General features: G+C 41.5%; 2 protein-coding genes, 1 long non-coding RNA gene and 4 other non-coding genes across 22 annotated transcripts; all 7 read right to left on the reverse strand.

The window, feature by feature from the left end:
* Positions 1-5,243: 5,243 nt before the first annotated feature.
* Positions 5,244-34,791, reverse strand: rcc1 (regulator of chromosome condensation 1). Of its 3 annotated transcripts, none has more exons than XM_072548284.1 (10): positions 34,615-34,791; positions 32,201-32,294; positions 20,194-20,384; positions 16,131-16,310; positions 14,455-14,551; positions 11,903-12,025; positions 11,483-11,635; positions 10,387-10,506; positions 5,950-6,102; positions 5,244-5,800 (listed from the first exon to the last, which is right to left on the reverse strand). In XM_072548284.1, the coding sequence occupies exons 2-10, from the start codon at positions 32,277-32,279 to the stop codon at positions 5,625-5,627; spliced, it is 1,272 nt and encodes a 423-aa protein (XP_072404385.1). In that variant the 5' UTR covers positions 32,280-32,294; positions 34,615-34,791; the 3' UTR covers positions 5,244-5,624. The 3 variants fall into 3 exon arrangements, with proteins under 3 accessions (XP_072404385.1, XP_072404384.1, XP_072404386.1); XM_072548283.1 differs by having other exon boundaries at positions 34,598-34,788; XM_072548285.1 differs by lacking the exon at positions 34,615-34,791 and adding an exon at positions 34,199-34,315.
* Positions 34,792-39,721: 4,930 nt separating this feature from the next.
* LOC140453532 (uncharacterized) lies at positions 39,722-46,927 on the reverse strand. Of its 6 annotated transcripts, none has more exons than XR_011952418.1 (6): positions 46,891-46,927; positions 46,065-46,137; positions 44,064-44,142; positions 42,565-42,704; positions 42,099-42,177; positions 39,722-41,401 (listed from the first exon to the last, which is right to left on the reverse strand). It is a non-coding gene; the product is annotated as an uncharacterized lncRNA (long non-coding RNA). The 6 variants fall into 6 exon arrangements; XR_011952417.1 differs by having other exon boundaries at positions 46,868-46,912; XR_011952420.1 differs by having other exon boundaries at positions 46,881-46,910.
* Positions 41,848-42,060, reverse strand: LOC140453748 (small nucleolar RNA SNORA73 family). Its single transcript, XR_011952483.1, has one exon. It is a non-coding gene; the product is annotated as a small nucleolar RNA SNORA73 family (small nucleolar RNA).
* On the reverse strand, positions 42,292-42,506 carry LOC140453746 (small nucleolar RNA SNORA73 family). The gene has a single exon (XR_011952482.1). It is a non-coding gene; the product is annotated as a small nucleolar RNA SNORA73 family (small nucleolar RNA).
* On the reverse strand, positions 43,809-44,023 carry LOC140453745 (small nucleolar RNA SNORA73 family). The gene has a single exon (XR_011952481.1). It is a non-coding gene; the product is annotated as a small nucleolar RNA SNORA73 family (small nucleolar RNA).
* Positions 44,257-44,472, reverse strand: LOC140453744 (small nucleolar RNA SNORA73 family). The gene has a single exon (XR_011952480.1). It is a non-coding gene; the product is annotated as a small nucleolar RNA SNORA73 family (small nucleolar RNA).
* A 14,539-nt stretch (positions 46,928-61,466) lies between the features above and the next one.
* On the reverse strand, positions 61,467-242,462 carry LOC140453534 (phosphatase and actin regulator 4-like). Of its 9 annotated transcripts, XM_072548289.1 has the most exons (15): positions 242,357-242,462; positions 235,207-235,312; positions 151,202-151,244; positions 104,169-104,336; positions 88,452-88,532; positions 82,392-82,586; positions 80,474-80,797; positions 78,412-78,964; positions 72,824-73,026; positions 72,313-72,469; positions 69,973-70,028; positions 69,054-69,115; positions 68,587-68,724; positions 66,596-66,672; positions 61,467-64,383 (listed from the first exon to the last, which is right to left on the reverse strand). In XM_072548289.1, exons 3-15 carry the CDS (start codon positions 151,215-151,217, stop codon positions 64,368-64,370), a joined length of 2,046 nt encoding a protein of 681 aa, XP_072404390.1. In that variant the 5' UTR covers positions 151,218-151,244; positions 235,207-235,312; positions 242,357-242,462; the 3' UTR covers positions 61,467-64,367. The 9 variants fall into 9 exon arrangements, with proteins under 9 accessions (XP_072404390.1, XP_072404391.1, XP_072404394.1 ...); XM_072548290.1 differs by lacking the exon at positions 235,207-235,312 and having other exon boundaries at positions 242,357-242,454; XM_072548293.1 differs by lacking the exons at positions 235,207-235,312; positions 242,357-242,462 and adding an exon at positions 191,090-191,111.
* Positions 242,463-288,358: the final 45,896 nt, after the last annotated feature.

The raw sequence follows: 288,358 nt of genomic DNA on the forward strand, positions 1-288,358 counted from the left end.
GTGCAAAGGTAGCAATACAGAGAGATAAAGATTGTAAAGAAGGCATCTGCCTTCATTTACAGAGGTATAAAATGCAGAAGCAGGGATATTATGATGAAACTGTATGACACTGGTGAGGTCACAACTAGAGTACTACATGCAGTTCTGGTCACATTACAGGAAGGACATAATTGCTCTGCAGAATGTGCAGAGAAGACTTGTTGCATGGGCTGGAAAACAGTAACTACAGAGAGATATTGGGGTAGTTTTCCTTGGAACAGAGAAGGCTGAGGGGTGGCATAATTGAAGTGTATGAAATTGTGTGAGTCGTAGAGATAGAGTAGACAGGAGGAACCTGTTTCCCATTGCAGTAGTTAATAGGTTCAAGTAAGTGGCAGAAGGATTAGAGGGGATGTGAAGGCAACCTTTTGTTTTTAAAAAAAAACACAGGATGATAGGTGACTGGAATTCACTGCCTGAATTGGCGATGGAGGTAGAGACCTTAAAAAGTACCTGGACCTGCAACTTAAGTGCTGTAAACTGCAGGACTATGGGCAGTGTGCAAGAAAGGACATCTAGGCGTCTTTGGGTTAACATGAACAAAATTGGCTAAAAATACCCTTCTGTGCTATATCATTGCCATTGTTTTATGATAAAGAGCAAGCAATGGATGTAACATCAAACACATTCAAAAATCCAAATATAACCCCCGACAACTCCAAGCCTCAATGCAGACATGATGACAGTGTTCTCTCGGCCTGCTTAAAAGACCCCTGTGAAGGCGTCCCGAGGCTGGGCATAGTGGACTCCCGACCTCCTGATGTGATATGGCGGCTTCCTGGTTTGGCATAGTGGTGCCCTGTGGCAGTCTCCCAATATGGTGTGGCAGCCTTCTAGTGGAATGTGGCATTCTCTCAGCCTGGCATGGCCTCAGTGTGGTCTCCTTGGTCTTGAGGCAATTCCAGACTGACCCCCACTCCCCCAGCCGTCTGAACCTAGAAACAAGGCCTGGCGCAGTCTGGAGGCTGGCCTGGGTTGGAAGACCATTGTTCTGAACTTTTAATTACTTCTGCAATGCTGGACTTATTCCTCTATTTTCTAAGATCTAGAATTGACAAAGCTATACCTAGGTACCTTTGTATCTAAGACGGCTCTGTATGTGGCGACTTAGAAACTTTTCACTGTACTCATGTGATAATAAAACTAATTCAATTCAATAAAAGGTACCACTCGTTAGGATAGTTAGTAAGACAAGCGTCAATGGTGTTGGAGGTATCATGGATAGAGTATCAGCTAATTAATAAAAGAGATCTGCGATTGGGGGACATTTTCAGGATGGCACCCTGCTGCTGGAGTGTCACAGCAATCAATGCTGGGCCAAAATGTTTTACAATATGCCTCAAAAGTAGGTAGAAAGGCAAGTGGTGAGGATAACACAGTCTGCAAGTTAAGCAAAAACTTAGTAGAAGGAATATTATGTGGGAAAATGTGAGGTTATACACTTTTGCAGGAAGAATAGAAAAGCTAAGTATTCTTTAATTAATTGAGAAAGACTGCAGAAAGCTACAAAAAAAAAAAGAGGGGGGTGGGATTTGGCAGCCCTTGTCCACAAATCACAAAAAGGTAGCATCCAAGTTCAGCAAATAATAGGGATTGCAAATGGAATGTTGGCCTTTATTTCAATCAGAGTGGAATATGAAAGACTTTCCTAAAACAATACAAGGCAAAATTGTTGGAGACTACAGATAGAATGTGTGAACAGTTTGGGCCCTTTATCCAAGGAAAGATATTATGGCATCAGATGTGATCTAGAGAACGTTCACTAAGTTGATACCAGGTATGAAGAGACTGTATTGAGGGAAGGTTGAGTAGGTTAGGCCTGACCTAATTGGCATTTATAAGAATGAGAGGCAGCCTTATTGAAACAATGAAGATTTCCAGGGAACTTGATAGGGTAGATAGAGGAAAATTGTTTCCCCTTATGGGAGAGACGAGGACCAGAGGGCATAATCTCAGAACAAAGGGTCACGCATCTAAACAGAACTTCTCTCAGAGGCTAGTGAATCTATGGAATTCTTTACCACAGAGACAGAAATGTCAAGTATATTCAAGACTAATTTTTAATCAGGAAGGAAATCAAGGATTATAGGGAACATGCAGGAATGTGGAGTTAATCAAACCAGCCAAGATCGCACTGGATGGCACAGCAGGTTCAATAGGTTGAATGACCTATTTTTGTTCCTACGTCCTCTAGTTTTAAAGATCGGAATAACATTTTCTGTATGCATGCTACATTTGGCATGGTCACAAACACATATGCACAAGTTTCCATGTATTAAAACATTTTAAATCAGGTAAGTGGGGGCAAGAATCAGAGAAGTATACATGACAGAAGGCAGACATTCAGAACTTCATGCCTGTGAAGCTCTTTGAATGAATGAATGAATGAATATATTGCATTCCCAGCTCTCTACAGCCTTGCAAATATCTCCTCCGAACAGTAGTTATTCAAATCCAGTTTGAAAATTATTTTTCGATCTGCTTACACAAGCATCTGATGCAGCACATTCCAGCTAACAATTTACAGTTCAATTCCTTCCTTATCTGACCGCCCCATCAACACTGGCTCTGCTTTTGTTAATTAACAGAACTCGGTATCCATTGATTATGAAGTCTTGTGCCTTTAGAGACAAATAGTCGCTCCTCCTTCAAGAGTTTTGAACTCCTCTATTAAATCTCCTAAGCATATGTCAACAGAATGGTGGTGGTAGTAATTGTGGTACAGAAGAACTGAAACATACCTTGATTTGTAAAACATACCTTGATTTGTAAAGTGTGTACAAAAAAACTTTTTGATTCACTATGTGGATGTACCTACTAGAGAAGGTGCAAAACTTGACCTACTATTGGAAATAAGGCAGGGCAGGTGACTGAAGTGTCAGTAGGGGAGCACAAGGGGACCAGCGACCATAATGCTATTAGTTTGAAAATAGTGATGGAAAAGGGTAGACCAGATCTAAAAGTTGAGGTTCTAAATTGGAGAAAGGCCAATTTTGATGGTATTAGGCAAGAACTTTCAAAAGCCAATTGTGGGCAGATGTTCGCAGGTAAAGGGACGGCAGGAAAATGGGAAACTTTCAGAAATGAGATAACAAGAATCCAGAGAAAGTATATTCCTGTTAGGGTGAAAGGAAAAGCTGGTAGGCATAGGGAATACAGGATGACAAAAGAAATTGAGATTTTGGTTCAAAAAAAAGGAGGAAGCATATGTCAAGTATAGATAGGATAGATCAAGTGAATCCTTAGAGAGTATTAAGGCAGTAGGAGCATACTGAAGAGGGAAATCAGGAGGGCAAAAAGGGAACATGAGATAGCTTTGGCAAATAGAGTTAAGGAGAATCCAAATGGTGTTTACAAATACATTAAGGACAAAAGGGTAACTAGGGACAAAATAGGGCCCCTCAGAAATCAGCAAAGGCGGCCTTTGTGTGGAGCCGCAGGAGATGGGAGAAGATACTAAACGAGTATTTTGCATCAATTATTTACCATGGAAAAGGATATGGAAGATATAGACTGTAGGGAAATAGATGGTGACATCTTTGAAAATGTCCATAGTACAGAGGAGGAAGTGCTGGATGTCTTGAAACACAAAGGGGGATAAATCCCCAGGACCCGATCAAGTGTACTCTACAACTCTGTGGGAGTCTAGGGAAGTGATTGCTGGGTCTCTTACGGAAATATTTGTATCATTATATAGTCACAGCTGAGGTGCTGGAAGACTGGAAGTTGGCTAAGGTGGTGCCACTGTTTAAGAAAGGTGGGAAGGACAATCCAGGGAACTACAGACCAGCGAGCCTGACGTCGGTGGTGGGCAAATTGTTGGAGGGAATCTTGAGGGATAGGATGTACATGTATTTGGAAAGGCAAGATCTGATTAGGGATAATCAACATGGCTTTGTGCATGGGAAATCATGTCTCACAAACTTGATTTGAGTTTTTTGAAGTAACAAAAAGGATTGATGAGGGCAATAGACGCGATCTATGTGGACTTTAGTAAGGCTTTCGACAAGGTTCTCCATGGGACACTGATTATCAAGGTTAGATCTCAGGGAGAACTAGCCTTTTGGATACAGAACTGGCCCAAAAGGTAGAAGGTGGTGGTGGAGAGTTGTTTTTTAGACTGGAGGCCTGTGATCAGTGGAGTACCACAAGGACTGGTGCTGAGTCCACTAATTTTCATCATTTATATAAATGATTTGGATGTGAGAATAAGAGGTGCAGTTAGTAAGTTTGCAGATGACACCAAAATTGAAGGTGTAGTGGACAGCAAAGAAGGTTACCTCAGATTACAATGGGATCTTGATCAGATGGGCCAATGGGGTGAGAAGTGGCAGATGGAGTTTAATTCAGATAAATGAGAGGTGCTATATTTTGGGAAAGCAAATCTTAGCAGGACTTATACACTTAATGGGAAGGTCCTGGAGAGTGTTGCTGAACAAAGAGACCTTGGAGTGCAGGTTCATAGCTACTCAAAAGTGGAGTCGCAGGTAGATAGGATAGTGAAGAATGCCTTTGGTATGCTTTCCTTTATTGGTCAGAGTATTGAGTACAGGAGTTGGGAGGTCATGTTGTGGCTGTACAGGACATTGGTTAGGCCACTGTTGGAATATTGCGCTAAGTTCTGGTCTCCTTCCTATCGGAAAGATGTTGTGAAACTTGAAAGGGTTCAGAAAAGATTTACAAGGATGTTGCCATGGTTGGAGGATTTGAGCTATAGGGAGAGGCTGAACAGGCTGGGGGTGTTTTTCCTGGAGCCCCAGAGGCTGAGGGGTGACCTTATAGAGGTTTACAAAATAATGAGGGGCATGGATAGGATAAATAGACAGTCTTTTCCCTGGGGTCAGGGAGTCCAGAACTAGAGGGCATAGGTTTAGGGTGAGAGGGAAAGATATAAAAGAGACCTAAGGGGCACCCTTTTGAGACAAAGGGTAGTACGTGTATGGAATGAGCTGTCAGAAGTAGTGGTGAAGGCTAGTACAATTGCAACATTTAAAAGGCATTGGATGGCTATATGAAGGGTTTGGAGGGATATGGGCCAGGTGCTGGCCAGGTGGACTAGATTGGGTTGGGATATCTGGTCGACATGAACAGGTTGGACCGAGGGGTCTGTTTCCATGCTGTACATCTCTATGACTATAACATTCAAATCTATAACACTGCCAAAAATTAATAAAATTACACAAAGATGTGAAATGCAAAAAAGCTTATAGAAAACTATCACAAAAAGATTTATTTGATTTTAAAAGAATATATTTCCCCTTCTTCAACCTACTTGCCAGCCCAGATATCCTCCCCGAACAGATCAGAAATTTAAACTTTTTTTTTAAAAAAATGGCTTGTCCTGTAAAACATGAACCAAAGTCGACACAAAGTGAAGACAAACTAGGTTCGTACATCACAACATTACAATAAAATGGCACTGCAGACTACCATTTAAAAAATATAAGCAAACAAAAATAAGTGTATTCCCGTAGTATCCAAGCATTGCATTAATATTATGGGGAAAGTGCAGGGCTCACTCAGTCTTTACAATCGAGGTTTTATCGGCAGTAGTTTTTTTTATTTTCACGGGGCAGCCACTTGCATCAGCTTTGCTCGCGCTCTTTAACGAGTAATGCAGTGTGTTGGCCTCCACTGGAGATGGACAGCACATCTCTATTCTCCAGCTGCTGACCTGACATCTGGATTGGACTCCACACATCTTCCTCATTACCTGTGCTCAGCTGGAAGTTCGTTCCCATTCCCCAGGCAAAGGCTCGGCCTAGGAGAACAATCATTTGGAGGTGATTGGAGGATTAAAACTAAAATCAATGTCAGTGCTACATCGAGTGAACTCGGCAACAGATTAGTATTTTGAGGGGAGAAATAGTAACAGATAAAGGGAGGAGGGTAAACATAACGAAACCTTACCATCCTTGCTGACGGCATAACTAACAGATGCCCCACATGCCACTGTCGTGATAACAGGGAGTCCTTGCACGATGGTTGGTGTACTCTTTTCTGTACCATGCTCTCCTAACCCTAGGCGGCCATACTCTGCTCGACCCAAGCTGTATACTTTACCTTTTATTGGAAAGTAAAGAACACATGATCAGAATCTATGAAAAGAAAAGCAAGTAAATCCATGCTTGCCCAGAAAGAAACATTCTAATTTCCAAACCTGGCATTAGGAGAGGTTTAATCATCTGCTTGGGAGTCCTTTCCACCATACATATTGTACAATTTAATTCGCTAGTCAGCTCTGAGCTCTGCAAAACACCATCGACAGACCAGGCAACACTACCTCTTTAGAGTTTGTTTGGCTTTATCCCTAGCAGTTGTAACTGTCGTTACATGGCTAGTACTCTCAGCACCCAGTCAGAAGGTTAAGAGTTTTGATTTATACATTTGGTCTCACTGTCCAGTTCAAATCACCCTTGAGAAGGAGGTGGTGAACCACCACTTTGATTCTGTATCAGGCTGGTTCGGTACAACCGAGAGGCTTGCTATATGCTACCTCTGAGGGGACTGGTCAGTCAGTCAATCAACTTCACTGGACAAGAGTCTAAACAGCTGTTGAGCTATTTGCCATGGTTTTGCACATTCACTTAAATTTATCAATATCTAATTTTGTTACTCTTATATACACAACTGAGATAATTACCTAATTTTGTACCATCTGGAAATTTGGTTGTGATTTTTTTTTAATCCCATCTAAAAAGATAAACAGAGAGTGAACAGTTTAGGTCCTGCCACAGATCTCTCTAAGATGCCAGTTAGAATTTGCTGCTCCTTTCTGTTTCAAGACTTATGTCTGTGATCCCAGGAAATGAAATCCTTGTTTCCGACATCACTCTTTCAGCCACGTCCCCACTCTCTTGATCTTGTACCTGCAGCATTTTGCATTTGGCTCTGGTGATAATTGCAAGACTGATCCTTCATTTAGCTCTTTAACTGAGCTTGTTGTTCCTGGTACTTTTCCAAACATGGCCTCTTGCCTATTTTTCATTGAACATCAATGACTGAATATTCCTCCTCCCACCCCATAGTCGAAAAATACTTTCAAACTAATTTTATATGCCTCTTGCCCTGATGGAAGCATACTGTGCAGAACTTCCAACTAGGCTTGTAATGTCTGTTTCTAATGCCAAATTATTGAAACTCTACAGCCATCACAGTGCAATTTGTCCTGCCACTCATGCTGTCACTTTGGACTGGAGCATCTTACTGTGCTGCATTATAGAAGAAATTTAAAGGAGGTTGTCCAAAATGACAGTATGAGTGGCAGGATAAAGTGCTCTGTGATGGCTGTAGAGTTTCAATAATTCAGCATTAGACACAGACTTGGTAAGTCTAATTGAGAGTTCTGCACAGTATGCTTCCATCAAGGTAAGAGACATGTAAAGTCAGATTGGAAGTATTTTTAGATTGTGGGGTGGGAGGAGGAATATTCAGTCATTAATGCTACATGTAAAATAGGCAAGAGGCCACGTTTGGAAGAGTACCAGGAACAACAAGCTCAATTAAAGAGATAAATTAAAACTGCTGCAGGGACAAAATCAAGGCAGTGGGGACATGGCTGAAGGAGTAATTTGGGGAAAAAGGGATTCTGTTTCATGGGATTCACAGATACAAGTCATGGAACAGAAAGGAACAGTAAAATCTAACTAATGGCATCCTACAGAGATCTGTGGCAGGATCTTAATTGTTCACTCTGCATATTAATGACTTAGATGATGGGAGGGAAAAAAAAACAAATTTCCAGATGGTACAAAGTTAGGTAATTATCTAAGTCATGCATTGGAGTAATAAAATTACAGATATTGATAAATTAAGTAAATAGGCAAAACTGTGGCAAACAGATTTCAACCTAGACAGATGCTAAGTCATCGCCTTGGGCAATTAAAAAAAAAATATAGAACATCAAACTTTCAAAAGGTTAAAAGCTGAAACACTGGGTACCCAAAGTGCCTTGGATATCCAGATATACAAATAACAAAGAGGCACACCATACAGTGCACATCTCCACCATACTGTGTTAACTCAACTCAGTAGTTACATAGCTACTCTTTGAAGCTTTTCCTGATTAGCTGATGCTGAGAATACAAGCCTGAAAAAATAAATTTATTTATTTTAAGGGTGTGTACCATTGACGTAGTTTCAGCCTAATTCACATTCAACAACCAGCTCCAAAAACTCAGCCCACATTTGGCAGCCATGAAAATTTACACCATATCAGCTGGAACTGATACCCATAACTTTCTACAGTAACTAGTATTCTAAGCAAAGCAAAAATGTCGATATGCCCCAACACCAGTGTTAATGGATAGATCATCTTAAAAAAAAATTCCAGAACCGTATCAGCATCTTCATCAAAACAAATCTTCCACATGTTCCTTTGGCCATATCCTATGTTATCTCCATGCAATACATCCATTAGTGGTTTTTTAAAGATATATGGTTGGCAGATAAATGGGGATGAAAATATTATCTATGCCAACCTTCAGTAACAAGATACAGAAATCTGTTCAAAAGGCTGATGGGACACTGGCCTTTATATCTGGAGGGTAAAACACAATGGGGTAGAACTTGTCAATTATATGAAGCCCAGATTAGCCAACACCTGAAGTATGGAGACAGGTCTGTGCAATATTATTTGAGGTAGCATTAAGATAGTAAAAACTTCAGAACTTTAATAACTTCATGGATTGAAAGAAACAGCAATAACCATTTGGAATAAATTGTTAAGGGACAAGGACAAACTGTTATACTGGAAGTGAAAGCAATTAGCCATGCCTGGGAAAAGGAATTAAATTTACATAAACAAAACTGTTTAAACACCTGCTTCACTGGCTGCCCTATGCCACAAGGACAACTGACTGCCCTGCAGAAGAGTTTAAGGCGTTAACAGCACAAAAGTTGTGTCTTCAAACAGACAATGTCGAATGTAACAAGGAACAGGGAAGCTACTTCTGATAGGAAGACAAGTTGCAGATTTGCAATATTGTGGGGGAAGAATCCAAAGGATCATCAATAATGTCATATCATAAACCTGAAGGAGAGAAAATATAATATAAAATTCAACTCCAGGACTCTTCAATAGAAAACTTTGAAGAACAACATTGTTTATAGTTTGATCCTTGTACATCGAGACCAGGCAACACTTTGTTAGAATTGTAGCTAAATTCCACTATTATTCAGGTAATGATCAAGTTGGGTTGAGGCTTAACTTGCTTACCAGAGGGGTCTTATTTTGGGTACACATGCAATAAAATTTAAATCATTGCTTCAGTTTGATTGTCTGAGAGAGATTTCTGAATAAGTAGCTGAATTAGAGGGAGTTGGTAGTCATTCACCAGAATGTTATCTGCACTCCAAAGGTTAAATTCATGCCAAGATTATAAAACTATCTTAAGAATCTAGAAAGATAAGGGGCTATCTGTGCACTTTTAAAAAAACTTATTAAGGGGAACAGCAAGAATAGATAAACTATTTCCACTAGTCACAGAGTCTGGGACGAGGAGGTATCATCACAAAATCAGTGCCAGGAGTGAAATTATGAAATACTCTACAAAGATGGGAAAACTTTTGGAAAACTCTTCTGAAAATAGCAATTGATGCTAAATCATTTGTTGACTTTAAACTCAGGAGGGATAAATCTTTGTAGACAAAGATATTAAGGGACAAAAGTGGACATATGGAGTTAAGTCCCATGTCAGTGCAGAATTCACTGAATTGCAGAACAGGCTCCAGATGCTAAGTGACTTCCTTCTGTTCTTACTGAATAAGTACAGCTGGGTCTCTTCCCTAAATGGCATCAGTGAACCAGGTGGATTCCTAAAAGAATTTTACAACCACATTTACTCATACCAGCTTTTTATTTCCAGGTATTTTACAAAAGTGAATTAATATTCTCCAATTGACAATTACAAAATCATTCACCAGATGCCATTTATCCTACAGTGCCTAGGCTTGCTCACGGAAGGAAATATCAAAATAGTATCACGTGACTGCTACTAATCCCTAGTCTGCAATTAAACATTGCATGCAAATAGATAGCTTCTCATTGTTAAGGGTTCAATTAATGCTGTTGAGAGTACTAGGTCTGCACAACCCCACTCAGCACAATATCACTGAGCAGGACTGGGGCAGTGCAGGATTGAGACAATGCTGTGGATAAAACACTGGGACCAAGTTCCTGCCAACCCGTCTCAGGTAGCCATAGGTTCAACTGGGATAGCAATGGGATTGATGAATTTGACAATAAAAATAGACATGATGAAACATCACTGCCTGAAGATCAGACTGTAAAATGGAAGAACTCACACATTACACTTGCTATTTACCTTCAATCATGGTAATACTCACCTTCAGAGTCCAGGCACAGGGTGTGGTGTTGTCCACCAGAGAATTTTATCCAAGACTTTGTTGAGTTCTTGAATGCAGTTAATTTGTGTGCTGAGTAACAGGGAGTTGTGCTTGATGTTCCTGCAGCAGAAACAAAACATAGCACTCTTTTTGTACCTTCAGTTTGTTTCTTCCCCTCATCTCACCTAAAACTTAGAAGTTTAGTGTGGATTGGCGCTATTTTCTGAAATGACGCCCAAGCTGACAAGTCGATCCAGTGAACATTGACAGACTATTCAACAGCAGAGGCAGGGTAGGCAAATCTGATCGGATCCTCTTCCTTCTAATCGCACATGTACATTTTACAATAGTAAAGATAAAGCTAAACTGCTATTTCACACCTCCTTATGCATTGTTATGTAATGATCCTGTACAGAAAGGATACAGGATACTTTCTGTATACTTTCCTTTAGCTAACCTTAATATTTCAATGAGGCCATGATTGAAGTAGAATATCCAATGTTGAAGCCACGTTTGAATGAATCTCAAAATTCACTTCTGCCTACAGTTGAACTCATAGCAAGTCCTGTTGATAGGTCAGTGAGCAAAACGATTGACCAAAGTCAGCTCTTGGTCGGATAATGCCTTAATTTCAAATTCTGACTCCAAATTTTCAGGCTTCTCCATACCTCATACCATCCAATCTCTGTCCTACAACCCTCTAAGAATACTGCACTCTTCCAATTCTGGCCTCTTGGACATGCTAAAAGTTTTAAATCACTGCACCATTGCTGCCCATGCCTCTAGCAGGCTGATCATTAAGTTCTAGAATTCCCTCCTTAAACTCTTAACCATTCTTTTGTTCTTTAAGAAACTCCTTAAGACCAATATATCACCATGCTTTTGGTTAACTATCTGAAAATCCCATGGGCTTGCAAACAAATTTTGCTCAATAATGCTCTGGAGAAATCTTGGGACATTTCACTACGTTAAAAGGTGTTACGTAAATATAAGTCACTGTTGCTATATAGCCTGAACACTAAAGACGTGGCTTTGTTTTGAATTGCATGCAAACTTCAATAATTCACATTATAGTTAATGCTTTAATAGTTCTCACCCAGTTGATGATAGTTGGACAGTCCAAAACCGTAGACATGTCCTTCCTTTGAAATTGCAAACGTACAATATGCCCCACAGAAAACATCACGAAATTTCACCTTCCCGCTTCCCTTAGCTTTGAGATGAAGGCTCTTGGGAATCAGCAGCCGCTCTGAGCAAATTAAACAAATAATTGGCAATTAAACAGCATAAATCATCATTAATAACCTCAACAGTATTTGGATACCACAGTAAATGGGTTGGGTCTGGGATCAATTATTGTCTCAAGTTGAGACAGCAGCTGGGATTGCAGCACCATTCTTATCAGTTTACTTGGCAAAGTGAGGTGCGGTTCATTCTAAGTGAAAAACAAACACAAAAGGGGCTGACTTATTAGCATTGGATGGTCCAAACGTGCAGAAATTAATGCTACTTTTACCTAGACCACGTCTTCCTCCCCGGTTCGTAAAGCATTCTGCAATTCTTCCCAGCTGCCCCTGTTCACCACAACCAGATGTGTAAATATCTCCATCTAGAGACAGCAACGCCAAATGGTCATTACCTACAGAAAAAAGGAAGGGACAACAATTTGAAAATAATGAGTCCATTCTTGTTAAAGCTGCCAACCCAAATTTGTCAATGTGTCCAAGACCAAACTGCGGAATTTTCCAACATCTATGTGACCATATCAGTAAGAACAGAGAAAAGGCACGTATTTATATAGAGACCCTTTCACAAAATCAGATCATTTCAGAGCATCCTCCAACCAATAAAGAGTGACAATATGAAATGGAGAAGGTACCAGATGGGTCTACTTAATAGGACAAGTGCCAGTATAAATAACATTGTCTTCTATTAGTTAGCCAATTCTCTCAGAGTTGCAACTGGGAGGCACTTTCAAAATGGCACCTTATGATTAGTGGAGTTCCAGTGATTAGTCATAGAGATGTACAGCATGGAAACAGACCCTTCAGTCCAACCTGTCCATGCCGACTAGGTATCCCAACCCAATCTGGTCCCACCTGCCAGCACCCAGCCCATATCCTAGTCATATACCCATCCAAATGCCTCTTAAATGTTGCAATTGTATCAGCCTCCACCACATGCTCTGGCAGCTCATTCCATACACGCACCACCCTCTGTGAAAATGTTGCCCTTCAGGTCTCTTTTATATCTTTCCCCTCTCACCCTAAACCTATGCTCTGGACTTCCCGACCCCAGGGAAAAGACTTTGTCTGTTTATCCTATCCGTTAGTACATGAGTCAAAATTATTTATAAATGCAAATTAACGACTTGGATGAGGAAAGTGAACGCAACATAGCCAAGTTTGCAGATCACACAAAAATAGATTGAAAGGACAAGTTCCATGAATGAGACAGAGCCTGCATAGGGAAATAGACAAGTTAAGCTAGTGGGCAAGATCTTGGCAGATACATAATATGGAAAAATGTGAGGTGATGTAGTTTGGCAAGAAAATAGAAGAGGTGAATATGAAAACAAAAGACTGCAGAAATCCACAGAAGTGGAGTGAGAGATTTCTCATGCATTCATCCAAGTTCAGTGGGTAATATGGAAAGCAAATGAAATGTTTGTCTTTACAAGGGACTGGAGTATAAAAGTAGGTAGATTTTTCAAAAACGACACAAAAGGTACTAATCAGACCAAAGCTTGAATACTGTGAATGGTTTTGGGCCTCCTATCCAAGCAAATATATACTGGCATTGCAAGCAGCCAAGAGAAGGTTCACTAGGGGATACTGGTATGGAGGGACTGTCTTATGAGGGGAAGTCGAGCCTATACTCATTGGTATATAGAAGATTGAGAATCAACCTCGTTGAAACATACAGATTCTTTCAGTATTTGACAGGATAGAGGCAGAAAAGTCATTTCCCCTTGTAAGATAGTCTAGGACCATAGGGCATAATCTCAGAATATGGGGCTACATATTTAAGACAGAGGAGAAGGAAGTTTCTTCCCTTGAAGGGTTATGAATCTATGGAACTGTCAAGGCTGGGTAATTGAATATATTCAAGGCTGAAATAGACAGTTTCATTTTAAGGGAGTCAAGGGTTATTGGGAAAGGCAGGTAAATGATGTTAAGGATTATCAGATCAGCCATTGTCTCAGTGAAGAGTAGACTCTGCTATTCAATTAGACCAAGGCTGTTCAGCTGACTTCAGCTCCTTTGTCTTAACCCAAGAAACCACTGCTCCTTTGTATACAACAAACTCCTACAAACAGGAACATGACAGGAACATGAACCAGGCAATTACTCTTCCTGAAAATAAAGCAATGCTAACAGAGAGATAAATACTGCCCTGGACACAATGAGGAACCTTCCCATCCACCCTTAAAATAACTAAGATATTCCAAGTCCGAACCCGATTTGAAAGTCATCATCGCCAACTGTGTGACAAAAACAGCCTTCTCACCCTGAGGTGAGGCCACGTGAACCATGACTGCCAATACACAGACCGCATTAGCTGAAGGAATAAGTCCCCACTGTCAAAATTTTACTCACATAGCAATATTATCTGTTCATCAGGACATTCAAATGTCAAATGGTCATCCTTAATTGCCAGAGGGCAGTTAAGAATCAACCACATTTCTATGGGTTTGAAGCCACATGTAGATCAGGCCAATTTCCTTCCTTAAAAGGACATTAGTGAACTAGATGGATTTCTCTGACAATTGTTTTAGGGTCATCATTAGATTTTGTAACTCCCGATCTTTACAGAATTCAAATTCCACATCTGCCAAAGCAGGATTTGAAACCGGGACCTAGAACATTAGCTGGGTCTCTGGAATAACAGTCTAGCGAAAATAGCACTAGGCGAGCACTTCTCGCTTGCTAATTCACATTTATAACCTTAATAGTAATTAATCCTTCACACAGTTTCTCATTCCATTATTCCTCCATCTCCATTGTATCTAATACAGAAACCGCTTGTACATTGAATCAAACTATAATGGAAGTGAAGCTTTCTCACCTGAAGTGATTTTAATTATTGGAACATCAAGAGGGATTTTCTGTGGAAAACAGCTGGTCTTCAAAGGCTCCAGCAGACCTATAACTCCATTGTTATCCTGTGGGATTCCATATTTATACACAAGTTAAATACAGACAAATTTATGCAATAGGTTTTGAAAAACTACAGTGCTCCAGGAGAAAAAGAACCCCACAAAAACATGACAATATGTGGATTAATAAAAGCCGACAATTCTGGGAAACTAAAATTGAAACATACAATGGAAAGACAGGTTTTTTTTGATGGCGCCAGAAGGACAAAATACAGGAGTCAATTGTCAGCCATAACTCACCAGCTAACACTCTCACCTCCCCCGGCCCGCCCCGCCCCACCCCCAAGTTGGAATGTCATGGTACAAGCCCCACTTCAGAGACCTAAACACAAAAACTAGGCTAGAACCCCCAATAAAAGTGTGTGCCATACTGATGGAGATGCCACCTTTCTAAGGAGGCATTTAGCTGCAGCCCCTTCTGTCCTGTTAGGATATAAAAAGATCCTGTGGTGCTATTTTGGAGAAATGCAACTTTGCTTCAACCAGTCCCCATGCCAGTATATGTACTTCAAATGGGCATCCATCTCATTAATGTTTGTAGGATCTTGTTGTGAAAATACACATTTCTGCATTTCCTCAAATCAAATAGTGACTATATTTCAGAAGGGGTTCACTGCCTGTAAAGAGGCTTTGGGACTGAGGTTATAAAAGGTACAATATAAATCCAAGCGCTTCTTATTTCTCGTTAATAAGTACATACTTGATCTCGTCAGGCAGTTCCACTTACAACACTTTCCCCTCGTTAGTCAAGGATAAGTTACCCACCACTACACACTAAGTGCTATAATAGCATATGCAGACATCCAGAGAGGATGAGGGGTTTTGGAACAACAGGTGGTTAAATCAGGCTATCAAACCTTTCAATGAGAGCATAGCTGATTGCAATTTCAATCCCATTTTAATAAAATCCAAGTATTACAATGCTGGAGACCTGAAATAAAAACAAGTAGTGCTTGGATACTTAGTTAACAGATCTGGCAGTATCTATAGAGAGAGAAGTTAACATTTGAGTGTTAAGAAGCAGGTTGAACTATAAATGTTAACTTTGTTTCTCCCTCTACAGATGCCGAGTTGCTCCAGTATTTTTTTTCACTAATCTCATTTATGGTCCCTTGCTTTCTATCTTGTGATACCAACCCAACAAGCATCTATCGACTGAAGTTCTGAAAATTTAAATTGTCACCGAGCAACTACAGTACTTTTTTGGGAACGAGATCCTGATTTCCACAATCTAGGGTGTGGACTGCATTTTACTGCCTGCCATCCAGACAGAATTAGAAAATAGCTGGTGCGGATGTTTCTATTCATCATTCCTTAAATAGACATGAATTATGTCCACTTGTGTTTGATCTCCCATCGGCAAGCAGCACGAAAAATAAGTAGAACCATACAGCACAAGAAAACACCACTCAGACCATTGTGTCTATGTTACCTCTTTGGAAGTGTTAGGTCAGTTCTATTCCTTGCACTTTCCCCCTGTAATTTCCTCTTTCCCAAGTTTACAGTCAACTCCAAATCAACTGTGAAAAACAGAGTGGCTACCTGCACTAACTCCTATCTCCCTCCATCCCAACCTGTAGCTTACCCTGAAGGAGCCCCAGATATAAACATGGCCAACGTCAGTCAGAGCTCCAGTGTGACTGTCACCAGCAGAAACTTGAACCACATGCTCATTGAGTATAATCCGAGCTGGGATCGTATCTGAATCTTCCTGCGACGTATCACGACCGAGGGCACCTTCATCATTGCAGCCGAATGTGTAAATCTGAGGGTGCAAGAGAAGCGAAAGTCAGGAATATCCATTAATACTGGATGTAAGTAAGAAGCCTTAATAGGTCATACTGAACTGCTGGATTAGCAGAGCTGTCCCTAGTCCTTGTCAGCTTTATCCCTTAACTATCATCACTAAAAACAGATACTCTGTTCATTTACCCCATTGCTGTATCGGTAAACCTGCTTCTCACAAGTATGCGGAGAGAATGTAGCTACTTCCAGTGTTGTTGAGAAGGGAGTTCCAGAATTTTGATTCAATATACCGCAATATATTTCCAAGTCAGGGCAGTATCTCTTTAGGTCGCTGCCCATGAGACTGCTGCACTTATTCTTCCAAGTGTTAAAGTTGGGAGGTGTTTTCAAAGGAGACTTTATGAGTTGCTGTGGTGTACCCTTTAGATGACGCACCCTAGTGCCACTGTGAAACAGTGAAGAGTGTAAATGTTGAAGGTGGGGCTGGATGGTGCCAAGCTTCTTCAGTGTTGCTGGAGCTATCCAGGCAAACAAAGTATTCAATCAAACTCTTGACCTATGCCTTGCAAATCATGGACAAGCTACAGAGAGCCAGAAGAAAAGTTACTCATTGCAAAATTCACAGCCTCTGACCTCCTCTTATAATCAAGATATTTATCTGATACTGTACTTGTAATTATCAAGAACAGTTGCAAAACCCTTCTGAACAAAAGCATTCATGAAGAATGGTCACAGCAGTAACGCAGCATAATTAATAGCATAAAAGTTATAAACTTAAGGCCTCACATTATCAGAGATAGTAATGCAGCTGTTGCAGGAGTTCCAAGGGTCAATTTGTCACTGAGGTGATGGTTGAAGAATAGAAGTTACTGTGCACTGAGTTCAAAATCGATTGCATGAAGAATAATGCATTTGGTTCTAATAGCTTTAGTGACGATGTAGCTCCTTTCAATTAATGCCTAATAATGGCATGTAAATGGAATTTGAATGACATCACTTATCACTCCCTGGTTGAAAATTCTCACCTAATCAATGGTAAATCCAACATCCAGTACTTCCCAAGTGATTACACAGATTGAAATGTTATTATTTGCATTAGACAACACAAACAATTCCAATGAACTAATTACCAAATGGACCATTAGCCAGTAAGGGAAAATTTGTATTTACATAGCTGCTTTCAGGTTCTTAAACAGCCAATGAATTACTTTTGAAGCGTTTTGCAGCCATCTCGAGTACAGATTGAACACCACAGATTAGAAAAGAAATATTGATCTTGAATAGGAGAGAGATGGGAAATATCACTCAAAAGAATCACCGAATGGTTAACAGTATGAGGTGACAATTTAATCCAGTGACTTCACGCTGGCTCTCTGCAAGACACCTCTTGCCAGATGCTTATCCAATTCTCTTTTGAAAGTCATGACTGAATCAAACTACACCACAACAGGCATTCCAGATTCCAACTACAGAGGAACCTCGGTAATCCAAAGGACAGGGACAGGGAGTATTTCATTCGGTTGACCAAATTCCGGATAACATAGTTTAGCCAAGCATCAGGACCTTGCGATCTTGCTGGATAAGCCAATGTTTGGATAATCGAGGTTCCTCTATACTTGTTGAGTTAAAACCTTTGAAAATGCTGCCATTGGTTCATTTGCATTTCAACCAAGTTCTGAGTTCTGAATCTCCACCCTTTCCCCTTTCTTCTCCTATGAGATCAATTATGATGTGGAACATTTTCATCAGATCTCTCAACTTCCTATTATTTTTTAAAAAGATCATAAGAGTTTTCTCCAATCTGCATCATTTTCATGATTTTTTTTCTGCACTCTCTCAAAATCCTTCACAACTTTACTAAAGTATATATCCCAGAATCAGTTACCAGATTCCAGGTGAGATCCAACCAGTGTTGCATAAAATCACAGAATCCCTAGTTTGGAAACAGGCCATTTGGTCTAACAAGTTCATACCGACCCTCCAAAGAGTAACCCACCTAGACCCATTCCCCTACCCTATTACGCTACATTTTCCCCTGACTCATGCACCTAACCTACACATCCCTGAACATTATGGTCAATTTAGCATGGCAATTTCACCTAACCTGCATATCTTTGGACTATGGGAGGAAACCAGAGCATCCAGAGGAAACTCACAGACACCACGGAGAATGAGCAAACTCCACACAGACAGTCACCTGAGGCTGGAATCAAAACTGGGTCCCTTGTGCTGTGAGCTAGCATGTTCACCACTGAGCCACCACCTCCCCAGATTGATCACAAACCTCTTGCTTTATAACTTATAACTTTATTTATAAAGGCCAGAATTCCATTTCCCTTTTAAGCCACTTTCTCAACCTGCACTGCCCCTTCAATGATTTATGAACATATTCTTTTAGGTCACACTGCACCAATACCTCCTTTAGCATTATAGCATGTACTTTGTTTTAGATTGCCTCTCCTCATTCTTCCTAGTACAAGGTATGATTTCACACTTCTGACTTTAATATCATCTGCAACCTGTCCCCCATTCCTGGTTCTATGCCCTCTTGCATTCCTCACAGATGACAATAGTTCTATTTTTTCATGCTACCTATAAATTTTGAAATTGTGCCTTGCAAACTCAAAACCTAAGTGGTTAAAATATATCAAGAAAAGCAGTGATCCCAATGCCAAGCCCTGGGGAGCCTCTTCGCCCATCTTCCTCCACTGCAAATAAACAAATTGCCACTGCTTTGTTTTGGTCACTCAGCCAATATACTATCCCTGTTACTGTCCAATTAATTTCACGGGTAATATTTTACCTGTGCTCCACACACGAGGGTACCAACACAGTGGTTTCCACTTCCAAAAGTGGCATAGAACTCAGCAATCCAATTGTGGAAAAAATATTAAAAGGAATGCTGTTCAAGGGTTTCAACTTGGTTGATGAGCCTGTTGTGGCAATTTAGAACTTCATCTTTATCATATCAACCACGTTCTGCCTACCCATCTTCTCTGTAACCACAACATAAAAAAAGTAATTGATTGGTACCATGGGCAGAAATACTTGCTCCCTCCACAAATGAGGTTTAATAGTATAGCATTTACAAGATACACTGCAGAAATTTACAAGGCTTTGTTAGACAGCACCTTCCAAACCCACAATCACCACCACCTGGAATGACAAAGAAACACCACCAATTGCAGATTTCTGACGAAGGGCTTTTGCCCAAAACATGGATTTTCCTGCTCCTCGGATGCTGCTTGACCTGCTGTGCTTTTCCAGCACCACACTCTTGACCCTTCCCAAAGACAACTAGGGACACCCAAGAAATGTTGGCACAGCCTGCAATGCCCACATCCCATGAATGAATTTTTAAAAAAGTTTAATTAAACTGCTTGAAGGCACAATTGGTCTTTAACAAATCTGCATTTTCCTTAATGCATCCCAACTTGCAAAAGTGACTGTTAATTTCCTGTAATCTATTTCCTCAGGTGCAGGAATCTAGAACAGAGGGGTATAACTTTAAAGTTAGAGCTAGGTCATTTAATTTCTCACCAAATTTTGAATACTGACATTCCAATACAGTGCACAGAATGCTATACTCAACAGGCACCACTTTACATGAGATTTAAACAGAGGCCCCATTCACACTCACAACTGGCTATAGAAATCATATGGTACTAGTTCAAAGAAAGGATAAGAAATTGTACCCGGACCAACATTGATAGCTCAGCCGATGTCATTAAAAAAGTAATTTTATCGGGCATTTATCACATTGCTGCTTGGATACAGCTGTGTGTGTGCCAACATTACCTTATTACATATCAGAAAGAACTGAATTGGCTGTGAAGTGCTTTGGAGCATTTGGATGTCACAAAAGATATGGCACAAACATGAGTCATCCTTCCAGTACTTACACTGCCCGAGGCCCCAAGGCACACAGTATGCATTCCTCCGGCCTCCACCTGCACTATTTTCTCCGGTAATTGTTTGACAAAGGCGGGTTTCTTTCTTTCCATCACATTTTCCCCTAGACCAAGTTGGCCAACATCACCCTGGCCCAGCGTCAGGACAATCCCAGGGATCGTTCCATGTGAGGAATGTGAGACTGTGGGAGGGAAAACAAATTAGGCTTCCATCCATCAGCAAGCAAATACTCAACAAACAAAACCAAAACACCACAGTTGTATTCTCTCAAGTGTAGAAGATTATATTGGTGATCAATAGACAGTGTTGAGAGAAGTGCATTATCACCTCTGATGACAGAGCATTACCGTAAAATTAGAGTTGGGCCATTTATGTCAAGAAGCATTTCTTCATAAAAACGTATCCAAAATCTTGAATGGTCCCACCCACTGAAGATGTGTTAAGGTTGGGAGTCGATTAGAAACTGAAAAGTGGAGCATGATATATTTATATAGGTTATGAAACCAAGACAGTAAATGTTGGTCAAATATAGGTCAATCAAGAACAAATTCATCTGAAGAGGATCAAATGGCTGCTCCTGTATCCAGAGTCAGTTATTCTCAAATAATCAATCTGGGAATTCCTACTGGAGTTTTTTTTTTGTGTAAATGGGCCAGCGTTAGCACATCCCTACAACTGCTCCTGCCAACAGCTGAGAAAGCCTTTTAATGCAGGAACAAAGGAGAATGGATAGTCTGGGATTCCTCTGTGGACCATTACCCAGTTATTACTCTGATGCAAAGTATACATTTCTGGGGACAGATGTGATGACCCCTGCAGTCAAATAACTAGTCATTATTAACAGCTTTGTGTCAACCATGGAAAACAATTATATTTGTGCAGCTAAAGCCAAGTAAAAGTCACCACTTTAGGAAAAGTAAATAAACCATTCAAAAAATATTACCAATATGCCAGTTTAGATCAACAAGAGTATATAGACTACCACAAAACAAGCAAAGTGAGCTTGTGGATATCAAGCACAATGGGAGGTTCTATAATCCTGACTTGGCATGACACAGTTGTTTCACAATACAGAGTAAAAACATAGACCTTCCTTCCTAACTTTCTCTCACAACACCACATAGACTACAGCAGTTCAAAGTGACTCACTACCACATTCTCAAAGGTAATGTCCAGATTCCAAAAATGAATAAAATGTTGATGAGGTATTGCCTGTCCATGCAGTGGCCCAGAAGTCCATGGGTGTTTGCCTCTTACCACATCACTTCTCCTGGGAAAGTGTTGCCTTCACTCATCTGGCACCTTTCCATCATTGCCAAAGCATGGCGACACATAGTTTGTGTAGCTGAACTCAAAAGTTTCGACTCCTGCAGATTTTAACTATACTACATGAGGGATGCTAGTTTCTGCCAACTGAAAGAAATTTAGTTGGCGACAAAAAAAAACTGCAGAGCCTGGAATCCAAGGTAGACAAGGAGGCGGCTGGAAGAACACAGCAAGCCAGGCAGCATCATAAGGTGGAGAAGTCAACATTTTGGGTGTAACCCTTTGTCAGGACAGGAGAAGGGTTACACCCAAAATGCTGACTTCTCCACCTCCTGATGCCGACTGGCTTGCTATGTTCTTCCAGCCTCCTCCTTGTCTTGGTAAAAGAAATATCTGATCTTTACTTCTAATTGTCCATTGTTCATAGCGATTGTGATGGTTTGTGTGACACAGGGACATGATTATAAAACTTATACAAGTGTAAGTGTCTGGCTATGAATTCAAGTAGCAGCTTCCCCTTAATTTCAGTCACTGCTATTTATTATACCAGTATAATTGCAGGTTGAGGTGGTTCAGTGGTTAGCACTGCTGCCTCAAGGTGCCAGGGACCCGCGTTCAATTCCAACCTCAGGCGACTGTCTGAGTGAAGTTTGCACATTCTCTCCATGTCTGCATGGGTTTCCTCCGGGTGTTCTGGTTTCGTCCCCTCGTCCAAAGATGTGTAGGTAATGGTGGATTGGCCGTGCTAAATCGCCCAGTGTTCAGGGATATATAGGTAAGGTGCATTAGTGAGAGGTAAATGCAGGATCTTATGGTAGAGAGAATGGGTCTGGGTGGGATACTCTTTGGAGGTCAGTGTGGACTTGTTGGGCCGAAACAGCCTGTTTCTACACTAGGGAGTATTATAAATACACCAAGCTACACTTACATTGCACCTTTAGCATATGAATAAGACTTCACAGGAGCTGGTTACATGAGGAGACAGTGGGTTGGGTGAGCAAGGGGTGGAAAGACAAAGCATTAATTATTGAATTCTCGAGGTCAAAACAAAGATCACTCAAGTCACAGCTGTAAATAGGGTGAAATGATGACAGGGAAGCCTTCCTAATGAATTGGCCCGAAAAGTCAATTTTCCTGCTCCTCAGATGCTGCCTGACCTGCTGTACTTTTCCAGCAACACACTCTCAAAACTGGAATGATGAAAATACAAGACAGAAAGATTGATTGCAGCAGTACAGGTACATGATCAAATTTACCATTTCTGTGACCAGTTTGTGCATTAAGATATCGTAACTCCTTTATGTACTAAACAAGCCAAAAGATGTAAATGATATCATCTTGTGTGCCCAGTCAGGCATCTTCCATTTCAGCACCTCTTTGCTTTTGGGAGCTGTAAAGCTCATGGTAGAATACAGTTTATTGGTCAGAGCATTGAACATAGGAATTGGGAGGTCATGGTGCAGCTGTAGGACATTGGTTAGGCCACTTTTGGAATATTGTGTGTAATTCTGGTCTTATTTCTATCGGAAGGATGTTGTAAAACTTGAAAGGATTCAGAAAAGGTTGACAAGAATGTTGCCAGGGTTGGAGGGTCTGAGCTATAAGAAGAGACTGAATAGGTTGGAACTGTTTTCCCTGGAGTGTCAAAGGCTGAGAGGTGCAGGGCTGACCAGACTGTTTAGGCGTGCTCCCCGCAGATCCAACAGGCCTGCTGGATGTCTTTGCGTATGATGGTGACTCGCTTGGCATGGATAGCACACAGGTTGGTGTCCTCAAACAGCCCCACCAGATAAGCCTCACTGGCCTCCTGCATGGCCACAAAAGGAGGTTTATAAAATTATGGGGTCATGGATAGGATAAACAGACAAAGTCTTTTGTCCCTGGGTGGGTGGGTGGGGTGGGGGGGGAAGGAGTCCAGTACTGAAGGACATAGGTTTAGGGTGAGAAGGGAAAGGTATGAAAGAGACCTAAGGGGCCACCTTTTCACACAGAGGGTGGGGCGTGTATGGAATGAGCTGCCAGAGGTGGTGGTGGAGGCTGGTACAAGTACAGCATTTAAAAAGGTAGGATATCTGTTCAGCATGGACAAGTTAGACCCAAGGGTCTGTTTCCGTGCTGTACATCTATGTCTATGTCTAGGGTGTAGGTTTGCTCGCTGAGCTGGAGGTTTGATATACATCATCAGTGGTGACCTCCAAGTGAAGCGAAGCTGTTGTCTCCTGCTTTCTATTTATACGTTTGTCCTGGATGGGGTTCCTGGGGTTTGTGGTGATGTCATTTCCTGTTCGTTTTCTGAGGGGTTGATAGATGGTATCTAGATCTATGTGTTTGTTTATGGCGTTAGGGTTGGAGTGCCAGGCCTCTAGAAATTCTCTGGCATGTCTTTGCTTAGCCTGTTCCAAGATAGATGTGTTGTCCCAGTCGAAATGGTGTGCCTTAGTCCCATTCTAGATAGACAAAGTCTCCCTTATCCCTCATTACGTGATCTGGTCTTATAGAATCGTACAACCTTACAACACGAGGCTGTTCAGCCCATCATGTCTGTGCAGGCTCTTTAAAAATGTGTCCTATTCGTCCCATTCCATCTCTCTCTCTCTCTCTCTCTCTCTCTCCATAGCCCTGAAAATTTTCTGTCTTTCCAGGTTTACACCCTTTTCTCTTGGAAGTTTCCATTGAATCGATCTCTGCCTTTCTTTTTAAGCAGTGCACTCCACATCATCATTACCTGTTATGTTAGTAATTCTGTTCAATCGTGGATGGACCTGGACTTTATAAAAAGTTATTGGAGTAAGAGAACTGTTTGACATAAAAGAGGAGACCACATTTCCTTAAGGTGTTGAAATTTGGTTGTCCATAAGGGATCAGACATAATAATAGGCTGAGAATGTAGATGTAGGACAAAGGATTACAGGTAGCTTTTGAAAAGTCTCTATGTATTACAAAAGGGTATAAGGTCCTATTGTTTTGTGTGCATGATCAAAACAATGTTTTGCCCACAGCCAACTATTGCCTCCAAAATAAACTCAGGGTGTATTACCAAGGTCTTCTGTACAATGAGACAGATATGTCATTCTGCAGTACAGGTATGGCTGCCTTTGGAGTCAAATCTGCAGTCCTATTCAGTAAACAATGTTGCTACAAAATCTAATGGTTTTAGAAACTTCTTTCCTTTAGGGTGTAGGTTTGCTCACTGAGCTGTAGGTTTGACATTATCAGTGGCGACCTCCAAGTGAAGCGAAGCTGTTGGCTCCTGCTTTCTATTCATATCTTTCTCCTGGATGGGGTTCCTGGGGTTTGTGGTGATGTCATTTCCTGTTTGCTTTCTGAGGGGTTGATAGATGGCACCTAGATCTTTGTTTATGGTATTTTGGTTGAAGTGCCAGGCCTCTAGGAATTCTCTGGCATGTCTTTGCTTAGCCTGTCCAGGGATAGATATGTTGTCCCAGTTGAAATGTTTTTTTTCATCCGTGTGTAGGGCTACGAGGGAGAGAGGGTCGTGTCTTTTTGTGGCTAGCTGGTGTTCGTGTATCCTGGTTGCTAACTTTCTTCCTGTTTGTCCTACGTGGTGTTTGTGGCAGTCCTTGCATGGAATTTTGTAAATGACGTTTGTTTTGTCCATGAGTTGTACTGGTCCTTTAGGTTTGTTAGTTTTTGTTTGAGAGTGGTGGTGAGTTTGTGTGCTACTAGGATTCAGAGGGGTCTTCGTAATCTGGCTGTCATTTCTGAAACTTCTTTGATGTATGGTAAAGTGGTTAGGGTTTCTGGCTGTGTTTGGTCTGCTTGTAGTGGTTTGTTCTTGAGGAATCTGCGGACTGTATTTTTTGAGTATCTGTTCTTCTTGAATACGTTGTATAGGTGGTTCTCCTCTGTTTTCCAAAGTTCTATGTCTATGTCTCTATATCTCAGGATAAAATGAACTCTAAGACAATTATCTAGAAAAGCAAGAATCCTAGAGATGTCCAGCAGGCCATTTTCATGCAGTTACCTCTAGCCAGGTCAAATGTCGATAGAGGAGAAAGTGGGGACTGCAGATGCTGGAGATCAGAGCTGAAAATGTGTTGCTGGAAAAGCGCAGCAGGTCAGGCAGCATCCAAGGAACAGAAGAATCAACGTTTCAAGCATAAGCCCTTCTTCAGGAATGAGGAAAGTGTGTCCAGCAGGCTAAGATAAAAGGTAGGGAGGAGGGACTTGGGGGAGGGGCGTTGGAAATGCGATTGGTGGAAGGAGGTCAAGGTGAGGGTGATAGGCCGGAGTGGGGTGGGGGCGGAGAGGTCAGGAAGAAGATTGCAGGTTAGTAAGGCGGTGCTGAGTTCGAGGGATTTGACTGAGACAAGGTGGGGAGAGGGGAAATGAGGAAACTGGAGAAATCTGAGTTCATCCCTTGTGGTTGGAGGGTTCCTAGGCGGAAGATGAGGCGCTCTTCCTCCAACTGTCGTGTTGCTATGGTCTGGCGATGGAGGAGTCCAAGGACCTGCATGTCCTTGGTGGAGTGGGAGGGGGAGTTGAAGTGTTGAGCTACGGGGTGGTTGGGTTGGTTGGTCCGGGTGTCCCAGAGGTGTTCTCTGAAACGTTCCTCAAGTAGGCGGCCTGTCTCCCCAATATAGAGGAGGCCACATCGGGTGCAGCGGATGCAACACATGATGTGTGTGGAGGTGCAGGTGAATTTGTGGCGGATATGGAAGTATCCCTTGGGGCCTTGGAGGGAAGTAAGGGGGGAGGTGTGGGCGCAAGTTTTGCATTTCTTGCGGTTGCAGGGGAAGGTGCTGGGAGTGGAGGTTGGGTTGGTGGGGGGTGTGGACATAACGAGGGAGTCACGGAGGGAGTGGTTTTTTCGGAACGCTGATAGGGGAGGGAAGGGAAATATATCCCTGGTGGTGGGGTCCGTTTGGAGGTGGCGGAAATGATGGCGGATGACACACTGTATATGGAGGTTGGTGGGGTGGTAGGTGAGGACCAGTGGGGTTCTGTCCTGGTGGCAGTTGGAGGGGCGGGGCTCAAGGGCGGAGGAGCGGGAAATGGAAGAGATGCGATGGTGGGCATCGTCGACCATGTCTGGGGGGAAATTGCGGTCCTTGAAGAACCAGATGTGGTCGACAATGCCCACCACCGCATCTCTTCCACTTCCCGCTCCTCCAACCGCCACCAGGACAGAACCCCACTGGTCCACACCTACCACCCCACCAACCTCCATGTACAGTGTGTCATCCGCCATCATTTCCGCCACCTCCAAACGGACCCCACCACCAGGGATATATTTCCCTTCCCTCCCCTATCAGCGTTCCGAAAAGACCACTCCCTCCGTGACTCCCTCTTCAGGTCCACACCCCCCACCAACCCAACCTCCACTCCCAGCACCTTCCCCTACAACCGCAAGAAATGCAAAACTTGCGCCCACACCTCCCCCCTTACTTCCCCCCAAGGCCCCAAGGGGTACTTCCATATCCGCCACAAATTCACCTGCACCTCCACACACATCATCTATTGCATCCGCTGCACCTGATGTGGCCTCCTCTATATTGGGGAGACAGGCCGCCTACTTGCGGAACGTTTCAGAGAACACCTCTGGGACACCCGGACCAACCAACCCAACCACCCCGTAGCTCAACACTTCAACTCCCCCTCCCACTCCACCAAGGACATGCAGGTCCTTGGACTCCTCCATCGCCAGACCATAGCAACATGACGGTTGGAGGAAGAGCGCCTCATCTTCCGCCTAGGAACCCTCCAACCACAAGGGATGAACTCAGATTTCTCCAGTTCCCTCAGTTCCCTTCCCCCACCTTGTCTCAGTCAAATCCCCCGAACTCAGCACCGCCTTCCTAATCTGCAATCTTCTTCCTGACCTCTCCGCCCCCACCCCACTCCAGCCTATCACCCTCACCTTGACCTCCTTCCACCAATCACATTTCCAACGCCCCTCTCCCAAGTCCCTCCTCCCTACCTTTTATCTTAGCCTGCTGGACACACTTTCCTCATTCCTGAAGAAGGGCTTATGCCCAAAACGTCGTTTCTCCTGCTCCTTGGATGCTGCCTGACCTGCTGCGCTTTTCCAGCAACACATTTTCAGCAAATGTCTACAGAGGTAAGGATCAAAAGTCCATCTGCTCCACTGCTTAATTAATTAGCTACCTTTGCATTGAGTGTCTCTCTCAGTCAACATCACAAAGATAGCTTATCACAATATTATCTCTCAGCTGCTTGTGGAAGCCTTGAGAAAATTCCAATGAGTACTCTTCAAAAGTACTTCACTGCTGCAAAGTGCTGATGGTCACCTTGAACGATGTTGTTTAAATTCCATTTTATTCCATTCATTGTAATCAGTAATTATTCTCCAATGAGCTTCATTTAACACATCTTTTCATATCAACAAGAGATTATTCAGACATGTCAAAAGCAAATATAAAAGAAAGAACTAAGTGAAATTGGACACCTTCAACTGAGTTCAAGAAGAATCATAATAGTTTAATCTGAGGGGAGAAGATTTTCTGCCAGGGAGGACATCACAACTAGTTTCAACCTTGGCTCTGCTTAAACATGATTCACGCAATAGCTAGGAGGCAGTGAGGACTGCAGATGCTGGACAGTCAGAGTCAAAAAGTGTGGTGCTGGAATAAACACGGCAGATTAGGCAGCATCCAAGGAGCAGGAGAGCTGATATTTCAGGCATTACGAGGGGCTCATGCCCAAAACGTCAACTCTCCTGCTTTTAGAATGCTGCCTGACCTGCTGTGCTTTTCCAGCACCACACTCAATTCTGAGCTTCATCATCTGCAGGCCTCACTTTCTCCTATGAAGCTACTGTATGTTTGTTTTGTTACTTACTCTTACGTTGCGAGTAGAGTTCTGTATAGTTGCAACTCGTTTCCACCCCATAGTGCTTACAGTAAAAGCAAGGGGCAAGTAGACGGTGACAGAGTTTTTGGAGCCATTGGTGTAAGCAGTAAAATTTGGGAATTTTACTCAGGAAACTGAAAGTCAAGTACATACGTACTCTGCCTAGGTGGCAAAGGCACAAGATTACTTTCCACTGGCATTCGGGGAATAACAGAGCAACTGCAACGCAAACTGAAACACCTAGTAGCAGACTCAAGCCACTCCATCTACTGCATCCAGGAATTCCTTAACAACAAAGGCAGAGAGGTAGATGATGACAAGGTCATGGTTTCCTTCGATGTGACAGTTCACATCAATAAACATTACCCTGGCCAAAGAAACATTGGCCTCACTGCTAGACAAACCAAGGACACAAAACCTGACAGCACCAACTCCATCAGCAAGGACATCATCCACAAACTCGTAGACATGAGCCTCACAACCCACTTCACCTTCAGTGACAAGACCTACAAACAAAGCAATGGGATCACCAATATCAGGACTCTGAGCAGAAGCAGTTATGCAGAGACTAGAACAAACAGCCCTTCCCACAATCCAGCCCAAGCTTTAGGTCTGCTATGTGGAAGACACCTTTGTCAGCACAAAACACAACAAATTAGAAGAAACCCACAAACACATAAAACAACTTCCTTACCTGTATAAGTTCACCAAAGAGGAAAAGAACAACAGACTCCCCTTCCTCAATGTCACGATAGAACGCAAAGCCGATGGAGAGCTAAAGACCAGTGTTTATAGGAAAGCCACACACACTGACCAGATATTCAACTACAGGAGCAATCATCCTAAAACCCACAAATGGAGTTGCATCAGGACATTTAAAACAGGCTACAAGATATGGCGGCACCCAGGAACTAAGAGAAGCCAAGGAAAGACACCTGTACGAGGTATTCAGGAACAATAGGGACCTGATAAGTGCAGTCTACCGATTCCTACACAACTGACCTAAACAAGACGACACAACACGTCCAGAAATTCGAGCCATCCTTCCATACATTAAAGACTACTCTGGCCCCTAGGTATCAGAGTAGCCCACAAACCTACCACCACACTGAAACAGCTGCTGATGAATTTAAAGGACCCTATACCAACAACCAGCAGAACAAAATGCCATATATAAAATACCCTGCAAGGACTGCAACAAACATTACATTGGACAGATGGGCAGAAAATTAGCCACCAGGATACATGAGCACAACTAGCCACCAAAAGACATGACTAATTATCACCAGTATCCTTACACACAGACAAAGAGGGACACCAGTTTGACTGGGACAATACATCCATCCTGGGACTGACTAAACAGACACACACAGGAATTCCTAAAGGAGTGGCATTCAAACCAGAACTCCACTAAACAAACATGTCAATTTGGACACCATTTACCAACCTCTCAGGAAAACAACCACAAGTGATATCACCCACCAAAACAGACCAAGGCAGATAAATTGTAAATGGGACAGAACACCAGCGCTTCATCGGAGGCTCACTGATGATGTTACCCAAGCATGGTGACAAAAATGTCTGACAGCACATCTACCAGCTCAGCAAGCAAACTTACAACCAGAGAAACTGTAACACAGAGCACCTTGTTAATAAAACCAGGGAATGGGGCAGCTGGAGAAAAAAAAAACGGGACAACTCAGGTCCCCGAGTGAGGTCCCACACTTGTGATGTAGGAGGGTAGGAGCAGTGTGATGCACGGAATGTCATGGCACCGGGAAACATTTACAAAACAAAAACAGTCAACTTCATCAATAGAGTGTGCAGATGTCATAAAGCAGGTGAATGATGCTGAAGCAGTTTCAACAGTCACAGCTGACTATTCTATTTCAAGAATCTTGAACATCAGAGTTTGTCTAAGAAAAAATTAACAAACAGCAAAATTCACCACTGACCTTGGAGAAACTAATGTGGAAGAGCTCACAGCAGGGAAGCAGCTAAGTGGCTTTTTAAAGTGTAACCTTACAGTTTTTTTAAAAATAAAGAGTGAGTAGAATGAGTTACTTTCAATTATGCTTTATGGAGATGGTCTTGTTTAAACTTTAATGATGTAACATACAGGTATGAAGTTAGCCTGAAGCAGTGTTTTTTACAGCAGTAAGACTAAGCTATTTTCTTGGTCTATAGATTATTAAGGCACAAAGATGGCCTTTAGTAGAGTGATGTGCTCTTCCTGTCAGATGTGAGATTTAGAGAGAGGTCTCATGTTACTGATTATTATGTCTGCAGGAAGTAGTTTGGTTGCAAATGCTATTGGATCACGTGGATCAGTTGGAGCGGCAGTTAGAGGCAATGCGGAATTTACAGGAGCTGGGGGTGTGATGGATTGCAGTTGCAGGAAGGGAAATAAACTCCAAATATAATCAGGTACAAGGGTTACCTCCAGGAAAGGTAGGAGAGGGAAGCAGGTAGTGAAAGAGTCTCCTGTGGCTATCCCTATCTCAAAAAAGTATGCTATTTTGGAAAATGTAAAGGGTGATGGACCCTCAGGGGAATGTCGCACTGAGAACCAGGTTTCTGGAACAGACACTGGCTCTAATGTAACAAGTAGTACATCAGGTTCCAAGTGATCGATTGTGATGGGGGGGCTGTTCAGTTAGAGGCACAGACAGATGTTTCTGCTGCCAACAGCAAGAATTCAGATTGGTGCGTTGTCTCCCTGGTTCTAAGATCAAGAATATCTCAGAGTGCAGAATATTCTCAAAGGGGAAGGGAATCAGCAGGAGGTTGTTGTACACATTGGAACTAACAACATAAGAAGAGAAAAGGATGAGTGGGGAGGGGAGAATATTGGAAGTTAGGCAGGAACTTAAAAAGGAGGTCCTCGGGGATAATAATATCTAGATTACTACTGGTGCCATGGTGTACAAGAAAATTTTCTGATTCAGAATGTGGATGTACCTACTAGTGAAGATGCAAAGCTTGACCTAATCTTGGGAAATAAGGCAGGGCAGGTGATTGAGGTGTCAGTGGGGGAGCACTTTGGGGCCAGTGCATTGATACTTGAATCATCAATAGCCTCAGGTGAGGTGGCAGAAGACTGGAGGTTGGCTAACGTGGTGCCATTATTCGATTTGGTTCCAATCTCTCTGAAAAAAAACTAGTGGATGAAATGGCAAAAAAAAACAGAAAACACTACACATTGCTATTTCCACATTATATTTACAATATGTTTGTTAATGTTTGCCAATAATAATTTCCACTTGCACAGAGTGTATAAATTTACTCCAAAGACCTATCTCCAACACAGGATGCAATGCAGTATCAATGTGATGAAACTGTTGACTTTCATGAGATTTTAGACAGGAAGGTTCTGCTTTGGCCACTATTTTAACACCAGCTGAAACAACACACACCATTAAAAGTTCATATTCCAAAACTTTTCACCTGAAATCGTCCTTCTTTTTAGATTAGAAAATTGTAACCAAATGCTTGCAGAACTTGGAAATATAACTCCAAACTAACCACTGTTGTGATTTAACAAGTTTTTTCCTTTAGGGAATGTGGGTCACTGAATATTTTTAAGGGCAGAGGGAGACTGATTCCTTGACTGAAAAATATCTGAGGTTATTGAGGGTAGATACAATTTGAGTTTGAAACAAATTGATTAGCCATTATCTTATTGAATGGTACAGTAGACTCAAGAGGCCAAATTCAGCTCTTAATTCACAGCATACAAATAAATCAATCTACCTCAGTTAAAGAAAGAGAACAGATTGAATATTTAGTTGAAGCAAAAAGTTTAAAATCAACCCACACAAAATGGAACAACAGCATGTATAAATCCAGGCACATTGCAAATTGACTAGAGTTCACAAAGAGAATGAACATACTCACTCTTTAACTTTTTAGTTTCATCACCTCCTGTTCCGTCCTCATTAACTTTTGACCTTTTCACTGATTTTTTTCCTGGCATTGTATTCTGATACTCCTGTCAAGCAATAACAAACCCTGTTAGTGAAATACATATGTAGTGACTGAAAATGTCTGACATTTAACTACACCATGTTTTTGTGATGAAAGCCATAAGAGTTATACAGCATGGAAATAGACTCTTTGGTCCAACTTGTCCATGCCGACTAGATATCCTAAACTAATCTAGTCCCATTTGTCAGCACTTGGCCCAAACCTCTCGAAATCCTTCCTATTCCTGTATCCATTCAGATACCTTTTCAAATAATACTTAACTCTTCTGGCTGCTCATTCCATACACACACCATCCTCTGCATGAAAACAACATTCCTCAATCCCTTTTAAGTCTCTCCCCTCTCACCATAAAGCTATGCCCTCTAGTTTTGCACTCTCCTACCCTGGGGAAAAGACCTTTACTATTCATCCCATGCCCGTTATGATTTCATACAAGTCTATAAAGTCACCCCTCAAACTTCGATGCTCTAAGGAAAATAGCTCCAGTCTATTCAGCCTCTTCCAATAACTCAAACTCTCCAACAGTGGCAAAATCCTTGTAAATCTTTTCTGAGCCATTTCATGTTTAACAAAACCTTTCCGATAGCAAGGAGACTATAATTGAACATAGTACCAGTACCCCCACTTTTCGAACGTACGCTTTATGCAATTTTGCTTTTACAAAAGACCTACATTAGTACCTGTTTTCACAAATCCAAAGAGGATTTTTGCTTTTACAAATACACTTGCACTTAAGCCATTTCCAGCTTACAAAAGGATTCCTGGGAATGCTCTAATTTTGGATAGTGGGGGCTACCTCTGTTCCAAAAGTGGACTGACCAATGTCCTGTACAGTTGCAACTCCTAAACTCAATACACTAATGAAGGCAAGTGTGCCAAATGCCCTCTTCACCATTCTGTCTACATGCTTTGTCCGGCAATACTCTCCAGAGCCCTGCCATTAATTGTATAAGTCCTACCCAGTTTGCCTTACCAAAATGCAACAAATCATTTATCTAAATTAAACTCCATCTCCCACTTTTTGGCCCATGCATCAGAACACCTAGAAATGTTCAAAGTTCCTTGATCTATAATATCCAACAATCACTATGACTACGACTGCTTCTCTAAGTAATGGCTGCTTCACTGGTGCAGCATTTTAGTAAGTTACTTATTCAGGAACAAAATCCAAGATTGACGCACTCTTGTGTCTTATGATCTGCAAGATATAGCTGCAAATCACATGCTACATCTTAAAGAGCACAGACTTACAGGACAACAGACCATTCTGCCCATCATACACCTCTGCAGGCTTGAAGCAGTCCCCATAGCCCAACTCTGTCTCCTACAACATTTCCCTTCGAGTTTACAGTCAATTCCTTTTACTATTGAATCTCTTAAGTGCCCTTTAGGGACAGGATACTCCAGATCATCGTACTGCACTGCATCAAGGATAAAACAAAATCTCCTCACCTCTTTGGTTCTAAGGGCATTGCATCAAACTATAAATTCTGTGTCTTACCATCTTATACTCCACAACCACCTGATGAAGGAGCAGCGCTCCGAAAGCTAGTGCTTCCAAATAAACCTGTTGGACTATAACCTGGTGTTCAGTGATTTTTAACTTTGTCCACCCCAGTCCAACACTGGTATCTCCAAATCATGTACGAAACGTACATTTTTTTCAAAAACAAAATGAATTATCCTAAGCTCCGCCCTCGTATAAAAGTTGGGAAAAGTACCAGCTCTGAGAAACTTGTTGAGGACCTCCCTCCCTCCCACCCACCCACCCAAGTATACTCAAGATCTGACCCTCTCCGCCTCATCCACAAAGTTGGCAAACTTTTTAATAAATCCAACCATCCAGAGAGAATGGCGAGACTGAGTTAATGCACACACACACACACAGAGGGAGAGGAACACACTAACAAACAGCGCGGAGTGAGGGCAAGGAGATGGTTCTGCAGCACCAGGCCCCAGTCAGGACCTTCCCAGCCCAATAACCCGGGCACCACGGCGGGGGGAGGGGGCAGCTTTAAAACTCCCGCGGCCAGACACACACGTCTCCCCACCCGCCCGCCCTCTCTCTCAGGTGTTTAAAAATTATCCAACTTTATTGACAAAGCGAATTAACGCGGACACAACACATTTTCGAGCTTGTTTTCAACTCAAGGGTAAGGCCAGGCCGGAGCCGTCGCGCTGGCAGCAACTTTGGGGGGGTGGGGAGGAGAGGAAAGAGACGGGGGGCCGCGGTCTCCGAACATTCCAGAACATAACCCCCCCACCCCGAGGGGTCCATGACGGTGTTACACGGAAGCACATATTTACCATTTCCTCTGACTGACCTGGCGGAGAGCACGCTCCTCTCTGTCCGTCCGTCACTCACTCACTCTCTCTCTTGCCTTTTCTGTCTCTGTCACTCACTGTCTATCTCTCCCCCACTCACTCTCTCACATTCTCTCTCTCTCTGGGATCCTCTCCCTCCCGGTTCAGGCAGCGCCTGCGCACACGGCACACTGGAACCCGCGCGCTCCCACTGACCCGAGCGGAGCGCGGCCCCGGAGGGACAGAGACACCCCCCCACCTACCGAGGGGGGAGAGAGAGAGAACCCCCCCACCTACCGAGGGGGGAGAGAGAGAGAACCCCCCCACCTACCGAAGGGGGAGAGAGAGAGAGAACCCCACCCCCACCGAGGGGGGAAGAGAGAGAGAACCCCCCACCGAGGGGGGAGAGAGAACCCCACCCAGGGGGGAGAGAGAGAGAGAACCCCAGCCCCACCCAGGGGGAGGAAGAGAGAGAACCCCACCCCCACTGAGGGGGGAGAGAGAGAGAACCCCCCACCGAGGGGGGAGAGAGAACCCCACCCAGGGGGGAGAGAGAGAGAGAACCCCAGCCCCACCCAGGGGGAGGAAGAGAGAGAACCCCACCCCCACTGAGGGGGGAGAGAGAGAGAACCCCACCCCCACCCAGGGGGGGGGAAGAGAGAGAACCCCACCCCCACCGAGGGGGGAGAGAGAACCCCACCCCCACCCAGGGGGGAGAGAGAGAGAGAACCCCAGCCCCAACGAGGGGGGAGAGAGAGAGAACCCCACCCCCACCTAGGGGGGGGGGAAGAGAGAGAACCCCACCCCCACCGAGGGGGGAGAGAGAGAGAGAACCCCAGCCCCACCGAGGGGGGAGAGAGAGAGAACCCCACACCCACCCAGGGGGGAGAGAGAGAGAGAACCCCACCCCCACCGAGGGGGGAGAGAGAGAGAACCCCCCACCGAGGGGGGAGAGAGAACCCCACCCAGGGGGGAGAGAGAGAGAGAACCCCAGCCCCACCCAGGGGGAGGAAGAGAGAGAACCCCAGCCCCACCCAGGGGGAGGAAGAGAGAGAACCCCACCCCCACTGAGGGGGGAGAGAGAGAGAACCCCACCCCCACCCAGGGGGGGGGGGGGGGAAGAGAGAGAACCCCACCCCCACCGAGGGGGGAGAGAGAACCCCACCCCCACCCAGGGGGGAGAGAGAGAGAGAACCCCAGCCCCACCGAGGGGGGAGAGAGAGAGAACCCCACCCCCACCCAGGGGAGAGAGAGAGAGAGAGAACCCCACCCCCCACCGAGGAGGGGAGAGAGAGAGAACCCCACCCCCACCGAGGAGGGGAGAGAGAGAACCCCACCCCCACCGAGGAGGGGAGAGAGAGAGAACCCCACCCCCACCGAGGAGGGGAGAGAGAGAGAACCCCACACCCACCCAGGGGGGAGAGAGAGAGAGAGAACCCCACCCCCACCGAGGGGGGAGAGAGAGAGAGAACCCCACCCCCACCGAGGGGGGAGAGAGAGAGAACCCCACCCCCAGCCAGGGGGGGGAGAGAGAGAACCCCACCCCCACCCAGGGGAGAGAGAGAGAACCCCACCCCCACCGAGGAGGGGAGAGAGAGAGAACCCCACCCCCACCGAGGAGGGGAGAGAGAGAGAACCCCACCCCCACCGAGGAGGGGAGAGAGAGAGAAACCCACCCCCACCGAGGAGGGGAGAGAGAGAGAACCCCACCCCCACCGAGGAGGGGAGAGAGAGAGAACCCCACCCCCACCGAGGAGGGGAGAGAGAGAGAGAACCCCACCCCCACTGAGGAGGGGAGAGAGAGAACCCCACCCCCACCGAGGGTGGGGGGGAGAGAGAACCCCACACCCACCCAGGGGGGAGAAAGAGAGAGAGAACCCCACCCCCACCGAGGGGGGAGAGAGAGAGAGAGAGAACCCCACCCCCACCGAGGGGGGAGAGAGAGAGAACCCCACCCCCACCGAGGGGGGAGAGAGAGAGAACCCCACCCCCACCCAGGGGAGAGAGAGAGAACCCCACCCCCACCGAGGGGGGAGAGAGAGAGAACCCCCCACCTACCGAGGGGGGAGAGAGAGAGAACCCCCCCCCCCACCGAGGGGGGAGAGAGAGAGAACCCCCCACCTACCGAGGGGGGAGAGAGAGAGAACCCCACCCAGGGGAGAGAGAGAGAACCCCACCCCTACCGAGGGGGGAGAGAGAGAGAACCCCCCACGTACCGAGGGGGGAGAGAGAGAGAACCCCACCCCCACCGAGGGGGGAGAGAGAGAGAACCCCCCACCTACCGAGGGGGGAGAGAGAGAGAGAACCCCACCCCCACCGAGGGGGGAGAGAGAGAGAACCCCACCCCCACCGAGGGGCGGAGAGAGAGAACCCCACCCCCACCGAGGGGGGAGAGAGAGAGAACCCCACCCCCACCCCCACCGAGGGGGGGAGAGAGAGAACCCCACCCCCACCGAGGGGGGGAGAGAGAGAACCCCACCCCCCCCAACCACCCCAGGGAAGTGAGAGACCAGGACACCCCCCCCCCCCCCAACCACCACCCCAGGGAAGTGAGAGAGAGACCGGGACACTCTTCCCACCCCAGGGGAGTGAGAGACCGGTACCGAGACACCCACCCCAGGGTGGTGGGGGTCCCGGTCTCTCTCTCCCCTGAGGTGTGGGTTGTCCGATCTCTCTCGCTCCTGGGGTGGTTGGGGGAAGGTTCTCTCTCCCCCCTTGGTGGGGGTGGGGTGTCTCTGGGGAAAGTTGACAGAGAGAACTGGGTCGTGGCTTTTGCCCAAAATGTTGATTTCACTGCTCGTTGGATGCTGCCTGAACTGCTGTGGTCTTCCAGCACCACTAATCCAGTATGAGAGAACTGGGTGTTCAGGCTCATTGTGCCACAAAGGTGGCAATGCTGGTCAATAGAGTGGTCAAGAAGGTATGCTGCATGCTTTTCTTCATTGGTCGGGGTATTGAGTACAAGAGTTGGCACATATTAGTTGTATAGGTCTTTGGTTTGGCCACATTTGGAATACTGCATACAGTTCTGGTCACCACATTATGAAAAGGATGAAGATGCTTTGGAGGGGGTGCAGAGGATATTTACCACAATGTTGCCTGGTATGGAGGGCACTAGCTATGAATAGAGGTTGAGTACATTAGGATTATTTTCATTAGAGAGGTTGAGGGGAACCTGATTGAAGTGTACAAAATCATGAGGGATAGAGAAGGGTGGATAGCAAGCAGCTTTTTCCCCAGAGCGGGGGACTAGAGGTCAAGAGTTAAAGTGAGAGGGGTAATATGTGCAGAAAGTTCTTTACACAGAGGGTGGTTGGTGCCTGGAATGCATTGCCAGCAGAGGTGGTCAAGGCAGACATGATAGCATCATTTAAGATGTATCTAGACAGATACATAAATCGATAGAGAGCAGAGGGATGCAGATCTTTAGAAAATAGGCAACAGGTTTAGAGAGGATCTGGATAGGCACAGGCTTGGAGGGCTGAAAGGCTGTTCCTGTGTTGTAATTTTATTTTTTGTTCATTGGAACCGTGAGGCATTAAACTGACTTTTTTCCCCTTACCATAGATTACTTGCTATCTCTCCTTTTTATGTATTTTAAAAGGGGATTAGAGTTTTAATTAGTTCTTGCGTGTCGATTGTATCTCAGATTTTCCCAGACACACTCCATGTCCATCCAGTAATACATGCAAACAGCAAAGGCAGTAACTGTGCAGGTTCACAGCTGTCAGGGAAGTTTTTCTCTCTCCTGCAGTGCCTACCCATGTGCTGCCTTTGTCTGTTCGTCTCCCTTTTTAAAAAGACGGTTTTGACTTTTTCTCCAACATTCCAAAACAACGCAACTGCATTTAAACAGTAATTGCTGCTCCTGGAATTTGAGAAATCACCTCCAAACACCCAAAATACCTCAAAAAAGCCACCTGGTACAGCTAGAATTTTTTCCCCCCCCAATCCTTCATCTTGGAAAGAGAGAAATGCTCCAAGCTTCCTTACATTGCCTATACACTTTGGCTGGCATTCAGTGTGCTGCTACCCTTATGAACTCATACCAAGTCCCACTTCATAGATGTGCAGCATAGAAACAGACCCTTTGATTCAACTCATCTATGATGAGATATCCTAAACTGACTTAGGATCATTTGCCAGCATTTGGTTCATATCCTTCTGAACCCTTCCTATTCATATACCCATACAACTCCCTTTTTAAAAATGTTGTAACTGTACCAGCTTCGACCAACTCTGGCAGCTTATTCCACAGAACCCGGTGAAAAAAATTCAGATGTTGGTATTTGTCAACAAGAAATGTCTTGGTTTTGAAGTACTCAGCCTGGTTTTCAAATCCTTCTCCATCCACACCTGCTACAACTCATTGGGGTCACGCATTATAAAATCAAACCCCCATCATATTAAATGAGAAAACTCTGAAGGTGTTCTCAGCCTAGTCTACCCTGCTGTGAGACAAAGGTTCACAGTTGGTGCAGAAAAGCTTCAATACCTTTGTAACTGGCCTCTTGAATACAAGTTTAATTACACCATTTGCACTGTCTTGCAGCTCAAGCTCATAACTACCTGTTTCAAGGCACTCAAAAATTGGCCATGACAAAACATCTTGGTCATCTGCCCCAATATCTCAAGCTTCTGCTGTTATTCAAATTATTCTCTAATGCTCCTGTTTGATGTTGGGACAAATTTGTGTTATCATTGATACTAATGTTAGCATAGGGTTGCCTATTGCCCATAAATTCACATTCCAATGGTAATATGGACTTCATAACAAGAAACAAAAGCACGCTTCAAAGCCTGTCCCACAGAAAGCATCACTTGTAGTTGATGCCAAAAAGGAGTAAAGTCAGGTAAATAAAAGGTAGGTTTCATACAGATCAATGAACTCACAATGGTAGAACAGCTTCAAGCAGCTGAATCATCTGTTCAAAGCAGGGAAAAAGTTTTTTAAAAATTAATCCCAGTGAAACCGAACTGCATTACCTTTCACCATGAGGACATTCAAAGCCCATTACAGCCAAAACAGCCTTTTTGAAAGATGGTCACTTTGAAACAATTGAATGGAACGAATCCAGGTGGAAAATCAAAAGTAAACAATAAACAACTGCAATGGGGAACAACAAATCTGTTGCATTTTAACTTTATTTACATAGATCATATACAGTGAGAAAGTGAGGACTGCAGATGCTGGAGACCAGAGTTGAAAAGTGTGGTGCTGGAAAAGCACAGGCCAGGCAGCATCCGAAGAGCAGGCAAATCGATGTTTTGGGCATAAGCCCTTCTTCAGGAGTGAGGCTGGTGTGCCAAGCAGGCTGAGATAAAAGGTGGTGGGGGAGGGGGGGGCAAATTTGGGGAAGGGGCGCTAGGAATATGATAGGTGGGCGATGGGCTGGAGAGGGGGTAGAGGCAGAGAGGTCAGGAAGAAGATTGCAGGTCAAGAAGGTGGTGCTGAATCTGGGGGTTGGGACTGAGATAAGGTGGGGGGGGGGGGGGGAAAAAGAGAAAAAGAGGGAGAATGAGGAAGCTGTAGAAATCTACATTCATCCCGTGTGGTTGGAGGATGCCTAGGCGCAAGATGAGGCGCTCTTCCTCCAGGTATTGTGTGGCCAGGGTCTGGTGATGGAGGCAGCCAAGGACCTGCATGTCCTTGGCAGAAGGGGAGTTAAGTGTTCAGCCACGGGGTGGTTGGTGTGGGTGTCAGAGGTGTTCCCTGAAACATTCCACAAGTAGGACCGAGAGGTAGCACCAATACAATCATTGATGTAGCGAAGGAAAAAGATGGGGGATGGTGCCAGTGTAGCTGCAGAAGATGGACTGTTCCACATATCCAAAGAGACAGGCATAGCTGGGGCCCATGGCTACTCCTTTGGTTTGGAAGAAGTGGGAGGATTGGAAGGAGAAGTTGTTAAGAGTGAGGACCAGTTCAGTCAGTCGAAGGAGGGTGTCAGTGGAAGGGTTGGGTCGACAGAGGGGAAGAAACGGAGGGCTTGGAGGCCTTCATGATGGCAGATGGAAGTGTACAGGGACTGGATGTCCATCATGAAGATAAGGCGTTGGGGGCCAGGGAAGCGAAAATCATGGAGGTGGAGGAGGGAGTGGGTGGTGTCCTAAATGTAGGTGGGGAGTTCTTGGACTAAGGGGGACAGGACAGTGTCAAGGTATGCAGAGGTGAGTTCAGTGGGGCAGGAGCAGGCTGAGACAATGGGTCAGCTGGGTTTATGGATTTTGGACAGGAGGTAGAAACGGGCAGTGTGGGGTTGTGGGACTATGAGGTTGGAGGCAGTGGATGGGTGATCCCCTGAGGTGATGGATGGTCTGGTGGTAGGAGGTGGGGTTATGGTCATGGGGACATGGAGAAGGTGTCCATGAGTTCATGTCAAGCTTCAGCAGTGTAAAGATCGGTGTGCCAAGCTACCACTGCACCTCCCTTGTCTGCCGGTTTGATGGGGAGGTTGGGGTTGGAGTAGAGAGAGAGGGCTGCACGTTGAGAGGGAGAGAGGTTGGAGAGGGAGAGAGGGGTGGACAGGTTGAGGCGGTCAATGTCGTGGCAGCAGTTGGATATGAAGAGATCAAAGGCAGGTAAGAGGCCAGCACAGGGTGTCCAGGTGGATGGGGTGTGTTGGAGGTGGGAGAAGGGGTCAGAGGGGCAAGAATCCTGGTTGAAGAAATAGGCACGAAGGGGCAGAAGAAATGCTCGATGTCTAGCCGCATGTCGAACTCCTTGATCCGGGAGCGTAGGGAAATCAAATTCATTCAAACTCTTAATGGCACTCATGCCAAGTAGCACAACAGTTGAAGCACTACCTAAAATAAATCAGATATAACAGATTAGTAAATATACAAAATCCAAATATCTATTTAAACATCTTTCCAAAACATCCTAACAGCACCTAGAGATTGAAATAGCTGCCACTTATTCAGCCTGGTGCCAAAACAGTTTAAAATCAAGAAATACACACTTCCATACAACAGAATATGGAGTACTAGTGTGACAAAATCTAAAACACCTAAAAATATTTTTAAAAACTCAAGACACAAGATAAATGTATGCTCCACTACTTAGGTTTCTGGCACAATCACATTCAGTATCTCATTTATCCCTCAATCAGATGAGAGTTGCCAAGTTTGACAAAAGGCACAGTGCATGGCAATGTGAAAGCTTTGCATTTTACTTTTCTCACCAAGGTTATTTGCTAGCTTGACTGCACAAAACAAAAAAGATGGTCATATAAATATTTAGATCTTCACTCATTTGTGTTCTACATGGTTAATCTCCAGTCACTGCTCAGAACACAAAGCTCTAGGAATATACAGGATGTCATCCTCATTAGCTCTAAGCCAGGGACGTGCTTTTTCTCCAATGTTGTGGAACAGGACTGTGCGTCACGGACTGAATGTCTACACTCCCATATGCCACACAGCCAGAGCCAGACAAGAGCAACCTTGCTGGATGCCCACATTGGGTCTTCAATTTCTGAAGTCAGGCAAGAAAAAACCTCACCTGCACCATAACTGATTTAGTTGCAACATTCCCGCTTTTCAGCCTCTTCCTCATTCAGGATGGAGAAAATACAGCCTCACTGCAGAATAAGCACAGTTGATTAATGATTAGAGAATCTTAAGCACAGATCATTGCAGGACATTGGCTTGCCATTACAACAATCCAGACCCAAAATCTAATATTCCTTTTCATTAACTGTACCCTGCATGGTTTATCTCCTCAGTCACCTCACACACTGAGAAGGTCTAGGAATATACAGGATGCTGTCCTCACCAGCCCAAAGGCTGGGGACATACATGCTCTCCAACGTTATGGAATGGGACTATACGTCATAGACCCAAAGGCCTACGCTCCCATGCGCCACACGGACAGTCAGACGAGAGCAACCTCGCCAGATGCCCACGTTGGCTCTTACACAAAAAGAAATCCACTATTGAATTTTATTTACAAAAATGGTAATTGTTACCTGGAAAATCAATTTATAGACTTCTATCAACAAGGCTAATATTCACATTAGGTGCTCATCTCTAATTTCACATCCAACTCTTCCAAAAATGATCCCGACGACCTCATCAAAAATCAGTCAGCCGTCTTCAAGTGTTGGCCCTGCAAAAGACAGTTGTGTAAAATTTGCAACTCTTCCACAATCACCGAACCCACACAGCTGTCAAAAGGTCAATTACCTCCAAAGTGATAACAATGCTCCCTCAGTAATCAGTGAGCTTGCATTCAGAATGAAAATCAACAGTCCCCTAATTTGTAACTGAAGTAGTGACTTGAGCACCATCAGCTTGAAAACATTTATCTGAACTGTCAGGAATATTTGAATTCAGATTTCATAAACCGGAATCATATCGTTGGAATAGCAACAGTTAAGCAGTAATTTATTACAGATATTTAAAGATTTTTCAAAAGAAATCAACATGATAAATAGATGTTCTTCCTGCTAGTGTACTCAAGTAGTGTAAAGAAACAGCATTAAAATCAGTTGGGACTTGAGATCAGGAAAAGCATCTCCAAGATAGTCGAATTGTGAAACTCTCCCTCAAACAGTAGCAGATGCTACTTCAATTAAATAATTTCAAATCAGATTCAACACAACAGCCTACTTGTTTCTTTGCTGCCCCATAAAGCTCAATTTAATAAATACCCAGACTCCCCAATTTACTGTTGCATTTCCATGACAAACAAGCAGCAGAGCATTAAATCACACCTGGTATTTCTCATGACAATGAATTGCTTCTTTCAAAGTTCACTGATACATGCAACCTCATGACATCCTGGTAAGATTAGTGTTAATACCTCCCTCTGGGCACTAGGTTTCATGCCAAAATCCTGTTGTCAGACTTGACTCAAATGAAAACAAATATGCAGACCGCCAAACTGCTCACATTGTGGGCATACAGTCCAATATCAGTTCTAAATTGGTACTTCAAATAGATCTTTAAATGGAAATACGTCAACTTCAGTCAACTATTAACTGAATTTATATATTAAAGAAATCAAGATTCCCTAATCAGTCAGCATAACTGAAGTTCCTTATTTCCTGCCAAAATACCCACTGCATCTTCTCCAAGGCCTTAAAACATTTTCCAAATTTTGGCAGTCAAAATTGGACAGTGAGAAATGTATTCATTCCAAAGAACCTGACTGATCCACGCTTCCAGTTTTCAAAATTCCTGAAGCAACAGGATTGTGCTCCTAATTTAAACTTGTGGCCTGCATGGTTAATCTCCACAGTCACTGCTCAGACTGCAAAGCTCTAGGAATATACAGGATGCCGTCCACACCAGCTGGAAGCCAGGGACATGCTTTCTCTCCAATGTCGTGGAACGGGACTGTGCGTCACAGACTGAATGTCTACACTCCCATGCGCCACACGGACAGAGCCATACAAGAGCAACCTTGCTGGATGCCCACATTGGGTTTTCAATTTCTGAAGTCAGGCAAGAAAAAAAAACTCACCTGCACCATAATGGATTTAGGTTCAGCATTCCTCCTTTTCAGCCTCTTCCTCATTCAGGATGGAGAAAATACAGCCTCGCTGCAGAATAAGCACAGTTGATTAATGATTAGAGAATCTTAAGCACAGATCATTGCAGGACATTGGCTTGCCATTACAACAATCCAGACCCAAAATCTAACATTCCTTTTCATTAACTGTACCCTGCATGGTTTATCTCCTCAGTCACCTCACATACTGAGAAGGTCTAGGAATATACAGGATGCTGTCCTCACCAGCCCAAAAGCTGGGGACACACATGCTCTCCAACGTTATGGAACGGGACTATACGTCATAGACCAAAGGCCTACGCTCCCATGCGCCACACGGACAGAGCCAGATGAGAGCAACCTCACCGGATGCCCACGTTGAGTTGACTCCTTCAAAAACATGGCACAAGATTTCTCTCCCCCAAACAATATCCATTCCCCACCTATCCTTACTTTCAACCTCTCCTTATTCTGGAAGGAAGAGTATCTTAGTGCAGTAGAAACATTGAACCAATCTCCACAGAATGATTGGTTTGAGGACAGGCCAATCTAGTCTCAAATCTACCAGAATGTTCATTTCATGATTAATTGTAGCCTGCATGGTTCATCATACACAGAGTTATCATACTTTGAGAAGTCTAGGAGCAGACAGAATGCAACCTCACCAGCCCAAATGCTGGAGACACTTGCTTCCCGACATTATGGGAACAAGACTATGTCATTGATCAACAGGCCTATGCTTCCATACGCCAAAGAGGAGGGCAACATTGTAGGATGCCAACATTGGAACACCCGAATGAAACGTTATGGGCCTTAAATAAAAGCTAAAATGTTGTTATTTTTAGACATTTCAAATAAATCTCTCCCAAAAGTATAAAGAACCTCCGGATATCCAACATTTCCATGGGCATGCCTAAACCTAGGGAGGTGCATATATTTACCACAAATAATCTTGCAAACAGACAAGGCATGCAACTTAGCCTGAAAGCAAATATCAGCATGTCCATTAGCTACCCATTAGGAATATCAACTGAACTGGTGGCAGATCTCATGTACAAATACAGTACTGCATACAAAATTGCAAGGGATAAGAGAGACAGGAGAAAGCTGCCTCCCTTAACCAAATTCAAATACCAAGAATCAATTTCAAGCTGAATGACAGAAGGACTAGAGTTAAAATCACAAAACAACAGGTTTACTTGGAAGCACTAGCTTTCAGAGCAATGCAATCTGAAAGCTAATGCTTCCAAATAAACCTGTTAAGACTATAACCCGGTGTTGAGAATTTTAAACTTGTTGGGCTGTGGCGCACTAACTGCATGTACAAATCAAGGATTAGAGGGGACTGGAAGAAAAACTTGCATGGACAAGACTGGTTGAATGGTCCACCTCCATGGTTCAATCTTCCAGTCAGGTCTATCCTTTCATCCCTCAATTTGCAAATAGAGAACACCTGCAGATCAGACCATGCAGGATCAGCCTAGATTAAGACAAGTTCAAAAGAAACCATTAGGCTTCACCTTTACTTATGGTGCTAATATGGATCAAATGAATAAAACCCCACCTTGTCAAGGTGGTTCACAAGACCAATCAACACTCAATGCTAATGAAAAACCACATTAGCAGACATTTCATTCTCAAGTCAGAGCGTCACTGATCAATTTTATAAACCAAACTTCTGACCAGGTTAAGTTCCAATCCATTAATTTGAATAATAAAAGCTAGACTGGCATCTGAGAACAATGTTTTAGATACTGATTCCATAGCCAGCTTTCAAAGTGAAAGGGAACTGCTGCTGGCATCTTGAGCAACCAACATTTCCCTATATTGGTAGTCTATGCAACACATATTGGATGACAGCAGGCCCGCTGCATCAGCGATTATGTAGTATAAAGAACTGCAATAAGCCAGTTAATTGGACAGTTTAACAGTTGAGAGAAGAGAAAAAAAGACACGATAAATACTGAAATTTACCTCATTGTATACTGGTCAATGTCATGACTAGATGCCAGGATCCAGCAAGTACTGGTTTCAAGACCCCACTGCACTGTGTAAAGTAACACAAACATAGTTAATATACTTGAGCAAGCTGCGCACACAGCAGCCCCAACTTACTTTTTCTAAACTGAAACCTAACCCCACCACAGAAGTTACATTTAGATCATTGCCAAATATGCCTTAAACCTAACCATCTTGCACAAAACCGTCCGAATTCTAGATCCAAGCCCACAAATCTGGCTTATGAACGGAAACGAGCAGCAAACCTACACTTCGTGCAAGTCGAAAAGGTTGGCGCTGGAAAAAAACAGGTCAGGCAGCATCCGAGGAGCAGGAAAATCGACGTTCCGGCCTTTTATCAGGAATCATACCCAAAACGTCGACTCGCTGATGCTGCCCTTTACCAGCGCCACAATTTTCGACTCAGAGCCTCCACAGTCCTCAGTTTCTCCTACATCTGGTGCAAGCCATCTGTAAAATGCCCCGTTGGGTAAAATACTTGTTCTGCTTTGCTTTTGCAGGAGCAGGTGTTGCGCCTGTGCCTCCAGGTCCCATTCATTCCCAGCACGTGGTCGCTCCGCCCACGTGACTCCCGCTCATCCGGGCCCCCCCGCCCGGCCTTCAAACAACCGACACAAGCCGTTCCCTGAGGTCCCGATCGCCAGCGGAGGGGCGCGAAATTAAAGCCGGTCCCCACCCTTCCCTCCTCGTGGATAAGCCAGGGCAGCATTCGACCGCTACTCAGCCACCTCCAGCCGCGCCCTGCCCATGGCGCTCACCAACACCACTCACTACTCCCCACCTTCCCCCATTGCGTCCTCTGGGCGAAAAGATCGAGCTCCGCCCGCCTCGCCTTTTTATAGGCGCGCCTGACCAACGAGTTTTCTAAGCGTCGGAGAGCAACCTGCTTCTAAACATCCGGCCTTGCCCGCCGCAGCGCCACCCCATGGCCTGGAGTACCATTGATCCCAGAACTATTACTGCTTTCTGATGCTGTAGTTGACAAATGTTTCAAGGCAGGAAGTTACTTCCAATTCCATGGATTCACGTAAAATATTTTACATGTTAAAATGCTGCAACACACATCACAGGAATGTTATCACATAACATTTGATATTTGCCAAGTCAGGAAATTTTAGGACAGATGAACAAAAGGCTGGGTCAAAGAATAAGGTTATAAGAAACATTGTGTTGAAGCGAGGTAGAGTGAGGAAAAGATTATGTTAAAGAATTACAGAGTCTAGGTCCTCAGTAATTGAAAATATAGCCACCACTGGAAGAGCGTAGGACTATAGGAGGTATGACATATATACAGGCCATTCAACCTTATCATCCAATGCTCATGTTTACTGTCCGCCAGAGCCTCCTCTAATCTTCCCTCATTTGACTTTATTAATATAACCATTTATCCCCTCACCAGCATACACTGGTATAACCAGTCCTTGAATCATCCAGTATATTCACTTTCAGTCACTAGTGGATTTATAAAATGGCAGGGGAAGGCTTCAGGTGTGATTCCCAATGTCTTCCCCACTGCCACAGAATATTTTCTAAAGTGGGGTTATCAGTGCTGTTGCCTGCCACTGAGCAGAGGCAAGCAGTGAATAAATTAAGGCCATTTCCTACTTCCATTGCCATTTTAACAAGTGAAGAACCCAGCAAGTTCAATTTCCCAGTAGGTTCCTGAGGTGATGGGGGGGGGGGGGGGGGGGGGGGTTGAGGGGATGTGAGTCTTTCTTTCTAATTTGCACTATGACTCACGAAGAGACATTCCTGATGAAGAGCTTATGCTTGAAACATCAACCCTCCTACTTCTCAGATGCTGCCTGACCAGCTGTGTTTTTCCAGTGCCACATGTTTTAACTCTGATCTCCAGCATCTGCAGTCCTCACTTTTCTCACTAAGAGATCAGCCCTATGACAGTTGAGATTTCTGCAGCTGCCTCCAGAGAGTACATCCCTCCAATCACAGGCCCGGAACACTTTATACAATTCCCACCCTTTGTTGGGAGAATGAAAATGGAGCTGCCCTTTCCTCTTTCCTAAAGCTTCAGCAGTAGCCAAGTGTCTCCGTGGTGCTGCCAAACTGCTGTGATTGGGCTGTCGGTCTCAGTGACAGGCTGTCAAGCATATTAGGGTGGTGACTTCTTAATTGGCTGCCACAGATAAGAAGCAGGAACAAAGCAGAGAATGAGATAGGACTGATAAATTAAGTTGCATTTATTTCAGTTCAAGAGGCCTAACAGAGAAGGTAGGCAAACACAGGGCATGGTTGGGAATATGGGACTGGGAAATTAGAGCAATTACATAGATGTGGCTCAGGATGGACAGGATTGGCAGCTTAATGTTCCAGGATACAAATGCTGTAGGAAGGATAAAATGGGAGACAAGAGGAGGAGTGGCATTGTTAAGGAGAAGTGACATTGTTGGTAAGGGATAATATTACAGCTGTATTTAGAGAGGATATTCCTGGGAATACATCCAAGGAAGTTATTTGGGTGGAACTGAGAAATAAGAAAGGCTTGATTACCTTATCAGGATTGTACTGTATACCCCCAATAGTCACCAGGAAATTGAAAAACAAATTTGTAAGGAGATCTCAGTTATCTGTAAGAATAATAGGGTGATTATGCTCAGGGGTTTTAACTTTCCAAACATAGACTGGGACTACCATACAGTTAAGGGATTGGATGGAGAGGAATTTGTTAAGTGTACAAGAAAATTTTCTGATTCAATATGTGGATGTACCTACCAGAGACAGTGCAAAACTTGACCTATTCTTGGGAAATTAGACAGGGCAGGTTGACTGAGGTGTCAGTGGGGGAGCACGTTGGGGCCAGTGACCATAATTCTATTAGTTTAAAAGTAGTGATGGAAAAGGATAGACTGGATTTAAAAGTTAAAGTTCTAAATTGGAGGAAGGTTAATTTTGACAGTATTAGGCAAGAACTTTTAAATGCTTATTAGGAGCAGATATTTGCAGGTAAAGGGATGGCTGGAAAATGGAAAGCTTTCAAAAATTAGATAAGGAGAGTTCAGGGACAGTATATTTCTGCAAGGGTGAAAGGGAAGGCTGGTAGGTGTAGGGAATGCTGGGTGACAAGAGAAATTGAGGTTTTGGTTAAGAAAAAGAAGGAAGCATATGTAAGGTCTAGACAGTAGAGATCGAGTGAATCTCTAGAAGAGTATAAAGGCAGTAGGAATATACTTAAGAGGGAAATCAGTAGGGCAAAAAGGGGACATGAGATAACTTTGGCAAAAAGGGTTAAGGAGAATCCAAATGGATTTTATAAATACATTAGGGACAAAAGGATAACTAGGGAGAGAATAGGGCCCCTTAAAGATCAGCAAGGCAGCCTGTGTGAAACCGCAGGAGATGGGGGAGATAGTAAATAAGTATTTTGCATCAGTGTTTACTGTGGAGAAGGCCATGGAAGATATGAAATGTGGGGAAATAGATGGTGAATCTTGACAAATGTCCATATTATAGAGGAGATGGTGCTGGATGTCTCAAAATGCATAAAGGTGAATAAATCCCCAGGACATCATCAGGTGAACCCAAGAACTCTGTGGGAAACTAGAAAACTGATTGTTGGGCCCCTTTCTAAGATATTTATATCATCAATAGTCACAGCTGAGGTGCCAGAAATCTGGAGGTTAGCTAATGTGGTGCCACTATTCAGCAAAGGTGGTAAGGAAAAGCCAGTGAACTATAGACCGGTGAGCCTGACATCAGTGGTGGGCAAATTGTTGGAGTGAATGCTGAGGGACAGGATGTACATGTATTTGGAAAGGCAAGAACTGATTAGGGATAGTCAACATGGCTTTGTGTGTGGGAAATCATCTCTCACAAACTTGAATTTTTTGAAGAAGTAACAAAGAGGATTGATGAGGGCAGAGTGGTAGACATGATCTATATGGACTTCAGTCAGGTGTTCAATAACGTTCCTCACAGTAGACTGGTTAGCAAGGTTAGATCACATTGAATACAGCGAGAAGTAGCCATCTGGATACAGAACTTATTTGAAGGTAGAAGACAGAGGGTGGTGGTGGAGGGTTGTTTTTCAGATTAGAGGCCTGTGACCAGTGGAGTGCCACAAGAATCAGTGCTGGGTCCACTGCTTTTCATAATTTATATAAATGACTTGGATATGAGCACAGGAAGTATTGTTAGTAAGTTTGCAGATGACACCAAAATTGGAGATGTTGTGGACAGCAAAGAAGGTTACCTCAGAGTGGAAAGGGATCTTGATCAGATGGGCCAATGGACTGAGGAGTGGCAGATGGAATTTAATTTAGATAAAAATGTGACATGCTGCATTTTGGAAAGGCAAATCAGGGCAGGACTTATACACCTAATGGTAAGGTCCTTGGGAGTGTTGCTGGACAAAGACACCTGGGAGTGCAGGTTCACAGTTCCTTGAAAGTAGAGTCACAGGTAGACAGGATAGTGAAGATGACATTTGGTATGCTTTCCTTTATTGGTCAGTGTATTCAGTATAGGAGTTGGGAGATTATGTTGCAGTCATACAGGACATTGGTTAGGTCACTGTTGGAATATTGCATGCAATTCTGGTTTCCTTCCTATCAGAAGGATGTTGTGAACCTTGAAAGAGTTCAGAAAAGATTGACAAGGATGTTGCCAAGGTTGGAGGATTTGAGCTACAGGGAGAGACTGAAAAGGCTGGGGCTGTTTTCCCTGGAGTGTCAGAAGTGAGGGGTGACCTTATAGAGTGGTATGGGTAGGGTAAATAGACAAGCTCTTTTCCCTGGGATGGGGAAATCCAGAATGTGATGGCGTAGGTTTAGGGCGAGAGGGGAAAGATCAAAAGGGACCTCAGGGGCAACTTTTTCACGCAGAGGGTGGTGTGTGTATGGAATGAGTTGCCAGCAGAACTGGTGGAGGATGGTACAATTGCAACATTTAAAAAACATCTGGATGGGTATATGAATAGGAACAGTAAAGAGGGATGGCAAATGGGACTAGATTAATTTAAGATAGCTGGTCGGCATGGACGAGTTGGACCGAAGATGCATGTTGTGCATCTCTATGACTGCCCCCATGGACCTGCTAGCCATCAAGGACGTCCTGAACTCATGTTAAATTCTGGTCAAGGTCTTTACAATTGAACTAATAAACAATCTGATAATGAAAATGATATGAGGCAGGGGATCCAAGATGGCGGCGATCTAGGAAGATCGTGTAGTAGATCTCCACCCACAGCGCAAACGGACTTCCCAGCGAATTCTATAAGGAATTTATAAGCATATTGTCAGGCCCGATGCTCAACATGTTCAATGACTTGTACAGTTATTATCGTCTCCCACCATTTCTAAGAAAGGCCAATATTTCACTTATTCTTAATAAAGGGAGGGTCCTGGAGGACTGTGCTTCATACAGGCCCATTTCATTCTTAAATGTGGACTTCAAAGTTCTCTCTAAGATTCTTACATTAAGGCTGGAGATTGTGTTACCTTCTATTGTTAAAGAAGGCCTGACGGGCTTCATAAAGGACCACAGATCATCCAATAATGTTAGGAGGCTGCTTAATGTAATTCAAGTGTGTCAACAACAGTCAATACAGGGATTGGTGATTTCTCTGGTGCAGAGAAGGCATTTGACCAAGTTGAGTGGCCATACCTTTTTAATATGATAGAGCGATTTGACTTGGGCCAAACCTTTATAAGATGGGTAAAGGTTCTCTACAGTGACCGTCTCGCTGTGGTCATCACCAATGGGGTACGATCAAGCAATTGTAGTATCTTTAGGGGTGGCCAACAGAGCTGTCCCCTTTCACCCTTGCTTTTTACATTGGTGATTGAACCATTGGCGGAGGCTATTCATAGGGCTGCCAAAACATCGGCTCCAGAAATGGGATCATAATTACATAAGATTTTGTTGTACGTGGATGGTGTCTTAATTTTTTTTGTCAAGTCCAGCAGTTTCAGAGCCTCACCTGATACAATGCATCAGTTTGTTTGGCACCTTTTCAGGGTACAAGATTAAGTTTGCAAAATCAGAGGCCATGCCTGCGGGTGGTCTTATAGAGGTGCTAGGTCTTGAGGGTGAATCTCATTTAAGTGGTCACAGGGGGATTTTATGTATTTGGGCATATTCATTACTCCGGTTTTTGATCAGTTGTTTCAAGTTAATTTTGTTCAATTATTCAACAAAATCAAACAAGACCTTCAAAGTTGGAAGCTGCTTCCAGTATCATGGTTAGGTCAAATGCTCTTATTAAGATGAATATTCTCCCCCATTTGTTTTACCCTGTATGAATGCTTCCCCTGATTTTTGATAAGCAAACGTTCAGGAGACTGAATGGCTGGTTCAGCTCTTTTATCTGGCATGATTAAATTAGCTGAACAGCAATTGCCTCACAAACTGGGGGGAGTGGATCTCCTAGACATTAAAAACTATCAACTAAGCTCACTTTTATCTTTCGTGAGTGATTAGATTAGATTACTTACAGCGTGGAAACAGGCCCTTCGGCCCAACAAGTCCACACCGACCCGCCGAAGCGCACCCACCCACACCCATTCCCCTACATTTACCCTGCACCTAACACTATGGGCAATTTAGCATGGCCAATTCACCTAACCTGCACATTTTTGGATTGTGGGAGGAAACCGGAGCACCTGGAGGAAACCCACTCAGACACGGGGAGAATGTGCAAACTCCACCCAGTCAGTCGCCTAAGGTGGGAATTGAACCCGGGTCTCTAACCACTGTGCCACCGTGCCGCCCACAGGGTGATTGGGGTTGTGGGGACCCTCTTTCAATACAGTTAGATATTGAAACTTCTCAGGCAGGATGCTGTTTCTGGACAAAATGGAGGACAGTTAGGGAATATTGCCAGAACCCAATTGTTATTAATAATGTCAAAGCATGGAGGACAATTCGGCAGAGGGAAGGCAACAATGGCAAAAAATCTTCTCTTACACCTATAGTGGGCATGCCGGGTTTTCAACCAAGGATGATAGATTCAGTATTCAAACATTCGGCAGCTAGGGGTGTGTCTTCCACGATTGATTTATCTGAGGGAGATACAATAATATACTTTGATCAGTTAGCGCGAAAATACAAGCTATCTAGCAGGGACTTCTTTAAGTTTTTTTTTCCAAGTTAGGAATTTTATTTTTTTAAAAATAATTTTTGACTGATCCTGAAAATCCGACATAGAGAGAAGGGTACTCAGTACTATGAGCATATTTTCTGTCAACACTTGGGGGGAGGCAACCCCTCAAATGAGTTTGATTGGCCTTTTAGGATGTGGGAGAGAGAGCTAGGCATTGAGGGAAGATACTTGAGAAAATGCAAGAAAGATATCAATTTGCAATAGGACCCATGCTTTACAGTTGAAGATTCTCCACAGGGTCCACTTGGCTGTGGATTGTTTGTCAAAACTTAAACCAGGACTATCTTCAACATGTCCCAAGTGCAAGGTTGGTGCAGCACTCTAAGCCATTGTCTCTGGTCCTGTGGCAGGTGCAATGGAGGGGATTTTGGGTGTAAGGGTGGAGAAGGACTCAATCTGTCTTCTTCTTGGCCTGTATTCCCTGTAGATATGCATAAGAAAAAAATTTACAACATCCTCACTTTCTGCACAAGAAAGAATATCTTGTTAGGTTGGGTATCCAAAACTCTCCTGGACCTGTCGGGTTGGTGGAAAATTGTTATCAAGCATATCCACTTGGATTTTCTCATAAGTATGGTACAACACAAAACTGAGAATGTCTGTAAGATATGGCAGCCCTTTTTGGAATACCTGGACATAGATTAGTTTGCCGCACTAATAAGGGCTTTTAATTAGCCTTAATGATTGAATATTGGACTCATAAAGCACAGAGAGGGGGAACTGCGAACGTATGAATATGTGAAAATGAATGCTCTTGATATTAGTGTGTGTTTTGTTTGGCTGAGCTGTGTTATTATTATCATTAGTTTGTTGTTAATTGGGGTTTTTTAATATATATTTTTCTACACATATTTATACATTTGTACATGAGGGCAGTTTGGATTTTTACTTTTTTTTGGTGTTCTTTCTTTGTATTGTTTTTGAATCGTATTTGTTTTGTATTTGTTGTAATATTTTTAAAAATCAATTTTTCAATAAAAAATATATTTTAAAAGGATATGGGGCAATAGAATAACACATCTGCCCAAATATTTGTGGTTATACTTCATTGCAAATGAAAATGTAATAAGTTATATTTGATTCTAATTCCGTCAGGCCAGTAACCCAAACCACACATAGGACGGTAGTTCCAGCAATCTTTAAATCACATTATGCAATTGGTAAACTGTCACGTGAAGAATCATGGACACGAATTCATATCTCACTCAGCTGAAGGACAGAATGTTGGGACAAGAATTCTTAATCCTTCAGGAATGGCCTGAAGTCTCAGAAAACTTGAGGTTAATCCACAGGCTCCATTGTGGACATCCCAGGAGAAACATCATAGGGCCTCTAAAAAGCAAAATCCAATTACTTTGGATATTTCTGTACAGTTATAATGATATTGCAGATAATCACTGATGGTTAAAAGTATTCAATTAGATAATAGTCTGCTCACTTTCCTGTCTCAGGGAGAAGTGGTAGACAGTGAGGTTGGTCACATAGGCCAATCAACAGTGACAGTGGTGGTAGGGCTGTTGAAAGCAGGTGGTGAATATAATGACCTTTCAAAGAATACGATTGCCCATATTTGGGCACCAGCATGCAGAACTGAGTTTGGCTGAGCAGTGAAAACATATTTCTAGCACTGAAAACCACCAGCAGTATAAACAAACATTATTTTTATTCATTGGTTTGAAGAACAAGTAAACAGCCTCGGCATCATGGTGACTATATTAATGCTTCTTAGCATGTACACTACAGAAAAACAAGTCAAACTTAAAACGATACATTGCTCAATTCAGCTTAGAATCTTGATCACACTAAGTGCAAACAGCTGATAATAACATCTGTTATCAGAAAGGAAAACAACATTCACTGCTGTACGTGTGCAGTTTAACTATTCTACATGGACAAATGAGAGAGACTATACCAATAGCGATGAAAACGGACTCTAATCCAGATTAATGATGTGGAGACACTTTCAAATATCACCATGGCAATTGATAGAACTCAAATTCAATTAAAAAGTATCTGGAATTAAAAGCAATTCTCAGTAACGGTAACCATGCAATTGTCATTGATTGTGGTAAAAATGTATCTGGTTCATCAAGGTTCTTTGATTTGTCCTCCACCTACATCCAGACCAACAATAATGCTGTTGAATGCCTTGCTGAAGTCCATACAATCTTCTTTGTCATCTCTACAAAATGATCAGGTTTGTGAGACGTGATTTCACATCCACAAAGGTCCTGCCCAAAATGTCAGCTCTCCTGCACCACTGATGCTGCTTGACCTACTGTGCTTTTTCCAGCTCCACATTTTATTGACTCTATACCTGACAACTGCCTCCATTGTTCTTGTCATCCAGCACTCCTTACAACTACCAGCCTTGCCCTTTGCACTAACAGGAACATATGGTCTCTAAACTTTCATTATCTAATTTTTGAAGGCCTCCCACTTTCCAACCATCTCTAACTGTGAAAAGCCTCCCCCAATTGACTTTTGAAAGTTCTTGCCTAATACTGTCAAAATTGGCTTTACTCCAATCAGAACTCTGACTCTTAGATCAGGTCTATCCTTTTCCATAACTATTCTAATAGAATTGTGATCACTTGCCTCAGTGTTCCCCCATTGAGACCTCAGTCACTTGCCCTGAGTTATTGTTGAAGAGGTCAATTTTTGGTCCTTCTCTAGTTGGTAGATCCACATATTGAATCAGAAAATTTTCTTGAACACATTTAACAAATGCCTCTCCATCCAAGTCCTTACCACTATGACAGTCCCAAGTCTATCTTTGGAAAGTTAAAATCGCCTACCATTACAACCCTACTATACTTACAGGTATCTGAGAACTCCTTACATATTTGTTTCTCAATTTTCCACTACTAGGGAGCCTATAATGGGATTCCAATAAGGTTATCATCCCTTTTATTTCTCAGTTCCACCCATATAACTTCACTGGACGTTTTCCCAGGAATATCCTCCCTAAGTACAACCATGTTATCCTGAACCAAAAACACTACTCACACTCCTCTATTGCACTTGCCCCCATCCTTCCTGTAGCATCTATACCCCTGAACATTAAGCTGTAAGTCCTACCCTCCAAGTCATGTTTCTGTTAATATCTATGATTTCCCAGACGCATGTTCTCAATCATGCAGAGCTTATCTGCCTTACCTGTCAGGCCTTTTGCATTGAAATAAATGCAATTATCTTGTTCTCTACCATGCTCTTGCTTGCCTTGACTATTTAACTTGCTCCCCTTATCTAATGTACCAGCCTCAGACCTTTCTCACCCTCTTGCTGGTTTAAAGCCTCCCAAATAGCACGAATAAATCTACCTACCAATTGGTCCCCTTCCAATTCAGATTACTCCTACCCAGAAGAGATCCCAATGGTCCAAAATGGGAATCCTTGCCCCTTTGCCACACATTCATCTGTCCTCTCCTCCTATTCTTACTCTCACTAGCACACGTGGCACTGGCAGTAATCCAGATACTACAAAGGACAAATTTTTAAACATGTCTTATTTCCTACATTCTCACTACAGTACCTCATCCCTTCTGTACCTATGTCATTGGTACTAACATGTACAATAGCTTCCTGCTGGTCACCCTCCCAGATACATGCCTGACCCTGGCACTAGGGAGTCAACACACCATTCAGATGTCTCACTGATGGCTGCAGAAATGGCTGTCTGTGCCCCTGACAAGTGAGTTCCCTAACACAATCGATCACTTCAAACTGGATAGATCCCCCTTTAGTCAGGATATCAGGAACCTGACTGCAACATTCAATGGAGGGGCTATCATTCCCTACAGTATCCATAACAACATACTTGTTTCAGATGGCCTTGCTCGCACCCCATGAAAAAAAATTCAAGACCCTCAATTTCAAGACTATTAAATATTCACAGTTAGGTCATTTGCTTCCTGATGGGTTAATGGACATGCAGCACAATTTTCCGCTGCTATACAATTCTTTAGATTTACTGCAGCTTCTGTTTTATCACACTGGTGCATTGCAGAGGTGGGGGCAGAGCTGGAGGGAGATTTCATTATCAACACTCCCTCTAATTGATTTTTCTTCAGCACAATTTATTATACATTTCTATATTTTTAATAGGTTATTTGTACATAATAAATGCTGGACTGTGTCATGATTACAAAACTTCCATCACTTAGAGAATGTTAGTTATCTTGAACTGGAACATCATTGCATGGGATGGACTTGATTAAACCAACTGGTCTTTTTCTTCCCATCATTTCTGAATATTTTAAGTTTGATAACTGACACTGAGCACAGCAAAGAGAGAAATTCCTGCACTGTGCAGGATTTAACTTAGTCAGAAGTTCCACCTCTAATTACAACCTAATGATCCCTGCTGAAACATGTGCATATGCTTGCATTGTATGTCAACATAGTTGAGAAGTGGTGCTGGAAAAGCACAGGTCAGGCAGCATTAGAGAAGCAGGATGCTGCCTGACCTGCTGTGCTTTTCCAGCACCACACTCTACTCTAATCTAATCTAATCTCCAGCATCTGCAGTCCTCATGTTCGCCAATAATTGCAATCACATTCAGTTGTCTCATACAAATATTAAGACATTTGCAGCTGAATAAAAATCACAAAGGAGAGAAGATTGGAAGGGAGGAAAATTCATCCTATCCTCCTGTGTACATAGCCAATTTTAATTGCTCTAATATTGGCACTTGCATTTTCAAGCTGTCTGGATGCAATGATCTGGAATTGTCTCAAAGCTAAGCATAGCATGTGTCTTTTCAAAAATGGATCAAGAGTGTCTTCAAACCATCTAAGGGCCAATAAAAAGTTGATTGTAAGGGAAAAATATGGAGTGAGAGCAAATTATCCAGAATATTAAAAAGAGGTTGCAAAATATTTTAAGAAAATATAAAGGGAGTAGCTAAAATGAATATTTGTTTCCTTAAAAGCAGGCTGATGAAATTATATGGAATGAAGAAACAGTAGAAATATTGAACAAATAATGTGTCCACCATTATGAGAATATACAAGTTGCATATCAGAAACAGAGGGAACCTAGATACTAAAAGGAATGAGCAAATTATAGTAACTAATTAAAAAACTACTTGGAGAAATGTAAGAAAAATCCAACAAAATACCCAGGAACTGATGACCTACATCTGAGGGTTTTAGAAGAGGGATCTGAAGAAATAGTGAATATGCCGACTATAATTTTTTTCAAAATTTCTGGGAGAAAAAGAAAATTACAGGCCAATTATTTTGACATCAATCATCTATTATTAAGTCTTAACAATACACTTAGAAAATCATCTTTGACAAATTAAAGCTTTATGAGAATGTAACTGGTAGGATTAATAAATGGAAAGCAGTGAGGAGTATATTTGATTTCCATAAGGACTTAAATAAGGTGCCACACCAAAAATAAATAGGCAAGAAAAGGCCTCAGAGTTGGGGGTGATATATTAGCTTGGATGTGGGTACAATTACAACATTTAAAAGTCATTTGGATGGTTATAACAGAAAACTTTGGAGGGATATGAGCCAGGAGCAGGCAAGTGGGACTAGTTCAGTTTGGGATTATGTTCAACATGGACTGGTTGGACAAAAGGGTCTGTTTCCGTGCTGTATGACTCGATGACAGGAAGCAAATAGTAGGCAAAAATAAGGCATCAGGTCGACAGGCGTGTACCTACACCACTGACTGCAGTAGTTCAAGGAGGCAGTTCACTACAATCTTCTCAAGAACCACTAGGATTGGGCAATATATGTTTGGTTAGCCGGTGATGTCCATCTTCCACAAAACAAAAAATTAACTAATACTGAGGTAGGAGAAAGTGAGGACTGCAGATGCTGGAGATCAGAGTCAAAACGTGTGCTGCTGGAAAAGCGCAGGTGGTCAGGCACCAGGAGAGTCGACATTTTGGACATAAGTCCTTAATCAGGAATGTTTACGTCACGATACTGAGGTAAGCAATCCTAAGAAAGAAAAATGCATACGTTTTATTAAAAAAACCACAGTCTAGTAGAATCGTCTAACTTATGAACTGATAAACATCATGAATAACTGACAAAACCACAGAGAAAGGTGTGATAGTAATTTTATTTAAGGTTTAAAAATGCCATGTCTTGTAAGGAAATGAATGAGCATGCTAAGGCACCTCTCCCACAAGCAAATAAGAAAAGCAATAAGTCAAAGAAAAACATAGTAGACATGACGCTTTCTCCATTTAAAAACAAAATTTGGGCTACAAAACAACAAGTTGAATCCAACACATTGGTTGCACCACATACAATGCAATTAACATGCCAATTAAATGGCATGTAAACACTTTCCGACACAGGACAGTCCCCTGATCTCCAGACTGGGAGCAAGCAACACATCAGAATTAAAACCGGAGTTATTTTCTTATCAGTTATTGATGCATGTCTGCCTGCAACACCTGATTTAAAAAAAAACGCTTTCCCTTCTTTTCCTGCTGGCATTGATTCTCAAGCATGTTGGTTCCATGGGTCCAAACTATTCTCGATAATTCAGCTCAGTAGCCAGTTTGGCCAAGACAGCGAGTCTCAGACGGTGACAACATTAGAGGGTGTCAGGTCAGCCAATCACATTCACACACATTACCCAGTACGACTCTCTGGATATTATTCAGGATTTAGGATCCTGGTTCATCGATTTTTCTCTCCCCTGCACAGTCAAGATGAGGACAGCTGCCTCCGTACAAACTATTAAAACCTGGAGAATTCTGCTGTGCCTAGGCTTAGGATTGACTAGGGTGCTCTGACTTGGACATCTATCTATGGCTATGTAAGAATACGGGCTTCACATAATAACAGAAATTAGCACCCAGTTAATAAACAGAGATCAAAAGATTCTCTCGTTATCAAGGCAAAGTTTGGTTACTCTCATGCAAACCATGAAAGAACACCTCACTGGTCCTTTTGGTTGAGGAAGGGGTGTTTGGGGTTTAAATCTAAATTTAAAGATAAGCAACAGTATGTCACACCCATATCCCATGTACACATTTCACCTAATTATTCACAATGCAGCAAAGATTGGCAGAGCAATGTGGTGGCACAAAGGCAAGGGGATGAAAGCTGAATAAAATTAAAGACACTTGGTCTCCTGTTCATGAACAGTCTGGCTGATTTGCAAAGATTCTTACTCCCCTTTACAGACTTTCCCAATTTTGAATTACACTGGACATTTCAAAGAGAAGAAAAAAAATCAAACCTACACAACTAATGAATATAACCTCAGTTCTGTGCCAGTCAGTCAATCAGATCTGTTTGAATTAAGAACTTGCAATTTTAGGAAGCAGAGATGCTACATCTCAAAAAGTATTTTTACCTAATGCAAAATGTGGTCAGTTGCCCATTTTGCTGGGTTCTCTCAGGTTTACATTTATAAAAGAATGAACATACAATCCCAGGTCTGCTTTAACAACAACTCTTTGCTACTACTGCACTATCCAAGTTAAACATAGCAAAATCTTAGTTTAATCTAGGTCAGCACACGTCAACAAAAAAAGCTGTGATTGAGTCAGTAGGAATGCTGGTAACTGAACTTTAATCCAATTAACACATTTTGTAAATGACTAAGGCACCCAAAAATATCTTATTCTCGAGAAATGTATTAAGTCGAAGTGATATTTATGGCTTATTGAGGATTGGAAAAAATCTTCAGTAGATAATGAGACCTTCGAAAAACGCAGGCAGGATAATGGTATTAATCTACCTGAATATGTCTGCATTAACCCCATTGGTCCCACTGCAGTTGATGGGACTCTACATGAATGGAACTAACTTAAACTAACTCCCGACGATTAATGATTGTAAAAGTGTAGCATACAGGGGCTCATTGTCAGTTGAGAAACTCAGACATCTGTGCTTCCTTGGTGTCTTCCCTTCAATCCATTGATATGACGGTTTGCATGCCAGAAATAATATTTAACTGAAAACTTTCATTTTTGAAGATGTGATTCCACAATTTCTGGACTAAAGAGTCATTTTGAAGGTATAATTCACGTGACAACTTTGGAAGAGATGGACATTAGATTCAACCCAGTTTTGACATCAGGACAGACCCACATGTTTTCCATTCACAGTACCTGTTGGTTTCTGCTGCAGATTACACTTCGCCTGACCTATCTTGCTGAAAATGATTTGCTCAGCAAGTCCTTTGGAGGACACAAAGTGACTAGACTGCATCAGAAGACTTTTGTGCAAGATCAATAATTTAAAAAGAAACTCAATCAATTTACAACCAAATAGGATTTTTTTTTAATAAAAGAAAGCAGCACTGAATGAGAACAAAATACACCAATATTATAAGAGCAACAGTAACTGTTCAATTATTTACAACTCATGAAAATGTACATACAACTATACAGACTGCAAAAAATTTAATTTCTGTCTTTTGTTTAGAAAGAATAAATGCTAGTGGAGGCTGGATTTTTAAACAATCTCTTTTTAATCTGCCTCTTGGTTCAGATGCACTTTATTGGTTCAGAGCAACCTTTGGGGGACAATAATAGTCACTGGACCATCTAAAAAGGCTGATCCCCTCAGACTTAAAAACAGCACCACTATGATGTGGATTCAACAAGTAAACTCTCAAGCTGAACCAGGATTGGGGGGGAAAGGTAGAAGGAAGACTATTTTAAAATACCCAAAACTTTACAAAAAATGTATTCATATACTTTTCTAAAATATTACATACATGTGCAATAAAAAATGGGGGAATAGGGTTCTTAATCCCTGCCACATTGTATGTGGTTTAAGCAAAAGCAAAACACTAAATTAGATTCTTAGCAGTTTAGAATGCCCGAAAATTCCAGTGTGTAATAGCACCCTTATTTCCTTGCCCTGTTAATATTTTTCATACACCCTCCTTTCTCCCTGTAGTCATTGACTCATGTAGGAGGTTACCTGAAATCCTCAAACTACCACCCCCCAATTTGGCTATTCTTCAAGTGCAAACCTAGCAAGAGCTTTGGCAGGCTCTTAAATGACCAAAGTATGGCCCTGTCCTACTTGTGCACTTCCCAGCAAAATTTAGCAGATAGTGATCAGGAGTGGGAGCCTTGCCTGATTTTCCTCTTCAGCACAGGGCCAAAGATAACAGTGCCCAAGTTATCCTGACCGATATTGGTTAAAAGGACACAGAATAAAGACCAAACCAGGGATCTGCCCAACCTGTATGCCTCAGCACAACACCAACTGGTGTATTAAGAATGAATCTGCTAGGGAGCCCAATCAACATCTCAAGGAAGCAGATTCTTTTGTGTATTATTGACCCTATTAAGCATTAATGACATGCAGCACAAACAAATGCTAAGGCTCACAACATCAAATGAGCCAAAACGTTTATGCTTTCCACAATTTACTACTTCTCCCCAGTTTCTCCTTACCTTTAATGGACTGTTCTGGACAGAAAACAGAAGAGATACAAGAACTGTAATGCATGACAACAGGTCTGGTTCTATTGGTTTACACTGCAGTCTGACAAGTTTGCTGCCTTCAGGAATTGAGCAATTCCTCAATGCCAACATGCCTAACCTGCCCATCAATTTAATGCTGTGGCAAATGTTTTGACTTTGTGCCCTACCCATGTTAAAACCCAGCTAAGAACAAATAGTTACCACAGCATACATCAGGATTGGATATTATGAAGAATTCGCCAGTAAAATGATTACTAAGAGTGCAATCAATTAAGGCAGTTCCACTTTGCATGCAAGAGTCTTGCATTAATGCCAACTGGAGTCTGAATATTACAAATAAAAACACAGAAAGTGCCTCATACTTGAGAACAACAAACCCTTCCACCCAGTCAGCATATTCAACCAAGAAGCACAATGAATTTACTGAGCTGTCCAAATAGATTAAGAACATAAAATACAAAAGTCTATTGCTTGTTAATGAGGGAAAATACCAGAGGAAAAAATAGAATAAAAATTCTAACAAATTCTGATCTCTTCTACCTATTGTGTACCAATTGACCACAAGAACAGGAAGAGATTCATTACGAATTGCAAGGCTACTTAAAAAGGTCTGGGAGATGGAACTTAAAACAAATACATATTTGTACAGTTTGGTTGAGAAAGAAATTATCTCAATTAGTGTTGTGTATTCTGATTACTTTTTTTTTAAGAAAAGTGTCACATAATACTTTTATTCAATATTTAAACAGGAAGACAAATGTACACATACTGACTTAATCTAAATCAAATTTTTATACAGTAGTTGAGGGTGGTGCATTTGCCATGCAGGCACCAATTTGTAGTCCAGTACAAACCAATGCCCGACTCTGTACAAAGGGATACTTTCTTCCTCCCAAAGAACTGTGCGCTTTTTGGATGGAAAGTTAAGGCCCCAGGTACAACATTGCTTTCCTTTCAACAGAGCCCTGCTACAGTGAAAACAGCATTTTTTCATTCAAAGAGATAGACTAGAGATGGATTTTTATATGGCATTGCTCACATTAAAAAAGACACCTAGTCATGTAAAGGTTTTCCTCTGTTGAAGTTGTTCCAGGAATCACATTTTGCCACTGGAGAAACTAGCAGTTAAAGGCTATGGAACTGACGGTGGACACAAAGGTAAGCACAAAAGGAAAGCTGGGGCAAATACTCTCAGACCAAAAAAAAAGTCACATTGACCTGGAGTAACCTCCAAACCAAGCAAAGCCATTGTAGTGCGTGCATTATTAAAAAAAGGAAGATACAAAGGGTGAGGAGGAGGAGGAGGAAGAGTCCAAACTTGGTCTGTATACACAGACACATGCTTCTCAGTTCCAGTAAAAGCTTACAGAAAAATACAACCACTCCCAAGCACACAATTCCAGCAGCTCTTAAGTCTTTTTGGCACTGCGATTTCCAACCAGCCGCAGTATTGTATAAATCTGGAGGCGCAGAGACAGATATGATCAAGGGGAACCTCCATTTCAAGGATTTGTTAATTAATGAGAGCATGATTTACATATGATACGATTATCAAGTATTGATTTCTTTCCCCATGGCACCAGGTTCATCGAATGTGTATTGAATATATTGTACACAACTGACAATACAACACGGCTTCGTGTACAGTATTCAGGAGACAGCCTTCATCTCCATACTGTGTAGCTAGATTTCCATTTGCATCTGCACATGTTTTTATGGTCGATGAAACCTACAGAGAAAAGAAAAAAAAGAGTTAATACAATATGGGCCAACAATTTTGTTCAAACACAATCCTACCTTCTTTCTCCTTCCATCGTTGACTCAGTTAGTAGCATATACTTGGGAGTCAGGCTAAGAGATTAAACCCTCCTTGGGTTTACAGCACATTATGTACACTAACACAAGAGCAGTACTGAGGGAGTTCAGCACTGTTGAAAGTGCTGTCTTTTAGATGAGACATTAAACAGAGCCTCAACAGCACTAAGGTAGCTGGAGGGGATTCTAAGGTTCATAGAGGAGAAGGAACATCTTCCCACTTTCATGACTAACATTTATTCCTCAGTAAAAACAAACTTTTGGCAATTTTGCTTCTTATTGTTTGTGGGATCTATCTGTGGTTCACAAGGGTGTTTGCTTATCTTTTAACAATGATTAAACTTGGTTTGATTCTGGAAAATTATGAGAACATGAGAAGTGCTTTATAGGCACAAGGTCCTTCTCTTCCCTGTGATTGAATAGTCAATTATAGCACGCAGTCTTATATTGACAGACAACTAGTAAGGGATAGCTTTAATTGACTGGCTTGCAATGTTATTCAAAGGGACTGCGATTAGTTTAATACTGCTGGCATAAAAGCAGAATACTCAAACCAGGATTAAGCTCACTGAGAACTAGCGAGCTCCCTGTTAAAATGCCCACATGTAGGGAATGTAGGATGATGCTGGAGTCACATATAACAATCAGATTGACAGATGCTCACATACACCGATCATTGAAACAAAGCAATTCGGCACAAATATAATTAAAAAGGCTAACAGAATGTTAGTCTTTATAACTAGCAGGCTGGATTACAAAGCAGAGAAAGTTTTGCTGCAGTCATAAAATTCTGGCTAGTCAAACTAAAGAGTGCTGTGAACTGAGTTAGCAAAGGGATGTTAACTTTGGAAGAATTGCAGCCAGTGTTCACTAGAATCTTATCAGAACACTGACGGTTGGACAACGAGGAAAAATTACATCATCCAAGCTGAAATACAGATGGTGAAGGAATGACTTGATGAGAATTTTATGATACTTAAAAGTATCAGTAGGGTGGACAGAATGGAACTTTACCCCTGATAATTCTCTGAGATTCTGATGGGGCGGGGGTGGGAAGAGAGAGTGAGAGAGGCAGGGGTTGGGGAATGGGTGGTCAGGCAGGCCAGGTTTTTGGGCTGGGGGTAAAGGATGTGTGCTTGAGAGGCAAGCAGGGGTGAGAAAATGGCAGAGATGAGAATATAATCTTAAACCAGAGCCAGGCATTCAGGAGAGTAGTTAGGAATAATTTCTTCATGCATAGGCTTGTCGAAGTGTGGAGTTCTCTAACAAATCACTGTAGATACAAGATCATTAGAAAATTTAAATCTGTGACAGATAGAGGTTTTTTCTAGACAAGACTGTGAAGGGCATGGTGTCAAACCAAGAGACAGTATACAAAATCTAGACCAGCCATGAGCTTATTGAATGGTGGAACAAAATTGGAGGGCTAAATGTCATCCTCCTGTTGCTAGCTCACAATGATCAGATAGATAAGGAACACGTACCATAGTGTGTTCCAGCAGCAGGTGAATTGTATGAATTTTATCTTAAAATGGTCTTACTGTAAACAACTAAAGAGAAACATCTATTAAAGAAACTACAGGTTTGAGGTCTAAAGATCATGCTAAATACCTAATCTCTTATCTTGAGGCAGAAATGAGAATAATGTCTTCACTCAGCAGATTATGAATCTTTGGAATTCTTCACTCAGAGGGCTATGAATGCTCAGGCCATTAGCATCTTCAAAACTAAAGCTTTGTTTAGTTACAAGTGATAAAGGATTGAGTGAATGAGGGTAGATGAAGTTAAAATACAGACCAGTTGTGATCTAACTGAACAGTCTATTACTATTCCTATGGTCCTTACTAACAATAACCAACAGCAGTTGCAGCTGGACGTTATGGTTAATGCAGAGGAGTGGAAAAACTAAATTTCTGGTGCAGGGGAACAAAGGAAAGTTGCTGCAAACACTGGGTTATCACATACAAAATTAAACATGAAAGATTCTTGAGGCTTAATATCAGCACATTCACCATTCATCACCCTTCCTACCCAGGGTCACTTGGGTGGAAATTTTAAAATTAATGGATGCTCTAAGCCAAGCATTGCAACTGTAAGTGATATCAGTTTTGGAGTTAAAAGATTACCTTGTATACATTCTGCTTTCTTCATGCACCTCCATCTCTGTACTTTTGAATTCATTTAGCTCTTTTCGTATTGCTGCCTGTAAAAGGAAACAACAGAGAAAGGTTGTGAAATAAAAATTTATTTTAATTCTGAATTATTGAGTCAAAAAGATGGCAGAATAATTGTTCACTTCAACCATTCAGTTCAAAACATGCCAGTCACTACAGTGGTTACAATATGCAATTTGTAACAAAGACCTCCCCCTAATGTTAGGAGCTGATACCGCAAGAGCAGAGTCCCCATCCTGTATTTGCAATTATTCTTAACTGAAGTGATCTACATCACTCACATATCCTAAGAGTTTGACGACCTCGATAAGACAATGGGTAATATCTTGACCCAAAAGAAAATGGGAAGTTAATTGATCACACATTCCACATGCTCAAAGATGACACTGCTGGAATAGAGATCTTCAAAATTATGAAAGGTTTGAGATTTAGAAAAACTATTTATATCTGTGGGAAGACCAGAAATAGAGGCTGCAAGTATACTTGCTAATAAAACCAATACGAAATTTCAGAGAAACAGCTCTATCTAGAGAGTAGAAAGAAAGTAGGACTTGCTGTCACTTGTTTTTGAGGCGACTAGCATAAATATATTTTAAGTGTGAAGTAGTTAAGCTCCTGAAGAGATGGGAAAAGCTGGTTCGGTGAAGAGGGGTGAGGGAGGAGGTATCTCACTGGCTGGATAGTATAAACCAGCTTGATCAGAGGGTCTGCTTCCTGATATTGTATGCAACTTTATTAACATCCCATTAGCCATTTGAGAAAACTTCCCATTAGTCATGGAATCATAGAAGAATCTGCACAGTGCAGAAAGAGAACCTTCAGTACATCAAGTCTGCACCAATTCTCCAAAGAGCAGCCCACCCACAGCATTGTGTGTAGGGGTTGGGCACGTCATGTTGCAGCTGTACAGGATGTTGGTTAAGCCACTTTTGGAATACTCCATGGAGCTTAATTCAGATAAATGCAAGGTGCTGCATTTTGGGAAAGCAAATCTTAGCAGGATTTATACACTTAATGGTAAGGTCCTAGGGAGTGTTGCTGAACAAAGAGGCCTTGAGGTGCAGGTTCATAGCTCCTTGAAAGTGGAGTCGCAGGTAGATAGGATAGTGAAGGCGGCATTTGGTATGCTTTCCTTTATTGAACAGAGTGTTGAGTACAGGAGGTGGGAGGTCACGTTGCGACTGTACAGGACATTGGTTAGGCCACTGTTGGAATATTGCATGCAATTCTGGTCTCCTTCCTATTGGAAAGATGTTGCAAAACTTGAAAGGGTTCAGAAAAGATTTACAAGGATGTTGCAGGGTTGGAGGGTTTGAGCTATAGGGAGAGGCTGAACAGGCTGGGGCTGTTTTCCCTGGAGCGTTGGAGGCTGAGGGGTGACCTTATAGAGGTTTACAAAATTATGAGGGGCATGGATAGGATAAATAGACAAAGTCTTTTCCCTGGGGGTCGGGGAGTCCAGAACTAGAGGGCAAAGGTTTAGGGTGAGAGGGAAAAGATATAAAAAAGACCTAAGGGGCAACCTTTTCATGCAGAGGGTGGTATGTGTATGGAATGAGCTGCCAGAGGATGTGGTGGTGGCTGGTACAATTGCAACATTTAAGAGACATTTGGATGGGTATAGAAATAGGAAGGGTTTGGATTAATATGGGCCGGGTGCTGGCAGATGGGTCTAGATTGGATTGGGATATCTGGTCGGCATGGACGGGTTGGACCGAAGGGTCTGTTTCCATGCTGTACATCTCTATGACCTCTGGATGGGTATATAAATAGTTAGGGTTTAGAGGGATATGGGCCAAGTGCTGTCAAATGGGACTAGATTAGGTCAGCATGGATGAGTTCAACTAAAGGGTGAGTTTCCGTGCTGTACCTTTCCATGGAAGCAGTCAGTTACTCAACCATGATCTGAACCAACTCAATTCCTAGAGACAATGCCTCCCCACCTTATCTGCTGGTGTTAATTTAGTCCATGGTTTATCTGCACGCCGATCATAGTCATGGGCATCGGTTACTTCAACATATTCGTGGAAGCGCAAGATTTTTCTAGCTTGGAGCTCTGCCACTGTGGGTCTTTGACTGAGCTAAAGAAATCAAAGATAACAGTCACAAAACAGGTTATACTTGCTTTGAAGGCTCCTGGTTAAAAGAATATTCATTTAACCGTGCAATGGAATATTTTTCAGCAAAATTATTCCATTGGATGATAAACAGTAAAACTCTTAAATTTTAGAAATTCACAAGGAAGGAATGGGATGAGAAGCTCTACACATAACTCAATGCAGGGTATTAAAGCAGCATTGAGAGCAGTGTTATACTCAAATCAGATAAACAAGGGCCAGGACAGCAATCCAATATTAATTCACAAAACAGATTTTCACAAACATTACAAAGTGTCCACTTGAGTACCTACCTTTCTGGTAAGCCGTCTCTTGATCTCTCTTTTTTCTGCCTCATGCTGTTCCTCATCTTTATCTGTAAGTTAAAATTGTACAGTTTTTACATCAATACACATGATCCAATAACATTAGAAGGGCCAAGGTTTTCTCAGTATACAGATTGGCAGCAAGTTACTAAACCAAACAAACGCTGCTGCTTGTATGCCTGACTTACCTGTCCTTCTACTGAACTGGCATAGAGTTATCTTCAATATTAAAACAATAGGATGCAAGAGAAAAATAATGAGGTACTGACAACACACTTAGAAAAAAGGTGAAGTGAATAGTCTGAAGAAAGTGGGTTTCTGAAACTTTAACTGTTCCAATCCAAAGTTGCATTTTTAAACAATGAAAATGCACTACTGGTTAAGTAAAAAATACAGGAAGTTACTTTACAATGAGTACCAAATTGCTTTTATAAAGCATTACTCAAGAAGAAATCTCAAGCATGCTTTACAATAAGAAAGAGGAATTTCCAGTAGTAAGCATCATGAATGGGGAAAGAGGAAGAAGTACAATCAAAGGAATGACTTTTGGAAGTAATGACAGGTGAAAAGCAAGAGGGAATGGATAGTGTTCCCCTGAACAAAGGGATAGTGGTGGAACCTGGCGAAGAAAAGTACTTTTTTTTTTGAGAGGATGGCTTTGCACAGCTAACCAAAAACATTTTCACATTTACAAAATAACATATTTCACAATTGTGACACAAATATCCCAGTCTGTATTTTCATAAATTACTACTTTCCATCCCTTCAACATGTCTCCAACAGCAAAGTCTGTTTCAAGAAGAGTGTGGCAAAAATGTACAATAACTAGTGATGGGCAAAACCATATTACTTACTTCTCACAACAATATGAACTAAATTATGATCTGAGGATAAAAGGTGCACTGACTTTTAAGGATATTCCTTTGCTCCAGTTCTTCTGCAGTTGGCCTTTGACTCAGACGCCTGATGAAATAGAAAAAGGATAAATTATTTCATGTGACAGGTGAAGCATGTTTAAGGTCTGAGAAATAGCTTTGTCCCATCACCCCAACACAATTTAGGATAGGGCCGTGTCGCACAAAGATATGCATATGCTGAACTTACTTCTCTCGTTAAACTTGACTCAGCGTTCAATTGTAGACAGACAGGATGCTGGAAGAACACAGCAAGCCGGTCAGTATCAGGGGGTAGAGAAGGCGACATTTTGGGTGGAAACCTTCTTCAAGACTGGGGGTGGGTGTATGGGGAGCTGCAGAGAAAATGGGTGGCGGGGCAGGGTTGGTCAATGGGAGGAGTGGATCCGGTTGGTGGCAGGGAGGGGAAGGGCTGGGAAGGGAAGTTATTTGAAATTGGAGAACTCAATTTTGAGTCCTCCAGGCTGTAGGCTGCTCAGGCGGAAGATGAGGTGTGTTTTTTCCTCCAATTTGTGATTTGGTACGTTGTGGCAATGGAGGAGGCCAAGCAATGTCATGTCGGAATGGGAGTGGGAAGGGGTATTAAAATGGGCAGTGACTGAGGAGTCCGGTCAGCCCCTTCAGGCCCGGCTGAGATGCTTGGTGAACTGTTCCCTAAATTTACGTTTGGTCTCCCCCACCCTCACTTCCATTCAGGGCCCCGAACAGTCCTTCCAGGTGAGACAGAGGTTTACCTGCCTCTCTTCCAACCTAATTTACTGCATCAGGTGCTCCCAATGTGGTCTTCTCTACATCGGGGAAACCAAATGTAAACTTAGGGAACGGTTTACTGAGCATCTCAGACAGGCCCTCAGGGGCTGACCGGACCACCCAGTCACCGCCCATTTTAATTACCCACCCTATTCTCTTTCCGACATGCCCATCCTTGGCCTCCTCCATTGCCACAATGAACCAAACTGCAAATTGGAGGAACACCACCTCATCTCCTGCCTGGGCAGCCTATAGCCTGGAAGACTCAACATTGAGTTCTTCAATTTCAAATAACCTCCCTTCCCGATACCCTTCCCAGCCCCTCTCCCTCTCTTCCGCTCCTCCCTGCCAATTACTGGATTCATTCCTGCTACTGGCTAACCATGTTGTTACGCTGTCTTTCACCTATCCCCACTTCATCATCCTACCCTCACCACCCACTTTATCTGCAGCTCCTCCTATACCCACCCAGGGTCGTGAAGGGTTATACCTGAAACATCACCTTCTCAGCCACCTGATGCTGCCTGGCTTGTTGTGTCCTTCCAGCATCCTGCCTGTCTACTTTGGATTCCAGTATCTGCAGTATTTTTTTTGCCTCTAACCAGTGTTCAATTGTAACTGCCTGAACTACCTGCACAGAAGCCAGCAAATTCAGCAAAACCTGGAAGTCAAATCATAGGTGGAATAACATACCAGATTACCACTGATTGCTGCATGGCATCTGGAATTTACCTACGTATATATGCATAAAACCTCGTCTGCCTTAAGTGCAGCTTCTGGAAAGGGAAACCTAAGTGTTGAAGCATAATGGAAGAGGGGGTAGTACTAGGTTATTGTCAGATGCAATATGTCTGAATGAAGCAGTTTTGGAAAACCTATTCCCAGACCATCTAATGTATATCCAATATAAGGTTATTGTTGAGCTATCAACAGGCTGACAGTGAACCAGAACTGTATGAATTGACTACACATAACCTATACAAATGGAGTAACTGTCAAAAGACTTGGACACGATCCAAACACGCGTACACAAACTGACAGCAAACACAAGCGTGATTGCCACACTCAGGAATTATCCACAACCTACATTTTTTAAAAAAATTTGCACCTTTCGAAAATACTTTATAGACAATGAAGTGCTTTTGACATGAAGTCAATATTGCAGTCTAGAGAAACAACAGTCAAGTTGCACACAGCTCCCACAAACAGCATTGTGATTAAAAAAATGTGATATGGCTTGAGGGATAAGTATTGGTCTAGACAATGGGAAGTGGCCTGCAATTCTTCAAATAGTGTCCCAGAATTTTAGGTCAACCCTAGAGCAAACAGGACCTTAATTTTATAAAAATGCCACCTCTGACATGGTCTCAAACCTACAACTGACTTGATGGCAACGACGTTAGAAACTGAACCAAGGGTCAAACTCTATTAGAGAGGGAAGCTCACTCACTACTGTAAAATCCTATGTCTACAATACCCGTGTACACGGAGCATACATCAACAAGCAAATTATTTAATAATGAGGCAATGCAACATTCTATGTGCGATTGAGAAATCTACTATCCACTTTTCGGATGCCCTACCTGATGAGTGCTGTTCCAATCTGCTGTCGAATTTCTAGTCTTTCTTGATCAGACTGACGAGGTAGGATGTTCTTTTCTATAAGTTCTTGCTTTGTAGGTCGGTTGCTCAGCTTAAGGGCCAAAGTGTCTTTTCGTTTTACTTTATTGGCCAATGAACCTACATAAGATTTAGGATAAGATTTTAGAGTAGGCAATACTTTCCTGTTCTTCCAAAAGAACTAAGCACTTTAGAGCATGTTTTAAACCTTCAGAGAAAAGAAAGAGTGAAACTAAATTTCAACCAAATGAACAACAACACTGCAAATATACAGTAGGCTAATATCTGTACTGGGATAATTAATTATACTAAATTACTGTGGGTTACAGAAGGAGAGACAATAACATCTAGATTTAACACTCAATGGACGAGATTGGTACAAACTCGCTTGCACATGTGCAATTGTAGCTTCCAATCGTCCTTGATGAACAACAGATTAACAGACTTTTTAAATTAATAAATGTAAGTACATACTGGATTGATCATCTTCCTCGTCCTCATCATAGTCATCCTTGTACAGAACTGGACCATCGTCATCAGAGTCACTCACATCGTCTTCCTGTCTCACAAGCTCTGGAATGATGACAACTGATGAGACTAGTGGTGGATAATCTTGTTTCATGGGCCTGTGCTCCTCTTCCTCCTCTTCGTCCTCTGTGGTTTCCTCATCTGAGGGGCTGGGTGATCAGGTTATATGAAACAGATTTGATGTTTAATAAAAGACTCTGCTGGTTCCTGTGGGAAACATTATACTCCACAGAGAATTAAAATAAAGACAACTCAAGAATGTTGAGCAAAAGCATGTATTTCCATCATTTTGTTTTTATTCCAAGAATATTGATCTTTAACTGCGATTAGAACTGCAGGCAACTTCAGGGAGACATGAACAGACTCTCAGTTTGGGCACAAAGAGATGGGGGCGGGGAGAGCGCAGATGAAATTCAGTGCAGATAAATGAGAACATCCAACTTGCAATGTAGAATAATACGGATACTAAACCAAATAGTGAAATCTTACAAAGAAAACTTGGAGGAATTTTATAGGCTGGATATGAGGAAAAGACTGTTAATGCAGGAAGATCTACCATAGTTCATAAAACAATCAGCTGTGTGCTGAGAATTTTTTTTAATATAGTCAGTTATGACAGTCAAGATCAATCGGTCTGGAAGCAGGAATGGAAGCAGATTCAATAGTAACTTTGAAATAGGGATTAGCTAAATACAAAGCAGAATTTACAGGCCTATCAGGAAAACACAGGAAAGGAAGATGGTACGATAGGCCAAATACTTTTTTAAACTCAAAGTTTGCTGTTTCTAAGATGGAACAGCGAGTTGATAAAACTGTTAGCTTTTAGAAACAGGAGTTATGAAGTTCACAGTAAAGATGAATGTTAAATCTACAATGTTTTGATTGAGCTGCAATTAGGATAGTGCATCCTACTTTAGTATGGAGCGAGAAGAAGCTCACTGAGATGAAAACAGATGGGAAAACTGAGACTTTCAATAAAACAAGAGATCAAGACAAGATCTGATGAAAGGTATTGAAAATTGTGATTGATAAGATCATTGGGGAAACCACTTTCAGTCAACAATGAGCTAGTAACTGAAGGATGCAACTTTGAAACTGTCCCCTCAGATGGAGAGATTGTGAGACTTAAAAATTATAGAAGACTGTTCAGGTATTCCCTGCCAGAACAAGAAAGGGAGCAGAATTCATTATATTGAATTGTATATACAATAAATTGTATTTTAATATTTTATGGGAAGGCACAGGGAAATGTGGCTAAATTGAAGGGTCTAAGATCTAGAGCTGATGCTGACAGAACAGGCTAATTGACTTCGTTCTATGTTGATAAGTTGCCTCGATTCAAAGTTGCAGTATAAAAATGTTTGTAGCTCAACATCTAAGCTCCTTTTCTTCACCCACAGATACCAAGTATTTCTAGCACTTGTTGCTTTTATTTATAATTTATGCTCATTTGGGTAGACAAATTTTAGTCAGAGTAGGTTCTACAGAATGTGGAACAATTCTAGGGCTCTGAGCTTGTGAGCATTTAAGAAAATTCTTTCATGGGATATAGGCATTGCTGGCAAAAGTAGCTTTCCCTAGCTGCCCTCAAATGGAGTGGCTTCTTAGGTCATTTGAGGGTATTTAAGAGTCAATTACCTATTATGTGATCAACTACTGCAAATCTGGAGTCATATATAGGTCAGACCAGATAGCCTTCTCTAAAGGACATGAATAAATTAGCTGGGCTTTTAACAAGAATGACAGTCTCATGTCACCATTACAGAGGCTAGCTTCATATTCCAGGTATATAAACAATTTGAATTTTACTAGTTACTGTGGTGAGATTTGAACCGGAATTACCAGGTTACTAGCAAGGGGCTCTGGATTACTCACCCAGTGACATTACCAGTCATCTGTAAGAATTAGTTCATATTTCTATCCTAAGTATTCAATAGCGACTCCTGCTGGAAAATGGACAAGAGTGACTTTTGAAAGCTTACAAACTAGGAGAATCAGCATGACCTGATAACCACACCATAGCATGAATTAATAGCTCCAGGTGAAGCTAGAGAAGGGAAAAATATGGAATCCGAAAGGGTTCTCTATGAATACCTCAGGGTAGATCGAGGAATTTCAAATATTCAGTTCATTTTTTTGTGTTGTGCAAGTTTGGACTCGTAAAAGTGCAGCAAATGATGAAAAGCATAAATTGAGCAATCCATCATTCAAGGAGGGGACAATTACCCAAGGTTCCCCACCAAATGCCATTAAGCACACCCTGCTGGAGATGGACAAACAGGTGAGGAAAGACTCAATGAGGTACTAGAGGACTGCTAATATTATTTTTTAAAAAAGGAGGGACAGACCAGGAAGTTACAGGTCAACCAGTCTAACCTCAGTGATGGAGAAAGTTAAGAGAAAAAATTCTGAGGGACTGAACATTTCTGTACGTGGGAAGACATGGATTTGTTAAAGAGTCATGTTTGACAAATTTGATTTTTATTTTGAAGAGTTTGCCAGGAGTGTTGAAATGATGTGATCTACATAGACATTAGCAAGATTTTTTAATAGATGGAGAGAAGTTGAGGACTGCAGATGCGGGAGAGTCAAAATTGAAAAGCGTGTCGCTGGAAAAGCACAGATCAGGCAGCATCCAGAAGCAGGAGAATCGATGTTTCATTCCTGGTGAAGGGCTCATGCCCAAAATGTCAACTCTCCTGCTCCTCAGATGCTGCCTAACTTGCTGTGCTTTTCCAGGGTCACACTTTTCGAATTTTAATAGCTGTAGTTGACCTCCTTCCTATCGGAAGGATGTTGTGAAACTTGCAAGAGTTCAAAAAGATTGACAAGGATGTTGCCAGGTTTGGATGATTTGAGCTACAGGGAGAGACTGAATAGGCCCTGGACCATCGGAGGCTGAGGGGTATGAATAGGATTAATAGACAGTCTTTTCCCTGGGGTGGCAGAGTCTAGAACTAGAAGGCATGAGTTTAGAGTGAGGGGGGAAAGATATAAAAGGGATCCAAGGGGCAACATTTTCATACAGAGGGTCACGCATGTATGTAATGAGCTGCCAGTAGTAGAGGTGGAGGCTGGTACAATGACAATATTAAAAAGGTACCTGGATGGGTACATGAATAGGAAGGGTTCAGAGGGATATGGGCCAAGTGCTGGCAAATGATCTAGATTAGGTTAGGATATCTGGTCGGCATGGACGAGTTGGACCAAAGGTTCTGTTTCCTGCTGTACATGTCTATGGTTCTAAGTAAGCAGGTGCCCATGTGATCCAAACCAAAGTGATACACTGGATCCAAAATGGCTCAGAGGCAGGAAGTAAAGGGTAGTTAGTGAAAGGATCTATGACTAGAAGTCAGTTTCCAATGGAGTTCCACAAGGCCCAGTGCTGGGGTTCTTATTGTTTGTGATATACATGAATGATAATTATAGGAAACATGATCAAGTAGTTCATGGATGACAGTATAATTGGTAGGGTGATAACTAGGATGAGAAGGATAGTCAGAAATAGGAGGATAGCAAGACTGGTCGAGTGGGCACAGTAGAGCCAAATTGAAATCAACTTGGAAACGTAGGAGGGCTAACAATCTAAGGGATTATACAATGACGACAGGACCCTGGCAAGTACTGAAACCCAGAGGGGACTTGGTGTGCATATGCACAAATCTTTGAAGGGCAGGTCGATAAGATAGTTAAGAAACCATATGAGATTCTTGCTTTTACTAGCTGAGGCATGGAATACAAGAGCAAGAAAACAATACTCGTGTTCCACAGGTCATGCTGATTCTCCTGGTTTGTAAGCTTTCAGGAGTCACTCTTGCCCATTTTCCAGCAGGAGTCGCTATTGAATACTTTTGACAGAAATACTGGTTAGACCACAAAGAGTGCTGCATGCAATGATCACCACAATATAAGGAGGAATGAGACTGTTTTAGAGAAGGTGCAGAGGATATGTACCAGGATATTGCCTGAGCTGGATGGCTTGAGCTACAAAGAGAGACTGGATAGGTTGGGATTGATTTACTTGGAGTAATGAAGTTTGATAGATGATCCTACTGAGGTGCATAAGATTATGAAGGGCATTATTAGGGTGGATAGGAAAGCATTTTTCCATTAGTAGAGGGGTCAATAACCAGGGATAGAGTTAAGATAGGAAATGGAAGGCCAACAGAACTTGAGAAGAAATATTTTCACAGAGGGTGGTGAGATTTTGAAACTCACTGCCTGAAAGGGTGTTTTGAGTCAGAAACGATCATAATGTAGAAAGCAGTTCTTCAGATATCCACTCGCTTTGGCATACCCTTCAGGGCTGTGGGATAAAAGCTGGAAAATGGGATTAGTGTAGTTGGCTCTTTGTTGACCAGCACAAACATAATGGGCTGAATGGTCATCTTCTGTGCTATAAATGACTGAGAATCTGACAGGTTTCTCATCCTGTGTCATATAGCCTCTATCTCTCAACAGCTAAAGGAATGTTTTTAAATCCAATTTTTCCAATACATGATAATATTTCCTGGGCAGAAGTAGGGACACTACCACTTGTAACACCTGAAAATATTTTAAAATCAACCCGTTTGGACACGTCATGGTGCACCTCTGTGTCATGTGGACCAACAGGACCAGAGCAGGGATACTACCACTGTGCAAGGTCACAAAAAAAGTGTAATTTGGATAGGGGTACCTTGAGAGTGAATGTGAACTTGGCAATAATACAGAGATAATACCCTCTGGGATGGGAGAGTGAAAACAGAATTTCAGAAGCAAAAGTCACAAATGTCATGAATATGAATTTTAAAGGAACATAAATACACAGGGTCTAACATATAATGGTTTGCATGTCAGCACGAATTAGAACACAATTTCTTTTCAAAGGACCATCCATGCTGGTCAAAAATGAGAACTGAATTAATACATTACAAGGAATTCTGACACAAGCTCCATGTTTTCCCCACAAATCTTAACCTATTTTTTGTGTCTAAGATGCTCACAGAACTTAAGCACAAACACAAACATTGTTTCTGCTCATCATATAGCACGGATGTAGGAGTGTACACAAGAACTCTACACCTACACAGGTCTTCTATAACTAAGTGAAATTCTCACCTCTGCTATATTGCACTTGCTCTCACCTCAAGTAAGGTCTAGCCAGGCATTTGTGATGCACCATTCAACTTGATTGGATTTTCCACCACTTTCCATATTCTGATCAACTCTGGTCAGTTTACAAATATAACCTCCCTCCCACAATTCAAACCACTAGAACAATTAATTGTGTTAATTAGAACACACGAACTAAGATTGAAGGTACACCAGTGCTCACAGAAATTTAGCAAGTTCATTGAAAGGACAATTACATACAATGTATAGTACAGTTCAACTGGTCCAGAGTGGTGTTTATGATCATTAGCCTCAACTAATTTTCAATATAAATTTCTAATCTATTCTCCCCAAAGTTTAATCACCCAACATTAACAAGCACTTACCTCTAAGTACACAAAACTGAAACAATGGTCATGTGAAATAACACATGCACTCACCATTTTAATTTCTCTAAGGTGACTTGCAAAGCCCGGTTCTTATTAGCATCATCAAAGGCAGTCTCAAAAAGCAAGGACTTTGCTGTATGTGAACCATCAGCTGCAGTGACGACTGGTCGAGGGCTACACAATGCTTGCTGGATCATTATGTGCAAAGGAACTTGAGATTGGCGAGTCGGAAGGAGCTCGGGACAATCATCAGATGAAGGGTGAGGCTGCTGATCAGGTTCTTTATCTTGTTGTACGCTGCCATGACAGAATGTCAATACAGGAGGACTAGCTTTGACTGGAACTCTTGGTGGGAGGGACTGACGAGGAGCAGGTTCTGGAGCAGAAGGTGGGCGCGAAGGCAATGCTGGCGATGATGTAGGTGCATGTGCTGATGTCGATACTTGCATTGGCAGCTGCGGTCTCTCCTTGTTCTCACTCACATTCTGGGTAGTGTTGTTTGGCTCAGTCACAGGTGGATTGAAGCTTATCCTCCTGTGGGATCCTGGTGGTGAATGCTTACCTGGCACAACCAGGCCGGGGGTCATGATATGACTAAGTTCCGCTGAAACAGAATTTTGCAAATTGAGTCAGCGTTCCAAAACTTGCCTGTTTTAAGAATTGTACCACTATTCATTGCTTAGTAACTAACTTCATCTGATAAGAGCATTGTGAGACCTTGTCTGTCAAACAAACAGCAAGGCAACAGCTTTATGATGGTTGGCTGGACAGAACAAAAAATCCTATAGCAGGCAGTTTTGGTCAATATATGAAAATATTAAATATGACATAATGACCTAATGACCTGAGCACAAACCATGCTCAGTATAAGGCTGAACATTCCTTTCTTACATCTTTCACATTTAAGACTCTGCCTTAGAAGAACACAGGTTAAGTTTCAACCAGCCCACACCATCATGCCTTAAGCTTTTACATTAACATAAGATATATATTTATAGACAAAAGATTTATGACATCAGAAGGGAAACAAGTTAGTATTGCTGCATCAAGATTTTCAGGCGTGAGTAATGCTGCTATATATGGACACAGCAACAGGGAAATGTTACTGGACAAGTTCAAAAGCACTTGTTACAGTATTAGCCTTCCTGTGTGCAGGCATTGAAATAATCATTGTGGTGAGTGCCAGCTAGACAATCCATTGAATCTATTCCACTGTTAAATTTGATTATGGCAGATCTATATCTCAACTCCATTCACCTGTCTTTTCCATATGCCTAGATATTGTTACCTGGCCAAAAAAGACTTGTTAATCTCAGCTTTGAAGATTTTAATTTATCACAAACCATTCACATGCTTTTAGGGAAGCGACTTCCAGATCTTAGCTATCAGTTATATGAAAAGGGAGGTTTTGTTTCTAGATAGCCAGGGTCCAACATTAAGGTCAAGTCCTCTTGTGCTGAACTCTCACCCAAGAAAATTGTCCTTGAATGCACCCCATCAAGTTCCTTAATTGTTATAAACAACGCGATCAGATCACTGTTAGACCTGCAGTTTATGCACCTTGTTCTTAAAAGTAAACTCTAAGTCCCTGTGTTATTCAGATGAATCTGTGCAGTATATAGATTGCAACAATGCCATTTGGCTCTGAACACTTTGGCTGTGAAGTCCCTTTCCCATGTCAATATACATTTCTTGCATTCAGTGCGCAAATTAACTCCAGATGGGAACTGTACATTGACAACCTTTGAATTCTAAAACTCAAACATCACTTCCTCAATTATGACTCCAACCCTCTAGGAGAAAGCCAATATCCATTAAGCTTTTCTGATTACTCTTTGCACCTTTGAGTTAGTTTTTAAGTAATTTACGTGTATAGACCCAAATCCATTAGATTCTCCAGTGTTTTGTTTCTCATCATTGAAATAAAATTCAAATTTTGACTTCTTCAGATACAAAACCTTAACTTTTATGTTATAAACTTTGACTTCCTCATACTGAACTCCATTTGCTACAGAAATGTGGTAAGTACACTAATCTACAATTGCAGTGTATTTCAAAATTCTACCTGTAGCTTATTTTGCAAAACATGGAGGAGTGCTTTGCAGACACTTACCAAACAGGGGATTGCTATTCCGGTTGGGTTTTGGAGGTGGAATTGGAGGTTGTTTGGCAGGAGCCGTGGTAGTGGTGGTTGTGCTGGTAGTATTTGTAGTTGTGGCAAAAGAGTCAGTGGTATTGGTGGAACAAGAAGTGGAGAAACAGGAAATAATGGAAGAGACGTCCTTGGCAGCAGGCATGTTGGCTCCAGAATCTTTTACTTGCCCCTCGCCTGCCTCCAGAGCAGGAGCTGACAGCGGTCGTTTCGGAGGAAGTAAAGCCTGTTTCTGATCACGCGTGGGCTCCATTTCTGACAATGGACGTCTGTCTGCAGCCTCTACTGAGAAACATTGAAAAAAAACATGCATCAACTAGAGGAAGCACAAAATTGGGAATGATGAGCACAACAAACATCTAGACACTGATAATGGACAAGAAATGTAGAACCTTCACTAAAAAACAGAGATAAACAGTTTTGAAGAATGTGTGGTGTGGTAGTCGTTTTTTAATTTTCAGAATGACTATACTGAAGAAAAGAAAGTAAGTTACTAAAGACTTTCACGTAGGTGATGATACCCCTTTACAAACTATTATTAACCAGGCAGTAGAAAATAGTATCACTGAAACTTAAACAACATTTCACTGCACTATATCCTTGGTTAGAATAAAATGGAATTCTATTTTTCATTCCTCACCCTTGATCTTGCGATAATACTACGTCCCCTTTTTTGTAAATTCCATCAGTTCGATAACCCTGCATGACCTCTTCATTCTTCTGCATATTTTAGTTTAATCTTGATTTTCCCCACTTCAAACTGATGTGATTGCCTTTACACATGTCCTATGATATGGGGGTTGGTGGATAGAGGGTTATAATGTGAATTATTTACAATTTTCTACGAAGTGTAGCCCCACTCCCTCAAAATTCCTGTACAATTGTGGTATCTTGACAAAATCAAAAGAGTAGCATTAGGTGCACCGAGACATTTCAATTGGGAATATCATGTTGGATGGGCATTGAGAGGAAGGCAGGAACTCCACAAGCCTGCTCATTTACTTGAACATCATCTTCTATAGTTTGGTAACTTAAGCAAATTTGGGAAATTAACGAGTTACACAGTGCTACAGAGCAACTCAGTCAAGCAAATTAATTTTTGCACTGACTTTTAGAAACCTACTTGGAATACAAGGGAACAGACACATGTGTAATGTTTATTTTTAGTTAAATGGTCTTAATTCCTCGAGTTACCAGTTACATTCTATACACCATTATTAATGTAATGGAGGACAACCAAGTAAAGCTCAATATCTTGCAAATTTAACCAAGTTAAAAGAGAATCAAATCATAGGTGCACCAGTATAAGGTACACAGAAAGGCCAGTGAAATAAGACCAGATAGCTCCAGCCCAAAAAGCTAGAACAATCTGACACACAAGTTAAATGGTCTGCCCTTCAGCAGGAAATTTGCTTTTACTGATTCAGTGAAACCTTCAAAATAAAGATCAAAAAGACACAAGTATAATCAATTACACTGTGTCATTCTATTGTACCAAGCTGCATTGATGCTGTTTGAACATGTGACAATGTGAAATTCACAAAATTTCAAACATTTACTTCTACTTCCACAAATATGAAACTTGAAAAAAATCTGTCTGGTGAGCTAGGTCCATTGAGCTCTGCAGTAACAGGGGGGTTTTCTATGCTTTTCCTTAGTATGTTTAAAAACAGTTCATTTTCATAATCACTGCACAACACCACCATTTATACAGCAAAAGTGAGGTACGCTCTCTGTTTTGGTAAGCTTTCCTCATCATATAAAATAATGAACAAAGATGTTTTAATTACCAGATTAAAAGCTGTTTAGATCTGGGAAAACAAAGGTTTTCTAGGTTAGTCAAAATAGCAATGACATTATTGTTGGCTTGATTTATTACCTTTAGTTCTTTGCGGATCCTCCGTGGAACTCTTCATTCTCTCCTCACTTTCTTGCGGTGGTTTTGAAAAGCTTGACTTTTTTTCACCTCTGGGGACTGGTTCAGCCTCCGTTGAGGTAGATAACTCACCCACAGGAACCGTGTGCCCATTCTTTAGTGTATTGTTCTGGGCAGGTTTGCTGTTAACTTCTCCATCTGCGGAATGGAAGAAATAGAAGCTGGGTAAGTCTTTGATAGAATAGTAGATTAGAAGAAACTGATTCCACCTACAGGAAAGCCTGTAAGCAGGGAATTCATTTAAGACACCTGGCAAAAGTACCAAAGCAAATATGAGCAGAAATTTTCTTCATGCAGTGAATTATGACCTGGAATACACCATCAGAAAATGGTGGGGGAAATTAATTTGACACTGGATACATACTGAAGGAGAAATTTGCAGGACTGTGAACAAAGTGCACCTGGCTGCACAAAGGGGAGTCACAAGCAATACTGAGCTGAATGGCCTTCTGCTGAACTGTGTTCTATGATTCTGTAAAGAATGTGAATGAGCCAAGCATGGGGCTTGGACACAAAGGTCTGGCACCCAATCTGCTCTTGTAAAGTTTAGTGCTGTTACTGTTCACAAAATAGAATGACAAAATCCTTGGGTAAAAATCTTCTCTCATTAATTAGAGACACAGTTAATAATTTATGCCCATCAGCTGCTTTCTACGCTTTACCACTTGCAACTTCTCTTTCCTTCTCTAATCTATCTGGGTCCATCACTATCTGTTTGGTTGCATCAGCTGCATCAGTGCTCAGTCCCACTGCCTTCTGAAAATACCTGCTAAGTATTGGATTTTCAAAAGTTTAAGAACATTTAATAAAAAAAAAGTTCCAAAGCCCAATCAACAATTACTTTGAAATCTTTTTCAATACTTTCCACATCCAAAAAGTTGAGGTTAATAAATTATTCTTCTGATCTGAGGGGACTCATGTTACAAAGAGAATATGAACAGAACCAAGGTCCTCTTTGCGAGAACTACCACTCAGTACAACTGGAGATTCAGCCTGCAATACATCACTGGTGTACATAGTTTCCACCCTATAGCCTTGGTACCATCATTCATTTAAGGTTGTCAACTTCAGTTTAATATATTCCTGACTATTACTATATGACTATCCTGCTTCTCACTGCCATAGCTCCATGCTCCCACCACTGATTGTCAAAAACATTTATCTGTACTTGGCCTCATCCACCCACAGTCATGCAGGAAGAAGATACAAATTATCCTGTGATGACCATTGACTTGCTGGTCAAACAGCCTTCTCCCAAGTTGAAAATTGTTTATTAGCTGCATAAATTATGTTCAAAGCTAATAGCAAAAACCTGATTTTATTTTTAATGCATCCTATGATTTTAATTTACTCCAGAGTTACTGAAAACAAGTTGACATAAAATTAATCTTTAATGCCTGGAGACTGCAATACATTTCTTCAAGGTTGGCAGTTTTACTTGCATCAGAAAGTAACACATCAACTTGCAACTTCCTGTTAGTTTAATGTTAATTATCCTTATCAGCAATTTCCAACATGTGAACATGTGGGAAATAAACAAAACACAATTGGATTTTATATAGGATGATGTGGTAAAGGTGGTGGTATCTATCACTTCAATTTATGTTTCAGAATATTCATTATCTGTCAAGTCTCCCCTTCTACCACCAGCTCCAAAGCATCTACAGCTGGTCACCACAAATTCATTTTGCAAACGGATTACATTCCCCATTTGCAATTATCTAGCTTCTTCTAAATAAAAAAAAAATACTTTCCTAAAAGTAAAAAGAAATGATCATCAGATTTTTCAGCATTGAATGCCAAAAGCCCATCTTGGTTGCAATGGTAGTGAAAACGTTATTCACTGTGCCCCAAATGTTATGCTTTTTTTGTGCATTTCTTTAATTTTCAAACATTTAACATTTCCCTTCCAAAAATCTATTATGGATTCTACTCCTACCTCTATTTCTGATTGGACAAACCTTCTGATAAGAATCTTGTGTGAACAAATTTCTCTTAAAACTGTTCATTACTTTGAAGCTTCCATGTTTTACGCTTTTTAGTAACTGGATCTCTCGATGAGCGAAAAACTCATTTAAAAGCTTCCATTATTCTGACTAGTCAATTTTGTGCATATACCAGTTTCAAATAGAACTTCCCTTCCCATCTCCATCTACCCAAATTTTCCCAATTCATATTGCAGCAGCTCACTTGTCAATCTAGAAGGAAGTGAGCAGCAGGTATGTTAAAGCACCGTCACTTCCCGCACATCATCTTGGTATCGGACAATTGTTATTGTTCTATTTTCTTGGTCAAAATCCTGTGACTTCTTACCCAAGAGTCCTGGGAGAGCATCAATACTACTCAGAATACAGAAGTTCAAGATGTTACTGGTCCAACCCTTTCTCAGGGCAACTAGACATTTGGCAATAAATTCTGGCATCATAGATATCCCAGAAATGAATACTAAAACAAAAGTATGGAGAGCTTTTGAACCCAGACCCATTTGCGAGCATATTAAGAATGAGCAATTTTTATTGTTAGCTATTTTTGAGATTTTTTTTGCCATTGGCAGTGGAAGCTGCTGGCACTAAACCAATCAGATTATTTAAAAATGTAAAACTAAAGCTCAGCAGAATCAGGTATGTTGCTGAACAGGACTGGAACCAGATCTTGTATGCGCAGAATGTAAACTTGCTGCAGAGAAAAATCTAAGCTGTTGGATACAGAATCTACTTGTATGTGGTTATAAAATTGTACAGCACAAGTGGTTGTGATTTGACTCATTATGCCTGTGCCAGCTCTTAAAGAACTGTCCAATAAGTCCTTTTCTTTTAAACTGCATTCTGCAATTTTTTCTTTTAAAGTACACATACAAATAATTTCCTGATCAAAGTTATTTTTGAAACTTCTTCCAGTAATGTGTCAAACAATTCATTCCAGGTCTTATAATCCACTGCATTAAAATAATTCTCAACTCCCCCTCTGGCTCATTTACCTGATTACCAAGCACCTGTCATTGCAAACAGTTTATCTTCTTTCCTCTTTGAAATAACTTCACACTGGTTTACTTTGTGCTCACCCCAAAACAGTCAAGTATTACAAACAATTTAGCAAAAATGCAAAAAGTCAAACAATAAAACTTACTTTCCTCAAACAGAACATTGAGGACATGCATGAGGATCGCTGAATGTAAAGATTTAGTTTCTTCAAATTTCTAGGTGATAATATTTTCTCTGATGAAAGGAGGTGACTGTTCCCTGGTGTGGATATTACGTCTTTAATGCCATAAAAAATCCCATGGTGTATTATCAAATAAAAATTGACGGTGAACCAATTTAAGGAAAAATTAAAGCAGATTAGTAGAAGCTTGGTCAAAGAGGTAGATTTCAAGCAGTGCCTTAAAGGAGGAAAGCAAGAAAGGGAAAAAAAGATGCAAAGGTATTCAACATCTTGAGGGCCAGCCAACTGACAGCATTACCATCAAGGAAGGAGTGATTTTAAGTTGGGGAAGCTCAAGACATCAGAATTAGAGGAAGCTTGTTGGGCTAGAGGAGGCCACAGAGATAAGGTGGGGTGAGGTCAACGAGTGATGAGGTAACAATGATAAGAATTTTGAAATTGAGGTGTTACTTAACCAGGAGTCAACCTGGCAAGCAGAGTGGTAGTGGTGAACAGGACATGGTGCAAGATAAGAGATAAGCAGCAGAGCTTTGGAATGACCTCAAGATCAGAGAATAGAAAACAAGAGGCCAGCCAGAAGAACAATCTGATTAGTCATGTTAAGTGTTAACAAAAGCACAAATAAAGTTTTCAGCAGATAAGCTAAGATAGGTGTTAAATGTGGAAATAAAATAACCTCAGTGGTGTTGCAGGTGCGTCTGGAAGTTTACCTTAAGATCAAACATCACACCAGGTGAAGAACAGTCCGGTTTGACAGATTCAACAGGGAAAGGGATGTCATTCAGATTCCTGTTTCAACACTCAACCCCTTTTCCACAGGTCTAATGTTATTTGTGCTCTTATATACTGCAATAGCAGACATGAAATCTTAGGTAGGTCTGTACCTCAGACTCTAACATGCCTATGACCATTGTACATGCCACCTTTGCAATCACCTGACTTGCAGGATCTGATAAGTGATGGGATTTCGGAGAGGGTCAGATACTAGAGACTAAATAAAGCACTATGCACAGTAAAATTCTGATCCGTTCAGGAGGTGGACAGCTATTTTAAAAACTGATGTATTAGTGGAGATAACTTGCAGCAGAGTTTCTTAGGCAATCAACTGATTGAAGAAGATTGTTGTCTTTGAGCAGATCATGGACTTGCTCTCAGTATATATACTTTCCTTGTAGATTTTATAAATATTCAGTGTTGCCCAACATCTGGTTCATGACCCAGAGATTGAAGCATTCATATTGACAGAAAGAAAATCTCAAATTTTGATGTCCAACTTCACAGAACTATATCGAATTGTTTGAAACAGGTTTCTGCTGGTGTTAATGCTTCATAATAGCCTCTCCCATTTTAGTTCATCCATCTAGATCTGCATAGTCTTTTCTCCCTCAAACTAATCTGGCTTGCTCTAAAATGCATCTGTGCCACACGTTACAATTATTTTACGTGGTAAACCTTCAAGCTACTTGTCAGATAAAGTAATTTTGTGGAATATGTACCGGATTTGTTCATGATCAGTTTATGACCAAGAGAGTCAGATTCTCCCAAAGGTTAGAAATTACTATGTTGGTCCTGTTGAATATCTTCACAAATTTTAAAGACCTACTTGGTAATTAATACCTTTGATTGGCACTTTCCTTTTTAACAGAAAAGTGGTGATCAATGCAAAATGAAGATGGAACCAAAGTTTAAAATTTTGAAGTCAGATATTTTACAAAACATCATCCTAAATGCTATAAGAATGGGCTCAGATCACAGGACCTTACGGAACTGAAGGATGCTATTCAGTTTAACAGACCAAGTGATGAGTCTTTGAAACAGCTGTCTAATTTCAGCCCTTACTCCAGTTTTTCCAATAACCCTGTGATAATCCTTTTCAAGCCGATACCAAATGTCTTTTAACAATATCTCAAGAATTCAGTTCCACCATCCTTCAACAGCATTCACTTCAAATCTCAATAGCTCTCTGCATATAACCCCGTCACCACTTCCCCTCCAACTGCCTTTTCCCCCAACTGCTCTGAAGCCATTTTCTTTACCTAGCCACTTGCCAGTGATGACATTTTCTCCCTACTTGCTCTATCCAAAATGCCTCCATTTTGAATGCCTCCAGAGTGCCTCACATTAACATTCCTTTCTGTATGGAGAACAATTGTGCCTTTGCTAATTTCTTGATGTAAATTAACTCTTTAGTTCCTTGTATCATCCTGGTAAATGCGCTCTTCAAGGCTTTGACATTTTTTCAAATCATGTGATGCATAGAACTGTGCATAGTAATGCAACCGAGGTCTAACCAGAGGTTAATAATGAGATTTGTCACAGGGGAACACACCATGTCAAATTGCTTGTTCTCTCTTTATTTAGCTTTGGCTACAAGCTGAACACCAGCAATCACCAAGCAGCAATTCTAATGTGTGACTCAGCACTTTTGCTAAAGGAACTGTTACCACCCTCAGTATTAGCACTGATACTGCGCAGGAATATACATTGAAATAAAAATGAAAAATTACACTATTCAGTGCATCGGTTTGTGCTGCCAGCAACAGAGTTATAATCCCGAGTACTTCACCCTGGTCCTGCTCATTTCTAAATGCTTTTTCCAGACAGTTCAAGACTGCATTAAGTTGGATACTTTTCACAGAGAGTGGAAATTATATGAAAGTTTCATAACTCCAAAGTTAAGCCCTGATGAAATTGCAGGAAACACACGATGCAATGCAATAAAAAAGGCCACTGAATCACAATGTTTCTCCAAGGGATCCATCTTATCTATTACTTGATTTGATAGGTCACTTAAATCCAGATATATCAAGTCTCTCTTTATTCTGCGCACATTATACTTGCCTTGTTCAGGAATCTCTTTCAACACTCCCTTCTTAACCAGTTCAGCTCTGCTTTGTCTCACAGATAACTTCCTGTCCAAAACTGGAATTATAAAAATATGTCCGTGAGCAGACTTTCAGATAAATGTTTCTCACAACTCCCTTAAGTGACATCATAAACATGTTAAAACTCAAATCAGAAGAGAATGAGGGCAAGTGTAGGAAAAATGATTTACAGAATTTTTTAGATCATGTAATGCCATTCCAGAAATTGTGAAGAACGCAGAATCCATTACAGCTTTGCAAGGAACATGATTAATATTTGAAAGATAAAAGTTCAAGAGAAAAAGGTCTTCAAAGAGCCCATAAAGGCACAAGTGTTCTTGAACCATGCTTTAAATCCAATCATTCTACCTGAATAAAAGGTTTGCTCATCTTCAATATAACGTGGCATTTAAGGTTTAAGGCACTTATTGGTCTGATGGCCATTTAAACATTCAGATATTTTTCAAATTATGCCAGGGCCCTTTATAACATTGTCACGCAACTTTCTTATCTTGGGACAAATATTTTCAAAAGTAGCAAACAATCTCTGTAACTAAAATACTTCAGCAGGGTACGATAATACTTACCGTGTTCAATGAAACCAGAAACTCTTCAGATACTCAGGCTAGGTAACAACCATGGAGAAAACAAACTAATTTATGGTCTAGATATTAAATCTTTCAGAACAAAGTTCTGTGCTAGTTTTGATCTGATGAAAACACCCAGTATCTTTTGATCATTTCATAATTTCAGTGTCTGTTAAACTATGACTTTTGCTGCTCATAAAAAACACTATTTATTTTTTAGCACAATCACTGCCGATAGTTCACTTCATTCTAGTCTTGGACATCTCAAAATGTACTCTGAAACACAGTGCAAATTAGAAAGACAAAATCAATAACTACAGCGTGGTACTGATGTCAGTGGTGGGGGAGTTGTTGAAGGGGATTCTGAGGGACAAGGTGTACATGTATCTGGAAAGGCAGAGACTGGTTTGGGATAGCTAACATGACTTTGTGGATGGGAAATCGTCTCACTAACTTGATTGAGTTTTTTGAAGCTGTGACAAAGATGATTAATGAAGGCACAGCGGTGGATGTTATTTATATGGACTTCAACAAGGCTCCACATGGTAGACTGGTTAGCGAGGTTAGATTACATGGAATCCAGGGAGAGCAAGCCATTTGGATACAAATTTGGCTTGAAGGAAGGAGACAGAGGGTGGTAGTGGAAGGCTGACTTTCAGACTGGAGGTCTGTGATCAACAGCATGCTACAAGGATCCACTTTCAAGGAACTATTTCAAGGAGTATTTTATATACTAAATAAGGAGCAAGAGTGTGGCTAGGGAAAGGGTAGCTCCATTCAAGGATGAGAAGAGAATTTATGAGCGGAGCCAGAGGAAATGGGTGAGGTCCTGAATGAGAACGTTGCATCAGCACAGGTATTCACAAAGGAGGACATCGTGGATGCTGAGTCGTGGGTGGGGGTATTTTGATATTCTAGGGTCTTTCAATAAAAGTAAAGGTGGAGGTGTTTGGTGTTTTGAAAAACATTAAAATAGACAAGTCCCCAGACCTGATGGGTTCTATCTCAGAATATTGAGAGGGGCAAGTGAGGAAATTGTCGGGATCTTGTACAAATTCTTTGTAACCTCTTTCATCATGAAAGGACCTAAAGGACTGGAGAATAGCAAACATTGTTCCTTTGTTAAAGGAGGGCAATAGGGATAATCTGCAAAATTACAGGCAAGTGAGCTTTACATCAGGTAGAGAAACTACTGGAGAAGATTCTTAGGGATACCATTTACTCACACTGAAATAAAAATGGACTTATTAGCAATAGGCAGCTTGGCTTTTTGTGGAGAAGGTCATGTCTCTCAAATTTAAGTGAGCTTCTTTTCGAGGAAGTGACAAAGATGGTTGATGAATGCAGGGCCATAGCAGTTGTCTACTTCGACTTATGACAAGGTCCCTCATGGCAGGCTGACACAAAAGGTGAAGTCACATTGGATCTACAGTGAGCTGGTAAGATGGATATAGAACTGGCATGGTCATAGAAGATACAGTAACAGCAGAAAGGTATTTTTCAAATTGGACATTCGTGATCTGTCATGCTCTGCAGAGACTCCTGGTGTTGTAATACACACACACACACACACACACACACACACACACACACACACAAATATATATATATAAAAATGATTTGAGCATCCAATTCAGACCAGACCAACCAACTACTCATCCACCCCCACCGGGTGTGGCACTGTGATGCAGCAGTGCTTACCACTGAGCCAACATACCACCCTTAGTAGCATCAACATACAAATGATCTAGGCATACAGGTCTATAGTTCTGTGAAAGTGGCAACACAAGTGAATAAGGTGAAGGCATATGGCACACTTACCTTCAGTGGTTAGGCACAGACTTTAGAAATTGGCAAGTTGTGTTGTGGTTGTACAGAACTATGTTAAGCTACTGTTAGATCCGACAGGCAGCCCTAACATCCACACTTGGAATACTGTGTACAGTTCTGGTTGCTACACAATCAGAAGGACATAGAGGCTTTGGAGACAGTACAAAATCAGCTTTCCAGAATGTTGCCTGGTTTGGTATTAGCTATAACAGATCAGACAAATTTAGTTTGCTTTCATTTGCATATCAAAGGATGCAGGGTGACCTGATAGAAGTTTGCAAAATTATGAGACATGAATAGACTGGATAGTCAGAATCTTTTTTCCCAGGGTAGAAATATCAATCATGAGGTAAGCAGTTGCATGTTTAAACGAGATATGAGAGGTAGACTTTTTCCCCCTACACAAGAGGGTGGTAAGTAACTGGAATGCACTGCCAGAGGTGGTGGTGGTGGAGGCAATAGCAACGTTTAAGAGGCATCTTGACAGGTATGAATAGGCAGGGAATACGGAAATACAGACTGTTTAGAGGCAAAAAGGTTTTTAGCGTGGAAAAGTATTATGTGCTGGCACAGCCTTGGTGAGCCTGTTCCTGTGCTGTACAGTTCTTTGTTCTAATGCATACAAAATTCCTTAAGAAATACTGCACTCACATTGAGGGCACACCTGAAACTGATAGGTAGTCACTTCCCTTTGAATTTTTCATGCTTCCTGTCCCCTGAACCAAAAGTTATCGCATTGTGGGGTGACTCTTCAAAAGTGTCAAAGGTGATACCTTCACGAACATAGTCCTTGATTGGAGTCTGCAGAGCTATTTCCACCGATAGGGGATACCTCACTTCAAAACATCACAGCTTTACATGATGGGCCGAATGGTCTCCTTCTGAATTGCATCATTCAATGGTTCCAAGATATCACTGCTGCTCGTCGACAGTTTAAATTGCAGAGAATGTTTGCTCCCATTTTTCTGGACTTTTTTGGCAATGGTGTAAATATTGCACTTCGGAAGCAGATATTATGTCACATTCACATGCATAAAAAAGCATGTGAACATTTTAGATCAAGGTCCCTGATCAGAAATGGTGACTCAAAGGAAAAAGTTAAAATTGCTTTCACAGACACCCAATTACAGACTTTATCCTTGCTTTATATTAGAAAAGGTTAGCTTCAATTTTCAGACTGGAGAAAAGTTCAATTGCTTAATTTAAATTAACAAATTAACTGGCATTTTTTGAAGAGTCATCCCATAAACTACAACTGGAAATCTGTCTATAATTTAGATTACCTTTCCTTCATATTGTGTTATTGGAAGCTGCAGATTACCAAGTGAGATCATGACTAAATATTCTGTCTAATTAAAATCACAGACCAGGAGTTTCCCTTGGAGGTCTCATGGGAAATGGGTGTAACACTGAGCCATTTAGATCAGGAAGTTCCTCTGTTTATTCAGAGTTAACATCTCTGTCAAGTTGCCAGTTGAAATGAAACAACTGAACTCTGAACCCCTTAGCAAACCAGGAGAAGGAAATTGAGTAGAAAAACAAAACATATCGTTTGGAAATTGTATTCCAAGTATAAGCCTATCAATGTCACTTAGCTTCACTACAGAAATGTTGAGGTTGAAACAAAATTCCATTATTCACTCTTTGGACTTGGGTTGAATGACCACAGGTTCAAAGTACCAGGACAAAGTGCATTCCTTCTCTTCTGAAATGGAAGGTTCACAAATAAAAAAAACTGTAAGAAATCTGAGATCCAATGTGACCAGCCTGCCGCATTCTAGTACATTCAGTCAACAGCACATACCATCAGTTAGAGAGATATACAGCACGGAAACAGATCCTTCAGTGCAACTCGTTCATGCTGACCAGATATCCCAACCCAATCTAGCCCCACCTACCACCACCCAGCCTATATCCCTCCAAACCCTTCCTATTCCTATACCCATCCAAATGCCTCTTAAAATGTTGCAATTGTACCAGCCTCCACTACATCCTCTGGCAGCTCATTCCATACACGTACCACCCTCTGCGTGAAAAAGTTGCCCCTTAGGTCTCTTTTATATCTTTCCTCTCTCACCCTAAACCTATGCCCTCTAGTTCTGGACTCCCCGACCCCAGGGAAAAGACTTTACTTATTTATCCTATCCATGCCCCTCATAATTTTGTAAACCTCTAAGGTCACCCCTCAGCCTCCAACGCTCCAGGGAAAACAGCCCCAGCCTGTTCAGCCTCTCCCTGTAGCTCAGATCCTCCAACCCTGGCAACATCCTTGTAAAGCTTTTCTGAACGCTTTCAAGTTTCACATCTTTCCGATTAGAAGGAGACCAGAATTGCACGCAATATTCCAACAGTGGCCTAACCAACGTACTGTACAGCCGCAACATGACCTCCCAACTCCTGTACTCAATACTCTGACCAATAAAAGCATACCAAACGCCTTCTTCACTATCCTATCTACCTGCGACTCCACTTTCACGGAGCTATGAACCTGCACTCCAAGGTCTCTTTGTTCAGCAACACTCCTTAGGACCTTACCATTAAGTGTATAAGTCCTGCTAAGATTTGCTTTCCCAAAATGCAGCACCTCGCATTTATCTGAATTAAACTCCATCTGCCACTTCTCAGCCCATTGGCCCATCTGGTCAAGATCCTGCTGTAATCAGAGGTAACCTTCTTTGCTGTCCACTACACCTCCAATTTTGGTGTCATCTGCAAACTTACTAACTCTACCTCTTATGCTCGCATCCAAATCATTTATGTAAATGACAAAAAGTAGAGGGCTCAGCACCGAACCTTGTGGCACTCCACTGGTCACAGGCCTCCAGTCTGAAAAACAACCCTCCACCACCACCCTGTCTTCTACCTTTGAGCCAGTTCTGTATCCAAATGGGTAGTTCTTCCTGTATTCCATGAGGTCTAACCATGCTAATCAGTCTCCCATGGGGAACCTTGTCAAATAAAAGAAGTCCATACAGATCACGTCCACCACTCTGCCCTCATCAATCTTCTTTGTTACTTCTTCAAAAAACTCAATCAAGTTTGAAAGACATGATTTCCCATGCACAAAGCCATGTTGATTATCCCTAATCAGTCCTTGCCTTTCCAAATACATGTGCATCCTGTCCCTCAGGATTCCCTCCAACAACTTGCCCACCACCGATGCCAGGTTTACTGGTCTATAGTTCCCTGGCTTGTCCTTACCATCTTTCTTGAATAGTGACACCAAGTTAACCAACCTCCAGTCTTCTGACACCTCACCTGTGACTATCAAGCACATAAAGCTTTGAGATGACAATCTTTGACAGCTTTCCACATTGGTTTGCCATCTTACCAGGAATTGCAATGACAAATTATGTGTGAATCAAGAAGTTCTCAATGGAATAGTATTACTTAGCAGAAGTGAGATTCGATAAGGTTTTACAGGATTACAGGAGACTTAGTAGAGAGCTGAGATGGGAGGTAATGTACGTCATATACTGACTAGGGTACACCTGCCGCTCAGTTTAAGAAACACTCGCCATAACTCACCATTTGGTTTTCAATTGCTTTCAAATGGGGTCTGATTATAGGAACTAACACAGGAAGTACAAAACAGAAAATAATTTAATGTTCACTCTGGATTTGGAGTTAACCCACAGTTACAGGACAACCAGATAATAATACAGAAGTGTCCTGCAAAGACTAAGCTTCTGTTCAATTGGTTGTTGCTATTAGTCATTAAGTTACGTGCAACCTAATCAACTGATCCCTCATTAACTCTTTGCATTGTGTGTTAGTGTAAATACTGTCAGAATTAATATAAAACCGGCAGATTCCAAGTTTTGTCATTACCTCCCATACCCACTCTTGATATACAACGTTGATGAAAAACAAGTAAATGTAACTCTACAGGATATGTTGAAAGGTACAGAGAGAGTAGAAGTTGTGTTGTTGAGTTGGGATAAGTCTAAACAGCAGCAGGTTTGAAACTAAGCTGCATGCACTGGTGATTTGCATCAAAGCTTGAATAAAATAATGCCACATGCTGTCAGAATGCAATTCCAGTTTGCTGCAATATTTCTCATCCACAATGGCTCAAACAGATTGTAGTGATACCAAAATATACAAATCAGGGTTAGCTTTAGCTTTTTCAGCACATTGATCTCAGGAGCTGCCAGGAGATCAAGAGTCAGGCTTTAGGTTTCTGAGTTTAAGGTGTAAACGAGGGGGAAAATAAATAACAGAAAAGGTACTGAAGTGAGCTCTGAAAAGCAGCTTGACTTGGTTGAGATACACATCAACAGTGAAATATTCCAGCCAGTACCTTCAAAACATGAGAGGAAGTTTAAAAGGATCAGAAAGACTTTTCAAACTCTGCCATATAGAGGGATTGGGTGGGATTCAAATTAAGGCCAGATACTTTCTCCAAAGAATAGTTGCAAAAGTTAGCAAATTCAGTAGGCCAGTCCACTCAAGTTACGATGTGATTGTAGAACAGATGTGGAGATTTGGGGGCAGGTTTGAGCAGGAACTACAGAGCAAGAGAATTATATAAGCAGATGGTTAGTAGCAGCTCACTCCATCAGCATCCAGGCTACTACTTTAAAATTCATTCCCTCCATCAGTAGCACACTACCGTATAGCAACGATGCATTATTTACATGATACATTCAACAACTTGTCAAATCATCTTTCAGAGCACTCAACTTCCAACTTTTACCATCCAGAAGAATGAGGGAAATGGGTGCTACCAATACTTTCAGCTGCAAGATGCCTCCAAATCATGTGCCAGCCTGATTTAGAAGTGTCAGTGTTGGGCGAGAACCTTCCTAACAGCAGTGTGTGTGTTCCTACATCACAAGCTCTTCGGTGGTTCAAGGCAGTAGCAAATCACCATCTTCTCAATGCAATTATTGCTAGCTTAGCCAGTGACACCGACATCCTGTAAATTAAGTCTAATTAATCGTGGAAAGATCAAAATTATGGAACTTTTCCCATGTTGTTGGAAGTTACAGAAGTGGACATGTAACCATCCAAGTCTATATAACCTGTGATCTTTTCTCACATTTGATTTGGCCCTACATCATTAGCCCACTTCACTAATGACCAAAAAATTGTGACTTCATTTCTTAGTTTCAACTAAATCTCAGCAGATAGTCAACATCCAGCTGTCAAAGTTGCTGTCATTTAAATATGATGCAGAACCCAGACTTCTCACCTACAAGTAAAAACTTCCAAGACAACATTCCCAAGAACATTACTTTATGAGCCATAAGAGGATGTTGAGTGACACAAAGTTATGAAAGGCACAATAGAATTGCAAATACACAAGGCTAAGCTGGAAATTTGGTGTATAAACAGCTGTACACATTGCAACGTGTGGCATAGATTGAGTGAAGGTTTTGTGAAACATCACCATTTGATTCCTAGACTTTCATTTTAATTCTCTGCTCCACTCGCTCTTTGGTCTGCCTTTTGCCTCTGACAATACAGCAATGGACTGCTTCATAAACTTCAAGAACAGCACTTCATCTCTCAGTTTGGCGTTTTATAAGCTTGTAGTGTCAACACTGAGTTTAACAAGTTTAGACAAAAGGCAATGCACCCATTTTCTGGAAAACAGATAACAGAATCATTAAGTTCACTTTCCTACCTGTCCCCCATAATCTGCCACTTTGTCAGCCAATAGTTTGCGTGACCCAGTGCTCAATAAATTCAATACCCAACTTCTGCTATTTTTGTGGGAATAGAATTCCAAAGAACGATGATCTCGCATCGGTCTTAAATGGAAGAGTATTTTCAAATTGTGCCCCTAGTTTTAGATTCTCCCACAAGAGAAAATGCTCTCTCAGCCAATTTCCTCAACATGCCCCAATTCAAAAGGCATTTCACCATTAGAATCAGCCAAATTAAATTGGAAACCATTCAGAAAATTTAAGTTCAGACCAGAACTTAATATTCCAGGTGCACACTTATCAGGACCCTGTACAGAAATAGCAAGGCATTCTTCCTTTTATATTCTATTCCCCTTGCAATGCAAATTATCATTCCTTTTGCCTGTTGTACTTGCAATCTAACGTTTTGAGATTCATATACAAGATACCTCTTTATTGCAGCATTCTGTGGTCTTTCTCCATTTAAATAATACTCTGCTTTCCTATTCTTCCTGCCAAAGTGGACAATCTCACATTTTCTCCTTTATATTCCATCTGCCTAATGTTTGTTTGCTCAATTAACCTATTTTTATACCTTAAGACTCTTTGTATCCTCAAAACGTACTTTCATCCCTGTCTTTCTATCAGCTGGCTTGGTTACAATACCGTCAGACCCTCATAGAACATAGAACACCACGGCGCAGAACAGGCCCTTCGACCCTTAATGTTGCACCGATCAGTGAACTAATCTAAGCCCATCCCCCTATACTATCCCGTCATCATCCATATGCTTATCTTAGGACTGTTTAAATGCCCTTAATGTGTATGAGTTAACTACATTGGCAGGCAGGGCATTACATGCCCTTACCACTCTCTGAGTAAAGAACCTGCCTCTGACATCTATCACCCCTCAACTTGCAGCCTTGCCCCCTTGTACAAGTTGACATCCTCCTCGGAAAAGACTTTCACCATCCACCCTGTCTAATCCTCTGACCATCTTGTATGTCTTGATTAAATCCCGTCTTATCCTTCTTCTCTCCAATGAGAACTGACCCAAGTCCCTCAGCCTTTCCTCATAAGACCTTCCCTCCAGACCAGCCAACATCCTGATAAATCTTCTCTGCACCTTTTCCAAAGCTTCCACATCCTTCCTGAAATCAGGCAACCAGAACCGTACACAATATTCCAAGTGAGGCCGCATTAGCGTTTTGTACAGTTGCAGCATGACATCATAGCTCCGGAACTCAATCCCTCTACCAATAAAAGCTAACACATCATTTGCCTTCTTAATAGCACTATCAATCTGGGTGCAACTTTCAGTGATCTATGTACATGGACACAAAGATCCCTCTGCACATCCACACTACCAAGAATCTTTCCATTGACCCAGTATTTTGCCTTCCTGTTATTCTTCCCAAAAAGTGAATCACCTCATATCTATCTGCATTGAACTCCATTTGCCACCTCGCAGCCCAATTCTGCAGTTTATCAGAGTACTCCTGCAACCTGCAACATTCTTCCACAGTGTCCACCATTCCACCGACTTTAGTGTCATCGGCAAATTTACTAAGCCATCCACCTATGCCTGCATCCAAGACATTTATAAAAATGACAAACAGCAGTGGTTCCAAAACAGATCCTTGTGGCATACCACTAGTAACCAGATTCCAGGTTGAATATTTTGCATTAACCACCACTCGCTGCCTTCTTACAGAAAGTCAGTCTCTAATCCAAACTCCTAAATTACCCTCAATCCTATGCCTCCTTATTTTCTTCAAAGGTTTTACTGAAGTCATTGTACACATCAAATGCCCTACCTCATCCACATGCTTGGTCACCTTCTCAAAAAAACTCTGAGGTTTGAGAGACATGACCTGCCCTTGACAAAAACCATGCTGACTATCTGCAATCAAATTGTTGCTTGCCAGATGATTATAAATCCTATCTCTTATAATCCTTTCCTACAACAGAAGTAAGGTTTATAATTACCTGGGTCATCTCTACTGCCCTTCCTGAACAAGGGCACAACATTTGCAATCCTCCAGTTCTCTGGTACTAAATCTGTAGACAATGACAACTCAAAAATCAAGGCCAAAGGCTCTGCCATCTCCTCTCTAGCTTCCCAGAGAATCATCAGGTAAATCCTGTCTGTCCCAGGGGACTTATCTACTTTCACACCTTCTAGAATTGATAACATCTCTTCCTTACTAACCTCAATCCTTTCTAGTCTAATATCTCATATCTCATTCTTCTCTTCTACAATATTCTCCTTTTCCGGAATGAAAACAGATGAGATATATTCATTTAGCATCTCTCTTTAGGGCGGCACTGTGGCACAGTGGTTAGCACTGCTACCTCACAGCGCCAGGGACCTGGGTTCAATTCCCGCCTCAGGCGACTGACTGTGTGGAGTTTGCACATTCTCCCCGTGTCTGCGTGGGTTTCCTCCGGGTGCTCCGGTTTCCTCCCACAGTCCAAAGGTGTGCAGGTCAGGTGAATTGGCCGTGCTAAATTGCCCGTAGTGTTAGGTAAGGGGTAGATGTAGGGGTATGGGTGGGTTGCGCTTCGGCGGGGCGGTGTGGACTTGTTGGGCCGAAGGGCCTGTTTCCACACTAAGTAATCTAATCTAATCTAATCTAATCTTACCACAGGGTCCACACACAACTTCCTACTTCTGTCTTTGACTGCCCCTATTCCTATCCTAGTCATCCTTTTATTCCTCACATACTTATAGATAGCTTTAGGGTGTCCTTTATTCTACCTGCTAAAGGCTGCACATGTCCCCTCCTTGCTCTTAAGTCTCTCTTTAAATCCTTCCTAGCTAATCTGTAGAACTCTCCATCGCCTCACCTGAACCAACTTGTCTCAATGTCACATAAGCCTCCCTCTTCCACTTAACAAGGGATACAATTTCTTTAGTAAACTACAGTTCCCTTACCTTATCACTTCCTCCTTAGCTGACAGGGACATACTTATCAAGGAACCTTTCTTGAACTTCTGCAGTCCATTTGCTGTAGATTAACTCACAATGCACTTAGGGATGGGATTGCAGGATTTTAACCCAGTGACAGTGAAGAATCAGCGATTTATTTCCAAGTCAGGATGATGAGTGGCTTTGAGGGGAACTTGCAAGTGGTGGCATTCCCATGTGTCTGTTCCCTTGTCCTTTAGATGGAAGTGGTTGTGGATTTGCAAGGTGCTGTCTGAGGAACTTTGGTGAATTTCTGCAGTGCATCTTCTAGACGGTATATAGTGCTGCTACCGAGCATCGGTAGTGGAGGGAGTGAACGTTTGTGGATTTGGTGCCAATCAAGCAGCCAGCTTTGTCCTGGATAGTATCAAACTTCTTGGGTGTTGTTGGAGCTGCACCCATCCAGTCAAGTGAGGAGTATTCCATCCAAATCATGAATATAGATCAAAATAGTTGAGGTCTCTGCATTGAAGGATGTGGTAGCCCACCAGTTGCTTTGCCAACCTGCAAATGACCCATTTAACTCAATTCTCTATTTCCTGATTCCCAAAACACTTTTGTAGTCTATGAAGCAGTCACTTTGTTATAGAGTAGATGTGGCAGCTAAATTGCATACAACAAATTCCCATAAACAACAATGTGATAACAACTAGATAACATGTTTGTTTCAGCAATGTTGACAAGGGTACATAGATAATTCCCCTGTCCATGTTCAAACATAGTGCTATAGAATCATTTAAAAGGAGTGTGCGCATGCACATGCATGTAGGGGACAGGAGTCTCAATTTAATATATCTGAACGATAGCACGTTCAACAGTGCACATCTGCTTCAGTGCTGAACTAGAATGTTGTCTTAACCTTTGTGCTCAAGGGCCCCACGTGCAGCATTGCTGTTTGTGTTTCCATATAAACACATGACCTGCTGAGTGCTCCCATATTATAAATGTAAATAGAGTCAGAGATGTACAGCATGGAAACAGACCCTTCGGTCCAACCTGCCCATACCGACCAGATATCCCAAAGCTAATCTAGTCCCACCCGGCCCATATCCCTCCAAACCCTTGCTATTCATATACCCATCCAAATGCCTGCTAAATGTTGCAATTGTACCAACCTCCACCACTTCCTCTGGCATCTCATTGCACACATGTACCACCCTGTGTGTGAAAAAGCTGCCCCTTAGGTCCCTTTTATACTTTCCCCTCTTACCCTATATCTATGCCCTCTAGTTCTGGACTCTCCCACAACAGGGAAAATACTTTGTTTATTTATCCTATCCATGCCCCTCATAATTTTGTAAACCTCTATAAGGTCACCTCTCAACCTCCGCTCCAGGGAAAACAGCCCCAGCTTGTTCAGCCTCTCCCTATAGCTCAAATCCTCCAACCCTGGCAACATCCTTGTAAAGCTTTTCTGAACGCTTTCAAGTTTCACAACATCTTTCCGATAGGAAGGAGACCAGAATTGCACGCAATATTCCCACAGTGGCCTAACCAATGTCCTGTACAGCCGCAACATGACCTCCCAACTCCTGTACTCAATACTCTGACCAATAAAAGCATACCAAACGCCTTCTTCACTATCCTATCTACCTGCGACTCCACTTTCAAGAAGCTATGAACCAGCACTCCAAGGTCTCTTTGTTCAGCAACACTCCCAGGACCTTACCATTAAGTGTATAAGTCCTGCTAAGACTTTGCGTTTTTCATCCAACTTCCTCAATAAGAGTGTTTAGGTTGTAAAAATGAAGGTTTCCCATCACAAAGGTTCTGTATTCCAACTGGTAACTGCAAGTACCAGCAACCCTTTGGAAAGAGTCACTGCTAGAAAAGAACAGATGCGCTTTGGTGAACACTTTGGTGTTGCTGCCACTGTTTTAATTTTTTTTAAATTCTTGCTTTATTCACAAGATGTGGACATCACTGGCCAAGCAGTTGTTGTCTATTCTTAATTGCAATAGAGCTGGTGACAGAGGAGCCACCTTTTTAAAAGGCTACAGTCTTACTGAAGACAATAAGACAGACCATGAGGCACAGGAGCAAAAGTAGGCCATTCAGCCCGAGCCTGCTTTGCCATTAAATGAGATCAGGGCTAATCTGACAACTGCCAATTTCTTCACTTTACTGCCTTTGCTCCATATACCTTCATTCCTTTACTGAATAGAACTCTCAAAGGAGAAAGTGAGGACTGCAGATGCTGGAGACCAGAGGTGAAAAGTGTGGTGCTGGAAAAGCGCAGCAGGCCAGGTGCCTCCCACTCCGTGGCTGAACACTAACGCCCCCTCCCACTCTGCCAATGACATGCAGGTCCTTGGCCTCCTCCATCGCCAGACCCTGGCCACACGACACCTGGAGGAAGTGCGCCTCATCTTCCGCCTAGGATCCCTCCAACCACACAGGACGAATGTAGATTTCTCCAGCTTCCTCATTTCCCCTCCTCCCACCTTATCTCAGTCCCAACCCCCGAATTCAGCACCACCCTCTTGACCTGCAATCTTCTTCCTGACCTTCCCCCCCCCCCCCCCCCCCCCCCCCCCCCCACCACCCCCCCCCCAACCCCCTCTCCGGCCTATCACCCTCACCTCCTTCCACCTATCACATTCCCAGCACCCCTCCCACAAATTCGCACCACCCCACCCCCCCACCCCTCCCCCAACCCTTTAACTCAGCCCGCTTGGCAGAAGGGCTTACGCCAGAAATGTTGATTCTCCTGCTCCTCGGATGCTGCCTGGCCTGCTGCGCTTTTCCAGCACCACACTTTTCAACTCTGAATAGAACTCTTGTCTATCTCAATCTTAAATATACTTATGATCCAGCTTCAAAAGCCTTCTGTTGTAAAGGATTTCACAAATTCAAAACCTCAAAAGAGGTGGTCTTAAATGCATGGCTCCTTATCCTGAGATTACGCACTGTAGTCCCAGAATCTCTCAAAAAGGAGAAACAAACTTTTTGCACCTACTCTATCAAGCCCCTAGAATCTTGTATATTTCAAAAGGTTACTTTATTCTTCTAAATTGCAATCAGTACAGGCCCAACCTACTCAACATCTCCTAAGATAGGCCTTCGCCACCTAATATTAGCCTAGTGAACCTTCTTTGGACTGCCTTCCATATCAATAGATCTTTCCTTAGTCAAGGGCCCAGAAATGATAATCGTATTCCAATTGTGATCTGACTAGCGCCTTGTACTGTTTTACCAAAACCTATCCACTTTTAAAACACCAATCCCTTTGAAATCACATCACTTGGTTTAGGTAGACCTACAATACTGTTAGGGAGGGAGTGGTAATATATTTTTTAACAAGATGGTGTGTGTAAGTGTATATTTATTGCTGTTCCTCATGTAGCCAGTATTATGGTCATTGCTCTTCTCAATAATATATTAATAACCTGTACAGAACATGATATCAAAGTTTGAGGATTATCTGAGAAACTGAAATTCAGCGAATAATGAAGACATTAGCAAATTTCAGAAGCAGAGAATCATACAATACAGAAGAGATTCTTCAGCGCATTGTGTGTGCACCAAAAATACAACATTAATTCAACTAGTCCCACTTTCCCACACTAAGCCCACAGTCTTTAATATTATAACATTTAATATTAGGAATAGATTTGAAAAGTGGACAAACACAAGGCATATGACATTTTACACAAGTGTATAGCGTTACACTTTGGGAAGAGGAGTGAAGGGAAATATTGACTAAATGGCACAAACTTAAAAGGGTATACATGCATACAAATCTTTGACAGTTGCAAGAAAAGTTGAGAAAATGGCATAAAAAACAGAATTGTTGGCTTCAGTGGTTGAGGAATAAAGAAGAAATGCATGCTAGTGGGAATGGTTTACAAACCACTAGTTAGGCCTCAGCTAGAGTACAGTGTTCAATTCTGGGCATGGCGTTTTAGAAAAGATTTCAAGGCCTTGGAGAAAATGCAAAGTTTGACTGTACTTGCATCAGAGATTCAGTCGAGTGAAGAGAGACTGGAGAATCTTGAATTAGTCATGTTTGGATTCAAGATTTGGGAAAGAGTCAAGAGAATCTGGTCCATCCACCAGTGAACAAAGATTTAAGGCAATTGGCAAAAGAACCAAAGATTGTCAGGATGAAACACCTTCACAAAAAACGAATTGGATAAATATACAGAGGAGAGAAACTTGAAGAGCTGTGGAAAAAAGAGAAAGAGGAATGTGGTTGATTGGATAGCTCTACCAAAATGTTGCTACAAGTACGATGAATCAATAACATCCATCTGCACTGTCTTCTTGGATTCTTATTGGTCCCAATCAAACTGAAAATACCCTCCTTCCATTTGTTGTCTCTGCTTATTAAATTCTATCCTTTTTTCTTGTAGGTGCTCATTCTTAGTGGATATAATTCCATGGGGCATCTCCTTGCAATTTACCATAGCAGCACCGTGTATCAGGTCAACTGGTAAATACTGGTAGGCTGTCTGGCTAAGGAGGATATAACAATTGAGCTCAATCCTATCACCGTCAGTGCCCACACAACATTCACCTTCCAAATGAACAGCTGACAGATTTAAATCAGTTTTCACCACTAAAGTCAACAGAATGTATATCATTTTGTTGGGGGCAGATAATTTCAAATTTTGACATGTTAAATTGTACCTTAAATTACTTAAAATCAAAAAAAAATCTCAGTTGCATACCTGCAGATGTCTCCTTGAACTTTTCACTGGTTTTCTTTTTCCGCCATTTCCATGGTTTGAATATTTTCCCAAATCCTGGAAACTTTCCTCTTCTCCGTGCAATTGGTGTGTTTGAACCAGAGATGTCATTCTCTGAGCCCACTGGCGGATGTTGCTCCCCTTCTTCAGCTGCATGCAACCATTAGAAAATAAAATTAAATTACACCTCAGAGTACAAAATTAGAGACAAGAATCAAATAACAAAGGTAGGTCCTGGGAAGCGCTGCTGAACAAAGAGACCTTGGAGTGCAAGTTCATAGCTCCTTAAAAGTAGAGTCGCTAGTTGGTAGGATAGTGAAGGCATTTGGTATGCTTACCAATGCATTGAGAATAGGAATTGGGAGGTCATGTTGCGACTGTGCAGGACATTGGTTAGGTCACTTTTAGAATACTGCACATAATTCTGGTCTTCCAACTATAGCAAGGATGTGGCAAAACTTGAAAGGATTTACAAGGATGCTGCCAGGCGTGTAGGGTTTGAGCTTAGGGAGAGGCTGAATAGGGTGGGGCTGGTTTCCCTGGAACATCGGAGGCTGAGGGATGACCTTATAGATGTTTATAAAATCATGAGGGGCATGGATAGGGCAAATAGACCAGGTTTTTTTTCTCCCCAGGGTGGGCAAGTCCAAAACTAAAGGGCATAAGTTTAAGGTGAGAGGGGAGAGATTTAAAAGGGACCTAAGGGGCAACTTTTTCATGCAGAGGGTGGTACGTGAATGAAATGAGCTGCCAGGTGAAGTGGTGGAGGCTGGTACAATTACAGCATTTAAAAAGGCATCTGGATGGATATGTGAATAGGAAGGGTTTACAGGGATATGGGCCAAATGCTGGCAAATATGACTGGATTAATTTAGGATATCTCGTCAGCTCGGACAAGTTATACCGAAGGGTCTGTTTCTGTCCTATACATCTCTTGACTAAGAGTTGCAACTTGGATCAGGCTATTATGCACAGAATCAGTTCTTAAATAGCTTTAGGTACAACAATTCCAACTAGTGGTGAATAATGTAAGTGAGCAAGCTTTTGCAGTTTGTGGAAAATGTGCGCGTGTTGAGTGCATGCTGATTGCTGTTCTGCCAGACTGGCAAGGTGTCAGAATAAAGGGAGGGAGAGTGACCTTAAACATTCATTCTGTAACCACAGTGGGAATTGTAACCCATGGTTTGGAAACCTCTGCTCGAGACCAGTCAAGACATTTGATGGTCTTAAAGAGTTACGCAAGAAACGTTTTTTTAGTTCTTCTTTTTACACAAGATAAATGGATGAGCATAGATTTCAGAAGAAACTGAAAAAGCATCCTACACCATTTCAGTGCTGAAATAAAAAGTTAATCAAATTGGTGGACAGATCTTTGCCATGAGCACATTATTTTGTGATTTGATTTATTTTTCCATTTCAAGAGGAACCACAAACAATCCTTTTTATTCTAGTCTTTGCCCCGGAATCAACGCTTTTCAACATGTCACATATTAAACGATATACAATAGTCAATCTTGAATTTATCAAAGCATCACATACATATTTACAGAACACACCCTCGAGGGGTGAGGACACAGCAAATTCTCAAAATTAAAGTCAACAACACTGGGATCTACAGTGATAAAACTGGATATTAATTTCCCAAGAGTCTGCACAGATGGTATGACATCTTTACACAGCAACAGGATTTCCCCTAGTTTTGTAACTGTAAAACAGAATGACATATCAACTTCCTTACCTTTTGGTCCAGCTCTAAATGTCAGCTAAGAGCAATAGTTCAGCACTTGGCTGATGGAAAACATCTGTTCATGCTTCCATGATCTAAAAGATTCTCATGGAAATTAATCATTCGCTCACAAGAGAGATCAGAGTCAAATGGTTTCTGACCTCACAGCTATCAGGTGTCAAGAAGTTCAAAATTGAGTTAAAATTATGAGTTTTGCCAGTAATCCCAGACAAAAATGATTCTATAAAAAGGAATGGCTCAATTAAATGATTTGGAAAAATTATGGCACATAGCGTTCAATTATACAAAGTGAGAAATCACAGGCTTTGAATTCTAGAATGACAAAATTTCAAATGGTAAAGAGAAAAGAAATTTGAAGGAAGTCAAAGACTTTGGGTGCCCACATACACAAATCATTGAAAGGCGGACTGATAAAGACGTGGAAAGTCTGGCTTTTATCCCAATAGGGCTTGAGTATAACGGGGTGGAAGTCAGAGCCTTGGCATGGTTCCACCTGGATTGCTGCATTTAAATTTGAGCACCAAACCTCAGGAATCGCAGAATCATGGGAGGGAGGAGGAAATAGATGTGAACATAGGAAGTATAGTAAGTGAATTGGCAGATGACACCTAAATTGAAAGTGTAGTGGACAGCAAAAGGATTACCTCAGTGCAATGGGAGCTTGATCAGATGGGCAAATGGGCTGAGTGGCAGATGGAATTTAATTTAGATAAATGTGAGGTGCTGTATTTTGAAAAGACAGACCAGGTCAGGACATCTAAATTTAATGGTAAGGTCCTGACGAGTGTTGCTGAACAAAGAGACCTTGGAGTGCAGCTTAATAGTTCCCCGAAAGTGGAGTCGCTGGCAGATAGAATAGTGAAGGTGGCATTTGGTATGCTTTCCTTTATCAGCTAGAGCATTGTATATAGGATTTGGGAGGTCATGTTGCGGCTGTACAGGACATTGGTTAGGCCACTTTTGGAATAGTGTGTGGAATTCTGGTCTCCCACTTATAGGAAGAATGTTGTAAAACTTGAAAGGGTTCAGCAAAGATTTACGAGGATGGAGGGTTTGAGCTATAGATAGAGACTGAATAGGCTGGGGCTGTTTTCGCTGGAGTGTCAGAGGCTGAGGGGTGACCTTATAGAGGTTTATAAATGGCAGGAGGGTCATGGATAGAGTGAATAGACAAGGTCTTTCCCCTGGGGTTAGAGTGTCCAGAACTGGAGGGCATAGGTTTAAAAGGGACACTAGGGGCAACTAGGGTGGTGCATGCACATAATGAGCTGCCAGAGGAAATGAGGCTGGTTTAATTGCAACATTTAAAAGGCATATGGATTGGTATATTAATAGGAAAGGTTTAGAGGAATATGGGCCAAATGTTGGCAAACAGGACTGGATTAATTTAGGATATCTGGTCAGCACAGGCAAGTTGGACCGAAGGGCTATACATCTCTATTACTCGATGATAGACAAATACAAGCCAGGTTTATGCAATCTAACATAATAAGGAAACCATTTGGCAGGTAGAATGAAATTACTCTAATTGGTAGGAAACTCATACAAGAGGGCAGGTTAAAATTAAAACTCCATTATTCAGGAGCGCAATCATGCAAAGGATATTGAAAACTCCACCCTAAAAGTTGTACCTTGTGGATTAATTAAAGCTTTCAACACATTCATCATTTTGGGTATTGAGTGCATTGAAAGGGGGGGGGGGGGGAAAGAGTGGTGGCTTAATAAGCACAATTAATAAATTTGTGTATCTAATCTAAACCTAGGTCAAACAGCACAGAAGCACATCATTCAGCCCAACTGGACCAAGTGGATCTTTTGCTTCGTATGAACTTCCTTTTACTATACTTCATCTCACTGTCATTACTAGAATTTCTTTGGAATTAAATGGACCTTTAACAAATTCAATATGCACATATCAGTCACAATTGCTCTGTTCAAAGACAACTTTGTGTTTCCACAAAAAATACTACATTTAGATATTTACAGTTATACCAATACTTGGTAGGATGTACAATACAATGAATATGGAATACATTTTGTAAATAAGAAATTTTGCCCTTAAAGTAAAAGGCTCATATTCTTTGGACTTGATAATGTCCTCAGGTAAAGCAGTGGGGAGGTCCTTCTTATTCTAGTAGTGGGATGAATCAGATTAAAGTTTGACAGTGTATAAATTATGACACTTTGAGCAATTTTTTCAAAATCAGAAAAAATTCATTTTTTTAAATCTTTCAAAAAAAATCTTCTGGAATTTCACAATTCCTAGCTTTCCCACAGAGAGATCCAAAAATATTTCAATGATATCATGCATGTGTACTTATCCCAGATAAGCCTTCCTGATATTTCATACACAGTGGATGCTTTTTAAAAAATCTGCAGAGGGGGAAATCCTTACACAAGGCATTCCTCCAGGGTTCATTATTGAGACATTCTGTTTGTGAAATAACTTGTTCTAATAAAAATTTCCTCAGTGAAACCTGGAAGCAACTGTATCCTGCAAAGTTTTGAAGTCAACATTGTCACAGCAAATATAGCGTGCAGAGTGAAGAGTTCTGAAAGATCATTGCAGCTCAAGACACAAAGTGTCTTCCCAATTACTAATGTTCTTCAGTTGTATTTAGTTTTAGTTTGTTTTCTGTAGTGGCAAACCAAAATTAACCTTTGATACTGTGGAATTAAATACCTGCCAACAGGTGATAGGCCAAATCCCACATTGGGGAAGTATGTGGGCAGCGAACTGATTCTCTAATATTGGGAAATGAACAATTAGACAATCTATTTGGTGTTGGATACTGCAATGCTGACAACTGTACCATCCACCACCACACACGCACGCACGCACACACACACAAGCTTGTGATTTTGAAAGACTCTTGTTACAAACTGAGACACAAGATATAATTTACATATATTTTAGAAGTTTGAAACTTTGGGGCATATGGACTGTGTGCGACTGAAGGGGATTAAAGATCAGCTTGTACGTATTGCTGTAGCCACGGTGATTTCTTTCAAAACAAGTAGAGACTTCCCAGAGAGTATTGGGGATTTGTTTATATTTGGAGAATTTATGAGTAAACAAAGTAAAGTGTCGTGCATTGTGTTTTTAGACAGCAGATTCTGGAATTTGAGGGTTTAAGGGAAGCACCCATAGCTTGGAAAAAAGCTTTTTAATTTTAGTCAGACAGTTTGCGTTAGTCTTGGCTGAAGTTGGATGTGTAAAACAGTTGCTGCTAAGGGAGATAGTTTAGTCTTGTTAAGAGTTTACCTCACTGTAAGGAATTGCATTTAAAAGACCCAGACCAGAAGTGTTTAGTGAAAAGCCTGAAAGGATTATGTGAAGCAGAAGAAATCCAAACTCAAATGGCCCACTTGGAATATTGTGTACAGTTCTGGTTGCCCCATTACAGGAAGGACGTGGAAGCATTGGAAAAAGGTGCAGAGGAGATTTACCAGGATGTTGCCTGGTCTGCAGGAAGGTCTTATGAGGAAAGGCTGAGGGACTTGGTTCTGTTCTCATTGAAAAGGTGGTGGTTAAGAGGGGATTTGATAGAGACATACAAGATGATCAGAAGATTAGATAGGGTAGACAGTGCAAGTCTTTTCCAAGGATGATGACGTCAAAAATTCATTGCTAGGATATGGGTGTTGCAAGGCCAACATTTATTGTTAGTAAATGGATAATAGTAAGCCAGATGGATTTTTCCAAAAATGCTTCATGATCACTGTTGAACTCAATTCCAGATTTTTATTGAATCTGAATCCCTATCATCTACCATGATGGAATTCAAACCCAGGTCTCCTGGGTCTCTTGATTAACAGTTTGGTGATAATACCAATAGGCCATTATTTAATCCTGTCCCTGCTCCTTCCACCAACATCAGGCGAAAGGCTTTTTTCCTTCTCTTTGTACAGCATACATCCTACTCTAATGATGGCTGTACAGAAGCATGTTATTGTAGAATACATATTCATCTCAAAAGATAGTCTTCCTAGTATATTTATAATGATGGGATGTACAATGTTGAAATGCCTCCTTATATGCTGTGCACTACTTAAATTAGTTGCAGATGGCCTATATTTGAAAAGAAACAAAAAAAGTCTGACGAACAGCATATCTCAAACCCAATTGTTTTCATGTCAGATATGCCAAGGCAACAAGAGAAACATACTGCTTCGAAGAATGTTCCAAAATCTTAATGTTTAAGCTCCTCCCCAAAGCATTCTCCAAGAGAATGAGATCAGTACCAGGTCAGTAAGATGAGATGACAATGGATCTCAAAGGAAAAATGTTTAAGTCAGCCTTAACTACCACGTCCAACTTCTCCAGGATTGATTTTGAAGCAGCTTTTACTGTGAAATTTTCCCCTTCTATAAAGGTAACAATTTTAAACACAAGTAACATCAACATGGATCGTTGGGAGGAGAGCGAGAGGGGGACAGAGAAGAGGCAAAGCAGGAAGAGGAGGAGAACGGAGAGTGAGACAGAGAGAGAGGCAGAGGGGATTGCGTGAAGGGGTGTGGGGAAAGTGTGTGCGTGTTTGGGGGAGGGGGGTTTAAGTGTGAGAAAGTGAAGTGTATGTGGGGTGTCTATTTATATGAACATGAAACTAATGGGCAGGAAGTGACCTGCTCTTAACACACACATTAACAATTAGGAATGTATTCCAGCAATGCATTGCTCTTGAGAAAGGAGAAATGCCTGACATTCCACCTGTCTTTGCATATTTGTTGTTTAAGTTCAGTCTTCAGATCTTCTCATTTTGTTGAGTTGAAACAATCAACCAACAGGTATGCTCTCCAAACATTTAATCATTTTGTAGACATTTATCTGGTCACCTCTACGTTTCTATTATTCTGAAGTAAATGGATCAATTCCTTCAGACCAAGTGGCTATGGATTTTGTCAACTACATATGTTTGCCATTCCCCTCCAGATCTCACCAAGGGTATGATGCTCCCCACCACATGGGACACTATAACTGGCACAATATTCCATAGTAACCTGACCAGTCAAAATGATGTATGTAGTTTTAAACCAATGGTCACAATATTGTCCCACTTTGATAGAAACACAACTACCTAATCTTCCAAAAATAGCTCCAACCCTCAAAACTGTTGTTAGTAGAACCACTGACCAGAAAAGAAGTAGAATTGTAAGGTTTAAATTGATGAAGACGCAATCAAAACACAGAACTTACGAACGAGTTTCAAGATTGCTGAATTTACAATTCAGAACCAAAAGAAGACAGAGCTGAAAATGTGTTGCTGGAAAAGTGCAGGAGGTCAGGCAGCATCCAAGGAGCAGGAGAATTGACGTTTCGGCCTGAAACGTCGATTCTCCTGTTCCTTGGATGCTGCCTGACCTGCTGCGCTTTTCCAGCAACACATTTTCAGCTCTGATCTCCAGCATCTGCAGTCCTCACTTTCTTCCCAAAAGAAGACAGGCAGTTGATAATTACTTCGAGAGAATCTGCTTCAAAACACTCTGATACACATTTTAATATAGGAATTGGGAGTGACGTTGCAGCTGTAGAGGACATTGGTTAGGCCACTTTTGGAATATAGAGTTCAAATGTGGTCTCCTTGCTATAGGAAAGATGTTGAGAAACTTGCAAGGGTTCAGAAAAGATTTACAAAGATGTTGCCAGGGTTGGAGGGTTTGAGCTATAGGGAGAGGCTAAACATGCCAGGGCTACTTTCTCTAGAGCATCGGAGGCTGAACGGTGAGCTTATAGATGTTTATACAATCACGAGGGGCATGGATAGGGTGAGCAGCCGAGGTCTTTTCCCCAGGTTTGGGGAATGCAAAACTGGAGGGCATAGGTTTAAGGTGAGGGGGGAAAATTTAAAGGGACCTGAAGGGGCAACTTTTTCATACAGAGGGTGATGCATGTACGGAATGAGCTCCAAAAGATGGAGGAGGAGGCTGGTACAATTACAACATTTAAAAGCCATCTGGATGGGTTTATGAATAGGGAGGGTTTATAGAGATATGGGCCAAGGGCTGGCAAATGGGACTAAACTAATTTGAGATATCTGATCAGCATGGACGAGTTGAACCAATGAGTCTGTTTCTGTGCTGTACATCTCTGACTCTAACTTGCCTTTGGTATAGGGAATGCTTTTTAAAGCTCTCTTGCCCACCACTGTATTCCATCGCTGATTCTACAGAGTGGGCACACAGAAGAAATTAGCGACTATGATATAGTCAATGTTTATGTTGTGAACACTACCAATAGTTACCAGATATCAATATAAGCAATGCAAACTGGCAGAGGAACTGTACATTGTAAGCTTGTGTTCCATTCCTAGACAATTTCTGATTCTCAAACAGTAACCAATTTTTATATGGAATCTGTCCAGAGTTAAGTGATGTTAAACCCCATAAGCACCACAGCGTGACAACTGCACACAGCCTGGGAAGAGGGTCAAAAAGTAGCTAGCGTACCAGGAGTTAAACTGAGGCCCTTCTGCAAACTTACCCGTGTGTGTTAAACACTGATTATAAAACATTATTTTGAAGGAATGAGAAAAGGAAATCAAGGGTTATACAGAAAACGCAAGCATGTGGAATTGAGGATTACCAGATTAGCCACGACTCGATGGATTGAATGGCCTACTTCTGCCCCTACATCTTATGGAGAAAGGATCTTCTCTCCAATAGCTTGTCCAATACTTATCTCTCTACATAGTCAAAACAGACAATTTGCTCAGTTATGTGCACAAACTGGGGGCTGTTGTTTCCCACATTACATCAGTAGTGCATTGGCTCTGAAGCGCACAGGGGAAACCAGAAGCTGTGAAAGAAGCTGTTAATACAAATTTAACATTCTTACAAGTCGATGTGGGTGTGAGCGAGAAGGGTGGCAGGGAGCAAAAGTTAAGGGAATTGGCGGGAACATGAAGAAGAAAATCTGAAAATCAAGGCCAAAGGATCTTGGAAACTGCTCTAACAGAATCAATGCCACTCAAAAGTAACAAACCCTACCTTCAGCTCCACATACTTTCATTTTCCTGCAAGAATTTCAACAACCCAAACTCTCATTTAAATATCTTATTGAATTCAAGAGTCAAACATGCATTCTAGATGACAAGTTCACTGATAACCTATTGGCACTTCATATTAAGTACCTGTTTAAAAGCTGACAGAGTTGCAGTTCTAAATGAAAAGAATGCACAGTTTCAAGAAATGCAATCTTCAAAAAAAAATTAGGATTTTACTGAAATTATATTTCCAAAAAGTAAGGTTAAATGTTACTCAGAAGCATATGCCCCATAAATCCATCATTTTAAACTAATAACCTTGGAATTTTTTCAGACATGGTGACTGTTTTAGTATGACGTTGGATGGGGCCCCCTTTCAGAAATTGCAATGGAAACCAATCTACACAAAAAAGCTCTCATGCGCAGGGAGGCTGTGATTAACTGTTTAGGCTGTGAGGGAAAAAAAATCCATCACCCTCTTGAAAAATTCCAATTTTAAAGAGATGTCGTTGACAGTCTACAAAGTCTTTCAAAACTGATCACTCCTAATTTATTAATAAAATAACTTTCAACTATTTAGTATATTTACATAATAAGACCTCTCAAAATCTTCGCAGGAATGCGGTCAATTTTTTTTAAAAATGAGTGCCATCTTAGGAGGTAAGTGGAAACTGTCAACTCCATCCAAATTTATCATAACCAGAGACCTAGTGAGAGAAAAGAGATACAGCCAGTACGTTGTTTTCTCTTTGCTACCCCCTTACAGTTCAGATATCAACCTTGGTCAAGAAGGGGAGTTTTAAGGAGAATCTTAAATAAGGGAAAGGCAGCAAGTTTTAAAGGGAGAAACTTCAGAACTTAGCAGCAAGACACCTGAAGACATGGCCAGCAATTGGTGAACTAAAGAAACCATGGATGTGCAAACTGTTGAATAGAATAATTTAGGGAACAGGCAAATTAGTGGAACTTAAATGGTATGAGAAAAGGGAATCACTTGCACTCCAAATCCTGGTGTTGCATTTTGCAAGGGCCAAGGGAGAATGGTTGTTTTCTATATAAATAAAAACGTTTTGCAAAAACATCTTTCTCACCTACTTACAAAACCTGTGGAACATCTGAGCCCGCATGCAAAGTACAACTTGCAGAAGATCTAAAAGTGTATCTTAATTTCTTTCGCAGACATACCAAGTGTAATCTGATATACAGCAGCTTTTCACAGCCCTCAAATTCCTCTCACCAGATCAGTTCACCTGAACTAGAATGGCGTAATATCACCTCAGTAAATGGAATGCTCACTGTATCACACAGCACTTACCATTAATGGCTGCCTCAGGCACCTTAGCAAAGGAAGCCTGCCCCATTCTAAACTTTCTTCCTCTGTCATTTATCTTAAGAATCATGTAGTTTCAGGATCACTGTCAACGTAGAAAATTAAGAGCTGCATGACAGACACAGCCCCAGCAGAGTGTCGCACTTCACAGCCTGACTCATTCTAAATCCTCAAGGGCTGTCCTGGCTTCATAAATAAGGTAATCTTACTACTTCCCTTCTCAGATGAATGCCCATCATTCCTCAATGCAGATTACTTGAAGTCAGAGGTTAAAGGGGGAGGGGATTAAATCCACAAATAGTGTGCTGATGCTGCTGCTAGCACTGTGGCTGTGGGTCCACTTGTGACTGTGCAAGAGCCCATAGGTGTGTGTATATGTGTTCCCACCCACTACTGAAATCTTATGTAAACATTCTGTTGTACCCAGATCCTGCAACAAACGCACCAAACATCAACTTCCTCAGTGCCCTGAACAATATTTGGACCTATGTGCTAAATCCTGTCATTAATGACTCTCAGTTTTATATCGGTCTCCACCCTGAAAGTGTATTGGGTCACAGAAGGGAACACATTTATAAATATTCCTTGAATTAAAACAAAGATCACTTTGCATACAGTGTGGAGTTACTGCAGCCTGAACGCCTGAAGTTTTTTTTAAATTAAAAAAAGCAAACAGGAATTGGAAAAGGAATGAATGCATAATTCAGGGTTTTTTTAGGGGGGGGCGCGGCATGAACTTCAGAAGGATTTTGAAAGGTAAGAGACGTACAGTAAGACAAAATTATTTTAAAAACACATTAACTGCATTCTTAAAGGCTGACAGGAGAGATTGCCATATCGTATGAAGCTCCTGCTTTCAGATGTGGCATTAAACCAAGTCCCTGCTACCTGTTCTAGGTGAATAAATAGTACCCCATTTCATTATTCTGAGAAGTGAAAGCCAACATTTATATTTCATCTTTCAAAAAGGGGGACAACAAAAAAACTCCTTGGCATATGATCACAAAAGATTCAGATATAGGCGTAGAAATACACAGAATGTACAACAGATTTGGGGGGGGGGGGGGGGGGGGTGGAGGGGAGAAGGGTGCAAAAGGGACACTGAAAAGCACAGAGACTTTTATCCCATCAAAATATTAATGATTCTTTAAACTAATTTTCTGAATCACAGGTGGGCCAGGTTGTTAGGCTCCCCAGATTCATTTGCCATAGTAGAGTCATGCAGCAACTGCAAAGGACCTGAGGGGAGGGGATGCAAATAGGAGATGGAGGAACTGAACACTAACTTTAAAACAGCTACAGTGGCCAACAAATTACGTATGCCACACTCCCCATCCCCACCCTTCACAATGGGGCAATAGAAAGAAAATATGCCTCACGCCAAAAAAAATAGCAAGTCTGGGCATAATATGGAGAAACCGGAGCTCTCTCTCCTGGTTGCTTGCTGCCTGGAACAGTCCCACGTGTTAGCAAGGCAAAAACCAGATGCAGTAACAGGATAAGCAGTCAATCAATATCCCAGAAAATTGTGTTTCAGAAACTGTGGTCTTCTATCCACAAAGTTTATTACTTCACTAAAACAGCAAAAGAGAAAAAATTGTACAGAATTGTACTCCTGCCGTTTCCCAACCCACTCCCAAACTTAGCATCCCAAAGAGATTTACTCTGGGGTAGCATTTTCAAATGTGTCATTACTTTCAGTAACTCACCAAGATACTAAACTTCACACATAAGCCAGAATTGAGAAGTCCAACAACAAGGTACTTAACCTCACGGGGATTTAAAATAAAGCTGTATCCTGTCTTCATTGAATACAAAGTGACAGGCAAAGAATGTTTGCACTTAGGAACAGAACAAGCACCTGTCTGATAACATGTGCCTCTATACAAGTGCAAGATGATGCACACTTGTGACAGTGTTCACTAGACAAACACTGGAACTTTGCTGATTTATCATCATCTCCACAGCCAGGGAAAGCTGCTTAGAACTGGAATTCACCAACTGTTACCCTCTGGTAATTGGAGTCAATGACTGGACCTGGAAGCTTCCTGGGTGGCAAAACCCCAAGTTCTTGAGCCTTATGTGGGGAGACCACCCAAAGAGTTCGGTGAAGCAGAATGACCAATATTGAGGAAGCAAAATTGGGCAAAGAGAGGTATGGTCGAGGGAGCAAAATGGAGCAGCACCAAGGAACTGCTGCGGGGCAAAGAGGTATAGTATTGAGTGATCACAAGGGGCAGAGGAACAAAAGTGATGAAGCACTGCGACAGAAGGACAGCACTGATAATATACTGAGTGAGCGCTGCATGGCAAAAGTACAAATCTTTTCAGATTTCAAACAGTGGCACTTTCTGACCTGTTCAGTTTCATGTAAATAAAAATAAATCTCAAGACTGTTATTGTACAAGAGCTGGGGAGTTCCTTCAGACTCCACGCCAACATAAAACCAAAGACAGATTTTAATCACCAGGGGACTTTCCTGGGAATATAATGACCTCTGAATTCAACAACAAATCAAGGATGTCCATAGTTCAAACATAATCCAGTGTTTTCAAGTTGCTATGTAAAATTAGGACATAAAGCTTTGAATCCTGACGTTTAGGCCTTCAATGTGCACTGCCTCTATCAGTGGTAGAGCCTGATAAGCAGGTTTTTTTTTAGTGCCACCTTTCAGTTTGACATGCACTACGAGCAATGAAAGCCACAGACATGCGCAATCCTTTGTTTCACTGAGCTGCTCATTCAGTAATGGTGCTTTTCTTTATGTTTGGTAAATATTAACTTGGGATGTGGGCATCAGTGACAAAGCCATCATTTGCTGTCCATCCCTAAGTGCCCCTTAATTGAGTGGCTTGTCAGGCTGTTTCAGAAGGCAGCCAAGTATTAACGACACCACTGTTGGTCTGGACTTGCATCAACAATGGCAGATTCCTTCTCTTCTTCTTTATTTACAACAATCTATCATTGCTGTGACCAACAGCAGCATTCTATTCCAAAGTCTGCCGACCTCTCAGCTGATTTCCACCAGCTCAAACTGCAAAGGTGCAACAAACAAACATACCACCATTGGGTCGGGTTCCATGACCCAGCATCCAGGTGAGGGCCCATTCAGGAACACAGTCCTTCAATTTTCAGCATGATAAGCTGTTTTTATCCAGCTCACCATGCATGCTGCTGATTCCAAGTTATAGCTGAGAGGCAACAGGCAAATGTAACTCTCTGGGACTGAGATACATTATCATTCATCACCGACACCAGTCATGCATAATAGTTACATTATACTACAGTTCAGAAAGAGGCCATTCACCCCACTAAATCTCTGCTGTGTATGACAGACAATGAATCCACCATTTTGCTCATTTCCACAGAGCTCTGCAAAGTACACTAACTTACATTTTTAAAAGCACATCAAACTAAATTCAATACCTAACCATATAAGGAAATATCAGGAGACACAAATACAGGTGCTCAAAGGCCCGTCAAACTTAACACTTCTATCAGTGTATCTGAAAGGAGCAGCTAATTTCCAAGAAGAGGGTGGTCTTGGGAAAGCATTCTAGAACTTAGGCCCATGACAAATGAATGTACAGCCATCAATGGAGTAAATGATTAAAGTCAGAGATATGCAAAAGGGTGCATTTAACACAGTTGGGAGGGTTGTAGGGCTGGAGGTGGCTGCAGGGATAGGGAAGCAGAGAGACCATGGAGACATCTGAAAACAAGAAAATGTTGAAGTTAAGGAAGTTCTAGCATGTAGGCAATATAAATGAACAAGGATGTGGTGTGAAATGGAGCACTGGAAGAGCATAGATTTAAGCAGGGTATAAGAGGAAATACCCAAATGCAATGGAACTTAAACCCAAAAGGCAATCAAATCATGGATAGGATATTCAAAAAATCAACTGAGGCAGCAGTGGGCTATGTGGCAGTTGGAAGGGACATGAGAGAGGTTACTAACTGGGGGAAGTTTGGAGATCAGAAAGGAATTTTCAAATATAGAGGCTGCATTAAACTTTGAACCGCAATAACTAGCTGTCCCCTCCAACTACAGCATTTCCAAACACAGCTTAGAAATCAACATCTCTGAACAAATTCATACTGAAACAAAAGTCTTGATGCTGAACAAAAGTTGAGTAGGAAGGGGAAAGGGATGAGAATAAATGCACAATTAAACTCAAGAACTGACTTGCTTTAGTGTATGCTTGATCTGATCTCACACATTTGTTGCCAGCCCAGATATCAGACATGGACATTAAGGCTCTGTCTTTTGGTCTATCATTCTTTACATGTAAAAAACTTGCAAACCCATGGTCTCTATTAGATAGAAGAAAGGGCAGAAAATATATGGAAACACCACAATCTGCAAGTTTCCTTCCAAGACACACACCATCCTGTCACTGGGTCAAAAACCTGGAACACTCTGCTTAACAGAACTGGATCTACTATAATGCATGGACTGCACCATTTCAAGGTGGTTCACCATGACCTTACCAACCATTAGCAATTAGGCAGGACAACAAACACTGGCTTTGCCAAAACCTTTATGGTTTCATGAACAAATAAAAGAAATGTCAACTCCCATTTTCCATACACAATAATGACGAATAAGCCCACCAGGATTGTTAACGTAGGAGCAGGCTTAAGTCACCTCATTTTTCACTTGAGGACTCTGCAGCTTTCTGGACTAAATATCAAGTTCAATAATCTTAGGGCTTGCGCTCTTCCAATTCCTTACCCCAACCCCCACCCACCAAGCCTTGTTATCACACAGTCTGCTATTACACACAACTCATTGTTAGCCACTAACAGTTCCCATTAATAGCTAATCATCCTCCTAATCAGATCATTATCTACTCCTTTGTCTCTCCAACTGTTCTTCTCTTTCTTTGGGCTCTACCCCCATCTATCATTAACTCTTTATTCCCTCACCCCACCCTCTCTTCTGCATAAAAAACATTTTCCCAACTACCAACTGTTCTGAGGAAGGGTCACTTGATCCAAAACGTAAACGGATTTCTCTCCACAGATGCTACCAGACCAGCTGAGCATTTCCAGCAAGTTCTGTTTTTGTTTCTGATTTACAGCATACACAGTTCTGTCAGTTTTTATTTAGCATGCCTAGATCATTCAGCCCCTCAAACCTGCTTTGCCATTCTAGATCATGGCAGATAATCTACCTCAGTATCATTTTCCCATGCAATCCCACATTCCTTGGTGACACTTGCATCTAGAAATCTATCAATCTCTGTTTTGAACACGCTTTGAGTGTGACTGAGCTTTATCAGCCTTCTGGGGTAAAGAATTGCAAAGATTCACTCCCCCAGGTAAAGAAATTCTCTTTATCCTTCTCCTTCAGCCAGCAACCTACTCCACACTTCCAACATTTTGTACTCTATTTCTGAATTTGCAACTGCTATTTTTGCTGCACCTGTGTACTACTGAAGAACACACCTTCATAGTCTCCTATTCTTTTGGAATCCAATGCAGACTGAATGTTGCAAAGTGATTTAGCAAAATGAATCACACAAGTCAGCTACCACTGGAAGTCAGTCTTCTGCCACGTTAAAATTGAACAACTGATTCAAGCATAGCATGACTGTGCAATATCAATTTCTCCTCCCCCATGTGGCCCGTCATCCCCTTCCATCCCACTATACTCACAACTGCACTGAATCCATTAACAAGTACAGTGTTTAAGTAAAGTAACCTAAGCCACACCAGCGTTGAACTTTCAGAATATCTCCTCAAGGGGGAGGTATTCGCATAGTGCTGCTGAAAACAAAAACCAATGCAGGTCACCCCCATCATGTTTGGAGTTTTCTTTTTAAAGTCCGGCTGCAGGAAGGCTGTTACCTCAGCCTAACTGCACAGGCCAACCTGGTACCTGTAAAATTCCACACGTGAGCACTGTCCACTGTTTATAAAATTATTGTGTACCAGCTCCCTCTATTCTTGACTGAGACTTGACTGGTAAGATCCAGACCATCCAAACTGCATTTCAGTTTTATACTTACCAACTTGCCTCTCTATTGTGGAAATGTTCCCATATTCTACACACACCTTACCACCTGCTTCAAAAAAAAAGCAATCCTAATCTCTCCACTCTCAAAACTAACATTCATTCTCCAAGTTTTCCTCATTCCTCCAAAGTCTTGTGAATTCATTGCTGCATCAGAGTGACACTCTTGGCATTATGATTTGGATGCTCCACAATCCAATTTGACCTCTGCCATGACAGACAGATGTCATTCCTTTCACAGTCTCATGCTTCTCTCCCACCTTCAATGCTGTTGGCAATTCCATCCTCATTTAACTGTAATCCACTTAATGAAGACTCCTCTCTGGTTCTGCTCGTGCCCGTCACAAAACTGGTACCACCTCTAACCCGAATATTTATAAAATGTTTTCTTTCCATGATATCAGGAAGCATAAATTAAACTTATGTCAAAGTTTTTTTTAATGTAATGTCATTCTGATGTACAGAACTTCAGTATTGGTGAAATAAGACATTTTGTCAAGGACTTGTGTCTTCCAATACTAAACACAATGCATAACTACCAAAGGGAAAACAGTATTTATACTGAGAGAGAGGAATGTTGATGGCTGCAACCAGTTTTGAGTGAATTTTCCACATACACATGGAAAGATTACTACACAAATGCAAAGACCATTAAAGATTTGCATAACAGCAATGCAGTGTGTCATTTGACATTGCTAGCCAATTTAGTAATATAGTTCAAGGAAACCATTGACATTTGCAAAGCAATAATATATCATACGATTTTAGTCCACTACCATTATGAGAATCAGAATTCATAATTGTTGGTCTCTCGCTACTACAAAGTCCGGGCCCAAACTGACGACATTAATAAACGTTGGAAGCTCTGCGCCAGTAAAACATGTTCTATCTGGAAATCTTCTCGATTAGAAGGGATTTGGTCTTATTTTTTGAAGATCTGCTGAACACTGATGAAACCTTGGACATCATAACATTTTCTGCAGATTCTTATTGATTTTCAACAAGAGCATGGCCAAATTTGGATAAAAATTATGCTCCCTGCAATGACAGTCATCATTTCTACTTCAACCAACAGCGTGGAAATAATTCTGGATCAGGCAGTGATAAACAGAAGGCACTCCTAAATGTTCTTTGATGTTTCATTCTCTGCACATTGACCAACAGGCAACGACATAGTGGCAGCATTAAACAAAGCCTGGCTCCTTGGATAGTACAGTAATGGAATGCACTGAACTTCCAACACATCCAATAGAGAAACTACTGGAATTGAAATGTGAAGGGCTGTGAAGGTGAGGATTCAGGAATAGAGATAAGGTTTGGGGAAAGTGGGGAATGGAAGGAAGAAATTCAATGAGAAGTGAAGAGGTAATCAATGGACAGGAGGGGAGGTGGATGGTGCAGGTGGGAAATAAAATTGCTCCACAGACATTGGGAATGGGAATGTTCCAACAATCTCTCGTTGCTCTCACAACAGAATTCAAGACCAGTCTAGAACAAACTTTTGATACAAATGTAGTTCTTTGGTTCTGAGTTGAGATCAAGTATGGAACTAAGAGAGATAATAATGTAGAAGGGAGCACAATTGAAGTCATGTTGAGTTATGGGCATACTGCACATAAGCTATTGAGTGGAGGTCCATGATGTAAGAAGCTTAAGGGTAGTCATATTCCAAGCTGTCCTACAATAAGAAAGTTTGATTCCCCCTTGCACAGAGTCCATCCACAGTTTGAGCAACCAACAGACTGGCACCAGCTCACTGTCCTAATAAATAGAGTATGCACCTCATGCTGTCCCTGGCAGAACAGTTTTATAGGTGTTATGGAGCAGAAGATGAAAATAGATAACTTATTAGGAACGGTGAGACTGATAAAAACAATCTTCTGTTCCAAAGTTATCGCACTCAAATGTTATTGCCTCCAGAAATCCAGCAAATTTGACTGTGCTGCTGCTATTGGCTTTGAGATCCATACATTGAGATTCAAGAACACGAACCCAATCCCTCTCATCAGCAAAGTTTTGCCAGTTTGAGACACAGTATGTTTTTGCAAACCACACAAGTGAGACTGCAACAGAAGATTGTCATCAGGTTACACCCTCGCTATCCACTGTGCAGTGAGTTATAGAAACAGAGAGCATTTTCTGGAACATTTTTGGATTCTATAGTCACAATGACAGGAAGTGCCTGACTGACAATTTGGAAATTGGCCTGTGCAGTAAGAAATCGAGGCACTAAGACAGCGCAAAACTAATTTAAAAAAGTGAATCTTTGCCTAGCTGTTCAAACGAGGATATTGCTAAGATTATTCAGCATATTGTTGGTGTACTCTGATGTTTTCCATCCAGCAAGGGTTACTAAATATTGTCAGTCTCTTTGTGAAGTTTAGTATTTGGAAGGTGGTAGCCAGAGCTCCATTAGCAGTTCTCCCAGTGTTGAACCAGAGGTGGTTGGACATTCAAGTGGTTTTGACCCCATGTTCTGGAGTTCCTTCCCTAAATTTCTGCCTCTTCATACTTGATTCTTGCTTCAAAATATTATTTAAAACAGCCTTTGAACACAAAAATAGAAATAAGGATGTCATATGACCCCTCAAGCCTGCTTGTGCCATTCAATAGGATAATGGTGATCTGATCTTGACCCAATTCCACTTTGATGCCTGATGTCTTGACTGCTCTGTAATTATGTTTGCCAGCCTTAAACTTTGACTCCAGAGTGCTCTAGAGTAGAAAGTTCCAAATATTCATAGTTCTTAGATATAAAATTCCTCATTGGTCTTAATAGGAGACTCAGTTTGAAAATGTGCCCCCAGTTCTAAATTCCCCTGTAAGGAGAGACATTGTACCAGCATCTACTTTGTCAAGTACCCTCAGTCTTGTGTTTTAACAGAATCACCTCTTTCTTCTAAACTCAATATAGGATCAACTTATTTAATCTTTCTTCACGAGACAATCCCTTCATCTCAGAAATCAACCTCCTCTAAACTGCCTCCAATTTAAAGTAATTCCTTCTTTAATAAGAAGAATAAAATTATATGCAGTGTTCTAGGTGTCGCCTCACTGAATAGCCAGTGAGACTTAACTCCAAATTTTTACATTCCAAATCCCTTGAACTAAATGCCAATGTTCATTTGCCTTTCTAATTACTTGCTGAATGAGGGTCGGTTAGCTAAATTCGCTGGATGGTTGGTTTGCAATGCAGAGTGATGCCAACAGTGTGGGGTCAATTCCCACACTGTCTGAGGTTACCATGAAGGTCTGGCCTTCTCACCTTTGTCCCTCACCTGAGGCGTGATGACTCGCTGGTTAAACTCAACACCAATAGTCCCTTCTCTGATGAGACAGTAGCCCCATGGTCCTCTAGGACAATGGTGACTTTACTTCTGTACCTGCCTGGTGACAGTGATTCATTTACAAGAACAACCAGAGATCCTTCTGTATCGTAACATTGTTTTGTGTCTCTCTATTTGAATGATCATTTGCTTTTCCATTCTTCCTACCAAAACAGTTCACCTGCCACATCCTTGCCCACTCACTTCACTAATCTACAACCTTTTACAGATCGATTACGTCATCACGTGCCCGCTTTCCCACCTATAACTTTATCAGCAGCAAATGACTCTTCCCAAAATCCAATACGAATCCCTGTGGCACCCTACTAGTTAGTTTGTATTTTAAAAATGACCTATTTGTCCACTGTTTTCTTTTGGTTAGCCAAGTCCCTATTTCTGCTAATATATTGACCCCAACATCATGAGCTCTTACATGGAATAGAAATATTTTATCATGTACTTTGTCAAACTACACAAGGAACTGCAAATGCATTTCACCTACTCGTTTTCCTTTATCCATCTTACTGGTTACATTCTCAAAACAATAATATAAAGTCATTGAACGTGATTCTCCTTTGGCAAAACCATGCTAACATTATTTATGGTATTATAATTTTCTAAGTGCTCTGCTACTAATTCCTTAACAACAGATTCCAAAATTAGTCACAGGACAGGTGCGAGGCTGACTGGCATATAGTTGCTTGCTTTCGGTCTGCATCCCTCCTTGAATGGGAATGTTATATTTGCAGCTTTCTAATCTGCTGGGATTTTTCCAGAATTTACGAAACTTTGGAGGTTTACAGGCAATGTAACCTCTATCTTTACAGTCACCACTTTTAAGAATATGGGATGTAGGCCTTAAGGTTCAGTGAGTTGGTCAGCTTTAGTCTCATAAGCAGGTGTAGTACTTACTTCCAAGTTTCAAGATCCATGTGCCTGATTTTCTAGTATTCTTGCGACATGGAGATGCTTTTAAAGTCTGCCATAATTCAGGCAAGTACAAACACTTTTAAATCACTGGGAATTCACTGATCCTCATGGGAGGCCTTGTGGTGCAGTTTTCAATCATGTTCCTGAACGTCATGGGAAATGTTAAAGTTGCTACCAAAACAAAGTGTTGTTGCTCTCAATCTCCTCCACACATGACGATAAAATCTAGATTATCACTCCAATATAGTAAGGAGAAAGTGTCACACTGAGTTGACATCTTCCAGTTGAAACCTTAAATGGAGGTCCTGTCCGCCGTCCAGCTTCAATGTGCCCATTCCCTACATCGTCTTCCTCTAGAAAACCAATCTGAAAGGCAGCTGGATCAGTTAAAATGATTGCTGACAATGTCAAGCAGACTGCTACAACAGGCTGAAGTAAATGACAAGTCAAACTTTGTCATATGTGCAAATTTTGGCACAGATGCAGAATGCAAGAAAACAGACTTGTTATACTGCTTATACTACATTTACAGAAATGTCAAGGACTCTTCAAAAACAACAAATTACTTTTCAAATGTACTCACTATTACATTCGTAAAGACAAAAATAAATTTGCTAACTGCAATCAGCAGGGGCATAAACAGTTAATTGTTCTATCTTGGTGGCAACTGTTCTGTTTCACAAAGCCAGTGTGTGCAGAATGATATTGAAATCAACCTTTAATCAGTCTTCTGTTTATCCACCATCCTTACCTAATCTGTCCTGAGAGAGAATCTGGAACTTCAGTAATTAAGTTGACCCTTAACTGGCCTTAAATGCTAGCCTCGCCAGTGATGCCCATGTCCCATGAGAAAAATAAAAGGTTTATTTATAAAGATATCATTTTACAAATATACACCCCTTAACTTGACCCTCCCAGTTGAAGTGCCTTAACTTCCCTTGATCTTGTTCTTTCATACATAACTATTGCTACAGTGTCCAGTTTTCTTGGACAGCAGCACAGCCAGGACATTGGGCAGAACTCTGCCTGGGCTAAGCAGCATCTCAAGCTCCTCGTTGTTATTGATGTAAAATAGGTCCAGATGAACATACGTAACAGGAGCAGTAGATCATTGATCTTTTGAGTCTGCTCCACTACTGATGGGTGATCTGTCTGTGATTCCAATTCAGCATTTTCTGATAACCCTAGTTTCCCCTGCCTAACAAGAATCAATCACCTCTATCTTAAAAATATTCAATAACCCCACTTTCCCAAACTTCTCAGTGAGAATGGCAAAGCTACACAACCAACAGTGAAAAGCTTTCTCCTAATCTCTGTCCTAAAAGGCATACCCAAGTTTTTAAACAGTGCCCCCTAGTTTTAGATGAACAAAAAGCATCCCTTCCAAATCCATCTTGTCAAGGCCATTCAGAATCTTACACCCTTCCATCATGTCACTCTGCACTCTAAATTCAAGCCTATCCAAGCTATCCTTTAAACAATCAGCTCATTTCAGGTAGGAATCTAGTAAACCTCCACATTGGATTTGTTCCTAGTTAAGGATACATCATTCGAGATGTGGCCTCAGCAATGGTGTATAATTAAAGTATAATATCCTAACCACCACAATGAGCCTTCTCGATTGCAGATAAACCTTTTGCGACTCATGGAACATAAAACCAGAGTCCCTCTGCACTTCTTTAGTTCTGCAGTCTATCTCCAAATAGCAGCATCTGCTTTTTCATTCTTCCAGCCAAAGTGAACAACTTCCCAGCTTCCTAGGTCATCTGGCAGACTTTTGCCTAGTTACTCAACCTATTTATATTCATTAGGAACTTCCTTATGTTTTCTTCACAAGATACATTCCTACTTACCTTGACGTCTGAGTGTCATATGGCCTACTCCCCAAATTTTGAACATCTCAACTACAAACTTACCCAAGTCTACACTCCCCACAGCTAATTAGTTGATGTGAATTGTTAACAGTTAAGGCTCCAGCACAAACTCCAGAAAGGCAGTCTGTAGATTGCAGTTTCATGGGAATAGGATCAAATCAGCAAGAAGATGAGTCTCATGGACAAAATGAGATTGGAAAGAATGCTGCAGGAAATTAGACTAATTCTAGGGAAACATCCCAGATCAGGGCTAGGTAGGAAAGGAAAACTTGGGGGGGTGGTGAAGGTGGAAGGAGATGTTTATTCAAAGGTGGTGCTAATGTGAGGAATGGAAACAGCAGAGGCAGCTGAATGTCTATAATGGATGATTCCTGCCAGTTCCAGGATCTTCACAGTCAGATAGTCAAGTAACAAGGTCAGACAGACACAGACTCCAGCGTTGACACATCAGCATAATGACCGTTGCACAGCAGAAATGTTATGACACACTGGGGCAGGTGGAACTCAAATCTGGGCCTCTTGGCTCAGAGGTGGGGTCATTATCACTGCCCATAAGCTACCACTATATCTGCTGAAAAACAGTTCAGAAAGAAAAGGTGAGGGTTCTTGTGGTGCAGTGGCAATTTCCCTGCCTCTGCACCAAGAGGCCCAGGTACAAGTTAAATCTCCTTCAAGGGTTATATATACAAGTTGATCAGAAAGTATCTTTAAAAAGGTGAAGGGATCTTGATGTGCAGCAATAATGTCCTTACTTCTGAACCAGAGGCCTGGGTTCAACTGCCAACTACTTAAGAGGTGTGTATTTACATCTCTGAACAGGTTTAGATTAGATTACTTACAGGGTGGAAACAGGCCCTTCGGCCCAACAAGTCCACACCTACCATCCGAAGAGCAACCCACCCAGACCCATTCCCCTACATTTACCCCTTCACCTAACACTATGGACAATTTAGCATGGCCAATTCACCTAACCTGCACTTTTTTTTTTGGACTGTGGGAGGAAACCGAAGCACCCAGAGGAAACCCACGCAGACACGGGAGAATGTGCAAACTCCACGCAGACAGTTGCCTGAGGCAGGAATTGAACCCAGGTCTCTGACACTGTGAGGCAGCAGTGCTAACCACTGTGCCACCATGCTGCCCCAAAGGTTGACTGGACATATCTCAATGCCTTGCTTCTCTTCATAAACTGGTGCATGTTATCCACCTGAAAAGGTTTAATGCTGCATTGAAGACATGCAGAAAATCAGTGTAGAAATCGCTGCACTCAGAATCACATAAGTGGATTCAGCTGGAAAGGGTCTTCAGTGGGGCTTGAACCCACGACCTTCCGATTGAGAGGATAAGAATGCTACTAAATAAGCCAAACTGGCAAGAGCTGATCTCTATACTTGCATACATGGAGGCCGTAAATTCAGAGGTTGGTGAAAGCCATCACATCAACAATCTTTCACCATCTCTCAACGCCTGAACTTTTTTTTTTGCTTTTACAGGGACATGGAGAAGTACATATTGTAGAATATAAGACAGTTTATAAAGTTGACTTTGATGCTTCAAAACATTTCACACATCTCATCACCAATTGGTCACATCAGCTGCTGCTATAGCACATAGAAAGAACAGCGTAAGCAAGCTACAATTTCCTCTCATTTCACAAAACTGCCCTGACTCCAAACTATGGTATGTATACTGTGTGAAAAGGATGCAGAAGTTTAATAGCTAAAAAGCACAAAATATTAAGCAATGAATGTTGGGGTAATGCAAGTTCTTTGTCTGGGTTCAAATATATTTCTCAACATGAAGATCATCTACAGAATTGCAAACTCTTTAGGAATTGTGTACATAACGATTATCATTGGCCCTAAAGCATTTATGTTCAGACCAAAACTTGGTTAGACAACACTCGAGAGTATTGTGTAAACATCAGGTCACCCTAATTATTGAATGGATAGCGACACGAAAGGGGCAGAAGATATTTACAGGTATGATAGCAGACCTGTGTGACTGTACTTTACAGGAAAGAATGAACAGGTTGGTTCTCTATTATCAGGGCAAAAATACAGACCATCAATATATGAAAAACACCAAGAAGTAGGACTGGGAATTCAGAAGGAACTTCTTTATCCAGAGTGTGGTGAGAATATGGAACTTGTTGCTTATGGAGTAATCAAGGTCTATAGAAGAGATACAAAGTAGAAGCTAAATAAGCACATAAATGAGAAAGACGGTAACACTGAGCCTTAGATGAGAAAGGACAGAAAATGTCTACTTCTGGGCTGTATATTACATATGATTCGATGCAGTAACCACAACAAGGACTAATTAGGGATAATCAGCATGGCTTTGTGCATGGGACATCATGTCTCACTAACTTGATTGAGCTTTCTTGAAGAAGTGACAATGAAAGCACTGCAGTAGACATTGTAGTTATGGGCTTCAGCAAAGCGTGCATAGTAGACAGATTCTGCATAGTAGACAGGTTAGCAAGGTTAGACCACATGGAATCCAGAGGAATATGCAACTGGATACAAAACTGGCTTGAAGGTCAGAGACAGAGGGTAGTAGTAGAAGATTGCTGTTCGGACTGAAGGCCTGTGACCAGAGGTGTGCCACAAGGAACCGTGCTGGGTCCACTGCTTTTCATCATTTATATAAATGATGTGGATATGAATATAGGAGGTAGGGTTACTAAGTTTTTGGATGACACCAAAATTGGAAGTGTAGTGACAGTGAAGGTGGTTACCTCAGATTACACCAGATCTATATCAGATGGGCCGATGGCTGAGGAGTGACAGATGAAGTTTAATTTAGATAAATGTGAGGTGCTGCATTTTGGGAAAGCAAATCAGAACAGGACTTATGCACTTAATGGTAAGGTCCTAGGGAGAGCTGCTGAACAAAGAGACCTTGGAGTGCAGGTTCATAACTCCTTGAAAGTAGAGTCGCAGGTAGATAGGATAGTGAAGTCAGCATTTGGTATGCTTTCCTTTATTGGTCAGAGTTGGGACATCATGTTGCGACTGTACAGGACACTGGTTAGATTAGGCCACTTTTGAAATATTGCATGCAATTCTGGTCGCCTTCCTATCAGAAAGATGTTGTGAAACCTGAAAGGGTTCAGGAAAGATTTACAAGGATATTGCCAGGTTTGGAGGATTTGAGCTATAAGGAGGGGCTGAACAGGCTGGGGCTGTTTTCCCTTGAGCATCGAAGGCCGAGGGGGTGACTTTATAGAGGTTTATAAAATCATGAGGGGCATGGATAGGATAAATAAGACAAAAGTCTTTACCCTGGGGTGGGAGAGTCCAGAACTAGAGGGCATAGGTTTAGGATGAGAGGGGAAAGATGCAAAAGGGACCTAAGGAGCAACTTTTTCATGCAGAGGGTGGTGCGTGTATGGAGTGAGCTGCCAGACGAAGTGGAGGAGGCTGGTACAATTGCAACATTTAAAAGGCATCTGGATGGCTATATGAATAGGAAGGGTTTAGAGGGATATGGGCCAAGCGCTGGCCAATGGGACTGGATTAGGTTGCAATAACTGGACATCATGGACTAGTTGGACCGAAGGGTCTGTTTCTGTGCTGTAAATCTCTATGAGTTTGTGACTCTAAATGAGCTTTGACCTTCCTTAATGAAGCATTTTGCAACCACTCACTCCTGCTCCAGGTTTACACCTGATCAGGTGGACAGGAAGCTGTTATTGCAGACATTTCTCAAAGAACTAGCTGATGGGAAAAAAATTAGGACTGGAACAAAAAAATAATCTTGCCCTGCTGAGACACATTTGAACACCTGCTAATGAGTAGGCCTGTGACAAAAAGGACTAACTCACCTTGCCAAATTCCAAAGAAAATTTTCAATGGTGAGCATTTTCTTAAAACTCTGGGTAAGAACGTGAGAAGTAAATGCAGGAGAAGACCATAAGACCCAGCAAGCTCATTCAATATGGCTTTCAATTCTACTTTCTTGTCCACACCCCCAATCTCTCAATTCCCTGATAAACAAAAAAATCTGCCCATCTCAGCCATAAATATATTCAATGTTTTCAATATATTGAATACATTCAATGAGACAGCATTCACAGCTCTAATCTGGGGTAAAGAATTCCAATTACTCACTAGCTTTGAGTGCCTTACCCAGATTGAGAAAGGTTACAGAAAAATGATGAAATGGGAGGGAAAGTTCATTACCAGCGGAAGCTTCACAACATTAATCCACCTACCCATGCATTCACAACACAGACTGATTAGAGCAGGGAGGTGGAATAAACTAACCACTATAAAAATAGCACGGACGTCACTTAATAAAAAACTCATTGAGAATGCTGATTTTGCCATTGAAGTTGCGCTGCCTGAAAAAGCTCTGCTGCCTGATGCTGCTGTAAATCCACAAGACTCTTTAAAAAGCATCCAATGCAACTTATATTTACATGATGTCTTTAATTTGTCAAAATATCCAGCAGTCAGGAATATTATCAGCTAAACGTTGACAGGTTCACATACAGTCGCGAGAGCAGTAGACCAAAAGGTTGGTCAAAGAGATAGGCTTCAAAGAATAAGAAAAGGTTTAGAGGTGGAGGGGTTTGGACAGAGAATGCCAGAGCTTAAGACACAGGAATAGGTACCTTCAACTTCAACTGTGATGTAGCTAAGAAAATCAGTGATACACAAAAGGCTGGAGTTGGAGGATGGCAAAGAGATAAGGTAAAGCAAAGCTCAGAGTTTGCAATTTGAGACCAAAAATACAATATTTATACTACATGACATTGGGTCTCTAATACTCCCTTTACCCTTGTGGAGTTTAATTAAAGAGCAATGAGGGAGGAACATAGCTGCTGTATTATGAACTTACAGTCCATTTACAATCACATGCTATAATTAAAATAATCACACCAAGAATATTTCAAGGCCTTACACAATTTCAAATGATACAGAAGAAACTGCATAACAATTGAAATGACAACTGCCAAAATGACAAATTGATCCAGCTGATATAGAGAATAACCAGGAAATTAGAGTGACCCCAAACCAGACAAAAATCATTTAAATACTTCAAGTTCTTCAAAAAGTTAGTAAGCTACCACAAAAATCTGCTGTCTGCAAAACAGACTGAGCTTGAACAAGAGCGGCTGATAGATATGCCATATAAAAGGTTGACATAAAGGATAGTATTGAGATGGCTCAAACCTAGCTGACACAGATCAGACATTGAAATTAAAGAAACTTACTTTCATGCTGAGATACCACTTTTGGAATACACGATGTACAAAACATGTAAACAACTGAGATAGTAATCCACTGGTCAGCTGGGTATCTTTGGTTGTGTTAAGTCAGCTGTCGTTCAAGCGTTAAGTGAAACTGTGGTGGGTGTAGCCCTGACTCACTGTTAAATTACGTATCAGAGGAGGAGGAGGAAATGTCTCTCTAATGCATCACTAAATCACAAATAAGGATAGAGCGTTAGAGGAGGAGACAGTGTGTTAATGATTTAAAGCAATATTACGGCCAACGTCAAAATAACTGGCAGTATTTAAAATTCACTTTGAAGTTTTTTTAAAGAAAACAGGAATGCTTGAAAACAATGGAATTAACATGAACAACATATAGGCATGACCAGGACAGAACAGAGCAGCGGAAATACAAGCATTTAAGACCTTGGCTGAAGAATGACATGAACTGAAACAGCATTTCTCTGGCTTTTCTGACAAAGCAGTTGTGATGAGTACACAAAGAAGCAACATATTAAACTCAAGATCTTTTCTACCCACCCCCTCAGGTTGAGTCCCTTTCAAATAATCCTATAGCTTCCTTCCCAGTCTAAAACTGGTATCCTTTGAAAGAATCCCCTTGCACCTCCCACAGCAAAACGAGCAGCAAGTCACAATACCCATCCCATTTCCTCCCTGCCCACCAGGAGATAATCTTACTCACCTTCTTCCCATCCTTCTAATCAATCCCAGGATCTACCCACTGACCCAGTCAGTGCATTAACCATCACCACACCCTCCCAAACGATGCTTCTGTATTATTGTTCACCTAAAAATAAAGTGTCACCTACGAATTCATTGTGAATGCTCACACTGACATTAAGGCTTTGACAGAATCCTGGTGAAGGAGTGATGATACCTGTTCCTTGAGTGGAGCTTACTAGACTGGCTATTTTTTCCACGACTTACCCTGTTCAAACTGCCAGTGGTATGGCCTTATCTTTAAATCTTATTTCAGTTGTAAACTTCATCTTTGAGCATCTTACATTGTTCCTCCTCTCAGGTAAAATGCTTGTTCAGATCCAAATATCACTCCAGGTTTCTCAACAAGAATCATCCTTGGAGAGGCTGGAGATCCAGGGAAACATGATTCGGTAGAATTCAGCCTCTATCAATCCATTTTGCTCTCTCCCTCTATAAACAAACTCTTCCAACCACATTCACAGCAATCACCTCAATCTTGTCTTACATGACCTTACTATTCCAACATTACCACCATGATCAATGTATGATCAATTCCTTGTCTTGTTCTCTACCTAAAATGGTCACCTGCTTCCCTCATTTCCTAAGATCTGTGGGACCATCTTTTTCAAATGCTCTCTACTGCCCTGGCCTCTAGTTAGTCTGTAGATTTAGCAAGTGATTCAGAAGGGCAAGGGAATGCTGTCCTGACACGAGGAATAAAACTTAAAAGCAAGAATGTTATGGCTCAATTATAAAGGGCATTAGTGAGACTGCATCTCAAGCACTGCACACCTGGTTTTGGTCTCCTTTTTTAAGTAGGCATGTAAGTATGCTGGAGGTAGTTCAGGGAGGTTTACTAGATTAATACATGGAATGAGATTCACTTCTGAGCAAATATTAAGCAGCTTGGCCTTGTGTCCACTAGAATGCAGAAGAGGGGTGACTTGATTGAGAAGTGAGATAATAGTCTTGACAAAGTAGATGTGGAAAGATTATTTCTTCTGGATCAATTCAGAATTAAGTGACTCTTTTAGGAGAGAGGCTCAGTGTTGTGTGACTTGAGAAGGTTTCAGGTGGTGGTAGAGGTCCACTCATTGAATATTTTTAAGGTGGAGGTAGATTGATTGCCTTATGTACAATAATCAGTGGTTATTTGGATTGATGGGAATGTGAATTCAAAACACAAAAAGATAGTCATGATTTACTGAATGGTGCAGGATGTTTGAAGATCCATAGAGCTCACAACTGTAATTTGTTTGAGCTTAGGTCTTTATCTAGATTTCACTTAATTTCCTGCAATATTCTCATCATGTCCAGGAGACCCATCATCTTGCTTGCTTAATCCTATTCCAACCAGACAGCTAATCATACAATTTGCATTCCTGGGCCCGATGTAAATTAACACTTAGCATCCTCCTCTCTTCAGGAACTGTCACTGTTCAAGTCTGCTTTTGTCACACTCGCCTCTTTGCCTGCAAAAAATCTCTCCTTGCAATGCCATAGCCTAATGCTAACCTTTCTTTCTTTCCTCTCCAAAGCCTATTCTGTCAATGCACTGTCGTCATTTCTCAAAACCATGCTCACCTCTTCCAAAGATCAATGTTTGAATCCCAACAAATCATGTTTCCCAATTCTTGATGATGAATGAAATCCTTTATTGCTCTGATAACTGACCCCATCAATTTAAACCAATTTAGTGTCTTTAACAGAGTTGATCATACTGTTCTCCTCTAATATTTCTCAATCATACAGTTGGGTCACACTCCCTAGCTTGGTTCTGTTATGTATTGCATGACAGCCAGAGAATTTAATGACTTTTTTCACTCTCGAAACGTTACCTTCAAAAGTTCTATCATTGACACCAATCTACTTTTTGCTGACATTATAACTTTGAACAATACCATCCCAAAACCAAAATTCTATATCTTCATCCTCTGGGATCTATCCCTTTCCAACTTTTTTTTTACTGCTAATCCAATATTCATGATTGGAGGAAATTCCTATTTATCCAATCAAATACAAGGGAAGATTTGATGCTCACTACAAATTCCATTTCCTCTCCCTCCATCTACAAGTATCCTAATTGAAACAGTTTGACAATGTTTGAACGAGAGACGAGATTCCAACATCTCCCCTTAATTCTCAAGAGTACTTACCTCCATCTTCATAACATTGTTCAACTCTGGTCCTGCCTCAACTCATCTGTGGCTGAAACCCTTGTCCATACTTTTACTGCATCTGGACATAATAATGCCCATGTGCTCATGTCCACCTTTCCACATTAGATACTGGTGTGCATCCAAAGCACTGTAGATTGTAACTTGATCATCAGCCCTGAATTCCATTAACTCCCATTACGACAATGCCTTAATTTTAAAGGCCTCATCCTTATTTTCAAATTCTTTTGATGTCCTCACCTCTTTCCCAATCCATAGACTCCCTCTTGCCCTTGCAAACATTTTAGAACTTTGTGCTGCTCTCCAGGTGATGCCTTCTGGACACCTCCAACATTTACCATCCAACACTGACAGTTGTGCCTTCAAGTTCCAGAAATCACCTCTTAACTTCTGTATCCTTTTTTAAGATGCTCTGTAAATCTCACTCATTATTCTAGTTCTAGTCATCTGTGGCTCGGTGTCTGTTATCACTTTTGTTAAGTACCTTAGGACTTTAAAAAAAAATAAACCATATTAAGTGAAGGATACTTACAGAAGCAATTATAGTTCTGCTAAAATCCACAAAATTGTGAGTTCAGCCAGAGCTATCATTAAACTTTCTACGTGAAACAAATCCTGCTTTAGCGAATAAAGTCTATGAGCTACCACAACTAATGAGGCACAGACCCTACGCAATCCTAACAATGCAACTGATTGCAGCCAGACTGGCAGCTCAAAGCAAAGCATCAGACAGAATTGGTCTCAGCATTCTGGAGGTCAAATGTGTATTAAAAAAAGATCTGATCAGTTAAAAGCCAGCAGGAATTCTTAGGAACAGATAAAGGTCACTTAGATTTTTATTCTTTTGTGGGATGCGGGGTTGCTGGCTGGCCAGCATTTGTTGTCTGTCCCTGGTTACCCTTGAGAACGTGATGGTGAACTATCTTCTTGCACTCGTGTAGTCCACGTGAACCAAGTTGCTTTGTTGAGACTTTGCAGTGATTGATACAACTCAGTGGCTTGCTAGACCATTTAATCTGCTCATCTCAATTATTTAGAACTGCGACTTGAAAGCTTTGTTGCTTTTGAATAGAGGACGACAACTTAAAAGCTTTCATATTCCCATATCCTTTAATATGCTTGCATCCTTTAATCAAGGATGTCTGAAGCAGTTTCCATGATAGTCAGAAATGAGGCATTAAGATTGAATCTTTTTTTTAAAAATGCACAAGAAAAACAGTTTGAAATGATAGCAGCAACTTCTATGATTCCCTAAAGTTTAGAGGAGGTGTTTTTGTTTTGAGGCAAATAAATAGCTTTGGCAAACAGAATTAAGGAGAATCCAAAGGGTTTTTACAAATATACTAAGGACAAAAGAGTAACTAGGGAGAGAATAGGGCCCCACAAAGATCAGCAAGGCGGTCTTCCTGTGGAGCCACAGAAAATGGGGGAGATACTAAATTAATATTTTGCATCTGTATTTACTGTGGAAAAGGATATGGAAGATATAGACTGCAGGGAAATAGATGGTGACATCTTGCAAAATGTCCAGATTACAGAGGAGGAAGTGCTGGATGTCTTGAAACGGTTAGAGGTGGATAAATCCCCCAGGACCTGATCAGGTGTACCCGAGAACTCTGTGGGAAGCTAGAGAAGTGATTGCTGGGCCTCTTGTTGAGATATTTGTATCATCGATAGTCACAGGTGAGGTGCCTGAGGACTGGAGATTGGCAAATGTGGTGCCACTGTTTAAGAAGGGTGGTAAAGACAAGCCAGGCAACTATAGACTGGTGAGCCTGACCTCTATGGTGGGCAAGTTGTTGGAGGGAATCCTGAGGGACAGGATGTACATGTATTTGGAAAGGCAAGGACAGATTTGGGATAGTCAACATGGCTTTGTGCATGGGAAATCATGTCTCACAAACTTGATTGAGTTTTTTGAAGAAGTAGCAAAGAAGATTAATGAGGGCAAAGCAGTAGATGTAATCTATATGGACTTCAGTAAGGCGTTCAACAAGGATCCCTATGGGAGAGTGATTAGCAAGGTTAGATCTCATGGAATACAGGGGGTACTAGCCATTTGGACACAGAACTGGCTCAAAGGTAGAGGACAGAGGGTGGTGGTGGTGGAGGGCTGTTTTTTTTCCGACTGGAGGCCTGTGACTAGTGGAGTGCCACAAGGATTGGTGCTGGGTCCTCTACCTTTTGTCATTTACATAAATGATTTGGATGCGAGCATAAGAGGTACAGTTAGTAAGTTTGCAGGTGACACCAAAATTGGAGGTGTAATGGACAGCAAAGAGGGTTACCTCAGATTACAACAGGATCTGGACCAGATGGGCGAATGGGCTGAGAAGTGGCAGATGGAGTTTCATTCAGATAAATGCGAGGTGCTGCATTTTGGGAAAGCAAATCTTAGCAGGACTTATACACTTAATGGTAAGGTCCTAGGGAGTGTTGCTGAACAAAGAGACCTTGGAGTGCAGGTTCATAGCTCCTTGAAAGTGGAGTCGCAGGTAGATAGAATAGTGAAGGCGGCATTTGGTATGCTTTCCTTTATTGGTCAGAGTATTGAGTACAGAAGTTGGGAGGTCATGTTGCAGCTGTACAGGACATTGGTTAGGCCACTGTTGGAATATTGCGTGCAATTCTGGTATCCTTCCTATCGGAAAGATGTTGTAAAACTTGAAAGGGTTCAGAAAAGATTTACAAGGATGTTGCCAGAGTTGGAGGATTTGAGCTATAGGGAGAGGCTGAACAGGCTGGGACTGTTTTCCCTGGAGCATCGGAAGCTGAGGGGTGACCTTATAGAGGTTTACAAAATTATGAGGGGCATGGATAGGATAAATAAGCAAAGTCTTTTTCCTGGGGTCAGGGAGACCAGAGCTAGAGGGCATAGGTTTAGGGTGAGAGGGGAAAGATATAAAAGAGACCTAAGGGGCAACTTTTTCACGCAGAGGGTGGTATGTGTATGGAATGAGCTGCCAGAGGATGTGGAGGAGGCTGGTACAATTGTAACATTTAAGAGGCATTTGGACGGGTATATGAATAGGAAGGGTTTGGAGGGATATGGGCTGGGTGCTGCAGGTGGGACTAGATTGGGTTGGGATATCCGGTCGGCATGGACGGATTGGACCGAAGGGTCTGTTTCCATGTTGTACATCTCTATGACTATGTATTATGGGCAGTGAATGATAAAGCAAGTGGTAGGAGGCAGAGGTCTGATTGGCTGTCCATCTATGGAAACTGGGGACAGTGCAAGTGGTCAGTGTCCGTACTTCAGTTGCATGAAGTTATCGCTACTGCTATGGTCCCAGGAATGAGACTGGAGAAGTGGAGGCTGTTTTAGAGTCATAGATAGAGTCATAGAGATGTACAGCATGGAAACAGACCCCTCGGTTCAATCTGTCCATGCCAACCAGATATCCCAAACCAATCTAGTCCCACCTATACCAGCACCCAGCCCATACCCCTCCAAACCCTTCCGATTCATATACCCATCCAAATGCCTCTTAAATGTTGCAATTTTACCAGCCTCCACCACATCCTCTGGCAGCTCATTCCATACACGTTCCACCCTCTGCATGAAAAAGTTGCCCCTCAGGTCTCTTTTATATCTTCCCCCTCTCACCCTAAACCTATGCCCTCTAGTTCTGGTCTCCCTGACCCCAGGGAAAAGACTTTGCTTATTTATCCTATCCATGCCCCTCATAATTTTGTAAACCTCTATAAGGTCACCGACGCTCCAGGGAAAACAGCCCCCACCTGTTCAGTCTCTCCCTGTAGCTCAAATCCTCCAACCCTGGCAACTTCCTTGTAAATCTTTTCTGAACGCTTTCAAGTTTCACAACATCTTTCCGATAGGAAGGAGACCAGAAATGCAAGCAATATTCCAACAGTGACCTAACCAATGTCCTGTACAACCGCAACATGACCTCCCAACTCCTATACTCAATACTTTGACCAATGAAGGAAGACATACCAAACGCCTTCTTCCCTATCCTATTTTCCTGCGACTCCACTTTCAAGAAGCTATGAACCTGCACTCCAAGGTCTCTTTGTTCAGCAACACTCCCTAGGACCTTACCATTAAGTGTATAAGTCCTGCTAAGATTTGCTTTCCCAAAATGCAGCACCTCGCATTTATCTGAATGAAACTCCATCTGTCACTTCTCAGCCCATTCGCCCATCTGGTCCAGATCCTGTTGTAATCTGAGGTAACCCTCTTTGCTGTCCATTACACCTCCAATTTTGGTGTCACCTGCAAACTTACTAACTGTACCTCTTATGCTCGCATCCAAATCATTTATGTAAATGACAAAAATAGAGGACCCAGCACCGATCCTTGTGGCACTCCACTAGTCACAGGCCTCCAGTCTGAAAAACAACCCTCCACTACCACTCTCTGCCTTCTACCTTTGAGCCAGTTCTGTGTCCAAATGGCTAGTTCTCCCTGTATTCCCTGAGATCTAACTTTGCTAATCACTCTCCCATAGGGATCCTTGTTGAACGCCTTACTGAAGTCCATATAGATCACATCTACTGCTCTGCCCTCATCAATCTTCTTTGCTACTTCTTCAAAAAACTCAATCAAGTTTGTGAGACATGATTTCCCATGCACAAAGCCATGTTGACTATCCCAAATCAGTCCTTGCCTTTCCAAATACATGTACATCCTATCCCTCAGGATTCCCTCCAACAACTTGCCCACCACCGAGGTCAGGCTCACCAGTCTATAGTTGCCTGGCTTGTCTTTACCACCCTTCTTAAACAGTGGCACCACATTTGCCAATCTCCAGTCTTCCGGTACCTCACCTGTGACTATCAATGATACAAATATCTCAGCAAGAGGCCCAGCAATCACTTCTCTAGCTTCCCACAGAGTTCTCAGGTACACCTGATCAGGTCCTGGGGATTTATCCACCTTTAACCATTTCAAGACATCCATCACTTCCTGCTCCGTAATCTGGACATTTTGCAAGATGTCACCATCTATTTCCCTACAGTCTATATCTTCCATATCCTTTTCCACAGTAAATACAGATGCAAAATATTAATTTAGTATCTCCCCCATTTTCTGTGGCTCCACACAAAGGCCGCCTTGCTGATCTTTGAGGGGCCCTATTCTCTCCCGAGTTACCCTTTTGTCCTTAATATATTTGTAAAAACTCTTTGGATTCTCCTTAATTCTATTTGCCAAAGCTATCATGTTCCCTTTTTACCCTCCTCATTTCCCTCTTAAGTATACTCCTACTTCCTTTATACTCTAAGGATTCACTCGATCTATCCTGTCCATACCTGACATATGCTTCCTTCTTTTTCTTAACCAAACCCTCAATTTCTTTAGTCATCCAGCATTCCCTATACCTACCAGCCTTCCCTTTCACCCTGACAGGAATATACTTTCTCTGGATTCTCGTTATCTCATTTCTGAAGGTTTCCCATTTTCCAGCCGTCCCTTTACCTGCAAACATCTGCCTCTAATCAGCTTTCGAATGTCCTTGCCTAATACCATCAAAATTGGCCTTCCTCCAATTTAGAACTTCAACTTTTAGATCTGGTCTATCCTTTTCCATCACTATTTTAAAATGAATAGAATTATGGTCGCTGGCCCCAAAGTGCTCCCTCACTGACACCTCAGTCACCTGCCCTGCCTTATTTCCCAAGAATAGGTCAGGTTTTGCACCTTCTCTAGTAGGTACATCCACATACTGAATCAGAAAATTGTCTTGTATGCACTTAAGAAATTCCTCTCCATCGAAACCTCTAACCCTACGGCAGTCCCAGTCGATGTTTGCAAAGTTAAAATCCCCTACCATACCCACCCTATTATTCTTACAGATAGCTGAGATCTCCTTACAATTTTGGTTCTCAATTTCCCTCTGACTATTTGGGGGGGGGGGGGGGGGGGGGGGGTGGGGGGGAGGGGGGGTCTATAATACAATCCCAATAAGGTGATCATCCCTTTCTTATTTCTCAGTTCCACACAAATAACTACCCTGGATGTAATTGTGGGAATATCCTCCCTCAGCACAGCTGTAATGCTATCCCTTATCAAAAATGACACTTCCCCCTCCTCTCTTGCCTCCCTTTCTATCCTTCCTGTAGCATTTGTCTCCTGGAACATTAAGCTACCAGTCCTGCCCATTCCTGAGCCATGTTTCTGTAATTGCTATGATATCCCAGTCCCATGTTCCTAACCATGCCCTGAGTTCATCTGCCTTCCCTGTTAGGCCCCTTGCATTGAAATAAATGCAGTTCAATTTATTAGTCCTACCTTGGTCGCTGTCTGCCCTGACTGTTTGACTCACTTCTATTCTCAGCTGTACCCGTCTCAGATCGATCTCTTTCCTCACTATCTCCCTGGGTCCCACTCCCCCACTTTACTAGTTTAAATCCTCCCAAGCAGTTCTAGCAAATTTCCCTGCCAGTATATTAGTCCCCTTCCAATTTAGGTACAATCCGTCCTTTTTGTACAGGTCACTTCTACCCCAAAAGAGATTCCAATGATCTAAACATGTGATTCCTTCTCCCATACACCAGCTCCTCAGCCATGCATTCATCTGCTCTATCCTCCTATTCCTGCCCTCACTAGCTTGTAGCACTGGGAGTAATCCAGATATTACTACCATTGAGGACTTCCTTTTTAAATTTCTGCCTAACTCTCCCTTCAGAATCTCAACCTTTTCACTTCCTATATCATTGGTTCCAATGTGGACAATTACTTCTTGCTGATCCCTCTCCCCGGTGAAAACGTTCTGCACCCTCTCTGAGACATCTTTAATGCTGGCACCAGGGATACAACACACCATTCTGCTTTTTCTCTGCTGGCCACAGAAATGTCTGTCTGTACCTCGGACTACAGAATCCCCTAACACAATTGATCTCTTTGAAGCCGACGTACCCCTCGTTGCATTAGAGCCAGTCTCAATACCAGAAACTTGTCTGTTCGTGCTACGTTCCCCTGAGAATCCATCACCCCCTACATTTTCCAAATAGCATATCTGTTTGAAATGGGTGTATCCACAAACTATTCCAGCCCTTGGTGCCTACCTCTCTTACCTTTCCTGGAGTTAACCCATTTATGTGACTGTATCGGAGACTTTCCCCACCTTCCTATAACTGCCATCCATCACATACTGTTGCTGTTGCAAATTTCTCATCGCTTCTATCTGTCTCTCCAACCGATCCACTCGATCTGAGAAGATTCGCATCCAACAGCATTTATGGCAGATATAATCCGCAGATATAAAACTCTCTTTAAACTCCCACATCTGACAAGAAGTACATATCACTGAAAAGGCCATTTTTGCTCTTTCACAATCTACAGACCCAGAAAATACCACCATCTTATTCCTCTACAAAACACTGCCCCAGGTTCAATTAATAGCTGTGGCTTATATTTTAAGTCGAATCAAGAGACTTGTCTCCAAAAACACAATCAAGAAAGAACCCACTGTACTCACTAATACAGCCTTTCTCTTGGACAGACTTAAAACAACAATTAACTTATCTGATTCTGTGTTGTGAACTTCGCCCAAACTGGTTCCACCAAGAAACAGAAATTCACTGTTTGTTAATTTTCCCAGGTACACTCCAATGTCCAAACACACATGAATTCAAAAAAAAAAACAAAGGCAGTAACTGTGCAGGCTCTCTCTCCTGCACTGTCCTCACCATGTGCTTCCTTTGTCTGCTGTTCTCCCTTTTAAAACTGCTGTTGTTTTGACTTTTTTTCCCAAAGTTCCAAAACAATGCAACAGCATACAAAACAGTAATTGCTGCTCCTGGAATTTGAGGAAATCACCTCCAGCACCTAAAATACCTAAAAAAAAATAGGAAAAGCTCTTACAGCCAGAAATTTTTCCCGTCCTTCATCTTGGATTACACAGAACCCTTTTTCTTTCTTTGGAGAGAAGGCTACATGGAGACATGATAGAAGTTTTCAAAACTACGAGGGGCCTGCACAGAGTGACAGTGAGAAACTGTTTCGGCTCAAACAGATCTAGAGAGTACAGTCATAAGGGGTTTTACGAAATAAAGCAAATGCAAAATGAGAAGAAAACATTTTCTCAGCCAGTAGGTACAGCACAGAATGACTTTACAAGTTCTGAAGAGTATATCAGAGTTAAAACGTTAACTGTTTCTCCAGATATTGCATTAGACCTGTGTTTCTCCACCATTTTCTGTTTTTATTTCAGATTTCCAGTCCTCATATCTTGCTTTTGTTTTCAAATGCACTGTAAGTATTGTGGAGACAGGTTCTATTGAGGCATTCAAGGCAGCATTATTTTGATTTAAACAATTATTCAAGGTGCAGGCTTAGGGGATGATAAGAGATTGGCAAAGTTAAAACACTCAGCAAGCCAGTGCAGAGGCTGAATGGCGTCCCTCTGACCTGTAACAATTCAGTGATTCATGAACTCACCAGTTTCCTCTAGTTCAACAGAATTTGTTTAAAGTACTTTTACTGAAAATAAAAAGACCTATCAGAAGACAAAATGCACCATCTGCAGGCAACACAACAGCACAGGAACATCCTCCCTACTTATCTAGCCTCCGGGTTACTATGTTTTTCAACAAGGAATGAAACAAAGTTAAAGCTCAAAACAAAATCGACAATAATGTGCATTTGTGTACCACATTTAGCATCAGAAATTGTTTCAGACAGTTTAGAGCAACATTGACAAAGAAATTGACACTGAGCTACATGAGATGGCATTACTCAGATTAGACAAAGCAGGTTTTAGGAAGTACCTTAAAAGGAGGACAAAGTAGTAGAGAGGTGAAAAGGATTACAGAAAGAATTCCAGGGCTTACAGCTCAGATGGATGAAGGTACAGCTGCCAATGGTGAAGCAATGAAAGATGGAGAAGGGCAAGATGACAAAATCTGAACACAGTTGGGTTTGCCAGAATACAGTTCAGCAAGCACAGGATGATGGATGCGAACAGACTGAGTGAGGATATGGGCATTAAAGAGTTAATGAGCACTGAAGAGAGTGTTTATTTGCAGAACACTGATAAGCCTGGCACACAATCAAGGTCAACACAACTGCATCCTTGAAGGATAAAGCTTAAATGTGTAAGATATAAGTCAAAATATTTACAGTTCAATTAATCTCTGAAACAAATTTAAAATAATCACAGTAAAAGAAGGTTTGAAGATAGTTTTTTCCCATTCCTTACGAAATCTGCCAAGTACTTCATTCACTAGAAGCCATTTCAAATTCAGATATCCAAGTCACACACAGCAAAATGCCACAAATAGCAAAGGAATAAATGACTAGTTAACCTTTTATATTTCCTTATTTGTTTTTCCCCAAATGGCTACGACTCTCAAACTGCGCCCGCCCAATACATGCTCAATTTTAACTCTGACCTTTTACACTGAATCCCACTGTTGAGTCCCAAAACTTTGGAATTCATTTGTTAAACATTTTCATTGCTCTATCCTCTAAGATGCTGCTTAAAACCTTCCTCCCTTGAACAAGTACTCAACCATTTGTACCAACATCTCAAGTAGCTGAGTACCAAACTTTGTTTGATATTGTTCCCACGAATCATATTGGAATATTATACCATATACATGCACCATATAAATAAGCAGTTATTCCACAAAGTGAGATTGCCCAGCTCGGGAGTAGTTGAACATATAGGTTCACTTTTCATTTAAAGACTGAAGGCTGAATCGAACTCTTCCAAAATATGAAATAAAATCAATACTACAAAAATAGTCAGTCAATCTTAAAATGCTATACATAAATACAAGTTGTTGCCATTGAAGTGGCAGTTGAGGAAGAATGATGGGCTAATAGGATTTTGACAGGGCATAGTCCTAACAGCACCAGGGAGCCAGGTTCGATTCCAGCCTCAGGCGACTGTGTGCAGAGTTTGCACATTCTGTGTCTGCATGGGTTTCCTTCCACAATCAATGGTAAAACCAGAATTATGTCTCATGAGCACATTCCTACCTTACTTTCCTCCTTCAAGACTTTCAGTAAAACCTACCCTTTAGTGTTCTTGGTGGTCAGACAGCAACATACAATGAAGCACAATAAACAACTAACATTTATACAGCTTCTGCAATGTATTAAAACTTTAAATTTTAGAACAATTTTTCAGCTAGAGGACCCTTTTGCCCAATTCACTTCTCAGCTGATGCATCCTCATCCTTTATGGTAGATTTCAATGGACAATGATCTTAAGTCTGACCTTTTTATCCCTATTCACCAGTATATACAGCCTAATTAGCACGTGCATAAAAATCTGTCTATAATCGAGTTATACAGTCATACATCATTAAAACAGACATTCAGTCCAATTAATCCATACCGACCGGATACCCTAAATTGATCTTGTCCCATTGGCCAGATTTTGGCTCTCTAAACATTTCCTATTCATTTACCCATCCAGATGCCTTTTAAGTGTTATAACTATTCCTGCTTCCACCATCACCTGATACCTCGTTCCATACGTGCACCACTGCATTAAAAAAATCATCCCTCAGGTCCTTTTGAAATCTTTCCCCTCTCACCTTAAACTTACACCCTCTAGCTTTGGACACCCATACCCTGGGAATAAAGACCTTGGCTATTTACCTTATTAACACCCCTCAATATTTTATAAAACTTTAAGGTTACCCCTCAGCCTCCGATGTTCCCAGGAAATATATCCCAGCCTATTCAGCCTCTCCCTATAGTTCAAACCCTCCAAACCAGGAACTTCTTTGTAAATCTTTTCTAAACCCTTTCAAATTTAACATCATTCCTATAGCAGGGAAACCAGAATTGAACACAGTATTTCAAAAGTGGCCTCAACAATGTCCTGGACAGCCGCAATATGATGTGCCAACTCTTATACTGAATGTTGTGACAAATAAAGGCAAGTGTACCATTTGCCTTCTTCACTACCTGGTCTACCTGCGACTCCACTTTCAAGGAACTATGCACTTCACCCCAGCAACACTCCCCAGGGCCATACCATTAACTGTGTACGTCCTGCCTTGATTTACCTTACCAAAATGCAACAACTCACGTTTATCTAAATTAAATTCCATCTGCAACTCTTCAGCTCATCAGTCCACCCAATCATGGTCCTGTTGTACTCTGAGATAAATCACCATCACTGTACACTACATTGATTTTGGTGTCACCTGCAAACTTACTAACCATACCCCCTATATGCACATCCAAATCAGTTATATAAATGAAGAAAAGCAGTGGATCCAGCACTGATCCTTGTGGCACTCCAAAGGTCACAAGCCTTCAGTCTGAATAAGAACTTACACGGTGGTTCAATGGTTAGCCCTGCTGCATCACAGCACAAGGGAACCATGTTCAATTCCAGCCTTGGGCGACTGTGTGTGCAATTTGCAAACCCTCTGTGTCGGCGTCGGTTTCCTCCAGTGCTATGGTTTCCTCCCACAATCCAAAGGTGTGCAGGTTAGGTGAACTGGCCAAGTTAAATTACCTATAATGTTCAGGGATGTGTAGGTCAGTTGCGCTAGTCAGGGGTAAATGTAGGATAATACAGTAGGGGAATGGGTATGGGTGGGTTACTCTTCGGAGGGTCAGTGTTGACCTGTTGAGCCAAATGGCCTGTTTCCACACTAAGGATTCTACAAAATCTATGAAAAAACTTTCTTCCAATGCTTCGTCTTCAACCTCAAGCCAATTTTGTATCCAATTGGCTAGCTCCCCTGGATTCCATGCGTTCTAACCTTGCTAACCAGTCTACCATGCGGAACCTTGTCAAACACTTTGCTGAAGTTTATATAAACATCTACTGCTCTGCCTTCAAGAATCTTTGTCATTTCTTTAAAAACCTCAGCCAAGTTAATAATATGATTCCCCATGCACAAAGCCATGCTGACTATCCTTAATCAATCAGTCTTTGCTTTTCCAAATACATGTAAATCCTGCCCCTCAGAACGTCCTTCAACTTATCCACCATTGACATCAGGCTCATTGGTCTACAGTTACCTTGCTTTTCCTTACCAGTTTTCTTAAATTATGGCACATTAGCCAACCCTCAGTTTTCCGACACCTCCCCATGGCTATTGATGATACAAATACACTTCCAAAGTATTTAATTTCAAATTAGAGGATAGACTGAAGCCTTGTCAGTTCTTTCAGGAGTATGTAAAAGAGCCCAAACCATCTTTCTTTTGAGCAGAGCAGGGAAAGGTTCAGTTGCTCTGCAATACTGGCAATTTATCATATTGCAGTTTTGGGGAGCTTGCTGCATATAAATTGACTGCCTTCTACCCTTCCAAAAAAAAATGCATTGGCAGTAAACTGTTCTAGAAGGTATTGAAGTTACTATATAGAGGCAAGATGTTTTAAACTACAGTGGATGCTGAATATTTGAATTAAAAACAACACTGAAGAAACTCAGTAGGTCTGGCATTATCTGAGACAGAAAGAGAATTTGCATCCAATGAGCCTTCTTCAGAACACAAATCCTGAAATATTGAAAAAGTGTCATTGGACTTGAAATGTTAATTCTCTCCACAGATGCTGCCAGACCTGCTGAGTTTCTTCAGCATGATTCTTTTAACTTTAAGTCTTTTACTACTGTCACAAAATAATAGCAGTACTTAATAAAATACAGGCTGCGAAACTCTTAGGGATGTCATGAAAGATCCTCTTAAAATGCAAGTTTGCTCATTGTTAGTGCACTAATGGTGGCAGTTGCTCCTAGCAACACAATCTGCTACAAGCCAAAAATACACTTGCCAGCATTACTGAAATGGGCATCTGGAGAGATCAAGTTTTTAACAGCTCTTGCTGCCAAATGCCAGCTTTACTTCAGGCTGCAGCTGGTTGTGTTAGGAACTCCAGCAGTGTCATAGGCCTTTGCTCTATCTGACAACAATTTTATAGTTGGTAATGCTTCTCACAAATGAGGGTGCCTCAGTATTTTAAAATGGTGAAAAGTGAAGGAATTCAGGAAAGAGGTAAAGGTAAGGCCAAAAAGAGCAGGTTTAATGCATTAAAGGAAATATTATTTTATTCTGAAGGAGTTTATTAAACCACATGCTGCAACTGGGTTCTGCAGCCTGGCTGTGAATCGGTTCAAAATGATCACATTTCAGGTCATTCTCTACTGAATTCCACCAAAAAGGATGAGGGAACATTGGTTAAGAGGAGAGTCAGACATGATCTCCTGTAAAGTCAAAGAGCTGGCTAACAGTTGCTCTGTTGACTCATCCAAGACAACCACCACTTGGTGCTTCCTCTGAAGCCAACTGGACATTGCCGCAGCATGTAACAAAAATAGAGAATACCACGGGGGCAAATCCTTATGGTTCCTCATAACTTACTGAACAAGAAAACTTGCCTCTCAGGATCTCAAACTCTACACAGACAGTCGACCAAGGGCGAAATTGAATCCAGGTGCGTGGTGCTGAGGCAGCAGTGCTAACCATTGAGCTACCATGCCATCAAATGACCTACCTTTGCTCCTAATTCGTACGATTTCCTCATAACCTGGTAATCAAACTGCATTTTGGTCAGATACATTAAATATTGCCTAAATATTAGTTCTCTTCCACCAATCCAACAGTCGTAGGAACTTGTGTATGAGAAAAGTTTCCTACCATCAAATCTGCGGCTAGTCTACATCAAAAGAATGATAGATGTCACTGAAAAATTCAATAACAACCTATTTGCAAATGTACATGTAAGGAAAATATTTCAAAACGGTCAGTCTGAGATCAGTCAGAACAATAAACAAGTTAAAAGTCATCACTGACAAGCTCCCGCAGAGTATTATTAAAAATAGAGACATTTATGAACTGGGATTGGAGTGTTCCATCTGGTTCTCTTTTATAAGGCTAATTATTTTCAGTTCCCATTCTGTTCGGAGCAAGAGTCTTTGAATTGTACTCAGGTCGACAGGAAAGATCCACCGCCCCAAACAAACTAGATGCAATCTTATCACAAGACAGCATAGGCTAAGGGGTACATCAAGCAGAGATAAAAGAACAGGGGTCATTGCGAGTTCACTGTACTTTCAAACAATCATTGCTTCATTTTGTAAGTAACTAACCAAATGGTGAGGCACATACCCACGAAGGTCACGTTTAGTCAATAAAACAGAAGCATATTGACATTACTTTGAAGTTTGATGTGGTAAAGTTGCAGATGAAGACAGGGAATGTAGATCAGACTAGTCCAAGTACTTGCCTCCATGTGAAAATTTTCTGGCATATTGGCCTCTAATTTGATTCAACATCAATCATTTACATACCTTTCTCAATGCAAAATTAGCCGTTACCTGTACCAATTTGCCACTGAGCCATCATCTACTGTACCTTAAAATATGAACCTTGATATGAAAAGTTTAATTGAAACAAGCTGCTTCAGACAACACAATTTAAAAATGCCCGTTCTGAATTGCCATGGAACCTATTCCTGGTACAAAATCTTATTTTGCTGTTCACTTCACAATGTGGAAATGCTTCAAACGGATAGAAAATGGCGTTGAGCTCAAAATAACACTGCAATATAAACTGGGTGAGCTGCAAGGTGGATTTTGCAACACCTACAGGAACTACAAAAATATACATGTACGAGATTGTATGTGCACATTTTAAACAGTGACATATTTTTTTCTGGCCAGAAACATTCCTTGGTGTTGGCAAAAGTTCATGTATACTAACAATGTATAAAATGTATAGGTGTCAACTTGTGGACAGTCCTTCAGAAGTAAGATGGTGTGCAGATGCTGTTGCCTCTCCTTGCCTTCCTGATCTGGAGAGGTTGAACCTACCCCACCTATCACAGGGGATATATTTAGTGGAGTTTGAGTTACCAATGAAAATGTTCTGAGTACAAGCCTATGCATGAAACAAAGAAAATAGCACAGGAGTTTTTTGCAGAAGGTTTATAAACTGCCTCATCTTTGCCTCAGATTGCCTCCAGATTGTAAACCACCTAGGGGCAGAAATTCCCCCACCTCCACCAAAGATGAGTCCCAAAAAATGGAGTTGAGGACCCTTGGAACCAGAGCGTGCTTTTCATTAAACATGGCATGAACTATTTAAAATACATAGAAAGCAGAATCCTCTACACTTGCAAATATCATTAGTGGACTTCAAAAAGATGTATCCATCAGCAAATTTAATGTGCACTGATAAAGAATTCTAAGAATTTAATCATCTGATATAAACTAGACCTAAACTAAAATATTAACTGAACCACAATAAACTGTACTCAACATTACTGCATATGGCCATTATTCAACACTGCTCCTTTTTTCCTCCCAGACACTCACTACATTGCTCAACTGTAGGCCCTTTCCTGGAAATTCATCCTAAACACAGTGAGAGATCCATAAAAATGTAGCTAGAATGCACTGGGCAAGGCATGTTGCTGCACGAGTGCAAACCTGAATGTAAAATGTTGTGATTGAGTGCAACTGTACAGCAGAACCAATTTTAATAGACTTATGTCAGGAATAGAGACCTCTTGAGTGTTGAGAAGCAGGCTTGCCAATTATGAGCCATCCTTCAAATGACAGATTTAATGCCCTTGGTCCATTTGATTAGATTCAACAGACTGCTAGTAACTGCTGCCCTCAGCCGACATACTACAACAGCAGAGTAGGTTATACCTGGGGCAACTGTGGCTTCAGATTGCTGATTCTGAGAGGTATAAGTGATTAACACTGGATTCATCTAAGGATCAGGATATGAATAGGAAGGGTTTAAAGGGACATGGGCCAAATGCTGGCAAATGAGACTAAATAAATTTAGGATATCTGGTCGGCATGGACGAGTTGGAATGAACGGTCTGTTTCCATGCTGTACATCTCTATGACTCTGACTGTATAACCTCGGATACCAAAAATGACTAGGCTGCAAAATGAAGAATTCAAGATGGCTACAATGGGTGGAAAGTTGCCATTCTGACCTAGGAGCATGGTTAGTTTAGAGGGCAGAGATTGTATTGGTCAGATGGATTTTAGAGCCAATGTAAAAGCTCCAAGATAACAGAGCACAAAATATTTGTGAAGACAACTCAACTGCAGTTGAATTCCAGAAATTGCTAATGTCACTTCATTCATTTCAATAGGCAGAAATCATACAAAGATTCCAGACCAAATTTATTTTTAGCTCTTTTAATCTTGCTACCCCATATTAATTTATGCTCCTTCACTTCTCAGTAATTACACATTTGCTTCACCAAAACTCAACAACTTTATAGATGCTTTTGAGAAATTGCAAGGCAGTGACTCATATCAATAATCAGCTGGGGCAGATTTTAGTATTAGCATATTAAAACTATGTTCAGAAAAACTGTGCTTATTTTGTAGGATGAAACAGCAATTTACATAATCACATTAATTCAACTAACACTGAGATGGTGGGATTAACATAAATGCGTACAAATAAATCTACTTAGTCCCTCAAACTCAACGTTTGCAGAGCATGTTTATGAATATTCATTTCATAGATTTCCTTCTACCATAGCTTGTCACTAGTTAATCATCAAATGAAGTGATGGTTCCTTTCCCCAATCTCTTCTACAAAACTCTTCAATGCCTTTAGTACCTCTCTAAACCTCTCTCTCAACAGATTAGCACACAATACATATCCACTTCACTGTGTTTCAAACAGAACTTCACAGCTGCTACAGCAGCCTCAATGTACAAGCTAGAAATGCAGAGCAGGAAAGAGTGTCTCACACTTACCCACACGGTTTTCCATCCCCAGCTACACGTCTCCGTAACAGTGCTGTAAAAGAGAGAACAGTTATCAGACAGGTCTGTTAAACATGGTTCACTGTTACGCAATGCTATCACATTGAGTAGTTTGTGCCTGACTAAATACAAGCTATGGGTTAAGTTCAAAGTACTGTATTACACACTATTTGTACTTAAGAACTTCAGCTAACTCTAACCAAACAGAGCACTCAATTATCAGTCAACTTTTATTTTCTCTGTGAAGTATCAGGAATGACATCATGATATTAAATTGGATTTGGACTTTATTCAGTTATCTATTTTAGGTTTCTTGCCAAAGTGAGTGCCTTGCGGCAAACACCACCTACTGTGGCATCATAAAATGCCATTCCAGTGACATCATGAGCAGATGGCTGGGCACAAATTCCACCAAATCTCTTCTCCAATCCTTTTTCTTGATCAATGTTATATAGCAGCAATTTACCAAAGGACCATGTATACCAATCCAAAGTTTTCTGATGCATAAAAATTATGATGCAGGAGAGGTGGCGATTCCACCCAACATACCTATGTTAGCTCTTAAAGTGCTGTCTAAACTATCTCTCAGCCCCCAGTTCCGTTCCTCTAACTCTAACTTTTATCTGAGCATATATCCGTTGGGAACTTACTACTGAAATCAGATTCCACTACCCTTTTTAAGCAGTACACATTCTAGATCTTAACTCATCACACAATCTTTTTTTTGTATGCCACCTCTGCTTCGTTTATGCTCACTGTTACCACCATTATCTAGTTACTACAACTGGAAAAGTTTAATAGTTACTATAACAAACCACTCTATGATGTTGAATGCCTCAATCTCCTCTTTACAATCTCAAATTCTCCAGTCTCTTTAAATAACTGAAGAATTGCAGTCTTTGGCTTACTTTAATTGATCCCACTTGCCATTTCAATTGAGGTTATGGATTAGATAAAGTAATTTGATGTGAAAAAGGACTGTTGAGAATCATGACAACAACTCCAAATATCTGCTTATCTCCACTGCAGACCATCGCATCTATTGACAGTCATAGAGGTGACCACAATAGCTGAACAGCCAATAAGACAAAGGATGTAGGGATGAAGATAGCTAACTTTGGAAAGGTTAAAACAAAACTGCAATGGAGGTTTTCCTCAATGTCTTAATCACTAGCCTTGAAACAATCTATTGCCTTCATTTCAGTTGTTTTTCTCTCAACGATAAATACAATGCACAGCAGCTCAAACTGATTAATGCATAGATGGCAGCTTTGTTGCATTATTTCTATTTGAATGAGCAATTAAACCAAATTAAGCAATAGTACACAGAAGAATTACAACACCGATATCTATGTTAAAGCTCTCACAAAACTGCACTTAACATTATTGCTGGCAGCTCTACTTTCTTTTTCCTTTCATGGGTTACAAGCATCACTGGCTAGATCAGCATTTACTGCCCATCCATAATTATCCTGCACAGTTTCTATTGTCGCTCATTTAGCAACTCAAAGGATTTCAAAGCATGTGCAAAAGGTTAGGCACAGAATTGTGAACAGAAAGAGGTATAATACTCAGTATCACTGGAGACAGAAACAATTAACAGATCAGGTTGATTACCTTTGTCACATTTCACCCATTCATAGTATTTTGTTTTTGTATTAGAGCAGGAAAGTTTTGGTCATTTTCAGGACCCCTCCTCACCCTCCAAGGGAAAGAAACCACTTACACCAGGTGTGCCTAGAACTTTCTCAACAAGTTGACACAGCAGCTATTCTGGCCAGGAACGAACATTAATGAAAACTGCTGGTTTCTATATTGTTATAGCTGGCATTTTCACTCCCCATTCCTCTCCCCCTGCACCACCTCCTTCCCCTCCCCCCCACCTTTCTGCTGTTACAGCAGCACACTCACTCCAACAGAGTCTCCTTAAGATGCTTGATTGCACATTCCAGTACACCGTCACAGGCACAGGTGCAAGTGGATTGCTTTTTTTAAAAAAAGGATTATCAGTCAATCTGCACTATCACTCAAGAAAATGTTCCATGAGCCAATAAGATGCACTGATAAAATTTCACATCTCCCTCATCAGTAAAATGTTAGAGCTATGATTTGAAACCATACATTTTTACTCAGGACTTCATAAATTATATCTTGCAGAATCAAGGTTGCACTCTGAAAAAACATTTATGACACAGCTCCATCGTACATACAGATTTGCCTATGCCAGCGTTCATGATTTCCACCCGAATTGGGCGTAACCTTCTTTCCTCTTTTCAACATAAAATGTTGAAAAGAAAACATGCCACTTACCTCAACCAATCCTTCTGGTAGAGTTCTACACCGATCACACGCTGTGAGAAGAAGCCCCTCCTGAACGCTTTATTGAATTTATTAGTTACTGCATAGTGCTTATGATTCTTAACTTCAAATTGCCCCCCAGGTGGAAGTATTTTCTCTATATCTGCAAGGATTGTTCTGTAAGGAATTGATTGTACCACATTGACTGTGGTCAGAGGACATGGAACGGACAGGTGGCAAACCTACCATTGAAATCAGCGTTTTTGTACAATTTCCCAAAAACATTCAATCTAGTTTTTCCTAAACTGCTGAAAGTGTTCAGTACAGCATCAGAAGCGATTGGGAAGTCAGAAGCGATTGTTCATATGCTGCAAGGGTTCTATCCTTATATCTCTACAACTTCTCAAACATATACAGCTCCTCAGTGATAGTATCTACCAAGCATGCAGTCAACTTCCATACATCTCTTTGCTTCCTATGCTCATAGGCTTTCTAATCAGACATTGAGCCACAGAACATTCATGATTTTTCTCAAATGTTAAGTTTGAGACAATCAAAAACATGCTTTCCATCTTCACTACAAACCCTAATCCCTCAACTACTTCCGCCTCCAGTACAGCAGGTACTCAACAAGCTGAACTGGTCTCAATATTCTGTTCGACCTTAAAGCAAGGGTTAAATCTTAAATCCTGCCCATCAATATCGACCACTTATTTCAGGGAGCACAGCATCACTCGTTAACTTGCCTATTGCTGCCACTGCTACAATTTGACTCTAAACTCAATTACTTTGAAACTCTGCTTTTTGGTCTTCCACTACTGACTTCTACACATCTTCCCCCACTCACCAGCAACAACACCTCTCCCTAGCCCCCTCAACTGCTGCTTAACAGACAATTTTAATTCTCCATCCCAATTCTGCTCCTTCAATGCTTCTCTACCAGCTTTAGGGAAGGACTGGGCTGGACATAACTATGTTATCTTCAGATCTCTTCCACAAAATAGACAATGGAGGCTCACAGAGAGAAATGCCACTCATGGGACTAATTTTAGGACAGGAAAGACTCCAGAATAGATCAAAGCTCAGTTGGCTGGATGGCTGGTTTGTAATGCAGAGGGATACCAACAGTGTGGGTTCAAATCCTCGATGAATGAAGGTTACCATGAAGGACTCCTTTCCAACCACTCCTGTTGCCAGTGAGGCATGCTGACCCTTAGGTTAAACCACCACCGGTCATTTGTCTCTAATAAGAGAACAGCTCAACTTTACCGTACCTACTTTCAAAGATGCTGCAATCCTGTAAAATATTAGTTAGGCAACCATGATAATAGCGACAAGTGCCATCAAGCAGCATTTTTTCACCAATAATCTGCTCATTGACACTAATTCAGGTTTTATCAGATCCACCAAGCTTCTGACCTCATTTTACTCTATCAAATGTGAACAAAAGAGCTCAACTCCAGAACTGAAGTGAACGTGACTACCCTCAACATCAAGGCAGCACTTGAGCATATAGGGAATGGGCTGCCAGAGGAAGTGGTGGAGGCTAGTACTGTTGCAACATTTAAAAGGCAGCTGGATGGGTATATGAATAGGAAGGGTTTGGAGGGATATGGGCTGGGTGCTGGCAGGTGGGACTAGATTGGGTTGGGATATCTGGTCGACATGGACGAGTTGGACCAATGCATCTGTTGCCACGTTTCATCTCTATGATTCTAAGTATGGCATCAAGCAGTCTTAGCAAAACCTGGAGTCAACAGAAATATTGCAGAAACTCTCCATGGTTTGCAGTCATGCATGGCACAAAGGAAGATGGTTATGGTTGCTGGAGGTCAATCATCTCTGCTCCAGGACATTTCTGAAGGAGTTCCTCAAGCCAACCATCTTCAGCTGCTTCAATGACCTTCCCTCACTGTAAAGGTTAGAATTGTGGAATGTTCATTCCTGATTGCAAAACTGCTCAAATATTGAACCAGTCCATGTTCACATGCATTAAGACTTAGACAACATCAAAGCTTGGGCTGGTAAGCAGCAAGCAACATTTATGTTACCAGTGCCAGGCAATAACCTTTCAGACAAGAAAAAATCTAATCAATTCTTCTTGATTGTCACTGCATCATCATGGCTAAATCTCCTACCATCAGCATCCCAGAGGTTAACGTTGCTAAGAAACAAATGGACCAGCCATTATAATACCGTAGCTACAACAGCAGTCGGATGTTATCTAACCTGTGGCAAGTGACTCACCTCTTTCCACCACAATACCTGTCTATCATCCTAATGGCACAGGTCAGAACAATGATTGATTACTCTCTATTTGCCTAGGTGATTGCAGTGTCAACACACATGATTAACACTGTCCTGAACTGGAATGACAGCAGGACAACACCTGCACCTGCATATTCCCCTTCATCCAGAGTTGAAACTATATTGCATTCCTTTACAGTTGCTTGGTCGAAATCCTAGAAACCCTTCTTAACAGGACTATGGGTGCCCTACACACCAAAGTCTATAGCCAGAAGACAACCCACCATCACCTTCTCCAGAAGGATTCGGGACGAACAATAAATACTGGTCAAGTCAGTCATGCCTATATCCCATGAACAAAAGTGAAATACACTGAACAATTCAAAATCACCTGATTGTCTGTTGAGGCATTCCAAATTTCACCACTTCTCAATTCGAGCTCCAGGCTCATTTCATTATTGGCTATGACAGCATCTGCTCTATGTGCTGGAGTTTCCTTCCTCAATGTCTTCATACTTCTTTAATTTCCTTCTTTAAAACCCACATCATTCATTTTAAAAACTGTCTTTGTTCCAATATTTTCTTTTCTTCTGGATGTCAAATACCTTTTGGTGGCATTTCTGTAGAAGGCCCTGGGAATGTTTTACGGCATTAATGACATAATGGCAAGCTGTTGTTATTTTAGCCCAACAGAAGATCAGAAAATAAACTTAGTTTCAAAACAAATGCATGTTAACCCAAAAGCACTGGGCTGATAATGAGCATACACTTGTGATAGTCATCGCGCCTGTACTTCTAGTCAGGAAGTTGTGGGTTCAAAGCCCAGTGCCAAAATTTGTGTACTAAATCCTGGCTGACACTCATCAGTGATGTGTATATGCTGCATTGTCAGAGTATTGTATTCAGATCAAGTGCTGGCATATGTTGTGAACATATGTTCAAGTGAATGGAAAAGAATCCCAGTGCGATTTTACTAGGAGGAAGTGGGAGGGTTCTCCTGGCGCCTGGATATTCACATCTCAACCAAACCACAATGAAACAGGTTAAACAATGTATTTCACTGGCATTGCTGATTTGTTTACTTGATTTGACCAAGAAAGAGTGAGTGGACTTCAAAGTTTGTACTAATTGCAGTGATAAGGCGGCACAATACAAATGCAAGGTTCTTTCTTTATAAGATATCAAGTGAGCCACAATTGGGCAGTTGATCAGAAAAAGGGATAATGGAGTCAAGGGTGCAATGCACATTCCTTGACATGGGGGGAGGTGGTGGTGTCAGGGGTTGGGGGGACTTAAATGACTTTTCTTTGACATCTAAACATTCTTGAGCTGAAGATGACTGGTAACCTTGTACAGTGTTGTCCACAGGGGTACTGTGGGATTAGCACTGAGATATGAAATTTCAAGCTACCACCTTCTCAAGGACAACAAAAGTTTGGCATTAAACCCTGGCCTAGCCAGCATAACCAACATCCTGGTGAATATATTTAAAAAAGGGAATGGAAACTGTACAAAGCCGAAGATCTTATCCTTTGACTGCAGGTTATTTAGAGCAGAATACATGGCAGCATATTTGCATATTATTTCCATAAAGTGATTTTTTTAAGACAATGAACAGGCAGCCTATTTTAGTGTTATTTGGGTCATGCCTGCAATTGGAAACGGATATACAACATTGAATTTGCAATCTAATGAACAGCACCACATAAACACCCACACAAACAAATCCAATTCAGGCTCTGCAGGAGCTTCATTAACTTCTGATCTCAACACACATGCAGCATTGCAAGATCAGCAAGGTAGATAAAGGGTATCATTGCTGTTTGCTCACTTGCTCGATCTGTGACTTCCTTCCAACAACTTGCTCTGCCTCCCAATAGCATCATCATCATCTAGCAACATCCCTATTTTTAAACTACCCACTGTTCTCATCAAAACCTTCCATGGCTTTGCTCCTCCCCATCTCCCTACCCTACTTTAGCTCAATAATCATCAAAAATCTCTGCAGTCCACTAATTTTAGTCTCTGGTACATTATTCATTTCATCTCTCCATATTAGTGGCCATACTTTCAGCCATCTAGGCCCAAAGCTATGGAATTCTAACAGTTTAATGTGCAAGCTCTTTTCTTTTAGGATGCTCCTTACAACATACCTCTAATCAAGAATTTGGTCATCTTCCCAACACCTTGAGAGACATAACACCTGCAAAGCGCTTTGAAACACTAACCAATAAGTAAAGGTTCTGCTGTTTCTGCAATTTTCACCCTCCTTTATCCATATTAGTGGGATATGTGGGGAAAAGCTGGGGCCCCATCAAATAACCAAATGTACACCACCTGTCACATTCCAATCAAAGCAGACTTCCGTGATCCCCACCGTGTCTGCTGCCTTCTAACAGATTTCCAATCACTGTCAAAGTTACGTCCAAATTTATTTTCCTTTTAATAATTAGGTGTTCACAACTTTAGCAGATACATTCGGGACAACATCCACAAGGAGGCTTTTATCTCCTATGCTAGTGACTATTTCAAAATTTAACTACCCCTCACAAATTCACACCAACTCTGATCAACTTATACTTGCTGGAGTACTCATTCACAGGATCTCAGATAATGGCTCCAAATATCTTCTCCAGGTCGACAGATGTCCAGATTCCCTGCTTCTCGTTCTCCTCCATTAATAATAAAACCTACTAGTAATTGAATGCAATGGATAATGCAAGATTCCTTGGACCCACACAATAAACAATTGAAATCATCAGTTGTTTGACCATCATCGTAAGCAGAACATTCAGTTCTTTGCTGCCTGTGGAATCTCAGGACGGTTGCATAAGCACTTGCTTCTTACCAGAATTGCTTCGAAGTATTCATGAGATAAAATCTTGTCAACAACTAACTGTACTTAAAAAGGGATCCAGGGAGTAAACATTTGAGCAGATTACGTTCCTGTGCCTTCATGAAACCAACCCACAACTCACTCCTTACCTCCAATCTCACCACACTGTGAGAAGACTCCCCTACAATCAGCTACCCCAACGTGATGAACATCAACTTTCAGCTGATCACCATTTATTAGAAACAAACCATGTGAAATTTCAGTAGAATAATGCATCACTTGAAATCACTCATTGGCACAAAGGATGCTACTAATTTATGAATAGGATGAGAAGGTCACCCTTTATAAATTACACATTGTATAAATGTTGAGAGGTATTCATTCATGTATTTTCCATGACCCATTCAAACATGTTTGATCAAGGTTTCCAGCATTTACAGTGTTTACAACTAATTAAAGAACAATTTTTAATGACAGAATCATTTACCAAGTGACATGGAGCTCCAAAAGATATTTTCTACTCAGGCTCTTCAAAATTGTACTCCAGCTTCATATGACTCTATTGGGAACTCTGCCTTTAATGCCTAGAACCCACATTCCAGAATTCCCGTTCAAAGGGGCAGTACATATGTAATCAGCCAAATGGCCTCCAATGTTATAAGTTTAATTGATTATATGAAATTTAGCCAAAGCAGAATGGTATTAATGAATCCAATTCCAAACCACCCAAGTTTTGCAATGGTTGATCTGGGTTAAATGCTCACTGTTGGTCGATTACACTAACAAGAGGGAGAAGAGTTCCAGGTCAATTAAAGCGATTGCTCATTTGGTTCTAGTGACTGAAAGTAGATAAACTCATAAACCAGTCATTCCTGAAGGGCTGATGCCCAAAACTTCAACTCTCCCCTTTCTGTGATGCTACATGACCTGCTGTACTTTTCCAGCACCATCCTTTGCACCTCATAAGCCAGTCACTATGTTAAACCCCAAATTGGTTAACTTCTGGACAAAGGCAAAAGAAGTTTTTCTTTAACAGGAAAGCAGTAGACAGGGTAGGTTACTGAAAGCACACTGAAATGATAGCTTTCAAGGAAATAGAAATCCAGAAAGGAAAGCATACCAAACGCCTTCTTCACTACCCTATTTACCTGCGACTCCACTTTCAAGGAGCTATGAACCTGCACTCCAAGGTCTCTTTATTCAGCAACACTCCCGAGGACTTTACCATTAGGTGTATAAGCCCTGCTAAGATTTTCTTTCCCAAAATGCAGCACCTCGCATTTATCTGAATTAAACTCCATCTGCCACTTCTCAGCCCATTGGCCCATCTGATCAAGATCCCATTGTAACCTGAGGTAACCTTCTTTGCTGCCACTACACTTCCAATGTTGGTGTCATCTGCAAACTTACTAACTATACCTCTTACGCTCACATCAAAATCATTTATATAAACGACGAAAAGTAGTGGACCCAGCACCGATCCTTGTGGCATTCCACTGGTCACAGGCCTCCACTCTGAAACACAACCTTCCACCATCACCCTCTGTCTTCTACGTTTGAGCCAGTTCTGTATGCAAATTTCTAGTTCTCCCTGTATTCCAGGAGATCTAACCTTGCTAACCAGTCTCCCATAGGGAACCTTGTTGAACACCTTACTGAAGTCCATATAGATCAAGTCCACTGCTCTGCCCTCATCAATCCTCTTTGTTACATCTTCAAAAAATTCTATAAAATTTGTGAGACATGATTTCCCATGCACAAAGCCATGCTGACTATCCTTAATCAGTCCTTGCCTTTCCAAACACATGTACATCCTGTCCCTCAGGATTCCCTCCAACAACTTGTCCACTACCAACGTCAGGCTCACTGGTCTATAGTTCCCTGGCTTGTCCTTACCACCCTTCTTAAACAGTGGCACCATGTTTGCCAATCTCCAGTTTTCCAGCACCTCACCTGTGACTATCGATGATACAACTATCTCGGCAAGGACTCAGCAGTCACTTCTCTAGCTTCCCAGAGTTCAAGGGTACCCCGATCAGGTCCTGGGGATTTATCCACTTTTATGTATTTCAAGACATCCAGCACATCCTCCTCTGTATTACGGACATTTTTCAAGATGTGGCCATCTATTTCCCTACATTCTATATCTTCCATGTCCTTTTCCACAGTAAATAATTGATGCAAAATACTTATTTAGTATCTTCCCCATCTTCCGCGGTTCCATTCAAAGGCCGCCTTGCTGATCTTTGAGGGGCCCTATTCTGTCCCTAGTTACCCTTTTATCCTTAATGTATTTGTTAAAACCCTTTGGATTCTCCTTAACTATTTGCCAAAGCTATCTCATGTCCCCTTTTTGCCTTCCTGATTTCCCTATAAAGTAAGAATTCATTTGATCTATCTTGTCTATACTCGACATATGCTTCCTTCCTTTTCTTAACCAAACCCTCAATTTCTTTAGTTATCCAGCATTCCCTACACCTACCAGCCTTTCCTTTCACCATAACAGGAATATACAGTCTCTGGACTCTCGTTATCTCATTTCTGAAGGCTTCCCATTTTCCAGTCGTCCCTTTACCTGCAAACATGCTGCCCGAATCAGCTTTTGAAAGTTCTTGCCTAATACTGTCAAACTGGCCTTCCTCCAATTTAGAACTTCAACTTTTAGATCTGGTCTATCCTTTTCCATCACTATTTTAAAACTAATGGAATTATGGTCGCTGGCCCCAACATACTCCCCGACTGACACTTCAATCATTTGCCCTGCCTTATTTCCCAAGAGTAGGTCAAGTTTTGCACCTTCCCTAGTAGGTACATCAACATACTGAATCAGAAAATTCCTCATCATCTAAACCCTCAACACTATGGCATCCCAGTCTGTGTTTGGAAAGTTAAAATCCCCAACCATAACCACTCTGTTATTCTTACAGATAATTGAGGTCTCCTTACAAATCTGTTTCTCAATTTCCCTCAACTATTATGGAGTCTATAATACAATCCCAATAAAGGTGATCATCCCTTTCTTATTTCTCAGTTCGACCTAAATAACTTCTCTGATGTATTTCTGGGAATATGATCCCTCAGTACAGCTGTAATGCTGTCCTTTACCAAAAATGCCACTACCCCCATCTCCCCATGTCCTTCTTGTAGCAATTGTATCCTGGAACATTAAGCTGCCAGTCCTGTCCATCTTTGAGTCACATCCCTGTAATTGCTAAGATATCCCAGTCCCATATTCCTAACCATGCCAAGTTCATCTGCCTTCCCTGTTAATCCCCTTGCATTGAAATAAATGTAGTTCAATATAGCAGTCGTACCTTGTTCTCTGCTTTGTTCCTGCCTGCCCTGACTGTTTGACTCGCTTCTTTTCTCAACTGTACTCGTCTCAGATTGATCTCTTTCCTCACTATCTCCTGGGTCCCACCCCACCCATCTTAATAGTTTAAATCCTCCCGAGCAGCTCTAGCAAATCTCCCTGCCAGTATATTAGCCCCTTTCCAATTTAGGTGTTCTTTTGCACAGGTCACTTCTACCCCAAAAGAGATTCCAATGATCCAAAAATGTGAACCCTTCTCCCATACACCAGCTCCTCAGCCATGCATTCATCTGCTCTATCCTCCTATTCCTACCCTCACGAGCTTGCAGCATCAGGAGTAATTCAGATATTACTACTCTCGAAGAACTCCTTTTTAAATTCCTGCCAAACTCTTTATATTCTCCCTTCAGAATCTCATCCTTTTGCCTTCCTATGTCATTGGTTCCCGTGTGGAAAATGACTCCCTGCTGGTCCCTCTCCCCCTTGAAAACATTCTGCACCCTCTCTGAGACATCCTTGATCCTGGCACCAGGCAGGCAACACACCATTCTGATTTTTCACTGCTGGCCACAGAAATGTCTGTCTGTGCCTCGAACTAGACAGTCCCCTAACACGATTGATCTCTTGGAACTTTACGTGCCCCTCACTGCATTAGATCCAGTCTCAATACTAGAAACTTGGCTGTTCATGCTACATTCCACTGAGAATCCATCACCCCCTACTTTTTCCAAAACAGCATACTTGTTTGAAATAGGGATAGCCAAAGACTCCTGCACTAACCCCCCCCCCCCCACCTTTCTTCCCTTTCCTGCAGTTAACCCATCTACGTGACTGTATCTGCAACTTTTCTCCCTTCCTGAAACTGCCAGCCATCACATCTCCTTGCTTTTCTAAATTCCTCATTACCTGTCTCTCCAACTGATCCATTTGATCTGATAAGATTCGCAACCAACGGCATTTATTGTGGATATAATTCTTAGTAACCTGTAAACACTCCCTAAACTCCCACATCTGACAAAAGGAGCATATCACTATTAAAGGCCATTTTTGCTTCTTCCAATCTACTGACCCAGAAATAGCACTGTCTTATTCCTCTACAAAACACTGCTCCAGGCTAACTTAATACTTATGGCTTATATTTTTATATTTAATCAAGAGACATATCTCAATAAAACGTAATCAACAAAGAACCCACTATACTCACTCTGCAGACTTTCTGTAAGGCCATACTTAAATATATTCACTTGTCTGTTTCTGTGTTATAATCTCTCCCAAACAAGTTCCTCCAAGATTAGTTGTGAATTTCACTTTTTTTTAAATTTTCCGAGACACACTCCGATGTCCAGCAATACATGAATTCAAACAGCAAAGGCAGTAACTGTGCAAGCTCACAGCTGTGTCAGGTGGCAGTGTGGGTTCCTTTCTCTCTTTCTCTCTTGCACTGACCTTACCATGTGCTGCCTTTGTCTGTTCCTCTCCCTTTTAAAATTGCTGCTATTTTGACTTTTTTTTTCCTTTGAAGTTCCAAAACAATGCAACAGCACCTGCTACGCCTGGAATTTGAGGAAATCACCTCCAACATCTAAAACACCTCTGAAAAAAAAGGAGCAGCCTATTAGAGCCAGAAAATTTTCCCTCCTCCATCTTGGATTACACAAGAGGGGAAGATATAAAAGAGACCTAAGAGGCAATGTTTTCACGCAGAGGGTGGTGCGTGTATGGAATGAGCTGACAGAGGAAGTGATGGAGGCTAGTACAATTGCAACATTTAAAAGGCACCTGGGATATGAATAGGAAGGGTTTGGAGGGTGATGGGCCAGGTGGGACTAGATTGGGTTGGGATATCTTGTTGGCATGGACAAGTTGGACCGAAGGGTCTGTTTCCATGCTGTACATCTCTATGACTCAACGACTCTAAAAGTGAGTGAACATGGCAAGATTCAGGAAAGTCAGATTCTAAAAAGTAAAGAAGAAATGTCTGAAGGTTGTATCACTGAAGGAATAGCATACAGTGGCATGGATGCAAGGACTTCAGACACTGTGGAGTGAAAATGTAATTTTAGGTCGACAGAAAAATTAAAATGATGATTTGACAGGAATTCAATTATTGTCAGAAACAAAAAAAAAGAAGCTTCAGAGTTCCATACACTCAGTTGCATTAGCTTTTCCAAGGTTTTGATCAAAGACATGTATGGAAGCTGAATACAGGGAGCTTAATTTTGTTTCTAGTCATTTAATGTGTGACCTGAGAGTTACTGATGCCAACACTGAGCTGCTAGAAAAGAGATATGTTTCAGTTCTCAACACCAACAACTCAGCTTGGCAAGCTACAAAATTCAGCAAAAAAAAACTGCACACCAAGTCTTGGGTAAAAGTCACGACTACATGTACAATAGATTTCTTTGATCAATGGGCCTAGGATTGTATGTAGGATATTAATTGATGGTTGCCACTATGGGTCCAATTATACTTATAAAATGCCAGTATTTTTATTGCAGCTTTTCACTATGCACTCACGGTTGGTGTCCCTGGTGACATAACACAACATCATAAAATACACTGCATTTCCAACAGCTTCACTGCTGTGTAATAGAATTAACCCCAACCTTTTACAATCCATTCATCTTTATAACTTCATGCATTTACTGAACAACAGTCCTGACATTTTTCAGGTCGAACTGACTCTATAAAAGCAGCCTTTTTCAAAGATTGACTGGAAGGTAGAATTCAGCTTCATGTTAGCAGATCTCTTAGAGTTTGAAACAAGACAGGTTAGGTTAACTCTTTGATGGTAGAATTTAATTTACTCTAAGAGAGTTTCTAAAAACGTAACTGCGTTTTCCATGCTTTCAGTCTTCTGCCCTAATAAGATGTGCACATTCATGCTAAATTTTGTTTAATTATATTGCCACATGTCTTGGGATGTTTTACTCTCCTGGAACATTATATAAATGTAATATTTTGTTTTAAAGAACATGAGGGGCAGCCATCAAATGTTTTATTATTTTGAAAAATCTGAGCTCGGCATGCTTTTCATTCTCCTTCTCCTCAATTTTACTCCCCATCTCTTAGTGGACTTACTCCAATATCCCTACTTTACAGCAAACCAACCCCCTTGATCACAAACACTTGTTTCTTACCATCGCAGGACAAGATATCTGGGTCTTTTTGTAAAACACTTACTGATGCCGTCCAGACATTAGACAACAAAGGACACAGAATGGAGACTACGATTTACATGGGTCAGTTTGCATTAAACCTTCCTAAATTGATTAGCTTCTGAATCTGTTATCCTTGAAAACATTCTTACGCCTGACCAAGCTTTTTGTCAATTATCCCAATTCCTTTATGCTGATCAATGTCAAAATTTGTTTGCTAACATTTGTGCGAAGCACATAGTAAAACGTTTCAATGTTAAAGGTGCACCATAAATGCATGTAGTTATTACTCATCACAGCTTATAGTTTGGTGTGCAATATAGAATTTTTATAACAAGATAATGTTACAGCCAGTTAGTAATAAAATTGTGACACAATAGGGTGTTTTGACAATTGGCAAATGTTATTGCTGTCACACTCTGGAGAAGACCACAACAGCAAACGGTAAATTAACACACCTCATGTAAACTATTTGCTGCATCATTGCTTTATTGAGGGCCATCAGCTTTTGTTTTAAACTGCTGAATGACTGTCCTCTTGGTCAGCACATACCAGATCATAATCAACTGCATCAAACAATTTCTCATCTCCCCTCTGGTTCTTTTGCCAAGGAACATAGGAAAAGGAATAGGGCTGAAGAGACTCCTCCTTTTCCTGGGAGACAGAACCCACCATACTGCAATTTGCTGACACAATCTGTTTGCCTCGCAGAGTAAAGCTGCAAATGTTAAGGCGTCTCCAAGTGCCTGCTGCTGAAATTTACACTTTTCCTGTAAACGTGCTTTCGTGGCGGTGTGGAATTACACGTCTCAGTGTGGATTTACAGCTCAGATCTCAATTATTTTATGGCTGATGCAGAAGAACCAGGGTCTTTCCAAGCAGCCAAAATGATTAGACATGAGTCTGCACAGCAGTAACAATCCATACGGGCACAAAATAACATTGGATGAAAGCAATCAAGAAAATCTACAGCATTTCATTCAAGCCAGTAGAGTATGTTTCAGCATTTGGGTTCAAAGAAGCACTACACAATGGAGAGATGCATTGTGTAACGATCTGTGTCATGGATCACAACTCCAGCCAAACCTCAAGGCTTCAAGCTGACCCATGATTGAAAAGCATGTATGTTTAGGGGTCTCCAGCCTCTCCCAGTAATGGTGTGAGGCAACGGTAGTGAAATATCACAGTAGGGTCAACAACCTTCGAAAACTAAACCTTTCACAGCCAGGTGAAGTCTGAAGTTTTAAACATGGAAAACTAAAATATAACTCCAGTTCGGGACACCCAAGCAGTTTCCCAACATACAGCGATGGCCTTGCTAAAGCAGAGCATCTGTGTACCTGGCTGCTTTGACATGTTCCCTCACGTGGAGCTTGAGAAATACCTTGCTGAGTGAGACATAAAAACATGAATGACATCACCAAGAGTCTACCTCTTTAACCAATTAGATTCAAGGACCGAGAAGGAAACGAAAAGAAAGGAATTAACGTCAACAGAATCAAAACCAGAAACTGACAAGTCATTTGGTTGGAAAGATTGGATTGAAAGAAAGGAGACGGAAGTTTTTTTTTAAACTGTATGCAGGAATGACAGGGTGGGGCAAGGGTGCTGAGAGAGAGATCCTGTTTCGGCAAACAAAGTGACAGAGCGACATAAATCAGCCAGCAAGCAGGCTCTGGAAATTTGCAATGATGTAGAACTAAAGCTCCTAAACCCAACGACTGATTTGCAAATTAAGAAATTTCATTGATATTTCATGTAACAATGAAGTGCAACAGATTCAATGGATTAAAGAAAACAATCTTTCTTCTGCATATTAAACAGTCCTTCTGAAGTTTGCATGACAGATGAAATTTTTCATGGAGAAACAGAAGGAATTAAAAACCAGACTGACACCTATAACAGCAGGCTGGAAGAAAGATATTGCAAAGCTGTTGGAACTGTTACCAGACGCCAAAGAAAAGCTCACTTCTACAGGAAGCAGCAGAAATTCTGTCAACATATGCGCAAGGAAATTTCGTTCCCCTTGTGAAACACTGCAAACTGCTCTCTGTTTTACAACGCTCAAGTTAACCATTTATCAGTAATTATAGCTGTTGCATAGGGCCTTGTTCAAGGTACAATCTTCAGTTTCCCCTTACATGTTGCTAGGCTACATTTCCACATACACAGATAGTCATATTGCTGTGCACAAACAAGCATGGCACTAAGTGTAGATCCTGAGGGCACTCAAGTGCAAGAGTATCATAGTGAAGTCCAATCCTGCCTTAACAAAAAACAAAGCAGCTACACTTTCCAGCAAGAGTTGGAGATGGTCAGGAGGCTTGGCTAATTGTTCCTATGAACCACAGTTATACAGCAAAGATACACCTGGCAATTTTACTAGGGATCAGACTCAAAATCCCCATGCTCAGTGACACCGGGTACGTTCATCCAGAAAACCACCAGAGGAGCCAGCATGCTCTCCACTTTGTGACATTTACACACATCCCAATCCAAAGCAGAAAAGGAAGATGGTTTTGGTTTTTAGATACCAAATCATTTTAGCCTCATGACATTATTACAGGAATTCCAAAGGAGTGTCCTGAGCCCAATCATCTTGAGTTGCTTCATCAACAATCATCCCGCCACCATAAGGTTGCGGTATGTAGGCTTGCTCACAACTGCACAACATACAGCACCATTTGCAATTCCTCAGATATAAGCAGTCTATTCCAGCATGCAGAACCTGAACAACTTTGCGATTTGGGCTGAGTAAGTCCAAACAACATTCAAGCCACACAAATAGCAGGCCAATGACCATCTCCAACAAACAAAAGAAGCCAATTGCCAGACCAGTCAACTGTTTTAACTAATGCTGAATCATCAATCACCACCATTGAAAATAAACTTTCCTGGACCAGTTCTATATATACTGTAGCTACAGTACAGGTCATGAAGTTGGGAATTCGATCTTCATTTCCCAAATCCTGCCCATCATTCCCAGTGGCTGGATTATCGCAGTTCCAACAACACTTGCAAAGTTGGACACCATCTTTGACAAAGCAACCCATAGAATCATACAGCACAGAAACAGACCCTTCGATCCAACTAGTCCATACCAAACATAATTCCAAACTAAGCTAGTCCCACTTGTCTGCTCCTGGCCCATAGCCCTCAAAACCTTCCATATCCATGTACTAATCCAAATGTCTTTTAAATGTTGTACTTGTACCCACATCCAAGACTTTTTCAGGAAATTCATTCCACATGCGAACCACAGAGTAAAAAAATTACCTCTTACGTCTTTCTAAAATCTCTCTCCTCTCACCATAAAATGAGCCCTCTAATCTAGAAATCCCTTATGCTATGGAAAAGAGGACTACCATTAGCTCTATCCATACCTCATTATTTTACCTCTGACAGTTCAGTAAAAGCAGTCACAACTTTCCTAGCCTCTCTTAATAACTCAAACCTTAATACCCAGCAACATCCTGGTAAATCTCTTCTGAACTGTCTGCAGCATGATAATAACTGGGCGACCAGAATCTGACAGTTTTCCAGAAAAGGCCTCACCAATGTCTTGTACAACCTCAACATGACTTCCCAACTTCTTTACTCAAAGGACTGATCAATAAATGCAAGCATGCCAAATGCTTTCTTAACCACCTGTTCATGTGATGTAAACTTCATAGAATTATGTTCCTGCACCCCTAGGTCCCTCTGTTCTATAATACTACCCATTGCCCTACTATTAATTGTACAAGCCTTATCCTTGTTTGTTGTACCAAAATGCAATACCTCACATTTATTCAGATTGAACCCCATCTGCCATTTTTCAGCCCATTGACCCATTTGATCAAGATCCTTCTGTAATCTTAGAAAACCTTATTTACTGTCTGTTATGCCACCAATTTTGGTGTCGTCCACAAACTTACTAACCATGCCTTCTGTATTCTCGTTGAAATCATTTAATAAACGATAGATGACACAGAGCCAATCCCTGTGGAACACCGCTGGTGACAAGCTTCCAGTTCAAAATGCATCCCTCCAGCATTACTCTGTCTCCTGCCATTAAGCCAATTATGTATCCAATTGGCAAGCTCATCCCAAATCCCATTTGACCTAATTTTACTAATTAGTCTATTATGCTGAACCTTGTTAAAAGCCTTACTAAAATCCAAATAAACAACATCTACTGCACTGCTATCAATCTTTTTGGTAACCTCCTCAAAAAACTCAATGAGGTTTGTGAGACACTATTTTCCTTGCACAAAACAATGCTGATTATTCCCTGATCAATTTTTACTTATCTTTTATAATCACTTGCAGCAATTTACACACAAGTCAAATTCACAGGTCTATCGTTCCCCCGTTTCTCCTGACCCTTTCTTAAGCAAAAGTACATTAGCTACCCTTAAGTTATCAGGTACCTCACCGATAATGATAGATGGTGCAAATATTTGACTGACAGTTCAAGCCTACCAGCACATCTTGGGTATGTACTGACTACAGAATGCACTGTAACAATACACTAAGAATCCTTCATCAATACCTTCAAAATCCTTTACCTTTATGAACTAGAAAAACAAGGACTGCTTGCAAATTCATACACTGTTCTGACAGAAATGTATTGTTGATACTTTACTATCACTGGATCAAAATCATGGAACAGCCTCCCTAATGGCCCAGGAATTGTCCATGCATCAAAAGTGCTGGATGGGTCAATGAAGGTAGATCATTACTTTCTGAAGAGACAGCTAGGATTAGAAATAAACACTGATCTTGCCATAAGTGCTCACATCCCATGAATGAATAAAAGTCAGTTCAAGAACAAATCTTGCTGCATGTAGCAGAAGATATTAACGCAGCTTTGCCACTAAATGCAGTGCCTGGCTAAAGTCACAACAGACACAGAGTCTTCCTAATTGGGTCTGCATCAAGCTTCATTTTGTTACCTTCACAGAGAGAATGTATTTGAATATTCACCAACAAGGATTCAATGTCAACTCTGAATTCAAGACAATCTTCAGTTCACACACTCCTCCCACACTCTGGTAATCACAGGTAATTTGATTAATCAAAGCAGGGTCAATTTAATAAATACAGGATTATAAGCTGCCAAGCAATGGGCACTTAAATGTTCCGTCTCAAAAACAAAAGCACTATTGCTGGTCAAAATGGGAACCTGATTTGAGGAACGGTATAAAATCCTTCCCTCTCCTTCCTGTGTTAAACACCCTGCAAATAGGTTTGACAAGTCAACCAAAACCATATGTCTTTAGGTGATTTTAAAATGTGAAGGGCCAGAAAATCACCTTGTTGCTTTTATTTGCACAGCAAAAGCTCAAAATCTACAAAAGTAATACATTCATGCAGCAGGGAGCTGGAAATGAGCAACTTAAGAGAGTCCCTGTACAATCTTGCCATTCCGACAAATGACATGCTAAAATAAAAAAAGTACTCAGAACAGAGACATCAAGTCATATTTGATACAACTTTAATTGATATCGCGCCTTACATGCATTGAAGACCCTTGGGACATTTAACAAGACAGAAATAAAAATATTCAAGGAGAAAGTGAGGACTGCAGATGCTGGAGATCAGAGCTGAAAATGCGTTGCTGCGCTTTTCCAGCAACGCATTTTCAGAAATAAAAATATGACAAAGCACAAAAGGACAGGTGACCAAAACACTTTGTCAAAGGAAAAGATTTTAAGAAGTGAATTAAAAGGTGAGGAGGCAGATAAAATTCAGAAACAAACTCTAGAGTTTAAGGCAGCTGAAGTCACAGTTGCAAATGGTCCAGCGATCCTTAAGGACATCGAACCAGAATAGCTTCAAGCCTGAATAAACCTGCATCTAAAAGTTTCTATTCTGTACATCTGCATCATCCATCATTAAAAACGTGGACAGAAGCAAATGAAACTCCAACTACTGCTGTTCTGTCAGCTAGTCAACCTAAACTGATTTCTAAGCAGCCTCCCAATCGATGGAATTAATTTCTTATTGTGGTCTTGGTGGCAGATAATGTTCCTCTTTGACTCCGGCAGGGGCCTCATTAAATAAATTAGGGGATCCCACAATGTTAGGTAGGATCATAGTGCTCCCAGTCTAACTCTTTCCTGGGCATAGCAGCAGCCTCAAGAAATTTACTGAGAAGCCATCAGGTGACCCTGCGTGAAAGCTAGAATACTAGAGCACTCACTCCAGGTGCTTCACAGGAAATGTGCAGGTCTCTGCTGCCCGGTCCCCTTAGCCCTCAATGCTATGAGACACTCATGACTGCTGAACAAACCTTGATGCTGCTGAGTGATGTACAAGTAGCCCAATCCTCATCCACTTCCTCTCACCTTGGGTCTGAGGCATATTTCATCTAGTAGCTAGTTCAAAAATATACAATATAGCCAGAGTTGGGAGAAATTTCAAAACGTTGCTCAGGATGTTCCAGCACTGCAAAGAATTTACAACACAAACTGGCTACTCAACCCAACCAGTTTAACATTACTGTTTACTTTCTACAAAACTGAAAAATGTGTTGCTGGAAAAGCGCAGCAGGTCAGGCAGCATCCAAGGAGCAGGAGAATCGACATTTCGGGCATGAGCCCTTCCTCAGGAATGAGGAAGAAGGGCTGAATTCCTGAAGAAGGGCTGATGCCCGAAACGTCGATTCTCCTGTTCCTTGGATGCTGCCTGACCTGCTGCGCTTTTCCAGCAACACATTTTCAGCTCTGATCTCCAGCACCCGCAGACCTCACTTTCTCCTAGGTTCTACAAAAGCCTGATAACACCATGACTGCTCACATGAAGGAAGCAAACTTTGTGAACACCACTGAAATTCATTTTCCTTTGAGCAACTTAATGCAACAACATAACAGCAACTTATTTAAATATGGGATCAAAATGAACCTAGCTGCTGTAGCCTATAGGGGCAGAACCAGACACTCATTCAAGAAAAGAGAATAGAGAGGTGGAAGCAAGGATCAAGGAAAATGAGGTGGCAGTCTGGAAAGCAGGAATTCCAAATCCAGCTAATGCACACATACATACAAGCCAGGGAAGAGACTTATAAACTACACCATCTACCCCATTCCACCCAATCCTTCTCTTATTATAACTCTCACTCCCTTCCACACATCAGCCCTGTGCTCACTTAACCAAGGCAAACTTCTGTCCCAAAACATCTCAAATTTAAAATTTTCACCCTGGTGTCCAAGTTCATCATGGCATCATCCCAACTCCAATCTCTAAAACTGCTGTTATTTCTTACCTCTAGCACATTGCTAAATGCAATTGGTCCACCAGCTATGTCTGTCTTGATTTTAAGCTTTGGAATTTACTCTAAATCTCTTCTCCCCCCCTCCCCCAGCTCTCACATCTCTCTTGCTTTGATTTGCTGCTTGAGACTTACCTCTTTTCCAAGGCTTTTGTTACTCACTCCAATATCTTCAGCATCCCATGAATATCACAGATCAGTAGCTGCTGACTGTTCAGTATTTCAGCAGATTCCATTGTGCAACTTGTTTGCACTATGCCTTCTGTGATAAGCGGAAACTTTCTATTAATGAGTTGGGACTAATGATGGCTGATACTCGTTGCTTGCTGATGACGCACAGACAGCCACCTGATGAGTGGGCGAGTTCAGTGCGGAGGCAAAAGACATTTGAAAAGCAGATTCTAGTGGCTGAAAATGTCACACAGCCAGTGACAATTAAAGACAATGGGTTCATACACTCATATGTACAGTATGTTCACAGACAGTGAAGTAGCTGCAGGATTCTTAGCCCTGGGATGTGAAAGGCTGTAGTTCATGATTTATTCCCTCACTTTTGCTATTTAATAAACTCTACAACGTGTTGGGTCCTAGGACTATGAATACTGCCAGGAGCACAAACAGGATCAGCCTGACCATATCCGTAAACAAGGCAATTGCCTAGAGGGCCAAATTAGAATTTACTTTGCCAACTAAAGAAAGGTAAAATTTTCATTAGATGCAGGAGTAGAAGTATGCCATTTGGCACACGGAGTCTCTTCTGGCATTCAATGAGATCATGGCTGATCTGAAAATCCTCAGCTCCATTTTTCTGCTTTAGCCCTACAACTCTCGATTATTCCCTTTATTAATGAAAGCCTATCTCAGCCTCAAATACATTGAATGACCCTTAATCAAGACCCATCATTATTGGTCTGACAGGTCAATACCAGATCAAATGAGCCACACAGTTGGGCCTGTGCTTAGAGAGGAATTTAAAAAAAAATTCAAGGTTTCTACAAAATAAGAGGCATTAAGAGATGGGGGAGTAGTGCTGGAAAGTGGCATTGAGGAAAATATTGGCGGAGGTCCATTTGAAACTGTGGAGCAGATTTGATGGTCTGAACTTCCTAGGTCTCACCGATGTCACGATTGATATGCTGCTTTCTGAAAAACCCAGAACACCACCTGCTATCAGTCTTCCTGGTCTGGGAGGTGTTTTTTACCACATGTTTGCAAAGGGCAGGAATGTCACTGTTGCCAGCACTATATTGCCCAATTAGTTCCCAATAGACGTGAAGTCAACACAATGTCCATTCCTCTAACTATGGACCTTGATGTCAGTGACAAATATTAGCCCACATCCAATGCACCTACTTGCAGAATGGGGCTACCTGTTCCTTGTCAAAATTCCATTCGACTTAAGTGAACAAGTTGAATGCTATCTGACGTTGTGCAGACCAGCCCTGAGCCTCATACTTAACCCTGGATCATTCTGCATAGACGTGGATTTGACAGGAAAACTGTTTCGACTAACAATTGTTTTGCACAAATGAAGCAGAAGCTGAGTCAGCAGCAGCAAGCCAAAATTATCACAGCACAACAGGCCATTTGGCCCAAATTATTCTGTTCTTACCTTCCTACTTCATCTACCCCATCAACAATTCCTTCCACTCTTTTCTTCTTTGTGTCTTTATTCAGTTCCCAATAACACATCTGTATGACACCTAGTGACCTCCATATTCTATGCGATGATGTTGCTCATATACCCTCCTTGGAGGGTGAATTGTAGGAAGTACTGTATGTAGAATGTTAATTTTTTCTTTCCATTCTTTAAAATTGATTTGTTAAATAGTTTACCAAAATAGAAGTTAGGCATTTAAAAAAGTTTTATTTCAATTAAGAGGATAATAGCATTATGTTTTAATATTTTTTCTGTTTAAGGATGGCTGACTCCAGTTTGAACGTTGGGAATCATTGTGAAAGACCTTATATGAAACAAAATTGCAAACCTTGACAACATATCCCCAACTTTAAGTGTGGACACCTTGTATTAGCTTTCTTGGTGACTATCTTACAGTTATAGCATCAAGCTTTAAACTCCTTCACAAGCAGCAACATTTGCAATATATTTACCCTATCATTTTAAGTTACCTCATTAGGTACAGCTTTATTTTGAGGGGAAAGAACTCCACCCAGTTCAATCCTTCCCATTAGTTATTACCTCAGGTTCTGGCAATATCTTTGTAAAACCTTTTCTGAAATTTCTCCTATGCCTCTAAATCCTTTGTGAAATATGGAGACCAGAACTATATATAGTACTCTAAACTGATAAGATGCCTCGGAAGCAGAACTCTCAGCTTGAAACGATTTAAGTCACTGGAGACAGCACACAACATTTTAGCAAGACGCTTTAAATATCTCAAAGTATTACAAAAAGGGGGAGGATACAGAATGAATCAGCTCTTTGACAGCGAGAAGCCGCTTGTTCTTCTGTAGTTAAGCTCATAAACCAGAACGTCAAAAAACCCACCTCTTCCGTTCAAACATTTATATTAATTAACATGATGTTGCGCCTTCAAATCACAACTTTGCAAGGCAAATACTTGAACCAGCAGCAACTAACAATGCTTCCCATCACAGCCATCTTCTGCTGCCAATGCAGCAGCATCATGTAAATGCCCTGAGACATCAGCATTAGGTTAAAACAAGGAACGAGAATGCTGATTCAAGTGAAATCACAAATGCCATGGAAGACGCAGAATTGCATAATTACAGTAGATGAGCACAACCAAATGAATATCTTGGGTTTCACAAACAAAGGCACTGAGTACTAAAGCATGGAACTTATACTGAACCTTTAATTAAGGTCTGGTCAGGCCACAACTATGGAATCGTATCCAGTTCCAGTCCTCAAGTTTTAGGAAGAATGCAGTGCATGATATTTATTAGGAAATTGAGAAACAAATTTGTAAGGAGATTTCAATTATCTGTAAGAATAATAGGGTGACTATGGCAGGGGATTTTAACTTTCCAAGCATAGACTGGGACTGTTATAATGTTAAGAGTTTAGATGGAGAGGAATTTGTTAAATGCGTGCAAGAAAATTTTCTGATTCAGTATGTGGCTGTACCTACTAGAGAAAGTGCAAAACTTGACCTCCTTTTGGGAAACATGGCAGGACGGGTGACTGAGGAGTCAGTGGGGGAGCACTTTGGGGCCAGTGACCAAAATTCCATTAGTTTTAACATAGTAATGGCAAAGAATAGACCGGATCTAAAAGTTGAAGTTCTAAATTGGAGGAAGGCTAATTTTGACAGTTTTAGGCAAGAACTTTCAAAAGCTGATATCTGGGGTCAGATATTCGCAGAAGAACTAACAGAATATTGAAGGCAGAGCGGCAGACATGATCTATGTGAACTTCAGTCAGGCATTTGACAAGGTTCCTCATGGGAAAATGGCTAGTAAAGGTTAGATCTTATGGAATACAGAGAGAACTAGCCATTTGGATACAGAATTGGCTGGAAGGTAGAAGACAGTGGGTGGTGGTGGAGGGTTGCTTTTCAGACTGGAGGCCTGTGACCAGTGGCATGCCACAAGGATCGGTGTTGGGTCCACTACCTTTTGTCATTTATATAAATGATTTAGCTATAAACATACGAGGTATAGTTAGTAAGTTTGCAGATGACACCAAAATTTGAGGTGTCATGGACAGCCAAGAAGGTTAACTCAGAGTACAATGGGATCTTGATCAGATGGGCCAATGATCTGAGGAGTGACAGATGGAGCTTAATTTAGATACATGTGAGGTGCTGCATTTTGGAAAAGCAAATCAGAGCAGGACTTATACACTTAGTGGAAAGGTCCTGGGGAGTGTTGCTGTACAAAGAGATCTTGGTGTGCAGGTTCATAGTTCCTTGAAAGTGGAGTCACAGGCAAATAGGATTGTGAAGGTGGCGATTGGTACGCTTGCCTTTATTGGTCAGAGCATTGAGTGTAGGAGTTGGGAGGTCTTGCTGTGGCTGTACAGGACATTGGCTAGGGCCACGTTTGGAATACCGTGTGCAATTCTGATCTCATTTCTATCGCAACGATGTTGTGAGACTTGAAAGGATTCAAAAAACACTGATAAGGATGCTGCAAGAGTTGGAGGATTTGAGCTATAGAGAGAGGCTGAATAGACTGGAGCTGTTTTCCCTGGACCGTGAGGCGCTGAGAAGTGACCTTATAGAGGTTTATAAAACCATGAGGGGCAGAGATAGAATAAATAAACAGTCTTTTCCCTTGGGTGGGAGTGTCTAGAACTAGAGGGCATCGATCTAGGGCGAGAGAGGAAAGATATAAAAGGGACCCATGGGGCGACATTTTCACGCAGGTGGGTGGTGTGTGTGTGTGGAATGAGCTGCCAGAGGAACTAGTAGAGGCTGGTACAATTACATTTAAAAGGCATTTGGATGGGTATATGAATAGGAAGGGTTTGGAGGGATATGGGCCAGGTGCTGGTAGGTGGGAAGAGATTGGGTTGGGATATCTGGTCGGCATGGACAGGTTGGACCAAACGGTCTGTTTCTGTACTGTACATCTCTATGACTGTCCAGAGTGCTGCTGAGCTTTACCAGAAAGCAGTGCTTATCTGTGCTGTAACACCAGGGGGAGCACTTCCAGCAGCTATGTCAGATTTTTTTTAAAGCTATTTCAAATTAATCTGTTCAAACATGTCATTACAAATCTCTGGAACTGGTGGGATTTTAACCTTGGTCTCCTAGCTCAGAGGCACGGTAACTACCACTATGCCATAACAGCCCCAAATATTTTCAAGTGTAGCTGTCTCCCTTAACTCATTTGTCCAAAGAGGCAAACTGAAACCTGAAATAGAGAGTAAAGTGAAAAAAAAATTATGATTTAAAAATCAAAAAAAAACTTGCAGATGCTGGAAATGTGAAACAGTGCAGAAATGTAGCAGGTCCAGCAGCACCTGTAAAGACAGAAGTGAGTTCACATGGAGTCTAGTGATCGTTTGTCAGAACTGACAGTACCTGGAGATGGGTGTGGACATTGATGATGGAGTGGGGTGAGGAGGAGGAATTGAGTACACAGAGATAGTGCCCCAGAAGATTTTTTTTTTTGGGGGGGGGGGGGGGGGGGGGGGGGGAAGCGCAGATAGGCAAACAGAGTGAGAGAAAATTGCTACAAGGGTACTAAGAAGAAATGTAAATGGTTGAAAATGCCTGTGCTTGGAGTGGCCCTCACACAAGAGGACCTAGGGATTTGCAGGAAGGTATTAATGAAGAGGGTGCTCGTGTTCTGAAATAGTCTAACTCTGTCAGAATGGTTCCATAAAATGATCTTTTTTTTTCCCAGTCATTAAAATTTCTCAACAAAAGTATCGCTTTTGAATAGATTTTTGCAGATGCTATTAAAAAGATTTTAGAAAACATTAAAACACGTGGGCTGGTTCCATTTTTCACCAGTGCTCGTTATTTTCTACAAATAAAGTATCCTTTGATACCTGGGATTTCAAATGAAATTTTTAAGAAACATCATGCTGTGTGGTGCCCAAGGTAATGACTTTCTAATTAACAGCCCCATTAACTATCAAATGAAATAGCCATGCTAAACAGGAATTGAGATTTGCAGAACGCTGGTGCTCCTGCAATAAACCACAAAGGCAGCAGTTTCAGTTGTGCACATGCTAGCCGAATACACATGCACAATTGAACCTGATTTCTTTCTGATCAGAAGCAGGAGTTAGTGTTACCAGAACAAATCCAGGGATTGGGATTTAATTTACAAGATTAGGCTGAAACTGGGATTTGCCTTACTTGGAGCAAATAGGAATGAGAGGAGTAATGAGATGAACAATTGCAGGTGCTGAAGATCTGAAACAAAAATGAAAATTGCTGGAAAAACTCAGGTCTGGCAACACCTGTGGAGAGGAAACAGAGGCAATGTTTTAAATACAATGACCCTTCTTCAGATTCAAAGGGTCACTGGACCTGAAATATTGAACTCTGCTGATTTTTCTCCAGCAATTTCTGTTTGAAGTTGAGAGGGGATTTAACAGAGATATACACAATGATGACAGGTTCAGTCAAGGCTGAGAAAGAAAAGCTGTTCTTCTTATTAGGGTCCTGCGCAAAGACTAAGATCTGTCTACGAGGGTGCTGGAAGCCAAGTTGATCAGTGATTTCAAGTAGTAGTTGGATGGGCACTTGAAGAAAATCAACTTGCACGATTACAGGGATAGAGAGGATGAATCTGAGTGGATTGTATGAGGGAGGTGATGGTCTAGTGGTATTATCACTAGACTACTAATCCAGAAACTCAATTGCTCTGGGAACCTAGGTTTGAATCCCGCCACAGCAAGTGAATTTAATTTTACAAAAATCTGGAATTAACAATGACCATGAAATCAATGCCGATTGTTGGAAAAAATCCATCTGGTTCACTAAAGTCCTTCAGGGAAGGAAATGTGCTACCTCCATTTGGTCTGGGGTGTGACTCCAGACACACAGCAATGTGGCCGACTCTCAACTGCCTTAAATGGCCTAGCAAGCCACAGTTATACCAATTGTTAAAGTCTCAAAGAACAGAAACTGGACAGATAACATGGAATCAAACTAGGCACCAGAAAAGAGAATGACAGAAACAGCGCTGTCTACTCTGCAAAGTCCTCCTTACTAACATCTGGGGGCTAGTGCCAAAATTGGGAGAGCTGTCTCACAGACTAGTCAAAAAACAGGTTGACATTGTAAGATATGATGCCATGAGCATGACTACGTCCTAGACGCCACTACCGCCAACCCTGGATATGTCCTATTCCACCAACAGGACAGACTGGCAGAGGTGAGGTTAGAAGACAGCCTTGACATCAAGGCTACATTCAACCGAGTGTAGCAAAGAGCCCAAGCAAAACTGGAATCAGTGGAAGTGGGGGCAAACTCTCTGGTGATTAGAGTCATACCTGACATACAGTAAGATGGTCATGATTGTTGGAGGACAGTCTTCTTAGCTCCAGAACATCTCTGCAGGCGTTCCTCAGGGTACAGGCCCAACCATCTCCAGCTGCTTCATCAATAATCTTCCCTCCAACATAAGATCAGAAATGGGAATGTTTGCTGATTGCAGAGTGTTCAGCATCATTCGCGACTCTTCAGGCACTGAAGCAATCCACAAACAAATGCAACAAGACGTGGACAAAATCCAGGCTTGGGCTAACAAATGACAAGTAACATTTGAACCACACATATGCCAGACTATAATCATCACCTATAAGAGACAACCTCGCCACCACCTTTTGATATTCAAATAGCATTACCACCACTGAATCCCTACCAACATTGTTGGAGTTTTCATTGATCAAAAACTCAACTGGACTCTCAACATAAACAGAGTGGCTACAAGAGCAGGTCAGAATCAAAAAACACTGCAGCAAGTAACTCATCTCCTGACTCCCCAGAGCCTGTCCTTCATCCACAAGACAGAAGTGTCATGGAATATTCCCTTCTTGCCTAGATGAGTGCAGCTCCAACAACACAAGAACCTGACACCATCCAGGACAAAGCAGCCTGTTTGATTGGCACTACATTCACAAGCATGTACAACTGAAGTACATACTGCTACTGAGCAATCTACAGGATGCACTGGTGAATTTCAACAAAGATCCTTAGCCAGCACCTTTCAAACTCATGACCACTTCCATCGAGAAAAACGAGGGCAGTTGATACAATGGAACACCATCATTTTCAAGTTCCCCTCCAAGCCACCTAGGATCCTGACTTGGAAACATATTGCCGTTACCTTCACTGTTGCTGGGTCACAATCCTGCAATTCCCTCCCTAACGGAAGTGTGGGTCAACCCACAGCAGGTGGTCTGCAGCGGTTTAAGACGACAGCACACCCACACCTTCTCAAGGGCAACAAGGATGGGCAATAAATGCTGGCCAGCCAATGCCCATATCCCACATATGAGTAAAACAAAATCCAGCAGGGTTTTGGCGAGTGAATGGTATCCTTTGCCGTCATCATGGCACTAAGGAATTTGCTTTTTTTTATTTAAAACTGGAGAAACAAAATCAAAACAAAAATGCTCAAAACAAATTAGGGGCACTTAAATATAACTTGCAGCCCGAAACAAGTTACATTCCAGAGCTGGAACTAACCAAAATGCATTACCGAGCAATCAGTTGCAATTAGTGATATAAATTAATCAACCAGCCATGCCCCAGGCAGAGTGGTTATAATCGATTATATTTCAATTCCAGTTTTCCGAAGTGCATCATGGCCATCAGATTTCACACCTTCATTTCTGTCCAACGTTGAACTTAATTGCAGCAGGTGGAACTTTAACCGAGGAAACTGAAGCCGGGAAGGACTGGCGTAGTAGGTGCAAATTACTGCAGATGCTGGAATCTGAACTGAAAATAAAAAGTATTGGATATCACAACAGGTCAGGCAGCATCCATGGAGAGACAGCAAGCTAACAGTGATTCTCGATGACTCTTCATTTTTTTTTGTTTTAAGGTCCGCTGCTTTTCATCATTTATACAAATGATTTGGATGTGAACGTAGGAGGTATAGTTACTACGTTTGCAGATGACACCAAAATTGGTGGTGTAGTGGACAGTGAAGGTTAGCTCAGAATACAACAGGATCTTGATCAGATCGGCCAATAAGCTGAGGAGTGGCAGATGGAGTTGAATTTAAATAAATGAGAGGTGCTGCATTTTGGAAAAGCAAATCAGAGCAGAACTTATACACTTAATGGTAACATACTGAGGAGTGTTGCTGAACAAAGAGACCTTTAATAGGTCCTTGAAAGTAGAGTCACAGGTAGATAGGATAGTAAAGATGGTAATTAGAATGCTTTCCTTTATTGGTCAGAGCATCGAGTAAAGGAGTTGGGAGGTTATGCTGCAGCTGTACAGGGCACGGGACAGGCCACTTTTGGAATATTGTGTGCAATTTTGGTATCCTGATTATTGGAAGGATATTGTGAAACCTGAAAGGGTTCAGAAATGCTTTACAAGGATGTTGCCAGGGTTGGAAGATTTGAGCATAGGGAGAGGCTTAATAGGCTGGAACTATTTCCCCTGGAGTGTTGGAAGCTAAGGGGTGACCTTATAGATGTTTATAAAATCATGAAGGGCATGGATTTGGTAAATAGACAAGGTCCAGAACTAGAGGGCGTAGGTTTAGGGGAAAGACCAATATAAGAGAGACCTAAGGGGCAACTTTTTCACGCAGAAGGTGCTGCATATACGGAATGAACTGCCAGAGGAAGTGGTGGAGGCTGCAACATTTAAAAGGCACCTGGATGAGTATACAAATAGGAAAGGCTTAGAGGGATATGGCCAAATGCTAGTAAATGGGACTAGGCTAAGAGATCTGGTCAGCATGGACGAGTTAGACCGAAGAGTCTGTTTCCACGATGTACATCTCTATGACTGGGAATAGCAAAACTTTCTAGAAACTGGCACAGAAGCTGAGAAATGGAATGAAGAATAATGCCAGTGGAAACTATACAAAAGTTTGCCAAAAATCAGGAAGGCTAAGTATTAACACCACAGCTAATGAAAAGCCATCAACTGCGCAGTACTAAACTGGCAAATGCACTGAACACTGAACTTGGTATGAGATTAGATTAGATTAGATTCCCATCAGTGTGGAAACAGGCCCTTCGGCCCAACAAGTCCACTCCGACCCTCTGAACAGCAACCCACCCAGACCCATTCCCCTACGATTAGCCCTGACAAATGTACCTAACACTACGGGCAATTTAGCATAGCCAATTCACCTAACCTGCACATCTTTGGACGGTGGGAGGAAACCGGAGCACCCAGAGGAAACCCATGCAGACACGGGGAGAATGTGCAAACTCCACGCACAGTTACCCAAGGTGGGAATTGAACCCGGGTCCATGTCGCTGTGAGGTAGCAGTGCTAGCCACTGAGCCACCCTGCAGACCAAAACTTTCAGGTTCAATCCCCTGCTCTATTTTGTGCCAAGTGACCTTAGATCGAGTGGTTGCTTCAGATGCCAACAACTGGCTTCAGCACTGCATTGGGGTCAAAGCTCTCTTCTACTTGTGATTTGGAGATGCCGGTGTTGGACTGGGGTGTACAAAGTTAAAAGTCACACAACCCTAAGTTATAGTCCAACAGGTTTATTTGGAAGCACTAGCTTTCAGAGCACTGCTCATTCATCAGGTGGTTGTGAAGTTTCAGGTTGCAAGACACAGAATTTATAGCAAATGTTTACAGTGTGATGTAAACTGAAATTATCTATTGAAAAAGACCCGGATTGTTTGTTAAATCTTTCCTCTTTTAGAATGAACATGTTGGTTTTAGTTCTTTCATATGTAAATCACAGAACATTTAAAAGATACATTCTCATGTGAACTCTAACAATTCATGTCAGCCCAGATAATGCATTGAAGGTGTGAGCTGCCCTGTGTGAGACTATCTCTGCCACAATGGTCAGACTGATTCAAATCTAAAAACTGGATTTACAGAATCTTACATAAATCCATACAGTTTTTGAGCAAACTAAAATGTAACTCTGCAAGCACAAATTCACCCCATAAACTTGGGTGTGCGTGTGCGCGCGCGTGTTTGCGGTGGTGGTGTTGGGAGGAACGGGGTGGGGGGGGGGGGGAAATTATGTGTGAGAGAGTGAGTGCAAAGAGGTACAAGTCTGTGAGAGGGTAGGACTGTATACGTGAGTGTATGAGAGAAGGTCAGTCTGTGTGCGCGCGCATTCGTTTGCGCGTCTGTCCACATGTGCGCATAGTGCAATGGGGTCACCTGTAGTGTGACATGAACCCAAGGTCCCAGTGGAGGCCATTCCATGGTTACAGAACATGGCTATTAGCCTCTGCTTGGCCACTTTGTGTTGTTGCCTGTCCCAAAGTCAACCTTGGAGGACAGTCACCCAAAAGGTTCGAAGTAGAATATCCTGGACTAAAGTGTTCTCCGACTAGGAGGGAACACTCCTGTCTATTGATTGTTGCGTGGTGTCCATTCATCCATTGCCTGCTTGGTCTCGCCAATGTGCCATGCTTCAGGGCATCCTTGCCTGCAGCGTATGAGATAGACAACGTTGGCTGAGTCACATGAGTAGATTTCATGAAATTGGTGGCTAGTGTCCCCATGTGTAACATTCTATCCGTGTCAACACTCTGACACATTTTGCAGCGTCTACCGTGACAAGGTTGTATAGTGTTGCCCTGAACGCTGGGCAGTTTGCTACAAACAATGATCTGTTTGAGGTTTGGTGATTGGTTAAAGGTGAGAAGTGGAGGTGTGGGGCAAGTCTTGGCAAGGTGCTCATCCTCATTGATAATGTGTTGCAGGCTCGAAGGCGTAATTTTTCGGCTCCTGGGAAATACTGGACAACGAAGTGAACTGTCGGTTGCAGCTCGTGTCTGTCTCCTGAGGTGGTCATTATGGTTTCTCGCTGTGGCATGTCGGAACTGGCAGTCGATGAGTTGAACATCACACCCCGTACTTACAAGGGCATCCTGGAGTACTTCCAGGTGCCCGTCACGTTCCTACTCCTCTGAGTAGTAGGGCTTGTCCATAGGGGATGGCTGTTTTAAAATGTTTTGGGTGGAAGTTGAAGAAGCGTAGTTTTGTCAGGTTATCCGTGGGTTTGTGGTAGAGTGTGGTGCTGAGGTGACCATCCTTGATAGAGATGTACGTGTCCAAGAATGAGACTGATAGTAGAGAATAGTCCATGGGGAGTTTGATGGTGGGATGAAACTCATTGATATCACTGTGTCGTTGTTTCAGTGACTCCTCACGAAGGGTGCAGATGATGAAAGTGTCGTCAGTGTACCTGTTGTATTGTGTTGCTTGGAGGTCCTGCATTCAGAAGTCTTGTTTGAACCTGTGCCTGAAAATGTTGGCATACTGGGGTGCAAGCATGGTTCCCATGGCTGTTCGGTGTGTCTGGATGAAGAACTGGCTGTCAAAGGTAAAAATGTGGTCGAAGATAAAGCAGATGAGATGTAGGACGGTGCTCATAGATTGGCAGTTGTTGGTGCTGTGTACTGAGGCTGTTGCCACGATGCAGTCATCGTGGGGGATGCTGGTGTAGAGTGCTGAAACATCCGTTGTGACGAGGAATGTTCCCGGTTCGACTGGTCTGTGGATACAGAGTGTCTGTAAGAAATCTGTAGTGCCGCGACAGAAGCTGGGGGGGTCCCCTGTACAATGGGTTTCAAGATGCCTTCAACATAGCCAGACAGGTTCTCACACATTGCCTGATATAATGGGACATCCTGGTATGATGGGATGTCAGACAAGGATGGCCTGAGGCATGGTACATTAGCAAGACCAAGCAGAGGCTACGGGCAATGGATGAATGGACACCGCACAACAATCAACAGACAGGAGTGTTCCCTCCTAGTCAGAGAACACTTTAGCGGTCCAGGACGTTTGACCTCTGACCTTTGGGTGACGGCCCTCAGGACAGGCAACAACGAAGAGTGGTTGAGCAGAGGCTGATAATCATATTTGGTACCCAAGGGGATGGTCTCAAGCAGGACCTTGGGTTCATGTCACCCCCACAGACCCATACACTCGTGCAGACCCTCTCTCGTACGCTCTCACATGCACCCACTCACAGACTTGCACCCTTTACACTCTGAGACACTCAATCCCCCCCCCCAAAACACATGCCCCACATGCATACATGTGGGACAGAGAGGTGGGCAGAGGGGGTGGGGTTGCCTTGTTAGTTAAGAACAAAATTAAATCTATGGTATTGAATGACATAGCGTCGGATGATGTGGAGTCTGTGTGGGTGGAATTGAGGAACCACAAAGGCAAAAAAACCATAATTGGAGTTGTGTACAGACCTCCTAACAGTGGTCAGGACCAGGGACGCAACATGTACCGGGAAATAGAGAAGGCATGTCAGAAAGGCAAGGTTACATTGATCATGGGTGACTTCAATATGCAGGTGGACTGGGTAAATAATGTTGCTAGTGGATCTAAAGAAAGGGAATTCATGGAATGCTTACAGGATGGCTTTTTGGAACAGCTTGTCATGGAGCCCACAAGAGAGCAGGCTATTCTGGACCTAGTGCTTTGCAATGAACCAGACTCTATAAAAGATCTTAAAGTAAGGGAACCCTTAGGAAGTAGCGACCATAATATGGTAGAGTTCAGTCTGGAGTTTGAAAGGGAGAAGGCGAAATCTGATGTAATGGTGTTACAGTTGAATAAAGGTAATTATGAGGGCATGAGAGAGGAACTGACTAAAATAGACTGGAAGCAGAGGCTAACCGGGAAGACACTAGAGCAAAAATGGCAGGAGTTTGTAGGTATAATTGAGGACACTGTACAGAGGTTCATTCCCAAGAAAAGAAAGATTAACCGGGGAGGGATTAGACAACCTTGGCTGACAAAGGAAGTCAGGAAATGTATTAAAGAAAAAGAGAGATCCTATAAAGTGGCTAAGAACAGTGGGAAATCAGAAGATTGGGAAGGATACAAAAGCAAACAGAGGATAACAAAGAGTGTAATAAGAAATGAGAGGATCAAATATGAAGGTAGGCTAGCCAGTAATATTAGAAATAATAGTAAAAGTTTCTTTCAGTACATAAGAAACAAACGACAGGCAAAAGTAGACATTGGGCCACTTCAAACTGATGCAGGGAGCCTAGTGATGGGAGATAAGGAAATAGCAGGAGAACTTAACAAGTACTTTGCGTCAGTTTTCACAGTGGAAGACATGAGTAATATCCCAAAAATTAAAGGGTGTCACGGGGCTGAGTTGAGTATGGTTGCCATTACGAAAGAGATAGTGCTAGAAAAGTTAAAAAGTCTTAAAATTGATAAATCTCCTGGCCCCGATTGGATACACCCTAGAGTTCTGAGAGAGGTTGCTGAGGAAATAGCAGAGGCATTGGTTGAGATCTTTCAAGAGTCACTAGAGTCAGGAAAGGTCCCGGATGATTGGAAGATGGCTGTAGTAACCCCCTTGTTCAAGAAAGGATCAAGGCAAAAGATGGAAAATTATAGGCCAATCAGCTTAACCTCGGTTGTTGGTAAAATTCTAGAATCCATCATTAAGGATGAGGTTTCTAAATTCTTGGAAGAGCAGAGTCTGATTAGAACAAGTCAACATGGATTTAGTAAAGGGAGGTCATGCCTGACAAACCTGTTGGAATTTTTTGAAGAGGTAACAAGTAGGTTAGACCAGGGGAACCCAGTGGATGTGGTCTATCTGGACTTTCAAAAGGCCTTTGATAAGGTGCCACACGGGAGACTGCTGAGCAAGGTGAGGGCCCATGGTGTTCGAGGTGAGCTGCTGGGATGGATTGAGGATTGGCTATCTAACAGAAGGCAGAGAGTTGGGATAAAAGGTTCTTTTTCAGAATGGCAGCCGGTGACGAGCGGTGTCCCGCAGGGTTCGGTGCTGGGGCCACAGCTGTTCGCATTATATATTAATGATTTGGATGAGGGAACCGGGGGCATTCTAGCGAAGTTTGCCGATGATACAAAGTTAGGTAGACAGGCAGGTAGTACTGAGGAAGTGGGGAGGCTACAGAAGGATCTAGACAGGTTGGGAGAGTGGTCCAGGAAATGGCTGATGGAATTTAACGTGAGCAAGTGCGAGGTCTTGCACTTTGGCAAAAAGAATATAGGAATGGACTACTTTCTAAATGGTGAGAAACTTAATAAAGCCAAAGCACAAAGGGATCTGGGAGTGCTAGTCGAGGATTCTCTAAAGGTAAACATGCAGGTTGAGTCTGTGATTAAGAAAGCGAATGCAATGTTGTCTCTTATCTCAAGAGGGTTGGAATATAAAAGCAGAGATGCACTACTAAGACTTTATAAAGCTCTGGTTAGGCCCCATTTGGAGTACTGTGTCCAGTTTTGGTCCCCACACCTCAGGAAGGACATACTGGCACTGGAACGTGTCCAGCGGAGATTCACACGGATGATCCCTGGAATGACAGGTCTAGCATATGAGGAACGGCTGAGGATACTGGGATTGTATTCGTTGGAGTTTAGAAGATTAAGGGGAGATCTAATAGAGACGTACAAAATAATACATGGCTTTGAAAAGGTGGATGCTAGAAAATTGTTTCTGTTAGGCGAGGAGACTAGGACCCGTGGACACAGCCTTAGAATTAGAGGGGGTCATTTCAGAACGGAAATGCGGAGACATTTCTTCAGCCAGAGAGTGGTGGGCCTGTGGAATTCATTGCCACGGAGTGCAGTGGAAGCCGGGACGCTAAATGTCTTCAAGGCCGAGATTGATAGGTTCTTGTTGTCTAGAGGAATTAAGGGCTACGGGGAGAACGCTGGCAAGTGGAGCTGAAATGCGCATCAGCCATGATTGAATGGCGGAGTGGACTCGATGGGCCGAATGGCCTTACTTCCACTCCTATGTCTTATGGTCTTATGGTCATACACAAGTTTGTGAGGTGCTTGTACTTGCAGAATTACATTTTACTTTGCTCAAAAACTGCATGATCCTGCAAATCCAATTTTTAAATTCGAATCAGTCTGACCATTGTGGCACAGACAGTCTCACACAGGGCAGCTCATACCTACAATGCATTATCTGGGCCGACATGACACCAACTGTTAAAGTTCACTTGAGAATGTAATTTTTAAATGTTCTGTGATTTACATATGAAAGAACTGAAACCAATATGTTCATTCTAAAAGATGAGAGACTTAACAAACAATCCAGGTATTTTTCAATAGATAATTTCAGTTACACCACACGAAAATTTCTGTTTCTTACAATCTTGTACTCCACAACCACCTGATGAAGGAGCAGCACTCCCAAAGCTAGTGCTTTCAAATAAACCTGTCGGACTATAACCTGGTGTTGTGAGATCTTTAAATTCTTCCAGTTGGGAATAGCAGGGTGACTTCAGTTGTGGCTCCACTATGATGTCTTCCCCAATTTATTGCCTGTTATTTAACAGGGCTTGTTTGATTGGGTGAGGTAAGAGACAAAATCTGTTGGCCATAGAACTCTAAATTGGAGTTAGCTTCAGGGAAGATAGAGAATTTGAAAAGAAAGCAGAGTAGTAACTCATCCAATTACCCCCATTCGACCACCAACAACAATCAAGTCGAGGCTAGCATTGCCAGCTGCCATTTGTGTGGAATCACAAACAATAACAGCACAGAAATGCCACTTGATCCATCATATTTGTGATGACATAAATTGCACAAAATTCCAGAACTTCAGATTTTTCTGCACATTTTCAATAGTGACTTTTAAAAAGAATGTAAATTCTTTCAAATTTAGTGACATTGCTTTAATATTTTCTGCAGAGAATTCCAATATTATTCATCCCTTATACAAAGAGAAATAGTTTCCAAATCTTTCAACTCATTTTTTCCTGCAACCTTAACCTTGTGTCCACATTTGTTTTCACAACTTACAACCTTGCAATCCTAATGACTATTGTTGGATCACCTCCTTAAACTTTCCCATCTTGCGATTCTATCCCAATCTCATCCCTTCTACACCATGATGCCCAGAAATCTACATTGTACTCCAATTAAGTTCATAATTGCTCTCATGCTTTTAGGTTTGTATGACTCAAAGATTGATGTCAAGCATCTGTTCATTCCCTATTGGGAGAGCAAAGGCCTGTCCTCCCATGGAAAAATGGACATGGAGCTCAAGGGAAGTGTTGCAAGTCAAACAGGATTAATAAAAGCAAACAAAAACAAGCCTTCTTCATCAGTGGTTTTGGTGCATCACAAAGACAGGATTCAGCATTTGTCAAAATTCTTCATCAAGGCTGTCGGTAACCTTTCTGTTGTTACAAAGTTAGTTGCCATTGCAATTTTTTAAAGCAGCAACAGCTTTGACTCTTTGCTCTTCTTGTTTTACCTCTGCTCTCCTCTTAAGCCACAACAGCCAACATGCCATTGTCATCACAGTTGATAAATATCTCATAAGACATCCCTTTCATGGGCACTATATAGTGAAGCAGAATACAGTGCTTTATAAAGTATGAATGAGAATATCAGCTTCCATTAAATGCATATGGTTATATCTCTAAGAAAACAGCTCGAAATATACATTTGTACACCTTAATCGTTTAATGGATTCATAAAATATATACGTATCAACATAACAGTGTACTAGGTTCATGAATCAGACTTTCTTGAAAGAAACAAACTTTAGACAAGCAGAGGACTGAAAGAAGTTATTTGACCAGGAAGAATTTATAGCCCTTAGTTAACTGATCTCACCTGAAGCAACAACATAGGAGAGGAGATTCCCTGGTCTAGTCTCAAAGAACTGTGAAGGGCATCGCAGAGGGGGATGCTAAAGTGTCTTTTCACCCATACTGGTCATGCAAACAAGAAACAAGAGTAGGCCACTTGACCCTTCAGATCTGCTCCACCATTCAGGAAAACTATAGCTGGTCTGATTTTAACTTCAATTCTTTTTTCCTGCAAATCATGATAATCTTTCAACCCCATGGCAATCAACAACATATGTATTTTTTCTTTAACGCCAAAGATTCTGCATCCAGTGCCTTTTGAGGAAATGAATTTTCAAGACTCAACACTTGGTGAGAATAAACTGTTTCCTCACTTCTTTTAATGGGGTGACCATTTCTTTATATTACTAATGAGTTTAAACTATGGCTCCCAGGAATTATCTGCTTTTTTTTGCCTCTGCTGGAGTGCACATGGCTGTGGGGATTTTTTTTTGTGGGAGGGGAGGATGGTGGTGGACAACTGTAGGCAGGATCTTTTCCTTCCAAATGATTTAGAATTTGGGTTGGCTTGCCTCCTACAATGGCTGTTAGAAAGTTAGCATAGGAGGCATGCCATAAGTATAATCCTGCAGTTTTGCTGTCTTTTAAAGGACAGTTGACTTCACTATCCTGCCATCTTTATTCCAAAATTTACAGGAAGATCCCTCTGTAACCATGCTTTCATTTTCCCCTCTTCTGATCTTTCCTGGCTTCTGTGTAAAGATCTCAGTGAAAATTCTGTACAGATGATGCAATATGAATGGACCAGCTTCATAGTCAACAGAAGTTGGCGATGTCCAGCTCCACACAAGAGGACTAATTACTTGGGCAACATACTTGGCTGTGCTCCATGAAAGTATCTGCCAGAGGCCATCTTCAGAAGAAAAGATGTTGGCAGAGAAAGTAGCCTAAAAAGGTCCGGTAGTTAAATCACCAAACTGAGCAAGGCTGGTGATCAGCAAGATAACAGTTCAAAGAAAACTGTTGAATGCATTCGATACCAAAGTAGCTCAATAGAGATCACAGACTTTAGTCAGTGACCCAAATGGCCATTTAGCAAAGACTCTGGGATTTGCAAACAATATTTTTGCAATTGCTTCTTAAAGATTAATGATTGATCTTCATATTTCTTAAAATATTTTTAATTTTTTAAAAATGGGAATGACAAGGTGGGGAAGACAAAAAGAAATAATTTATAGGCTTCTTTCAGAGCTAGTGCTTGAATATGCATGTTTCTCAGCAGTTTTCCATAACTGATATTGCATATCAAATATTTCACCAAACAGATTAGAAAGCTACTTTGATCAACACTACTTATTTCAAAAGAAATCATTGTACTCAAAATCTTTAACTTTGGCCCTACTGAAATATTGATTAATTTTTCATTCGGAGTAATCTGTCTCAGAAATCTGGCGTATTAAAGAAATTGGTCTCCCAGTGTAGATCCCAAGACCATTTTGAAACTAACTTCAAATTAAGCAATAAATCCAAAATTGCACAAACATTCCTGGACAATTTTCACAAATGTAAAAGCCATACCTTTATCCAGAACACACAAAGACCAGAGGCAAACACACCAAACCTTTCTATAGTCAAATTATGTTGACCCAATGCATGCACTCATGAGGCTACATGCCCAGGAATGCACAGTGTAAATCCAAGTTATTTGAAGAATGATTGGCCTGCGTCGAATTCAATGCCTGAACTACATGCGGGCCAGTTTACCACAGCCCTGTGCGCCCAAAGCAATTTCTGCTGAGGTGCAAAGTTAATTGAGAGTTGATGAAGTCTTATTTAAAATCCTATCATTTCCCACAAGTTTGCAAAAATAAGCATTTGACAAAAGGTGATTCAAGATCTCACTCAAATCCAATTTTTTTTCCTAAAAGTCAGTTTTTTTTAAAATCAGTTTTTAAAATGAGCTATATCTCATCCCTATCAACAGGATGCAAAACCACTCAATACAGTACTGCTGGTCATCATGAATCCTTTCAGACTGTATTAAATAAAGGAATATCAGAAACAGCTCATAAGGCATGAAGCAGATCTCACTATTTTCACACGCCAAACTTTGAACAATAAACAATAGTCTTTACTTAATTGTTCCACTAACTGATGCTACCACAGTCTCCCATGAAACAAAAATATAATCAGAAAACTACAACTTCAAGGGGAAAGATAAAAAATAAACTACAATAGCAAAACTAGATTTAAATACATTGATTTTTGCAAATTGTCTGTTGATAAACCTCTATTGTAGAAATGAAAATTCCAGACTAAAAGCCAAGGGCTTAATCACTGGACTTGAGCAAAGATGGTTAGACTAGACTGCAGGAATAGCGTAGTTCTCATTCTTTCATCATACTTTAGGCAAGGATGGCAGGGGAAAACAAGGAAGAGACAGTTTAAATAGTTCCTAATTGGTAGACAATGACACCTACTTTTTTTTGGATCAGAGTGGTGCTGGAAAAGCACAGCAGGTCAGGCAACATCAGAGGAGCAGGAAAATCGATGTTTCGGGCAAAAGCCCTTCATCAGGAATAGAGGCAGGAAGCCTCCAGGGTGGAGAGATAAATGGAGGGGTGTGGGGAGAAGGTAGCAAGGAGTGCAATAGGTGAATGGGGGTGGGGATGAAGGTGATAGGTCAGAGAGGAAGGTGGAGTGGATAGGTGGGAAGGGAGATTTGGTAGGAAGGACAGGTCATGGGGACAGTGCTGAGCTGGAAGGTTGGAACTGAGGTAAAAGGGGGGTGTGGGCGGGGGGGGAATAGGGGATAGGGGAAATTAGGAAACTGGTGAAGTCCACATTGATACCCTGGGGTTGAAGTGTTGCAAGGCAGAAGATGAGACATTCTTCCTCCAGGCACTGGGTGGGGAGGGAGCGGTGGAGGTGGACCTGCACGTTCTCGGGAGAGTGAGACGGGGAGCTAAAATGTTGGGCCACGGGGCAGTGGGGTCAATTGGTACAGGTGTCCCAGAGATGTTCCCTGAAGCGCTGTGAGGAAACATCCAGTCTCCCCAATGTTGAGGAGACCGCATCGGGAGCAACGGATTTTGTAAAAAATGTCAGTGTCTTGGGAAGTCTTCATCTGCAGGAATGAGTTCACCTACAGCTGCTCTGCCAGCATACAAATGGACTCATGAGAGCACCACTGAAGCTGAGGGTGCAGATCTGAAAGAGATGGACCAAAATCAGAACCGCGTGGGTTTTCTTTTTACTTAGGAGGCGGCAAAAGTATGAGCGGGCAGGGTCAGGGCTCACATAGACCCAGGAAGGCTTTCAGTTTTGCTTTAAGTTCGTGAGAAGGTCTGCTGCTGCTGAGCTAAAAGCTTGAGCTCTCTGCTGGAGTGAAGTCTTCGGCGAGAGGCTTCCTCTTAGAAGATAAAAAAGCAGGTTGTTTCGTTCAGTATTGTGTTGATAGGTTGAGAAGGCAGCACATGAGAATAAAACTATTTTGCTAAATTGCCTTGCCAAGTGTGCATTTATGGGATGCTGCTTTTAGTGGAAGTTAATTAATGGTTCAATCATAAATTATCTTGTTAAGTATTTCAATAAAGTAAAGGTTATGCCTTTTGTATTTTAGCTGCATTGTAAGAATAAGGTATGTTTTGCTGAAAGCTACATGTGGAACACAGCTTACACTAGCCTTTAAATAGATATAAAAGTTACAGCCTAGGCTCTCTCCTTAATATATACAGTGGCTGAGTGAGGTAGGGAAGGAGGAGAGAAAGAGGAGGAGGAGGAGATCTGGTCCGTAACAAGGTGGGGGGTCAAAATGGTGCTCAAATACACCACTGTACAAGCACTCTTCAAATTAATCAGATGAACTGTCACTATAAATAGTAAATAAGGAGGAGGTTCTTAAAGTTACTTTAATTCAGCTGTGTCACAAAGTTAGTTTTAGATCCATGATAATACAAATAAGGAAGAAACAACATACAGTAAATTTCTGCTGAGTAGAAAGAGCTTCACTGCCTCCAAGTACTGATAGGCTCCATCTGCGCAAAATGCATCTATAGTCTACAGTATTTACTTAGTATATTATACTGAGCAGATGTCCCAGTTGCAATTTCATTCCTACTCCATTTGTGACAATATCAATCCCACAGCGCCAAAGTGTCTCAGTAGCCGGAAGATTCTTCGAGATGCGCTAGTATTACATTTCCTGGAAACCTGCAGTGTGGAGGATGCACTTTGATTGAGACCAAAGCAGTAGCTCAAGCACAATTGCTTTTCCCACTACTGAGTAGGTTGCAGAATTGCTGGAGTCAAATCTTCACAGAGACATAAACAATCTAAGAATTAGAGTCTTGGATTAGGTGTTCCTTGGTCTTCAATCCCATAGTAGAACTCTGCAGCAATTATAATTTTGTTTTGAAAAATAGGGTCAGAACCTAACTGGCCAACTGCTTTTCAAATCTTATCACCCTTTCCTTTCCATCTGCTTTTCACAAGCTATTACACAAAAATGAATGCTAAGCACTCTCTGGGACCTATCCCAAGTGACCATTCTTCTCATAACATAAGCAAGCCATGACCCATACACATTTACCAGTATCTATAAAATCTTCAAAAATCAGTTCCTGAACAAAAGTTGCAAAATACACAGAGATACACTCCCACCCTCAATGTACCTGCCCTAAAAAACAAGCTGAGCTTTTGTCTTCCAATAAAGTTAGTGACCTTTCTGTCCTTGTATCTCAAAAGCAGCCTTCACAGAGAGGACAGAACATGTGCCTTATTCCCAATGGACCCTGCAGTCATCAGGAGTATGCTCACAAACAGACAAGGGGACGGTTGACACTCCGTTTGCTAGCCTCTGTTCAAACAAACAATCTCATTAACACAGCATTAATAGAGAACCAAAAAGCATTCCTTCACGTATCTCCTAAAAGAACTCAAAAATTGTACCCTTGGTCAATGTCCCCTATTTAGCATGCAGTGTGAGAGATATGCAATTCAATCACAAGAATGCAACATAGAAACTACTCCCTCAATCGGAAACGGAAAAGTGGCCTAATTCTCCTCTACACTATACATATCATTCCTCACAAGCAAATGCTTCCAGGTCACAGCCAGCACAAGACTTTGAGCTGCCCTCTTGCAAAACATTGCAAATTGGCTCTCCCACTTGTCCTGAAACAAAATAGTATACATCCAGTCATTTTCTTTGAATATAGCAACAAAGGGGGCAAAAAAAATTACATTGCTAATACCCTTCACCACATCTCAGAAATATTTTACATAGAGACATATAGTTAACTCTTTGGATTTTATTGAGTAGGCATCTACAGTTTCCAGCAGCACATCAATTCAAGTCACTAGAGTTGCTGGAGAGATTCAGAACATTTTGCGTATTGGTGAAGCCTTGTTTTATAGTTCAAATAATCAATGCTGCTTAGTCTAAACATGAAATGGAGATTTGCAATTTCAGTAATGCAGTGAGCAGAGAAATATTGGTCATCTTAGCTAACAGCATTAGCCACTTTGAAACCTGGTTCACAGCCTGTCCCACAGCCCTTATGGATTCGGAACCATCTGGAGAGAGGTGTTGATCAGAGAAACATAACTCCCTTTGTCTCAGAAAGTCTAAAAGAAGAGAGGGAATCTTAATGCTATTACCAGAATAAGCACTCAGAAGAGTCCTACCAACTATCTCGGCTCAGGGACTTTAAAGCTTTATAAAAAAAGGAACATAAGCATTAGATTAAAGGCAAGGCTGGTAAGTGTAGGGAATGCTGGATGTCTAGAGAAATTGAGTTAAAAATCATACAACACCAGGTTATAGTCCAATAGATTTAATTGGAAGCACACTAGCGTTTGGAGCGACGCTCCTTCATCAGGTGATAGTCCACTATTACCTGATGAAGGAGCATCGCTCCGAAAGCTAGTATGCTTCCAATTAAACCTGTTGGACTATAATCTGGTATTGTAAGATTTTTAACTTTGTACACCCCAGTCCAACATCAGCATCTCCAAATCAGAGAAATCGAGGTTTTGGTCAAGAAAAAAAAAAGAAAGCATATGTTAGGAATAGATAGAGATGGAGTGAATCCTTAGAAGGGTATAAAGGCAGTAGAGTATATTTAAGAGGGAAATCAGGAAGGCACCCAAACAATTTTATAAATAGATCAAGGGGCCTAAAGGGTAACTAGGGAGAGATTAGGGTCTCTCAAAGATCAGCAAGACAGCCGAGGAGGTGCTAAATGAGTATTTGCATCAGTGGTTAGTGTGGAGAAGGATATGGAAGGTATAGAATGAAGGGAAATAGATGGTGACATTTTGTAAAATGTCCATATTACAGAGGTGGTGGTGCTGGATGTCTTAAAATGCACAAAAGTGGATAAATCCTCTGGACCTGATCAGGTATACCCTAGAACTCTATGGGAAGCTAGGGAAAGCGATTGCTGGGTCCCTTGCTGAGATATTTGTATCAATAGCCACAGGTGAGATGCCGGAAGACTAAAGGTTGGCCAACGTGGTGCCACTATTTAAGAAAGGTGGTAAGGAAAAGCTAGGGAATAATAGACTGGTGAGCCTGACATCGATGGTGGGGAAGTTTGCGATTAGATTAGATTAGATTAGATTACTTACAGTGTGGAAACAGGCCCTTCAGCCCAACAAGTCCACACCGCCCCACCGAAGCGCAACCCACCCATACCCCTTACCTAACACTACGGGCAATTTAGCATGGCCAATTCACCTGACCTGCACATCTTTGGACTGTGGGAGGAAACCGGAGCACCCGGAGGAAACCCACGCAGACACGGGGAGAACGTGCAAACTCCACACAAGTTGTTGGAGGGAATAGTCAGGGACAGGATTTATACATATTTGGAATGGCAAGAACTGATTAGGACTAGCCAACATGGCTTCATGCATGGGAAATCACATCTCATTAACTTGATTCAGTTTTTTGAAGAAGTAACAAAGAGGATTGATGAAGGCAGAGCAGTTGACATGATATATATGGACTTCAGTAAGGCATTCAACAAGGATTGTCATGGTAGACTGGTTAGCAAGATAAGATCACATGGAATACAGGGAGTAGTCATCATTTGGATACAGAACTCAAAGTTAGGAGATGGAGGATGGTGGAAGGCGGCTGCTTTTCAGACTGGTGACCTGCGACCAGTGGTGTGCCACAAGGATTGGTACTGGGTCCACTGCTTTTCGTGATTTATATAAACGATTTGGACATGAATACATGAGGCATAGTTAGTAAGATTGCAGTTGACACCAAATTTGGAGGTGGAGTACACAGCAAAGATGATTACCTCAGAGTGCAACTGGATCTTGATCAGATTGGCCAAAGGCTGAGGATGGAGTTTAATTTAGATAAATGTGAGGGGCTTATTTTGGAAGGTCAAATCAGGACAGGACTTATACACTTAATGGTAAGATCCTGGGAAGTGTTGCTGAACAAAGACCTTGGAGTGCAGATTCATTGTTCCTTGCAAGTGGAGTCGTAGAAAAAAAAAGCAAGCATATGTTAGGAATAGATAGCAGAGATCGAGTGAATCCTTAGAAGGATATAAAGGCAGTAGAGTATATTTAAGAGGAAAATCAGGAAGGCAAAATGGGGACATGATTTAGCTTTGGCAAATAGGGTTAGTGAAGGCAACGTTTGATCTGCTTTCCTTGATTGGTCATAGTATTGAGTACAGGAGTTGGGAGGTCATGTTGCAGCTGTACAGGACATTGGTTACGCCACTTTTGGAATAGTGCGTGCAATCTGGTCTCCCTATCAGAAGGATGTTGTGAAACCTGAAACTGTTCAGAAAATATTGACAAGGATGTTGCCAGGATTGGAAGATTTGAGCTATAGGGAGGGGCCGAATAGGCTGGGGTTATTTTCCCTGGAGCACCGGAGGCTGAGGAGTGACCTTATAGAGGTTTATAAAATTATGAGGGGCATGGATAGGATAAATAGACAAAAGTCTTTCCCCTGGTGTAGGTTTAGGATGAGAGGGGAAAGATATATAAGAGACCTAAGGGGCAACTGTTTCATGCAGTTGGAGGTGCATGTATGAAATGAGTGCCAGAGGAAGTGGAGGAGGTTGGGACAACTACAACATTTAAAAGACATCTGGATGGGTATACGAACAGGAAGGGTTTTAGAGGGATATGGGCCATGTGCTGGCAAATGGGATTAGATTTATTTAGGTATCTGGTCGGCATGGACAAGTTGGACAGAAGGGTCTGTTTCTGTCCTGTACATCTCTATGCTTTTATACAAGATTTGAAGTTCACTTCCTCCAATGTCTTTATAGCTAAAATCTTCAAGATAGCAGAATATCCGATTAAGATTAACAGGACCTGTAAATTTGGAGCTAGCGTAAATTCCAACAACTCAATTGACAAAATTGTGAAATCCTTACCAGTGATCACGGTCTGTCCACCAAAAGCACAAGATTACTAAACGGAGTTATTCACCATATTAAGCAATGATACAAGGACCCTCCGGTGGTTCTTTATATCAAGCCATTGTAGCAGCCAGAAACACTCAGCTCTGATCCCTAATCTAATTATTTCATCTTAACCTGGGCACCAAATGTCAGGTCCTGAGACTTCAAAAGAAAACTGCCAGGAATTCCTTCTTAAACAGCAGTCCCACCACCCTGGCTGGAAGTCAGAAGGTTTAAAATATAACCAGGCAATTTTTGTGATGTCAATCAAGGGGAAGTATGCCACTCCCAGTTACAGGGATTCAGATCAACAAGACAGACAAACAAACAGATGTGCAGTTAACAAAAAATTTACATGATCCCAGTCCATCACGAAAACCAACCTTCCTTCCACTGACTCGGGAAAGTGGCCATCAAAGACCCCTTCTACCCTGGTTACACTCTCTTCCATCAGGCAGAATGCGTTCCAACAGATTCAAGTACAGTTTCTTCCTCCCTGTTATCAAACTTCAGATGGACCTCTCATATGAGGGGTCCATCTGAAGTTTGCACCTTCTCTGTAGCTGAAATACTATATTCTGCATTCTATTCTATTAACCTGAAGTACTTATGTAAGGTGTGATTTGTTTGGGTTACACACAAAACAATACTTTTCACTGTAGCTAGGTACATGTGATCATAATAAACCAAATCAAAGTGTTTCAGAACCAGGTGATGACATTTTAGTAATTGCTGTAATGTAGACAAATATGACGACTAAATCATATATACCAAAGTGATAAATGACAAGACAATGTTTTTAAATTGATGTTCATTCAAGGATAAACAGTGGCCATAAGCTAGAGATCTTCTCTGCTCCTCAGTGTCAGGAATCATTCATATCTTCCTGAACATCGATTGCAGTGCAGAGAGAGTGCGGCAATCACCATGATAGTACAATGGGACTCAAACCCATGACTCAGAGGTGAGAGTACTGCCGCTGAGGCCAAAAACTGACATTCCAGGGATCCCAAGGAATACTTTAGAGTGTTATCGCTCTTCTGTGTTCTTCCTACAGAAGAAAAAAAGCCCTTGGATTTCAAACTTATTGATTTCTGAGACAGGTAAAAAAAATCTCATCTAAATACAAATTATTTTAAGGGAACAGCCTATTATTTTTGTCCTAAACCACTAATAATGATACTGAATGATTTGGAAAAAGAGGAACTTTGTTCAGAGAGTGTACAGGTTATGCTAAACTTTTATAAATCATTGGTTAGAACTCAACTACAGCACTGCATCCAATTCTAGTCAATCTTTCTCAAGTGTGTCAAGGCTTTGGAAAGGGTGCAAAGGAGACTTACTAAAAGTCAACAGTGATGGAGAAATGCCGATTGCCCACAGACACTGCAGAATGAATATTATCGAGAGATTTGATATAAGTATTTCAAAATCAGCGTTTTGACAAGCTGAAATCAGAATAAATCATTTCCAGTGACAAAAAGGCCAATAACTGTAGGGCAAGATTTAAGGCATTTGGCTCAAGAACCACAAGAATCATGAGAATATAAAAACTGCGTTAGGATGATTTGGAATATACTACCTAAAAGAATAGTGGAAGCAAATGGAGTAATAACTTTCTGACCAGAATTAGATAAATGTTGGAATGGATAAATAACTGCAGAGCCACAAGAAAAAAACAGGGGAATTAGCCTTAATTGGGTAGCTCCTTCAAAAGCCAAAATACAAGAGGTCAAATGGCTTCCTCCTGCATAATGATCTAATAATGACTCTGTAATGCAGGAGTGAAGAATATTTCAGTTGGGCAATGTCCTTTTGTAAACAGTGCTATAGCAGAATTCATTTGAAAAGAATCGCTGGTAAGAGGCCATGCACCTATTTGTAAGGTACAGGTACTTTCAGCAACATTTTCTTCCCCTCTTTCTACACAGGTCCTGTTTGAAGGATAAGATGAACACTGATTTGCGTGGAAGCCAAAACACCACAAACTGCAGACCATTTCAACAAACTGAACAAGATGAAGATTATGCCAGAAGCTGGACTGAAGACAGTAATAGAACATATCAACTGCCCACTCACAAGCCTATCAAACAAGTTAATCAAATGGTAACTTACTCAAACTTTACCCACCCACAAGAGCACACAATCCTGTTCTTTATGGAAACTAATATCCAGATAACAAATTGAATATAGTTTAAGGAAAAAAAAAGAGAAATATAATAAAGAGGCTGCATACTTCATTTTAAACTTGTTGAAAATTATAACTATTCTTTTAAGCAAACAAAAGCCATCTTTACCCAAGATGTTAACTTTTACTTCACCAATGCTACCAGACCTAAAATATTTCCAGCACTGCGCTCTTATTTCAGATTTCCAACATCTGTAGTATTTTTAGATTAGATCAGATTCTCTACAGTGTGGAAACAGGCCCTTTGGCCCAACAAGTCCACACCGACCCACCCAGACCCACTTCCCTCTGACTAATACACCTTACACTATGGGCAATTTAGTATGGCCAATTCACTTAACTTGCACATCTTTGAACTGTGGAAAGGAAACCGGAGCACCCGGATGAAACCCACACAGACACGGGGAGAATGTGCAAACTCCACACAGATAGTCGACTAAGGCTGGAATTGAACCTGGGTCCCTGGCGCTGTGAGGCAGCAGTGCTAACCACTGAGCCACCGTGTAGCCCCAGTGTGATTTTGTTGTGATAAACACATGGTGACTTTGGAAGCCATGTGATTGACAAAAATATATTTGAATTCTCGTCAAGACTGACATTTATTGCCCATCCCTAGTTTCCCAGAAGGGGTGCGGTGATAAAAGGTCTTATTCTATTTAATTTAACTGACTGGCTCACTAGGTCATGTCAGAGGGTAGTTAAGAGCGAACTGTGTTAGTGAAAGACCAGAGACATATGTACAGCAGACCAGGAAATGGAAACAGGTTTCCTCCTTTCAAGGAGGAGTAAACCAGTTGGGCTTTTACTTTAATCTGATAGTGATAACAGCCTTTATTCCTGAAATCAAGTTCTCGAACTGCCATGTTGCAGTTTGAACTCAGATTCTTTGAATTTTGACATAAACCTCTGGATTATTATTGGCAGCCCAGTGGCTCAGCGGTTAGCACTGCTGCCCCACAGTGCCAGTGACCCAGGTTCTACTTCAGCCTTGGACGACTGTGGAGTTTGCACATTCCCCTCGTGTTTGCATGGGTTTCCTCCCACAATCCAAAAAAGATGCACAGGTTAGATGAATTGACCATGCTAAATTGCCAATAGCGTTAAGAATGCATAGGTTAGGTGCATTAGTCAGGGATAAATGTACAGTAATAAAGTAGGGGAATGGGTCTCGGCGGATTACTCTTCAGAGGTCAGTGTGGCCTTGTTGGGCCAAAATTGCCTGTCTCCGCACTGTAGGGATTCTACGATTCTCAACTTTGCTCCAGTGATCAGAACAATCAAGATTTAAGATTGAGGGACAGAGAACAGGGATTGGGACAGGCACACAAAAGTTTCAATCCCTTGAAGAATGGAATGATGCAAACAAAGACTGACCTCCTTTAAAGTGCACCTTAAAATCTGTTGGCCCAAATTATCTCTATTGCGCTTCATTAGGTGTAAATTGTATTCACTAATCTGCAAATGAAATGATTTTCACTTGAGCTTTTAAGGTTGCTCAATGTTTTTATAGCTTCATAATAAAGCCATTAAGAGCAGTTCTTGCATAATCGTTTTTTGTCCACTTAGCATCTGCTATAATAAAGCATGAATTCAACAACAATTAACTGAGTGTCACATGCCATTGGAAGCCCTTTGTTGGATTTTTTCATGTGGGGGAGATGAACTAAAGATGTACTGCAAAGAAACAAGTCATTTGACCCAATCAACTGGGTTGTTATGCTCCACACAAAAGTTTCCTCCAATCCTACTTCATCCTCCAAAATACCCTGCTGTTTCTTCCTTCCTTCTGTCAATACCACATCAGAAAATGCAACTGTGCTATTCGCCTCAATTACTCATTGTGGTTGCAAGCTCCACTTTTGAACCAGCCTCTTGGTACAAAATCTTGCACAAATCTTATTTGGACATTTGTACTGAAATTAATAATATTCCATATTGCAGTGTGAAATGAGGTTAAACAAATATTTGTCACCCATTAGCAAGATATTACTTATATTGCTTTTCCATAAAAACAGTTTGCATCCCCAAAAAACCAAGAATCTTCATTAACTTCAATAGGTTTACTGTTTACAACGATCTTCAAACAATTTAACACATTTTGAAACTCTCCAGCACAGTTTATTGAACGATAAACATCTCTTCACTGACATCTACTCTCTTCTAACCATTCTCAATGGCTTATTGAAGTTAAGACGAACATCGATAAAGCCGACTAGCACATCTATGGAATACTAGTGGACCAAAACTAGTGTACGAGAGCATTACAATTTGTCTTTACATTCACTGTGTTCTCTCGTTACGCTCCCCTTACAACCTAATTGCTGCTAACGCAGAGTGTTTGGTTTCAAAGTAAAAGCACCCTGCAAAACAAATTGAAATAAATTAAGGCTGTATAGAGGCCTTTTTCTTTTTGTGCAATTTCAATTCAGTCAGGGAGCAGGCCAGCGGAAGGCCATCGACAAAACTCTAGAAACGTCAAACGGTAGCTAGAAACAGCATAGATTCATGCCTGACAAAAAAAAAGATTATGCAAGAACTGCTCTTAACAGCTTTTTACTGACTGTTTAAATGACTCCTGTTCAGAGCATTTGGTATACAATTAACAAGTAAATATTTCACTTATTCGCAGGCCTGGCTACAATGGAATCTGGCAGTCCAGACACTGTACACACGCTGGAAATGATAACTATGTTGAACTTTCAAAATGTCACTCCTGCTGAGCATGTAATTACACCACACAGAGTTGTGGTTTGGACTGAACGAGAAAGTGCAACAGCTGGGCTTTAACATTAGCTCCTGTACCTCTGGGTATGCAAGGTGGGAAAACTGGCCTCGACTCTGGTCAGCTCCTGATGGAAATTGAGTGACATTTACTGAATGACAAGCACAGACTCAGGCCAGAATTAGACAAAAATAAAATACTCAAAGCACTCAGGTCTGACAGCATCTGAAACTGAGTCATAACCAACTCGACGTTAATTCTTTCTCTTTCCACAAATGCTGCCAGATCTGTTGGATATTACGCGCATTTTGTTTTTATTTCAGATCTCCAATATCTGCAGTATTTCACTTTCATGTGAGGCCAGCTTAGTTTGCCAAACGTGATGACACAAAATTGGACAGCATCGTAGATAATGTCGATGACAGCATAAAATTACAGTGGGATACTGATAGGTTAGGTGAATGGGCAAAGTAGTGGCACACGAACTTTGATTTAAGCTAGTGTGAGATTACCCATTTCAGACTGAAAAGGGACAAATGTAGGTATATTTTAGATGGCACAAAATGAAATATAGTGATGTCCAACAAGATTTGGGCGTAGAACTGGGGGCATAGTCTAAGAGTTAGGGCCAGGCCATTCAAGAGTGATATTAGAAAGCACTTCTACATGCAGAGTGGTGGCGGTTTGGAACCCTCTTACTCAATTGGCAGTTGATGTGAATTCAGTTGTTAAATTGGAGATAGACAGCTTTTTATTAAGCTAGGGCATCTCAGAATACGGACACAAGGCAAGCATATGAATTGAGGCTGTACATCACCCACAATCGTATTGATTTGCACAGCAGGGTTGAATGGCCTACTCCAGTTGCTATGCTACTATATAAAATAACCTCCTGACCGAACTGAGAAAAAGAAATGCATTCTGTACTAGTTAACTGATCCAAGTAAACTCAAGTGCAAAAATATAGCATCAACTGGGGCCAGATCACCTTTCAACAGACAGATCAACAGAATCAGTTGCTAGTTGAGTGACCATTCCCAGAGGCTTAAGCAGTACTAACACTGTACCAAACAAAATCGTCCCAGGTTGTTCTGAATGACCAACACTCACTCATCAAAGGCACTGGATATAAATTAATCGTTCGTTTTTGGCCAGTGAAGTAAATTCTGAGTGTGTGGTGAAAGTGATGCATGGATATTCAGAACAAGCAGATTTTCAAAAGCAATTCTAAGTGTGAATTTAGTCGGCATCGGCGAAGAGACAGGAATTAGAGAGATAGTTTCTATATTTGTACTCTGGCACTATTCAGGGCTGGAAGCTCTTGATTAATACTTAAAGCTGTGACTCTTCCCTCCATGATACAAATTAAAAAAGTTCATTGACATAATGACCGAGTTTAGGCTTAAGTATATATCCCCCCCCTTCCTTCTTTTCTCCATCCCTCTCCCAGAGCCATATTGTTTTCCTGGGTCAGGAGAAATTAACAGAGACCCTTGTAATTTACTCAACAGCAATGCCAGATGGGCTTGACAAGCAGGATTATGTGCATTTCCACCTTGTAGGAAGAATGAAAGCAACAGGAATGTCGGTCTCAGAAAGGAGCCAGTAGGATTGTTAAACTGGAGGCTCTCAGGTGGAACGATCCCGCTACACTATTTTGAAAGGGGAAGAGGGGGTATTCCAAGTGTCCTAGCAACGACTTATCTCTTAGCTGACAGCACAAATAAAATGGATAACCCGATTACTTTCACACCAAGAGTAAACTTTATGTGCACAAATTAGCTACATTTCCACATTTACAACATTGACCACATGACTAACAGTGGACCTCTGGATGCACACCAGATAGTGAAAGAAAGGGTCATTATACAAAAACAAACCTATCAGGCTGGGAATCAATCCTAAAATTTTCCAACTTTGTACAGCTTAGGGACTTGCTGGATAACCTAGTTAAGATTTGCATGAAGCTATACACTCTCCTGCCACTACTCTGGTCACAGGACCCTATGAAACAACCATTGCTTGTGGTTTGAAACATTGATTTTAATGAGTGCCATAAAAGATTGGCATAAAACCATAAGAAATAGAAACAGGATTAGGCCAGTTGCTCCCTTGAGCCTGCTTTGCCAACCAATAAGAACATGGCTGACTCAACACTCCTCACACCTACTTCTCTGCTCTTTTCCACATTACCCTTTAATCTATCTCCGTGTTAAATATACATGGGGACTCTGCTTCCACAGATCTCTGGCAAGAAGTTCAAACATTTAGTGAAGAAATTCCTCCTTATCTCAATCTTAAATTGGAACCCTTTTATTCTGAGTCTGTGTCCTCTGGTCCTAGACTCTCCCACGAGGGGAAACATTCTCTCAGCATTTACCCTGTTAGGCCCTTAAGAATCTTGTACATTTTACTGATACCATCTTTTATTGTTCTTCATTTTGAGGAGTCCTAACCTTTTTAGCCTTTGCACATGGGCCAATCCCTCCAATGCCAGAGATCATCATAGTTAACCTTCTCTCCAATCAAGTGATACTTTTCCTTAAATAAGAGGACCAAAACTACTCCAGGTGTGGTCTCACCAGCACCTTGAAGTAAGACTCCCCTTGTATTCCCAACCCCCTTGAAATAAGGGCCAACATTCCATTAGTCTTCCTGATTATCTGCTGCACCAATGTGCTGGCTTTGTGATTCAAGTCCCTTTGTGTTGCAACTTTCTGCAGTATTTCTCATCTAAGTAATATTGCCCTTTTGATGTCCCTTCCAAAACGATTAACCGCACATTTTTCCATGTCATACTCCATTTCCCAACTTTTTGCCCAATTACGTAAGATATCAATTAAGTCTCTGTAAACTGTTAATATCCTTTTTCGCAATCCACCTTTCCACCTATTGGGCTGTCTGCAAATTTGGCTGCAGTTCGTTCACTTTCTTCCCTCGCATCATGAAAATTTATTGTAAACAGTGAACCTTGTGGAACACCAGGAGGTTGTCAAGCTGAGAAAGAATCCCTTAACCCAACTTAGTGTTTCCTGCCCATTCCCCAATTCTCTAACCATGCCAATATACTACCTTCAACAGTAAGCTCTAATCATATGACTTAACCATTTAAGAGTTACATTGACAAACACCTTCTGGAAGTCCAAATATAACACATCTACTGGTCCTCCTCTATCTATTTTGGCTGAGACTTCCTCAAAAAACTCGAGTAAATTATTCAGACATGATTTCCCTTTCACGAAACCATGCTGATTTAGTTTGCTTAGATTTTGATTTTCCAAATGTTCTGCAAGTACACCCTTAATAGTTAGTGGCAATACTTTTCCAACAATAGATGCTAGGCTAATCTGCCTATAGTTACTTTCTTTTTGCTGCATCTTCATTTTGGCAGCTTTCCAATCCATGGACATTTCTTGATATTGAACAATGAAGCACAATGGGACATTAATCATGATGTTACAAAGTCACGGTGCCCAAGAAAGAAACTAAATAAGAAAACAAAAAATACAGAAGGAATAGATCATTTGGCCCATTGAGCCTGCTATTCAACATAGTCACAGCTGTGCATCCAACTCAATACTGTGTTCCCATATTCTTTGATCCCTTTACTCCTGTATCTACAGCTTTCTTGAAAGTCTTCAACGCTTTGGCCTCAATATTTCCTGTGGCATAGAATTCCACTGGCTTATACTTGCTGGGTGAAGGAGCTCCTACTCATTGCCATCCTAAAAAAACCGACCCCTTTCCTTAGTCTGTGCTCCCAGGTTGTGGACACCAAGTCAATTAAAACACGCTTCCAGCATCCACCCTGATTGAATTTTAAGTTTCTGTGATCACCCTCATTCTAATCTCGAGTGAATCTCATACTAAACAATCCCGTTTTTCTCCATAGGTCAATCCAGCCTGGTAAACCTTCTCTGCACACCTCCCATAACTAGAACATCCTTCCTCAGAAAACAAAAAGACTAAAACTGCACATAATATTCCAGGTGCAGTCTTACCAATGCTATATCGTTGTAACAATCCCTTACCCCTCCTCCCCCCTCACCCCCACCACTGTATTCGAAACCTCTTGCTATGAAGACCAATATACTATTAGCCTTCTTCACACTTTGCTGCACCTGCAAGGTTACTTTCAACCAACTTGCATACATGGACTCCAAGGCCTCAATGCATTTCTTTTCCCAGTCTATTCCAATCATAATGATCTGACTGCTTGTTTTTGCTACCCAAGTAGATAACCTCACATTTATCTACATTATACTGCATTCGCCATGTATTTGCCCAATGAACCTGTCCAAAGTACATGATATACGACTGCAGGAGATTTCCTTCTAGTCACTCTGTGTCATTTAGTGGTAAGACGTAAATGTATTTGTAGAATCAGAGCAGCGCAGCACAGGTTGCGGCCATGTGGTGCTGAGTCAACACTAGCTATTTCAAAGAGCAAATCCAGATAAATCCACTCACCCAACCGCTTACAAAGAGCATTACTATTTATTCTATTTTACATATTCATCCAACTAATGTAGTTTTCTTTCCATACATAAATATATGTATACATATTATATATCTATACACACACACACACACACACACACACACACACACACACACACACACACACACACACAGGGAGACCCCCATATCCTCGGAATCGCATTCCATAGGTTCAGGTACCCACGGCGCGAACATATTATAAGGAACCTGCTGGAACCAGAGAGCAGGGGGCTGCTGGGAAGGTAACTCTCCCATTGAAATGAATGGGTTTGCTCCTATCCGCGGTTTTAGGCTTCTGCAGTAGGTCTTGGAACATATCGCCTGTGGATACGTCGGGGGTGACTATGATGAGTAATCAGGGTTTATTAACAGATTTAAAGCTACAAGAAAAGTTGGAAAATAAATCGGTCTCTCCCTCCCACAGAGGGGAATACCAGGCGGAATCAACATTTAAAAAAGGAACTGGATCAACATCTGTGGAAAACTACATTGAGGTTGACAGGGAAAATAATGACACTATTTTGTATTGAGAAGAATTGAGATACTTGAAAAATGGCAGTGAGTATGTACATAGTGATTATCAGGCCCGAGAGCCTTGAACACTCTCACTATGCACACTCATCTAACAGAGCGAAAGTGAGGACTGCAGATGCTGGAGATTAGAGTCGAGTGTGTGGTTCTGGAAAAGCACAGCAGATCAGGCAGTATCCGAGGAGCAGGTGAATTGTTCCTGTCAAAGGGCTTTTGCCCGAAACTTGACTCTCCTGCTCCTTAGCTGCTGCCTGACCTGCTGTGCTGCTGTGCTTTTCTAGCACCACACTCTCCACATTCACCTAACATGTTCACTCACGTGTGCACAACACATCACATTTGATTGCCAGACATTTTACCCAAATATCTAATAATTGTAATAGGAAACAAAGTTGAAAATTATAAACATTTATGTCTCAATGATCTTTCTACTACATATCATTTGCGCTAACGTCCTAGATATTAGTCCTTAATTCCCACAGACTCAGAGCAAACCTGGTGGGTTGGCAACACATCAAATACTTGTAGACTCTATCATGGATGTTTAATGTAGTCTTTGTTGAATACTGCAGCAAATTCTGTTATTTTTAGTGTACTATAACTACTAGCAGATCTGCATGCTCATGCATTTTAGGATGTTCCATTTATGCCTAAAGAAGGAAATTCCCAACATAAACAGATCTGCTGACTCCCCAAAATCAAGTCACACCTGAACACATGGCAAGTTAGAAGAATGAGAAATGATCCATTTGATACCTGAGTAATTCTTTGAGGGTAGGGGCTGAGACACTTTCTTCTGCTTAGGACAAAAGGTCAGTCTCAGGTTAAAGTTTGGCCATTTAGAGTTGAGATGAAGAGAAACTGCTTCACATATATCACTGTGGATCTCAAGAGATTAATAAAGTATTCAGTTTTATGAAGTCATAAAATTATTACAAGAGATTCCATGTTGGAGAGTCTTAAATGTTATTGATGCAATCATGTGGCCTAATGTATATACACATGTTTATAAATACAGCATCAAGTTTAAAAGGGAACCAAATGATTGCTATTAAAGTGGGAATTATGTTAGTAATTTTCTTCAGGACGTTTCAGTGTTAATGTGTAGCTCTCTCCATTATAAACATTCCAGTTGAACATAGAACATAACAGCACACTACAAGGCCTTCGGCCCTCGATGTTGCGCCGCCCTGTCATGCTAATCTGAAGCCCATCCCACCTACACTATTCCATGTACATCCATATGCCTGTCCAATGACGACTTAAATGCACTTAAACTTGGCGAATCTACTACCGTTGCAGGCAAAGCATCCCATACCCTTACTACTCTGAGTAAAGAAATTACCTCTGTCTTATACCTATCTCCCCTCATTTTAAAGTTGTGTCCCCTTGTGTTTGCCGTCCCCATACTTGGAAAAAGGTTCTCCCTGTCCACCCTATCTAACCCTCTGATTATCTTGTATGTCTCTATTAAGTCACCTCTCAATCTTCTTCTCTATTACAAGAATAGCCTCAAGGCCCTCAGCCTTTCCTCGTAAGACATTCCTTCTATAACAGACAACATTCTAGTAAATCTCTTCTGCACCCTTTCCAAAGCTTCCACATCTTCTTATAATGCAGTGACCAGAACTGTACACAATACTCCAAGCGTGGCTGTACCAGAGCTTTTACAGCTGCAGCATAACCTCCTGCTTACGGAACTCAATCCCTCTATTAATAAAGGCCAAAACACTGTATGCCTTCTTAACAACCCTGTCAATCTGGGTGGCAACTTTCAGGGATCTGTATACATGGACATCTCTGCTTATCTGCACTCCCAAGAATCTTACCATTAGCCCAGTACTTTGCATTCCGACTACTCCGTCCAAAGTGTATCACCTCACACTTGCCCACATTAAACTCCATTTGCCACCCCTCAGCCCAGCACTGCATCCTATCTATGTCTCTCTGCAATCTACTACATCCTTCGTCACTATCCACAAATCCACCGACCTTAGTTTCATCCGCAAATTTACTAACCTGCCCTTCTAAGCCCTCATCCAGATCATTTATAAAAATAACAAACAGCAGTGGACCCAACACCAACCACTGCAGTAAGCCACTAGTAACTGGACACCAAGATGAGCAAGTTTCATCAACTACAACCCTCTGTTTTCTTTCAGCAAGCCAATTACTGATCCAAACTGCTATGTCTCCCACAATCCCATTCCTCCACATTTTGTATAATAGCCTACTGTCGAACCTTATCGAATGTCTTGCTGAAATCCATATACACCACATCAACCGTTTTACTCTCATCTACCTGTTTGGTCACTTTGTCAAAAAACTTAATAAGATTAGTTAGGCATGACCTACCTTTCACAAAACTGTGCTGACTGTCCCTGATCAGATTATTCTTTTCTAGATGGTTATAAATCCTATCCCTTATACCCTTTTCCAACACTTTACCAACAACTGAAGTGAGACTCGTGGTCTGTAATTACCAGGGTTGTCTCTACTACCCTTTTTGAACAAGGGAACTACATTTGCTATCCTCCAGTCCTCAGGCACTATTCCTGTAGACAATGATGATTTGAAGATCAATGCCAAAGGCTCGGCAATCCCTTCCCTTGCTTCCCAGAGGATCCAAGGATAGATCCCATCCGGCCCAGGGGACTTGTCTATTTTCACACTCTGCCGTATTTCGAATACCTCTTCCTTGTGAACCTCAATCTCTTCTAGTCTAGATGTAAGTATCTCTGTATTTTCCTCACTAACATTTTCATTTTCTATAGGGAACACTGTCGAAAAATATTTATTTAGTGCTTCCCCGATGTCCTCTGACTCCACACACAACTTCCCACTATTATCCTTGATTGGCCCTAATCTAACTCTCATCATTCTTTTATTCCTGACATACCTATGGAAAGCTTTAGGGTTAACCTTGATCTTATCCGCCAACAACTTCTCATGTCTCCTCCTGGCTCTTCTGAGCTCTCTTTTTAGGTCTTTCCTGACGTCCTTGTAACCCTCAAGCACCCTGAGTTTTCACATTTTGTCCTAACATAAGCCTCCTTCTTCTTCTTTTTGACCAGGGATTCCACTTGGAGAAAGTGAGGACTGCAGATGCTGGAGATCAGAGCTGAAAAGGTGTTGCTGGAAAAACGCAGGTCAGGCAGCATCCAAGGAGCAGGAGAATCGACGTTTTGGGCATAAGCCCTTCTTCAGGAATGAGGAGAGTGTGCTAAGCAGGCTAAGATAAAAGGTAGGGAGGAGGAACTTGGGGGGGAGGGGCATTGGAAATGTGATAGGTGGAAGGAGGTTAAGGTGAGGGTGATAGGCCAGAGTTGGGGTGGGGGCAGAGAGGTCAGGAAGAAGATTGCAGGTTAGGAAGGTGGTGCTCCAACCCTAGGAAGTTCGAGGGTTGGGACTGAGAAGGTGGGGGGAGGGGAAATGAGGAAACTGGAGAAATCTGAGTTCATCCCTTGTGGTTGGAGGGTTCCTAGACGGAAGATGAGGCGCTCTTCCTCCAGCTGTCGTGTTGCTATGCTCTGGTGACAGAGTCATCCAAGGACCTGCATGTCCTTGATGGAGTGGGAGGGGGAGTTGAAGGGTTGAGCCACGGGGTGGTTGGGTTGGTTGGTTGGTCTTCCACTTCCTTAGTAAACCACGGCTCACACGTTCTAGATCTTCCTCCCTGCCTGACAGGTACATACTTATCTAGGACACACAGGAGCTTTTCCTTGAATAAGCTCCACATTTTTAATGTGCTCATCCCCTGCAGTTTCCTTCCCTATTCTACGCTTCCTAAATCTTTCCTAATTGCATTGTAATTTCCCTTCCACCAGCTGTAACTCTTGCTCGGTGGAGTACACCTATCCCTTTCCATCACTAAAGTAAACCTGACAGAATTGTGATCGCTGTCTCCAAAGTGCTCACCAACATACAAATCTAACACCTGGCCAGGCTCATTACCCAGTACTAAATCTAAAGTGGCTTCGCCCCTTGGAGGCCTGTGTACATATTGTGTCAGGAAGCCCTCATGCACACACTGGACAAAAACTGACCCATCTATAGTACTCGTACCGTAGTGATCCCAGTCAATATTTGGATAGTTGAAGTCCCCCATGACAACAACCCTGCCTATCTCACTCCTATCGAGAATCATCTTTGCTATCCTTTCCTCTACATCTCTGGGACTATTCGGAGGTCTATAGAAAACTCCCAGCATGGTGACTTCTCCTTTCCTGTTTCTAACCTCAGCCCATACTACCTCAGTTAACGAGTCCCCAGACATCCTTTCTACAACTGTAATGTTGTCCCTGATCAACAATGCCACACCTCCCCTCTTTTACCATCTTCTCGTTCTTAGTGAAAGATCTGAATCCCAGAACCTGAAACAGCCATTCCTGTCCCTGCTCTATCCATGTCTCCGTAATGGCCACAACATCGAAGTCCCAGGTACCAACCCACACTGCCAGTTCACCCACTTTATTTCGGATGCTCCTCGCGTTGAAGTACACACACTTCAAACCAGGTTCTCGCTTGCCTAGTCTTACAAAACACAAGTTAGGTGTCTGGTGGAATCTGATCCACTTGACTAGATGTGTGCAGCTCCAACAATACCTGAGAAGCTTGACACCATGCAGGACAAAGCAGCCCATATGACAGATATACCGTCTAACACACTAACATTCACTCCCTCTACTGCCAACGCACAACAGCAGTATGTATCAGCTATGAGACACAATGCAGCAACTTAGCATTTCAAAATGATTTTACAAATCAGTGACCTCTAACACTTAGAAGGAGAAGGGCAACAGAGACAAAGAAAATAACCATCTGCAAGTTCTCCTCCAAACCACTCAACATCCAGGCTGGGGAGCTATGTTGGCCATTCCTACACTATTGCTGGGTCAAATTCTTGAAAGTCCCTCCCTAACACCCCTGTGGGTGTACCTACACCCCGTGACTGCAATAGTTCAAGAAGGCACTTTATCTTCACTATCTGAATATTGCCATCACCTATGAATAAATTAAAGAAGGTCACAATTCAAGTACAGGAAAAGTGATTGTCTGTTTACAGAAATCAAACTTTCACCAACAGCATGCAATAATAAATGGCCAGATTAACCATTTTAGGATGTGGGATAAATATTGGACACAGCACGTGCGAAAACTCTCCTTTCATTTCAAGTAGTGCCATGATACTCTAATGTCCTCCCAAGATGATAGAAAAAAACCTGTAGAACATCTCAGCCAAAGGCCAGCAGCTCTCCCTCACACTGTTCATCCAACAGTGAAGATTCCCTCAGTGTTATCCCTCTTCTACATTGAGGGGAACAGCTTTACACCAGACATATAAAATTACTATAAACTTGATCCAGTTCCTTTTTTAAACATTAGTCGATCCTGTCTGGGAATCCTTCTCCACAGGAGCAAGGAACAGATTTATTTTCCTATCTTGCCTGTGGCTTCAAATTTGATCATAAACACTGATTTATTGACAAATATATATTTTATACACAAGTATATAAATATATATGGAAAGAAAACCATATTAGTTGGATAAAATAAAATAAATTGCAGCACTGTCTAAGGGGTTGGGTGAGTGAATTTAGTTGAATTTTCTCTTTGAAAGAGCTGGTGTTTATTCTGAAATAAATACACAAGTTATCAGAATAGAGTTAACTTTAATGATCACTTTCTGCCCTATCTCCATATCCCCTGCTTACATTTGTGTCCAATCTTCTGTCAAATCATAATCTTGAATAAACTGAACATCCAAAGCTGTCTGGGGATAGTGTGTTCCTAAGATACAGAATGACATATCTGAAGAAGTTTCTCCTCATCTCAATTCAAAATGGCCAACCTTTATGTCGTAGGTAGGGAGAACAGCCTCTTAAGATCTCCCCTCAAAGAATTACCCATGTATCAACTTGATAATTTCTCATTCTCTAACCTGAAGGATGTAGGTTCTATTCAATGTCTTAGGATAGCTCCCTCATCCCAGCAATCAATTCTGCTTTCCAGAAAAACATCCTCATAGTTTCCCACTGGCCTGAATTAAATTGCTCTTTATGGTAACTAGTTCTGCATTAATAACTATTTTATGATATCTTGCAGAACCACAAGATTTTCAGCACTGACAGCTGTTTTTTGGGTGGTTGTGGAGGTAAGAAGTCACATCTGTTCTTCCTCCAGTTTCTCCACAGTCCCAATGTCCTTTCCTAGCCTGTATGACCGTTCTTTAGGTCCTGAGTCGAATCTCAAAGCCTTGGCTGGCTACTCAAATACAAGCCATTGTGCTGGGTTGGATCCTGAACTCACGGACAATCAAGTTGCATGACCCAATTAGAAGAGTGGCATGAGCAGAGTTGTATGCCCAGCTTTGGGACACAGAGGGCAACCAGCATTTAAACATCCAGTATCTTGCATCTTTAAATGAATATAAATCTACACATTTATCTTACAGCAGTTTTCAAAAAACACATAACAGTGGCAATTCACATTCCATAGCAATATAACAAAAAGGAATTTCTCACTTTCACCCATTTTTCAACTTATCAATTTCTACTTCAGTTAACCAATTCCATGACACTTCCACAAAGAACCTTGTTTAACACATACCCTTTTACTCCTAGGACATGAATTAGAATCCAGTTTGTATTTATCACATAAGCTGTACCTACAGGTCTTTTGTGCCTATTGACTGTACGATCCCAGGGCAAAATGAACTTTGATCTATTTTAGTGGGGCTGACTAAAGACACCCAGGTTTCCTGCAGCTCAGTATTCTTATGCAGTGGGGTCACAGGAAAATACAAATGCACAATGCAGTAAACGTAAGAAAGAATTTGTCAAGAGAAAAAGTGATCAAGGGATAAGAGAGACAGGACTATTTTATTTTTCTAACTTTAGCATTGGAACATTGGCTATCCTTGGTCTGTTCAGGTGTTATATGAAAAATAAAGGGGCAACAGATAACCAAAGTTTCATTCCATATGTGGTCATGCTGGAACAAGCCAATTCCTGTTGTAATCCATACCTGGACATCCACAAAAATGAATGAAAGCTTCTTTCTGATCCACCTGGTTTTCTCAAACTACATAAAAGAATAGATTTCCCACCCAACTTAAAAGTTTCAACATTACGCACCGTTCTATTTATTTTTTCATTTCACTGCACAGAACTGAACTTTCCCACAGATAAGGCTTTGACCTATTTAACGTTATTGGCATGACAACTTTTAAAAAATGTAAGTACTATAGAGCAGAGGGGCCAGGGCACTTCCTGTTTTGACCGACAGCTTTCACAGATCCCTCAGCATCCACATAGAGCATCCTTATCCAGTTCCCAACCAAGTTAATTGTACCCAATTCAATTATTCAACTTTTACAAACAGTCAATCCAAAACTTGCGATCTACTCTTCCACCCATTAATTCCCTACTTCTCAGCAAGTGATATTTCCAAATAACCTATTCTCTCCTAAGTTCTATCGCTCTCATGGAGATGCTTATCATTATCTGAGGGAGTAGGCTGGTGACGGGAAGCATAGGAAAGAGAAAAGCAGGCATGTCGATCATGCAAATTACATCTGGATCACACAACACTAGGTTTAGTCCGAGTTTACTTAGCTAACTACCTGACGAAGGAGCAGTTCTCCGAGAATTTGGACTTCCAAACCTGTTAGACCAAAATCTGGTGTGTGATTTTTAACTTTGTCCACCCCAGTCCAGGACCCCCACATCATTACATCTGGATCAGCTCAGGTAGTATACAATAATAGACAACTAAATACTCCTCTGGTCCAACCAGCACATTCTACACACTGTTGCATTGTGTATAATATATATACATATATATATATATATATATATATATAACCTCCACCTCAAAAATGTGGTCACATGGGAAAACAGACAAAAAGAAATTCATGCCAATTTTAAGGGAAAAGACGGTGAGAAATTCTACTTTGACTCAACTAGGTGTTCAAAACAAGAAATCACACTGGCCCTCATAATTCTCCTACTGTGGTGACTTATGAGGTTATCTTTACCCAAGGTGTCACTTATTAGAATTCAGAGCTGCTGCCCATCACACAAAACAACAGCCTGGTCAAGTTATCCATGAGGGGAAAAGGACCATCTCCTGACACCTAATCTATATCGGGTCTCGCACAACTTAAAATTGTGATCTTTGATGTGACTTGGTGCCCCGATTAGCCTACAGTGGATATGACAGAAGATGGTCTTCAGATAGCACTATGGAATATTTCACAACCACCTGACTAAGCAGATAGACCTGAATTAATCACTCACCTGAAATGCACCACTTTAACCATTGAAGCAAATTTAGAATGAAAGTAAGAGAGATCAGAGGCTCAAGTAGTAGTCACACTTTATCTAAACCAGGAAGTCCCACCTGTTCCAGGGGCATATCTTAAAAATAACCCCTCTCAAAGTATTGATTAGAAAAAAGGTACATCACATAATGACAAAGAATCAAGGTGATCAATCCAAAGCAGCATGGCAATCAACAGTCAACCGCAATGAAGTTTGATGAGGAGATTAGGTTTGCATTCAGGGCAGCACGGTGGCACAGTGGTTAGCACTGCTGCCTCACAACGCCAGAGACCTGGGTTCAATTCCCATCTTGGGCAACTGTCTGTGTGGAGTTTGCACATTCTCCCTGTGTCTGTGGGGGATTCCTCCGGATGCTCCAGTTTCCTCCCACAGTCCAAAGATGTGTAGGTTAAGTGAATTGGCCATGCTAAATTGCACGTGGTGTTAGGTGAAGGGGTAAATGTAGGGGAAGAGGTCTGGGTGGGTTGCTCTATGGACGGTCGGTGTGGACTTGTTGGGCCGAAGGGCCTGTTTCCACACTAAGTCGTCTAATCTAATCAAGCATTAATAGTCCTGCTACGACATTCAGGCAAGAGCCTGAAAAATTCACAAACACCCAATTGCCTTATGACTAATAATCTATAATCCCCTCATACTAAACCGACTCCTGCCTGGGGCCGAAACTTGGACAACATATCAGAATCAGGAATGCAGATTAAATTCATTTCATGTGTGGGGTTTTAGAAAGGTCCTTGGGATTCCTTAGTTGCATTGCACCCCAAAGTCAGAGCACTGCAGCTTTCTAACTCAAAATACTATGGTATTGCTCAAGTGATGCTGGCAAGCCACATTAGAATGAAATATCTTGCTCACCAAAAAGCGTACTGTGTGGAGAGCTTGATGATCTCAGCAGGCCCATTGGTAAGCTAAAACAATGATAGAGACTCATGCAAGCAAGACATCATTTCATGCCAGATTGACTCCAATTCAACATCTGGGAGCATGGCTTGAAGCTCTTGGCACCAAAATCTCTACAACAGAACATGAAAATCTGAAGACCTACATCTTCAGATTGCCACAGAAACATGCCACGACAGGAAGAAGCATGCAGCAGTGAATGATGACCCATTGTAACTGAAATGTTATGTTCAAATTGGACTGCAATCCTACCTGCAAACTCATAACAGATGATGAGCAGCAGACACAAATCACCAATAGCGTAGATCCCAAGAGAAACTAGGAGAGCAATCTAATTATGTTGCTCAGATTATCCTTCCCTCCTTTAATTGGGGTGAAAATCCCAGACCATACCAATCAAGCTAATTTGTGCACAGCAAGACGCATCAAACAGATATGAAGTGAAAGTCAAACATTAGGCTATATTCTTCAATGTAGCAATTAATGGAAACATTTGGCCAGGACATGAGGGAAGATGTCCTGCAGTTCTTTAGATAGTACCATGGGATATTCCACAATCGCCTGATTAAGCAGATAGAGACTCTATTTAATCACTTATCTGAAAGACACCACTTTGACCACTGCAGCATATGGACAGGTCACCCTGATAACACGTTTCAATTTCAGTATGGGACTTGCACACACAATTTCTGACTCGACATGAGGGTGCTACTGGTTGAGACAAGCTAACAGTCAATTTGCTCATTTGTCTTCTTCATTGCCCAAAGTGTGTGTTGGCCAATAGTAGCTACCACAGCTGGTGCACACAGACTAGAAATCAAGCTCTGGTTTAGAATATTCTGGATCATCCAAAATATTTATCATTACTGTTTGCATTCTCCTCGATTAGTTCGGTGCATTTACCACTTTTCAAAATTATTGTGTCAATTCCTGGTGCCTGAATGTCAGCATTGAAATTAACACTGGTACCTGAGACAGCTAAATAATGTTATTAACTCATCAGTGACAATACACACAGGGTACATTCAGTAAACCAAGACTGCTCCCTGTACTTTACTGGAAGATACAAAACTTGTTTTGAAGACAACCTGCAGACACAACATGCAGCAAGGTATGAGAACATTCTTTGCTGTACAGCAGCACAAGTTACTTTTCCTCACATGCACATACTGCACGATAATAGTTTGCACACAATCCTGAATAACTGCAATTAAAAGCTGGTTGATTTTTCTTGCACCTATATGGGATCACTGAGGCTAACAACAAGTGCCAATTGTCTAAATCAACATACTTGGATAGTGGAACAGGTTTTACTGCTCATCAAGGTGAGCATTGCAGTGGCAAGCATTGACACGGCTTTGTCCTCTGAACATATTTCGACATAGAATATTCCTGGGCAAGGTATAGTAATGCTCCCACATCCACAAACCTAATCACACAATACCTGTTATTTTAATTAAAGAAATGTGGGTTGCTGCTGATGCAGCAATTATTGCCCATCCTTTACAGTTCTCAAAGGAGGTAGCAGTGATCACTTTGTAATTAAACTAAATATACCTTTCCCATTTTCCACATTCGTCTTCCAGATAGGCTTGAAAGAAAACATTGCATTCGTATAGTGCTACAATTTTAGCGATTTACAAAGCAATTTACAAATATATTTTTGAAGTACTGCTATAATATTGAAAATATTGCAATCAACGCGTGCTGAGTAAGCTCCCAAACAACTATCTGATAACGATCAGGTAATACTTAACTCTGCGGTCTCACTGAATTACTCCAGAAATTAGCACAGTTAAGCCTGCTCAATACCACTGAATTAAAGCAAGAAAGAGACTAACATTGTCCAAACACAATTCACTGTATGAACTTTATAGATACCATTCATTCCACCACCATAGGCTTCTTCTGAACCTAAGTCCCAGATACAAGGACAGTACTGTATATTTACAAGTAACCCACCTTTGTAGATCCTTTATCACAAATCTAAAAGGCTTATGCAGGGTTGCCAGCATCTGTGCTGCATTAACACTAATGTCTATGTCAACCCCAAATTCTACAACTTCACCACAATCTCAATACTAATTTTAATGTTTTAACATTAAACTTGCACTTTGTTTGCCTTACTTATAAGTGCAAATGTAACCTTGTACGACATTTAAATGTTATTACTCGTAGGCAGATGTAATTACAGAACAAGTTTATATATAATTTCCTTAACAAATCTAAAGTGACCGTATATAATTTTTAAATTGTCACTAAATACCGTTTTCCATCGCTGGTAAAATTATCCCTTAAAAACATTACTCTTGCCTTCCTCCCTCTCTCAAGCATTCAATAATAAGATCATTCTTACTAATATTAATATCCTGTATAATGGTGTACAAATCTGGTGTCAGTGCAGCTTATGGCTATAATTCTATACTGATTCTCAGCAGCATCTGTCACTGGATCAGCCAAGTGATATACGACATAAAGAGGTGAATTCATCAGTATATACAATACTAGATGATGTTCCAAACTCTAATGCAGTGACATTGATTTGCAGTTCACCACTCTCCTTGCACTTCACAATTTGCACACTTGACCTACTAAATTAAACTCAGGGATTCTGTTAAACCTGATCATGAGTTTAAAAACTGTTAGGTTCAAATGCTTATGGATTACCAATCTATACATGAACACAAGGTGTTTGGCACCCAAGTGCTCAAATTCAGAATACAAATCACTCAGTCAAAAACCGCAGGAAAGAAAATCAAATATAGAAGTAGACAGTGTGATGTCTTGACCCTCCTGTCCTCCAATGACAACGAGAAAAAGGGTGACAAATTAAGAGCAAAACCTCCATACCCCCCGCCTCCCCAAGTTGCATTTCTGAACCATAATCTAAACAACTATCATTGACCGCAGGATTATGCACGAAACATGACATTCAGCCTAAAGGCCCAAGCAATTCACAGAAGCTCAACACCGTCAACTCAGGGAAAATAAAGGTGGGCAACAAAGAAGAAATCATACGTCATTCACATCATAAGAATGTTACGTCAAATAACCTCTTGAATACACCTGTTATTCAATAAAAGCATAGGTAACTTACCAACCTGACTTCTCAACCTGACTTCAGGTTCTCATCCTATCACAATACCCTTAGACTCTCATAGTAAGTTTTGAGTTTAAAGTTCTAAATGGCCAAACCTTTAAACCCAGACTGTGACTCATTGTTCTAGACTGTCCAGCAGGGATGGCAAGCAACATGTACAATCACAGTGATCACCATGATCAGAGCCACCGGAACTGATGGCAATAAGTTTTAATGCTTAAATGTAAACATCAACTCAAAAATCACAGAGCGGGTTCTGAGGAAGGCTCACTCGACCCGAAACATGAATTTTAATTTCTCTTCAAAGATGCAGTCAGACCGGCTGAGTTTTTCCAGCTACTTCTGTTTTTGTTTCTGATTTACAGCATCCACAGTTTTTTTCACTTTTAAAGAAGTATCACAGGTTTGTCAGTAAAACAAAGGTCTGTACAGTAGTCATATTTAAAACAAAAAAAAACAAGCTTTGTATGACAGAAATAGCTGCTTTTCACAATGATTACGAAGTGGCATGTTTCAAATGGAAGGCATTTGACAAACTGTATGTCTGAAGTGACTAATAGAGTTCATTCAAAATGTTCATGAATGCAGTTTGACATTTCTAATTTCTGATCACAAGAAGAAATGAAGTTGTGGAGAGGGAGGAATGCCAACCAATTCAAGATATCGTTAATAAGATGGCAAAAACATCATTCTCTGTCAGTTTAAAGTACAAAAGACATACACGACATGGAAGGCCTCAGGGTCTTCAAATTACCTAGACAGTAGTGTAAATAGGCTGAACAGGAATTCTGGAAACAGCGTCCCATATTATCCAACCAAAGATTGTACAAGTATTAGAGGTGGTGCGTTTCCTGTTTCTTCCCCCCACTCCCCCCACCCCCCCCAAAAAAAAGAATGGAAGACCTTGGTTTGCACACCTTAAGGATGTCAGGAGATGCATGTCAAAGTTCAGCTCCCTCTTTCTGAGAAAACTGTGTGTATGGATAGGAGTTAAATTACTATGGAGAGAGAGAATGGGACATTACTGCCAGCCAATTGGCTGTAATTCAAAGCTTATCCTGTGGTGCAAAAAGAGTTAGGCAGAGTAAAAAGGTAAAGTCGCCATAACAGACCACAGGACTTTTCTGAGAGAGACAGACAGACAGTGGTGGTTTAACCTGAGGATCACCAGGTTCAGGCGAGAGGAGAGATCGAGAAAGAGAAAGTTCAGGTAACTTCAGCCAGTGCAGGGATTGAACCTACACTGTTGGCATTACTCTGCACTGTAAACTGTCCATTTAATTGAGCTAACACAAATAAAGATGTAAGAACGATGCTTAGTTTTTCCCACTAATCTGCTGCATCCTTTTTGAGCTATACTTAATTGCACCTGCAGTTTAATACTTTTTAAACTGATAAAAATATCCAGATAAGTGGCTTTTAACCTGTACATTGGTCTAACATGTTTTTTCTTTTGCTTTGAGGCTGTAAGAAAACATTATGGATATTTCATGGTCTGTAGTAAGTAATTTTCTGCTGTTCAATGTTAATGGTCAAGACTGATGCAGCACTAACTCCAAAAAAGACTGAAGACTTTGGGGGTCACTTCAGACAGTTGGCCCACTTATGGAAAATTGTCTCCATATGAATGAGAATAAAGGTGAGGAAAAGCCTGACATACCAAATATCAAGCAAAAACAACTAGCAACTGCCAAACATCCTTAGCTATCCCGAAAACAGAATAGACCTTCCACTTCTGCCTACAGACACAAATTATTCTAATATGAACAAAGTTAAAAGTCACACAACACCAGGTTATAGTCCAACAGGTTTATTTGGAAGCACTAGCTTTCAGAGTGCTGCTCCTTCATCAGGTAGTCGTGTAGGTTAAGATCATATTCTAATGTGTGTAACCTAGCTGCACTCAACTTAAGGAAAATGAAAAATCAGTCTGGCTCCACATATGGTGTTGGTGAAAATAAGACAGGTGCTGAGTAAAATTTTAGCTAAATAGTCACAATAGCTCAATATGACCTTGTTTTGCACTGCTCCAATTCTCAACCCTTGTTAATCTCAATTTTTCACTGCTTTACAATTGGCTGCCACATTTCAGATGCTCGGGTTTAAGCTCTGGAGTTCTGTCCTATGCCCCTCCTCTATTAAGATGTCTCTTAACAACTCTCGTTTTGGTTAAGCTTTTAATCACCTTTCCAAATATATCCTTATGTGACTCCATTTCACAATTTATGTAAGAAACAGGAGAAGCAAGCAACATGGCCCCTTGAACCAGCTCCATCATTCAATACAGTTATTGGTCTTAACTCCATTTTCCCCATCAACTCCCCACATCTTTCAATTCCACGAAGTCAACATTGTGTCTCTCACCTTTTAAACATATTCGGTTATGACACATCAACAACCCTATCGGGTAGAGAATTCCAAAGATTCACAACCCTACAAACTGAAGACATTTCGTCTTAATCTAAAATGTTCAGCCCTTACCCTGAGACCGTGCCCCCATGTTCTACATCCCTCAGCCTAGGGATGGATAACATTTCTAAGAAAGTTTTGCCAAATTTAAGATGCTGTACAAATACAAATACAAATTGTCACGGTTAACAATACATAAACTTACATAGGCAGCATACTATGAGGACTATTCATGCTTTAGCTACCATTCATTTACACATGCCTCAAGTTGTTGCTACATATCAAAACCTGATGTTCTAATTTAGGAATCCATCAGTGAAACACCAATGCTAAAAGCTGTTATCTAAGCTCTTCGAACCATACAAGTCAAACAAAACAAAATAGCTGATTTAAAAAACAAACAAAGTGTAACCAGAATTGTGACCCCCAGGCTAAAAGGGGAAGACAGTTCTTTTGGTGGGATGGGGGATAAGGTAACCAGATTCATAACCAAACACTTTTTATTCATTTTCTAGATTGCCCAACAGAAGGCAAGAACATAAACTGCCGTAAAAGGTTAACGCAACATTGTCTTCTGAAAGAAGTAACAGCTTAATGTTGCAGCAAAGCACCCCGACTCCCATGCGCTTAAGTTGATACCTAACATTACATGTTGTGAAAATAGTGGGGATTGTTCAGTAAACTTGGTTTGCAAATGCTGCTGGCCCAGATTTGAAAGCAGTCACTGTCAGACTGTGGGGCATTGCAACCTGAATTAAAAAGTGCAGCGTCTAATGAAGGAACATGCAACAGTAGGCAGGAGTGCCCATGTTTAGCTAAACCCCACCAAATTAAGTAGCGGTGCGATCAGCCTAAAGTAGTCATTTTAGATAGAAGTGAGAATACTATCTTGTTAGAACACTGGCTCACTTGACAGAATAAGCTTCTTAGTGTGGTTGTGACCTATACACCTAGGCTTCCAAGTTGATAATAAATTGATTTCAGCTAGGGCTACCACAGGATCATTGCAGACTCAGGGAGCATTAGTCAATGGAAATATATTTATGGCACAAGCTCTGCAGGAAAACCAACCCCCTTTCCTACAACTGAATACCTTGTTGCCTATCAGACCCGGTTTTACACATTTACAGTTGCCAAATCGGACACTGCTACACCACAAAAGGAGGCCACTAGCCAAATGTACCCATGTCAGCCAAATGTACCCATGTTGAAACAACTATCTTATTTGTCACAATCCACTGCCCTTTGCCCATAGCCTTGCACATGTCCCATCAAATGCAAAGCCAAATCCTTTTTGCAGGTTTTACCCTTTTGGGCAGCACTTTCCAGATCCCCTTTAGTTTATTTTTGCCAATTATAAAGTGTGGGAACCACAAGGTCTAGGAAGCCACAGTTACACACACAAGTGTTAAAACAAGCCCCAAAAATCAGCAGCATGATTCAACAACCTTGTTATGAGACACTCCCTGAGGCAATGACAAAGGAGAACCGTTTTTCAATGAAGGGTGCGTTACAGTGGAGCTCTGTTTGCTTTCTTGATTAATCCAGGAAATATAAATAACTCAGGCATCACAGTAGACTGGAGGGTAGAACCTCCAGTAGCCAAGGATACATTTAAAACCTCTTGATCTTCTTCATAAACTGCAGAAAGTACTTTTTCTGTGCTGTTGATGGATAGAGTACAGTCCGTCAGTCACTTGTAAACTTAAAGACTAAAATCCTGGGTGCACACTGATCGAAGACCTCAGCAATGCTGATACCTGCAGATCACAACATTAAATACCAGTCACAACAATTAGTCAGCACAAAACCATGTTGTTCAGTGAGGTTTTGTAACCATGGAGGAGGATTTGAAAAAATGCGATTTAAAGTAACTACCTATTCTACAATTTAAAAAGGATCATTCAGACCACCCTGGTAGTACACTACCTCACAATGGAACCTCTGGTTCCAGGGGATTTAAAGGGGCCAGCTAGTCAACTGTGGGCCATCACAGACAATTCTGATGCTGCCCTGACATAATATTCACACAAATGCACATTCAGGAAGGAGCATCTATTCCTTGTCTTTCAAAATAGACAGCTCATTCATAAAATTATTCATAATCATAAATATGGTATACTTATTCATTGAAGGTTGTCATAGATCTTGGGACACCATGAAGTGAGATTACCTATCACAGCATAGTCCAAAGGTCTGTACCCAGAAGCTTTAGATTATGATACAAGAGCTGGTGGACTCCATTGTGGTTCATAATGACCACAAACATAGCAAGTGTTAGTTGCTTGAGGATCTCAGGCTCAGAGTTGATGAGCTGGATGCTGATGTTCGAACACTGCGACACTTTGGTGGAGGGAAGAATTACCTGGCCACCGTGTTTCATGAGACAATCACAATCCCTCGATAAAGTACCTTGAATTCAGCCAGTGGTCAGGGACAGGAGGGTGTGACTACAAGCAAGGCAAGTAAAGGGATCCAGGGGATAGTGCTGAAGGAGCTTCAGCCCTTGAGCTTTTCCTGATGAAGAGCTTATTCCTGAAACGGCGACTCTCCTGCTCCTCGGATGCTGCCTGACCAGTTGCGCTTTTCCAGAACCACACTCTTCGACTCTAACCTCCAGCATCTGCAATCCTCCCTTTCTCCTCTTTGAGCTTGTCGAACAGGTTTGAGATTCTTGCTCCCTGTGTGGATGAGAGTGGGGGTCTAGGGAGGATGAGCAAACTGATGTAACACTGTGGCACGGGGGCAATTCAAGAATGGGGAGAAACAAATGTAGTTGCAAACAGGGATTATTTAGTCAGGGAAAAAGCCATTGTTCGGTGACCAGAATCAAGAGTTCTGAAAACTGTGTTGCTTGAGAACAGGATATATCATCTGGGCTGCAAAGGTACTTGGATTGCAAGGAGAAGATCCAGTTGCTGTGACCCACGTGGGTACCAATGATAAAGGCAGAAAAAGGAAAGAAGTTCTGCTGAGGATATGTAAGCAATTAGGGGTGAAATTAATAAGCAGAATCAAAAAAATTAATAATCTATGGATTATTACCTGAGCTTTGAGCTCGCACTAAGTCAGCAAGATTAAAGAGGTATACACATGGCTCAAAACATGGTGAGAGAGAAACGGGTTTGAACTCATCAGATATTGGCACCGGTGGGGGGGGGGGGGGGGGAAGGGGGAAAGAGGAGGGAGCGGTCCCAATGGGATGGTGTGCACCCAAATCACGCTGGGACCAGAGTCCTGGTAAATGACAATAACAGTGGAGGTGGATAGGGCTTTAAGCTAAATACTGGGAGGTGGGGAGGGAGTGTATGTAAACTGCATGGAAAATGTTACAACCACAAGACATAGGAATGGAAGTAAGGCCATTTGTCCCATCAAGTCCACTCCATCATTTAACCATGGCTGTTGGGCATTTCAACACCACTTACCCACACTCTCCCCATATCCCTTAATTCCTTGCGAGATTAAGAATTTATCAATCTCTGCCTTGAAGACATTTAATGCCCCGGCCTCCACTGTACTCAGTAGCAATGAATTCCACAGGCCCACTATTCTCTGGCTGAAGTAGTATCTCATTCCCGTTCTAAATGGAGGCTGTGCCCTCTAATTCTAAGGCTGTGCCCACAGGTCCTAGTCTCCCCGCCTAATGGAAACAACTTCCCAGCATTCACCTTTTCTAAGCCATGCATTATCTAGTAACTTTCTATTAGATCTCCCCTCAACCTTCTGAACTCTAATGAATACAATCCCAGGATTCTCAGTTGTTCATTGTATGTTAGACCTACCATTCCATGGATCATCCGTGTGAATCTCCGCTGGACACGCTCCAGTGCCAGTGTGTCCTTCCTGAGGTGTGGGGCCCAAAATTGGACACAGGATTCTAAATGGGGCCTAACTATAGCTTTATAAAGTCTGAGAAGCTCATCGCTGCTTTTATATTGCAGCCCTGTTGAGGTAAATGTTGCCCTTACATTTGCTTCCTTTATCAGAGACTCAATCTGCAAGTCAACCTTTAGAAAATCCTGGACTAGCACTCCCAAATCCCTTTGTACTTCTCCTTTACAAATTTCCTCACCATTTAAAAAATAGTCCACGCCTGTATTCTTTTTTTCCAAAGTGCAAAACCTCGCATTTGGTCATGTTGAATTTCATCAGCCATTTCCTGGACCACTCTCCTAAACTATCTAAATCTTTCTGCAGCCTCCCCACTTCCTCGGTACTACCTGCCTGTCCACCTAACTTCGTATCATCAGTGAACTGCACCAGAATGCCCCCTGTCCCTTCATCCAGATCATTAATATATAAAGTGAACATTTGCGGCCCCAACACAGAATCCTGCAGGACACCACTTATCAGTGGTTGCCATTCCGAAAAAGAATCTTTTATCCCAACTCTCTGCCTTCTGTCAGACAGCTAATCCTCAATCCATGCCAGTAGCTCACCTCGAACACCATGGGCCCTCACCTTACGCCGCAGCCTCCCGTGAGGCACCTTATCAAAGGCCTTTTGAAAGTCTAGATAGATAACATCTACTGGTCTAACCTACTTGTTACCTCTTCAAAGAACTCTAACAGGTTTATCAGGCACGACCTCCCCTTACTAAATCCATGCTGACTTGTTCTAATCGACTCTGCACTTTCAAGAATTTAGAAATCTCATCCTTAATGATGGATTCTAGAATCAGCCTATGATTTTCCATCTTTTGTCTTGATCCTTTCTTGAACAAGGGGGTTACAACAGCGATTTTCCAACCATCTGGGACTTCGCCTGACTTCAGTGACCTTTGAAAGATCACAACGAACACGTCCACTATTTCCTCAGTCACCTCCCTCAGAACTCTAGGATGTAGCCCTTCGGGGCCAAAAGATTTATCAATTTTTGGATCTTTTAGCTTTTCTAGTACTTTCTCTTTTGTAATGGCTATCATACTCTGCCCCTTGACTCTCCTTAATTGTTATGATATTACTCCTGTCTTCCACTGTGAAGACTGATGTAAAGTACCTCTTAAGATCTTCAGCTATTTCCTTATCTCCCAGCACTAGCCTTCCTGCAGCAATTTGGAGCGGCATGTTTACTTTTGCCTCTCGTTTATTTCTTATACATTGAAACTTTTACTATCATTTCGAATATTACTGGCTAGCCTACCTTCATATTTGATCCTCTCCTTCCTTATTTCTGTTATCCTCTGTTTGTTTTTGTAGTCTTCATAACCTTTTGATTTCCCAGTGCCCTCGGCCACTTTATAGGCTCTCTTTTTATCCTTGATACATTTCCTGACTTCCTTTGTCAGCCATTTGACCCTATGTCATTCAGTGCCACAGATTTCAATTCATTCTTAACTAACAAGGCAACCCCGCCTCCTCTACCCACCTCAGTCTTTTTGATAAGTCATAAATCCTTGGATGTTTAACTGCCAGTCCTGAACTCCCTCCAACCACGTCTGTCATGCCTACCACATCATAATCACGCATGCGGATTTGTGCCATTAATTCATCTACTTTGTTACGAATACTATGAGCATTCAGGTAAAGCACCTTAATGCTAATTTTCTTATCCTCACAACTTCCATCACCTGTAGTAATATGTCCTACCTTATCCTTCCTTTTTGCTTCATTCCTAGTCTGCCTTGAATTTAAACCCTGCACACAAACTAATCTGCTACTTATCTTTCTACCTGACTCCATACTACTTGTTGCTTTCCCTTTCCCCAACTCAAGTTTAAAATCCAAGGGACCACCCTAATTATCCTTTTTGCTAGACCACTGGTTCCAGATTAGGACGGTCTCCACCTGAACCATCGGTACAGAACTGCACCCCCCATCCCCAAACCCGGTTCCAAAACTGATGCCAATGTCCCATGAAATGAAATCCCTCTTTCCCACACCAATCTCTTAGCCATGTGTACTTCCTCAATTTTCTTATCTCTATGCCAATCATCATGTGGCTCGGGCAGTAATCCAGAGATTATGACCCTTGAGGACCTGTACTTCAATTTCCTTCCTAGTACTTGATAATCCCCAGACAGGTCCTCCTTCCTGGCCTTGCCCATGTTGTTAGTGCCAAAGTGGACCACAACAACTGGATCTTCTCCCTCCCGTTCCAATATCCTTTCAAGCCGGTCGGAGATGTCCTGCATCCTGGCACCGGGCAGGCAACACAGCATGCGGGACTCCCGATCCGGCTCGCAAAGGATACGGTCTCCCTAATTGTAGAATCCCCGATAACAACTGTTTGCCTTTTTGCTCGCCCTCTTGAATGGCCTTCTGCACCATGGTGCTGTGGTCAGCTGGCTGATCCTGTCCATAACACTGTTCCTCATCCATACAGGGAACAAAAATCTTATATCTGTTGGATAAGGTCAAGGGCCAAGGCTCCCCACTCCTGAACTCAGAATCCCCCCACCCTGCCTCACTTACAGTCACACATTGTTGTCCCTGATCACTGACTGAACTTGAATTACGTAATCTACCAGGTGTGACTGTCTCCTGAAACAAAGTGTCCAGATAACTCTTACCCTCCCGGACGTGCCGCAGTGTTTGAAGCTCAGATTCCAGATCATCAATTCCGATCCGGAGTTCTGCCAGCAACCAACAATTACTGCAGATGTGGTTACTACTGTTCACAATGGTATCAGCCAGCTCCCACTTCATACAGCTTGAGGGGGAGCACTCAGCAAAGGTTTTTAAAAGTTTCCAAAACAGTTAATACGACAGAGTCTAACTTCAGGCACAACAGATGAGGGGAGAACGATGAGAAATGGGGCAGTCAATGCAGGATGGAGGGTGTTGAAACTTAATGAATGCAATTCAAGAAGCAAGGTCAATGGGAGCCAGCAGCACAAATTGAAATTAATGGATATGATGTTGTGGGTACCACAAAAACATAGCTGTAAGGAGATCAGGGCTAGGAACTAAATACTCAAGAATACCCATCTTATCGAAGGGATATCATATGGGCAAAAGGTGGCAGGATTGTCTTTTAGGAATATCTCGTCGGCATGGACGGGTTGGACTGAAGGGTCTGTTTCCATGCTGTACATCTCTATGACTCTAGTAAGAAATAAAACTAAAATACCAATAAATAATGTAGAGTCAAAAGGTGTAGTATCAGTGAGAGTACTATTGAGGAACCGTAATGGCAAAAAAAAACCTTGATGGGAGTTATATATAGGCTTCTGAACAGTTATCAGGATACAGAAAGACAAAAAAAATCAGGAGATTGAAAAGGCACGTAAGAAAGAGGGACTTTAATATGAGGGAGACTGGGAAAATCAGGTGGAATGCTGATTTTTTAAAAAATTTGTGGAATGTCTTGGAGTTTTTTTTAAAAGAGCAGGCAGTGGTAGAGGAAAATAGGGAACAGGCAACTCTGCATTTGGTGGTGTGCAATGAGGCAGACTTGATTAGGAGGCTGCAGATGAATGAACCCCAAGGGGGCAGTGACCATAATATGATAAAATTCATACTTCTTGGAGATGGAGAAGATGGAATCAGATATAGCAGCATTGCAATAGAGTAAAGGTAGCTACAAAGACATGAGGGAGGAGCTGGCCTGAGTTGATTGGATGAGGGCCAAGCAAGGAGCAGTAACGGCAGGGGCTTCGGAGAGTAAATCAGGAGGCACAACAGAAATTCATCCCAAGAAAGAAGATACATAATAAGGAGAGGAAAGGCAACCATGGCTGACAAGGGAAGTCTGGGACAACATCAAAACAAAAAGAAAAACATACAATGTGGTGAAAATTATTGAGAAGCCACAGGATAATGAAACTTGTAAAAACTTTAAGACCACAAGATATTGCAGCAGAAATTAGGCCATTCAGCCCATCGCCAGCAGATGATAATTAAAAATGCAATAAGGAGAAAGGGTAAGCAGGCTAGTAACATAATAGATTACAAGAGCTTTTTTTTAAGATATACACAGCATAACAGAAAGAAAAGAATGGACTTATAACCACTGGAAAATGAAGCTGCAGTAGTCGTAATGGGGAACAAATAAATGGTGGAGGGAACTGAATAGGTACTTAGAGTCAGAGATGTACAGCATGGAAACAGACCCTTCGGCCCAACCTGTCCATGCCGACCAGATATCCCAAACCAATCTAGTCCCACCTGCCAGCACCCGGCCCATATCCCTCCAAACGCTTTCTATTCATATACCCATCCAAATGCCTTTTAAATGTTGCAATTGCAATTTACCAGCCTCCCCCACATCCTCTGGCAGCTCATTCCATACACGTACCACCCAATGCGTGAATAAATTGCCCCTTAGGTTTCTTTTATGTCTTTCCCCTCTCACCCTCAACCTATGCCCTCTAGTTCTGGACTCCCCCACCCCAGGGAAAAACTTTGCCTATTTACCCTATCCATGCCCCTCATGATTTTATAAACTTCTATAAGGTCACCCCTCAGCCTCCGACACTCCAGGGAAAACAGCCCCAGCCTATTCAACCTCTCCCTATAGCTCAAATCTTCCAACCCTGTAAACAACATCCTTGTAAATTTTTTCTGAATCCTTTCAAGTTTCACAACATCTTTCCGATAGGAAGGAGACCAGAATTGCATGCAATATTCCAACACTGGCCTAACCAATGTCCTGTACAGCCGTTGTCTGACCTCCCAATTCCTGTACGCAATACTCTGACCAATAAAGGAAAGCATACCAAATGCCTTCTTCACTATCCTATCTACCTGCGACTCCACTTTCAAGGAGCTATGAACATGCATTCCAAGGTCTCTTTGTTCAGCAACACTCCCTAGGACCTTACCATTAAGTGTATAAGTCCTGCTAAGATTTGCTTTCCCAAAATACAGCACCTCGCATTTATCTGAATTAAACTCCATCTGCCACTTCTTAGCCCATTCGCCCATTGATCAAGATCCTGCTGTAATCTGAGGTAACCTTCTTCGGTGCCCACTACACCTCCAACTTTGTTGGCATCTACAAACTTACTAACTGTACCTCTTATGCTCGCATCCAAATCATTTATGTAAATGACAAAAAGTAGAGGGCCCAGCATCAATCCTTGTGGCACTCCACTGGTCACAGGCCTCCAGTCTGAAAAACAACTCTCCACCACCATCCTCTGTCCTCTACATTTGAACCAGTTCTGTATCCAAGTGGCTAGTTCTCCCTTTACTCCATGAGATCTAACCTTGCTAATCAGTCTCCCATGGGGAACCTTGTTGATCGCCTTACTGAAGGCCATATAGATCACATCTACCTCTCTGCCCTCATCAATCTTCTTTGTTACTTCTTCAAAAAACTCAATTAAGTTTGTGAGATATGATTTCCCACACACAAAGCCATGTTGACTATCTCTAATCAGTCCTTGCCTTTTCAAATACATGTACATCCTGTCCCTCAGGATGCCCTCCAACAACTTGCCCACCACCGACGTCAGGCTCACTGGTCTATAGTTCCCTGGCTTGTCCTTACTACCCTTCTTAAAGAGTGGCACCACATTAGTCAACCTCCAGTCTTCCAGCACCTCACCTGTGACTATTGATGATACAAATATCTCAGCAATAGGCCCAGCAATCAATTCTCTAGCTTCCACAGAGTTCCACAGAGTACACCTGATCAGGTCCTGGGGATTTATACACCTTTATGCGTTTCAAGACATCCAGCGCTTCCTCCAGTGGACATTTTGCAATGCATTTTACATTAGTTTTCACAATGGAAGACATTAGCAGCATACTACAACTTCAAGAGAGTCAGGGACTGAGGTGAGTGCAGTGGCCATCACTAAGGTGGTGGTGTTGGGGAAGCTGAAAGGTCTGAAGATGTTATAGTCCATGATTAAGGATGCAACTGCATAGTACTTGGAAGTGCATGGTAAAATCGGGCTAAGTCAGCAAGGCTTCATCAGGAGAAGGTCACGCCTAACAAATCTATTCAAAGTTTTTTAGGAGGTCATTAGCATCAGCATTTACTTTGGAGAAGGATATGTAAAGCGTTGAATTAAATAGTGACATCTTTACAAATGCCCATATTACAGAGGTGGTGGTGCTGAACGTCTTAAAACATAAAAATGGATAAATCCAAGGTACCAGATCAGGTGTAACCAAGAACACTGTGAGAAGAGAGGAAAGTGGTTGCTGGGCCCCTTGCTGAGATATTTGTAGCGTAGATAGGCACAGGTGAGGTGCTGGAAGACTGGGGGTTGCCTAACGTGGTGCCACTATTTAAGAAAGAAGGTAAGTAAAGGCCGAGGAACTGTAGACCGGTGAGCCTAATGTCAGTGACAGGCAAGTTGTTATTGGGAATCCTCAGGGATGGGATTTAGATGTATTTGGAAAGGTAAAAATCAATTAGGGATAGTCACCATGGCTTTCTGCAGGGGAAATCATGTCTCACTAACTTGATTGAGTTTTCTGAAGTAGTAATGAAGAGGATTGATGAGGGGATAGTGGTGAAGGTGATATATATGGACTTCAGTCAGGCGGTCAACAAGGTTCCACATTATAGACTGGTTAGCAAGATTAGATCACGTGGAATAGAGGGAGAACTAGCTACTCTGTATATGCCTACAAAGGGATACAGAACTTACTCCAAGGTCGAAGACAGAGGGTGGTGATGGAGGGCTGCTTTTCAGGCTGGAGGTTGTTTGACCAAGGAACGGCACTGGAGTCAATGCTTTCACCATTTTTATAAATGATTTGGATGTGAACATATGTTCAGCAAGTTTCCAGATGACACCAAAACTGGAGGTGTAGTGGATAGTGAAGAAGGTTATCTCAGAGTACAATTGGATCTTGATCACACGAGCCAATGAGCTGAGGACTGGCAGATGGTGTTTAATTTAGATAAATGTGAGGTGCTGCATTTTGGAAAGGCAAATCAGGACAGGACTCATTCACTTACTGGTAAGGTCCTGAGGTGTATTGTTGAACAAAGAGACCCTGGAGTATAGGTTCATAGTCTCTTGAAAGTGGAGTCACAGGTAGAGAGAATAGTTGAAGGCAGCATTTGGTATGCTTGCAGTTATTGGTCAGTGCATTGAGTATAGAAGTTGGGAGGTCATGCTGTGGCAGTACAGGACATTGGTTCAGTCACTTTTGGAATAGCGTGTGCAATTCTGGTCTCCCTCCTATAGGAAGGATGCGAACCTTGAAAGGGCTCAGAAAAGGTTTACAAGAATGTTGCCAGGATTGGAGGGTTTGAGCTATAGGGAGAAGCTGAATAGGCTATTTTCCCTGCAGCAAAGTCTGAGGGGTGACTTTATAGAGGTTATAAAATCATGGATAGGGTAAATAGCCACCGTCTTTTCCCCAGGGTCGGGTGTCTAAAACTAGAGGGCATAGGTTTAAGGTGAGAGGGGTTTAAGATATAAAAAGAACCTAAGGGGCAACTTTTTCACACAGAAGGTGGCGCCTGTATGGAATGAGCTGCCAGAGGAATTGGTGGAGACTGGTACGATTACAACATTTAAAAAGCATCTGGATGGTTGTATGAATAGGAAGGTTTTCAAGGGATATGGGCCAAGTGCTGGCAAATGGGACTAGATTTATTTACAATATCTGGTTAGCATGAATGAGTTGGAACTAAGGGTCTCTTTCTGTGCTGTGTATCTCTATGACTCTAAGTTAAACGAAGGAGAGCCAATGAACATGACCTGTTCAATTTTCCAGAAGGACACTGACAAGGCACCGCATAGGAGGCTGTTAAATAAGACAAGACCCCATTGTGTTCGGGACAAGGTACTGGCATGGATAAGGTACAGGCTGACCAGTAGAAGTCTTTTACAGGATGGCAGCTGGTAACTAACAGAGGTCCACAGGGGTCAGCATTGGGACCACAAATATTCACATTATCATTAATGACCCGAAAGAAGGAACTGAAAGCATTATTGCTAAGTTCGCAGATGAACAAAGAGAGATGGAGAGACAAGTCGCGTTGATGAAGTGGGAAGGCCGCAGAAGGACTTCGACAGCTAGGAGAGCAGCCAAAGTGGCAGATGGAATACAAGTAAGAAAGTGGGAGGTTGTGCGTTTTGGTAGAAGAGATGGTGTAGGAGAAATTCATTTTCTAACTGGGAAAGGCTTCAGAAATCTGAAGCACTAAGAGACCTGGGAGCCCTAGTTCAGGAATCTCTTAATGTTAACACTCAGGTTCAGCTAGCAGTTAGAAAGGCTGTGCAATGTTAGCATTCATTTCAAGAGGGCAGGAATATAACACCAAAGATGTACTGCTGAGACTGTATAAGGGTTTCATTAGACCATATTCAACCAGACAGCAGTACTCTGTGGAACTCATTGACGCAGAAAGCTGTGGAAGACAAGTCATTAACTGTATTTAAGACTTTGATAGGTATGTTCTTGATTAGTAAGGAACTAAGGGCTATGGTGTGAGGTAGGAGAGTTAGATTGAGAAACATATCAGCCATGAGCAGACTCAATGAGCTGAGTGGTTTAATTCTGCTCCTATATCTGATGGTTGCCTAGAATTTTTCCACAACCTTTGGCAACCTTTCATCTTTAAAAAAAAGTGTAGAGAGATCCAGCCCAAAATATTACAAATTAAAGACAAAACATGAGATTATCCATTTTCCTACCTCTGCCTCAGCGTTTGTCAAACCAGTCACATCCCAAGGTGACAGGGCAGATGGATCAGCTGCTCCCAGGACTTTGTCATTTCCTGAGTTCACAAACCAGCTGGAGCTAGCATTAAAAAAGAAGTATGAATGTGTTAAAGCAGTTCAGAAAACATTGTCTCGCCCGCTTTCTTGGATAGGGTTGTCTTCTAAGGTTGGATGGGCTAAGCCTGTATCCATTGGAGTTACATGGGTAGCCCATTGAAGACACAACTGAGGAAGAATTTCTTCCGAGGGTAGTGAATCTGTGGAATTGTCACAGCAGAGAACAGTTAAGGCTGTGCTGTTAAGTACTTTCAAGATTGAAATATCCCAGTATGGAATCAAGGGCTCTAAGCAAAAGAGAGGTAATTGGAATAGTTGAGGATTATCAGATCTGCCGTGATCTCATTGAATGGTGAAGGAGACACAATGCGTTGAATGGCCTATCACTGCTTTTACATCTTATGGTTTTTGGGCTCCACTCACCACTGTCTCATTGGTCACACACCTGAGCTCATTCGCATTCTGTCTCTCACCAACTCAGCGCCTGCCACATCCTCCCCTCCCCTCCAAGCAACCTCCATCAACCCTGCAACCCTCCAAGTTCTCTGTACTCCTCCAATTCTACCCTCTTGCATACCCTGATTTCCGTCACTCCATCCACTAGACAAAACGTCACCAGCTGCCCAAGCCACAAAGATCTGAGATTCCCTCCTTAAACCTCATGCTCTTTATCCCTTCACACAAGACACTTACTAAAACCACAGTTTGACCAAGCAGTTGGTTATCTGTCTTTATATCTAATGTGACTCAGTGTCACATTTTGTTTGATGTTAGTCCTGGGGTTTCTCTCATTAAAAGGTGTTATGCTGTGTTATTGCACAGTCAAGATAACATGAAGAAATTAAGATATCCTCCTTCAGCCATCACACAAATCAGTGTAGTACTGAATCGTATACATTCTACATCAGGAAGGGCACAGCTTCAATCCTGGACCTTTGGTGAATTAACTGTGCACCAGCTGAAGCAAAGCATTAATTACCTGTACCACCTCTCCTGACGATTGTCAGAATGCCTTGCTCAAATTCTCAGGCTTTCAACCTCTGGCGCAGGTGTCTAAAGAGCCAGGCTTGGCATTGATGTACCTCATATAGAGCAAAGAATTAGCAAAGGAAGAGTTTGTTCAGTTCATTGTTTCTGTGCTAGCTGTTTCCATCCAACTGTTAATTTCTCCCCTGCTCTTTTCCTCATAACAGTAACTCCTTTCCCCTAAAGTATAAAGCCAACTTCTTTCTGAAAGTTACTGCTGAATCCACTTCCACCAACCTATTAGGAATCAGATTCCAGATTATGATAACTTGCCATACATAAAAAAAGTCTCACCATGTTGCAGGACATCCTAAAACTCGTTAAAACCAATGAAGTAGAGTCTTTAACACACAAGAGGAAACATGGTAGCCAATGTCAATAAGCAAAATATTAACCAAATAATGTGTCTTTGAGATGTTGATCAAGAGCTAAATATTAGCCAGAATACTGAAGAATTCCTCCTCACTTCTGCCAAACAATGCAAAATCATCTTTTCCATTCATTCTCAGGGGCAAATAAATCTTCAGTTTAACACCTTAGCCAAATAGCAACACCTCAGTGCAGCACTCATTCAGTGTCAGCTTAGATTTAGTGCTCTGCAGTGGGTTGTAAACCCACAAAGTCAGACCCAAGAGCGCCAGCAATTGAATAAAGGCCAACACCCACTGCTCAAGTTCAAACATGAAGGGACTCTGACATTCTGAACTGTCATCAACACCGGTAGAACTGTACCCTGACATGAATTAACAGTCGAAAGACAGACCAGATGAAACAACTCAGCAATAAAATAGAAGTATGTTAGACTCTGAGCTGTTTGGTTTAAAACTACGTCTATTTATGACAAGAACATTTAGAAATGCAGTAAACGCAGGCACTCCTTGTTCAGCATCAAAAGCTCAATTAATTCTGTGGGTGGACAATCAAACCTTAGTGTTATAGTACAGATCAATCAGTACATCATCAACTCCAGAGGAAGGTCAAAGAAACTACTCAAGTAATATGGATACCTACCTGCTATAAAGCTTACTTTAAAACTCTGACTCCCATCAATCGCAGAAACATTATATGCTGAAGCCCTTGGAATACACACGTTTGATTTTCACATTAGCTCATATCAATTGTTCGGTGGGGCTAAAAAGTCTACAGTGATAGAATTTGAATCATATTCTTACACAATAAGCTGAAGTCCATGGTTTTACTATGTACAATACTTTTAAAGATTATCTTTTGGGTTTTGAAGGCGATTAGTATAAATGTGATATCAATGAATCTGATGGCGGCTGTAACTGTACATTCCCAAAGGGTTCCAGACCAGCTCACCTCGATCTCAGATGGGTCCCACTAGTTCTCTGCTGAACATACAATACGAAATAGGATAGCACTCGAATGCGTTACCACTGGAACACTGCTCTCCTCGCCCAACATTTCAGCATTAATATTTTTCTTACTGGTCTTTAATCCAAAACAGGTTGAACCTTGGTTCCCACAACCATTTGTTTAAAAACTAAACATTACTAATTAAGCAAAGTTAACATGAACCTCGAACAGTGAGCAATCAGCATCTTGATGTTATCAGCAAATATGACGTGCAATTGGCTCGTTTCAGAATTCAATGATCATGTTGACCCAATTTATTCTATTACTCAACAAGTTGGATTTATCTATCATGATACTGATGCCAGACTTGATAGACATGTAGGTCTGACATCAATAGGCTGACCCAGTCCAAATAAACCAACAAAACCAAAGACTGAATGCACAGGAGAAGCCATTCAACTGCCACGCTCTTTGTAAGAACCATCCAATTAACCTTATGGTCATTGCCCAGCACCCAAACTTTTTTTTCCCTCATTTTGAAGAGTTTATCCAATTTCCTTTCACACACTATTAAATTGGCTTCCGCTACTTTTTCAGGCAGTACATTCTGGATCATAACTCACAGCACTAAAAGTTTCTCATTTTCGATTCAGATAATTGGCAAAACAGCCAGAAAGAAAAGGTTCCACAAGTCACAGTTGCCAGGCATAATTTGCTCCAAGGCAAAGACCGTGACGGTTAACTGCACCTTCACTTAGAAGCAGATCATTCCTTTCAGCTAATTGTCAGATTTATTGCCAGGACTATGTTAAAGTCCAACGAGAAACATTACCTGTTAAACTGAGTCATGTGGACATTTTAGGTTCTCAGTCAGACTGCAGTAAGTGCAGCACATTTCATGCAGGCTCACCCTGTGGGCTGTATAAGCCTGAGTATTTATTCACTCTCAAAATATAAATGTCACAGGCAATGCCACCATTTACTGCCCATTCTGAAATTGTCCTTGAGATGGTGACAGAAGCCATCTTTCATGGCTTGCTAGACAATTTCACTGGAAAGTTAAGACTGAAACACATTAATGTGACTCTGAAGTCAGATGTGCTGAGGACTGGCCTTTCTTTAAGGAACATTGGGGAATTAAGTGCACTTTAACAACAAATGGACAGTTTTGCAGTCATTGTTGCAAACACTAAGGTTTTATTACCAGATTTATTTAACAAACTCAATCCAACGCATAATCTGTCATATGGGATTTGAACTTGTCTCTGAATTATTAACCCTGTTCTTTAACCATTATGTTACAGCAGCCATGTCAAGCTTTCAGCTACATTTTTTCAGCATCAAAATCTTAAGTCAAAAGTTGTATAAAGTACAGCAGAGTATTATATACACACCAAGATGGACAAGGTAACCTAGATAAAAATCTCACCTTCATTAACAAACATTTCAACATGAAAATTCAACTGAATTTCAAGGAGCCTCTGGGCCTTCAGCAGTTCATTCAGGTTTTATCTGCTAGCTGGAGCTTGAAAGGGTTCCAACCTTCTCCAAATATCAGAGCACTTTAATGCCTCTTGTATGTTTGTGTGTATTTTCAAGAATAAGTCATAATAACTCGAAACTGAAATCATCTGGGTAAAAGCCATTTGGCACTGGTTCTCAAGCTATCTCGAGCTCAAATCCCACTTGCTGACCCCCACACTCTCACTCCACAATCCTCTTTCCACATCTAATGCCCTTCAAACCCAGGAACTACCCTGCCCTATCACCACAGCTGAGTATTTCCTGAAACTACATTCATATTCAACTCTTGGTGCTAAGATTCTCCACACAAAGCATCATTCTTTCTAATTGCAGCTCCCTACCATCCCCTAACTTCTCTTTGCTTCGAGCCTGTTCCATTTTATTTAACCTAAAGTGATTTCGTTAGACTCCCAGGATTCCTCGTATCTGCCTTCTGAAGCTGCTTAGTTGTCAACACTGCTGTCACCAAGACTCATCAACAATGCCAGTTTTCTGCAGGAAAATGCAGCTTAACTGACAGCAATTCACATGGCTCCTTCAACAGAACCCTTCAATCAGCAAGTATTTAGAAAGTCAAGGGCAGCAGATACATAGAAACACCATCACCCCCAAAACTCCCTTTAACCAACACAACTTGAGTCCTGACTTGGAACTACACCACCACTGCTTCACTGTCACTGTCTCAAAATCGTGACTTCACTTTCTAACATCATTGTGGGCATGCTGTAGTGGCTCAAGGTAGCTAAACACCAGCTTCAAGGGAATTAAGGATGGGCAACACATTCTGGCTCATCAGTGACACTCAAATCCCATGATGAATAAAGATGTTGGTTCAGTGTTATGTGGCCAACTGTACAACTCACAGGGTGGACTGACAGAACAGATAGTGGCCAAGACCTGCAATAAGGATGGTCAGAGAGATGTCTTACTCTATTTAACCACAACATTACATTTTAAAAGCAAGCAGGGAAAAAAGGCTAGCCACTTTAAGGCAGCAGGGTGGTCCAGTGGTTAGCACTACTGCCTCAGAGTGCCAGGGATCTGGGATCAATTCCCCCCCAACAATACCCTCTGGGTGCCCTCTCTTCCAACCCCACTCCCCTCTGGGAGCCCTCTCCCTCCCCCCCCCACCCCCAATTCCCTCTGGGTGCCCTCAATCTCTCCCCCCGTTCCCTCTGGGTTCCCTCTCGCTCTCGCACCCCCTCCCCCATTCCCTTTCTCTCCCATCCCCCCATTCCCATTGGGCAACCTCCCTCTCCCGCCCCCTCCCTCTCCCTCTCCGCACCCCCCCCCCCATTACCCTCTCGGCACCCTCCACCTCTGGGCACCCTCCCCCTCCGGGCACCTTACCTCTCCCTCTTCCCCCCCCCCCATTACCCTCTGGGCACCCTCGCCCTCCCCCTCCCTGCCATTACCCTCCGGGCACCCTCCCTCTCCCCCCATTACCCTCCGGGCACCATCCCTCTTCCCCCCCCCCCCCCCCTCCTCCCCATCCCCACACCCTCCCACTCCTTCCCCCACCGGGCACCCTCCCTCCCCCTCCCCCTCCCCCTCCAGGCACCCTTCCTCCCCCTCTGGGCACCCTCCCCCTCCCCCTACGGGCACCCTCCCTGCATCGCTCCCTCGGGGCACCCTCCCATCCCCGCTCCTTCCGGGCACCCTCTCTCTACCCCCCCCCACAACCCAATTCCCTCTGGGCACCCTCTCTCTACCCCCCCACCAACCCAATTCCCTCTGGGCACCCTCTCTACACCCCCCCCCCCCCTCAATTTCCTCTGGGCACCCTTCCCCCACCCCACCCCTCAATTCCCTCTGGGCACCCTCTCTCTACCCCCCCCCAACCCAATTCCCTCTGGGCACCCTCTCTCTACCCCCCCCCCAACCCAATTCCCTCTGGGCACCCTCTCTACATCCCCCCCCCCCCCAATTCCCTCTGGGCACCCATCCCCGCCCCCCCCCCCCCAATTCCCTCTAGGCACCCTCTTTCTCCCCCGCCCCCATTCCCTCTGGGCACCCTCTTTCTCCCCCCCAATTCCCTCTGGGCACCCTCTTTCTTCCCCCCCCCCCCCCAATTCCCTCTGGGCACTTCCCCCCAATTCCCTCTGGGCACCCTTCCCCGCCCCCCCCCACGCCCCCCCCAATTCCCTCTAGGCACCCTCTTTCTCCCCCGCCCCCAATTCCCTCTGGGCACCCTCTTTCTCCCCCCCCAATTCCCTCTGGGCACCCTCTTTCTTCCCCCCCAATTCCCTCTGGGCACCCTCTTTCTTCCCCCCCCCCCCCAATTCCCTCTGGGCACTTCCCCCCAATTCCCTCTGGGCACCCCAATTCCCTCTGGGCACCCTCTTCCCCCCCCCCCCCCCAATTCCCTCTGGGCACCCTCTTTTCCCCCCCCCCCAATTCCCTCTGGGCACCCTCTTTCCCCCCCCCCCCCAATTCCCTCTGGGCACCCTCTCTCTACCCCCCCAACAATTCCCTCTAGGCACCCTCTCTCTTACCCCCCCCCCCCAACCCAATTCCCTCTGGGCACCCTCTCTCTTACCCCCCCCCCCCAACCCAATTCCCTCTGGGCACCCTCTCTCTACCCCCCCAACAATTCCCTCTGGGCACCCTCTCTCTTACCCTCCCCCCAACCCAATTCCCTCTGGGCACCCTCTCTCTTACCCCCCCCCCCAACCCAATTCCCTCTGGGCACCCTCTTCCCCCCCCCCCCCCCCCCATTCCCTCTGGGCACCCTCTTCCCCCCCCCCCCCCCATTCCCTCTGGGCACCCTCTCCCCCCCCCCCCCCACATTCCCTCTGGGCACCCTCTCCCCCCCCCCCCCCCCCCACATTCCCTCTGGGCACCCTCTTCCCCCCCCCCCATTCCCTCTGGGCACCCTCTTCCCCCCCTCCCCCCCATTCCCTCTGGGCACCCCCCCAATTCCCTCTGGGCATCCTCTTCCCCCCCCCCCCAATTCCCTCTGGGCACCCTCTTCCCCCCCCCCCCCAATTCCCTCTGGGCACCCTCTTCCCCCCCAATTCCCTCTGGGCACCCTCTTCCCCCCCCCCATGGTGCCCCCTCCCCCCAGTCTCCTCGCACAGGGCTCGCGCTACATCTATATTCACCTCTTCCGACCGCGCACCCCCTCCCCTCACCAAAAATATTGATCACCCTGACACCCCTCTCCAAACCCCACACCCTGCAGCACCCCCGCGGGTACCTGTTGGGGCGGTACAGCGGCGGCAGTGCCTCTGGCTGCGGAGGGATCGGGCTCAGCTCCCAGCTGCTGGGCGACTCCAGCGGCTTCACCTCGGCACGGAAACAACCCTCCCCCATGCGTGGGCTCCTGGGAGCTGTAGTCCGCCACGATTCCCGCTCAGCGCACCTGCGCAGACCGGTACCGGGGAGACTACAACTCCCAGCATCCAGAGCGCGTCACGCCGCTCCACCTCCCGAACCCACCGCCCATGCGGAAGCGAAAGGTCGGTACGGGCGGGTAGGACAAGGAATAAACGTGGTAGACACTGGTCTATTTTGTGTTTCACAGAAATAACTGTGGGAATAAAATTAGAAGGGAGACATTTATATTTGATAGCAGGATGGTATTTTAGTATTAAGTTAAATTTATTGAAGGTGCACTTATAAAGAAAACCTGCGTTCAAAAACAATGGAATCTACAAAACCACAGAACTTTGCAGGAAGAGGCCATTTAACCAATTGTGTCTGTGCTGGTTTCTCTGAAGTAGCAAAGTACCTAGTGCAACTCCCTGCCTTCTCTCTTTGTCCTGCAAGACTTTCCTTTTCATTTCATAATCCAATTCTCTTTGAAAGTCTTGCTTGAAACTGCCTCCGCTACACTCTCAGGCAGTGCATTACAGGTTCTAACAGCTTGCTGTGTGAAAAACCATTCCTCATATTACTGTTGCTTGTTTTGTCAACTATTTTAAATCCATGCCCTCTACTTCTCAGTCCTTTCACCAACCCAGGTAGAAAATTAAGTAAAAGTGATGAATGACACATCTACAGTACTACAAAATGGATCTCCATGCATCAATCCAGTATTAATGATTGCTTACTTGATTTTCCTTCTAAAATTGGAACAATCTCTCTCAGATTTCTCATGAGTTTAAATCCCTCCAACAAATCTCTCAACCTTCTCGCCCAAGGACTGCAGTCCAAACATCTCCAATCTTTCTATGTGACCAAAGTTCCTCATCATTATTATTAATGTTTTCGGCACCTGCTATAATACCTTCACCATACTTGCTGAAACGTGGTGCCCCAAACTGGAAAGAACTCACACTTACAAAGCTTCCTTCACAGCCTAATGGAGTCTTAATTCACATCAGCTGTCAGTTCAATTGGTCAGGATGGAGACTGAGCATTCAGATCCCAATTCAGAAACTTGACCACAAAAGTCTAACCTGGTACTTTAGTACAATATTGAGGAAGCACTGCACTATTGGAGATGCTATTAATGATTGGACATTGAACCAATGCCATATCTGCTGTTTCTAATGGATTTAAAGTTCCATGGTATTATTTCTAACTGTTTATCCCTCAATGTACATCACAAAAACAGATAATTTACAATGCACCCAGAGGGAAAAAAAAGTCATACTTGAAAATAAATGCAATGGATTCCATTTTGAAGTATACAAGGTGAGTCAGACTGGTATGTGTCATTTGCCAGTTTTACTGGATTTTCCTGTGCACAAAATGGTTACTGGGTTTCCTAGCATATAGCAGTGACCATATGTCAAGCTATTACATCGTAAATCATTTAGGAATCCCTCTGAGCATGAAAGATGTAAAATAAAAGCAAATATTATTTACAGCTGATGAAATACTTATTTTAGTAGTCAAAGTTTAAGAAACATTTTTTCTGATGGAGCAACCATTTTGGCTACATAATAAGTAAAAAAAAATGACCATTTGCTCCTTCTCACTTGATAAATCCAAAAAGAACCGAGCTTTCTCCACTGCACAACATGGAATTCAAATACAACACAGAAATAAATCATTCAGCTGTTTGAAAGAATTATCCATTCAATTGTAGCCCTGCATGTTATACATTTACAGATATTTATCCAAATGATTCTTCAATTAGTGTGGTATTCCACTATTCCACTACTTTCTCTAGGTGTTCTATCTACGTGAAAGGTAACTTCTGATATCAGTCCAAAATTTGCTTTTTATTGATTTGATCCTGTGGATATTCAAATACTTAATTTATTATTTTTAAATTAGAACACAATTGATGCATAGTGCTTCAGTACATTTTACGTTCATGAGAGCTAACTCTTTGTATGTAGGAAATCAAACCTGGGAAAAATCTGGTTTTTATTGATTGAATCATGCTGTCTTTTACAAATGGAGCGATGAGGAGAAATGTAACAGGATTATTTCAGATGTAGGTGTCAATCAGAATCTGACAGCCTGATAAATACTTGCAGCTTCTGGGCAGTTGATGCACTAGTAATACAAATGTGATCTAGACTCTCCTGGAGCCTTTCAAGAGAGTAACCTTTTCTATTTTTCTATTACCACCCTCCCCACCCATTATATCTGCTAATCCTTCCAATGGTTTCCTTCTCAATCTTCTAGCCTAAAATCGTTACCATTTTGCAACGTACATTGCTTTAGTCATGAATACCACATAATTGCTACAACTAATGGAGTGGGAGGTTACATGAAGACCTAATGGCAGAGAACCTTTGATCTTGTCTCCAAGTATGTTTCCAGGCAACAAAGGATGTCAGTGTGTTGACTTGGTGTCAGAGTGCTGCAGGAACTTCAGATCTTGGACTGATGCCCAAACAAAGCTGCTGAACAAGAATCAGTCCGGTTAAAAATGAAAACATGGCAATATAATCCAGTTATAAAGAAACTGGATTAGTGGTGCTGGAAAAGCACAACAGTTCAGGCAGCATCCAAGGAGCAGTAAAATCGACGTTTCGGGCAAAAGACCTTCATCAGGAATACAGGCAGAGTGCCTGAAGGGTGGAGTCTCTTCAGGCACTCTACCTGTATTCCTGATGAAGGGCTTTTGCCTGAAACATTTATTGCTCGATTTTATTGCTCCTCGGTTGCTGCCTGAACTGCTGTGCCTTTCCAGCACCACTGATCCAGAATCTGATTTCCAGCATCTGCAGTCATTGTTTTTACCTATAAAGAAACTAGGCCTAGCTAAATGAATGGAGGCTGTGGTGCAATTGGTTGCATGTCATTACATCACAAAAACATTTATTTGGAATGTGTGTGGATACAGGCCATTTGGCCCAACAAGTCCACACCAACCTTCCAAAGAGTATCCCCCCCAGACCCACTCCCCTAACTACTGCACCTAACTGTCCCAAACATGAAGTATACATGAAATGCTATTTTCTCAGGAATGTTGTTAACATCAGAAATTTTGTTAAAATACTATGCTAATATTAAAGGCGTGAAAACAGGGTACTTTGATAACTTCAAACTTTGCAGAATGAATGAGTCGTATCTGAAGAGAGATAAAGTACATACATTTTGTAGTTGTAGTCTGCTTGGAATGGAGAGTGGGAGTGAGAGATCTGTATTTGGTGATAAGTGGTAAAGTTGTGTTGTCAGTTCTGGACTATTGTCTGTAGTTAATAAGGTTGATTTTGTCAATAAGGTTCACAATGGCAGAAGAACATGCCCCTGTGGAATGCTCCTTCTGCAATATGTGAGAAATTAGGGACACTTACAGTCTCCATGGTGACCATGTACGCAGGAAGTGAGTACAGCTGCAGCTTCTGATTTGCCACATGGAGCTGCTGACAGACTCAATACGGAGCATCTGTGAGGCTAAGAATGTCATGGATAGCACATTTACTGAGCTGGTCACACCACCTGTCAGGACTGCACAGATAGAGAAGAGTTGGGCGATCACCTAGAAGAGGCGTAAACATGGGCAGGCAGTGCAGGATTCCCCTGTGACCATTCCCCTCTCAGGAAGGTTGGGATACTGTTGTGGGGAATGGCTCTCAGGAAAGCAGCAGCAGCAGCAGCAGCCAGATCAGTGGCACCAAGGCTGGTTCTACAGAAGGGAGGGTTGAAGTTTAGATGAGCAGTGTGATAGAGGACAGCACGGTGTGGTGGGCGGCACGGTGGCACAGTGGTTAGCACTGTTGCCTCACAGCGCCAGAGACCCGGGTTCAATTCCCACCTCAGGCGACTGAATGTGTGGAGTTTGCACGTTCTCCCCGTGTCTGCGTGGGTTTCCTCCGGGTGCTCCGGTTTCCTCCCACAGTCCAAAGATGTGCAGGTCAGGTGAATTGGCCATGCTAGATTGCCTGTAGTGTTAGGTAAGGGGTAAATGTAGGGGTACGGGTGGGTTGCGCTTCGGCGGGGCGGTGTGGACTTGTTGGGCCGAAGGGCCTGTTTCCACACTGTAAGTAATCTAATCTAAAAAAAAATCTAAAAAAAAGGACTCTAAAGTCAGGGACACATTTATGCATTTCTGTGACCACAAGCGAGACTCCAGGATGGTATGCTGCCTCCCTTGTGCCAGGGTCAAGAAGTGGTTATCTGGGAAAAATACTAAAACATAATGTAAAGCTTTGTGGGTCACCATATAGGACACCTCACCACAGCAAGGAAAATAATTCACAATTAATCAGAAGGTGTTGTTAGGTGGTCTCAATAGATTTTGCTGAGTTTGCTAACATACCAACAAAATAAAGAAACAAAATTACATTCAAGTCTGTATTTAGCTCATTTTCTTGACTATGTCAAGTTATGTCAAATTAATGCAAACACGAATTCACCACCCACTTGAATTAGTTGCTAGCAAAGCTGGCATGATGATGCTTGTTGTTTTAGTTGTCTAGGTTCTGAGTAAGTATAAAGGTACCAATAAATGCATTTTAGCATCACCAAGGAAATGTCTCAAAATTTATGATTCATTATCATTCTCATAACCAGTAGTTTTTTCAGATTTATCCTTGGTTGTTCATGGTGCAGAATGCACAAAATCATACTTCATCATAGTTCATCAAAAGTGCTTGGAAGTGTTTTGATTTGACAAAGCAGCACATAAATGCAAGCATCTACCAATTGTCTACCATGTTTACTAAGATAACAACACTGGAATCTCATAGCTCTTGAAAAGGCCATTCAGTCTATCATGACTAAACTCGTTCTTTGAAAGAGCTACCCAAATTGTTGGCACAGTGGCTCAATGGTCAGCACTGTTGTCTCACAGCCTCAGGGACCCAAGTTTGATTCCTATCCTTGGGGACTGTGTATGTGGAGCTTATATGTTGTCCCTGTGCCTGAATGAGTCTAGTCCAGGTGCTCCAGTTTCCTTCCACAATTCAAAGATATGCAGGTTAGGTGGATTGGCCATGCTAAATTGTCTATAGTGTCCAGGGATGTACAGGCTAGGTGGACTAGCCATGGTAAATGCAGGGTTATGGGGATAGAGGTTTGGGTGGGATGCTCTACGGAGGGTTAGTGCAGACTCAATGTGCTAAATGGCTTCTTTCTGAACTAAGGATCTTAATTCTAGTCTCCTTGTGTTTCCCTATTGTCCTACACATTTTCAAAAGGTACAATTGTATCTGGTTCCCCACATTTCAGGCATTGAATTCCAGATCACAACAACAAATCTCCTGTCTCCACTCCTTTCAACAACTATTTTAAAATTATCTCCTTTGGTCATCTAGCCTCCTGTAAGAGGAAATAGTTGATCTTTACTTACTTTATCAAAACTCCTCAAAACCTCATAAACATCATAAACTCAGTGACATGTTCTGCAAAAGACTACTGTCTTAAGCTGTGAAGAGAGAGGTTAATGCATAGCTTAGATGCAATTACTTTATCTATCAGTGATGAATATATGGTCTTGTCCACTAAGAGAGATAGTTCCATTAAAATTAGGTATTAAGTATAATTAATCAAATAAATTGATAGAAATCATCAGATCTGGTATTATCCACAGCTGTGTTTACTGTTCCTGTGTCATAGAGTCATAGAGATGTACAGCACGGCAACAGACCTTACAGTCCAACTCGTCCATGCCGACTAGATATCCCAACCCAATCTTGTCCCACCTACCAGCATCTGGCCCATATTCCTCCAAACCCTTCCTATTCATATACCCATCCAAATGCCTTTTAAATGTACTAACCTCCACCACTTCCTCTGGCAGCTCATTCCATACACGTACCACCCTCTACATGAAGAAGTTGCCCCTTAGGTCTCTTTTATATCTTTCTCCTCTCACCCTAAACCTATGCCCTCTAGTTCTGGACTCCCCCACCTCAGGGAAAAGACATTGCCTATTTACCCTATCCATGCCCCTCATGATTTTATAAACCTCTATAAGGTCACCCCTCAGCCTCCGACGATCCAAGGAAAACAGCCCCAGCCTGTTCAGCCTCTCCCGATAGCTCAAATCCTCTAACCCTGGCAACATCCTTGTAAATCTTTTCTGAACCCTTTCAAGTTTCACAACATCTTTCCAATAGGAAGGACACCAGAATTGCACGCAATATTCCAACAGTGGCCTAACCAATGTCCTGTACAGCTACAACATGACCTCCCAACTCCTGTACTCAATACTCTGACCAATAAAGGAAAGCATACCAAACACCGCCTTCACTACCCTACCTAACTATGACTCCACTTTCAAGGAGCTATGAACCTGCACTCCAAGGCCTCTTTGTTCAGCAACACTCCCTAGGACCTTACCATTAAGTGTATAAGTCCTGCTAAGATTTGCTTTTCCAAAATGCAGCACCTCGCATTTATCTGAATTAAACTCCATCTGCTACTTCTCAGACCATTGGCCCATCTGGTCAAGATCCCGTTGCAATCTGAGGTAACCTTCTTTGCTGTCCACTACACCTCACAAATAGGGACAGCAATTGACCACATTATCGGTCATATCATACCACTTTTCTGGTGGTATTGGTACATCCCTTGACTGACTTAGTGTCCAATTTAAACTTAAATATACTCAGTAATGAAGCATCCATAGTCCTCTATGGCAGAGATGATGGATTGAACTGCATCACTGTTTGATGTGTCCAACAAAATGACATGAAAAGAAACAAAAGGAGGCAAGACCCACAGAGGTCTCCTGGGAAAAAAAATTACAACAAATGTAAAAGAAAAAAATGTTTTCACATTTTTCTTCTAAGATTCCAAGTGGTTTTCTCACTGAACAAAGCTAAGCCAACCTGAGCATGGTCATCTGCCATTTTTACCATTAAGCTTTCTGCTCCCAAGTACAAAACAGCTCTTGTGACTGATTCCACCTCTCTATTAAGCTTCTAACTTTAGCCATCCATTGTCAAGCCTTATTCTCTTCTTTGCTCTCCCTGAACAAAGTTGAGTTCAGGAACTCTCTACATGATAACCATTGTAAAACCTTTCCATTCTATCCAGAGCAGAGATGTGCTCTCATAGATTAATTAGCAACTGTAGCATAGTACATGGTTCTCAATCAGTGTATGGTACAATAAACATTCACTATTTTCAATTACGTGACATTTGACTTCATGGATGAAGTTCATTTTATTTGTTTGAGTATTGAATCTGTAGATTTATAGGTATGCACACCTTCAGGGCAGTCTTGCAAGTTGTTTCCAACATACACGTACAGTTATACATCAATATACAGAATTTTCTACTACCTCAGAGACCTAGGCCTTGGTTTAATCCCAACTGCCATGCCAGAGGGGTGCAAAATGGTTATTATGTCACATTGGGTTCTTAAATGTAGTGTCTTGGTATTAGAGTTCTGATCCACCTGCTGTTCAAGTCAAACCACTTTAAGGGGGAGGCAACCCTGAAATTTGACATTGAGATTCTAGTGATAACATTGTTCCCTGTCTTGCTGAGCTGGTTGATTGATTCCAACCTCCTCCACACTCTCCACAGAACAACCTCCACATTTGGCTGATCCAAGGTGATCAATTGAAAACTACAAAACTGAAAACAGATCTTTGTTGGGTAAATAATAAGGTTCAAACAGCAGCTAATGGGGTAAGAGTGCAGATTGGCCTTGGTCAGACTGAATAGGTTAAGAGATTGAACCCGTGGAACTGTACCTCATCAAGGAGTCTACTCCTGTTCCTCTATTCCTATCACCTATTTTCTGAATGGACTTTCTGCTCCAGATAAAAGTATTTCATAAAATGTATATGATGAAGATAATTTTGAATCCTTGCCAGGATTTTTTTTTAAAAAGGGGGTATTTTTCAACCTATTTTTCAACCTATTTTATCTTGTTTATCCAAACAGAGACACCTCTGCTCCAGACATTAATATCTGCAATTCTTTGCATTAGGAAATATAGACAACTCTCATAAGATCTGTCTTGGTAAGTGTTTTGATTCATGAGTATATGAGACACAGTTTATAACCTTAAGTAGATAATCCAAGCTGGTATGCCCTCATGCAATAGAAGGAATGCTATGCTGCTATCTTTTGGAAATGATGTAAAACTAATGGATCTTCTGTCCCTCCATATACATATAAAAGATCTTATGGTTCCTTTTCAAAGAAATCCAAAGGCTTCTCCTAATGACCTGATCAATAATTAGCTCTCAATAGATGATCTGACCACTATCACGTTGCTGTTTGTGGAAGCTTGCTTTGTGAAAGCTGGCTGACAAACCTCCTAAAATAAAGCTCTTTAAGATGACCTGAGACAATTAAGTAATCCATTTAGGTGCTAGTATTCTTTCTTTGGTTTCATTTCACAGTCTGCACTTAATTTAATGATGTCACCTATCCGGCAGCAGTAGCATGTTACAATTAATCTCAGCAGTCCCAGGGGCAGCAGGCAAGTCTTCTTTGATCGTTATCCTGGGAACCATGCAGGGAAGTGCACATGTGACCACTTGGTAAGGACATTATCAGTTCTGTTTGTAATCCTAATATGGAGGCAGTCTAGACATAAAATAGCTGATTGTGCAAGGTACTGATGACCATCCAACACCAGTGGAACTGTACCTCAGTAAGACTTCAGAAAAGGAGAGTGAGAAGGAGAGGCAAAGAGAAAGGTTTGTTCAAAGGATTCTCTGACATTGTTATAGTGATTACACTTCAAAACTATACTACAAGAGTTATAAAATGCTTTATGAATTGCACTTTATAATATAATACTTATAATGCAATACTTCTTTCCTTACTGTTCAGTTTAAGAAGAATATTATGACATACATTTTCATGGCTTAGTGTGAAACTCAACATTGGGTCAGAATCCTAGAACTCCCTCCCTAATGGAATTGTGGGTCTTTCTAGAGTATATGGACTGCTGTGGTTCAAGAAGACAGCTCACCACCACCACCTTCTCAAAGGCAACTTGGGATAGGCAATAAATTCTGGACCAGCCAACGATGCTCACATCCTGTAAATGATTAAAAATGTAATCTGATTGTGCCATGAACTCCAATTGTGTTCTTGCCCCTCTCCAGATTTATTAGTTAACTGAATTTTGGTTCCTCCCTCTGCTTGCTGCCAGAACATGAGAACAAGCCTTTGTATCAGTAGACTTGTCACATGCTACCGTAACGCCATCATCCTCCTACAACTGGTTCCATCCAAAACAAATAGGTATAATGCTCAAACTAAACGCCTTTATATGTGTTTTAACCACTGACATATATCTGCTCACCTGCTAAAAAGAATGCACAGACATATTTAGCATGTTCATAAGATAAAACGGTCTGGGACACATAACCTTGTAAATATTAATCTATATTTCAGTGCAGATTGAGATGTATTGTTTGGCCAGACTTGTTCAAGCAAGTGGGGTTTAGGGATACAATAATTCACTATTTCTTATTTCAGAATGACCAGTATGATTGCAGCCCAACCCTCGCTCATATAATACTTATATTCTAAACATTTCCACCTGAGTTTTTCCAAGAACTGGAAACTTACAATGCAGAAGCATCATTTGACTTAACTACTCCTGATCAGTGTTTGTATTGCTCCAGATTATCTTCACACTCTGTTTATCTCTTTCCACTATTTCACCTCATCCTTCCATCATTTTGTTGGTTTTGGCCACTTGGGTGGGGGTGGGGGGAACCGGAGTTGATGGTGGCATGAATACATTTCAAAGGATTGGTTTCATCCTTGCTGTTCTTGGAAACAGAATTAAAACATTTCAACGTGTGTTTTATGTTTGTTCCTGCCTGATGATTCACCATGTTTCATCCATTCATTGAAGTTGTAGCAGCTGTCATCAGTCTTAGCTACACCCACACAGACACACAAGAGAGCAGAGCTATTAGAACACCAACCTTTTATGCTGCATTAAAGACAGCACAGCGAGCATAATGAGCAACTGATGGTTCTAATCACAGCCACACCAAAGCTAACATAGGTGATTGAGCAGCTGCTACTCCCAATCACATTGGAAGCGACCTAATAGTTGACCACAAAGAAGTGAAGCCAAGTTACAAATTTCAATGCCAAGCTGTTTTCCACTCATTCTTCTTAGAACCTAAAAAATTGTGTTCCTCAACTTCCTCATACAATGTACAGGCTCCCAAAATACCAAAGATAGGACAGTACATTATGCTCTATGCTGTGCCCAGTGGAAACAGCAGGGCATTTCAATGAACTGGATGGTGGTATCAGGACTGAACCACATCGCTGCCGACAATCTAATTAAGTCCCGACAGAAAGGCCCATGGATGGCCTTTATGCCTCTTCACCAGTTGAGATCCTCAAGGGAAAATAATGCCCAATTAAGGCTGGTGTTGCTACTGACCAAAGCAGGTTGTCCTGTTGCCTTGTGGTAGGAATGGCATACAAATCTTTTTGGTTGCTTGAGCTCATTCATGGGCATCTTCCATTCAGGAGCACTCAGTGCTTGATCAAGGGAAGACAAAGGGCCCCATAACACCAACCCCCTGCCCTTTCTGCAGAACCCCTCAATCTGTCTCATTATCATTTACCTCTTGCCTGAGCCCTCTCGCAATTCTGATCTGCTAGTGGGTGAATTCTGGCTGTAGCCAGCTGGAGGTGGAAATATGCGATTAATGTGGATCTTGCTGGAGATATGTGATTAATGTGGACCTATGTCCCAGAATCAACCAGCTTTACCTGCTTCATCAATGATCTTTCTATCTTCGGCTGCTTTGTCAATGCCCTTCCTTCCATCATGAGGTCAGAAGTGAGGATTTGACCGATGATTACACAATTTTCAGCATTATTTGTGACTCCTCAGATACTTTAGTTGCCGTCATCCAATTGGAGCAAAGCCTGGACAATATTCAGATTTGAGCTGACACCACTTTCTCAAGGATAACTAAGGATGGGCAATAAATACTGGCCCAGCCAATGTGGCCTATATCTCATGAGTGAATAAAATGAAATGGTGATAGTACACAGATAATCCCACCGAGTGGGATTATTTTTCCGCAATTATACATCTAATATGTTCCCATGTTCTTAAATAGCTTTGGTTTATCCTGCCCATTGTAACTTTTGTTGTGCTCGGTTGAGAATGACAGAGGAAAATCAGTTGCTTTGGTTCTTATCTTGGGATTTTCTCTTTATAAACCTTATAAACCTCTCTGCCTATCCAACTCTCTCTCTCCTCCTTTATAACACTTCATAAAACCTATTTCCTTAAAAAGTCCTTTGGACACTTGTCCTAATACCTCTTCATGTGGATTGATATCAATTTGTATTTCATAACATTTAAATAGATTCATGAATAGGAAAGCTTTGGAAGGATATAGTCAGGAGCAGGCAGGTTGAACTAGTTTAGTTTTGGATTATGTTCAGCATGGATTGGTTGGATCGAAGGGTCTGTTTCCTTGGTGTATGCCTCTATGACTCTATTGAAGCCCATGAGGATATTTTATTCCATTAAATGCATTATAAATAAATGAAAGTTGTTAAATGCAGGAAATAGATTCATTGGCTAAAGTGTAGGGGAAACAAAATAAAGACTGATTGACACATCCAACATATATTGACACTCAAATAGTACCTTCATTACCAAAATATCATGGTTACATTTTCTTTGTGGCATTAATTCCATTTTTGTATATAAGTCAGTTCTCACTTCAACAAAGAAGCTAACTGACAAATGTAGTACTACCGTAACAGTAAAATAAAGACAATGTGCTCCCATGATCACATTATAAATAATAAGCTATTTTTGGTGTCAGCAGCAGAAGAGCACCTCTTTTGTTACATGGAGCCACTCTATGACCTCATGATACAGTAGGCAGGGTGTGAATTGGCCCAAGTACAATTGACACATTTTCTGAATGAATTATTTGGATGGGTATATGAATAAGAAGGGATTGGAGGGATATGGGCCAGGTGCTGCCAGGTGGGACTAGATTGGGTTGGGATATCTGGTCGGCATGGACAGGTTGGACCGAAGGGTCTGTTTCCATGCTGTACATCTCTATGACTCTATGACTCTATGACTCTATATCAAAATTGAAGGCAAAAATTCTGCCAAATTCTTGAAATTTGAACATTTTTTTCCAAATTATGAATTTGAAACACAGAATTTCCCTTGACAACTAATGAAAACCAAATGAAGACAAGATGCTTGACAGCAAGAATTCATATGCCACCCACAAATACTTTGACTATGAAGGGAGATGTACAGCTTGATGTATACAGTTAGATTATCTGACAAATGAATCCCAATGAAGATCTTTTAATGTATACTGACAAGTGGGATGTCATTTTGTGATGAACAGCAAAATAATTATAAAAACCAGGACAAAACAAGATTGGCACAGATAAAATAGATTTCCATTAGTCAGAATAATTTAGTCAAGCAATGAATGGACCAGTTGAAGAAGGCTCAGTTGAATTATCAAGATTACCATCCAGAGGTAACTTGGAATCCAAGTCTGACTTTAGAATCAAATATCATTCACTTTGAAGAATATGTCAGAGATCATTTTAAAACAGATTAACTTTTCAAACATCTCACTATATTGTCTGTTTCTATCTATCATAAGTAAAAGACTGATTAGATTAGAATATAGTAAATGTTGTTAGTTAAAAAATTAAAACTTTCCATCTATTGGTGTTAATATTTTCTTGTTTTCTTCTAAGAGCTGGAATTCCCTCCTCTAAACTTTTTGTCTTCCACCTCTCTCACTCTCTTTTAAGATAATGTTTAAAACCTATTACCAAACATTCAGTATCCTGTCTGAATGATTTTTTTTCTTTGTCTCAGTTTAATATTTGTGTGATTACACGGCAGTGAAGCTCATTGGAATATGTTATTAACTCTAAGATCCTATATAAATACAAGAGCTACCATGTTCTTTTTGGAATAATCTACAGGGTCTATGAAGTCCACAATAGAGGACAGACAATATATTCCTCATCATCAGAGAGAAGGCACTCCTCTGACTGTGTAGCACTCACTCAGTACCACACAGGAACCATCAACCTGGATTACGTACTGGTATAGGACTTAAACCCATAACTTCAGTGCGTGTGAGAGTTTCCTAAAATAGAAGATAATTAGTTCCTCCCAATACAAATATTTGTAGGTAGGAAATGATTTCTAACTGATTTGCTTTTTACAGTTGCCCTTCCATCCCCACAAACACATGGACTTATTTCTGACTCTCACCAGCAGATTTTTAGATTTCTGTCTCATCCTATATCTGCCCAAGAGAAACATTTGTGAACATAATTCACTCAGGCTGTCTGTTCAGCTTTGTAGTGTCCTCCACTTGTCGATTTGTTCTGCCTTCAATGCACCCCAGGAGGTTTAAGAGATCTGAATGAAGTTGTGCACTATTTGTTTCTAGCTTGATGCACTGATGCTGTCAAGACATAGACAGCTCTTGAATTCATAAGTGTAACAAGAACATTGCTTAAGGCAATGTCAAATAACCCCACAAATAACCCCAGTATCCTGTCACCAAGTCACCCTTAACTTACATGTGGCGAGTCTTTGACACTGATCCAATTTCCTCAGTTTCTGTTCTCAGAGTGAGCAGAACCTCTGGCACACCTGTTATATATGTCAGCAAGGGCTCCCTGATTGGACTGGGTTAACAGCCCCAATCAGGGAACTCATATTCCTTGAGACCCACCTGGTTGACCTCATGACAATCACTACAGCATGTAGCAAGGATCTTCAGGATTGTGAAAAGGACAAGCCCCTAACTGCTTTAACCATTTGTCCTCTAATCTTCTGGTGAAGAGTACAGACTGAACTCTCATTTCAAAGTTGTGCAGGAGTTTTGAATCTTTCAGCAACTTGTACACATTTTACAACAATGCTTGCATCAATGAGATTGCAAGTGAGCAAACACAAGAATTCTGAATGCATCTGGATGCTGCATTGTTGACTATAATTAAGATGGCGAGAAACTATTTTCGGTCTTCTGGGGAATTAAATGATACTCAGAGTAGGCCGGAAATGTCGTTGAAGTGCAAGGTTGGCCATGGTCATATTGAATGGTGCAGAGTTTAGACCAGAGTGGTATTGGAAAAGCACAGCAGGTCACGCAGCATCCGAGGAGCAGGAAAATCGACGTTTCAGGCAAAAGCCCTTCATCAGGAATAGAGGCAGGAAGCCTCCAGGGCGGAGAGATAAATGGAAGGGGGTAGGGGGGTGGGGCTGGGGAGAAGGTAGCAAAGAGTACAATAGGTGAATGGGGGTGGGGATGGAGGTGATAGGTCAGAGGGGAGGGTGGGGGAAGGTAGCAAAGTGTACAATAGGTGAATGGGGTTGGGGATGGAGGTGATAGGTCAGAGGGAAGGGTGGAGCAGATAGGTGGGAAGGGAGATTGGCACCTTCAACCTCCCTCCCCCCCATTTATCTCTCCACCCTGGAGGCTTACTGCCTCTATTCCTGATAAAACATCGATTTTCCTGCTCCTCAGATGCTGCCTGATCTGCTGTGCTTTTCCAGCATCACTCTGATCTAAATTCTGGTTTCCGGCATCTGCAGTCCTCACTTTTGCATAAATTGAATGGTGCAGCCATAAGGTCTAATCCTGCTACTTTTTGTCTTTTATGTGTTTCTGATCTGCCTATGGGTCCAGCAAATATAACACTTTACCAAATATTCAGCAGAAATACGAGACAGTCAATTCAAGAAGACTCTAGCCTCATGAATTTGGTTTTGAAGATATTTATATTGAGTTGTTACCATGAGTCCAAAGCAAAGTGATCATAAATATATAATAATCGCTATAAACTTCAATCAGGTATTCAGGAACACCAATAAGTACAATTTCTTTCCATTGATTTCTTTATAGGAAGCATCACCACTACAGGGTGTTGGTTTGTGGCCAGGCAGTTTTCATGAGCAAGTAGGTTTTAATGCAGAGAATTGTCAGCGCGGAGCTTTCTTCTGCAAGAAGTAGTTGATGTAAAGAGATTAGATGCTTTTAAATGGCAACTAGATAAATACATGAGAGAAAAAGAAGATTATGCTGATAGGATGAGAAGTATGGTGTGAGAAGGCTTGGGTGGAGTTTAACACCACCATAGTGGGCTGAGTGATCTCACTAGAGGCTTTGAATGTTGTGCACTGACAAATTTAATAATTACAATTCTCTTTTATTATGCGGTTTGATGCCACTCAATGGTTTTGAGTTCAAGATAGGCTGTTTGAGAAGAAGGTAAAGTCAATAACTTTCTTCTGGTTTAGACTTCAACAACTACTTATTACAGATTAACACTAAATTCTGCCCTGACCTTATATTCACTTTGGACAAGAACTAATCTATTTTTTTCTGTGAGTTCATGCTCATATGCTCATGTCTGTCAACCAGAATACAAGTCTGGCCTGGTGTGGAGTGTTCTAACTTCACCCACACTGTGCTACTTATGTTCAGTGATGTGCGGCTCTATGACATCATCGCAAAGTTGTACTCCTGTCCTGAAGTTCTTACACTACAGATTCCATTAAGTTTTCTTCACTGAATGTAGTAAGAAATAATTACTACATGAGTTTAGCACATTGTAAGAAAACCTTTATCAGTATAATAACAGTAATTGGGTCAGCTTTCTCATTGTTTTGTTGCAGAGGCTGGAATACATCATGACTACAGCTAGATTATTTGCAGCAGCGATATTCAGGAAATGCAGAAAAAAAATTGGAGAACAGTTAATGAACTGATTTACTGTCAACCACAGTGATGCTAATGAAACGATTCCATTTTGAAATCAGAAGGGCAGAGATTCAACTGGAATCCTATAACATCATGTGTGTAACCAGAGTGCCAGAATATCATGGCAGCTCCAATATTTCTTAGCATGTTGTGGAATGTACGTGCATTACGATGAGAGCTGTTTGTCCTGGTGAGGAAGAACTTTCCACTTCAAACTGGTTCTGCATGAGCACCAAGCTCTCCACAATCAGAGATAAAACAGGTTAAAGGGAGAGTGAAGCAACATCTATTCTGCCATAGTATAATTTATGAAAAGAGCATGTCCTACTGCAAGAGTTAGGGTTGCAAGATATTTTCTTTGTGATTACTCCAATTCTAATGATGTGGTGGAGCTGGTGTTGGACTGGGGTGGACAAAGTTAAAAATCACACAACACCGGGTGATAGTCCAACAGGTTTACTTGGAGGTTCAGGTAGTCAATCCTTTATCTGAAACCCTCGGGACCAGCTGCCTTTCGGATTTCAGAATTTTTCGGGTAAAGGTTTCAATGACATTTTCATAGTAAAATAAAAATTACTGAACCTGTGATTACTCCGAGCACTGAGACAGAATTGACCCCTGTCATTGCTGGGCCATGCTGCTACGTCACATCTGAGCGGGTGTGGAGTTGTGTTAATTGTTTGCAACCTTGTTAATGTGAAAAAAACTTCAGATTTTGGAGCTTTTCGGATTTTGTAATTTCGGATAAAGAATTGTATACCTGTACTAGCTTTTGGAGCCCTGCCCCTTCGTCAGGTATCTAGATACCCAACAAAGGAGCAGCACACTGAAAGCTAGTACTTCCAAATAAACCCTGTTGGACTATAGCCTGGTGTTGTGTAATTTTTAACTTTGTCCAATTCTAATGGCTGACTGTGTATTAGAACCACCCATCTGCAAAGAATTAAAATCTATTTTCCCATGAAAACTGCCTGGCCACAATCCAACAGAGCAACACCCTGTAATGGTGATAATTCCCATTAAAAAAATCAACAGAAAGAAATACTACTTAGTGGTGTTTGTCACTGGCATTGATAAGCAGATCCAAGTTGCAGATACCAAGTATAAACTTTATAGAGGTTTATAAAATTATGAACTTCATTGTTTTATTTTTCTGGCTTTGTATTCTGTGTTTTGAGATGGCGCCTGAGAGAGAAGACACTAATCAACACTTTTCTTGGTATTTGCAGTAAATACACGTGACAATAAATCCAGTCAAATAGATAAGATGAATAGCCAAGGTCATTTTCCAAGGATAGGGGAGCTCAAAACTAGAGGGCATAGTATTAAGGCGAGAGGCGAGAGATTTAAAAGGGACCTGAGGGGAATCTTTTACACACAGATGGTGGTGCATGTATGGAATGAACTGTCAGAAGAAGTGCTAGAGGTGGGTACAATTACAACATTTAAAAGTAATTTGGAAAGGTACATGAATAGAAAAACTATAGAGGGATATGGGCTAAACACAGGGAAATGGGACTAGTTGTGTTTGAGATACCTGGTCAGCATGATCGAATTGATCTGAAGAGTCTGTTGTCATGCTGTATATCTGTAAGTTTGTATGCTTACAGAACAATGTGGACAAATTGTATCAAGTTGGCGATAAGCAGCTGTTCTGAGTGAGATATATAATAAAGAGACAGGGTTAGGAGAAGAAACATTCCTACAGTGACTGGTGGAGTGCTACTTCTTTCCATACCCTGGGATGAAACTTATCTGGACCCAATGACTCGTCAATTGACAGTTCAAACAATTAATCCAATACTATTTTTCTGGTAATTGTAATTATCTTGAGTTCATTCCTCTCAATTCGTGATTTACATCTATTTCCAGACTGTATATAGTGCAGAAACAGAGACAGTTTCCAGCCATGGAGAAGAACAATACTACCGGTCATTAAAATAAGTTAGTCACAGACATCATATAGAGGATTCAGAAGGAACATCTTTATCTAGAGAATGGTGAGAATGTGGAACTCCATCACAAGGTGTGCTTGAAGTGAATAGTATAGATGTATTGAAGGGGTAGATAGGTAAGTGTATGAGGAAAAGGGGAATAAAGAGTGTGATGATAATATTAGAAAAAAAAGATGAGAGAACATTTGAATGGAAAATAAACAAATGGGTTGTTTCCGTGCTAGCTAGCTTTGATAAATAATCTTATATAATATCCTCCAATCCCTCACTCTATCAACAGAACATTCTATTTAATTATTTCTTGAACTTCCTCTTTATCTAACTTCTCCTTATGCATCCATGGTATTTGCTTCGATTAGTTTCTGAGGCAGCAAGTTCCATATTTGATGCATTCTCAGTCTTCTTACTAAGTTCCTTTTTGGACTTATTAGAATGATTTTCTATTTATGGCCTCTAGCTTTGGACTTTCCCACAAGTGGAAACATTCACTCCACATCTACCCAATGAAAGCACTTCATAAGTTTAAGGTCCTGTATCAGGTTACTCCCTCAGTCTTCTACTTTCTAACAAAAAGACCCTCAGTCTGTTCAGTCATTCGATCCAAGTAGAGGAAATAATCAGCATTGCAGGTAACTGTCTTGGTGCACTTAATTAAAATGGTTTATGCATATTGACCTTATAAAGAAAAATTTTCTAAATGTCAAAAGAATACCCATTAATTTGATGATGCCTTTGTGATGACTACTATTTAAAGAGAGGTGTATGAGAACTTTGAACCGATTAAATTTTCTTCACCGAATGTAGTAAGAAATAATTACTACATGAGTTTAGCACATTGTAAGAAAACCTTTATCAGTATAATAACAGTAATTGGGTCAGCTTTCTCATTGTTTTGTTGCAGAGGCTGGCATACATCATGACTACATCTAGATTATTTGCAGCAGCGATATTCAGGAAATGCAGAAAAAAATTGGAGAACAGTTAATGAACTGATTTACTGTCAACCACAGTGATGCTAATGAAACGATGCTTGCGACACACGCACACACACAAATATATATATATATTAAACTGGCTGAAAATTGGGTTACAAATTCATGAGAGAGTATGCTTCAATCCTGCCTGTCCTTGAGAGGAAACAGTTTCATACTGTTTTTGAACAGCCTCACACTAGAATGAACAGATTTGTGTCACTTTCATTAGCTGTGGCATTATAGCTAACACAACAGGAAATGAAACTCTCACATTCAACTTTAGGACAGGAATACTTCCACAACACCCTTCAAAGCAAACATACAGTTTGAAATGTCTCTTCTGCCCATCTCTCCTGCAGACACAGGTCCAGGAATTTGAGCAAGTTCAACCTTTGGGAGGCAATGGCTATATTTGAATAGTGAGGAATGGTGAAGTGCCAATATATGGCCCGGTTCTCTTTAAGGGACATCTATTCGACTGCATATGGATCGGATTTAGTTGAGTACCATCTGTTGTTTAAAATCAAATCAATCGACTGTGTAAATGCATAGCAATCAGCAGCTGTTTCAGTAGTGGGCACTGCTTCCTGATTTCTGTGGTCTTTACCAATATAATGGACAGCGCAGCTCTTGCTTGTACTGTGAATGTACTAGTTGATCAATCAGTCATAACTTACCCCTTTAGACACAGAATAATTCTAGTGATTCTGTGCCACACTCCTTTAAGGCCAGTAGTATATTTGTTCTGAGGTACAAATCACAGAACTAAATGCAGGACACATGAGATCCTTTCTGTGAATGTACGGCTTTTGATTTTATTTTGTCAGCATTTAAATTTACAATATACAAGTTACTGCCTCCTCCGTCCTCAAGTTTTCCAGAATGCACTTACTAAATCTACGTTGTATTGCCAGTCAAGAAGCAAATCAGTCAATGATGTCATCAGACTAAGATTTTCAACAGTATAGGCCTGGGAGAATTGGCCACTATTTAATTCTGCTTGCTGATTGATTGAACAATAATTGGAAACTATCACTTGGGGGGGTGGGGGGGTGGTGGTGGTAAATGTCCCCAGCTGTCCTTTCAATGCTGGAATAACCTCATGTCCGTAGCATTCTCCTTAATAATCTCAGCAACAACTCCACCATCAGAGTCCACATCTGTATTCCAACCATGCCTCCACCCCACACTGGCCTGATCCCAATCCCCCTCCTCCAACATTTCCCTGTGGTGTTGTTTTTTATAGAGACAAAAACCATTTTGATGTGGTTTGAGGGCTTAACAGCATTTTCATACCAGAAATGAAATGTAGAATAAGGAATTAATGGGAATACAGGATTCGCTATATTACTGTTACTGTTTAACCACACTTCTGCTTTCTATATAAGCTTGCACCGAGATGAACTGGCTGCAGGTTTCTCCACACATGTCACAGATAGGCCTTATTTTCTCAAATCAAACTCTTAACAGGAAACATTCCTCCATGAGGTTAACTTTTCATTCGTTTAACTTCTGATATATGTTTCCAGTTGTACAATGCATGGCACTGGGAGTGTAAATCCATGAAATGTACCCTTGAGACTGTCGTTCTAAATGTTATCACCTATTGAGCCAAGCAAGTAGTGTAATTCTGAAACATTTACTTTTACTGTTACTGATGGCTGGACCCTGCAGCCATTATGCCACAAAACCCACATAGCTCCACCTTTGTATCATTGCTTGCATCTGACCCAGCTGTTGAAACTCTCAGGCATTAGATAACATTAAATTGGTGTAATCTAATGCTCGTCTGCACACCCACCATCTTGTGTAAATTTAAGTTCATCTACTGCCCATATCCTAACTCACATCATTGCTGGAATTGGCTTTTCATCCAGTAATACCTCACTTCTAAAATTTCCATCCTTGCATTCAAATTTCTAACAGATTTGCTACTCTCAATCTCTACAACCTCCTCCAATCATTCATGCCACAGAGATCTCTACAACCTCCTCCAGTCATTTATGCCACAGAGATCTCTACAACCTCCTCCAAACATTTATGCCACAGAGATCTCTACAACCTCCTCCAAACATTTATGCCACAGAGATCTCTACAACCTCCTCCAAACATTTATGCCACAGAGATCTCTACAATCTCCTCTAATCACTTATGCCACAGATATTTCTACAACCTCCTCTGATTCTGGTGCCTCTGCATCCCTCACTTTTATTCATACATCATTGGTTGATGGCTGTGTCAGATTCAACAGCAACTTTCAAGAGGGAGCTGTATAAATACTTTAAAAATGATAAATAAATGCAGGGCCCAAAGGAAAGAGCACAGGAGTAAAGTTATTTGGTTAGCAATTTCAGAGAGCTAGCACAAGAATAACGGGATAAATGGTCTTCTTTCTATGCCCTGTTGTTCTGTCATTCTTTGCATAAAGCAGAGTCCCATGAGTAAAGGGACAGTAGTGCAGATAACTGGACACAGAAATAATTTTACCGCTGTGCATGATGGCCCTTTAAATCCAGCCTGGTATCATTCTTGTTCCTTGCTCCTTCTAATTGCAACTGCATAGTTCACAGCCCCGCATCATCACCATCGACTAACATCTTCAGCTTCAAGCACTGCCACACATTGTGGCCAAACAATGGAACATGTGGGACTGGGAGACATATGTCATGGCTAAACAATGGCAAAGGATGTGCATCATTTGACATGGAGACAGTCTTAATCTCAGCAGCATCAGAATTTCAGAGTGTTCCCTGCCCCAGTCTGCTAGACAGCTATTAGCCTCTGAATCATCATGTCATGCTTCTAAACTCTTTAACTGAGACTCAAATAGAAAACTAACCGGGGTTCACGCCAGCCATGTTGTACAGGAGGGATTTGGACACAGTTGCTGCCACATTTCTGTGGCAGGGCTGAAGACCCAGGGGGCTGTTGCTTGCTGTGTAATCTTACAATGCTTTGTGATTAATCCAATGAGCACTATGTGAGGTGGGGTGGCTGCAGTCTCCCACTGTCAGTGAGCCAGTTGAACATTATATTGTGAGCCTTCATAGTGGCATGATCTATGTTTTTCATGCTGCCACAGCCATTAACATCCTAGATGGTAATAAGCTTCAGGACAGTGCAGAGAGACTGGTAAAATGGACAGACACAAGATAGACAAAATTTAACGTGATAAAGTGGATTGTGCTGCCTTTAGAAGAATAAAGAGAGACAAGATAAACTGAAGAGAGAGAGAGAGACAATAGAGAGAGTAGCTTTTCATTTGTCATTTCTACTATATACAACTGATACAGTTACAAAACGACAACATTCCTCTAGGACTGAGGTTGCTATGTGGATAGCACAAACTACACAATCGTACATGGCATAAAGTGTATAAGAAGTGCAAAACACACAAGTTACAGTGTAACAGAAGAATGATAAATTCTTCTATTACCGATTGATTACAGAGTCATAGAGATGTACAGCATGGAAACAGACCCTTCGGTCCAACCCGTCCATGCTGACCAGATATCCCAACCCAATCTAGTCCCACCTGCCAGCACGCAGCCCATATCCCTCCAAACCCTTCCTATTCATATACCCATCCAAATGCCTCTTAAATGTTGCAATTGTACCAGCCTCCACCACATCCTCTGGCAGCTCATTCCACACGTAACACCCTCTGTGTGATAAAGTTGCCCCTTTGGTCTCTTTCATTTCTTTCCCCTCTCACCCTAAACTACGCCCTCTAGTTCTGGACTCCCCGACCCCAGGGAAAAAAATTTGTCTATTTATCCTATCCATGCCCCTCAATTTTGTAAACCTCTATAAGGTCACCCCTCAGCCTCCGATGCTCCAGTGAAAACAGCCCCAGCCTGTTCAGCCTCTCCCTGTAGCTCAGATCCTCCAACCCTGGCAACATCCTTGTAAATCTTTTCTGAACCCTTTCAAGTTTTACAACATCTTTCCAATAGAAAGGAGACCAGAATTGCACGCAATATTCCAACAGTGGCCTAACCAATGTCCTATACAGCCGCAACATGACCTCCCAATTCCTGCACTCAATACTCTTGACCAATAAAGGAAAGCATACCAAATGCCTTCTTCACTATTCTATCTACCTGCAACTCCACTTTCAAGGAGCTATGAACCTGCACTCAAAGGTCTCTTTGTTCAGCAACACTCCCTAGGACCTTACCATTAAGTGTATAAGATTTGCTTTCCCAAAATGCAGCACTTCTCATTTATCGGAATGAAACTCCATCTGCCACTTCTCAGCCCATGGGCCCATCTGGTCCAGATCCTGTTGTAATCTGAGGTAACCCTCTTCGCTATCCACTACACCTCCAATTTTGGTGTCATCTGCAACTTACTAACTGTACCTCTTATGCTCGCATCCAAATCATTTATGTAAATGACAGAGGGCCCAGCACCGATCCTTGTGGCACTCCACTAGTCACAGGCCTCCAGTCTGAAAAACAACCCTCCACCACCATCCTCTGTCTTCTACCTTTGAGCCAGTTCTGTATCCAAATGGCTAGTTCTCCCTGTATTCCATGAGATCTAACCTTGCTAATCAGTCTCCCATGGGGAACCTTGTCGAACGCCTTACTGAAGTCCATATAGATCACATCTACTGCTCTGCCCTCATCAATCTTCTTTGTTACTTCTTCAAAAAACTCAATCAAGTTTGTGAGACATGATTTCCCACGCACAAAGCCATGTTGACTATCCCGAATCAGTCCTTGCCTTTCCAAATACGTGTACATCCTGTCCCTCAGGATTCCCTCCAACAACTTGCCCACCACTGAGGTCAGGCTCACCGGTCTATAGTTCCCTGGCTTGTCCTTACCACCCTTCTTAAACAGTGGCACCACGTTTGCCAACCTCCAGTCTTCCGGCACCTCAGAGCAGATACTTTGAGGATCATGTAGAGTAAGTTGAAAAGACTGTTAAAAATTATCTGGATCCTTTATCAATAGAGGAATGGAAATAACAGAATTGGATAAATAATTGAAAGGGAATATAGTAATTTTAATCAACCTGTTCAAACACAACAGGACATGTTTCCAGAACAGGTAAGGCTTGAACTGGGCTTTCTTACCCAGAGGTGGGGACACACACACTGTGCCACAAGACACTTCTTGAATGAAAATATATTACAGGGCGAGGGAAGAGGGCAGAAGAGTGGAATTAATTGGATAATACTTTCATAGAGCCAGTACAGACATTATGGGTCAGATTTTTAAATTCATTCATGGAAAGTGAGCTTTGCTGACTGGACCAACATGTATTACCAATCCTTAGATGACATTGAGATGATGTTGATGAGCTGCCTTCTTGAACCATTACAGTCCATTTGGTGTAGGCTCTTTTCATCGTGTATGAATCAATGAACTGTCTATTTCTAACTTGAATACAAAAAAATTCTATTGCATTATAGCTGCACAGTTGGTATAAGTTGTCATGCTGGAATACATCCAAAAATGTCCACCCACATCCTGGCATAACAAGTCCTGTTCACTCATCGCCCCTGTGGGTGTTAATTTACTGTAGCTCCTGTGGGTGTAGTTCCTAGAAGCAGAAATGGAGGGAAGGGGAAAGTAGGGTATGGGAGCAAAGGATTCCCCTTGATAATTTTTACTGAAGAAAACCTGAAAATCCAAACTTGGATTATCAATAGAAAGAATGCCATTTGCTAAGAGAGAAGCAGTTTTGCAAGTTTGCACTTGCTGTATATTCCACACCCCTTGCACTCAATAAACTCTAATCCATGGGTCTAATCTAACTACACACAGCTATGTTAGCTGCATAAAAGCAGTGTCATTCTGACAGTCAGGAAAAAAAGCAAATCCTGCAGATGCTAGAAATCTCACCCTCCCCTAGTGCCTGACCCATTTCTTCTCTGTACACGCTGAATCAACAATGCAACTTTAATATGAAAGTAATAGATTTAGTCAGGGTAAGTTTGCTAGCTTTTGTTTTCACTTTTTTTACCCTCAGTTTTCTTTGGCTTTTTACTAGAGTGTCTCATTTATTTTGTTTGGCCCTGTTTTCAGCAGCTACTGATCACCTGCCTCCTGTCCATTTATTTGGATTAGTGGTGCTGGAAGAGCACAGCAGTTCAGGCAGCATCCAAGGAGCAGCGAAATTGATGTTTCGGGCAAAAGCCGGTTCCTGATGAAGGGCTTTTGCCTGAAATGTCGATTTCGCTCATTCCTGATGAAGGGCTTTTGCCCGAAACGTTGATTTCGCTGCTCCTTGGATGCTGCCTGAACTGCTGCGCTATTCCAGCACCACTAATCCAGAATCTGGTTTCCAGCATCTGCAGTCATTGTTTTTACTTCCTGTCCATTTATCACCATTCTTCATGTTTGAGAATTGGCCACATACTATTCAGATATGCAGGCTATCACCACCAATCCCAATCCTTGATCTTATCAAATCAACTTGCTTTCCACCCAAGGCTGTTGAGAACAATCAGGAATGATCTCGTGGCTGATTACGTCTCTCTTTGCATGAAAGAGGATATTTGCAGTGCTTCTAATTGCACTTTAACTAGGATTTATGAATTCAATACCATCTAGTGATCAACACCTTTCCAATTGAAATGGAATTCTTCATTTATGAACTTTCATTATCAAATAAAGACATAGCATTTCCATGTACATTCCTCCCTTCCCTACATAAAGCTGGCTGCTACTTGCTTGACTAACTTATTAAGATTTCAGTTGACTCCTCCTCCGAGTGTGATTTGCAAGCTGTGGAGCAAGAACATTTTGTAAAGTTTCACCCCACCCATTTCCTCCAGGACATGCTCAGTTAATGTGTATCTGTACATCACTATAGCAACCTGCATAACAATCACCATAGCAACATGCACAATTAAAATCTGTAACATTATTATCTCACGCCTCCTCACAAGATAATTTATGTACATTTTGATTCCAAATGCTTTTAACTTTACTTTAGAATTCAACAATTGCAAGTTTTAAATAAGTTAAAGTGTGGAATCAGGATTCTATCACTTTTTGTGCACTTGAAGTGGATTAATATTATCCTTGTAAAAGTCAATGCTTTAGGCCTATTTCACCTCCTGACCTAATTTAGTTTCAATGTAGAGAAATAGCATTGTACTAAACACCACCACACCTTTAACATTTACATTTTGACAGCAGAATTGAAGATTTTCTCTTCAGGTTTCTACAGCAACAAAGAACATTCTAAATTTACCAGATTTCTTTGAAGGAGTAACATATGTCATGGATAAAGAAGAACCTGGAAGTTGTCTCCTTGGATTTCCAGAAGGTATTTGCTAAGATGCCATGTCAAAGGTTATCACAGTAGCTCATGATGTAAGGGATTGCATATTAGCATGGATGGAAGATTGGCTGGGTGGAAGAAAGAAGAGTATGCATAAATTGGTCCTTGTCCAATTCGGATGAGGTGATGGACTGGAGGCCTGTAGGAATCTGTGCTGGGGTTTCAATGTTGTGCAATTTACATCAATTAATTAGATGAGGGGAGTGAAGATATGGTTACTAAATTTGCAGACAACAGAAAGATAGCTAGAAAAATAGTCAGTTCTGATATGCAATAGTTCAGTTCTCATGTGATCTCACATTATAAGAAAATCGCACAATAACCACACCATTTAAACTAATGGAGCCGGAATTGTGTTAGAGCCAATATAGGTAAGGAAAGTTTGTGTTCTACAAATAACCGTCTAAATTCTTCAATCGTTTGACGGCCAATTCGAGTTGATGAAGCTCACATTATAGCAGAATAACTTGTATGTTGTGAAGAACACATTGAATTTGCAGACAGGAAGATAAGTTGATAGTGAGTGGGCAAAGATTTGCCATATGGAATACAATGAGAGAAAATGTGAAGTGTTTACTTTGGCAGGAAAAATGAAAAAGCAGCGTATTATTTAAATGGAGAACAAATGAGAAACACTGAGGTGCAAAGGAATTTAGGTGTTCACCGTGGATTTCAAGACTAGGCGGCACATTTTTAAGGTGAGAGAAGAGAAATTTAAACAAGACTTGAGGAACAAATGTTTTACACAGAGGGTGGTTCGTGTGCGGAATGAATTTCCTGAGGAAGTAGTGGATGTGGGTACAATTACAATGTTTAAAAGACATTTGGAAATGAATAGGAAAGGTTTGGAGGGCTATGGGCCAGGAGCAGGCAGGTGACACTAGTTTAGTTTGGGATTATGTTCAGCATGGACTGGTCGGACTGAAGGATCTGTTTCCAAGCTGTATGACTCTATGTAGGTGAATCGCAAAATGTTACAGCACAATCAAGAAATCTAATAGAGACATAGAGTCATAGAAATGTACACACAGAAACAGACACTTCAGTCCAAGTCATTCATGCCGACCAGATATCTCAACCTAATCTAGTCCCATTTGTTAGCACTTGGCACATATCCCTCTAAACCCTTCCTATTCATATACCTCATAAATGCTACAATTGTACCAGCCTCCACCACTTCCTGTGGCGGCTCATTCCATACATGTACCACCCTCTGCATGAAAAAGTTGTTCCTTAGGCCCCTTTGATATCTTTCCCCTCTCACCCTAAACCTATGCCCCTCTAGTTCTGGACTGCCCCCAACCCAGGGAAATGGATACTCAAAGTTTGTAAGAAGATTTGTAGCTCAGGTGCTCGTTGTTGTTGTGGTTCTGTTTGCCGAGTTGGGAATTCATATGACAAGCAACATGAGTTTGACTGGGACAACACTACTTTTATAGGACAAGCCAAACAGAGAACAACCAGGGAATTTCTAGAGGCATGGCACTCATCCACAGATTCAATCAATAAGCACATCGACCTGGACCCGATATACTGGCCATTGCAGCGGACAGCTGGAACTGACAACCGGAAACAGCAGAGACAAACCACTATAAATGCCGGAGGAAACATCACAGAAGCGCTTCACAGGAGGCTCCCAAGCACTGAGGATGTTACCTAGACAGGGGACGAAACGTCTGCAACACAAATTCCCAACTCGGTGAACAGAACCACAACAAGAAATGGATACTATCCTTCAATGCAAAGAGGAATTGAACATAAAAGTAAGGATGGTATGTTTCAGTTATATAGGGGACATCTTGAAAATGGTGCACAGTTTTGGTCTCCTCTTTTAAGATAGGTTGCAAATGTATTGGAGGTGGTTCAGAGGAGGTTTGCTAGATTTATACCTGGAGTGAGTGAGTTGTCTTAAGAGGAAAGTGTGGAGAGACCGGACTTGTTTCCACTGGAATTAGAAGTGTGAGAGTGGCTTCACTGAAATGTACCAGATTGTGAAAACTGCATATGTAATGATGCTTCCTCTTGTGTGTGTGAATCCAGAATCTGCACGTATAATTTTAAAATTAGGGGTTGTTCTTTAAAGGTCAAGATACAGAAGTTTTTTTTTCCCTTTCAGAGGTTTGAGTGACTTTGGAACTCTTTGTTTTGGAAGGCATGGAAGGTGCTCAATGATTACTTTTAAGGCAAAGGACGAAAGATTCTTGTTAGGCAGGGCAATCAAAAGGTTATCTGTGGTAGATGGAGATTAAATTAGATTAGATTACCTACACGTGAAAACAGGCCCTTTGGCCCAACAGGTCCACACCGACCCTCTGAAGAGTAACCCATCCAGACCCATTCCCCTACCCTGAACTTATCCCTGACTAACGCACCTAACATTAAGGGACAATTTAGCATGGCCGAATCACCTGACCTGCACATCTTTGGACTGCAGGAAGAAACCGGAGCACCCAGGGGAATGTAGAATTTGAAACACCAACAGGTCAGCCATGATGCTATTGAATGGTGGAACAGGCTCAAGTAGCCAAATAGCCAACTCCTCCTGTTTTATGTTACGTACATTGCCAACATTTTTAAAAAATTCATTGATTGTATGTGGGTAAAGGCCAGCATTTATTGTCCATTCTGTGAAAAGATGGCTGTGAGCAGCCTTCTTAAATGCTTCTGAAACTGAGGCCAGTTAAGAGTCAACTGTTTTGCTTTGGATCTGAATCAAATAAATGTAAGGAGCTGTGCCTATCCTTTGCTAAAAGACAGACGTGAACCAGGTAAGCTTTTCATGACAATCAGTCATTCATGATCATCATTACTGAAATCAAATTGCCTGGATGGTATAGCAGGCTATATCCAAATCACCGATGCATAACTCTGGATACCCAATCTATTAACAGAACCACTATGTTATTGTACTCGTACACACATTCACAATGAGAGGAAAAGTCTAAGATGGTAATAATTGAGGAGGAGACAAGACATGGAGCTACAAAGGTCATTACTTCCTGACCTATCTTTTCATTAATTACAACTTCAAATCATATAACTCACACTTGAGCGATGTAATGTATGTATTATACATGATAGAAAATTGATCCAAGGCACTTTCTATAAGAGAGAGAGAGAGAGAGAAAGAGAGAGGAAGTAACAGAAAAACTAACAGTCAGTGTTAATTCATAGACATGAGTAGCAGTGCTCCCTTCCACCTTACATTATCAGGAGTAGTTTATGTTGTACACTCAAAATTCCTAGCATGCCAGGACCGAGATGTGTGGATGGGTTGTACAAGTTTAAACATGGAACATTACCCTCTAGTGGTAAGAGAAACATTTACACGGACTGGTTACAGAAGAATACTTTCTGCCATCTGGTGGACATTGCAGCAAAGTACAAATCCAAAGCAGGTAAATTGCATTGAACCAAGTATAATCAGCTCTTGGTTCAGGGTTGAATGCTGCCACCGAGACTACCTTTAAGATATTTTAAATTAATCCATTCAGCTTTGAGATGCCTCCGGAGCAGGTGTGGCTTGATACCAGACCTTCCAGTTTAGAGGTAGGGAAACTACCACTGCACCACAAGAACCCCTCAAACTTTTAAAAAATGTTTTTCTTTTCCTGTTAGCATGAACACAATTCATGAGTATAACAAATTTTACAGTCAAATTTCCAGAATTTGATGACATCAAAGCCATCAGCACTCCTGAAGTGCAATGGGCTGACATTCTACTCGGATATATACATTGTCAGAGCTGACGTGTCACCTTTTTAAAAATAAAACCTTAATTTATCATGAGAAAAAGTGACTTTAAAAAAGTTCTGGGGTTTACATATTAATGAACCAAAACCTTCAACCTATTTTAAAAGATGAAAGACTTAACAACAATCTAGGTTTGTTCAAAATATCATTTTAATTGCATAACACTGTGATCTTTTACTATAAATCCTGTGTCTTAAGATCCTGTCCCACTAGTTACCTGAAGGAGGAGCAGCGCTCTGAAAGCTAGTATTTCAAATAAACCTGTTGGTCTATAACCTGGTGTTGTGCAATTTTTAACTTTGTCCATCTCAGTCCAATACCGGCACCTACACATCATCCTATTGGGAGAACACAATAGAGTCAGAGAGATGTACAGCATGGAAACAGACCCTTTGGTCCAATGCATCCATGCTGACCAGATATCCTAAATTAATTTAGTCCCATTTGCCAGCACTTTGCCCATATTCCTCTAAACCCTTCCTGTTCATATACTCATCCAGATGTCTTTTAAACATTGTAGTTGTACTAACCTCTGCCACTTCGTCTGGCAGCTCATTCCATACACACACCATCCTCTGCATGAAATCGTTGTCTCTTAGGACCCTTTTAAATCTTTCTCCCCTCCCCCTAAACCTATGCCCTTTAGTTTTGGGCTCCCCGTACCAAGGGAAAAGACCTAGTCTATTTACCCTATTCATACCCCTCATGATTTTCTAAACTTCTATAAGGTCATCCCTCAGCCTCCAATGCTCCAGGGAAAACAAGCCCCAGCCTATTCAACCTTTCCCTCTAGCTCAAACCCTCTAACCCTGGCAACATGCTTATAAATCTTTTCTGAACCCTTTCAAGTTTCACAACATCCTTCCTATAGAAGGGAGACCAAAATTGCACACAATATTCCAAAAGTGGCTTAACCAATGTTCTGTACAGCCACAACATGACCTCCCAACTCCTATTGAGCAGGAGAATTGACATTTTGGGCATAAGCCCTTCTTCAGGAATTCCTGATGCCCGAAACGTCATTTCACCTGCTCCTCGAATGTTGCCTGGCCTGCTGTGTTTTTTCCAGCACCATATTTTTCAATTCTGGTCTCCAGCATCTGCAGTCCTCACTTTCTCCTCCCAACTCCTGTGTACTCAATACTCTGACCAATAAAGGAAAGCATACCAAATGCCTTCTTCATTATTCTATCCATCTGAGACTCCATTTTCAAGAAACTATGAACCTGCACTCCAAGGTCTCTTTGTTCAGCAACACTCCCCAGGACCTTACCATTAAGTGTATAAGTCCTGCTCTGATTTGCCTTTCCAAAATGCAGCACCTCACATTTATCATGATCATGATATCTACCCTGCAGTTTATAAAAAATCTTTGTACTCATGACACACACAGATAATATTTTCTAATCAACCCTTTCAGGGAAGTAAATTATTACATACCTCTTGAGGAGATGGGACTTGAACCCACGTCTCCTGGTCAAGAGATAGGGACACCAGCACTCACTTCAAATGCCTTCCCTGCCACTTTTTATATTGGCATGAAGGCTGGTTTGGTTAGCAGTGGTAGAGGATGAACCACTTGTGAATCTTCAGAAGAAGCACTTGTATTAACACGATCTAGTTAATTGCAAGATAGTAACGGTTGCAAGTTATATTGGCCACCTATCTTTATTACTAAGACCATCAGAAGCCAATGATGGACATCTCTGAGCCCATCAACACCTTAAGCTTGCATACAGATTCTCCACATGATGATGTTACATCATTGGATTAGGCAGAGTTTAATAGTCTCTAACATTAACCCTTTTAGAACCATATCTCTTTGAATCTTTTTCCCTCACAGCTAACACCTAAACATTTAGATGTATAACTACTTTAACATTTACCACCACTCCATCACCTCCCAAACTTCTGAAAAATTCGGACAGCCTGGAGGTTTCACAATTCTTCCTAAACACGTTCTGTTCTGACTGGAAAGATTGGTAGGCCTTTGGCTTGGGGATCACTAACCTTGATTCTGGTGTGACCTTAATTGGCCTTTAAATTATTCCTCGGCTGGAGGATCTTTTATCTCCGGAATGTCTTCGTTGAGGATGTTGTTGCTACTAAAAACTTAATATTTGAACTATTACCTTAACCTTAGGATTCAACTACCTGAATTCCCTCTGTACAGATACTCTTTCCTGCTAATTCAGGTAGTTATCTCTTAACATAACATAAGTGAACTTTAATCTCATGAATGTCCAGCATAGAAAATGGCTGCCCTGTTGAAACAAATGCTTTCTTCCTTTTAATACCCTGGCACCTTAGACCAGTCAATCTCTTCCATTTGATGCTATCCTGAATTGCATGTAACCCATCTCCATTTTGTTCAAGCAAACATTTTTTCTCAATCCACTGATATATCAATGCTTTAGCATGTAAATCCTTTACTTCATTTGTTGAGTAAGTTGCATGTCTTAATTTGCCCTCTGTGGATGCCTTATTAGTGAACTAGACATTTTCATATCCTCAATCGTGGTACTAAAATATTGCTTCTTACATAACATAGAACATTGAATGTTACAGCACAGTACAGGCCCTTCGGCCCTGGATGTTGCGCTGACCTGTGAAATTAATCTGATGCTCATCTAACATACACCATTCCATTATTATCTATATGTATATCCAATGTCCATTTAAATGCCTTTAACATTGGTGAATCTACTATTGTTGCAGGCAGTCATATCTCCATATCCCCACCACTCTCTGAGTAAAGAAACTACCCCCGATGTCTGTCCTAAATCTATCACCCCTCGATTTAAAGCTATGTCCCCTCGTGTTAGCCTTTACCATCCAAGGAAAAAGGCTCTCACTATCCATCCTATCTAACCCTCTGATTATCTTATACATCTCGATTCAGTCACCTCTCAACCTTCTTCTCTCCTGCAAAAACAGCCTCACTTCCCTCGGCCTTCCTTCCATATCAGGCAACATCGTAGTAAATCTCCTCTGAACCCTCTCCAAAGCTTCCACATCCTTTCTATAATGCAGTGACCAGAACCGTACGCAATACTCCAGGTGTGGCCGCACCAGTGTCTTGTACACCTGAAGCATGACCTCGTGGTTCCGAAACTCAATCTCCCTACCAATAAACGCTAACACACCATATGCCTTCTTAACAACCCTAAAATGTGGGTGACAACTTTAAGGGATTTATGCACCTGGACACTGAGATCTCTCTGTTCATCTATACTGCCAAGAATTTTACCATTAGCCCAGTACTCTGCATTCCTGTTGCTTCTTCCGAAATAAACTACTTCACACTTTTCCACATTAAACTCCATTTGCCACTTCTCAGCCCAGCTCTACACCTTATCTATGTCCCTCTGTAACCCACAACATCCTTGGCACTATCCACAACTCTGCCTGCTTCAGTGTCATCCACAAATTTCCTAACCCACCCTCCTATGCCCACATCCAGATCATTTATAAAAATGACAAACAGCAGTAGCCTCAAAACAGATCCTTGTGGCACACCACTGCTAATTGAGCCAAAAATTCTCTCTCTCACTGGTACGAATAATTGTTCTTAATTATTGATTATAAATAATTATTGTCTGATTGATTGAAATGTTTGCTCTTGAACTTGTGACAGCTCATTATTTGGCATCAAAGTTGATTCTTCATTACCAATTTGTTCACCAGGCACGTTGGTATCTGAACAATTCAGTTAATGATTCCTTACTGTGCTCAAGTGCTCCTCATTCCTGTTCTCAGCATTTGATTCTTCTGCCAAACTTTGCTGATTTTGTCTTCTGATCTGTTTTCAATGATGACAGGAGTACTATCCTGTGTGGTCACAGAGATTGTCAATCTCTTTTGAGATCTCTGGCCACCAGACAGTTGACTGGGCCCTGACTGTACACATAGTAATGTCTAAATGTCCCTGGTGTATCCTTACCAAGACACCTTCCTGAAGCCAAGCTGGAATAACAAATCAATAACATATTAATAAGTTATTTATGATTCATAAAGAGTGCTGTTAGCGCTTAATGATGAGTTCTTGGCTAGCTAGCTGGAATCATTTTAATGCATGTCAGGGAATGCTAACACAATTCTTCATCCCTCGTTTGCTTTTGCCAAATTTTCTGGATTTGGCTGACTGGCTGGTTTCTCTCAGCCACTTGAAACATTTCTTTATTGGGTTTTCATAGTGGAAACCAAAAAGAAGTAATAGTGTATTACGATCACCGATGATGAGGATGTGAAAGAAATGTCTCAAATGTTTCAAAAAGGTTTGCTTACTTGACCAAGTGATCAACAGCAGTCTCTCCCTGGATCAGCTCTTTATGAATCATAAATGACTCATTAATATGTTATTGATTTATTATTCCAACTTTGCTTCAGGAAGGTGTCTTGGTAAAGAAACATCAGGGACATTTAGGTATCACTTGAATTCCTTCCCCTACTTCAAGGATGTGAAAGATGGGGTTCAATTTACAAAGTGGGAGATTAACAATTTATAGAGAAAGACAGTTTTTTTTAGAAGGTGAGACACTATTTGGTATTCAGATGAATTTGAGTGCCTTTATACAAAATCACAAAGTTAACTTTGAGGGATAGATTACAAGTAGAAAAAGAAGTGGCCTGTTAATTTACAAGTTGGCATTAAATGGCGGCACGGTGGCTCAGTGATTGGCACTGCAGTCTCACAGTGCCAGGGACCTGGGTTTGATTCCAGCCTCGGGAGAGTGTCTGTGTGGAGTTTGCACATTCTCCCCATGTCTGCATGGGTTTCCTCCGGGCGTTCTAGTTTCCTCCCCCAAGTTAAAGATGTGCAGGTCAGGAGGATTGGCCATGCTAAATTGTCCATAGTGTTAGGTTCATTAGGCAGAGGAAGATGGGTCTGGGTGAGTTGCTCTTCAGAGGGTTGGTGTGGACATGTTGGGTCGAAGGGCCTGTTTCCACGCTGTAAGGATTTAAAAAAAATAAATATAATGTTGTCTGCTATACTTACAAATGGCTTTGGTGAGACTAGAACTGGAGCACTATGTAGAGTTTGGTCTCCTTAACCTTTGAAATATGCACTTGCCTTGGAGGCAGTGTGAAAAAAGTTCATTGAGTGATTCTTGGAGTGAACCTCCTGTTCCCAGAGGAAAGATTGAACAGCATGGGCTAAGTATTTTCTGCAGCTTAAAAGAATGAAAGATGATCGCATTAAAACATAAAAAGTTTTTTAAAAGCTTAAAAGGCTAGATCCTTAGAAGCTGGATACAAGGCTGCAGGTTCTAGGAATAGGGATCATTGTCTCCGATATTTAGGACTGAGGTGAGGAGAAATTACATCAATCAGAAGATTGTGAATCTTTGGAATTCTCTACCCCAGATAACTGTTGGAAATTGGGGTCCTGTAAAAATTAAATTTTCCTTTTATTTATTATGTGTCATGGACTTTCTTTAACAGTCATGACAGCAGTTATTAGGAACGGAGGAATTCAAATAGGCTAGTCAGCCTCCTGAACTTGTTCCACATTCAATGAGATTATGGTTAATCTGTGGAATACCTTTATATATCTGCCTTTGGCTCATATCCCATAATACCTTTGATTAGTAAAAATGTATGTACCTCAGATTTAAAATCAACCACGGATCCTCTATCCCCTGCCGTTTGTGGAAGAGAGTTCCAAGCATCCCTACCTTTTGTGTGTAGAAATGCTTCCTAACACCTTTCCTGAATAATCTGGCCCTAATTGACAGACCACACCCACTAGTTTGAGAATCCCCAATCTGTGGAATTAGTTCAACTTTATCTGCCCTTTCGTGTTCTGTTATTATCTTTACAAATTCGAGCAGATCACACCTTAATCTTCCACATTACAGAGAAAACAGGCCTAATTTGTATAATCTCCCTTCATAACATAACCCCTGAAGTCCGGTTTTAATTCTAGTAAATCTATGTTCTACCACCTCCAACGCCACTATAACCTTCCTAAGGTGTAGTGCCCAGCTCTGCTCACAGTACTCCAGGTGGGGTCGAACCACAGTTGGGTATAACTGCAGTAACTGCATCCTTATACTCCAGTCTTTTAGATTTAAAGGTCAGCATTCCATTAGCTTTCTTGATTATTTTCTGCACCTGATTGTGATATTTTAAAGATCTATGCACCTGGGCAGCCAAATCGCTGTGGACATCCACTGCATTTAACTTGATCATTGAGGAAGTTCCCTGAGCTATCCTTTCTCAGTCCGAAATGGATAACCTCACACTTTCTTGCATTGAATTGCATCTGCAACAGTTTTGCCCATTCACATAGTCTATCAATATCCTTTTTTAATTTTACACCATCATCTGCACTGTCTAAAACACTGCCTAACACTGTGTCATCAGCAGATGGTTATATGACTTTCTGTGCCATTATCCAGTCATTAATAAGTACAATTCAGGCTTGCTCAGCAATTTCAATATATTTCCAGTTAAGCTAATCATGTCACTGAATGACAAAGAGATGGCAGGCTTGTGCTCCACACTCGGTCCTTCATGATGTTTCCCAAACTTTCTTATCTTCTTTCTTGAGCCTTTTAACAATGGATACTGTATTCAAGCAACATTTGCAAGCTGTACCATGTTAACTGCCAATTAATTGGATACTTGCCTTTCAGTTCAGGACCTTTTAAATTCTCATTACAGAAAATACAAAAGAATATGGATTTTTGATCAGTTCAAACGAAGTTATGTTAGAAATCTTTAGCTAACAAATTGTGTCTTCATGTGTTCATTCAATCCACATTCCAATTTCTGGATTCATTTCTCCCTGTAATGACGAGGCTGCTTTTAATGTCTGAAACTGGTTTGAATCTTTTCCTCTACTGCGTTTAGTGTTTTTTTTGTATATAATATCTATAACTACTATGAAGTAGATTGATTAAATAATTCAAGAGAAACAACTAATTAGTATGAAATGTTCTTATCTATGTCTTATGCATAATCTGCAGCTGCATATTCTATCTCAGTCACCTTGAGTCTACAGGGCTACAATTGTTCTACTTGTGAAGACTACATTAAGCAAATATTTTACCAAGGTCTCAAACTACTGTCAGCCATGTTCTGATGCATTAGACATTGGCCATTTTGTCCTGCTCAATCATGGGCAGCCCTACCAGTGAATAAAGTTTTTGTACCTGTTATATAAAGCAATGATTCTGAAGGATGTTGGTGACTGCATGATGTGCCAACAATTTGATGATGTCATAAGGACTTGGGTTGGGAAAATCAGGGCAGTTTAAGGAATCTTGTATAGTGAAGACCTATAGTCTAGGGCTCCTCATAGTCTTATCTCATCGTTTCCATGTCTAACGTACTAATGTACCTTGCACCTGATTGCAGTCATGCAATAAGATTCATTTTGTTTAATATAAGAACCTTTTCTCTTTTAAGGTTCACCAATAATATTCTACTGTAAACCAAATGAGTCTTTAGTTTCGTTTGATTGCAGGAAGCCATAACAACCAGAAATTGGTAATAGTTATCAATGCAACACATATAACAGGACTGCTGCAGCTTAAAGTCATTTTAAAGAAGAGCAAAATAAGTTGAGTTAAATAAACCAAATATGTTAATGTTAGGGGTTCAGACCATTCATTAGAAGTTAGAATTATTAGAGTTGATCAACTAAGAGGTGTTATTGAGATGTAAAAAAAACTAAATCAGTAAAAGAAAACATAAGTCATTGCTGCACATTTACACTCAGTTAAAAATGCTTTGTTCAATTGTTACAATAACAAAATGTCCACAATCTGTCATGTCAAGGACTGTCAGAAATACAACAAAATGACTTACAACGTCCTTTCTAAAACACAGTGTCCTTTTGAAATACAAGTCTCAACAAGCTTTCAGGAAAATCCCCATCAAACTCAACAATGATGGGCCAACTTTGACAAAGGGTCAGTTAGACTCGAAACGTCAGCTCTTTTCTGTCCTTACAGATGCTGCCAGACCTGCTGAGATTTCCCAGCATTTTATCTTTTGGTTTTATGATGGGCCAAGTAATGTCCAGATGGTAGAAAAACATTCTCCTACTTGGTCCTTTTCCTGCAGTGGGTATTCTCAAATTCCATGAATTTCAAGGGTGGAATTTTAACTGGAAATCCATATCATTCTAGCATGGGCTATAAATGCCTACAAATTCTGGTTAAAAATATATACATCTTGCAATATATTTTATTTTTAGCTTTTTTTCCTATGAGACAACTCAGAAAAAATGTGTGAATGGTGTATTATTTCCAAGTTGCTCTGAAGATTAATGTTTATCCAATTCACCAACGACACCATACTCACCTCCCCACAAAAAAACCCTTCATACCTCTGAAGTCTAAGTGTTTTGACAAATCTGCTCCAAACACGATATTCATTATCTAAAACCACACAATACAAATGAACACACTAAGTTATTACCTCCAGACAATATAACATATGATATCCCATTCATAGCAACAAACTGTCTCTGAAATCATTCAAGGCTTTTTGAGCTCCATTCTTTTTATCTAACATCTATGACATAGACTCATTATCCTAAAAAAAAATTGGAACTTCCAAACATTAGTTCTGAAGATGATTTTCCCTCATATTCCTCATTGTACCACTTTCATATAATCATATATAACCTTATAAAATTGTTAGGATATCCCATGGTACTTCAAATCCAATGAATTACCTTACAAATATAGTTATTGTTGTAAAGGCTAACACTTCCCTCTCTGCAACTTATAATGCTGAGATGGTCATTATTAGCAATCACATAGGAACATCATTTCATCCAAGAGCCTTTCCAAGTCGATACACAATCCTTGGACATGTATCACTGTTCTTTCACTGACACTGGCAAATATTCAATATTTCCATATCTCATTTTTTGTGTGATACAATCATCATAAGGACTTCAGTGAAACTGATACTGACTTATACAACTGATACATTCAGATCTTATCATGGCAAGATTGGGAACCCCGATTAGTGTTTTGTTCAAGATAAAATTACCAGAAAAGCATTTGGATTATCACAAACATCCAACACATTCATCTTTCAGGGAATGAATGTGTTGTTCTTATCCTGAGCAACCCATAACTCCCGTCAGATATTCTGTTTATCTCTGAAAGCGATCCAACTAAACTAGGGGTTAGCAACTTGTACACTTGGAACAAATAAACAGGAATAGTGTAATTATATGCACAATTATGGAGGTTACACTCCTCAGAATAATGAAGATAATTGCAGATAATAATCAGGCATTGATGTGATATTGAAATTTTACAATATTAAGCCTAAATCAAGATTTTGAAAACAGGTACATGTTAAACCTTTGCCCAAAGAAAGTCAATGTTAAATTCCTCCCCTTTCATTGGCTATCAAGGGTGTACAATGAAATGGTTCCTTCAACCTGACTAAATGGAGTTGAAGTCCTTCAAATTATAAAGTGAACAGCCACATTAAAAAAAAACATACCTAGCATTTATTTGGAAAGTCTGATTTGGGTTAGAAGTTGAGTAATCAGACAGCCAATGAATCAAGATGCTGGCCTTTTATTTACAAGCATACTGCCTGGTGAGAGCAGACATAATAACTATAAATATAAAGTTGCTACAACTCCAGTAAGGAATTCTTGAGGATGGTTCTAATGTGGAAATGGCAGATAGCACTCCTGCGTGTAATGTGCTCACATGCAGCTGGATAAACAGGATTGAAGGAAAAGAGAATGGAAGTTTTTGCTGATATGCTTTGATGAAGTTAGGTGTGATAAGGCATTTGTTGAGTGTATATATTTATAACATGTCTTCCATGTCTCAAGGTAAATTTTATCAGGCCAAACCTGACATTGAGCTGTATAAAATGAAATTAGGGTAAGTGACAATGAGCTTGGTCAGAGAGGTAAGCTTTCTGGAACAACTTAAAGGGTGAACTATTTTATGGAGACATTTCAAAACTTTGGGTCCAGACTGATGAAAGCATAATCAACAGTTATGTTGAAAGATCAGATATGGAAGAATCCAGAATTCAAGGAGCGTGGAGATCTTGAAGAGCTATAGAGCTGGAAGAGATTACAGATGAAATAAGAAAGAATAAGCCAATGGGGAATACAGGGTTATGAGGATAGGGTAATCGGGGGCTGGGTCTTGGTGGGATGCTCTTCAAAGAGCCGATGTGGACATATTGGGCCAAATGTCCTGCTTCCACACTGTAGGGATTCTATGATTCTAATGGGAAATGAAGTCAGGAATTCTAAAGTCAAAGCACTGCCATGTCAGAGCTAATGTAGACCGGTGAGCGTAAAGGGTGATGGGTGAATAGGACTTAGTATTATTGAAGATACAACAACAGTTTTGGATGAGCTTTAACTTATGTAAGGAGGAAGGTGGAATTCAGGCAGGAGAGTATTGGAATACTCAGGACAAGTGTTTCAGAGAAAGGTTTCATTAATAGGGGAACTGAGACAGGGGACAAAGTTTGACAATGTTACAGAGGAGGATATAGGAGACCTTGGTGAAGCTCAACTCGGATCAAATATGACATCAGGATTGTAAATAGTCTGATTCAACCTCTAACAGTTTCCAGTGATGTTTTACAGAGGTGGAGGAAGTTATAGAGATAGCAAGAGGACAGACTGATTATGTTAGATGTTGTTGGTGGACTGACTCAGAGAGCTGTATTCCATCCTTACTCATAGGCCCCAAGAGGCAAGTAGATAAAAAAGCGATGACAAAAATAGCTAAACTCTCTTTTTTTTAACTTTTGGTAACCTTGGTTTCCAATCTGCTAACACATAAAAAACAAAGTTCATCAACAAAGAGCAAAATGTAACCAGCAGACTTGGATTATGGTCCTTTAAATGACACACCTCAGTCTTTATTTGCATGGTAAACATGCAACTTCTCATCAACAACTGAATAATAATGCAGTGTCAGTTTATATCTTTATAGTGCAGTAAAAATGCATTTTAACTCCAGATTAATATGATGCCTACAGGATTGTCTGTAGAACTGCTGACTATTTTTAAATTAATTCACAATGATGTGGGTGTTGCTGGCAAGTCCAGCATTTATTGCCCAGAGGGCAGTTGAGAGTCAACCACATTGCCGTGGGTCTGGAATCACATGTAGGTCAGACCAGGTAGGGACAGCATTGAAAAGTGTGGCACTGGAAAAGCACAGCAAGTCACGCTTATGCCCGAAATGCATTCTCGATTCTCCTGCTCCTTGGATGCTGCCTGACCAGCTGTGCTTTTCCAGAGCCACACTTTTCGACTTTGATCTGCAACATCTGCAGTCCTCACTTTCTCCAGGTAAGGACAGCGTTTTCCTTCCCTAAAGCACATCAGTGAACCAGAAGGTGTTTTCCCCTGACAATCAGCACCAGTTTCATGGTCTTCATTAGTCTCCTAATTCCTGATTCCTAATTCCCAGCCTTCCAGAATATTACCTAGGTCCCTGCATCAACAATCTAGTGATAACACCACGAGATCATCACGTCCCTGTACAATGGCTTGACCCCTGTCCATTATCACGTTGATTTTAAAATCCTCTTCTTTGTTTTCAAACTCCTTGATGGATTCACCTTCACTAACTTTATAACCCCTTCCAGTTCTGTAACCCTACAACAACTCTGCCTTCCTCCAACTCTAGCCTCTTGTGCAATGTTGATTTTCATTGTCCCATCTTTAGCAGCTATGCCTTCAGCTACCTGGGTTCTCACTCTGGAATTCTCTCCCTAAACCTTTATGTTTCACCACAGTTCTCACCTCCTTAAAAGAACATTTTGCTTGTTCCTTGCCATTGTACTTTTTACTATCTCAGGATATTTTAAACTACTGTATACATACAGATTGTAATAAATTCCCTGAAATGTATCTTTCCAAATGTCTGAAGTTACTGAGCTGCAGCAGGGCTCTAGCTTGAAGACATGTAGCTCTCCATTGCATGTGAACCTTCAAAATCCTGGAAGTGGGTTGGACAATTGGCAACAGTCTGGGTGACTGTGGTACATCAGTGCTCTGTCTGTAGCTCACAATTTTGATAAAACACTTTGCACGTGTGTTAACATTCCTGTCCTGGGCCTTCTGCAATGTTCAATGTAAGCTTGAGGAACATTTTCTGCTTATGTATTTTACAGCCTCGAGATATCAAAAATGAATTCAATAACTTTAGAAAGTTCTCTATTTCCCTTACATTCTCTATCTGCCCCACAGCCTTGTCTTGGTTGTATCTTATCCACTGAAAGCAACAAATGCTGGAGATCACAGCGGGTCAGGCAGCATCCATGGAGAGAGAGCAAGCTAATGTTTTGAGTCTAGATGACTCTGGTGACTGTAATGTTAGCTTGCTCTCTCTCCATGGATGCTGTCTGACCCACTGTGACCTCCAGCATTTGTTGGTTTCAGTACAGATTCCAGCATCTGTAGTCATTTGTTCCTAGATTTTGTATCTTATTTACTTTGCTTTTCGGATGGAGGACCCATCTCTTTCCTTTAACACCATAATTTATATCCATTTTAAATCTTTTTCTTTTTAATCCACCATTAACAACTCCTTTTTCTTTTGCAATGGGCATCTGCCTCTGTCAAAATTATAAAAACAGCATTTTCCCTTTCAATTCTGAATAAGAGTCATATGGGACGCGAGAATTTAACTTTGTTTCTCTCTCTAGATGCTGCCTGACATGCTGAACTCCTTCAGCATCCTCCTCATCTGCTTCACAAAATCACAGAGGTGTTCTGGTGTGGAAGGAGGCTATTTGGGACATCATGGGTTTTCAAATGAGCATCATTACTTACTGCGAATCTCCTGCCTTTTCCCCAAACCCTTATTTCTCTGCAATTTAATGTCTCAATTGAACCTGCCTCCATCACACTTCCAGGTAATACATTCCATCTCTACTTACTGTGTGGAAAAAGAAACGTTTTATTCCATTTACAAATCATTTTAGATCCACGCTGTCTCATTCTTGTTCCTTTTACGAGTGGGGACAGTTTCTCCCACTCATGTTTTGAAAACCTCTCAGTTCTCTTTGTAGCCTGCTTCTCTCCAAAGAGATTCCCACCCTCTTCAATCTATCCTCATAACTGATGTTCCACATCCCTATAAACATTCTTCTGAATCATTCAGCACTCTTTCCAATGTATTCACACTCTTCCTATAATATAGCATCCAGAGCTGCTAAAAATTACTCCAAGACGAGGTCTAACAAGTGTCTTATACAAGTTCAACGTTACCTCCTTGTTCTTGTACTCTATGCTTCTATTAATAAATCTGAGGATAACGTATGCTTTATTAATCACATTCTCCATCTGCCCTGTCACCTTCAATGATTTGAGCACATCCACACATAGGCCCCTCTGCTCCTGTACCCCCTTTACACTTGTATTGCCTTTCAATATTCTTCCTGCCAACTTTATGCAGTCTGGCAAGATGGCCGTGAAGAGCATCTCCCTTTTTTGGTAAAGGCAGATGCAAGATATTCAGTTAACACCTCAGCCATGCCCCCTTCCTCCACAAATAAATCTTTTTGATGTCTAATCTGTCCGACTTCTCTTTTTATTATTATTTAATTATTTTTATGTCAATAGAAGATTTGGGGACACCTCTGTATGTTGGTTGCCAGTCTTTTCTCATAACTTCTCTCTGTAATTTCCCGGCAAATTTATTTCTCTACATGCTTCCGACAAGTAGTGGTCTATACACTATGCTGACCAATGTAATTATACCCTTTTGTTCTTTAGCTCTAGCCAAATTGATCCTGAACTTGAATCCTCTGAGACATTCTTTCTCTACAGCACTGCAATTCTCCTTAACCAATAGAGCCAACCCTCCTCAATCCTTCCATTTCCATCTTATCTGAACACTTTGCACCCAGTAATATTTAACATCCACTCTTGCCTTTCTTTAAGCCAGGTCTCTGTGATTGCCATAACATCATATTTCCACGTGGCATTCTCCCCAATCTTAATTAATGTACTTAGTGCATTCACATACACATTGTCTTCATTTCTTTCTTCTTTCCTTACTCAGATTCAGCCAATTAGCTTGGTAGTCTCTTTGCTAGCTTCAGCTTGGGAGAGTGATTTGGTTGGATGGGATTGCAGTGATTGGGCTAGGTGAGGCAATGGAGGGATTTAAAAACAAGTATGAGAACTTCTAAATTAAGATGTTGCCTCACCAGGAGTTAGTCTAAGTTTATGAACACTGACGGTGATGTGCCTATGAAACTACATGCAGATTAGGGTGTCGGCAGCAGATATTAGGAAGAGCTGAAGATTAAGCAGAAGTAAAGGATTACACAAAACTATTTGAAAAATAGCAAAGGATTTCTCTCTTATCCCAGCTAATCTTGCTAAACACTGATGAACTAATCATTCATCTCATTGCTGTTTGTGGCTTGATGCAATTCTATGATGGCCACCTATTGTCTACAAAATAACAGTGGCCAAATTGTCAAAAGCCAATTTCTTATAAATAATAATTCATTGTATCAGAACAGTGGAGTAGACCAGTCAACCCATCGAATCCATGTTAGCTTTCTATTGAGCAACCCAGTCAGTTTCACTCCCCAGTCAGTATATCCCCAGAACTCTGCAAATTTATTTCCCTCAAGTACGCATCAAATTTTGTTTCAAAACCACTGTTCAATCCTACTTCCACACTCTCATTAGGTATAGGTTTCAGGTCATTATCACTAGCGAGACAAAAAAAAAATTTTTCTTCTCATTTCCTCCTCATCCCCTCGTCTAAAGGTAAAGACTGTGTTTCCTTGCCCTTGAATTCTCAGTGAATAGGAAGTGCTTGGCTTTGTCTACTTTATTTAACCTGCCAGAACGACTTATACTTTTGTCAACTCTTCCCTCAAACTCTTCTGTTCCAAAGTCAACAACACCTAAATAAATATAAGTATATAATTTAACTGAGTAAATCCCTACCTATATGAAAGTATAACATTGTATGATAGTTACATTACAACTGTGAGTATATGTGAAAGTACTTCTTTGGCTGTAAAAATTTTGGGACATTATGAATCCATACACTACATATGCCAGTCTGTCTTTCACTGTAGATCATTCCAAGCTATCTCATGTTTCAACTAAAAATTCACAAATGGATAAGACCATTGAAACAACACAACTAATAACATGTAAAAACACTGAAAGTCTTGCGCAGTCCACTGCCATGCAATTCTTCATGACCTGTTTGTGGAGAAGTGTAATTTATGGGCCCTTTTATGATGCTTGGTCATTCGGTGTGTTACTCCTACACAGCAGTATGCCAATACATTGGTTGTTATGGTATTAAAGAGCACATGGGTTGGGCAGCTAATGTTGATTTTTCTTACTATAAACATAGTTTTATTACAGTAGACAATCAATCTGTTATACTGAACTACTAACATTTGCCAGCTACTCCCAGCATAAGGCGAAGTCCAGAGATACATAAATAAACAATGCAGAGCAATGTGCCGTGCCTTTGTCATTTAAATAAAGCTGTGCATCATCAATCAAAAAGTAAAATAGTTCCATGCATTTCATATTGGGCTGTAACAAACAGTGCGACTCCATTAACCTCCCTTTCTGTATTATAAATACTTGGCAAATGAATATTGTTTGCAAGACCTGCATTTATTGTCCATTTTCTGTTTATCTTGAGAAAATAGTGGTAGGCCATCTTCTTGAGAACTGCTCCAGACTGTGTGCCACCAATTGACTGCTTGAACTGATAGTCAGATCATATTTTAAAAATATATTCTAACATTGGATGAGGGTGTCCACATAAGTACCAGTGAAATAGGTAGAAAGAGGAAAGAGGTTTTGCTGAGGGAATATGAGCATCTAGGGGCTCAATTATTAAGCAGAATCAAAAAATTAGCAATCTCTTTCGGATAATCAGGATTGCTACCTATGCCACAAGCAAACTGGCACAGGGTCAACAAGATTAAACAGGTAAACACATGGCTCAAAAATTGATGGGGGAGAAATAGGTTTGAATTCATGTGGCATTGGCACCATTACTGGGGAAGGAGGGAGATGTTCTGATGAAGAGGCTCCACTGAATTATGCTGGGACCAGAGGCACAGCAATCCACATAACTAGGACTGTGGATAGGATTTTGAA

The sequence above is a fragment of the Chiloscyllium punctatum genome, chromosome 27 (genome assembly GCF_047496795.1).
Source record: "Chiloscyllium punctatum isolate Juve2018m chromosome 27, sChiPun1.3, whole genome shotgun sequence".
Classification (NCBI taxonomy): domain Eukaryota; kingdom Metazoa; phylum Chordata; class Chondrichthyes; order Orectolobiformes; family Hemiscylliidae; genus Chiloscyllium; species Chiloscyllium punctatum.

What these genes read in the sequence shown, in the direction of transcription:
- rcc1 (XM_072548283.1), bottom strand. An exon ending in AATAATTAAAATCACTTCAG is followed by an intron (nt 12,026 to 14,454) that starts GTGAGAAAGCTT and finishes TTTTTTCTGTAG; the next exon opens with GTAATGACCATTTGGCGTTG. An exon ending in TTATGCCGTCAGCAAGGATG is followed by an intron (nt 5,801 to 5,949) that starts GTAAGGTTTCGT and finishes TTGTTCTCCTAG; the next exon opens with GCCGAGCCTTTGCCTGGGGA.
- LOC140453534 (XM_072548286.1), bottom strand. Translation starts at nt 114,316, where the DNA reads ATGATTCTTAAGATAAATGACAGAGGAAGAAAGTTTAGAATGGGGCAG. An exon ending in GCAAAGGAATATCCTTAAAA is followed by an intron (nt 69,116 to 69,972) that starts GTCAGTGCACCT and finishes TTTAACTTACAG; the next exon opens with ATAAAGATGAGGAACAGCAT. An exon ending in AGAGACGGCTTACCAGAAAG is followed by an intron (nt 68,725 to 69,053) that starts GTAGGTACTCAA and finishes TGATTTCTTTAG; the next exon opens with CTCAGTCAAAGACCCACAGT.